The following is a 287207-nucleotide window of genomic DNA, read 5'->3' on the forward strand; positions in this document are numbered from 1 at the left end:
AAATGGCTAAAATTAAAAATAGTGACAACACCAAATGTTGGTGAGGGTGTGAAGAAATTGGATCACTCAGGTATTACTGGTTGGAATGTAAAATGTACAGCCACTCTGGAAAGCAGTTGAGCAGTTTCTTAAAAAATTAAACATGCAACTACCAGATGACCTAGTAATTACATTTATGGGCATTTATCCCAGAGAAATGAAAATTTATATTTACACAAATACTCAAACAAGAATGTTTATAGAAGCTTTATCTGCAACAACCAAAAAGTAGAAACAGTGTCTTTCAATGGGTAAACAAACTGGAACATCCATGCTATGGAATACTACTCAGCAATATAAAGGAATGAACTACTGATACACACAACCACCTGAATAAATCTCCAGGAAATAGGCTGAGTAGAAAAAAATAATTCCAAAAGGTTACATACTGTGTGATTTCATTTATATAACATCCTTGATATAACAAGTTATAGAAATGGAGAACAGATTAGTAGTTGCCAGGGGTTAAGAAGAGATGGAGGAAGGAGAGAAGTGGATGTGGCTTTTAAAGAGTGATATGAGGGATTCTGTGGTGATGGAAATGTTCTATATCTTGACTGTATCAATGTCAATATCCTAGCTGCAGTATATTACCATTGGGAGAAACCAGTTTAAAAAGTACACAAGAGGACTTCCCTGGTGGCGCAGTGGTTAAGAATCCACGTACCAATGCAGAGGACATGGGTTCGAGCTCTGGACTGGGAAGATCGCACATGCCGCGGAGCAACTAATCCTGTGCGCCACAACTACTGAGCCCGCATGCCACAGCCACTGAGTCTGCACGCCTAGAGCTGGTGCTCCACAGCAAGAGAAGCCACCGTAATGAGAAGCCTGTGCACTGCACAAAGAGTAGCCCACACTCGCCGCAACTAGAGAGAGCCCACACACAGCAACAAAGACCCAACACAGCCAAAAATATATTAATTAATTAATTAATTATTTAAAAGAGCTATGTGCAAACACATAGCTAAAATAAAAAAGTACACAAGATCTCCATGTATTCTTTTTCACAACTCTATGTGAATCTAGCTCCCTCAAAATAGAAACTATAATTTTTAAAAGAAAGATAATAAGGAAATATTATGAACAAGTTTATGATTATAAATTCTACAACTTAGGTGAAATGGCAAAATCTTTGCAAGACACCAACTACCAAAGAGTAATAAATAACCTGAAGAATTCTCTATCAATTAAAGAAATTGAATATGTTGCTTAAAACCCTTTTTTTTTCTTCTTTGAATTTTATTTTACTTATTTTTTTATACAGCTGGTTCTTATTAGTTACCTATTTTATGCATATTAGTGTATATATGTCAATCCCAATCTCCCACTTCATCCCATCACCACCACCCCCTCTTGCCGCTTTCCCCCCTTGGTGTCTATACATTTGTTCTCTACATCTGTGTCTATTTCTGCCTTGCAAACCAGTTCATCTGTACCATTTTTCTAGATTCCACATATATGCGTTAATATATGAATTTGTTTTTCTCTTTCTGATTTACTTCATCCTGTATGACAGTCTCCAGATCCATCCACGTCTCTACAAATGACCCAATTTTGTTCCTTTTTATGGCTGAGTAAAATTCCATTGTATATATGTACCACATCTTCTTTATCCATTTGCCTCTCGATGGGCATTTAGGTTGCTTCCATGAACTGGCTATTGTAAATAGTGCTGGAATGAACATTGGGGTGCATGTGTCTTTTTGAATTATGGTTTTCTCAGGGTATATGCCCCATAGGGGGATTTCTGGTTCATATGGTAGTTCTATTTTTAGTTTTTTAAGGAACCTCCATACTGTTCTCCATAGTGGCTGTATCAATTTGCATTCCCACCAACAGTGCAAGAGGGTTCCCTTTTCTTCACACGCTCTCCAGCATTTGTTGTTTGTACATTTTCTGATGATGATGATGCCCATTCTAACCGGTGTGAGGTGATACCTCATTCTAGTTTTGATTTGTATTTCTCTAATAATTAGGGATGTTGAGCAGATTTTCATGTGCCTCTTAGCCATCTGTATGTATTCTTTGGAGAAATGTCTATTTAGGTCTTCTGCCCATTTTTTGATTGGGTTGTTTGTTTTTTTAATATTGAGCTGCATAAGCAGTTTATATATTTAGGAGATTAATCTTTTGTCCATTGATTTGTTTGCAAATATTTTCTCCCATGCTGAGAGTTGTCTTTTCGTCTTGTTTATAGTTTCCTTCGTTGTGCAAAAGCTTTTAAGTTTCATTAGGTCCCATTTGTTTATTTTTGTTTTTATTTCCATTACTCTAGGAGGTGGATCAAAAAAGATCTTGCTGTGATTTATGTCAGAGTGTTCTTCCTATGTTTTCCTCTAAGAGTTTTATAGTGTCCGGTCTTACATTTAGGTCTTTGATCCATTTTGAGTTTATTTTTGTGTATGGTGTTAGAGAGTGTTCTAACTTCATTCTTTTACATGTAGCTGTCCAGTTTTCCCAGCACCACTTACTGAAGAGACTGTCTTTTCTCCATTGTATATCCTTGCCTCCTTTGTCATAGATTAGTTGACCATAGGTGTGTGGATTTATCTCTGGGCTTTCTATCCCATTCCATTGATCTGTATTTCTGTTTTTGTGCCAGTACCATATTGTCTTGATTACTGTAGCTTTGTAGTATAGTCTGAAGTCAGGGAGCCTGATTCCTCCAGCTCCGTTTTTTCCCTCAAGAGTGCTTTGGCTATTTGGGGTCTTTTGTGTCTCCATACAAATTTTAAGATATTTTGTCCTAGTTCTGTAAAAAAACGCCATTGATAATTTGATAGGGATTGCATTGAATCTGTAGATTGTTTTGGGTAGTATAGTCATTTTCACAATATTGAGTTTTCCAATCCAAAAACATGGTATATCTCTCGATCTGTTTGTGCAATCTTTGATTTCTCTCATCAGTGTCTTATCGTTTTCTGAGTACAGGTCTTTTACCTCCTTTGGTAGGTTTATTCCTAGGTATTTTATTCCTTTTTTGCAATGGTGAATGGGATTGTGTCCTTAATTTCTCTTTCTGTTCTTTCTTTGTTAGTGTACAGGAATGCAAGAAATTTCTGTGCATTAATTTTGTAACCTGCTACTTTACCAGATTCATTGATTAGCTGTAGTAGTTTTCTGGTGGCATCTTTAGGATTCTCTATGTATAGTATCATGTCATTGGCAAACAGTGAGAGTTTTACTTCTTCTTTTCCAATTTGGATTCCTTTTATTTCTTTTTCTTCTCTGATTGCCGTGGCTAGGACTTCCAAAACTATGTTGAATAATAGTGGCGAGAGTGGACATCCTTGTCTTGTTCCTGATCTTAGAGGAAATGCTTTCAGTTTTTCACCATTGAGAATGATGTTTGCTGTAGGTTTGTCATATATGGTCTTTATTATGTTGAGGTAGGTTCCCTCTATCCCCACGTCCTGGAGAGTTTTTATAATAAATGGGTATTGAATTTTGTCAAAAGCTTTTGCTGCATCTTTTTAGATGATCATATGGTTTTTATTCTTTAATTTGTTAATATGGTGTATCACATTGATTTATTTGCATATATTGAAGAATCCTTGCATGCCTGGGATAAATTGCCCTTGATCATGGTGTATGATGCTTTTAATGTGTTGTTGGATTCTGTCTGCTAGTATTTTGTTGAGGATTTTTGCATCTATATTCATCAGTGATATTGGTCTCTCGTTTTCTTTTTTTGTAGTATCTTTTTCAGGTTTTGGTATCAGAGTGATAGTAGCCTCATAGAATGAGTTTGGGAGTGTTCCTTCCTCTGCAATTTTTTGGAAGAGTTTGAGACGGATGGGTGTTAGCTCTTCTCTAATGTTTGATAGAATTCCCCTGTGATGCCATCTGGTCCTGGACTTTTGTTTGCTGGAAGATTTTTTTTTTAATATTTGAATTTTACTTTATTTACTTTTTATAGAGTAGGTTCTTATTAGTCATCAATTTTATACACATCAGTGTATACATGTCAATCCCAAGCGCCCAATTCATCACACCACCATTCCCCCCCCCATGGCTTTCCCCCCTTGGTGTCTATACGTTTGTTCTCTACATCTGTGTCTCAACTTCTGCCCTGCAAACCAGTTCATCTGTAACATTTTTCTAGGTTCCATACATGTGTTAATATACGATATTTGTTTTTCTGTTTCTGACTTATTTCACTCTGTATGACAGTCTCTAGATCCATCCACGTATCAACAAATGACCCAATTTCGTTCCTTTTTATGGCTAATATTCCATTGTATATATGTACCACATCTTCTTTATCCATTTTTCTGTCGATGGGCACTTAGGCTGCTTCCATGACCTCGCTATTGTAAATAGTGCTGCAATGAACATTGGGGTGCATGTGTCTTTTTGAATTATGGTTTTCTATGGGTATATGCCCCATAGGGGGATTTCTGGTTCATATGGTAGTTCTATTTTTAGTTTTTTAAGGAACCTCCATACTGTTCTCCATAGTGGCTGTATCAATTTGCATTCCCACCAACAGTGCAAGAGGGTTCCCTTTTCTTCACACGCTCTCCAGCATTTGTTGTTTGTACATTTTCTGATGATGATGATGCCCATTCTAACCGGTGTGAGGTGATACCTCATTGTAGCTTTGATTTGTATTTCTCTAATAATTAGGGATGTTGAGCAGCTTTGCATGTGCCTCTTAGGCATCTGTATGTCTCCTATGGAAAAATGTCTATTTAGGTCTTCTGCCCATTTTTGGATTGGGGTGTTTGTTTCTTTAATATTGAGCTGCATGAGCTGTTTATATATTTTGGAGATTAATCCTTTGCCCATTGATTCGTTTGCAAATACTTTTTCCCATGCTGAGAGTTGTCTTTTCATCTTGTTTATGGTTTCCTTTGCTGTGCAAAAGCTTTTAAGTTTCATTAGGTCCCATTTGTTTATTTTTGTTTTTATTTCCATTACTCTAGGAGGTGGATCAAAAAAGATCTTGCTGTGATTTATGTCAAAGAGTGTTCTTCCTATGTTTTCCTCTAAGAGTTTCATAGTGTCCAGTCTTATATTTAGGTCTTTGATCCATTTTGAGTTTATTTCTGTGTTTCGTGTTAGGGAGTGTTCTAATTTCATTCTTTTACATGTAGCTGTCCAGTTTTCCCAGCACCACTTATTGAAGAGACTGTCTCATCTCCATTGTATATCCTTGCCTCCTTTCTCATAGATTAGTTGACCATAGGTATGTGGGTTTATCTCTGGGCTTTCTGTCTTGTTCCATTGACCTATGTTTCTGTTTTTGTGGCAGTACCATATTGTCTTGATTACTGTAGTTTTGTAGTATAGTCTGAAGTCAGGGAGTGTGATTCCTCCAGCTCCGTTTTTTTCCCTCACGACTGCTTTGGCTATTCGGGGTCTTTTGTGTCTCCATACAAAGTTTAAGATTTTTTGTTCTAGTTCTGTAAAAAATGCCATTGGTAATTTGATAGGGATTGCATTGAATCTGTAGATTGCTTTGGGTAGTATAGTCATTTTCACAATATTAATTCTTCCAATCCAAGAACATGGTATATCTCTCCGTCTGTTGGTATCATCTTTAATTTCTTTCATCAGTGTCTTATAGTTTTCTGCATACAGGTCTTTAGTCTCCCTAGGCAGGTTTATTCCTAGGTATTTAGTGTATAGGAATGCAAGAGATTTCTGTGCATTAATTTTGTATCCCACTACTTTACCAAATTCATTCATTAGCTCTAGTAGTTTTCTGGTGGCATCTTTAGGATTCTCTATGTATAGTATCATGTCATTGGCAAACAGTGACAGTTTTACTTCTTCTTTTCCAAGTTGTATTCCTTTTATTTCTTTTTCTTCTCTGATTGCTGTGGCTAGGACTTCCAAAACTATGTTGAATAATAGTGGTGAGAGTGGACATCCTTGTCTTGTTCCTGATCTTAGAGGTAATGCTTTCAGTTTTTCACCATTGAGAATGATGTTTGCTGTGGGTTTGTCATATATGTCCTTTATTATGTTGAGGTAGCTTCCCTCTATGCCCACATTCTGGAGAGTTTTTATCATAAATTGGTCTTGAGTTCTGTCAAAAGCTTTTTCTGCATCTATTGAGATGATCATATGGTTTTTATCCTTCAATTTGTTAATATGGTGTATCACATTGATTGATTTGCGTATATTGAAGAATCCTTGCATCCCTGGGATAAATCCCACTTGATCGTGGTGTATGATCCTTTTAATGTGTTGTTGGATTCTGTCTGCTAGTATTTTGTTGAGGATTTTTGCATCTATATCCATCAGTGATATTGGTCTGTTGTTTTCTTTTTTTGTAGTATCTTTGTCAGGTTTTGGTATCACAGTGATAGTAGCCTCGTAGAATGAGTTTGGGAGTGTTCCTTCGTCTGCAATTTTTTGGAAGAGTTTGAGAAGGATGGGTGTTAGCTCTTCGCTAAATGTTTGATAGAATTCCCCTGTGAAGCCATCTGGTCCTGGACTTTTGTTTGCTGGGTGATTTTTAATCACAGTTTCCATTTCATTACATGTGATTGGTCTGTTCATATTTTCTATTTCTTCCTGGTTCAGTCTTGGAAGGGTATACCTTTCTAAGAATTTGTCCATTTCTTCCAGGTTGTCCATTTTATTGGCATAGAGTTGCTTGTAGTACTCTCTTAGGATGCTTTGTATTTCTGCAGTGTCTGTTGTAACTTCTCCTTTTTCATTTCTAATTTTTTTGATTTGAGTCCTCTCCCTCTTTTTCTTGATGCGTCTGGCTAAAGGTTTATCAATTTTGTTTATCTTCTCAAAGAACTAGCTTTTAGTAGTATTGATCTTTGTTATTGTTTTCTTTGTTTCTATTTCATTTATTTCTGCTCTGATCTTTATGATTTCTTTCCTTCTAGTAACTTTGGGTTTTGTTTGTTCTTCTGTAGTTCCTTTAGGTGTAAGGTTAAATTGTTCATTTGAGATTTTTCTTGTTTCTTGAGGTAGGATTGTATTGCTATAAACTTCCCTTTTAGAACTGCTTTTGCTGCCTCCCATAGGTTTTGGATCATCGTGTTTTCATTGTCATTTGTCTCTAGGTATTTTTTGATTTCCTGTTTGATTTCTTCAGTGATCTCTTGGTTATTTAGTAACGTATTGTTTAGCTTCCATGTTTTTGTGTTTTTTTGGGTTTTTTTCTTGTAATTGATTTCTAATCTCATAGTGTTGTGGTCAGAAAAGATGCTTGATATGATTTCAGTTTTCTTAAATTTACTGAGGCTTGATTTGTGACCCAACACTGGAGCCTACTCAGCTCTTTGGTGGAGCTAATGGTGGACTCCAGGAGGGCTCATGCCAAGGAGTACCTCCCAGAACTTCTGCTGCCAGTGTCCTTGTCCCCACAGTGAGCCACAGCTGCCCCCCACCTCTGCAGGAGACCCTCCAACACTAGCCAGTAGATCTGGTTCATTCTCCTATAGGGTCACTGCTCCTTCCCCCTGGGTCCTGATGCACACACTACTTTGTGTGTGCCCTCCAAGAGTGGAGTCTCTGTTTCCCGCAGTCCTGTCGAAGTCCTGCAGTCAAATCCTGCTAGCCTTCAAAGTCTGATTCTCTGGGAATTCCTCCTCCCATTGCCAGACCCCCAGGTTGGGAAGCCTGACGTGGGGCTCAGACCCTTCACTCCAGTGTGTGGAATCCTGTGGTATAATTTTTCTCCAGTTTGTAAGTCACCCACCCAGCAGTTATGGGATTTGATTTTATGGTGAATGCGCCCCTCCTACCATCTCATTGCAGCTTCTCCTTTGTCTTTGGGTGTGGGTATCTTTTTTGTTGAGTTCCAGTGCCTTAATGTTGATGATTGTTCAGCAGTTAGTTGTGATTCCAGTGCTCTTGCAAGAGGGAGGGAGCACACGTCCTTCTACTCCGCCATCTTGAACCAATCTCTAAAATCTTCTTAAAAGAGAACTCCAGATCCAGAAGGCTTGACTGATAAAGTCAATTAACCATTTTTTTTAAAGTACCAATTCTACACAAACACACAAAAAAGAGGAGGGGTTGTTTTTCAACTCATTCTAAACTGATATCATTACCCTGAGGCCAAAACCAGACAAGAAGACACTATAAGAAAAGAAGACTACAGACCAATATCTCTAATGAGCATAGATGCAAACATTCTATACAAAATTTTAGCAAATTGAATTCAACAATATATAAAAAAGATGATATATAATAAGTGAAATTTATCCCAGGAATGCAGGGCTCATTTAACATTCAAAAATCAATCAATGTATTTCAATATATTAATAAACTAAAAAACAAAAACCATATGACCATCTCAATTGATGCAGAGAAAGCATTTGATAAAATCAGATACTTATTCATGATATATAAACAAATTCTCCGCAAAGTTGGAATAGAAGAGAACTTTCTTAAGGTGTATTAGAGGACATCTACAAAACACACAGCAAACGTCATAGTTAATAGTAAAAATCCAGATGTTTTTCCCTTAAAATCAGGAACAAAACAATGATGTCTGCCCTCACCACTTCTATTCAACACTCTACTGGTGATTCTAGGCAGTGCAATCAGGCAAGAACAGTAAATAAAAGGCATGCAGGTTTAAAGAAAAAAGTAAAACTATTTTTATTCACAGAGGACATGACAACCTATATAGAAAAACAATGAATCTATTAAAAAAATACTACTAGAGCTAAAAAGTAAGTTTAACAAGTAGCAGAATACAAGATCAATAAATAAAAACTCAATTGTATTTCTATATACTAATAATGAAAAATTGAAATTAAACATTAAAATTTATTAAATACTGTCCCATTTAACTAGCATTAAAAATATAAATACTTAGGGATAACTCTGACCAAAAATGTTAAAGTCCTAAACACTGAAAACTATAAAACACTGGTGAGAGATATTAAAGATTGTCTAAATAAATGGAGATATATACCTTATTTATGGGACAAAAAACTCGTTATTATTAAGATGCCAATTCTCTCCAAACTGTCCTGTAGATTTAATGTAATCCAGAATCCTAGAGTACTTATTCTAGAAATTGACAAGCTGCTTCTAAAATTCATACCAAAATGCAAAGAACCTAGAATAGCCAAAACAACTTTGAAAAAGTAGAAGAAAATCAGAAGGTTAAGCCTACCTAAGTTCACGATTTAATATAAAGCTACAGTAATTCAAAAAATTTAAGTGTGCTATAATCATAGAGTTAGAAAAAAGATCGATGGGAAAAAAATAGAGTCTAGAAGTAGACTCACACACATAGAGACAATTGTTTTTTGAGAAGCTGTAAAGGCAGTTCAGTGGAGAAAGTAGTCTTTTCAATAAATAATCCTGGAAAAATTGGATATACATATTTTTTCAAATCAAAACGTATCATAGATCTAAACTTAAAGCCTCAAACTACGAAAGTTCTAGAAGAAAACATAGGAGAAAATCTTTGTAAGTCTAAATTAAGCAGAGAGTTCTTGGGTATAACACTGAAACCACAATACAGTAAATAAATAAATAAATAAGACTTCACCAAAATTATAAACTTCTGTTCTTCAAAAGAGGATGAAAGATAAGCTTCACAAACTAGAAGGAAATTACAACAAATTCAAAATTCAATAATAAAAAGCAACACACTGAAAATGGACAAAATGTTTGAGCATACATTACATCAAATGAAAAATAAGCATATGATAAGATTAACATTATCATTAGACATTAGGATAATGTGAAGTAAATCACAATGAGATACCACCACACATATCATTTAGAATGATTAAAATTAAAAAGACTGTTTATACCAAGTGTTGCAAGAATATGATTGAGGGACTTCCCTGGTGTCACAATGGTTAAGAATCAGCTTCCCAGGGACTTCCCTGGTGGCGCAGTGGTTAGCAATTCACCTGACAATGCAGGGGACACAGGTTCAATCCCTGGTCCGGGAAGATCCCACATGCCACGGAGCAACTAAGCCCGTGCACCACAACTACTGAGCCTGCACCCTAGAGCCCGCGAGCCACAACTACTGAAGCCTGCATGCCACAAGTACTGAAGCCCGCACACTCAGAACCCATGCTCCACAACAAGAGAAGCCACTGCAATGAGAAGCCACTGCAACGAGAAGCCCGCGCACCGCAAAGAAGAGTAGCCCCTGATAGCCACAACAAGAGAAAGCCCGCGCGCAGCAACGAAGACCCAACACAGCTAAACATTTTTTAATTAATTAATTAATTAATTAATTAAAAAAAGAATATGATTGAACTAGAATTCTCATAAGCTTATGGGAAGATAAAATAATGTAACCTGTTTGGGAGAACAGATGGCAGTTTCTTAAAATGTTATACATATGCCAAACATATGCTCCAGCCATTTCACTCCTGGTACTTACCCATGAGTAAAGAAAGTATATATCTATACACACAGTTATACACAAATGTTTTAGCAACTTTATTTGTATAGCCCCAAACTGGAAACAACCCAAATGTCCATCAGCAGAGGAGTGAATAAGTAAGTCATGGTATACCCATACAACAAAATCCTACTCAACTATAAAGAGAAATGAACTTTTGATACACACTACAACATGGATAAATCTCAAGAAAATCATGCTGAATGAAAGAAACCAGATTTTAAAATGTGTACATACTGAATTATCCCATGTATATAAAACTCTAGGAAATGCAAACAAATCTATAGTGGTAGAAAGTAGTGATTGCTTAGAGATGGCGGGAGTTGGGAATGAAGGACCACAGAAGGTCATTGAAGAAACGTTTGGGAGTGATGCATATGGTCCCTATCTTGGTAGTGGTGATGACTGCATAGTGTATACATATGTCAAAGTTTATCAAATTGTATACTTTAAATATATGTGGTTTATCGTACGTCAATTATAAATCAATAAAGCTATTAAAAAAGAAATGTTTGTATTACCCAATTCTGGCCAATGAAAATTAAAGAAAAAGTTGCTGAAAGCTTCTGAGAAAATTCTTTGATCTTAAAAGAGCCATAAGATCTTTCTCTTTCCCTCTCCACCTCCCCATCCCCACCTCAATGTCTCAATGTGAAAAAGAAAGTATGTTGTCCATGTTATAGCTGGAAGCCATATTTTGACCAAGAAGAAAGTCAGCATGAGGAAATTGCTAACACAGAGACAGAAAAGCGGAAACAAATGCCTCTGAGAGGAACAGAGCCAAAATCGTGATTGTGTTAAATCTGAAGTCCTCCTTATCTAAGGATTTTCAGCTACATGACCTAATAATATTCCATAGTAGGTAAACCATTTTTCATTAGGATTCTATACCTTGCAGTGAAAAACATCCTAAGACAAGCATATTCTTATTTGAGAACCATATTAACAATTTACAATATTTGACCAGATGGAATTCTATTCTTGGTATTTAATTAAATTACATATTTTTTAATAATCCTCAATCTATGTATATCTACTGTGTGTAAGGCTTATAGGTCCTACAATATAGGAGATATCAGATGTTTATACCCGCCCATCATATGTGTTTCCTCCTTTTGATAACAGCACTCTAATTTTCCCTTAGCAAACCACCTCTCTGGCACTCTTAGTTCAAGTCTTTCAGATAAGACAAATCCTCCTTGTCGCTAACAGTAGACATGTGATTCAAAAGGCATTGTGAGAGAGATGGGCAACTGAGCCCAAGTCCCCAAACATCCCCTCTCAACCCCCTTTCTCAACTACTTCTCCAAACAAGAAAAAAGTTGGAGCAGGTAAGTGGAAGCACCTGCATAGGGTCCTTGAGGTTGCAGGCTCCAGGGTCTCTGACAGGAAAGGCACTCTCTTTCTCCTGTTTTGAGCATGCATAAAGCAAAGTTCCCAGTTTCAGGGTTCCCAGTGAAAGACTGTACTGGGAAACCTATGAATCCCTTTAGGAAAGAGCTACATGTACTTGTTTATGTGTGTGTTTGTTTGCTTGCTTTTGCGAGGGTTGAATTAATCCAGCTGATGACAAATAACGTGGAGGAGACTTTCACCCATGAGATGAGTTGCTCCTAGCCCCTGAGGCTAGGAAAGAGTCCTGGCTTTTACCCAGGGAGATCTGGGAGAAGAGAGACTTACTTCCAAGCTTCAGCTAGATGTTGACAGATTGCCAGTTGGTCACCACCAGCCCACAAGAGTGGAATCTTTCCGCCTAGTAGATTTGCCACTGTACAAGAGACCCTAATCACTTGACCTGTAATTATAGGTTAGTGCATGCAGAGCCTGAGGTCTGAGCAGGAAATGGAAAATAAGATCTTGCCTTAGTAATACCAGCAAGCCAGAGAAGAAAAACCAAGATAACACTTCAAACAGGTGTTTCATTGAAATAGAACTGTTGGAAGAGTCAGATGAAAACTTTTTTAACTAATAAATTATTCAAGAAGGTATAATTGAAAGTTAAAAGATTAACAGTTAAATATATGATAGATGCCATAACGAGAGGGAAAAAATCATTTAAAAATATGTAATAACTGCATGTGTTTCTCATATTGTTCTGTTCTGGACTGAAGTAACTAAAGTGAAATAAGTGATGGAGATAACATTGATATGCTGGCTAACATATTTTCAAAATTAACACATTGCTGATGTTGCATGAAAGTCAGGAATTCCCAAACCTGAAAGCAGGAGGGAACAGCCGAGGAACTGCCTGTCTAGTCTTTGTCACTGTGTAAAAAGAGAATAAATTGTCTCCTGAGAATTCATAACCACTCACACTATATGTGGTGGGTGGTCAAGAACACTTGAGTAGGAAATTTAATTTAAAGTGTTACCAAGTTAATAATGCACCCAGAGTACAGGCAAAAAGAAACAAATATTCTTTGGAGTACTCAGCTTCAACTCAAGCTTCAAAGAATTTCTAAAAATAAAGCTTCAAGAAATACAATTTATTATTGAAAACTCAGTTGATGTATTTAACAGCATATGAGATGTAATTGAAGAGAGAATTTGTGAACTCAAAGAAAAATTTAAAGAAATTATCCAGAATTCAATCCGAAGAGATAAAGATATATTAAGAGCTATAGAAGTTAGAGTAATAAGATCTAACACATGCCTAATTAAAATTCCAGAAGAAGGGACTAGAGAAAATGGGGGAGAGACAATGTTGCAAAAAATAATGGACTCAGAATTTTCCAGAATTACTGAAAGATATTAAATCCTGAGGTCCAGGAAGCCCTATTTTAAAAACAAACAACAAAATCCAAGTGGGGCATATAAAAGTAAACCACACTGGGCTTCCCTGGTGGCGCAGTGGTTGAGAATCTGCCTGCCAATGCAGGGGACACGGGTTCGAGCCCTGGTCTGGGAAGATCCCACATGCCGCGGAGCAACTGGGCCCGTGAGCCACAACTACTGAGCCTGCGCGTCTGGAGCCTGTGCTCCGCAACAGGAGAGGCCACGATAGTGAGAGGCCTGCGCACCGCGATGAAGAGTGGCCCCCGCTTGCCCCAACTAGAGAAAGCCCTCGCACAGAAACGAAGACCCAACACAGCCAAAAATAAATAAATAATTTTAAAAAGTAGACCACATCTACATTCACCACAAGGACATTGGGAAAAAAAGAAAGAAAGAAATCAGAAAAGATCCAGGCTGACTTCTTAAAAAGCAACACTGAATATTAAAGACAGTGGAATAAAATCTTCAATGTGCAAAGAGAAAGTAACTCCTAATCTAAATTACATATTCAACCAAACAACATCTTAAGACACTGACAAAATACAGATACTTACAATGAAATGATACTAAAGGAAATTCTGAACTATAAGGTTTGCTACTTGAATATAGCCAGATGGCACAATGAGAAAAAGAGTGACTCGAATTGACAGTGGTACGTAGATATAATTGTACCTCTATTCCAGAGATTGAAGGGCTAGTGTTGCTATTTTATAAGGTGACATTTTAGCAGAGACTTGAAAGAAGTGAGGGAGTGAACCATGTGGATATTCCAAGGGTGTTCCAAGCATGGAAAACGGCACGTGCATAAGCTCCGGGGCAGTGGGTGAGTCTGCTTGAGGTGTAAAAGGAGCAGGAAGGCCACCTTTCCTGGAACAGCGAGAGTAACCAGCACAGTGGTAGGAGGTGAAGTAAGAGTCAGCAGACAGCCGAACTAGGAAGGGCCTTTTTTGATCACTGTAAGGACTTTGGTATTTGTGCTGAGTGACCAAAAAGACACTGGAAGATTTTCAACTGAGATGTGACTTCATCTAAGCAGGTAAATAAAATGCTTTAGAAATAATTTAGGTTCAAATCACCAAAAATTGTGCTTCCATGGACAAATGTAATCTGGTACTTAGGAGGCTTTCTGCTGATCCAGTTTGATCTAAGAATAGAATTTATTTATTTATTTATTTGTGAAATCTGAATAATTTATTTGATTCCTTCTCAAGACCCTGACAGCACCTGGGTCCTGGGTTCTGAGGGATCACAAAGGGGCCCTTGAAAAGGGCAGGAAAATGGCAAAGGCATGAAGAAGGCGTATTTCAACAACTTAAAAAATTTTTTTATAAGTTTGTTTTCTATGTCTGTGAGTCTTTCTGTTAGGATGAACATTTTTTAATTTTAATTTTAATTTTATTTATTTTTGGCTGTGTTGGGTCTTCGTTACTGTGCACAAGCTTTCTCTAGTTGCAGCGGGCGGGGGCTACTCTTCCTGGTGGTGTGCCAACTTCTCATTTTGGTGTCTTCATTGCAGTGTCTTCTCTTGTTGCCTAGCACCGGCTCTAGGCCCGTGGGCTTCAGTAGTTGCAGCACGTGGGCTCAGTAGTTGTGGCCCACAGGCTTAGCTGCTCTGCCGCATGTGGGATCTTCCCAGACCAGGGATCCAACCCGTGTCCCCTGCACTGGCAGGCATTTTCTTAACCACTGTACCACCAGGGAAGTCCGAACTTTAAACTTTTGCCAAACCTCCAGAACTTGATTCAAAAATATATCCTCTTTCCCAGGGACAGGAGTCATTTAAAGGCTACTCGGGTAATGATCGGTATGTAACCTAATTAAGAACACTAGAGAGTACCTCCAAACTGGAGGGCAATGTCTACAGAGCAGACTCCCACATCACCTTGAACATCGACGGCCCTGGCTTACTCAGGCCCGTCTTGTTGCCAGCCTTTGAAATCAGAGGCCTGTGACAGGAGGCAAGTAAAGAAGAGAAGGAAACACGCTGGCTGGTCCTGGCGCCGATTCTCCATTATCACCCTCACCTGGATGTAGCGCCTGGACTTAAGGCCGGCTTCTAACACTTCCAGGGGTAGATGTTCTGGGTACTCTCTCCCGTGGCTCTACTGACTCTCATTCTCTCTTTCTCGTCGAGACTGAAGGACAGACTCACAAAGTTCGTGGGCGGCCTTTAAATCAGGCCAAAAATTGTCCAGGTAATTCAGCTGGAAATACCTTGAAGGAAATCACAAACACTCCTGTTTCACTTCCATACTGCTGAGTTGCCTCTTCACCTTCTGTCACCATAACGATTGGCATCCCGTCCTGGCAGTGGTGACAGCACCACGCGGCTGCACTGTAGACGCTCCTGCTCTGCCACTTCTCCATGGACTCCCCGCTTTCCTGAGGGAGAGCGCAGGACCGCTGGAATTCGTTAGCGAAGAGAACGCAGTCATGACGCGCATCCTTCAGGAGATTTCGCAATTTGTTATACTGTCTTCCGGCCTCTTTGATGCTGCACAGCTTGACAAGCCGTTTGCATGAAAATAATTCCCTTCAATTCAGGAAACTCAAGGATCTCGAGGTAATCTTGAACGACTTTCCAATCCGGGATCATGTAATGAGTCACGTCGCGAGACAAGAGCCTCCCCTCGTCGGGGCGGACGGCGGGCTGCGGGCGGAGCGGGCCGCTGCAGGGCACGCGGGGCCGCAGGCAACGCTCCCGCACGGTCCGCAGCGTCCGGCCCTGGAAGGGTCTCAGGAGCAGCACCGTCTCCCGCTTCTGCAGCACGCTGGCGGCGCTCCCCGGGCAGAGCTCCGGGCCCGCGAGGCCGCCGGCAGCGGGCGGCCGGGAAGAGGCAGGCGGAGGCGAGGCCGAGGCTTCGGGCCCGCCCCCTCGGCCTGGTCTCCGCGGTGCTCGCGGCCGGCCGGCCCTCCTGGCTGCGGCCTGAGCGCTCCCGGCTCCGCCAAGAACAGAATTTGAAATGGAGTAAATAGCACCCATGTCCTGTTCGGTAGACTCTCTTCCCTGTTTACGACTTCCTTCTAACAGGCTTTTAAAAGGACCTGGATGGCTGAGTGTTTAAGGCCACACTCTGTGACAAGGAGAGCAACGTGTTCTCTGTAGCACTTGCATCCTATGAAGATGTTTCCAGGCATTATACCATGCTTAGGCCCTACAGCCTCTGTCCCTGTCAGCGTGGATTAGCTACGCAGTGAGCCTGCATGTACCACTAGAAATTGACCAGTTCAGTTCTTTTTAAATAGTGGTTATTTCGGATTTGCATTTTGTTCTGGATACTCTGTGTTTGCTCCTCCAGATCCACTCTCCATCCTGCTTTGTGCCTCTGGCTTCCAATGGGGTCCTCTTAATGGGAAACACTGGAGACGTGCATGATGGAGGGAGAGGTTCGGTAATGTATTCTATTGGCTCCCTTCTTGCCATGTGGTGACTTGTCCATGGCTCGTTTCTCTAGTGAAGTGCCCCGCTCTTTTCTAAAACTTCACCTATAGCTACAAGCTCTTCCTTGGTTCCAGGCACTGTTCTCCCTCCTTGCCCTTTCAGGCCTAGGAGTGGTAAAGGTTCCCTGTTCTTCTTATCTCTAGGGTGCTTTGCCATCCCTAATTGGTTTCCCTTAACTCTGCTCCCACCCCTGAAAATAATTCCTTCATCAAAGTCTTGTTAATGACCTGTTGATGGTGCCATCTGTTTTCTGTCCACACAGATTGCTCTACAGAGTAAGTTCAACTACTTATATTTGTCAACGTTGCTTTTCTTTTTATGTACTTTACTTTTTTATTTATTTTGAAATTTTCACATATTTGTTAATTTAAAATTAATCAAACACTGACTCAACAACCATTTACTCGTATCATACAATTCAATACAATAAGCTAAATCAATTGCAATGGCTCAGGAACTAGAGAAGCAAATAAGAGGAGGATCTTAGGCAAATTTGGGGTTCAGAAAAGACTCCACTGAGAAGGTGAGTAGGGCTTGGCGCCTCACAGTCTAGGGAAGCCCCTTTCTCCTCAAGAACTGTGGGTCTCACTGCGCTACAGCCTCAGGACCACCAGGGTTAGTTGCTCACACAGTCTCACTGCAAACTCTCTTCAGGGCTCCCCTACTTCAGCAGATCTAATGACATCTGCCTGCAGCCATGTGGGGTGTGGGCGCGTACACACGCACACTCAGAAAAGGTTATCTGTTAAAACTATGTAAGTGCTGTTAAAACAATTTCTTTACATGAAATGAGTGTAATTCTAAAGCATCCTGAATCTGAAGTTTTAAAAAATTGTTGAAACAGTGAAATCGTCAACAGAGAAGTAGCATTGTTTGAATTTGCAATTCAGTAAGTCCTGACACTTTTTTTTTTAGTCTTGCTGCCAATATGATGAATGGAGATCTATTATAATGGGTATTATTATGATGATGTCTTTCAGGTTTCTGTAAAAGCTTGTCAGGATATATGTATGCAAAGGCACATTTATCCAATTAAAGATATATATATATATCTTTATATATATAAAGACATATATATATATCAATATATAAGTATCAGACCATCACTTATGAATAGCTTTGACAGCCAGATATAGAACCTTTCAGAAGACAGAAACCCCCTCCATAAAAACAAGTAATTGGCAGCTGTCTCAAATCAACCAGTCTGATTTCACTCAAACCAATTTTGTTGGCTTCAAGTAGCCTGACCAATCATCCTGGTTAACTGGGGACTGAGGGTTTCCTGGACGAAGAGCTTTCTGTGCTAAAACCAAGACGGTACTGGGAAAACTGGGGTGAGTTGTTCCTCTAACTCCATGTCTCGTGCAGATCAGTAGAAGATATTTCTGTTGTGGCCTGAATTGTGTCCCCTGACCTGCCCCACACACAATTTATATGTTTAAGTCTTAACCTCCAGTTGCTCAGAATGTGACTGTGTTTGGAGATAGAGTCTTTCAAGAACTAAGTTAAAATGAGGTCGTTGGAGTGGACCCTGATCCAATATGACTGGTGTCCTTACAAAAAGGAGAGATTAGAACACAGACATTCTGAGGGACCCATGTGAAGATACAGGGAAAAGACAGTTATCTATAAAACAAGGAGGGAGGCCTCAGAAAGAACCAATGCAGCTGACACCTTATTCTTGGATTTGTAGCCTCCAAAATCATGAGAAAAATTCATTTCTATTGTTTAAGGAACCCAGCCTGTGGTATTTTTGGTATGGCAGCGCTAACAAAAAAAAATACATTCTCTAACAGTTATTTTTGATTGTGTGCATTTCAGCTGATGAGCCTAATCTCCTCTTTCTGCGAGCTTCTCTTTCTGCTTCCTCCTCACTGCTCACCCGGAAAGACCTGTCCCCTGCAATTCCTTCACCTAGACTGTGACCTCCACACATCCCACTAACCTTTTCTTCTGGCACCTTGCTCCTTCATGAATTGTCTTTCTTTTATTAACTCTATAACTCATTAAACTATTTCCCAACCCTTCCAAACTTCCTTTAACCCTGGAACTCCATAAATGTTAGATGAATGAAGAATGACACTAATTTCTCTCTCCTTCCTTCCTTCTTCTCACTCCAAACTCTTTTACATTTATTGCCTTCCTGTCTCCATTTCCCACTCACTTGTCAGCCCCTTGTCATGTGGTTCCTGGCTCCCATCATTATATTGAAACTGCTCGATGAAGTAACCAGAGCCACTGGTATCAGTGGCATTTTGAGAATTTATAGTAAAGTCCCCTTTTCTTCTGAACAGAGTGAGCAGGGTGAACAGAGTACAAAGTGGTTTCTTTCCTTAGCTGCACACCCATCCCCCAGAAGCCATGCTTGGGATTTCATAATTCCCCAACTCAACTGTTTCTTCTCATCCTGACCTTTTAGGAACTGTCTGCAGTATTTGACACTGTTGAGCACTCTCGGACCCTTGAAACTTTCTCTTCTCTGGTTTTCCAACGTTTCTTCCTACCTTCAATGGCACCTGAGCAGTCTTTAAGCATCTCTCTCTTTCTCTCCCCTGCCCTGCTACACACACACACACACACACACACACCAATTCCAGAAATAGTTACTCATCAAATTTCTGTTCTTGCTTCTCTTCTCTTCCAGCTCTTTGGTCACTAATGTTTTAGAAACACTCTCATGACAACCACCGCATCTTTGCAGTTACCTCTTGATTTAGATCACCAATCCTATGTCTCTCAGAGCATCAGGCTTGAATTTCCAGCTGAACATTAGTCACTTCCACGTGCTCTCCTTGAGCCTATCATGATTAACACGATGAAAACTGAATTCATCATATTTCCACAGATTCTTTCTCGGTTATGATGTTACCATTCTAAGTACGCAGACTAGAAAACTCAGAGCCCTCTCTCACTCTTCCTCTCTCTCGAACTGCATGTGTTATCGGTAAGCAGGTCCTATTGACCCTATCTTCTAAAATCTCTTACATCCTTCTCCTTTTCATTACATTCGATAAATAGTTTAGTGTAGTGATTAAGAGCATGGACAGCGGAGGCAAATCAACTGGGTTCAGATCCTGATTCCCCTGCTATTTACTAGTTATGAAACCTTAGGAAAATTATTTGACTTTTCATCTGTAAAAATGGGGATAATGACAACCTATTTTATATGATTGTCTGAGAGTTGAATAAGTTAATACATGTGTAACAGTTATTAATTTTGTGCTCACCCAACCTATTTCTTCTTCCTAAACACCCAGCAAAGCTGTATTTCCTGGGTCCCTTGCATCTGAGCAGGGCCTGGAATGTTGTGTCACTTTCAATCAAAGGGAGTTGAAGGAAGACGTACACCTCCTATGCTCTCTCCCTTCCTTTGCTGAGGCAACACTGGAAGCAACACATAATGATGGAGAAGTTATATTCTGGAGGGATTCTGAATGGCTGAGTTACTACCTGGAGGAGAGCTGCCCCTGTGTGCCACCACCCAGGAGCTTCTGCAGTGAATTCTGGGTGAGAGAGAAGTAAACTTTTAAACTTTTATTGTGTTGAATCACTGAGATTTAAGTTTTTAGAAGATAGCTGCTAGTCTTATTTATCCCAAACATCATGTAAATACACTGGAAACTGTGCCACAAATAATAAGTATTTGATAAATGACAGAGATGATTATTCTACTGCTACTATATTGAGTCCAAATCATCCTTCACTTAGATTATGAGAAGATAACATAAAATGTCAACTCTTTCTAGCCTGAGTAGTTCATTTATTTAAGGTACATTGTACCATAAAAGTTTTGTTTTGCCCAGTTATATTGTTGGTAAATTCCAAATGATTATTGTATAGAAGCAGCAAAAGACTATTACTTTGTGATTCCCGTAAAGAGGAAAACAGATACTCTATTCCTTTCTTTACTGCCTCAAAAAAAGGATAAATGATGCCAGGACTTCTACACCCTCACCTTCCACAAACTTTAACTTTCCTTCCACTACCTGCATCTTAGCCTCCTGAAAGCAGATGTCAAGTTGACTTGGGTCCAAATCCTGGCTCTCCCACACCTTCTTCTTCCTGAGTCTCTTTGTGTATGGGATATATTTTTATGGCCAGTTCTTTGGTGAAACAATGTGTATAACATTTTAAGTGAAAGAATAATCTTTTAAAACATTTCTTTATTATGTATTGAACATATTTTAAGTGCAGTGAATGTGCTTTAGAGAGGTGATATTAGACCAAAAAAAATGTTGACAAGTGGGTGTCTGGGAAAAAAATCTAATTTTTTTACGTTAATTATTACAACATACAATTCCACTTCCAAAGTCCTTTTGTTACAAACTGTGTTTTAAACCCAGACCTCATGTCTTTAAGTCTCACTTTCCCTCATTCGTTTTCTTTCTCCTGGTCAATTCACCATCATATCTTATCCACCATGCATGGCATCCACTAAGGGCCATCTTCATCAAGTTGTTCCTCTGAGAATCAGCAGTACTAATAATAATAACCGACATAAATATGAGTTTTCTGAGCATCTGGCAACTCGGTCAGTGCTTCACACACCTTATCTCATTTGACCCTTACAATACCACTATGAGGTGGGGCGTAATTATCATCCTATCTTACAGGTGAGAAAAAGGAGGCTTGAAACAATTATATCTAGGGTCACACAGCTACTCAGGGAAGAACAAGAGTGAATTATTTTCTGTAAAGGGCACAATCAGATACTGGCTTCAAATTTGAAGGTAGCACCTGATTCCATAGCTTGAGAGCTTAACCACCAGGCAATACTGCAAGCACCATTATATCTCTCCCTACCTATGCCTAAGTATTTGACTATACCTCCATGAAAGCATTTACTGTACTCTGCCTAGCACTATCATTACAAGCACTTCTTTGAGTTTTGCCAACTCTTTGACGGCAGTGATGGTAGTGCATAAATATCATTTGAACTGATAGAAAAGATGCTAGTATCTCTAAGACCAGTGACGTTCTTCTTTGAAATTTCTTGTCTCCATTGTCAACGGAATACAATTCTGGATTCTCTATACAGTCTTAAGAGGAAGATGATTTCTTTGCCCTCTCCTGTTGGTTTTACTCTTGGTGATATAATCCATTATACAAATCACTTTTGTCCTGGCTATTACATAAGAGGTCATTCTTCCCAGCTTTATCTTCTTTTTCTTTTGTACCCACTTTTATAGGCTAATGGAGTGCTTTTCCAATAAGACCTGCTAACTGTGCAAGCACAAGATAGAACATGACAAGTACTTTAATAGAGGTGTAATGCAATACTTCGCTATCAATAGGGAGAGATGCCACGAGGATGAGTGTCTGCCCCAGTGGTCAATAGTGTGAGCATTTATGTCACTTAAGCCTATGAGGAAATTAATTTCAAGTCCTTTTTCTTAGAATAACTATTGACATTTCCATAGGCCTTTTACATTCTTTATCTCCCCTTTGTCTCTAGAGCTTCGTGAGGTAGACTTGTCATAATGTAACATACATGTTATTATTGTATATATACATAATACAACACATATGTTGTTACATGTATATTATATAGCCATGTCTTAGTTTGTTAATTTGGGCTGCTATAACAAAATACCACAGACTGGGTGGCGGATAAACAACAGAAATTTATTTCTCACAGTTCTGGAGGCTGAAAGTCTGAGATCAGAGTGCCAGCATGGTCTGGTGAGGGCCCTCTTCCCAGCTGCAGACTTTTTGTTGTATCCTCACATGGCAGAAGGGAGGAGCTAGGTCTCTGGAGTCTCTTTTATAAAGACACTTATCCAAATTATGAGGGCTCTGCCCTCATGACCTATTCAGCTCCTAAAGGACCACCCTCGTAACACCATCACTTTGGGGATTAGGATTTAAAAATATGACTTTGAGGGGTATGCAAACATTCAGACCGTAGCAACACAACATATATAATGTAAAGCATTATATAAAGCTATTATACAGCTTATTATATAGTATACACTATAATGTTATGCTTATTGTATAGGTGACAAAACTGAAATTCATATAAACTTGGCAAAAGTTACACAGATAATTCAAGGCAAAGCCAGGACTCTAAGTCAAGTATGATTTCAAGTCTAGTGAAGTCTTTCCATTTCATCTTGGCTCCCAGAGCCAAGAGCTGTGACCTGGGTGTTTCTAAGCATGTTGAACTGAAGCAAGTTGTGCCCTTTACAGAAATACAGTTCACTCCTGTTCTATCCCCAAGATAGGCCTTAGAGTTTGTAAGGCTCAGATGTATAAGTCTGTATTTGTGAATACTCTTTACACACTATATAACGTCTCATTGTTGATGTATACACTATGTAGATCTCAACCTCGCAATTCTCTGGACGCCAACATTTCCAATACGCAGCTTTATGAGAAGAGAAATTCAGGTGATTTCAAAGATTTAGTGACACATACAACAACACAACTTGCCCTTTCCACAATCTTGATGACTGAAATTCCACAGGCATTTTTTCCGTTGTGTTCTGATAGTGGCAAATGCCCTCTGACACCTGAGGGTAGGTGAATTTGTAAGAAACATTCCTGAAAGCAGGTATGTATAGGGTGTAGAAGAAGTATTGGGAAACAAAGCGGGAGTACAGGAAGGATAACTGGTGAGCCAAAAAGAGTAGATGGAGGGCTTTTATAGTTTTGTCTACTGTAGTGCATTGAATTGTGTCCCCCAAAATGATATGTTCAAGTCCTTACCCCAGATACCTATGAACATGACCTTATTTGGAAATAGGTTCTTTACAGATGTAGTCAAGCTAAAATGAGATCATACTGGATTACGGTGGGCTCTAAATCCAAAGACTCCTGTCTTTAAAATGGAGAAAGGAGAGGGGGATTTGGATACAGAGACACAGAGGAGACACAGGAAGGAAGGCCATGTGAAGACACAGGCAGAAATTGGAGTGATGCAGCTAAAAACCAAAGGAACACCAAGGATTGCCAGGAGTCACCAGAAGCTAGGAAGAGGCAAGGAAGGAGTCTTCCCTAGAACCCTCAGAGGGAGCATGGCCCTGCCAACAACTTGATCTCTGACTTCTGGCCTCCAGAACTGTAAGAGAATAAATTCCGGTTGTTTTAAGCCACCCAGTTTGTGGTAATTTCTAGCAGCAGCCCTAGAAAACTAAAACACCTGCTTAATAGACCAACCCCTCCGCCCACCTCAATTTTAAGTTCAATGTACGGGATAAGTTTGAATTTGAAATTTAATCCTTTTAAGTAATTAACACTTTAATTTTTGTTCCCATAATATGTCACACTGACTCTTCTCTTCTAACAATACTGTCTATTGATTCTTTCAGCAATGGGCTACCACCCCATGCAGAATGAACTGTGTGAATATTCACACCTACCCCATAAGGAAAAAGAAAACTATTCCCCTAACACTTTGTTGTTTCATGACAGAGGCAGAAATCACTTTTTATAAACTATATATTAATCTACTAAAAACACAATATTGGCACAATTTCTAATAATGTCCCATAAATAATAACACAGGGTTTCTAAAAAGTCATTGTCTTTAGTCTTTGTAAATCCCCTGAATTCCAGCTGTTCAACCGGCCCCTGGGAGCTAAATGAAATGGCTTGAAGGAAGATTGTTCGTTGGTCCCAAGGTCACTGCAGAGATTCACCCCAGACCCAAACAAATGGATCTCGACTCCTCTGCTGAACACTCCACCAAGAAGATTCTTATAACCCGAGGAGGGAGGGGGCATGGCAAGGAGTGGGCACGAAGGGAATATTGCTATGGGCAGTCTAATGCCATAGCAACCCTGCCTGGTGAATCAGTGATTCCTGATGTTTTAAAGTTCAATTTACACAGTTATCACTGAATTCAGTAGTGAGATAATTAGCACTAAAATATCTATTTCAGCTCTGGTTTCTTGTTTGGGGAACTAATCTACCCTAAGGTATTCCCTGCCCCGCCTAGCACAGTGCCTGGCACGTAAAGAAGCTCAAATGCTAGTGAACGGTGATCACCGGGAGGCCCGTCTGCGGGTTCTAGCAGCGGTCTCTCCAGAAGAAAACAAATTCCCACCTGCCGGATCAGTGTTTCTTTATGAGCTGTGAACCAAAACCATTGCTACCAGCATCTCTCTAATTCCACCCACAGTAATTCTCATAAAGGCCTGACAATGCCCTGTAAATGAAAATTCTGAAGAACTGTCAAAACCAGGAGATTCGAGACCTCACCCCAAACCGGTAGACGTTCAGACTTCCCTGGACAGAAGTCAGTTATGCTATAGACATTCCAGTTTAATCTGTAAAGAGATCTGAGAGTAACTGAGAGCACTTAAATGGAATATACAGATGAAACTTATTTTTATACACAGCATGCCTGGCTCCATGCCGAGCCATCATCCCCTCTGGATGCCTGGGCCTGTCCTTCGGGGCTCTGGACTGGCTGACTCTCACAGCCGCACGGCCGACGCCTGCGCGCCGCCCGCTTCCCAGCAAGAGTCGGCCCCGCGGGCGCTTCCAGGGGGCGTCCCCGTCCGCCGCTGCCCTCGGGGCTCCCGGAGCGGCGGCGGGGGGACGCCGGCGTCCAGGGCGCCGAACGCGCGCCCCTCGCCTGCGCCCCGCAGCGGCTCCGAGGGGCGTGTGCGGAGCGGGCCGGCGAGGCCGGGCCGGGGGCGCAAGGCCCCCCCCCGCAGGAGTGCGGGCTTCCCCCACCCCCGGCGGCGACCCCACCTCCCGCCCCCGCTGCGTGTGCGCGTGTGTCCGTCTGTCTGTCTTCTCTCTCGACGTCAGTGGGAATTTCCAGCCAGGAAGTGAGAGAGTGAGCGAGAGAGAAAGAGAGAGAAGTGCACCAGCGAGCCGGGGCAGGAAGAGGAGGTTTCGCCACCGGAGCGGCCCGGCGACGCGCCGACAGCTTCCCCTGCCCTTCCCGTCGGTCGGGCCTCTCGCCGCTGCCCTCGGCCAGCGTCCCGCCGCCAGCCTCACTCGAGAGCCCGGGGCAGCCCAGGCCGGAGCCGCCGCGGCCGGGAAGGCGGCGACGCCGCGGTCCCGCAGCCGCGCGCCCGGCGTTCCCTCCGCCCGCGCTGCGGCCATGGCGCGGCGCTGACTGGCCCGGCGAGACCGCGCGCCCGCCCGGACCCGAGCCGACCCGCTCCGGCTCCGGCCGGCCGCCGCCTCTTCCTTCCCCGGACCCCAGGCCCGCGCCGCCCCGGAGCGGGAGCCACAGGCGCAGGGAGGCCGAGCGCGGACCCGCCAGCGGGGTAAGCCAGACTCGGGCAAGCGGGGGCCGCGCCGGCGACGTGCGGCCCGACTCCCGCCACCCACCCGCCCCGCACCCCGTCCGGCCCCGCTCGGACTTCCTCATTCCTGCGCTAACCGCTCGGCTAGACCGGAGGAGGAGGTTGACAGTAGTGGAGGGACGCATGGGCTCTGAGCGAGGGGGGAAAGGCACCTCCGCACTAAGCACGGGCCGGTCGGCCGGAGGGCCGCGGCTGCTCGCCCGGGCCGTTCTTTCTCCCCAGTCCCTCCGCCGGGCGGGAACGCGGAGCGGAGGGGAACTCGCGCAAACTTTTTTTAACCCCACCTCCCCTCCCCCTGCCGGGGGCTCGGGGCTTGAGGGCTGAGTGGCGCTTGGGCGCGGAGGAGTGAGGGGAAGGTGGTTGGTGCAGTGCAGAAGCAGATTTCACCTAAGGGCGTTCCACGAAATGAAAGCAGAAGTGCATGTCAGTCCTCTGGGCTGGGAAAGCCCTCCCCAGCTCCCCAAGATTGAACCGGACAGCCTTATTCCTGGTCTCCTACCTCCAAAAGAAGCCCCCCACTTCACACACACACACACACACCCCAACACACACACACACACACACACACACACACTCTCTCTCTCTCTCTCTCCAACCAACCAGGACAGGATATGCTCACCTACCATAGGACCTGTACCTTAGTTTTCAAAAGATAAGGAGGGCCTGGTACTGATCCTACAGGGCCGGGCATTTGAGAGCGAAATTACCCACTTAGAACACTTTTTAGACACCCTGATTATGTAAAACACTTGGACAACGGTACCATGTGTTGTGCATGACCTCTAAAACAAAAATGATGTAAACAAAGCTTATCGTGACATTTTAAAATAATAAATTTAAAAAATATCTGAGCTTCCATATACATTTTTGATAAAGTAGTCAAAATATCATCTTTTGCTTCTTCAGAACTTGTTGGTAGACGTGCTGTTCTGAGCAGAAAGATGACTGCAGTAGAAAGTGTATCTGGAAATGCAGGGTAGTTTAACCAATAGAGTAAATATTCAGATTATGCTCTTCTGGTGTGTAGGTTGAACAGGAATGACATTATCAGGAGTGGTATGTAAGAATCAATGGCTACATAAAATTTCTCATTAATTTACCGTAGTAAATTAGGAAATTTGTACGAAGATTGGTTGGTTGCTTGGCTTTGATTATCAAGATTTAAGAGGTTTTCATGGACTTTGCTAAGTAGGGTTTTTCAGCATTGCAGGTAACTAAATAACTATATTTAACTTAAAGATTTTGTTATAAAGCCCATAATCTGAGAAAATGACTGTGGTATTACTAAAACATTTAATGGCTGTGGCATAGAAATGTTCTTCTGCAGACTGGTGATCTTTGGTAAACACTAAAGCTTAGGATCAAGATGTTCAGTGCTTATTTTTCTAACAGAATGCCTCAATTGAATATTCCTGAGTAGTTTAAGTTGCATTCCTGTTGCTAAAACTTTAACTGGGAATTTGATTAAAATAAAGCCCTCAGCTGAAGCATGCTGTTTTCCTGATTTTAATATTGTGCTTTCTAGAGATGAATCCTTTTACTGTTTGATGCACTAAAGAAGTTATGTAAATAACTTAAAGCAGAGTATTTTTTTGAGCTTCTGAACTTGAGAAGACAGGAAATAAAAAGAGATTGATTTATCATGTAATTAAATTGCTAAAGTGAGAAGAACATATATGATAAATGGAAATATGAGATCTCCTGAACTTACTCATCCACATTGATACCTGCAACTCCTCAAAGTCCTCTGGAGCTTATTTAGATAAAATGTCTTCCTGGGCCACAGCCTACTGGACTGAAATACTGCTTGCCGTGAATAGAAAACCACTTCTAACCTTGTTTGAAAGACTTTTTAAAGAAAGTTCTATATAATCCAATTAGGGATTGGTGGTGATTTGAAAATCTGTTTGTTTTGAACTTTCAATTTTATCTTGTGTTCTGCAGTTGGCATTCACGTGGGCTGAATAAACGCCCGTTTTTCAAACCCCGTTAGTAAATACTGGAGTATAGGTACAAAAATAGTTGTTCCCCTTTGTAAGCACTCCTTTGATCTTTGCACTTCCTTCTTACTTCTACCTTTTAAACAAGATCATCTGTAATGACTGAGTTGCACTTGGTAAAAGCTCAATTAGTCTGAAATAGACAGAATTTTAGATTTAGTGATCACCGTCCTCACATTTCTCTTGTCATGTTCCTTGGAACAAATTGACTCTAGTTGAGAAACTAATATTTATGCAGGCTGTGTTTACCACTGCTTTCAGACTCCCAGATAACTGATGAAGTAAGTTACTACCTGGACTTTCAGGGATTGCTCACTGTGGTAGATGGAAGGTCTTTATAAGGAATTGGCAGCCACAGGAATCTTGGACTATCATTCAATCAGCAAGCCCTTATTTTTTACCTAATTTATGAGAGGTATTCCCCTGTTCAGAAGAGGTGAAAGTTCTGGCTTCTGGGGGAAGTGGTTACTTCATAACCTTCAATTAGTTTGAACTTGGGAGAAGTAAGAACAGTAGTTGACATTTTAAAACAATAAATTTAAAAAATGATATCTGAGTTTCTATATAGATTTTTGATAAAGTAGTCAAAATATCTTTTTCTTTTTCAGAACCTATTAGAAGTGCTGTTCTGAGCATAGAAATGACTGCAGCAGAAAATGTATCTGGAAATGCAGAGTAGTTTAAGCAATAAGAATAGATATTCAGGTTATGCTCTTCTAGTCTACAGATTGAACAGCAATCACATTAACAGGAGTGGATATATAAGAATCAATGGCTATGCAAAATTTCTCATTAATTTCCCTTACTTTTAGTAGGAAGGTTGTTTCATTTGGCTGATTGGTTTTCTGTTTATAATGTGAATCATACAAGGTGGCATGATTGTTTTATGTTTTAAGAAGAGAAGGAGGAGAAGGAACAGAATTTTTGTGCTGGGGGACACTTTTAAATGTGCTGCTCCTACATGTACATTTATGTCTGATCAGAGTTAATTGACAACTGCTTCTTGGTGACCAGCAAACCATACTGAAGCAATTGACCCTGCTTTCTGAGAATGACTTCTCATTTGCTCTCTTGTATCTCCCATAAATACTGAGTTCTCCTACAGTGTTCTTGGAGGTGAGCAGGTAAATCATCAGAAGCATACATACCCCTTTGAGTTGACCCTGTCACTGCTTAGGAGACTTAAGGGTTTTAAAGATGGAGGCATTCATTCATCTTCAGAGAGGAAAGTTGGGACTTGTGACATAGTTTAGCAAGTCAGTTTGGCTCCTTGAACATTTTTTTTTTTTAATCAAAAAAGATTAATATTTGCAACCAGATAATCTGGTAGAGTTAATAGTTAGGGTAATATTACCAAGACACTTATCTTTGCAATATTTCATTAATGAGTATCCAGCGCTTCACTGTTAGATGAAGAAAAGTAGCATTCTTTTCTCAATGATGACTTTGTTTCATACCTTTGGTCTCTGTTGTTTTAGAGAGGGTTCCTGGGTGCAAATTAATATGCTTTCATATTTTCAGGTGAGGCTGGTAGACCTACCCTTGAATATCAGCTAATAGTTTAGAAAATAAGTTGTGAAGTGAAATCTCATTGCTTCACTATAAAAATATTTAAACCCTAACAGTTTTACACAAAAGTGATATAAAGTGTGATTTGTTAAAGAGTATAGACTCTTCAAGAGTGTAGATCATGGATGAAAATATTTGTTAAATTTACAATATTAATCTTAAAAATATCATTGTATTTAAAAATTTTATCATCGTATTTTAAAATTTAAAAAGAAATCAATTCATTGTTATTCTTTTATATTTTTGCAGTAATAGATTTAATTATCAGTAGTACAAGTTTCATCTGCTTTAATTTGTTGCCTGTTTTTGAAATTAGAATAATGAAACGGGTGGCTTAATTCCCTATTACAAATTAGCTTATTACTGTTCATTTACATTTCACCATTAGGCCAAAAATCTTATAACCAGCTTTTATTCTGACCCATACTTTTGACAGATATTAATGAATTTAATCTATAGATGATTTCTTTAAGCTGTGAAAAAAATTCTGACTGATGGAGGCTGACTGATGCTGCAAGCACTGCTTTGTAATCCAAAGATTGTTAAAGCCTATCTAAATTAATCAATCAAAAAGTAAAAACAAAATATTTTACGACATCCGGAATAAAATACTTATGACCTATAAAAAACTGGGGGGAAAAGGTTATAGCTGGAAAACCTCAGGAACCAGCAGGCAGTCCACAAGGTTTACTATACTTTCCACTTTCATACTTTAATGATTTTGCAACACTATAAAACCTGGGGCCTCATCACAGGAGGGTTTTGTTCGTTATTTCTTACTTGTAGCATTTTTCAGAAAATTTTCCTTGGAACTCTGAATCTAACCATTTATTCTCTGTGGACACAATTTATGAAATGAAATATACCATCCACACTAGAAAAGGGTACAATGCCAACACTCCCAGGCCTGGTGTCATACCCTCAGGGAGGGTCAGAACCATTTTACTGAAAACTCCTAACTTCAGTCCACTCAGCTTTGGACTAAATTAATTCTGATTCTGACCCTGACCTCTCTTCAAATCACTTAACAAACACACATTCAAGTTTTAAAAATTAATTTAAAAAGTTGTTTACAAATACATATATGTATAATCATTTTTGTTGTTGCCAACAAACTGAGGAAGAAAATAAATGTTTACTTATATAACAGGTACATTGTAAAGCTGTCATTGTTGAAAAGTACCCTGAAAAGTGAATAGCAGCAGTGTTTGTTAGTTAGAATGATAAAATAATCCAAGTACTCTGCGTATAGCTTCCCTGTGAGAAGATTTGGAGAGAACGATAAATTTTGCTGTGTTCCATTACATAATCAGCTCCGTCTACAGCTTCTGGGCATAAACAAAAACACAGAGCTCTAATGTTGCCCCAGTCGTCACTGTGTGAGTCAAAAAATGTATGGACCATTCAAACATTTCATACTGGAAAATAAAGCTTTGGATTTTTCTTAGATTTAAGCCTTCTGATATATGAGGCTCACCAGCATTTGTACATGAGATTTTCTTTTTTTGCTAACTTGAACTAAAAAAATACAAAAGCTACATAAAGTTAAGCACACCTCTATAGAGAGAGCTTAATTAACATTAAATAACTTGATTGCTATAATGAATTTTGTTTGTCAAAATAGCAGTTATTTTACAAAATTATTTATCATTTTTATTATTCATTATTATTTATTGTGTGGTTTTACTAAATATATCACAGTATATTTCAGTGTCAGGGCATACGTATCCTTCATTTTTATCTCCAGAAATCAATTCTAATAATATTAAGCTTGAAAAAAGAAAAATTAAAAGTGATGACAAATTCCCTAATCAATCTACCTATTCATCGGTTCTGGGTTCAAGCCTACAAGTCATTTAAATAGTGAAAGTAAATTGCTTAATTGTCTTAGAAAATATGCCTTCCACGACAAGAATTTTAGGAATGGAGAGAATGACTTTTTTTTTTTTTAGTGTTTTAACATGAATCCCTGACTTATGTTTTATTGATGTTTGAAGAACTTCTTTATCTACCAGTTCTTAACTTAGGTATAGGTTTGTTTTCTAAGATATAACCATTTGTTGGTGTTTGATCATTAAGACTTGATTTATATATAAAGTGTATTTTTCTTTTAAATGGGGCCTAGGTGTGGTTGTGAGGTCAGAGGAAAAGAATCCCTAAAAATTTACAGCATCTACTATAATGCTCTCTGAATAATATAAGCACCTGTATGATTTATAAAGTTAAAGACAATGTGGAAGGATGGAAGGAGTATGAATTCCCTCTGTTCATATAGAGGACATTTAAAGTAGAAAGGAAGAAACATGAAGGTAAAAAATAAAAGTTAAATTTAATGTTGAAAACTTTGGCCAAAACAAAGGATAATGAAAGCATAGATAAAGTTTTAGGGGAGAGTCCTCTATAAAATCAGATCTTGAACTTTATTTTTGACTTAAATGTGGAAAAGAAAAATAATCTAGAAAGTGAATCCGAATTCCAGAGAAAAGGATAAATTCTGTATATCATGGATGAGAAGAGGAGGGTCATAATGAAAGGAGTGAGAGGTTGTCCTTGAATAGAACTGTTTTGTAGACATTTCACTGTGGCTTATCCTACTTTTGATTAATTGAAATCAATAGTCATTTCCCCCACATTCTTAAGTCAGTTGTGTTAAGCAGACCTCAATACACTTGGGAAATTATAAAATCAAAAGCATGGTATCTGATAACAGTTAAATGCACTTCCTTGCTCTCTTGCTATATCATAGCATTTATTGGATATAATGTCTTTATGGTTTCTCCATGTGTTTACCCAGTTTCCTGTTTTAGACATTTAACTAAATTTAACAAGCACACCTTGGAAGATTTTAATACTTCCTATTTTAAAACATTGCCTTATCAGTCATTTAGTTTGAAGTGCTTTTTTATGATGGACAGTGAGAGTATCCTGTTTCTCTTGAAAAGTCTAACATAATAGCCAAATAGGAATTAGTCCAAGTTAAAATAGATGGGTGACTGGGGAGGGGGGGGGGCAGTTTTGCTGTACGTACTAAATATGTGTTAAACTGAAGGAGTCCATTCATTCAAGGCAAGCCACAGAAAACAGTAATTTTATTGCTGAGGCGCTTAAGTATCATTACATGGATATCCCCGTCAGTATGCCAATATCAAATTTATCATCATTCCCACCCACCAAATTGCTCCTCCCAGCACATTTAGGGGATACAGTTGTTAGCCCACTGTGGTCCATTCAGTAGGTTTCCCATGCCAGAAATCTAGAAACCCATTCTTCATGCATACTCACTTATCTCCTCCAATCCATCACCAAATTCTATCAATTCAGCCTCCTCTCATCTCCAGAATTCATCCCTTCCTCATTGAATTTCTAGCTTTCATTTTTTTCATTCGCTCCTGATGCATAATCTCCTGCTTCTGTTCCATCCTTCATTCCAGCATAAAAGTCAGCTTTCTAAAGTGCAGATCTGATCATATCACGATCTTTATATTTCTGAAATGTCTCCATTGTCTTTGCAAGCTGATTCCTGCACACCTCACCTCCCACCCTTGCTCCTCACCCATCCCCTATTTCTCAAGTCATCCATATCAATTTTCAGTTCCTATCTGCCATATTTTCTCACTTTGAATGCCTCTGCATCTGCATTCCCTGTGTGAGGAGTGCGCTCTCCTTCCTAGCCGTTGTGCTGACTACTCAACCTTCAGGCATGGTGTGCACATCGCCATGTCTCTGTCCCTCCTCTACCCATTCTCCTGACCTCCCCATAAAGATTTATGTGCTCCCAGTTCATGGGCTCTTGACTTCTTATGCTTTCTAGACAGAAAATACCTTGAGGGAAGGGATTTTATCTTACTTTTTATCAGCACAGCACCCAGTAAGTTTGCCAAATGAATAAGTAAATAACTCGACAAAATATTGATAGACTGCTCTTGATTAAGTTGTGTGACTCTGGGCAAGTTAATTAACTTCTCTGGGTCTCATTTTCTCTCTTAAAAAAAAAAATGAGACAGACTAAATGAGCTTCTCCCTCTAAAATTATTTGTTTCTTTGACATAATAGTGTTATTTGGAAGACTTCAGATTGTCTTGCCATATTCAGATAGGTCAACTTAAGGAAAATTCGTGTAAGAAAGTACAAAGACAGTTCTTGATTATCAATATGATAATATGAGGAACTGTCCATTTTTGAATTATGAGTTATCATTTATATATCATTTATAGTCCCAGTCTAACTTCTTTCTGACATCCAGGTGTTTCTGGGGTTGCATGTTTTCATTATTAATTATTCTCTACTATGAACTCATGTTCATATCTCCAAAGCAATTTAAGGCACACATGATATAGAAATTGAATATAAAATTCAGTATTTTGATTGTAAATTGCTTCAAGGTCTCACTAATTATAACTATATTTGGAGGAAGAAGATAGGGAAGTGGTAGTGGTATGACCTGAATCCTCATCTGTCATAGCAAGAACACAATGTCTAAAATTGATCAATTAGGAAAAAAAGATATAAACATAGTATTTAGGGATATGAAAAGAACCCCCAGGAAAACCAAAAAGAGAAAGTTAAGAGTGTTAAAAAGTTGATCACTCGGAAAAGCAGGATTGGAGTTGGGAGGTGGTGTGGGGAAACTTTGCTCTTTATATAAGCTCTTCTACTTTTGCATAGTAGGATTTTTTTTTTGAACCGTTAATTTATTTGAATATATGTTGAGTCCTTCCTATGTGCCAGGTTCTAGGCACTGGGAATACAGTGCTGAACGAGACAGAAATCCAGAATTTCATGGAGCTTATTAGATCATTTAGTGTTTTCAGTTTAAAATTTTTTCTTTTTATATTAGCCTTTTTAAAATTGAAGAATCACATAACCAAAAAAGGACACAAATCGTTAAGATTACGGCTTTAATGAATTATCTCAAAGTGAACACACTTAACATTAAATAGTATGTAACCAGCACACCAAAAGCCCCCTTTCTGCCCCTTCTTAGTCAAGATTCCTACACTTCGGTCTCATTTAAAAGGTTTCACTAATGACTTTTGGATTACGTAAATGTTGATTCTGTGACTCATATTCGTCCGCATAACAATCAAGAGTTGACTGAATGAATTCATTACTTCAAGGTGCTAATAATGAGCTTTACACAAGTAGGAACTAACTCTCCTATTGTTAAAAGCCCTAAGGGCAGCTTATTTCAGATTTTCCTCACGGAACAAAATATGTAAGTGAAAATATTTTAAAAATCACATTTTTACATTAATTTGTCATTTATGAGTTTGAGTAGATATTTTGTTTATTGCCGAGCGGTTAAGATCAGTGACAAAGAGACATGGGAGAAAGAAGTATTCGCATCAGACCTTATCAGACATAGAAGAGAGGGTGGTTCACCTTTTTTCCTGCTCACTTTATTTTGGGTTGGCCAAAAGTTTCATTCGTTTTTTTCTGTAAGATGGCTCTAGTAGCACTTAGTTGTCTTTAGCTTCATTTGAAACAATTTTGTTAGATTGTATGTGACAGCTGTCATATCAGCGTGCATGTAAAAAAAGACATCAAAATTGGTGAATTTTTTTTTTATATAAATTTATTTATTTATTTTTGGCTGCATTGGGTCTTCGTTGCTGTGCGCGGTCTTCTCATTGTGGTGGCCTCCCTTGTTGTGGAGCACAGGCTCTAGAACACAGGCTCAGCAGTTGTGGCGCACAGGCTTAGTTGCTTCGTGGCATGTGGGACCTTCCTGGACCAGGGATCGAACCCGTGTCCCCTGCATTGGCAGGCGGATTCTTAACCACTGCGCCTCCAGGGAAGCCCAAAATTGGTGAATTTTTGTGTAGCCCTTTTAATATTGAAGATGGAAAGAAAAAAGGAACATTTTCGGCCTATTATGCTTTATTATTTCAAGAAAGGTAAAAAGGCAATTGAAACAAAAAAAGATTTGTGCAGTATATGGACAAGGTGCTGTGACTGATCGAACATGTCAAAAGTGGTTTGCGAAGTTTCGTGCTGGAGATTTCTTGCTGGACCATGCTCTGTGGTCGGGTAGACCAGTTGAAGTTGATAGCGATCAAATCAAGACATTAATTGAGAACAATCAACGTTATACCACGCGGAAGATAGCCGACACACTCACAATATCCAAATCAAGTGTTGAAAATCATTTGCACCAGCTTGGTTATGTTAATCGCTTTGATGTTTGGGTTCCACGTAAGTTAAGAGGAAAAAAACCTTCTTGACCATATTTCCGCATGCGATTCTCTTCTTAAATGTAATGAAAACGTTCCATTTTTAAAACAAATTGTGACGGGTGATGAAAAGTGGATACTGTACAACAATGTGGAACAGAAGAGATCGTGGGGCAAGTGAAATGAACCACCACCATCCACACCAAAGGCAGGTCTTCATCCAGAGAAGGTGATGTTGTGTATATGGTGGGATTGGAAGGGAGTCCTCTATTATGAGCTCCTTCTGGAAAACCAAACGATTAATTCCAACAAGTACTGCACCCAGTTAGACCAACTGAAAGCAGCACTTGACAAAAAGCATCTGGAATTAGTCAACAGAAAACACATAATCTTCCATCAGGATAACGCAAGACTGCATGTTTCTTTGATGACCAGGCAAAAACTGTTACAGCTTGGCTGGGAAGTTCTGATTCATCTGTCGTATTCACCAGACATTACACCTTCGGATTTCCATTTATTTCGGTCTTTACAAAATTCTCTTAATGGAAAAAATTTCAATTCCCTGGAAGACTGTAAAAGGCACTGGAACAGTTCTTTGCTCAAAAAGAGAAAAAGTTTTGGGAAGATGGAATTAAGAAGCTGCCTGAAAAATGGCAGAAGATAGTGGAACAAAAGGGTGAATACATTGTTCGGTAAAGTTCTTGGTGCAAATGAAAAATGTGTCTTTTGTTTTTACTTAAAAACCGAAGGCACTTTTTGGCCAACCCAATACATTGACATCTGCGTATATTGAAGGGTTTACCTATAGGCGTGGTCATTGTGAAAAGGCCTTCATATCTAGATTAAGGACTGAACGGTCCTCTGTATAAGGCCTAATTTTGATGCTTGCAGATTATTATTTATGTGTGTGTGTAATCGGAAGGTGGTTGTGATTCTTTCTTCAAGGAAACCATTTTCTCCCTCCAGGCCAGTTGTCACCACATACATAGAACCAAGTATTGCTGGTCCACATGATGAATCTTTTTCTCTTAAGACATAAAGGATATATTTTTATTGATATTGTAGAATTAGTAAAAATGAAAATCCATACTAAAGTCATCATATTCAAATTTAAGAGAATGTGATCAGTTTCTCTATGTTTGATCAAAAGAATATTAATCTCTTGGGAAATCCCTGGCTGTCCAGTAGTTAGGGCTCTGTGCTTCCATTGCAAGGGGCACGGGTTCGATCCCTGGTGGGGGAACTAAGATCCTGCGTGCCACGCAGCACGGCCAAAAAAAAAAAAAAAAAGGAATATTAATCTCTAATTCATAATCCACAAGGTCTCCTCCTCCTCAATCTGAAAATACAGATACTCCAAATTGGTCCTGAAGACAAAGGTCAGACATGAAATTAAAATTTGGTCATACTCTATTTTTTTATTATGACTTTATTGTTTTAGAGCAGTTTAAGGTTCACAGCAAAATTGAGGGGAAAGTACAGAGATTTACCGTATACTCCCTGCCCCACACATGCATAGTCTCCCCCGTTATCAGTGTTCCCCGACCACAACAGTGTGTTTGTTGCAGTGGATGAACCGACATTGACACATCATAATCACCCAAAATCCAGAGTTTACACTGCAGTTCATTCTTGGTGGTGTGCATTCTGTGGGTTTAGACAAATGTATAATTACATGTATCCATCGTTATGGTTATCATACAAGAGTATATTTAACTGCCCTAAAAAGCCTCTGTGCTGTGACTATTCATACATCCTCCCCCACCATCGTACTCTAGTTTTAGGGAGGAAGAAATCTGTAGAAGTAGAAATGTGGAAGCAAAAAGTTCAGAACAAGGTCCAGTAAGTCAAATCCCTTTTAAATGCCACCTTAGTGAAAGACCTCAAACTTTGAGTAGGTGTATTGAATTGGTTTTTATATGGAAATGGAAGGCAGCAATCTCCCACAAGTGACATCAGTTCTAACATGTAAGGGTTTAGCTAATTTACTATAAATCTTTAGAGAACTTCTCTAGCTATACAAATTTATATTCACCAGATATTATCCTACTATAGTGTAAACAAAAAGAAATGTTACTGGGCCTCCCTGGTGGCACAGTGGTTGAGAATCTGCCTGCTAATGCAAGGGACACGGGTTCGAGCCCTGGTCTGGGAAGATCCCACATGCCGCGGAGCAACTAGGCCTGTGAGCCACAACTACTGAGCCTGCGCGTCTGGAGCCTGTGCTCCGCAACAAGAGAGGCCACGATAGTGAGAGGCCCGTGCACCGCGATGAAGAGTGGCCCCCGCTTGCCGCAACTAGAGAAAGCCCTCTCACAGAAATGAAGACCCAACACAGCCAAAAATAAATAAAAATAAATTAATTAATTTTTAAAAAAAGCAAATAGATGGGGAAATATTAAAAAGAAAAAAAAGAAATGTTACTTAGAATGGAATCTGCCATTTGATGTACATGACAATTATAATATGATTAGAAAATGTCCAAAACATTTTTTGATCCTATAAATTTCCGTCATCTGTGATTAAGAAGACACCATAGGCAAAGATTTGTTTCTTATAGAAAGCATTAGAATGCATTCTAATCACTTCTCTTAAAAAATCCTTGTCCCCCATGGTTACAATGGACAAGATACAGCAAGAATTTAGATGCTTCTTTCATACAGGGTAATGAAGTTATATTTACTACGTTTATTGATTCTAAGAGGCACACACTCAGTTTAATACCTGACTTAATCATATATGTTTGAGGATTTTCTAGGTATCTTTCTAGTCTTGGTTTTTAATTTCATTGTGTTTGGATAATACATTTTATATGTTTTCACTTCTTTGAAATTTATTGAGACTTGTTTTGTGGTCCAACATATAGTCTATCTTGGTGAATGTTCCATGTGCATTTGAAAAGAATGAGTAGTCTGCAGTCATTGGTGGAATGTTCTGTATATGCACTTAGGTTAATTTGGTTGATGGTATTGTTCATAATTTTCTATGAAAATTACTGATGTTCTCTTGATTTGCTTTTATCAATTATGGAGAGAAGAGTTAAAAATCTTAACTATAATTGTGGATATTTCTACTTCCTTTAGTTCTGCCACTTTTTACTTCATGCATCTTGAAGCTCTGTTAATATGTACCTACACATTATGATCATTATTTCTCCATGATGATTTGACCCTTCATTCTTATGAAATGTTCCTCTTTGTCCCTGGTAATCGTTCTTCTCTTGAAGTCTACTGTATATGATATTTTAGTATAGCCTGCTTTCTTATATTTAGTATTTCCATGGTGTAACTGGTATAACTTTCCATCTTTATACTTTCAGACTATCTCAGTCTTTAATATTAAAGTGTAATTCTTATGAAAAGCATATACCTGAGTCTTGCTTTTGTGTCCAGTCTGACCATCTCTACTTTTTAATGGGTGACTTTAGTCTATTTAATGTAATTATTGATATGGTTGGGTTTAAGCCTACTATCTTGGTAATTGTTATCCATTTGTGCCCTCTGTTCTTTATTCATTTTTTCCTCCTTTCCTGCCATCTTTTGAATAAGCCAAGTTTACTTTTTAAGTTCCACTTTATGTCCTTCATCAGCTATTTTTTTAAGTGGTTGCTTTAGGGATTATAATATGCATCCTTGAGTCTACCATGAATTAATACCGTAACATGTCATATATAATGTAAGAATTTGATAGTGTTTTACTTCCATTTGTCCTCTTCCCTTCCTCTGTGTTGTTATTGTTATACAGTTTACTTCTGCATAGGTTATAAACCCCAAAATTTATTGTAATGTTTCTCTTGAATAACAAACAAGAAAAAAGTCTTATAGTTACCCACATATTCATCACCTCTGGTGTTTCTTATTCTTTCATGTAGGTCCAAGTTTCTATCTAGTACCATTTCCCTTCAGCATGGAGAACTTTCTTTAACATATCTTTTAGCAGACCTGCTGACTACACATTCTCTCAGCTCTTGTCTATTTGAAAAATGTCAGTTTCGCTTTTTATTTTTAAAGGATATTTTTGCTGAATATAGAATTGTTCACTGATTCGGTTTTTTCCTTTCAGCACTTTCATCATTGTTTCTGATGAGAAGTCAGCCATCATACTTGTCATTGTTTCCCCTTGTCCCTGGATGCTTTTAGGATTTTTTTTTTTCTTATCATTAGTTTTTCACAGTATGGCTGTAATATGACTAACTGTGGTTTTATTTGTGTTTATCCAACATGGGGTTCTTTGAGATTCTTGGGTCATTGGCTGATTTTTTTTTTTTTTAATCAAGTTTGGAAAATTCTCCACCATTATTTCTTCAAATATTTTTTCTCTCTTCTCTCTCTTTCTGGGATTCTAAATTATACATATGTCAGACCACTTCATGTTGTCTCATAAGTCACTGAAGGTGTCTTAATTTCTTTCTGCCTTTTTTCTCTGTGCTTCACTTGAATAGTTTTTATTGGCCATTATTCAAGTTTATTGATCCTTTCTTCTACATTGCTCAATATGTTAATAAGTACACCTAGTGAAATTTCATTTTAGTCTAGAATTTTCCATTGGTTATTTTTCTTTTTTAATAGTTTTCATTTCTCTGCTGAGATCTTCTATCTGTTTATCCATTATATCCATATTCCTTTTACATTCTTGAACATATTACTATTGGCAGTTTTAAAGGCATTGGCTGCTAATTTCATCATTTGTGTCATATTTTTTCTTTTGAGTCATATTTTCTTACTTCTTTGCATGTTTTGTCACTTTTTGTTGTACATTGTGAATACCCCATTGTAGAGAGTATGGACCTTTGTTTTCTGTTAAAGACTGTTGAGTTTTGTTGTAACGGGCAATAAATTTATTGGTGGATCACCTGGTTTTATTAAGAAGAGTTTAGAGTAGCCCTTATTCTAGGGTATATCCTTTACTCCCATTGCATGGTCTTCTGAGGTCACAACTGAATGTTAGGATTGTTAAGTGATGTCTCTTCACCCTAGATGATTAGAACTTCAGTGTCTCTCAGAAGTTCCAGGAACTTCTGGAATCTCAATTCAGCTTATCATTGTTCCCCCTTGTCCCTGGATTTGGATCCCCAGCAGCTATTTTCTAGCAGGCTTTGCAGAATCTTGTCCTGCACTAGCACAGTTTCATATTTGGCCAATGCCCAGAAGTGACCCCTATGGAGATTTACGAGCCTCTTTCTCTGTGTATCTCTCCTTTCTGATACTCTCCCCTGTGAGATTGCTGCTCTCTATTTGGGCTCTGCGCCCTTGTGTCATAGTTTGGAACGTGCCCTCAGTCAAAAAGTGAATTTGGAACACACCTCAAGTATTTCCATTCTCTTACGGTATACAGCTTTATACTGTCTCTTGTCCAGGGTCTTAAATTATTGCTTCAAGTGTTTTGTATAGCTTTACATTTGAGTATGGCAATGGGGCAAGTTCAATAATTGTTACTGTCATGACTGAAACCAAAAGTCCACATTTGGACAAATCTGGAATTGCACTGTTTCTTTCCATTAATGCAAAGGTAATTTTTTTAAAGTACTTATTTACTAATTTGGCGATTCAAAGAAGTAAAACTCTATTTTTAGGCATCTATATCCAGTTAAAAAGATGATAAATATATAAAGTTAAATAGCAGTAGAACAGTATGTTGTTGAGTGTGCAGTCATCAATACACAGAAGTATTATAACCCTTACGTGGACTATAAAGCTGTAGGTTACAGAGGAAATATAGGGTTTCTTGGCAAATGTTGGATTTCAGTAGAAGCTTGAGGACTGGGTAATATTTAAGTAGGAAAGATGGCATTTTAGGATGCAGGGCATACTGTGAACAAATATACAAGATGCAAATGAGCAAAGCGTTTTTGAATGATCAGTCTGCCTGTTGTAGAAGGTTTTGGTTAGGACGTAGTATTAGGACATAGTGGAAAGCCCTCAACCACTCAGCATATTATATGATAAGCATCACCTGTTAAGCATTAAGAGCCCATTAAGGTGATGCTTATAGTATAATATGGTGAATGGTTGAGGGCTTTCGACTTTGTCTTGTAAGTAATGTGGCAATAATGTGAAAGAGGCTTAAGGAAGAAGAAATACCACAGTAAAGGAGAACAGTATGGAGGCTATTATTGTTATTCAGAGGTAAGGCAATGAATGTTTAACTAGGGTGTAACAGTGAAAGGAAAGTGCAAAGGAGGGGAAGATACAAGAAATAATACAAAGAAAAAATCAGCAGAAATTGATTATTGACTGGATGGGTGTGAAATAAGCAGAGGGAAAAGGAGAAAAAGTTGACTGAATTTTTGGCTCTGAGTACATGAGAGAATGATATATTGGCAAAACCTGGAAAGTCGGAATGGGGCCCATTGCCATAGGAATGATGAATTTGGTGTTAGATAGTAGGGAGTTGAAAGGATTAAAAACATTATTGTTTTATAATGGTATCACTGCTTAAAGCTAGCAGCAATTTATTAATATTTATATTTTGATGGTTTTAACAGTACTAATTTTATTTCTGTTTATACCATGGTGGTTTTTGCCTCTTGTCCTTGTTTCTTTTGTTCAGTTGGAAACTGAATAGGCCAATAAAATAAAAATGAGTACAAAGGGTGTTCTAAATAGGACCCTAACAAAGAAAATGTAGTTTTTGAATCACCAGGATATCTAACCCATGCCCCACATACCTGCCATTTCCCATGATACTTACGGTGTTGCACTGTTTTTGCCTGTCTTCCTACTTACTAAACTGTTGCATTAATTAGCTTTTGCTACATAAAAAATCACCACAGAGCTAACTAAGAAACAAACATTTGTTATTTCTCCCAGTTCGGGAGGCTATCTAGGTCATCTGGTCTCACCTGGCTCTGGGGATCTCTGAAGTCTTTTGGCTGCTCAGCTGGTGCTGTGTGGTCCAGGGGACCCTCAGCTAGGACTTCCCCTCACTGCTCCATGTGGCCTCTCATCCTCCAGTGGGCTGGCCCAGGCTTATTCACATGGCAGCTGTGTTCCAAGAGAACAGAATGGTTGGTCATTGCAAGGCCTCTTGAAGCCTGCATTTAAAACTCACCCTTCTATCTCACTCTGTTGGTCAGAGTAAGTTACAGCCCTGCCGAGATTCAAGGGATGGAGAAATAGATTTTTCCTCTTGTCAGGTGGAGTTGCGAAGAATTTTTGGCCATTGCTTTCAGTCTACCACAACTGTTAGCTCTGTGAGTACAGGTAGTGCTTCACTCTTGTGTACTTTGGTATCTTTGGTAACTGACACATAGTAGTTACAATATTTTTTTAATGAATGACTAAGTTAATGAAAGCATTCAAGGACCATTTCAGTATACCTTAATTTTAAATATGTACTACGTACTTTTGTCATACCATTAGTGAGTGTGGTGTTTTCTATGGGCAGCTTTTAGAGAGAATCTCTTTATTCTCTTTCTGTCCTTTGAACTTGATCAATGGAGACATTTAAAACAAAACAAAACAAAAAGCAACTACCACTTGCATTGACGTTGTTTCGTATTTTTAACTTCACATTTGATTGTCTCAGGAAGAACTCCCTTAAGTTTTGTGTATTGTCACAGTGATGTTCTGCTTTTCAGGCTGTGCTATGGGTAGACTACCTCCCGCCTGAACGTTCAGGAGACCTAGAGCAAAGATGCTGTATTAAAATAAAGTTGTGGGTCCAGAAGGAAAATCACTTCTGCCCCTTAGACAAGTGATATTCGAATCGTAGTCGGTGGAGTCAGAGTAGCCAGCGTTACTCTGTCAACCTGAGCGAATGGCTTCTTCTCTCTAAGCCTCAGTGTTCTCAGGATTATTGTGAGAATTAACTGAAATATATGAAGCACTACCTCTAATTCTTACTCATGGGAGGTAGTCAGTAAAGTTTAGTTCTTTATCCAGGTGAACCAGCATACTATCATGACGCGATGGCATGCATCTAGGTTTCTCATCCTTGGCACTATTGACATTTGGGGTCGGATATTTCTTTATTGTGAGGGGCCATCCTGTGCGTTATAGGATGTTTAGCGGCATTTCTGATCTCTACACACTAGATGCCAGTAGGACCACCTGCCAGTTGTGACAGATGAAAATGTCTCCAGACATTGCCAAATGTCCCTGGAGGCAAAATGCAAACATTTTATTCAGCAGTGATAAGGATTAGGATAGGGAGGGAATGTGGCAGTGTATCAGTAAATGTGTAGGATGGGAAAGAAAGAAAAATACTTGATTCTTCTCAGAGTGCCTAAACTTTTACTGCCTATTATTCCCGTCATGTATTATAAACATAATGTTTACTGTGCTACCTAATAAAATGGCTAACATTTGCTATGTATCACTAACTGTGCTAGAAAGCTTTGCATGCCGTAATAGTTGAATGTTGTTAGATTGGTATTCCATTGTAAACAGGGACCTTATCTTATACCAGCTCCAAGCACAACGCATTTGTACTTACTAGGTAGCTATTCTACGTGTTAATTGGTCATATTGTACCCAACTCAAAAAATAGGGAGCTGAAAATGGATGGATGAGTGGAAAAACATAGAAAATGAGTTTATACAAATCTAAACATGGTAGGACACAAATATTCATTCTTTTTCAAAAACTTTAAAAAATCAGCTATTCTGAGAAAAGTAACTAAACTCACCATTAACTTTTCTTTCATCATCACTAAGTCAATATATCATCAGAAAGATGTAAATAAATAGCCACTTTAAAGTTAAATTTTTTTCTATTTATTACGAAGAGGATTCCAGTAGTGCTTAGAAGTTTTTGATTCATTCATACTTTGTTTTCTTCACTGTATATCATTAATCGTTAAAGATGTCAGAGTTAAACTTTAAATTCAGGACAGGGTTTGATTTTCTCTTTTTTTCTATTAAAAATATATTTCCAATTACATAATTAAGTTAGAAAATTAAAACATAGAAATTATAACTTAGGGAGTAAAAGTCCCCATGTTACTATATATGGATGTGAATTACTATTTTTAGCAGTTACATAACATATAACTGTATGAATGTAGCATAATTATAATTAAACAGTCTCCTATCAAAGGACTTTTAGACTCCAGTTTTTTGCTGCAGTGAATATTCTTGTACTTATTTTTTTGCACACTTGCTTATGTAATTCTTTAGTACAAATTCCTGGAAGTGGAATTGCAGAGTCAATAGACACTCTTTATTTGAATGTTTCATATTATATGTAGTACACATATAATGTTTCACATATGTAGTGCATAAACCTTACAGCATGTTTCCTCCAAAAAATTCCTCCGTGGAAAGAAACTCCAGTATATTCTTTCTCTTTATTAATTTATTATCCAACAGAGAGATGGTAAAAAGTCACTCTTTTTCTTGTAATTTCATCCAAGATGAGGTACTAAAATTAGACCTAAGTGATGTCTGTTGTGGCTGAAAATAAACTTGAAAATGGAGACACTTTATCTCTCTGATTCCCAGCTCTATCCTCTAGATGGCACCTAAAATTCTGTTTTTCAAACTGCAGATCATGACCCATTAGTGGCTCATGAAATCATTTTAATGGATTTTAATGGTGGTGGTTTTTTTTAATGAAATCTAATAGAATATATTTTCTTACAGTGGGCCCTGGTCAAAAAGTGTGAATATTTCTGATCCTAGAAAATTTCCCCAGTTACAAGGAGGGGAGTGCCACCAATTCTACCCTTAATCATCCAACCCTATGGCCTTGGTTTTGCTGCCCTCACTAAGAACTACTTATGCTGGCCTTTGATGTCAGTGGTGGAATTGTCACAGACGTGTGGAAAATAATCCATTAGGCGTTTCATGCAGACTCATTATATATTCAGAACTTAGCCAGTTACAACATTATGCCTTTCATGTGAGAAATAACAAACAATTCACTCAGGGAGATATCTTAGTTATTGCTAGCTAGCTGTATTTTCTGTTTCCCTTTCAATGGTGTGAAAATTTTTCTGGAAGCCTCACTGTTGGGGGAGAGAGATGCAGAGCTTAGGCTCATCTTCTCACCCGTAAACCCAGTGTCTCCCTTTCTGTTTCAAGGTCCTTCCTCAAAAGCACAGAACTGTGTGCAAAGGGAAAGTGAGGGGAAGGGCTGGGGGAGCAAGGGGGCAGTAGAGGCTTTCCCTGGTCTTTCCTAATCCTTCAGTTCCAAAGGCTTAGTTGGTATTTCAAAATTTTGAAATAAAACCTGCTCTTACAATTAATGCAAATATTACTGTGATTCATCCTTTCCAAGTAATTCTTGGTTTCGTTTGACGTTTTATTTTTAAATCATGAATTAACATTGACATCACTCTCAGCGTACTGTTACCTCAGCTCTTCACAGTGAACTCTCTGTCTTACAAAAGCTGTAGAAGTTCAGATTTTAACCGTCACCCAGTATCTCTTGGGCTGCTGTCAGGCTTTTAAAACTGTGATCTTTTGGTGCTCATTCGTGCATAAATCATGGGGAGGATATTGGAGGGAGGACTGTATTTAATTTGGTGTTTTGTCCTGTGCTTATGATTTAGAGATCTTCATTGAGATTCGCTGTACAGTGGTGATCATGATAATAACCCTGCATCAGTTCTAATAAAGTAGATTTAGTTGGGTCTTTAAAATTAGGGTCAGGGCCACCTTACATTAAATCAAAGGTCAGGAAACCATCCCCAGGTTTAAATATATACATAAAATCAGTGTAATAGAGGTTCTGAACAGGTTCTGTCAGTTTAACAAGTCAGCAGTCTCCCTTTGCCTTTAAAGACTGTGGGCTAAGATTGAGAGGATTCAAATGATCAACCCACATTAAAGGCAAAAAAAAAAAAAAATGGTCTTAATATTTTTCTTGGAAGCTTGGGCTTCTGTATTGTTCTAAGAATAAGAACTTTTCACATGGAATGTTGTAACTGGTGTTAACACTGTATTTCAGTGTAACACTATTTACTGGTATCCTTCATATAAGTGAAAATTATGCTAATGATTCTTTAATATGGATATATACTTAAGTCCGTATAAAAATCCAAGTTTACAAAAAGAGTTATGATTTAGGAGATTTTTTTCTTTGAATAAGTATTTATTAGCTAACATATTCCGAGCACAACAAAATTCTATTCCTTTCAAAGGTCCAGCCCCTATCAAGGTCTCTGATTTGCAGATGAGGAAACAGAGGCCACAGTGGGTTAGTTATATATCCAAAGTCACACGCCCAGCAGTGGAAGAACTCTTGAATTTCTAATGATTTAATTCTTCTTCACTAAAAGGTCTGTTTTCCTTTTATTTTTAGCTGTTTGTCTTAACTACAGCTGTTTGTAAATCTTCAATCAATAGTTTCTTGTCTTAGACGAATATTTTCTTGCAAATCTGCATGGTGTTCTTGTTCTGTAGAACTCAGAGCCGCTCTTTTCCCTTTTGTTGAAATTCAGCACTACTCTGCGTTCCACTAGGAACCCTCCGATGCTCTTTCCCTCCTCCCCAGTCACAGAGGGCACTAGCGGGAGAGGATTTCATTGGAAACTGGAATCCTCTTTGGAGGACTTTGGAATGTTAAATGATATATTCATTAGAGTGAGGGCTAAACTGTTTTAACAAAGAGACCCAACAATGCACCTGGTTAAAGAACACAGTCGTTGATTTCTTTCTCACATCACCATCCGTCTTAGCTGCCATTCATCATCATGTAAGTGCCAGGTCTTCTCCATGCCTAGGTTTTAATCCAGTGGGACAGAGAAGAAACAAAAACACGGAGGAAGGATGTCAAGGGCCTTAAGCCCAGACCTGGAAATGGCACACAATAAATAGTTCTGACATTCCACTGGCAAGCATTTCTTCAAATGACCATCCCTAACTCCACAAGAGTGTGGGTGGGGTATACTCTGGCTGAGTGTGTTTCCAGCTACAACTCTATTACTGTGGAAAAGGAGAGAACAGATTTTGGTGGGCAGCTAACACTTTGGGACAGGCCCAGTCTCAAGTGCCGTTGAATGCTTTATAGACTTCATGAGAAAAAAAGAAAGAGAGAAAAATTGGCTTCAGATCTTTCAGCTCTGTTTTTTTTCTTTATCTTCCAATTTTTCAGGCAATATGTCTAAACTTTGATCTAAGTAAATTTAACTAAAATTGTCCTATATATATTTAAAATAATGATAAGGATATTTCTTAAGTAAATCCAAAATGGTATGTGATTTTAGATACTATTTTTATCTGGTCATGTGTCTCTAAATTTTTGTCAAGGCCTCTGGGTAACAGAAGATTGCTAGGGCCTGTGATGTTTTAATATCTGGCTGGGGTTGAGTAAATCTGAGACTGTAGGCTTGATAGTAAGGGCTCTTACTTTTGTGCCGTTTGCTTGCATGTTTAATGTTACAGTGTTTCTGGACCACTCTGACAGAGGAAGTGGCCTGCAGCAGCGGAGTGCTCTAGGGGACAGAGCACGGCACACTGCAGCCGTCCTACCGTGTGCTATGCAAAGCACTGATCAGGCCCTCTCACAGCAAAATGACCCCCTCTGAGCTTCTCAACTCAAGTGGCATGTAGAAAGTGGGGAGATAGTTCTAGGACTATCACAGAATTCATGAAGGGTTGGAAAATAACCTACACAAAGAGCTAAGTGAATCTTTGAAGTCTCGATGGTGACAAAAAGAAATGGCCTCTAAGGAATCTAGTGGCATGATTTTTATACAGAGGATGAAGACTAGTTGTACCAAACTCCAGGACACTACTGTGAGGTTGACATGAGTGTTGTGGGTTATATGTAAGTGGTAATTCCTTGATTATGCAATATTTCTACTGTTAGATTTAGATTCCAAAGAGGAACTACACCATATCCTCCTCCTAAGGGCTTTAAAAAACGGTTACATTTGGTCTTACTGGAATAATACAGTTTACTCCTGCATAGCGGAATTTTTAAGGTTCCTTCCAGTTTTACAGTTCGGTTTTGTATTCTTTTGATGTACAGCTCCAGAATGGCAGAAGACGACCCATATTTGGGAGGGCATGAACAAGTAAGTATTTTAATAATCTCACTAATAATTTTTTGTAAATGTATTCGTATTTTAAAATATACAGAGGCAACAATAGTAACTATCAGGAAAACTCTAAAAGTGGTAAAAATTTCTTTTAAATTGTTTTTCCTGTCCCCCTATGTAAGGTCTGAGAGGACATGTCATGTAAAACGAGTAACTTAAACCCTGCTGTCACACATATTGTTGCGTAAAAGTTGTATATGCTTCAGGTCAAATGATAACTACTGTATTAGTTTCTTAGGGCTGCTGTAACAAATTACAACAAACTGGGTAGCTTAAAACAACAGAGATATGTTCTCTCTCAGTTCTGGAGCCTAGAAGTCCAAAATCAAGGTGATGACAGGGTTAGTTACTTCTGGAAGATCTGAAGGAGAACCTCTTCTGTGGTTCTCCCCTGGCTTCTGGTGGTTACTGGCAGTCCTTGGCATTCCTTGGCATTCCTTGGCTTATAGCTGCTTGGCTTGTAGCTGCGTCACTCCAGCATGTTGGCCTTCTTCCCTTTGTCTCCTCTGTGTTTCTGTATCCAAACCTCCTGTATTCTCTTGTAAAAGTACCAGGCATTGGATTGAGGGCCCATTCTTCAGTATGACCTCATCTTAACTTGATTACATCTGCAAAGACCCTATTTTTAAGTAAAGTCACATTCAGAGGTATTAGGAGTTAGGACTTGAACATATCATTTTGGGGGAGAAGACAAAGTATTTATTGAACACCCATCTAATAAGGCAGATTGGTGTAGTAAAAAGGACTTAGAATTCAAAGATCTTAACCAAGTGCTGGCTGCCCTTAAAACTTGAGGAATTACTTAGCATCCCCCTCCCCTCTTCACTCACAGGGATCTTTAAAAGACTTAATGGGCAATGAATGTGCTTTGGGAATATAAAACTGTTCATTATAATTATATTTGCAATTATAAAGGGATACCAGTGTCCTTTTTTTTTTCTCCTAACTTTGTACTTGAAAATTTTCAATTTCAAGCATATAGAAATAATGGCTAGTCCAACAAATCTTTGTTGGTTGTTAATATTTTGCCCTATACATATATATGTATATTTATATATAGAGAGAGAGAAATAGATTTATTTATATAATGTATATATATTTAATGAACCATTTGCAAGCAATTTTCAGACGCTAGGGTAATTAAATATTAAGGGTATTTAAAATACAGATATTTATTCATTCATGAGCTGTTTATTGAGGCATTACTATGTACCAGAACATTGGCTAAGGAGGGGTACAAAAATGTGACACATTTCAGGCAGCTGCCATTCTAATAGGAGGGACAGAGACATGAATAGTTTCCATGTGGTGATAAACGCTGTAGTAGTAGTCTGCACACTGTGGGACAGAAATGTTGAGGAGGGTCACTCCGTGCTGCCTGGGAAGAAGAGTAGGGTTATGCAGACTTTCCAAAAGAAGTCTATGTAAGCTGAGATTTGAAAGATGTAATTTGCTAGGTCAGACAAAGAGAGGGAACACTAGGTACCCGGACACCCTGGTCCACATTTTGTAATTATTTCACACTTAAACTTTAGCCGCCTAAAAAATGTATTTCCCAAATTTATGCATGCAAAGAATCAGAAACCAAAAGTGAAATATTGGTTTGGCCAAAAAGTTCGTTCGGGTTTTTCGTACCATCTTACGGAAAACCCAAACCAACCTTTTGGCCAACCCAATACTTTTAAAGGGATTTAGTATTACTTCCTTAAATAAAATAGACTTATATAGCATTCATTACTCTTGATAATGTTCTGATTGGTTTAGAAAGAAGGAGTATGCATTGCTTTTCACATTAAGATACTTCTTTTGTTTTTTATTGTACAAATGATGGTATAGGATAAACCTAAGAGCATTTTCTTTGATTACAGCATGAAAAACATTTGGCTACTCATATTATAAAAAACCTGTGTTTTACCTTTCGCTTTTAATATGCTATCTCTAACAATTAAAGGCAGACTCTAACCAGCATTAGGGTTGGTCAGCTTAGTTTTAAACCATGTTTTCCTGTCTATACGCAGGAAATCCTATCAGCAAGAGATAGTCCTTTATGCCACACAAGAGTAAAACCTGCTGAAAACATTCATTTCGAAAGCTTTTCTTATGTGGGCATTTTTGTGATCATCAGCAACAGAGGTTGGGCATGTTCTGATATTTCCATTTTTGAAGGGAGAGGTCCTTGAAGTTTATTTGTTTCCTTGTCTCAAGATTAATGGTATATATTTCCTGAAATGTGCATGTCCTCAGTGTTCTAATGTATTCTGGAATTTACTCCCCACCGCTGACCTAATGCACAGTGCAAGCTGCAGCTCACAACACAGCTTCCCTCTTCTTGTCTGAAGTGGGGCACGTGTCTCTCCTAAGATCAGAGTTTTGGCCCTCTAACCACTCGTTTTAGCCGCCTGCAGGACCATAGGAAAGATTTTTTTCTGCTAGGTCATCTTTTCTGCTCTGAGACTGATGAATTCTCTCTGTAAGGTGGGGCCCATTTTTATAATAACATGCTTTTTCATTCCTTTATTTCCTTTTTAGCAAATGGTGAATAGTGTAGATGAACTTCACTCTGAAGCATTGAAGTGGAGTACATTTATTGTTCCTCAATTGAAAATTTGCATACCTCACAACTGGATCTGAAGCCTTCTTTATTTAAACACTGCATTTCTTAGTCTTGATTTAACTAGGCATACAGATTCTTAGGTACCCAAGAATGTCCAATAATATGCTAGTAAAGAAAAGAAGTAAAATATTTGTGTTTTTTAAAAAAATGTCAGCTCCAGCATATTTACTAACTAGCGTATCATAAAAAAATGAAACATGTTTGGTTTCTGTGCTGTCCACAGACATTTCACAGATGACTTATTTAGGTTGAAATAAATACCAAACTCAGAAGTATGAATTTTAAATCCTGAGTGAACTAAGTGGGAAGAAAATGTTTCTCTTGGGATAAGTAATTATTAGTAACTTATTGTTAGATTATAATTCAATCAAAATATATTGTTTGCCCACTGTATTAGTTTTCTGGTGCTACTGTAACAAATTACCACAAGTTTAGTAGCTTAAAAAATACAAATTTATCCTCTTACAGTCTGGAGGTCAGAAGTCTATAATCAAGGTGTTGGTAGGGCTGCATTCCTTCCGAAAGCTTTCCTTACCTTTTTGAACTTCTAGAGGCTGTTTGCATTTCTTGGCTTGCTACCCCTTCCATCATTCCAGCTTCCTGCTTCCATTGTTGCGTCTCCTACAGTTCACTTTGATCTCCTGCATCCCTCCTATAGGGCCCACCTGGATAATTCAGGATAATCTCCCCATCTCTATATTCTTACCCTAATAACATGTGTGAAATCCCTTTTGCTATATGAGATAGCATTCACAGATTCTGGGGATTGGGATGTGGATGTCCGTGGAGGAGCCATTATTCAGCCTGCCACACCCCCTAAATTCCAGGTATTTTGTGTCATGCTAGGTAAATAAAGGTGGAAGAAAAAAGCGAGGGAGCTCAGTGCTCAGTTATTTGCTCTTTGGACTAGGTTGTATTTTCAGTTTTTCTGTAAGTTGTTCTAGGGCTGCTGCCTAATTCTTTCAGGCCTTGAAGTTGGATGGCTAGAGTAGAGGAGGAGTTTATTTACCATCATAAAAGAAATACAGATTTCTAGGATTATCTTCTCATGCTTATATTTCTAAGGGAGTATAAGCTTTAAATCATAAATTCAACAAATATTTATATATTTATATTCTGATAAATGTACACTGGGTCCTACAGATATACCAGTAAGCAAGCTACACCATGTCCTTACCTCTGTGGACTTTACAGCTGGGTCATTCTTCTGAAATCCCTTTGTCACATAGCCCCCTGTAAAGTTCCATACATATGAGAACTTAGCTAGGTCTCCTGAGTGTATTTTTTAAATTCTGATTTGAAGTGTTTTCAGGTTTTTGTTTTTGGCTTTAGTTTTTGTTCCTATAGTTAAGTTTTAGGTGTTTCAAGTTCAAATTTTTAATACAATGTTGGAAAAATAATGACTGAAATATTTAAATTTTCCTTTTTATAGATGTTTCATTTGGATCCTTTGAATCATACAATATTTAATCCAGAATTATTTCAACCAGAGATGCCATTGCCAACAGGTAAGAAAATTCCTCATCTCTGTTGCCCTGTCATTTTGCTTCGGTTTTTTTTAAATTCAAGATTTTCTGTACATTCTTTTAGAAAGTCAGTGAGGTACCTGGAAAGGAAATGGTGATTTATGTTTTAAAAACCTATCTTTTGGGACTTCCCTGGTGGCTCAGTGGTTAAGAATCTGCCTGCCAGTGCAGGGGACACGGGTTCGATCCCTGGTCCGGGAAGATCCCACATGCTGCGGAGCACCTAAGCCTGTGCCACGACTACTGAGCCTGTGTTCTGGAGCCCGTGAGCCACAACTACTGAGCCCGTGTGCCACAACTACTGAAGCCCACGTGCCTAGAGCCCGTGCTCCACAACAAGAGAAGTCACCAAAATGAGAAGCCCTTGCACCGCAACAAAGAGCAGCCCTCGCTTGCTGCAACTAGAGAAAGCCCGCGTGTAGCAACAAAGACCCGACGCAGCCAAAAATAAAAATAATATAAATAAAAAATAAATTTATTTAAAAAAAACCAATCTTTCAGTATACTTTTTTGGACTATGTTTGCACAAGCATGTTTGACTCCAGTTACCCATTGTATGACTGACAATTGTTGCTGATATCTGCTAGCACAGCTCAAAAGGAATTTCTTTACTCCATGTAGGATTTTTCCTTTCACCCAATCTTGTTATCTCTGATGTCTTTATAACTTCTGTTTCCTTTGTCCCGGGCACACATGAGGCAGTCTCAACTCCTCAGATCTATTCCAAAAACACTTTTTAGTACCTGTTGTGTGCCAGCCAGTATACCAGACACTGGGAACATAAATTGTACAAAAATCATAAAAGTCATCTCAGTAGAAAAATCACCTTTTTAAAAAGCTTTTTGCTTTATGTTCTGACCAGTTGGATAAACTCATGAGAATCATCCTTCCTCCTAACATGACTCTTAATTATCCCCATCAACAAATTGTTTAATCTCATATGGGCGATTAAAAAAAATCAACTTAGTCTCTGTTTTTATTTATTGATTTTTACGTAAGCTTGTTGTGATAGCTCTTTTTATGTGCTCCTCACGTCACCAGGGGACTCAACAGATGTTCACAAGCTATGTGAGTCAATTTTGGAAGTTGTATGTAACAGAGTTTTGTAATCACTGAAGTGGGCGTCAGCTATTCTGTTTACCATGGATTTGCTTGTCCTCAATGGGAGACTTTATCCAATTTGTATCATCGTCATTTAAAATTAGTGTTGTTACTCTGGCACTTTTCATTTTTTAGATCAGATGTTTTTCTGCATTTTTATATCTGTTATTTCTAGAAGTTCATGGGAAGGGAAAAAAATAAATCTGCTGTACCTTCACCTTCATTAGCTTCACTAAGTGTGCTGCTGAGCCCTTTCTCTCTTTACCCCACAAAACGTATTTTGTAGGCTACTGTACCTGAGATCTCCTCAAGTGCTGTCCAGTATAAGCTCTAGGTCAGCTTCCCATGAACAAGTAAATGTCTTGGTAGCTTCTGTGTTTCCTGTGAACTTCTTATTCTGAGGATCAAAGTCTTTTTCTTGGTACTGATACTTTATTGAAAACATGAAAGGTTCTGCCCTCAGGAAGCATATACATTTCCATTTAATTAATGCCTTGTAGATGCCAAACAATATCCTGATGCAAATGCTTTCTTAATGTTTTTATTTCATCAAGTTTATGGAGATAGAAATAAGATTATCAAAAGAACTATCTCAGTAAATATTCTGTAGTCAGAGCTTCATGTTGTAGGAATTATTTAGCCCATAACATTAGAAGAACTTTCATAATTATACCTCAAAATCATATTTTCCAGTTATTACCTGATCATTTTTATTGTCACATACTTTCCCTCTGCATTACAGTGGCATAGTTCAGTTTTTATAAACCAAGATGTATGGATGTTTTATTCACATTTTAAAGGGATAGAGAGGTAATATAAACCAGAATTAATTTGTAATATTCATGTAAACTGTTTTATCTTTTATATTTCTTGAAATCTAAAACCATTAGTAGTTTTGCTACTTGTTGAAAACTCTATGGGATATGGCATGACTGCTAGGTCTGTAACATTATGCTGTAGGATGTCAGTTCATGGCATAGAAATGCGGCCAAAGAAAATTGGCATTAAAACAAATATATGCATATCAAATCTAATTTTCTAGTTGATTTAATGTTTGAGTGTGTTCCCTGAAACAGAAAAAATGGCCCCATTTCACTAACAAAATTCCCAAACCTTAAAATTTCACATATTTAAAGGAAATTAAATCATACAGCAAAAATGATAGCAAAACTTAAAGTATTTTTAGAAGAGTTAATAAGAAGTGAGAGACTTGAAGTTTGATGTAAATGTGTTCCAGCTCCTCTATATTTTCCATGACATCCAAATGTTGCCTTCTTTTTTTTAACTGAAGTATTGTCGATTTACAGTGTTGTGTTAATTTCTGCTGTACAGCAAAGTGATTCAGTTACACATATGTATACATTTTTTTATATTCTTTTCCATTATGGTTTATCACAGGATATTGAATATAGTTCCCTGTGCTATACAGTAGGACCTTGCTGTCAAATGTTGCTTTCTTAAAGACTTCTCTTCTTCATAAGTTCATTTAGCTTTCTAGAGGGAATGTTAATGAATAGATTTATTATACTGTTGTACAGGCTTTATATTAGCAGTGTGAAAATATTTCCTTTTCTAATCAGTTTTATCTCCTTATCAGAAATGAAATTCTAGCCATTTTTTTGAATTTTAAAATTCTAACAGTTTCTTTTCTAAAAGTAGTTAAATACATCCAGGAATTAATTTCATACAGACAAGAGAAGATAATTTACCTTAATTATACTACATTGGTCAGTCCCTACCCTTTTTTCTTTTCTTGTGTATGTTTCAGTTCAGATTCAGTCATTTTTCAACTGACTTCCTTGTAAATTTCTTGAATAATAACAGGAAATAATTATACCTTAGTTTCCTACAGTTTTCTAGCCTTATCCTGACTGATCATAATACTGAAAAGGTAAAAATAAATCCTCTCTCAAGTTAAAGTTTATTTTTAATTTCAACCTAAAAGTTTAGCTTTCTTAATAAATATACTTATCTAAAATAAGTCTTGAACTTCTGGCCTAGGGACAGTGAAGGTTGAAATGGACACCAAAGCATTCTAGAATTTTTTTAGTACCATTTTAATTTACATTCAAACAGTGAGAAACACCATGAGCCTTTATGTATTGCAGAGCTACGGATTTTTATACTGTTGACATAAAAACCAGCTGGGAAGCTTAGGGACTTTTCTCATATTGAACAAATTTGTATTTATACCGTCAGAGGTTCTGATTTTCCTTTGAGTTTCCATAGTCAGGTATAGTCAGGCTATGGATTAAGCTTCTAGTATTCTTTGTTTTTATAACAATTAATTGGTATGCACCTATCTAAATTATTTTCAGAATTTTATAAAATGCTTGTTTTAGAACAGAGTTTATGTGAGAGCACAGTATTCAAAAGTTGTATACAAACATCAGAAGCTATGAGTTAATAAGAAGAATCTACCATGTCTGATAGACCAAATTAAATTTGGGAGGGAGGAGGAACAAGCTAGCCAGTTAAGGAATGAGGGCAGTACTTACGGATTCGAGTATTGGAAAGGAACCAAAAACTTAGTGTAAGGAAAAGCAGATAGCCTGAAATCATTATCTGTGTGTTTCACATGTAGGCACTAGCTCAGTCTCTTGTAATTTCACGTTAAGCACATTCTCTTTGAAGAATGGAAATCAGTGTCTAATGATATGACGGCAAAAGAAAATTTCATAGTGACCAGGAAGTGGTTGCTGCTTTTAATTGGTATTTGTGTCATTTAAAAAATGCTTTGTTAGTGGACATGATTGTGAAGGCTATTGACGCCTTAATCCTTGCCAGACATCATGCCTTTTGTTGGGTTGTACAATGCGCCATCACCATTCAACAAGACGTTTATATAGTGTGGTTCTCTCTAACGGTGTAAAACTGTTGTTAAAATAAGGATAAATTTAATATTCAAACAAGGAAGATATATTATATCCTTGTGGAATTTTAGCTAACACATTTATTTGAAGCCTATATTTAAAAACATAATTTCAGTTTTTTTACTTCTTTTGTATGTATATATTTTTCTTTTTACCAAATTTGAGAAGCCTCACAGTTTCTTTTGGTTTCTGTTTGTTGTTTTGTTTTTAGCAGATGGCCCATACCTTCAAATATTAGAGCAACCTAAACAGGTAAGAAGATGAAAGGGGTGGGACTTTCTCTTTAATTGTTAGATCCATAAGTCTAATATTAATATCTCAAGCACCAAATAAAATAATAAACGAATTTTACAAAGGAAGTACCTTATCTAGAAGATCAACAACCTGACAAATTATGTGACAACTTTATTCATCCACTTTACATTTCTCTTAGTCATTCTTCACACTGTCCTGAGCCTCAGTATGTAGTTCTATAAAACTTAATTAGAGATCCTTGATATCCCACGATCTCCACTAACTTTGCTTACCAGCCACTCCTAGGAGAGACATAGGTTATCTACACTCATTTTCATTTATAAGGGAATACACATGCATGCAGTTCACGTACGCTGAGTTACGTCCATCAACATGTCCCTGCACATGCAGTACTTCTTAGCCTTCCTCTTTCCTTCAGAGCTCCAGCCTTCTCTGTTCTGTCTTTGAAACGTGGAGCCTAAGATACTAAAGGTATCAGTAGGGTGTAGAGAAAGTATTAGACTGGACAGTTGAGTTCTCTTCTCTCTGGTGTTAGCTTTGGACTCAGTCTCTTTGGAGTCAGGAGAGGAGCATTTTATTTTATCAGGCTCTTCTTCTTACTACTAGATTCTATAGAGGATACCTGGGAATTGAAGTGGCCTCCTCACCATGCCCCCATGGGTAAATATTTATTAGAAATTGTATGGGACCAGTGCTATCAAAGAGGAGGGAAGAGACTCTCTAATATTTGCCTGTATGAGATTTCAGTCACTGAGGGATGGAAATAATGGTATAGTCTTCTGCGAAATGAGGACCAAGTCAGTAAATCTCCAAATGGATGTGCTTATTATCACATCTGTGTGAGACTGAGGATGAGTGTACGTGCTCTCTTGCAGTTATATCATCCAGTACCTTTCCTAAATGTTTTTAGTAGCTCAGGCAAGTAAGTGTAACACTTTTGCACTGTGTAACACTTAACAAATGCTAACTAGGTCAAGAACTTAAAGCATCTGTTGTGGTTACTCTAATCGTGGCCTTATATATGTATTTGGATTTTGGTCAAGATATAAAGGATGTAAATATCTTAACTATGACCGAATAGACTATCCTTAGGAGGTTGAACTTGGGTTAACATTTTTAGTGCAGGGACAGGAATGCCATGTGAGACTTGAGGCCGTTGTTTTAGTCGCTTGCAGGTGGCACACCCTGACCCCACAGGCTGCTGACATGACTTTGTTTTACCTCCATGTCCAATTCCATAGTGGTGAGTTCCCACAGGAGTCCACCGACTCTCTCAAAGACCCTCCCAGTGGAAGGTTATCCCTTAACATTCTAGGCAGTGGTCTGGCCTCCTGGAAAATTTTCTGAGTAGTCTATGAAACTGAGAAATCAACTAAACTTTATTTGCATACTAGGTAAAATGTTTTCCACATATCCATTTTCATAAGCATAGCACTACAATAAGAATTTTTAAATGCAGTTTCTTACTGTGGGTCCAGTAGTCATAAGGAAAAATTGATACTTATGATTTATTTGAAGGGTGGGTTACATAGGTCCAAAATTCAAAATTTAATTCGCTGTTTGTGGATGTGTAAAAGCTTATCTGAGTAAATCAGTGTGTTTGCTTACCAAACTGATAATATTGTGATGTCTGACTCCAGTGAAAGTAAGAAGATTGTATTTAAGTCAGACTTTCTGACCAGATGGTTATAGCCTTGCCTTTGAGGTTGATGACTCATTTTAAGCAAATGGAGTTACTGAGATGAATGGCTGTGGATTGGCAAACCTTTAATCTCAAAAATTTAGAATCTGAAATGCATCCAGACTGTGCATTTGAAGACATCCTAGCTTCCTTAAAAAAAAATCACAGTAATGAATTTCTATCCTCAGGTTAGAAATTCCTTTGCATGGAAGTTTAGATACTTTTATCCAACCATGAATAATGTCTATTGTTTTTTAAATGATAAGCAAGCTATTAAGACATGTCTTCTTACTCATATTCTATTTGAAACCACTCCCAGTAAGATATAAAAGTATATGTATAAGTACTTATTTTTCCAACTGTCCTGAAGGAATTTTGTGATTAAAGATAATGAATTAATTTATTAAGTTTTAAAAATAAAATCTAGAAAAATGTTCTTTTGTCTTTGGGGTCTCTGCCACAGTTTTCCCCAGCTCTGACAGAGATGAGTCACAGCACAGACTACTAATCTTTAGCGTATCCAGTTCTGTTGCATATTATTAAGTGCTAATTATCTAATATTATTTAAAAACTGAACTTGTATTTAAATTGATTACCCGTCAGGTAAATCCCTATTTTATGGCTAGCCAATTCTGGAGGCTGTTACGCACACTGTTGCTTTTTCATGCTTTTAGAAATTTCACTTAATTATTAAAAATAAGTCAACAGCCTTTGTCTATAAAAGGTATAGGTCTGAATTTGTAACTTTTTTTTTAGTTTGAATTTTGTGAGAAGCAAAACAGAGGATAATTGCCTCCAAATGACTATCCTCAAAAAGCTTCCCAGGTGTTTAGGTTTGGGATCTCCTGAGGAGCCATTTGCAAGAGTTGTTTTAGGTGCCACTTTGATGAGTTGATCATACACCCCAGACCCATGTGTGACTTGAAGCAGTTTCCCCGACTAAGGAATTTACTTCAGGCCTTATTCGTCCCATGAAATATGCTTTAGACTGATCCTCTTTGGAAATTAGAAAATTCTCACAATTTAGAAACAATTTCAGGTGCTTTCATTAGTTCAGGGTTCCTGGACCTCTCAGACTGCTTTTCAAGACCCTATGAGGCATAGTGAAATGCAGTGCAATCTAAGGAGGGCAGAAATTTTGCATTGGTCCGTGAGCTCAAAGCTGTCAAAACCTTCGTGTTCGCTGGGCTCCACTGTCCAGTGTGCAAGGGAGAAAGCCCTCACCGCCAAGTAGTGGGTGTTCAGAGCTCCCGATGCCTAGGGATCCAGTACTGTGTATATGAAGTCAGCCCCACAGTAACATAAATGAAAGGTGAGGATGTTCCTTAAAGTGTATTAACATATTCTTTTCACTAAAGGGTGAATTTGAAAACAGGAAAAACATCCGGTCAAGTGACTGTGTAATTATAAACTACTAACACTACCACAAATTGTTTGACATCATTATAAAGTTGAGTCTTTCAGGGAAAATGTTGAAAGCTCCCTTAATATGATGATGAGAGCCATTCTCATAAGTGCTCTTGTTTTATTCTTTGTGTACAAATATGCACAGTTATAATTGTTAGCTTTGTAAATCACAATATGTTAGAACTGGAATAGACCTTGAGTATGGTCTAGTCTAACCTTATTTGTATAGATAAAAAAACAGAGAACTTAGGTGTTTATCAGCCCACATAGTAAAGGCTTCTAGCTAATTCTTAATCGATTTACTATGCCTGTAAAATTCTTGAGTTAATATATAAAGGGACTGTCTAGTTTTGGATTTATTCAAGTCAGTTAACGTGTCCAGCTGGAGCTGATAATAGCGATAATCTTAAATCAAAACTCTTCTCTTCTGAGCTGTTGAGAGTTGCTGACCAGATGTGAGGTCTAGCGTAGGGTGTGTTCTACAACGCTGATGCGACATATTTAACAAGACATTTCTGTATGCCCTCCTGGACCAGCTGTCATCGGAGTCGATAAAGGAATTCCTTCAAGTAAGAGTCAGAGAAGCTTAACTTTGAGTCATATGGCCAGTTTCAGAGCTTGGCAGCCGCAATTCGAGATGAGGAAGCTCTGATGCGAACAAGCCGTAGCGCGTTGAGTCCAGGGCTTAAACTCTGCAGCAGGTCACCGTCCGCAGAGCACAGCAGGAGAGGCTCCGCAGGGCCAGGGGCCTGGCTTCTAAGCCGCAGCTCAGGGCACAAATACCAGTTCCCATCAGTGTTCCTAATGAGGTTATGGGAAAAGTGGTTCTCATCGACAGTCCTTCACAGTTTATGTTTTTCCTTTAATACACCAAGCATTTAAAATTTGTATCACTTTGTCCCTGTAATTTTTAGTAAGTATCTCTCAAACTTGTTCACCTTGTGTTTACCTTTGCAGAGAGGATTTCGTTTCCGTTATGTGTGTGAAGGCCCCTCCCATGGAGGACTCCCTGGTGCATCTAGTGAAAAGAACAAGAAGTCCTATCCTCAGGTCAAAGTAAGTTCATGGTATCTTTCCATGTGAATTCTGGAAGATTTGATGTCCTAGGAGCAAAAGAAAGGAACCCTTTAAATATAACTACCATTTGCCGGTGTGCCTAAGCTGAAGTGTTCACGTGATTATTATAATATTTAAATAGAAATGTGTCTCTTAGCAATAGAGGTGACAGATTTTAAAACTCTGTTAATATTTCCATTTAGTACAAATTGTCTCAACATTAACTAACAGAACTTTTATTATTTCTTGATAATCTTCAAGGGTTTTTTAGTTGTATACTTCCTAAAACTTTGATAAGTCTTTGAGAGAGTGCTTGATTTCAGCTCTTTGGAGTTCTAGTGAAAAACAAAACGCAGTTGAAAAACAAAACTGCAGCTCATGAATTCAGATCCAGACACTGTTACTAGCTGTGTGCCTTTGACTGGGTTATCCAACACTACTAAACCTCAGTACCTGAATGTGCAAAATGCAGACATGTTAATGGTCTCTACTTCATAAAGTCTCCTAGAGATTGAATGAGAAAATGTATGTAAGTGGTCCACAGAGAGCCTGGCAGTACCACAGGGCCTGAGCAACTGCGCGTCCGCATGTGGTGGTCCTTGGAATGTAGTACTTCATGACATGCTGTGGTGGGCTTGGCCGAGCCTTTTCTATACCTTCCGGTTCTTTTTTCTCTCTTTTTATTTCATTGGGAATATCTTCCGCTGAGGTAATTTGAGTTTTTTATTTTCATAATGTGATGTCTTGTTTCATAGACTGATTGCTAACAGTTTTGCAGATAAACCAGTCCATAATTGCAATTTCATAATTTATAAACATTTTCATTTGTTCAGTGACTCAAGGCTTTGGCAAAGGTTATCAACTCAGTTCCCACTAAGGTGTGAGTGCCCCTTAGGATATAACGTTCTTTTGGCCTCAGTCTTCTTATTGGTTTGTTGTTGTGAATAGGTGAAGGGCAACAAGACAGACCTCCAGTAAAATCGTGATGTCAAGGAAATTGGCCTTTGGTTTTCAGCCTTGCATTTTATTCCCTCCCTCTCCTCATATCCCACTGCTAGGTCCAGCCCTTTTCTATTTTCTTATCCCTGATCTAAAACAAAATCCTGTGATTCTTTACCTCTTGAGAATATTATGTAGTATTGGTCCTGCCAATTGTATTAGCATTTTAAGTCTCCTGTCGAGGTCTCCTGTGGAATGAAAGATGTTTTTCCTGTTCAGGGTCATTAGGCAGGGTAAATATGATGTGTTTAGCCACAGTCTTATGGTCTCAAGTCCTTTAGAATCTGAATGAGGAAAGAGGAGCAGCAATAAAACAAGGGAATTAGCATTTATTAAGCACCAAAGATTTGCGAAGTGCTTTACATACATTATCTCTTCTATCCTCAAAACAACCCTGGTAGGTAAAAAGTGTAAAACCTGTGAGGAAACTGCGGTTCTTAGAGAGGAGCCTTGCTGTCCTCAAAGGACCCGTGGCTCATTATCCTACAGCAGGCTCTTGCTCATTGAACGTGTGCATTTGGGGTGCTGGGAGCTGGGACCCAGGGGACAGGACACGGGAGGACAACGGAGAGATAAGGCGCAGAGAATTACAACTCTGGACAACATGGGAGAGGAGCTCAGGGGTAAAGGGTACTCAGATGTTAGGGAGTCAGATCCAGCACTTATCTTCTTAACACCTGTGTCTGTGTGTCCTATATATAAATATTGTTTGTGTCTATACGTGTGTACTTGTAATAAGGGTAATTGAAAGATACATGTTATCTGCATTGACACTGATTATAATTACTGAAGAATTAGCATTAAGAGAAAAACTGGGAGTTTTTTTCTAGACTGTCTCTGTACAAAAAAATATAAATGACAGTATTTTCAAGAACTGCTTACTCCTATTGCTCCAGTCTTTTGTGGCTAAGTGACAGTTCTTGATACTAAAAAATACATGGCATTAGCTTTGTTATAAATTTGTTACCTAATAAAAAAACTATATATCCATTTATGCTCAGTCTTCATACATCCTTCTCATGTAGTGGTTGCTGCCTCACATTTACAGAACAGTCTAGAAATAAAACAACCTAATGGACATTAGATGTTCTTCTCAAATCATAGTTTCTGTATCAAGGAGTTTAATACTTAGTGGGAAATCTAGATATATAAACAACTAATAATAAAGGAAGTCAGAATATACATGTGTAAGATTAGTTGTTATTGAACTTCAGCTACAGCTTCACTATTTCACCCAATTATATTTTTATTCACGAATTCAACATATATTTATTAAGCATTTAATCCAGTTGTAAGAAAATGAAGAATAGTTTAGAGAGTCTATTACAAACTGTCATTGTTCTCTTAGCCTGTCATCATTCACTCAGAGATTAAGTGACTCTGCTCTTTGTAATAGTTAAAGGAAGTAATTTTATTTATCTTTGAAGCTCTTAATCAGAGGGATGGGGAGGAGGGAAAGAGTCAATCATGAGGTATTTTTTCCAGAGCTCTTCCAGTATCACTTTTAATATATAGTCTTTTTCACAAAGGATAGTTGAGGGTGACCTTTTGGTTTACAAATGGATTTTTAAGTCTCTCTTGCCGGTGAAAAATCCTTGCACTACTGGGATAAACCCCACTTAATCATGGTGTATGATCCTTTTTATTTGTTGTTGGATTCTGTTCGCCAGTATTTTGCTGAGGAAGGAATTGCTCTCAGTGTGTATCTTTATCGGGAGGATCTTCACAGCTGTACATGTCTGTGGCAGTAGTTCAGTAAGCACCCGCTACTTGTGAGGCTGCAAGACAAGCGGTGGGACAGACACCACTGGCCAGGGATTTGGGTGAGAAAACTTCACGCTTTGGAGGGTTTTCCAGTTCATCGTAGGATATCTAGCAGCATCGCTAACTCACACCCACAGACGCAGTAACATTCTTACAGTCGTGACAACCAAAACGTGTCTCCAGACATTCCCATATGTCCTGGGGGAGGGGGGGGCAAAAGCACCCTGCTCCAGAACCACTGATCTAGGTGCAGTGTCTAATCAACCTTAACCTTTCTCCTTTGCGTACTTCTCTGCTATATAAAGCTGTAGTGCGTAGGTTATATAGAATTGCCTGAGTACATTATTTTGCAAACGTGTGTACTTTTCCTGATTATTAGATACTTATTTTCGAGTTGATGATCATGGCGACTCTATAACTTCTTATAGAATCTCTGAGTTATTGTACCTGGATATTAAGGAGAAAGATAGAAAAGAGAAGAAAAAAGATATCCTAAACATTCCATGTTCTATGATAACTGCATACCTAAAAGTTAACATAGGAGTTCTATTGGTTCTCCGTTATAAACTGTTACAGAAGAGAAAGTGAAAGTGGAGATGGATTCAGTCAAGGCTGTAAACCTGCACAGCCCCTGGGCATGAGCAACAGAGGCATCTGTGGAGTGGTCGTCGTGCCCCCTTGCAGTAGAGGGAAGTGTAACAGCCAGTGCCCCACGCCCTCGCCGAATGCCATCTCCACAGGAACTTCAGAGGGAGAGCATTTACATCTACTGGAAGGAAATGATATTTCTGAGATTTACGTATGCTCCCTATTTATTAAAGTACATTTGTTCAGGCTTAAGAGTAAAATGTTCCAGGCTCCGTCTTTTCCTCACCTGCAGCCTCTTACCCTCCTCTCCCTCCTCCGGCCTCACTCTTTCTCTTCTCATCATGCCTCTGGGAGGGCGCACCACGCCCCGGAGCGGCCCCTGGAAGGCTAGTGGTTCAGCATGCGCTCGGTCACACACAGGTAGCAGCAAAGTGTTGAGGGCCAGCCCCAGAGCTGTAGGGGCTGGCTGTGGTTTGGGGCCTGCAGACCTCTAGCTGGGCTTTATGGAGGTTGTAAACATGTAACCCTGCTTGGGTTTCTCTCTTGCTGATTGTCCAAATATGATACCTCAAGTTAAATCATTTTAAAACCAACTCTAAGGGCCTACCCCAGTTCTCCTTTTGCTACTGGAATTTTGTCCTATGCTTAATACGCTATTTCTGATAAACTGGATGTAGGCTAGGCTTAGACACACTCTTACAATATTGAGATTATTTCTAGAATTAGGACTATTGAACCATCTGGTGTTCTGCATGTTTCTTTCATGTCAAAGAATCCATTAGCTTTCACGGGTCTTGCCGTGGAAGTCTTCACATTCTTTTTCAAAAATTGTTTTAATTATAAAATATTTCATGTGTACGGGACATTTAAAAATTGATGTAAAGAACACCATATACCACCATCTGATTTGACAGGTACAGTCATCCCTCAGTATCCTGGGGGATTGTTTCTGGGATCCCCGCAGATAGCAAAATTCATGGATGCTCAAGTCCCTTGTATAAAATGGGGCAGTCTTTGCATATAACCTTTGCACAATCCTTCTGTATACTTTAAATCATCTCCAGATTACTTTTAACACCTAGTACAATGTAAATGCCATATAAATAGTTGCCGGTGCGCAGCAAATTTAAGTTTCACTTTTTGGAACTTTCTGGAATTAAAAAAATATATTTTCCTTCTGTGGTTGGTTGAATCACGGATGTGGAACCTGAGGATACAGAGGGCCAACTGTATCAGCATTTTACCATATTTGCTTCTGATCTCTTTCTAAAATAAAAGATACAACTAAAGCCCCACCCATTGTTCACTTTTTTCTTCTTCTTCATAGGTAAACCACTGCTCTGAATTTTCAATCTCTGATATATTTAATATTTTTACTATACAAGTATGATTCCATGAATACTGGCATTTTCAAGAAAATTAATTTTTACTGGTTTCAACTCAAATTTTCTATTATACATGATGGCTTTTTTTCAGGGCAAATAAGAGTTAAAATTGGGCTAAAACACTTGAAGATGAGTGTTCACTTTGATTCTATTGATTCCTCTTTATCATCTAGATACAATTTCTTCATTCCTAATGTGGAGTTTATTCTGACTCCTACAGGAAAAAATAATAATATTCAAAAATCTAGGGAAAGTAAACATGCAGCCTAACTCTTACATCTTGCCCTTTTTAAAGAAAAGCTTTCCTGTTGTTCAGCATTTAAGAATCTATTATACTGTCCTACAAAGTTTCCCTTGAAAGTTTCCTCAGTTCTAATTTCATCATGGATCTCCTAATGGGAGAGGCTGGCAGAAAAGCACAAGTACCTTCCTCGAGGCGAAGCTTGTCCCTGCCTGTTTTTGACTCAGTAAGGAGTGCCAGGGAAGGCTCATTTCCCTCTTTCCCGAAAGTTAATCATGAGATTTTTATATTAGTCAAACTACCTTCCTCTTCACAGAGGTGGAAAGGTGCCCAAGAGGAACAGCCCCATGCGGCTTCAGAAACCCTCACCGATTCTCTTCCAGAGCAGCCAGAAAGCACATATCCTCAGCTGCTGTGACATCCTCCCGCGTGGCCCGCTCCGTGCCAACCAGAAAGCTGTCAGTGACCTTGACTCTAAAATACAAATAGCTGACCAGTTGGTATTCTTATTTTCTCTTTAGTTATAAATACCAAATGCAATGGGCTACAACTTGAAACACAGCTGATGTAGTGTAACTATTTTTAATCAGATGTTTTCCGAAAGCTGATTCTCACATATGTTTTCTTTCCTTAGTGTTTTATATTGAACAGAAGGTATGTGTTGAAATGTTTGGGTCAAAAACAGCTTTTTTATTGGCCCTACCCCCCACAATTGGGTTGTTTTTTTTCTTTCTTAAGTCTGCACTCTTGGTGCCTCTCACTTAAAAATCCTAAATGTTAAGTTTCCGTCAAGGTCAAATAAAGACTGGCTGATCTGCTGTGGCATTTAGGGATATCACATGTCCTTGTGTAATCTCCCTTTCCTTTGCATGGACTTGTCTGGTTTGGGAGGTTTGCCATTTTAAGGATCTAGTTATAATACTAGTTTTGAATAATTTAATCTGACTCAATTACTAAAAACGGGGAAGAAGATCACCAATAATCAATTAGGCATGCACATGAAACCTACTTCACGGCATTTTTAAAAATTTTTATCAATACCCCTAAGCTGTTCACAATTTGCGTATGTTAAAAAGGGAAAATAACCACATCCCCTAAATCCAGAGCTCTGCGCTATATTGAAGAGAAGGGCTTTGTAACCTGGATCACTTTTACCGGTTTCAGAGGGATTTTGGACTTCTAAATTTATATGCAGAATTTTATGTGTATGTATATACATATTTCTGGGGGGATAAGTATAACTGTTTATCGGATTTTCAAAGGGAAGGACTCAAACATGGTTAAGAACCAGTGCTGCAGAGTACATGTCACTTTAGCTTTCTAACAGCAGCTGATTTTAAAAACTGCTAATAAAAAGCAGCTAATAAAAAAAGATATATAAAATGTCTTTAAAAAATTTTTTTATTTTTGTAATTTTTAATTTTATATTTCCATTTTTCCATTTTTTTAAAATCCATTTTCAGTGAGTTGAAATAATTAAGATTGCTCAACACAAGGCCCAGGAAAACCTCCCTTCACTTGGGTTGTAGGGTGGAAAGGTGGGGAGACTTAGTATCAACAGCCCAAAAAGGCAAATAGGCTTCACTGCATTTTCTTCCTTGCTCTTCCATAGGGATGCTGATTAAATATGAAGTTAACCATTAGTAGTTGAAGCCAAAAGAGAGAAAACGTATTTAACATATATTCATTGGGTACTATGTGTCAGGTCCTGCTCTCTTGGCAAGCAGACAAAACTCCTTTCCATGTGTAACCGCAATCTAGACTTCTAGGTATTTTTCTTTCACGTAGTTCAGAAGTTTTTCATTTGGCCCCTAGAACAAAATATTACCTTGTAGAATGTTTTTAAAAACGGCCCTCTAAATTTACTGTATGTATTCATAGTCTGCATTATGAACTAGAGAAAGCTACTCATTAGAGGAGACTTCTATCGTGGATCATAGCTGTGAAATGTAACCCTTAGAAATTATTAGGAGAACCATAGGCTTCTTGAATTTACAGATTGTCTGAACTTTAAGCTTCATTTTCGTTCATCCTGGCTTGGCGACCTTCCTCTGTTGGCTATTCCCATTTTTCTTCCGTCTGTTTTTCCGTAACTACATGATTGTTCCTGGGACTATTACTTAATCAGGGGCAAATCTCTGATGGCTTCTTCTAACCCCAGCGGTCTCAGTTTGAAGATTACATAGCCTCTCCTCATTCCATTGAGGAATTCGGGTCTCATAAAGTCACATACCGGTTATTCTTCTTGATAAGGTAAGAATATACAGGAGAACTGATTTCAGACGCATGCAGCAGCGAGCGGTAGCTGGAAGCAAGATCTTAGTTCCCGGACCGGAAGTCCTGACCACTAGACTGCAGGGGCCGGTGGCTAGGGCCTGGATCCCTACTTCTTGCCTGCCTTGTCAGGAAGGAATGCAGGCGAGGAGGCAGAAGGTAAAGAGAAAAGTAAAAAGTTTGTTGGGAAAACAAAGTACATGCAGAAAGACGCACGGGCGAACTCAGAGAGAGAGTCACGCCTTTGGGAAGTTTAAATTCTTTATAAAGGGGCAGTTTTCTGGGTCTTTGTCTTCCTTCTGGCCGATCATCTTGTTTTGTCCCCCCTGGCTAATTCGTCTCGGGACCCTCCCCTTAGGTGCCCACGCACCTCTCAGCCAAGATGGATGCCGACGTGAAGGCATCTGGGAGAAGCAAGAGTCACCACGGCCTGGAGTTGTCCCCTGACTTTTGACCCCCAAGGAGCCTTTTTTTTTTTTTAATTTTTACACTTTATTTATTTATTTATTTATTTTTGGCTGTGTTGGGTCTTCGTTTCTGTGCGAGGGCTTTCTCTAGTTGCGGCAAGCGGGGGCCACTCTTCATTGCGGTGCGCGGGCCTCTCACTGTCGCGGCCTCTCTTGTTGCGGAGCACAGGCTCCAGACGCGCAGGCTCAGCAGTTGTGGCTCACGGGCCCAGTTGCTCCGCGGCATGTGGGATCTTCCCAGACCAGGGCTCGAACCCGTGCCCCCTGCATTAGCAGGCAGACTCCCAACCACTGCGCCACCAGGGAAGCCCCCACAAGGAGCCTTTCTGCACATGTGTAGTGTCTCCCTTGCCCCAAGGAGGGGGGAAGCAGAGATCCCCTGATCCTTTACTCAAACAAGGTTTTGCCCCTCTCTGTTCCTGCCATGACTGTCGTCTTAAGGCGTCCACAGAAGACAAAGCCTGGCTATTTACCCCGTCTCTGTCATTGCTTCCATTTCGGAGAGCAAACAGGAGGCTGACTGTAAGTGCCTAACCTGGAGCCCACCTACCTCTTGTCTCAGGAAATGCAAACAGGAGGCTGGTTGTAAGTGTCTGGCCTGAAGCCCACTTTTTTCCTGCCGCAGTAGCACGGCCTCCAAAGGTGTAACACCTCCTCCACAGACAAGCTGTTTTTCCACTTGTCAGCAGATCTAGAGCCGAGGCTGTAAACTATCCTGCAGTCTCAATCTCCTCCCCCCACCCTCCAGGTGGATTCGAGACCAGAATCCTCTAGTCTCCATTCACCCCTCTGAACTGTCGTGAGGGTGGGCTGGGAGGTGCAAGCAGACTTCCCCAGACGATGCCTCTCGCCTTTAGGTCCCCATCCACCCGGCAGAACGGTTATAAGGACGGCTTGCTGTGCTTATGTATATCATCTCACTTAGTCATCGCAGCCCGCTGAAATAGGTTCTGTGGTCCTCATTTGATAAATGAGGAAACCGAAGTCCAGAGAAGTTAAGAAGCTTACCCCGGGTCTCGCAGTCTTTCAGGGACGGAGCCCAAGATTTCAGTTCAGGCAGTGTGATTTAAGAGTGCACACTCTTAACCACCATGGGATACTGTTAATTATTGTAACGTTAAGGGTCTGTCTCTACTTTGGGGGTTCTTTAAGTCGATGCTTCTCAACCACGGATGTGCATCAGAATCACCCAAGAATATTTTAACTGCAGAGGTGCCGGGGCCCACTCCACACATGCTAAATCACAGTGGGTCTTTTAGTATGATAATCCTTTGATAATTTCTTAAGGACTCATGTCATATAATGGCAAGATATAACAGGAGAATGAGTAGGTAAATCATGGTGTAACCATGGAATAGAATATTATGCTACTGTTTAATTATGAAGACTGTACAGCATGGAAAATGCTTATGACCAAATGTTAAGAAAAAAAGCAGGATTTCAGATTTAAAATATAATCACTGAGGTGATTTAACTCAGTGAATGAGTTAAAATCAAGCTTAGAGACGGAAGAATTACCAAATTTAAAAATAGATCTGAAGTAATTTCCTGGAATGTAGCACAGAGAGAAGGAAAACTTGAAAGAAAGGGTGAGATACAGGTTACAAGAGAAAGAGTAACAGGAGTCTATATTGAAGTCCTGGAAGGAGATAATAAAGCTACAGATTTCTGGTTCTACTCTTAGAGGTTCTAGTCTAGGGTGAGGTCCAGGTGGCTTGTGGACCACACTTTTAGATTTTAAAACATTGGCTCTGAAGGCAGTTAGTTCATGGCTGAAGTGATGTTGATGCCTAGCTTTGCCACTTACTGGTAGTGTTATTTAACTTGGCCAAGCCTCAGTTTCTTCATTTGTAAAGTTGAGATAAATAATACCTGCTTCATAGGATATAGGTATAAGTTGAGTTGTTCAGTGCATGGCACATAGTAAGCACTTAAAAATGGTAGTTGCTTCTATTTTTATATTCCAAAATACACTAATTTGAGTACTGAATGGCAGTTTTATTGATTGGTTTATGGAATCATGGAGCTACACAAAAGCTTCACCAGTCTAGTAATTTATTTTCGGCACAACTTCACTAGTTAGTACTGCTTCCACTCTATTTACACCATGTCCTTCCTCCTATCTGGGGTTATTAAGGTAGGAGATGGAAAACAGATGCCATGTCAAAAGCTTACTTTTAGATGTAACACTTGATTTCTTATGAAAAATCTTATAGGTAGCAAGAGGCCAGAAAGGAATCTATTAAATTCTTTTTAAACTCCTTAACTGTGTTCCCTTAGGCGTTATGCATATGATAATTTGCACAAGTATTGTATTACTTTCCTAGGGCTGCATAACAAATTACCACAAATTAGGTGGTTTAAAGCAACAGAAATTTATTCTCTCACAGTCCTAGAAGCTAAAAGTTCAAAATCAAGTTGTCAGCAGGGCCATGGTCCCTCTGAAGGCTCTAGGGAAGAATCCTTCCTTGCCTCTTTCTAGCTTCTGGCGGTTGCTGGCAGTCCTTGACATTCTTTGGCTTGTAGCTGTGTCACTCCAATTTCTGCCTCTGTCTTCCAAAGACTGTCTTCCCTCTGCCTTTCTATGTCTAAATCTCCCTTTCTCTTATAAAGACACCAGTCATTGGGTTTAGGGCCCATCATAATCCAGTCTGACTTCATCTTAATTAATTACATCTGCAAAGACCCCATTTCCAAATAAGACCACATTCTGAGGTTCTGGGTAGACATGAATTTTGGGGGGGCAGTATTCAACCCATTACAATTGTATTATGGTATTAAGCTTATAAATCAGTGGTTCTGAAAGTCTGTGATAATGACCATTTTAGCCCCATTATGCACTGGGAAAGATATTTACATGTATCCATGGTATCTCCTATATATCATTATTATAGACTTAGGGAATAGTAGAAAATCTTTCAGGTTGGAAAGTTTACCAGTATTTTGAATAATTTATTTCATAAAGTAATTCCTGTGACATTTCTCCATTGAGTAGATGGTGGGCCTTAAATACAGTAGTGTGCCACTGTAAATTGCACAATCTCGAGTAAAATCTAGCGTTTACTTTCAAGTGTGGTATTTTGCTCACTAAACCACAGCCCTATTTAACTTCTATAGAACAGATGTCTCCACTTTAGCAACTTAATGGGTTTACTCAGATCCTGCGAAGTCCCTTACATGAAGCAATTTATTGGTAGTAGATGTTCAGCACCTGGAATAATATGTAGTATTGGGTTGGCCAGAAAGTTCATGGTATAGTAGGTAACCAGTAATTGTTTGTACAGTGGTCAACGTGCAGGTGTTGCTAGAATTATCTTCCCCAAATGAGCACTAGTACTATCATGATGTAGCTAAAGAAGAGACAGATAACATGACATAATAATAATAGGCTATTATTGGAAACAGAGAGTCTTGAACAGGCCGTCACAGCTCCCCTCCACCTGCTGCTACGTCTCGTCCCTCCCATCTCACCAGCCTTCTTCTCCTTTTCCTCCCCTGCTCACCTGACTACTAATCAGGTGACCCAAGTCCTAGTCAATGAGTTGGGACACTATTACTTAGACCCTAGGTATGTCACCAAACTTTTCCAGGTTGAAATAGGCTTTTTCTGCCTCAGTTTCTCTATCTGTTGGAATCTTTCCATGTCAAGTGAGAGAAAAACCAACTAAAACTAAGCAAAAAATGGGAACTTATTTGATTAAAAAGCTGAAAAGTCCAAAGGAAAAGCTAGCTAGCTTCAAACTCCACTGGATTCAGAGCTGACACTCTCATTTGGCTTCTCTCTGCCTCTCAGCTCTGACTTCTCTTATGTAGGCTCCCGTCTTCAGCTCCGGAAGGTGGCCCCTGCAGCAGCCTCAGGCTCACTCTGTTAGGGCACCAAGTCCTGCAGCAGCAAGTCTGCTTTCCTGGAAGCTGAAACCGGTTAAAGGGGTCGCAGATTGAGGGTTCTGGGCCCTCAGTGGTCTGCGTTGTTTCACAGCCCATTCCTGGAGGTATAACACTGGGGACAGGGAATGGAAGACAGAGTGATAATCTTAACAGCCATTCCCAGGCTCCACTCCTGGAGCTGGTAGTGGGTTAGCTGCACCTCAAACATGTAGACCGAATGGGGGAGGTGGATCGCCAAGCGAAAAATATGAGTACTGGTAAAATTCAAAGAGGGAGCAAAAATAACAAATATCCGTTAATTTCTCCACCCATGAGCAAATAAGACTTCTCAACCCCCTTCATTACTGAAATTGTGTGATCTTGTGTGCTCCCTCGTTAGAGAATTAGTCTGTGTGCCATTCGCATTGTTTTATTTTTTAAGTAAGAACTAGTTTTTTATTTATTTAAAAGTGTGACAAAGAAATTCATAGAAATGGAAATAATACAAAGACATTGAAAAGTAAATTTCCCTTCTATCTAAGATCCCCCTCCTCCCCAGAGAGAAGCACTGTTACGAATGTGTATGTTTATGTGTATAAGCACATGTGTATCCAAACATATAAACTATAGAGCATAGTCATTTATATACACACACATATTCTGTTAATCTATGAAACACTCTGCCCCTTGCCTTTTTTGTTTGTTTTTTAATTAATTAATTTTTTTTTTTTTTTGGCTGTGCTGGGTCTTCGTTTCTGTGCGAGGGCTTTCTCTAGTTGCGGCAAGCGGGGGCCACTCTTCATCGCGGTGCGCGGGCCTCTCACTGTCGCGGCCTCTCTTGTGGAGCACAGGTTCCAGATGCGCAGGCTCAGTAGTTGTGGCTCACGGGCCTCGTTGCTCCGCGGCATGTGGGATCCTCCCAGACCAGGGCTCGAACCCATGTCCCCTGCATCAGCAGGCAGACTCTCAACCACTGCGCCACCAGGGAAGCCCTGCCCCTTGCCTTTTTCACTTAATGAACTTAATGAAGATTCCTCAGCAGCTTATAGACCTCTAGGGAAGTGATATAGCAAAATAATTAGTAGCAGACTCTAGAGCACATTACCCTGGGTTCAAATCCATCTCTGCTTCTTATTAGTTGTTTAACCTTGAACAAGTTGGTTAACCTCTCTGCGTCTGTAAAAGGAGAAGGAAAACAGTCCCCACCTCCCAGAGTTGTTGGGAAGATTCAAATGAGTTAGTATATGTCAAGGGCAGTGCCCAGCACGTGGTAAGTGCTCTGAGAATGTCAGCTTTGGGTATCTACCTTGTTCTTTGTAAGGCATTTCGTTAATCATATGCAGCTTCTCACTGCTGCTTTTGTACACATACCATCTTTCGTAGCCTCTGAATCCAACTACTTTCCTTTGTTTTGTCAAAGACAAGCTCAGAAAGCCTACCCTGATAATCCTACTTGATCCTTAATGACAAAATATATTTTGTCATTAAGTTGCCTTTTAATAGCCATGAAGTTTTTTTTCTATAAATGTTCTTTATGAATTGTGGGGATGTTTTATCCTGAATTTATTTTTAGCTCTTTGGAATGTCATTTCAGCTCCTTGTCACAGAATTTATTTCCTATGTAGTTTTCTGACGTATTTATCAGAGTAATAACTCCTTCAGAAAGTCTGCCCTCATCCTTAAACACTCACGCCATGGTGACCGCCTGCTTTCCTTTGCATCTGCGGACACAAAATGTCACCAGCCTCTTCAGTAAACAAAGGTTGTCGCCCTGCCATCAGCCCTCAGACACTGCAGCTTCCCCCAAGGGTGGCCCCCGAGGGCCATTCAGGATAGAGAAAAGCAGGATACCAGCCCTGCAAAGTTCAGATGCACATCTAGGCATGATTTCAATGGATCCAGTCTCTTGCATCTTCCCATACTTAGAAAAGCGCTCAAATCTCTGACTTGAGATGTCTGGGTGAGGTTCTGTTGTTGTTGTTGGTGGTGGTGGTGGCGGTGCTGGTTGTGGTGGTGCTCTGTTTATTTCATTGTTTAGTTTTTTTGTCTTTGTGATTATCAGCAATCTTTTGATATTCCCCAACATATTTCTATTTTTTCCTCTTTTATTCAACAAAAACTCCTAAATAGCCTGGCTCCTTCCTCCCTTACTTCTTCAGAACCTTTCCACAGCGCTCTGTGAGTGGCTGTCGCCGTGTCTGTAGTCCTCAGTAAGGTCCCTGAATAAAATGTTCCTCTCAGCAAAAAAAAAAAAAAAAAAGAAAGTCTGCCCTGATTTGCCCTCATTTCTCCAACCGACTAGGTTGACCTCTGAGTGTCCCTCCTTAATAGGCCCATGATATCTTTGCCTGCGTTTATTACTGTTCCTCATGTTATTTCAGTTACTTGCTTATGTGCCTGTCTCCCCACCTCTAGACTTTGTTTCTTGAGGACAGGCGCCATGTCTTACTCTTCATGATATTCTTCTGCTGGGAGATGTACAAAAAAGATTTGCTGAATTAAACTGAATTCTTTTTCATTCTTTGGGCACTTGATTGTTGCTCACCAGTTAGAAGCTTAACTAGAAATGGAAACTTAAATAGAACGTTAGCTTGTTTTGTTAAAAAGGGTTTAGTTAAAACTTGACCCAGAAGAGTTTCTCTTTCTCCATTTCCTCCCTCTTAGAGTTTTATGTAACATAGATATCCTGATGGCTCCAAATTCTTCTCTCTAGCCTAGACTTCTACTCTGAAATCTAGGCTCCATGCTTAGCCGCTTGATTGACGTCATTTGGTTGTCTGGTAGACTTAGCAAACTGAATTCCGAATCTTCCCTACCAATCTGCTCCTCCTAATATCTTCCCTTTCTCGGGAAATGGCAGCTTCATCCTTCCAGCTCAGGCCAGAAACCTTGGCGTTATCCTGAACGCCTCTCTTTCTCTCATACCCCACATCTAAACCATTGGGTCATCCTCTTGGCTGTGCCTTCAAAACTTATCCAGAATCTAGTCACTTGTCACCACTGCTGCCACCCTGGTACATGCCACCATCCTTAACATCTTTTTCCAGTGGTTTTAGCTTCCATGGATGATTCTGTCCTGAATCAATTATTATCAGTAGTTGATGATTATAAATTTGTGATTTTCTGTTTCTATTACTCCTTTTATTTTTGTTAGTTGAAATTCTCTGTTTAAAAAAAACACTCTCTGTTCTTTACATTCCTTTAAAAACTTTTTTAAATATCATTAGGAACTCATGGATTTTTTTGTTATTCAGTTTCTTATAAGCCATTTCTGTCATTATTTATTTTGATGCTAAAATTGTCCAAGTATTGGCCAGTGGGAGTCTTTCGTGCTAGCTCCTATGTCTTTTTGACATGTCCCCACTAGATTTTAAATACTTTCTTATTTCTGAAATAATATGATACTTAGGTTCACCCTATAGTTTCCCTACCCCAGTCCTGTAATCATCCATCTCTCCAAGAAGCCCTGGTTCCTTTTATTGGAGAAATTTCTTCTGGTCTCTTTCACTAGGCAGAGCTAGAAAATTGATTTTTTTTTTAAATCTTGAATTCATACTGATACCTTTAATTCCAGTCCAATGTCACAGGCTTCTTCCTTCCTTCCCTTGTTCCGTATTTGTATTGCCTTTCTCCGATAATGAAAACCCTAGTTGCCAATGATATCAGCATACTTACTCATTTTTCTCAGTCCTTTGCTACATACAGAATAGTTTCACTAATATCAATACTAGCTACGAACTTACTAAATATAGTTCCAAATTTCTTTGCAGTTCTTCTGACCTTCAGATATATTCAGTAGAGGGTATTCAGTCAGAGTAATGTGTTCAAAAATTCTTAGAATAAATTTTTTCCTTCCATTAGAAATATAGTCAAATTTTTTATGTGTATTCAGTTTCAGGGCTTTCCCATCCTTACTGATTTAATTTTATTTTTTGAATATCGATATTTATCAGTCTCATAATATTTCATTTATATGAGATTAACTAGGCCCTTTAGAAGTCGTTATAAAGTCAAGTTATTTTATTACTTTTAAAAATAATAACAGAAAAGGAATCAGTCAGAGCCTTGATTTCAGTTGTGTTCTGGATTGTTAGTTCAGAAACCTGAATCCATCTAAGGCTAGAACATTCCATTTGTAGATGTCAGAGTCTTCTTGGCCTTCCTCCTTTCCTCAACGTTTATGTAGCGCATGTCTATCTAGCGCACACCACACGCCAGGCACGGTTCTGAGCTCTGTGGTCACACGTGTGAATGTGATCATCTCTGCCCCCAGGGTTATATGGAACAGCCAGGAAACAGTGTATACAGGTACATACAGGATGATAATCTGGGTATTACCCAGGATTTCCTGGAGGAATGCCTCTTCAAAAGGTGCTCTGCAGTGTGTGTAGGACTGGGCGGGGGGCTGGGGGATACACCCTTACCCTGAGATCACCTCTTGGCTAGGTAGTCCCAGCGCCCTCTATTTTTGACAGAATGCTCATGGCATTTGAAAGGTGCATTTTCAAACCAGAGACTAGAGAGCTGGGTATCCATTTCAGGCACCTTAGTAAGAACAAATCACACCAAACATACCTCACTGTCTTCTTTGGCAGGGTTTCTAGGATTGTGGAATACTGAGATGTTGGAGATCTCTGGTTTTATACTTCAGGGGTTAACAGTATTTCTCATGCTGGTGATGTCAACCTGGAGGGATATTTCCCGCCCCAGGGATCTTTCCCCAACTACTTCAATATATTTTATCAGTGTCTTCAATGGAGGCTGTATCACATTTGCAATGACATAAAGTGATAGATAACAAATAATTTAAGTTCAAGTTAATTTTGAAAAGCTGGGGCAAAGGGCTAAATTCTTTTTTTAATGTAAAATTTGTTTATTACTTTTGGATTTTAAAATTCAGAAATAGACTTGAACAACCATATCTTCATCAGAACCAAGGGCTAAATTCTTAAGCGATGATATTTAAGAGAGTTGAATGCATCCAGAAAACAAAGTACAGGGTAGGAGGGATATGCATGCAAAGAGCTCTAGAAGTTTTAGTTAATAATGGACTCAACATGAGCCAACAATGTGATGTGACAACCAAACAAGTAATTCCACATTGGGCTCCCTTAATAGAAGTAGTATATAAGAGCAGACGGTGGTCTCACTCTCACACCAGGAAAACTGTGTACAGTGCTGGGCACCCTGTTTGTAGAGAAATAGAAACTTGAGTGTGTTCAAACCAGAATAGTGACAGAACTCGAACCTTCCTCAAAGGGTCATTGAGCATGAGAATATTTATAGCCTGGAGAATTTGGTTGTCTTCAAATATTTGGATGGCTGTCATAGGAAAGAAGGACGAGGTGTGTCCTGCCGTCAAAAGAAGATGAAATAAAAAGAACTGAGTGGAAGCCCCAGGAGGCAGAGGTTTCAGTTGTCACTGAGAGTCAGAGCTGCCTAAGGATGGAATGTATAGCCCCAGGATGAAGTTCATTGTCACTGGACTGGTTCAAAAAATAAACTGGAAGACTACAGGGCAGGGAAGCTAACTTGTGTTAAGATCCTTTGCGATAAGTAAATTCTTTTTTTTTTTTTTATGCCTTTAAAAAGATTTTTTACTTAGTAAGTTGTACCTTCATAATAAGGGAAAATCAAGATTTGGTTATAGGGCAGTTATAATTTTCTGGCAAAGCCCTAAAACTAATAGAAATTAATAGCTTGCAGAACATTTTATCCAAGCATCGAAGTGTATGATTTATTTCTAATACTTTATTTTAGTCTGTATAGGCTGCACAATATAAAGTTATCACATTGTAGGGTTTTTTGCAGGTTTAAAGTACTATTGTTTTTCCAGATTACTGGCTGATGTTATCCTAGACCATGTTAGAAATTTTGGTGTTTCTCCCTTCCTCCTTTTGCTTACATAATAGTATGTAGATGGTACAATATGTTGGTTAACCTCAGTCTGACACTTAGATCATGTTTTCTCTTTTGCCCTATCAGTGTCTGGGATGTAAATTAACCAGTAAAGTGGCAACAAGAAATCAGACAAAGAAAATTTCCCATTTCTACTCACTTGTAATTCTCCTAATTTTGTAGGGGTTTTCCACAGGAAATCACAGAAGAATAGTTGAAATGCTTTATCTTATGTACTTTCCTTCTGAGGAAAGGAACAGTTAATTGTCTTCTTCCCAGAGTGGTCCAAATTCTTGTATAGGCAGCTGTGTTTACTATAGGACAAATTAAATTCTATATTAAGTGATGTCTGTAAGTACTTTCAGTCATTAAAAGCCAAAGTATTTACTTACTTCTCTAACCAGTGGATTTCGGTGAAGGTGATAGGATGGGTTTTCTAAGCAAGAAAAATATATCATGAGGATGATTAGTATGCCTTTAAACAGAAAGAAATCAATGACATTTAATCCCAAGTAAATTTGAATATCACAGAGTCAGAAGATACTCTTAATTATCTCACATTAGGTTTTCATCAAACACAATGTGTTGAGAGACTTTAAAACTATTTTAAAAGAATGTTTAAAACTTATATTAATAATTTCTATTTTCAAAGAATAAATAAATCCAAAACCTAAAGTTTTTATTTTGCACATACTTCAGTCATACCTTACATGTGATCTAATCCTCCTAGTTACTTTTATGTAGTTTGTAAGGATTTTAAAAAAAAAGCTTTGTAGATTAAAAGTTTTCATTCTGTTTTTGGTTTGCTTGTATGTTTCTCTCCCACCCCCCTACTTGTATAATTGAAGCATTTTTGACATATCCCCAGAAAAGTTGGTTCTTTATTATCAGGATTTAACTTACCCAGGGCAGGACCCTTCTTGGATTTACTGAAAATAAACACTTTGGTTACTCAATTTCAGTTTGAATGAGAAAAGTTGAAATCTTTGCCTAACATAAAGGTTTTTCTTTGTCTCTAAATTTTGATTTTCCATGCTATCAGAAGCCCCATTGCAACAGGTAATTTGAGTGTTGATTGTATGTTTTCTCAGTTTGTAATTGTGTTAAATGTATTTAAAATGTTCACAATTTTAAAAATAAGTTTACTGTTAGGATCCTTCCAACTCAGAAATTCTGTGATTTTAAACTGTTTTTTTTTTTTAGTTTGAAAATGTGATCTTTGGGGTGTTGTCCTGTGTGTCATATATATATATATATATATATATATATATATATATATATATATATATACATATATACATATATATATATATATATATATATATATACACACACATACATATGACTAGGAATCATAGAATTTCAGAGCTGGAAGACATATAGTTGTTATCTAGTGATTCTACACATGAAGAATTCGGAAGCCCAAAGAGATTAGGGGCCTAACACAAGATCATAGCAGTAACTGGCAACTGGAACTCTGGCCGCTTACTGGAGCACTAAAAATCTGCTCTAAAAATTAACCCAAATTATCTGAAAATGTGCAGACTTCAGGAGAATGTTCCTCTACAAATTTAAGAATGTTGAGGCATTTATATTAAGCACCATTTATTTAAATCCTATAAACTGTGCTCTCGTCCCTGTTGTTTTCTCCAAACTTGGAATCACACTTGAAAATAAATTACAACTTGGGGTAGGTTAAAGTGTCTTGATTTCGCACTCCTGGGGTATTTTTCAGTAATTTAGAAGTGTGAACTGACTCTGTGAAGTTAGGCCTGTTTTCAGGCGGGACGTGCCCGCGCATCTCTGGGATGCTGGTGAGGAAAGCCCTCCTCGTGTAGCTGCCCCGGCAGAGTCTAGCTGGGATGATGAATGTGAGATCACCTCTCCGGATTACACGGGGCTTGCGGCCAAGGCAGCGCTTCTCGTCCTCCCAGTCTCACTTCTGTTTTATCTGGAACCAGCCCTTGATGAGTGTCTTCCGCCCATCCTGCCACCTTGGCCAAGCTCCAGCACCATGGGGAAATTGTATGTCAGGGTTAAATTCTCCCTGAGAATTGAATTTATAAAAATTAAAGATGTTTTAGCACCTCTACAGCCAGTCTGTCTGTAAATGGAAGTTATTTTCTCAGTGGAAAAGCCTAAGGGAGTACAAGTACTTCAAAAAATCCTCTTAGAAATAAAAATGGTGCCAGGGTTAGGTCTTCCTAAATGTGATTTCAAGCCAAGGAGTCAGTAGCATTTCACAAGTTAATTGGCTTCATGCACTCACCTTTTGCTAGGGCTTTTCAGAAACTTCTCAGGGTAATCCCTCATAGTTATAGTAGAGAGATGAACCACGTCACGTGACTATAACCCTTCAACAGATCTTAAGGCAAGATGGCCTGATGGGCCCTGCTGTCAGCATTCTTTCCTAACACTGCCTGGGAGCTGTTACCTACTTGGCTGCTCCCTGGAGCCAGTGATTTATTCAGTCATTAGTTCTTTGAACAGCTATTAATTAAATACTACTGGTTCCATCCTGGGGGTTGGGGAAATAGAAAGAATTAAATAATGCCTTCGTCCTCAAAGACCAGTCAGTTTAATAGAGGAACTAAGATACGTCCTTAAATATCTGAAATATGATAATATTGTTTGTTTTATTCACCACTGTAGAACCAGCACCTATAGCTGCCAGGTAGGAATTGCAGAATAAAGTAGTATTTTTCAAGTGAAAGAGTGAATGACCTAATGGCCCCAAGGTAAAAGATCCAGCTAGTTGGGGTGGGCAGAGAAGACTTCGAGGCAGAGATTGCATTTGGGGCTGGATCTTGAGGGAGAGGTAGCAATTTGAAAGCATGAATCTAACTAGAGAAAATAGCACAAGCAGAAAAGTCAGCAGCAAAGGCTCAAAAATAGAAATCTCTGAGGTTGGATGGGAAAAGTGAATAATTCTGCTGGAATGAAGAGTACATGAAAGAGAAAGGTGGGAATGAGGCTAGAGAGGTATGATAGGGCCAAATCGTGCAAGCCTCGGGAATTTAGACCACATTTTGTAGAAAGTGGATAGATTCTATAAGTTTTAATATAGGAATGATATGCTATAATGAGCATTGTGCTTTAGGAATATAAATCTGGTAGCCATCTGCTGAGGGATTAGAAGGGAAAAGCACAGGGACACCAAGTGGGAAGAATTGCAGTGATTCCTCATGAGTTAAACTCTGGTTCAGGCTGAGATAGATAAACTAGGGGAGTGAGAATAGAGGGAAGGGACAGGTGCCAGAGATTTTGGGGAGTGCCACCTGGCTGAATCAGTGAATTCAGCAATTGATTACTTGTAGAGGACGACAGAGGAATCCCAGATGATAGGAGAATTTTGGTGCAGTTGCTTAGAAGGTGGTGGTTTCACTTACTAGGAGGTGGAGTAGGTTTCAGAGGAAGGCCATTCATGGGCCTTCAGTCGTGGGCAAATTGAGTTATAAGTTATGGACAGGAAGTGCCCTGCAAGCAGCTGGAAGGGTTACAGATTCTTAAGAGGAAGGTAAGCACATGAGACTTAATTGAGGAGTCATCCTGCATGGACTAGATAATTAAATCCAGGAGACTACATAAAAGTGTCAAGAGAGTGATTACGGTAATGGTTAGAGATAGACCAAGGACTGATCTCCGGCAAGACTTCTTTTGAGGAGGAAGAGTGCTTTAGCAGAACTGTCTAATGAAGTGGGAGGGGACCATTTTGAGGAGGGAATGTAACACATCCTAGGCTACAGAGAGGTTAAGTGGGATGAAGAATAAGAAATGGCTGGTCAGTTTGGAAACATGGAGTAAATCATGACCTTGAAGCACGTATTTCTTTGGGACATAGAGGGATTAGTTAATTTGCAAAGGTACTACAGATTAAGTTGGGGTTTCAGCATTGGTGATTAGAGCTTTTCTTGCATACTTGATAAGGAAAAAAGAGAATGGCACTCAAGCAGGTATAAGTGCCTTTTAAGAATGTTTCTTACTGAATTATAGAGAAAATCAAATGAAAGAATGGTTCTGTATTTCTTACTGTAGTGCCTGGCTCATAGGTTTCAATACATGCTAACCTGTACCGTTGTTATCATCATTAATCAGAGAAGGAGTTGTTCCGAATAAGGGAGAAGAGTGTACGTGATTTGTGGATTAAGGGGAAGCGTCCTTTGCAGAGGGAGGGAGGAGAGTAATTTGAGGAGATCTGGAATAAGTCTGGCAGTAAGTGCAGAAACAGAGTGGTCGGACCTAGAAGAGGGAACAGACCTACATTTCTCTGAATTGGCAGCGGATATGTAAAGTAATGGGGGTGTTTTGAGCCTGGGTGACAGTAAGAAGAGAGGTTGAAGAGCCTGGCATGCAGTGCATTTTCACCTTCTCGTTACAGTCAGAGGAAATCTCAACTGCAGATATCTGCTTAAAACACGAAGAGACAAAACAGAATCACTGTCATCTGTTCTGCCCCTGCTATGAATCGAGCACTGTGTTAGACACTTTAAATTGCCTCCTTTAATCCTGGTGAAAATTCAGACATTATGTATTGGTATTCACATTTTACAGATGAGAAGACACGTCAGAAAGGCTGAGTAACTTGCCCAGGATGGCACAGCTAGTAATGGGAGGAGCCAGGATTCAGAGCCGGGTCCATCTGACTCCAGAGCCTGTGCTCTTTATTGAAAGGGAGCCCAGTAGTTTGAGATCTTGGAGGTTGTAGGCCTGCACTGCTTTATGGTAAGGTCCTGTGGAGTGGTTATTCCTGTCAGTCACCAGGGTGAATGTCAAAGAAGGGCCCTCTCATTTGGGGAGTACATGACTGTGAAACGGGGGTGAACCAGAAATGTGAATTCTGGATCCCTGAGGGCAGTAGTAAGGCAAGGAATAGAGAAAATGTTCTGAGTCAAGTCCCTAGCCTCTTCAGTGCAGCAGGAGAATGCCTTACGGGTAACAGCAGCTGGGGCGGGAAGGGGGAAGTTCAAGGGGGTGTCTTGGACTTTCGGGAGCGCTGTAACCTTGATTTTCCAACAAGATGATGATTCAAGAGTCACCTTCCCTTCACTTTCCCACAGCTGCCCGAGTTCCTGACCCTCAGCAGTTAGATTCCTCTAACCATACTGCAGGTCCAGACAGAGCCCACACCCAGATGCCCTTCAATCAACTTACGCTAATGTTCTGCTCTGGTGTAAATAATCACTTTCTAATTTAAATAGCCTGTTGAGAGGCTGCACTAGGATCTAGCCTTTTTTTTTTTTTAAAAGACAAAATAACAAAAGAAAGAATATAATTTCCTAATTTCCATCCCCTACCTAGCACAGCTCTTTATATTTTAATAAATCGCCTTCCATAGATAACATTTTAGTCATCTTATTTAATCATGCATTTGCTACAGGATTAATTATTGAATGCGCACAGTATAACAAACATTATTGCAGGCATTTGGGATATGACAGGGAAGAAACCATTGTCCCCACTCTTACAGAGCCTCTGTTCTAATGGGGAAGTTAGGCAATAATCAAAATAAGTAAGATATGTAGTATATTAAATGGTAACTAATGCAGGGAGAAAAATAAAGCAGGGGAAAGTAGCAAGGAATTCGGGGATGGGAGTGTTAAAAATTTAGATAGGCGGTAGGGAAACCCATGAAAGCTCCCCTGAGAAAACGGCATTTCTGCAGATCCTGAAGGGAGGTAAGAGAACATGCAGGCGTCCAGGGAAAGAGTGTTCTAGGCAGGAGCTCTCAGGTAGGAGCTGAGCTGGCAAGGAGGCTGATGTGGCTCCGGAAGGAGTAAGAAACAAGATCAAAGAGGAAGTGGGGTCAGAGGGCCCAGGGCCTGTGTGCTGTTGTAAAGACTTTGGCTTTTAAGATGGAAAGCCATTAGAGGTTCTGAGGGTTTTTTTAACTTCTTACCATGGAAAAATGTAATCATATATACCCAAAACACTACAATGAGTCCCCTTGATGAGTCATCCATCTTCAACAGCTTTCACTTTTGGAGGACTTTGATCAGAGGAGTGTCCACATTTGGCATGACCTGACTTGAACAGGATCGCCTAGGAGAACAGGCCATGGGGAAGTGGGGGAGGCATAGGAAACATAGGAGCAAAAACTCAGGAAACTAATCATGGCGGCTTGAAACCAGGGAGTAGCAGTAGAGACGATAAGAAGTGGTTAGTTTGGGGATATCTTTTAAAGGTCTGACTAAATACTATATATTTTATGCTTTATTCAAAAAAAAGAATTTGAGAATGCACGTAGTGCAGCAACGAGGGTAAGGAGATGTAGAAAAGAAATTCAGTAGAAAAGAATACTACTGTTTTAAGTTTTATTTTCTATTTAAGAATAAACCAGGTTTAGGGGCTTCCCTGGTGGCACAGTGGTTAAGAATCCACCTGCCAACGCAGGGGACACGGGTTCGAGCCCTGGTCCAGGAAGATCCCACATGCTGCAGAGCAACTAAGCCCGTGTGCCACAACTACTGAGCCCTCGTGCCACAACTGCTGAAGCCCGCGTGCCTAGAGCCCGTGCTCCGCAACAAGAGAAGCCACCGCAATAAAAAAGAGCCCGTGCACTGCAACGAAGAGTAGCCCCCACTCACCGCAACTAGAGAAAGCCTGCGCATAGCAACGAAGACCCAATGCAGCCAAAAATAAATAAATAAATTTATTTTTAAAAATAAATAAATTTATTTTAAAAAGTAAATAAATAAAAGAATAAACCAGGTTTATAAGCCAGGTTCCAAAAAAAACTGGCCTATAAATGAACATTTGCAACACAGTTCATCCATAAGTTACATATTATTTTGTAACCATGAACAGTTGGGCCATGCAAAGGGTAAACATTTATTTTTAATTTATTAATTAGATAATGACACCTATTGAGGTGCAAGTCCCCAGCAGTCCCCAGAGTTAGCAATAGTGTGTTACTTGATTTTCTGAAAGAAGTGTGATTTATAAGTGGCTATATTTGATGTAATGAAACTGAAAATTCAAATAAAACAAAAACTAGGGGTCAAAGTACGACAAAAAACACAAAACTCTCAAAGTGGAGTTTTACATAGATAGTGATTTTATTCCACTTCTCTACATAGTTGATGAAGCCCTCTTTGTCTGTTTTGTTGTGTTTAATGGCCCAGTTTGCCCTTCCAATCCCAGGCAAACATCTGAGCCATATGTGCTATTGGTCAAATAAGTAGGGCAATAAAAAAGACAAAAGAATGTGAATGAATCAACGCAAATCCAGGAGCATTACTGGAAAAACAACCATGTTGTCAACAGTGAGTGGGCCAGAGAGGATATTTTCATGTCATCCCATCTTATAAGAACACCACACCTACATTCAGAAGACTCAGGATGAATTCCAACATCCTCCGGATCTTGACTGTCTGATCTTGGGTTATGTCATTTGTTAATCTGTCTAAACTTCTGTTTTCTTATCTGCAAAATGGGGATGATAGTACCAAGTCTGTCTGCTTCACAGGGTCATTGGGAAATCCAGGAGGGAAACAGCCCCTTTTTATAAAAGAGAAGGAAAGAAACCGGTGCTTCCATAGTACATGCCGTGTGCCAGACACTGTGTGGTTCTCACAACAGCCCTCTGAGGTCCCATTATTGTCCCATTTTGTAGGTATAGAGCGTGCAGCTCAGAGAGGTTGTTTAACTTGTGTAAGCCCACAGAGCTGGAAGAAGAAAGAGCTGGGATTTGGTCCCAGATCGGATCAGCTTGAAATCTGCTGGCTTAAAAAGAAGGAACTAACTTTACCAAGCGTCTTCCTACCCTATGCCAGAAACTATTAGATATGGTTCTGTACTATCTTGTTTGATGAAGGTTATTCAGTACTTCCTGTGTACTCAACAAATCATAAAGAATAAAGAACACTAAAGTCTCTTTTGCATCACTGAGAGGAGGTATATTATGAAAATAGTGTTCTTTTCTTTCCTTCTCCTCCTCCTCTCCCTCCCCCACTTCCCTTGTCCTCCTCCTTCTCCTTTTTCTTCATTTTGTAATATGACTTGCACCGTAACAGAGGAGAATCAATGCACAGTTTAATAATGTCTGTGGCACGATTTTGTTTAGAAAGAAGCCTTACAAAGGGACAAGTGCACTTCTGCCATCTCACACCTCTCACTGAGACCTTCTTCCCCACAACACACACCAACAAAACCAAACAAACAGGTTTTTCAGGGATAACTGTCATGAACACTGTGCTAGGCAGAGGAGAGCCATAAAACACTGCGCACACTGGACATACACAGAAGAAAAAGTGGTTAAGCCAGGTGGTAGCCAGTGTAATGGAAAATGTGAACGGGCTTTGAAGTGGTTAGTGAACCACTAACGGTGGTCATTGGGAAATCCAGGAGGGAAACAGCCCCTTTTTATAAAAGAGAAGGTGGACAGACCCAAGTTCAAAGGGCTGCCCAATCACTCCAATTACAGGAATGATGGCAGTTTAATTCATCGTAATGTGCCTCAGTTCCCTTGGCTGTGGAATGGGGTGGCACTACTGACCCCGCAGGGCTGATGTGAAGATGGGCTGAGTTAACAAGTCCCCTTCCCTTCCATAAAAACAGAAAGTGAGGAAGTATAGGTAGATGTGCTCTGGGACTTTAACAAGCAAGAGAGGTAAGACAGTAACCCTTCAGTTGCCAGTTGGTTTTACCGTCTTCCTGTTGCAATAAACTCTGTATAATTTTCCTGCCCTCTTCCTATCACATTCCCCAAAAAAGGGACAGTGGTGGAGTTTTGTGGGCTAAAGTGGTGAAGGGAGTGTCATGGAAGATTCAGATTTAGGTTGTACCCTTGAAGAATGGATGGTTCTACACAGGGAAGAGAAGGAAGGGACACCCCCAGGTGGTAGGAACCACGGGAAGGAAACCCTGAGAGGTGGCAGTAAGTACGACTGAGGAGACGATGAGTCGGACTGTCACTGCAGAGCTTTCGTTTGTGCTGCTCTCCCTGCCAGCAATACTCTTCGCAACCCCTACCCACCCCCTTGTCCCTTGTTACATTCTTACTCTTCTTTGAGAGCTCAGCCCTCATTACTCCCTCAAGGAGCTTTCTCTGACTTCCTGACCAGGTCAAATCCCTGTTCTGTATGTCCTGTGTAAGTGCTTCATAGTTATGCACTTAGGTTTATTTGTTGATATTTTTGATTAGTATGGGTCCTACTCCTTCATTCCCATAAGAACAGGAGTTATGTCTGTTTTCTACTCAGCTGTGTATCCCTCCACTCCCTGACCTACTGCAGTGTTTGGGACATAGAAGGGGCTTAATAAGTACTCACTGAATAAATGGATACATTTTGGTTTGTCGGTGAGGTAATAGCCTGGATAAGAGAGAGGGTTTATATTTGAGATTGCTAATCCTGTTAGGTGCCCAGCACTTAACTCATTTAATCCTTAAAAACAATCCTGTGAAAGCAAATGTATTATTGCTTTCATTTTAAAGGTGGAGAAGCTGATGTCCAGTGATGTTAACCATCCTTCCCTGCTGGCCCAGCTATTAAGTGACAACAGAGGGATTTGAGCGCAGCAGCCTGGCGTCAGAGCTCTTGAATTTAACCACATCCCTCTGCTGCTTTAGCAGTAGAGGTCAAAGTTAGATACACAAGTGAAGTTAGGGTAGATTTCTGTTTGAAAAGTGTGGATTTTTCCCTCCTCCTCCTCTTCTTCAAGTATCATCATCATCACTTCATGAGGAAAAACTCAGCAGAAAAGAACTACTTCATGTGTCACGTCTCATATTCATGTTGACTCTACCTTCTGCCAAAGTGATAGGTCCAAATTAACTCAGCAAGTAAAGTGGACCTTTCAAAATCTGATTCTTAGAAAATTCTAGATTACTTCTCTTAATCACCTTTAAAGAACCAGTATGCACTTTTCCAGAGCATGGCAGAGTTAGTTGCTTTAAATAAAAGGAGGTGATTTGACTAAGTTTGGTATTATCTGAGATACTTGGTTTCTGTTTCTTACTCAAAAAGCAGATGTAGCCTGTGGTCATCAGTAGGTATTGAGTCATAAAGCTCCTGGAAGAAAGGCTTGAGTTCGTCAAGGAAGCCAAGGAATCCTGAGCACGTCCAAGAATGATAGCTGTTACTACAATAACATAATTATTACTAAAATAAATAAATAAATAAATAACAAAGCCCAGTAAAATATGTCACTCTAGAAAAAAGGCTTACCCTAGGAATAGAAGTGGCCTGAATTGGTCATTTATTCCAGCCACCTGCCTTTAAACGGGATTTATAAACATTCACCTCAGGGCAGTTGTATTATTTAAAGGTCTCTAGGTAGAGGAATGTATTACAGTAATAAGATAGTGGTTAACACTGTGTATTGCTGTTATTTACTGGGCAGTGGTCTTCAAGACTTCACATGCATTAATGTATTTACTCTTCATAACAAACCTGTGAGGTCCTGTTATTATCCCCATCTCACAGATGAGGAGCTGAACACTGCCCGAGGTCACAGAACTAGTAAATGGTGGAACTGTCTTCAAACCTAGCTAGTCTGTCTGTCAAGTACCTGCTGTTCCTGTGTCCCTTGGTAGCTTATGGTCACCTTTGTTTCCTTGGCTCTAAGTGATAGCTTAACTTGTATTTAAGCCATTAGTGTTTATTAAAAGCTTGCTATGCTCAGACTCTTTAAAAAATAACCCACCCTTTCTGGCAGATACAGTTGCTTTCTATAAACTTAATTTTCAAGGGAACCACTATGCAAAGAAGTAAAAGGGAGGCTGAATAAAAATAATCTGATTCTCCATAGAACAAATGAATTTCTGAGTCAGTTGCAAATAGCTCTCAGTCATTGGTGGCATTTTATGAAGTATTCCCTCCCCTAAGGTAGAATTCCACTGTCTTCATTAGCCATAGAGCCTGAAAATAGAAAATAGTATTTTTTTGTGTGTCCCCATGCCTCAGCTTTCTTCCTTCAGTCAGTATTTTGGAAAGTCCACAAAACCCAGGGGCCTCCCTGTCGTTGCCCTGTGGCCTATGTGAAAAACCAGATGATGCCATGCTGACTTGAACTCTTTCAAATGGATCAAACAGCACATTAGTCATTGGCACATTTCTCAGGCCCTTTTACCTCAGAGACTACCCAGTTCCTCATTCTTGCCACCCTTCGATCGTGAAGTAATAGCAAGAAAAAGATGTGAGTACTTTTTGAGGAGACCTCCCACCTCTTTCCTTCAGTGCCTGTGACTGATTCCTTCATAGTGGTAACGTTGAAGGGTCCAGATATCCAAAGGGATTGGGCTTTAATGGATGGATTCCTTCTGGTGTCCTGCTTAAGTGGAAAGCCTACCTGATTTCACCCAAGTGAAGCATTTCGTCATGCCTTACACTGTTGCATTCCTATGCTCAGTGCACTTAAAAGTGAAATTACATGGTCTATTTCATGCTCTCTCACTGTTTATTTACTGTTGAAGAAATCCCTGTGAAATATGTCATCATAACAAAGGCTGATTTCAGATGTTGACACCAAGACACAGAACTGACATCAGCAATCCAGGGAGTATGTAGGGACAACAGCCAACTTTGGAGCAAACCCAGAACTTTTCATTCCCTGTCCTACCCTGAAGGGCAAAGGCTTTCTACCTGTTATAAAAGGGAAAGCACTAAGTTCATGATTGGTTTTATGCCCAGGGGGCTTTTTAAGTGCTTAACCTGTTTAAGAAATTATTTATTTGTGCTCTGAGGTGGTCAGAACCTAATTTAATCCTAAGCATTCTTTGTGATTAGCTTGCTCTGCAAGGACTGGAGGACATTCCCGCAGGTGGCCCTGCTCCTTGGGAAGGGGTGTTAGCGGGCTGGGAAGCAAACTTTTGCAGCGGTTCTGAGCCTGGGTTCAGGCAGAGAGGCCCTAAGGTTTCCAGTGGAGCTACACTGTGGACAGAGGGAGTCTGTCCTTTGTTCAGGAGAGGAAACTTCTCTCCCCCAAAAGCCTCTGGGGCATAATCCCAGTTCTCATCAACTTCTCCTCAACTCTTGCGGTGGGAGATTGGATTGGGAAAAAAATCCATACCGAAAACATCCTAACAAAACCATGCCTCAATGGAATATAAATTCATTTGATGGTATTTATAGTAGAAGTAGATTGGTGGAAAGGAATTCTGTCTGTTTCCAAGCAATTTTACTGGCAAGCGTAGGTTCTTCCTCAAGTATATATCAGAAAGACATCCATCAAGGATCCATTGCTACGTGAGATTTCTATCTACTTTCTTTTTCTTCTGAGCTAAGGGTTGCTTGTGCAGATTAAAATATTTCTAACGATTGTATAGTTGGGAGGTCCTGGATTTAGGTCATATACTTCCTCAAAAAGAGACAATATGAGCTAAGGAGATAGCGTGACCAACTCTTCTCGTTGTTAGCCCTGAAAGTCCTGCATCCCAGGAAAACCTCTCATTCCCGGGCAAACGAGGATGGCCAGCCACCCTTTGAGGAGATACAGTGCATTTCCAACAGTTTGGCTGAATTTATCACAGGTTTCTGACTTATAATATTCAGGAAGTTTAAAAATAAGGCCGTTGGTCTTTTCTGTGAGTATGATTTTAGTGTTGGGACTTTCTCAAGGAAGGAATCTGTGGTCTCCTATAGAGGGCTGGAGAACCAACTAGAGGAGAAAGGGTGTCCACGCTCTCTTTACTTAAAATGTCATTATCTCCTTGCAGTTTTCTTTTTATTGCTCTTGTCATCATTTTAAAGGTATAACAATAAAAAATATATATTACTTTAAATGGAAAAATCTTATAAAACAAGAGCTAAACAGGTGTCAGATCTAAGGGTTTGCACTTAGGTAGTACACTGATTTGAATTAAAGAAACCGGTCACTGCAGGCCAAGTCCATGGGCTTGGGTGTCCATGGCCAACCTTCATAGCCGGGTCCCTGGGCAAGACTCTCTCTCCTGCCTAATCTCACGGCAGAGAGTTAGGACAGACACTTTCTGCTCACCTCTTTCCTTCTCTTGATTTCCATCAATCAGTCAACCCCAATACCCTTCTCACCGATCTTTTACCCACCTTTTATGACCAAAAGTGCAATGAAGGTGCAGCTGAAAATGTGTTCTTGGTTAGTAGGAAGGGGATACAGCATCCTCCAAGATGTGCTCTTCCTTCCAATTTTTTTTTTTTTTTTTTGGCCACGCTGTGCTGCATGTGGGATCTTAGCTCCCCAACCAGGGATCGAACCTCCACCCCCCTCAGTGGGAGTGCGGAGTCTTAACCACTGGACCACGAGGGAAGTCCCTCTTCCTTCCAATTTTAACAATACGTGCTGTATTTTAACTGGTCTGCTTCCTGCGGAATATCTTTCACGCCCAAAACAACCGCCATTAGCATTTTAATTTATTTCCATCTCATCATTTGTTCACCACATATTTTTCAAAACCGAGCTGTGGTCGTATATGTACAGATATGCTTAAATTTTATATCATACTTTTTATACTTAACTGGCTTGTCTTAAGCATTTTCCCATGTTGTAATGTAGTCAGAGGTGCTAACTTTGAAATGTGCTTCTTGTATAGATCTGCAACTATGTGGGACCTGCAAAGGTTATTGTTCAGTTGGTCACAAATGGAAAAAAACATCCACCTGCATGCGCACAGCCTGGTGGGAAAACACTGTGAGGACGGCATCTGCACTGTAACTGCTGGACCCAAGGACATGGTGGTCGGGTAAGTGAGGGTGTGTGATGTTGCGGAAGGGAGGTGCAGATCGAACAGGGCAGCCAGGGAGCAGGCCCTTTTTATTCAGGGTCTTTCCAAGACCCTCCGAGAGCCCCAGAAAATGAAGATTTGAGCTCTCGCTTGGACTCCGAGGACGCCGAAGAGTAAGGCGCCCACTTGTCTGGATTTCCCTGATACAACCCACTTTGTACCTGTGGTCCTGGCCTAATTATTTATAGCACCCTCTTCCACTCTCAAAAGTGGCCCAGTTTGGATGATAAATTATACAGTCACTTGACCTATGAGGCATTTGTGCCACTTTTAGCAATATTTTCCTTCTGGAAATAAGGATAAGGACAAATTAGAAGAAAACTGGCTATAGCAGAAATCAACACTTTATGGATGATTTCATACCTTTGGTGATTCCCTTAATGAACTATTGATTCTCGATTTACAGTGTGAACATGTTGAGCATGAAGTGGATAGGTAAATATTATTTCAGTTCTGTGCTGCTTAGAAAGTGTGCACAGAAATGATAAGACCGATAAGGGCTTAATTTCCAAAATATACAAACAGCTCATTCAACTCAACATCAAAATAACAAACAACCGGATTAAAAAATGGGCAGAGGACCTGATTAGACACTTCTCCAGAGAGGACTTGCAGGTGGCCAACAGGCATATGAAAAGATTCTTGATCTCGCTAATTATCAGGGAAATGCAAATCAAAACCACAATGAGGTACCACCTCACACCTCTCAGAATGGCTGTCATCAAAAAGAACACAAAGAACAAATGTTGGTGAGGATGTGGAGAAAAGGGAACTCTCAAACACTGTTTGTGGGGATGTAAATTGGTACAGCCACTGTGGAAAACAGTATGGAGGTTTCTCAAAAAACTAAAACTAGAACTACCATATGACCCAGCAATTCCAGTCTTGGGTATATATCCAAAAAAACCAAAACGCTAATTCAAAAAGATACATGCACTCCAGTGTTCATAGCAGCATTATTTATAATTGCCAAAATATGGAAGCAACCTAAGTGTCTGTCAACAGATGAATTGATAAAGAAGATGTGGTATATGTATATATATATGATGAAGATGTGTGTATATACATATACACAATAGAATACTACTCAGCCATAAAAAAGAATGAAATTTTGCAGCAACATGGATGGACCTGGAAGGTATTATGCTAAGTGAAGTAAGTCAGACAAAGACAAATACTGTATGGTATCACTCATGTATGGAATCTAAAAAATAAACTAGTAAGTATAACAAAAAGGAAACAGACTCACAGATATAGAGAACAAATGAGTGGGGAGAGAGGGAAGGGGGGAGGGGCAATATAGGAGTAGGGCATTAAGACGTACAAACTACTAGGTATAAAATAAGCTACAAGGATATATTGTACAGCATGCGGAATACAGCCAATATTTTATAATAACTAAAAATAGAGTATAACCTTTAAAAATTTTGAATCACTATATTGTACACCTGTAACATATAATATTGTACAGCAGCCGTACTTCAATTTTTTTTTAAAGTGTGCACAGCCAAGGATTACAAATTTGTTTAGGCATTCATTAGACTGGAAATGTAAATACAAAGAGACATATTCACTTAAGTGTTGGTCAGAGAGGTAAAACAAGCCATTTTTACTGAATGAAGTATTATAGAAATAAATTCAATTCAAAAGAAATTTTTAATTAAATTTGTCTAATTTTCAGGAATATCTTTCAGGGCTTCCTAATACTGGTTTATATAGTTTACGGTAAAATCCCAGTTAATCTAGACTGTTCACTCAAAAGAAAGGAATTGTTTAAATCAACTATAATTAAGCTGATGGTAACATTTCAGGCTTTGAATTCCGATCAGGTTTCAAGTTGGTTGTTATTGGGGAGGTTGAACTTTCACGTTCCTTGGTATTTCTTTGTTTGACTGTTAAAATTTTCAAGTGTGAAAAACCTAGAGAGCTTTCTTTTAAGTCACTAAAATCTGATTCTTTTGATGTCAGAGGAAAAAAAAAACCTCTAGATTGGAGGAAGAAGCCTAAATTGATTTGAAAAATTCAACTATGCTTTAAATGAACTTGTTTCAACATCCTCTTGAAAGGCTGACCTGTTTCCTCTTGTGTGTCACAGTTGGTTCATCGTTTGTTTTGGAATACCCTTACAGTTCCTGACTGACCTATGAGAGCTTTGAAATGCAGGGTAATTGTCAAAGAGTTTCGGCCTAATTGATCACTTAGTGTCTCTGCAGATTTACTCGAGTAGGCTACTGTCAGTACGAAGTGTATATTCTCTTTGGTCCTGTTTAATGTGTGTGATAATCATATCCTTCAGAGGAAATTATACATGAAGTTCCCTACTAACAATATTTGTTATTATAAACATTCCAGTATGTTATCTGTAATTTGGTGTTTCTGTGGTTTGCCTTAGTAGTCTTTGAGGATTTGGGGAGGAACTAATGGTTATTTAATTTGGGACCTACAGCAGGAGTAAAAGTAAATTCCCTGTCTCCAAGGAAAGTGAGGAAATCTGTTACTCTCTTTTAGTGCTGGCGTGAGGGGTTCGGTAGTTGGAAGAATTCATTCATTCAACAGTTTGAGCATCTAAACTTGTAAATGTGATCATCAAGACGTCTGGTCATAGCTCTGTGGGATTTTCTAATACTATGCAGTTTCACCAAGAAATGTAATGAAGAGGATGCCACCTAAGAGTTACAGTAGACTCAGTAGCCTCTCCCATTCAGAGTGCTCTATGAAACCTTGGCACTCCTTTTATAATTTGATTTTTAACTGAGAAACTTTTGCCTACAGTGTTTCCCAAAATGCAGTATTTCCTTCATGATTTCATTTGTCTCTCATTTATTTTTAAGTTTCTAATACCAGAACCTGTTGCATTTTAGTAGAAAGAGTCTCATGCTGGTGGTCTGGAAACCAGAATTCTATTTCCAGTTCTGTCACTCACAACAGTAGGACTGGGGGCAATTTGCATGACTTCTTGGGGACTTTAATTTCTTCCCTTATAAAATCTGAATGTTAGGCTACAGAATCGACCTCCAGGCCCTTTACATCCAAATCCTACACTGAACTAACATTAGCTAATATTATGAAATAACATGTGCCAACTTGCCTCATGTGTATTTACAGGATGTCAATGATTATTCTTATTTAGTTCTAACTTGTAGGTAAGAATAGCATATAGAGAAATTTAGGAAGATAGCCAGAGTTATTCCTTAGACTTGTCAATACTAGAAACAGAACCATGATAAGCAGTTTTCAATACAGTTTAGGTTAAGAGTATAGATTCATAATCAGGGCATCAATCCAACACATCAAAAAAGATATATGGAGGGACTTCCCTGGTGGTCCAGTGGTTAAGACGCTGCACTCCCAATGCAGGGGCCAAGCGTTCAATCCCTGGTTGGGGAACTAAGATGGTGCATGCTGGACTTGGCGTGGCCAAAAAAAAAAAAAAAGGTATATGGAAAATGACACTGAGAAGATAAATAACTTCTAAATTATCAAAACCAAAAGAATGACCTTTCTTTGGAGTGTTTCTCTTCACTTTACTCTCAGCATGAGTTCTCAGTAAAATTTAATTTCTATTTTCAAAGGTATTTTGTTATCTATATTAAACTATTCATGTTTTAGATAACTAAGTCATGATTGTAAGTTTGATTGGTTTAATTTGGGGGGGTTGTCCTTTTAGCTTCTTTTAGTTAGCTTTAGTTTTGACTTTTTATTTCCTACTCACTTATTTAGTTAGTCCTTAGTGCCTGTCCTCATAAAAATAATCTTTGTTTGGTGTTTTATTTTCTATCCTGAATATCAGCAGTTTGTTTCAACAGCATTTTAGTTCTCTGAAATTTGCATTCAATGGAAACTGTTACTTGACTTTGCTTTAAGCCACCTTCCTCACCAACAATCACCACACCCTCTGCTTGCTTCCTGGCAGCCCTGATTTAGAGAGATGTGAAGTTTTTCTTTTTTTTAAACTAATATTTCCAGCATATACCAATGGTAAGCACTCGAAGTAGATATATAAATATAAAAATGCAAAACAGAAACAAGTCTTCCCTCAATGAACTAATACAGACTATTAAACTGCTATTTTTGTAGATCCATAAACAGCTACTGGCAGTTTCATATGGTTCAACCTTAATGCCCAGAAAAGGAGCTGTTTGGAGAAAATGGACAAGGTCTGGACTGAGATTGGAAGTATCCAACTTCCAAACCTAGGGTGTGTATTGTGAGTCAAGGGCTGCTTTTAAATCTCAGGCCAGCCGTGAAGTCAATATTTGAGTCTGGAGAGGAAGAAAGGCCAGATGGAGGAGGCACTTCAGAATCCCAAGCCAAGGACCTGGGGATCTGAACCTAGCCAAGGGCAGAGGCAGTTCCCAGACGAGCATAATGATGGCAGCACCTGGCACGGTGTGTAGGGTTTCAAACCTGGCCGCTAATTAAAGTCACCTTTGGTCACTTTGTAAAAATACTGATGCCAGGCCCTACTTCCAGAGATTCTGATCTCATTGGCCTGTCTCGTCGTGCAGAGCAGTGGTTCACGAACTTGAGGGGCCATCAGAATCACCTGGAGGGCTTGTTGAAACGCGGGTGGCTGAGCGCCACCTGCAGAGTTTCTGATTCAGTAGGTCTGGGATAAGGCCCAAGAATTTGCATTTTAATAAATTCTTGGGTGATGCTGATGCTGCTGGTCTGGAGAGTGTACTTTGAAAACCACTGATGTGTAAGAATACGGCATTTAGAGTAAGAAACAGGACTGTAGTACCAGTCCCGCTACTAACCCATTATTAACTGTGATAACCTTTCTTTCTAAAAATTTTTGAAATTAATTTAAATACTGTAACATTCACCCTTTAAAGTACACAGTTCTATGAGTTTTGATAAATACTCATATAATCACCACAATTAAGGTGTAGAATAGTTTCATTCCCTCCCCCCACCCCCATCCTGAAAATCCCTGTGTGACCCTTTGGAGTCAGGTTCCCCCCCAACTCTAGGCCATGGCAACCTCTGATCTGTTCTACCCCCGTAGTTTTGCCTTTTCCAGAATGATATGCAAATGCAATCATACAATATGTAGCCTTTTTGGGTCTGGCTTGTTTCACTTAGCATAATGTATTTCAGATTCCTCCAGATTGCTGAGTCTGTCAGTAGTTTATTCCTTTTAGTTAATAAGTAGTGTTGCACTGTTGCATTGTGTTGATATATCACAGTTTATCCACCTGTTGAAGGACATTTGGTTTGTTTCCAGTTTTTCAGAACAAAGCCACCTTTTGTGTGAATATAAGTTTTCATTTTTCTTGGCTTGGGTAAATACTGAGGAGTGGAATTGTAGGGATGTGTGCTAAGAGTACGTTTATCTTGATAAGAAACTGCCAAATAGTTGGACTTCCCTGGTGGTCCAGTGGTTAAGACTCTGGGCTTGCACTGCAGGGGGCCACGGGTTCGATCCTTGGTCAGGGAAGTTCCACATGCTGCGTGTTGTGGCCAAAAAAAAAAAAAAGAGACTGCCAAGTTGTTTTCCAAAGTGGCTGCACCATTTTGCATTCTCATATGTTAACATTTATAATCCTTGTTTTTTTCTGTTTTTTATGCTAATAATGTCTGCTCTCATTTTTCTTTTGCATTTTATTATAGAAATTTCCAAACATATACAAAAGTAGAAAGAATAGCATAATGAGCCTTCCTTGTACCCGTCACCCACCTTCAACAATTAATTATTACGTGGCCAGTCTTGATTTAAATATACTTCTACCTAGGTAACTTTGTTATTGATATCTGATTTAGTTCCATTGTGGTAAGAGAATATTTGGTATCATTTGATTCCTTTTAAATGTATTGAGGCTTGTTTTATGGAGGGAATATGGTCTGTCTTGGTAAATGTTCCTGGTGCACTTAAAAAAGAATGTTTAGTCTGATCAGGTTGAACGCATGTTCTGTAAATGTCAGTTGGGTCAGGTTGTTTGTTCAAAGCTTTTGTCTCCTTACTAATTTTCTCTCTACTTGTTCTATTAATTATTGAGAGAAGAGTATTGAAATCTGACAATATTCGTAAATACATCTATTTCTCTTTTCAGTTCTGTAAGATTTTGCTTCTTGTATTGTGAAGCTCTTTTATTAGATGCATAAAAATTTAGGATTCTTGTGTCCTCTTAATTAATTGATCCCTTTATCATTATGAAATGACCTTCTTTTTTATTCCTGGTAATATTCTTTGCTCTGGAGTTTACCTTGACTGAAACTAATATAGTTACTTCAGCTTTCTTTTGAATAATGTTAGCTTGGAACATTTTTTTTCCCCATCCTCTTAGTTTTAACCTTTTTGTGTGTTTATATTCAAAGTAAATATGCACTGCATATAGTTGGGTCTTACTTTGTATTCCGTCTCACATACTCTGTCTTTTAGTGGGGTGTTTAGGTGATTTTTATTTAATATGATTACTGTTATGGCTGTGTTTAAATCTGCCATCTTGCTGTTTGTTTTCTGCTTGTCCTATCTATTCTTCGTTCCCCCTTTTCCTCTTTTTCTGCCTTCTTTTAGATTAATTGATTATTTGTTATTTCATTTATCTCCTTTTAGATTTATACCTCTTTGTATTTTTTAGCCATTATTTTAGGTTTATACTATACATCTTTAACTTGTCATAGTCTACCTTCAAGTAGCATTATACCTCTTTATGTATAGCATGTTAACAGTATATTTTCATTTCCCCTCTCTTGACCTTTATGCTTTTATGTCATATATTTTACATCTGCATATGTTGTAAATCCCACCATATATTGTTTTTTATTTTTGCTTTAAATCGTCAATTATCTTTTAAATAAGGGAGAAAAAGTATTTTATACTTAGCCATGTGTTGACTTCCTTTAATTTGTCTTAGACCACTGGTGTGCTGCTGATAAATTCTTTCAGTTGTTGTACATCTTAAAGTCTTTATTTTGTTTTTGTTTTTCAAAGATATTTTTGAGGAGTATAGAAATACAGGTTGAAAGGGTTTTTCTTTCATGTCCTTAAAATATGCTGCTTCACTGTCTTCTGGCTTGCCTTGTTTCCAAAAAGAAGTCTCCTGTCATTCTTATCTTTATTCCTCTGTACATAGTGTGTCAGTTTTTTTCTGTATCAGCTTTTCAGATTTTCTCTTCGTCACTAGTTTTCAGCAGTTTGATTATGATAAGCTTTAGTGTTGTATTCTTCATGTTTCTTGTGCTTTGTGGTTCATTGAGATTCTTGGATTCTGGGTTTATAGTTTTTATTAAATTTTAAAACTTTTCGGCCATTATTTTTTAAATATTTTTTCCATCCACTCCTCTCTTTTCTCTTCTGAAACATCAGCCTCATGTATATTTGGCCGTTTGTTCACTAATCTTTTTATCTGTACTGTCTAATATGTTCTTAATCCCATCTGGTGTGTTTTTCTTCCCAGACGTTGTAGTTTTCATCTCTATGGGTTTTTTGCGGGGGAGGGGGGTCTTTTTTATATCTTCCATGCCTCTCCTTCACATACTAATGCTTTCTTCTCGATCATATGGAGTATATCTCTCATAGCTTTTCCGTGTACTTAGCTACAAATTCTGTTTTCTGTCTCATTTCATTTCTGTATCTGTTTCTACTGAATGATTTTTATCCTCATTATGAGTTATATTTTCCTGTTTCTTTGTATGCCTGGTAATTTTTGATTGGATGGTAGACATTTTGAAGTTTGGATTATGGGTAGTTGGATTTTTTATTTTCTATGCTTCTAAATATTTTTGAGCATTGGGATGAAGTTAAATTTGGGAATAGCTTGATCCTTTCTAGACTTACTTTTTTTTTTTTTTAAACATCTTTATTGAAGTATAATTGCCTTACAATGGTGTGTTAGCTTCTACTTTATAACAAAGTGAATCAGTTATACATATACAATATGTTCCCATATCTCTTCCCTCTTGCATCTCCCTCCCTCCCACCCTCCCCATCCCACCCCTCTAGGTCGTCACAAAGCACCGAGCTGATCTCCCTGTGCTATGCGGCTGCTTCCCACTAGCTATCTATTTTACATTTGGTAGTGTATATATGTCCATGACACTCTCTCACCCTGTCACATCTCACCCCACCCCCTCCCCGTATCCTCGAGTCCATTCTCTAGTAGGTCTGTGTCTTTATTCCCGTCTTGCCACGAGGTTCTTCATGGCCTTTTTTTTTTTTTTTTTTCCCTTAGATTCCGTATATATGTGTTAGCATACTGTATTTGTTTTTCTCTTTCTGACTTACTTCACTCTGTATGACAGACTCTAACTCCATCCACCTCATTACAAATACCTCCATTTCATTTCTTTTTATGGCTGAGTAATATTCCATTGTTTATATGTGCCACATCTTTATCCATTCATCTGTCGATGGACATTTAGGTTGCTTCCATGTCCTGGCTATTGTAAATAGAGCTGCAGTGAACATTTTGGTACATGACTCTTTTTGAACTATGGTTTTCTCAGGGTATATGCCCAGTAGTGGGATTGCTGGGTCGTATGGTAGTTCTATTTGTAGTTTTTTAAGGAACCTCCATACTGTTCTCCATAGTGGCTGTATCAATTTACATTCCCACCAACAGTGCAAGAGTGTTCCCTTTCCTCCACACCCTCTCCAGCATTTATTGTTTCTAGATTTTTTGATGATGGCCATTCTGACTGGTGTGAGATGATATCTCATTGTAGTTTTGATTTGCATTTCTCTAATGATTAATGATGTTGAGCATTCTTTCATGTGTCTAGACTTACTTTTAAGCCTTTTTAGGGAGACCAGAGCAGCCTTTAGTCTAGGGTTAACTTGATGCCATTACAAAGGCAATACCTTTCTGACTGTACACCCTAATAGTTCGTGTATCACAAGATTTCTTGAACTATTCTAGCCGTGTGTGTGCTCCAGGGACTGTTTTGCCTGTGCTTCTGATTGTTCTTCTCCCAGCCTTGGGTCATTTCCTCACACACATGCTCTGAGTGTCTCTCGGTATGTGGTTCTTTCTTCTCTGGTATCGGCCTGTGAATTCTACCCTTGTTGACCTCCTTTGTCTCCTAAACTCAGGGAGATCAGCAGGCCCTGTTTGGGTTCCCCCTTCCTTACTGCAGCCTGGAAGCTCTCTCTAGATATTAAGGCAGCATAATTTTAGGATTCACCTTATTTGTTTTCCTTTCCTTAAGGCTCACTGTCCTATGCCACCTATTGTCCAGTGTCTGAAAACTATTTTTTCATATGTTTTTTGTTGTTTAAAATGCGAGGTTCAATCGGTCTGTGTTGCTCTATCATTACCTAAGGTGGAAGACTGACTTCTGTATTGTTTCATTTATTTCCAGAGTAAATCCATTATTCACATAATGAAAAATACAGATGATGACTTTTCACAGAGATTAAATTAGATAATATACATGAAAAGCACTTTCTAGGTGGTAAAGTGCTGCACACGTGTTTATCATTGCTGTTACCTAGAAGATCAGCCTCGTTTTCCTGTAGTTATGGGTGTCTGTATAGGAGTAAAGCCTAAAAGGCCAAAATATGGAGGTGTTGTTTCTGAAAATCCCCGTGTGCCTCCATGCATATCAATGTGTCATATTGCGTGTTTTTCTGTGCTGGATTAATTCATGCATTTATTTATCCAGTAGACATTTATTAAGCACCCAGGTCTCTAGTCACTGGATATCTCTGCTCTCAAGGGGCTTATATTCTGTATTTTCTTTTCGGTGTCTGTCTCAGCTGTCCTACTTTTTTTCATCACTGTCTGTACACCTGTATCATTTCATCTCTGGGCCCCTGTATGAGTGCTCATCTCATTCTGCCTTCACCTCCTATGTTTTCTTTCCCTAGTTTATCTAGTCTTCCAACATTATCTTATTCTTTATTTCATTTGATCCAGTTATAATATTTTTATCTTTCCTCTAATATTCCTGCTAATATTTTTTTTTCTTTCTGAGTAAAAGCCAGAGGAAAAGAAGAGTCCTTACAAAAGCTTACAAGGCTTTAAAAGAACTGTGCCCCACTTATCTCTTTGAACTCCTTACTCACTACTGACCCCTTGTTCATCTCACTCCAGCCACACTGGCCTGTTTGCCATTGTTGTCTTGTGGACACCAGGCATGATCCTACCTCAGGGTCTTTGTACTTGCTGTTCCTTCCACCTCAAATGTTCTTTTTCCATATATCCATGTCTCAACCCCTACTTCCTTCAAGTCTTTGTTCAGTTGACATCTTTTCAATGAGGCCCTGTCTGGCCTCTTCCTATTTTTAAGTGTCGTGCCTTCTACTACTGCCTTTCCTCTTCCCCATTCCTACTTTATTTTTCTTGGTAACACTTTTTACCTTTTAAATTATAAAATTTACTTGTTTGTTTCCTCTCTATTGTTGCACTAGCATATAAACTCCATGAATGTAGGGATTCCTTTACTGTTGACAGAAGCACCCAGGACACTGCCTGGTACTAAGGAGCAAAATAAATATTTGTTGAACGAATGAGTCTCCTTGGTAAAGTGCTTTTTTGTTTGTTTGTTGTATTACATTTATTGAATACACGTCTTTGTTTCATGTACTTGATTTTAAAAAATGAATGGCTGGAGCATTTTATATATTTAAAAATTGCTTTAATTAGCATATTAACATATTTTGTTTTATGGATATGTAGGCTTCACAATATAAAAGGTTCTCCATCCCTGATTGAAGGTATACCTCAAGACTGAGTACATGTAGAGTTGGACATTCTAGTGGTCATAAATAATTCCAACCTTAGAGATAGCCCAGGAGGAGATGGGATTCCTGGTAGACTTTAAATCCCATCTAGAAACCCAGGGATGAGCCAAAAGAAAAAAAATCTCCGAAATATAGTATCTTGCGTATTCTTTTTTTTTTTTTTTTTTTTTTTTTTTTAAACAGTGTCCCTGTTTTTTTTTTTTTTTAATTAATTTATTTATTTATTTTTATTTATTTATGGCTGTGTTGGGTCTTCGTTTCTGTGCCAGGGCTTTCTCCAGTTGCGGCAAGCGGGGGCCACTCCTCGTCGCGGTGCGCGGGCCTCTCACTATCGCGGCCTCTCTTGTTGCGGAGCACAGGCTCCAGACGCGCAGGCTCAGCAATTGCGGCTCACGGGCCCAGCCGCTCCGTGGCACATGGGACCCTCCCAGACCAGGGCTCGAACCCGTGTCCCCTGCATTGGCAGGCAGACTCTCAACCACTGCGCCACCAGGGAAGCCCCAATTTTGCGTATTCTTTTTTAAAAAGTTAGAAAAGTTAGTATATTTGGAATTAAAATTTCTTTTTATACAACTCTCCTAGAAAAATACTTTAAAATGAGTCTAGGTAAGACTTTCTTATTAAGATATGTATACCCCACTCCCTATTCATAATTTGCAAGTCTAATAAGCTTTGAAAACGAAAAGATTTTTCTAAGTTTACCACAGACTGATTTGGTGGCAAAACCCAGCCTGACATGATGTGCAGCTGGTTACGGTCTTTATTATTCCATTTGGTGAGTCTGCTTTGTATGTTTCACTGCAGAAATAGTCACGTGTTTGAGGGCCAGTGATTGAGGGCCTGTGCATTTTTTCTCAGTCCACTTAGCTAAGGTAAAACCGGACTCTCTGGTCACTGACTGCCTAATTCTGGTTGTTGCTGTTACTGTTTTTTCTCCAGCTTTGCAAACCTGGGTATACTTCATGTGACAAAGAAAAAAGTATTTGAAACACTGGAAGCACGAATGACAGATGCATGTATAAGGGGCTATAATCCCGGACTTCTGGTGCATCCTGATCTTGCCTATTTACAAGCAGAAGGGGGAGGAGACCGGCAGCTCACAGGTGAGTATCGCTCTCCCAGCCTTGCTCCTTTGAGAGCTCTGGCTCTCCTTGTCCTGTGTGTAGGCCATGCGCTCATCTTATGCCCCAGGTTTCTCCTTCTCCTGGTCTGTACCCCAAGCTGCTCTCACCCTTTCCCTGCTCAGAAACCTTTGATGGCATCCTGCTACTTCTAGAATAAAATCTGTACCTCAGTAGCCTGGCATACAAAGCCGGGCCTCAGCCCCCTTTCCAGCTTTATCTGAGGTCCCACCTGTACCCACCTCTCCCCATCACTGCCCCCTGAACACTGATGCATACTCATACCTTTCTATGTGTCTTCCTCTACCAAAAACACCCCACCCTTCCCTTCTCAACCTGTCAGAACTAATTGAGAATTCAAAACATGGTTCAAAGAACACCTGCTCTCTTATACCTCCCCCAGCTCACCTTATTATAAGGAATCTTTCTTTCTTTGGGCTCTTCAGGCACATTGTAAGCTATCCTCTTTATCATAAAAATGCTATGATTTTATGTTTTCCTGCCTTCACTTATATTTTTTTCTTTCAACCCTAATCCTTGTTCCACCACATATGCCATTTCTGCTTTTATGTGTTGTCCTTTCGTCTGGGCATCCTGTCACCAGCTCATCATACTCAGGCAGTCCAAAGACAATCATTTTCCCATTAGACGTGTTCTGTCTTCTGATATTCATCCTCAAAACCTTCACATCATCTTTGAGTCCTCCTTCTCACCTCTGCTGCATCTCCAGTTCGTGGTCCAGCGATTCTGTGCTCTCTGGGGTTCCCCTCCTCACTCCATTTTCTGATGCTCTGTCTCTGTCCCTCCCCACTTCTAATTTAGTTTACACCCTATGGCCAGATGGATCTTACTGAAGCCTACAGGTCACCACTACTCAGTGTCTCCCTGTTGCGTCCAGAATCCAAATTCCATACCCTGGCATTTTAGGCCTCCCAAGAGCTGGCCCCAATCTGCATTTCCAACTTTGTTTCCCACTACACCCCTTTTTGTTAAACCGAACTACACCATAGAAGCACCACAATTTCTCACTTTCTCTCTTTGGCACAGTCTTTCCATTCCTGCTCTTTCCTCTTCCTGGGATGCCTTTTTTCATTCTCCTCCTAAGTTCAAGTTCTGCCATCCTTTCGAGATTTAGAGCAATGCCTCTTCTGCTCCAAAGCCTCTGGATTCTCCCCTCCTTTGAAGTTTCATATCACTTCAACTGTAGCTCTTTTATAGTACTTATCACTTGAATTATCACCTCTTATGATATTATAAGTTACGTACGATTATGCCCATCAGCATGAAAGCTCCATCAGGAGGGAAGGAGCCAAGTGCAGTGGAGTCATTCGGCTCCTTCAAAGCACTTTTTGAGTTGTACTTGCGTAGTGCCAGGTGCTGTGCCGGGCACTGTGGGATGAATACAGTCCCTGCGCTCAGAGAGCTGTTGGAATACTTAATTTTCACATTCCTCCACACAGCTGAGGCATAGTCAGGCTACTGCATTGCATTCCATCACATCCTTTGTGTCTTGCGACAGGGCAGGGGAAGATAGGAGAGAGGCAGTTTGACACATGCAGGACAGTTTTTACTGTGATCCAGAGAAAATGCAGGCCTTTTTTTGATGCCTTTACATTTGGATGACATACATAGATAATTCTTAAAATTGTATTAGCAATATGAAGAATTTCAAAAGAAAAAAAATAGACTTTTATTTTAAGTTGATGTTCTTTATTTGGGCTTTATAAAAGCATCCTATCTAAAACGTTCACGCTTTACTCTTTCCCTGGGCATGAATACCCTATGTTGTCTGGTCCTAGATCGGGAAAAGGAGATCATCCGCCAGGCAGCTCTTCAGCAGACAAAGGAGATGGACCTCAGCGTGGTGCGGCTTATGTTTACAGCTTTCCTTCCAGACAGCACCGGCAGCTTCACGAGGCGCCTGGAACCCGTGGTATCGGACGCCATCTACGATAGCAGTGAGTACCTGACTTCTGACAGGAGGCAGCTTGCTGTAAAGTCAAGAACAGACTTCCAGCCTGGCCCCGGCAGTTACTGACTAGCTCTGATTCCTGGGGCAAGTAACTTAATCACTTGGAGCCTCACATTTATCATCTTACAAAATGAGGACACTGAAATTTAGCTTAAAATTTGATGTCGAGATTAAAAGTGAAATATTGTGAGGTGCTCAATAAATCTTCCTCAGATCATCGTTGTAGTCTTCTACGTGCAATGCCAAATCTCTTATTATTTATGAATTCCTTACTATGAGGATATATTGTTGGTGCTCTTAGATGAGAAAAGTATCTCAATTGGGGCTCTCAAGAGAAGTAAATAAAAGACAACTCTTATTCTTATCCATTTTCATTCTTGCATGTTATACCTTTATCAAGTTAGGAACTTCAGGTTAACTAAGTGAGCAGTACAGATGTTTCGTAGCTTCAAAATTCTATTTCAGTCTATAGTTCCTGGAGTTTTTGAAAGAGTTTTACAGTGGTCTTCAGCATTTACCATGCTAATTTCTTATTTGGTATGCATGGGATTTATTAAACAGATATTTCCAAAAAGTCTACAAGGGCAGTATTTAGGCTCCTTGAAAGGTTACAGAGTTTGGTCTAAGTAGAAAACGCCATGCCCCAAGTACAACAACTAACTGATTTCTCTAATTTAAACATGTTTGAAGGGAAGTGAAAGCTTTATAAACTGATGTAGACTCGTATACCAAAGATCACTTTAAAATGCAGCTGTTGGAGCCAAAAAAAAAAAAGGAAGCCTTATACTATTACCACACAAAACTTTTACCCCTTAACCACACAGAATTCTAATTTCGTTTGGGGAAAAGAAATATAACATCTTCATTTTTCTTTTCTGTAGAATAAAAATTAATAAATAGTTTTAGAAAACTCTGCTTTTCCTAAATTTCTAGGACTCTTGTAAATGGTATATCAGTATCATGGACATAAGTTCGGGGTTAAAGTCTTGACCTTATTGAAATTCCACACATCCATTAGCTTGGAACTTCCTGAAACATCAGAAAATTTCTTTCTCTTTGTCTATTAATCTCTCTTACTGTGTTAGTGGGAGAAACAAATACTGCTCCTTTGTGTCTCATCTATTTTGGTGATAATGAATGAGCCATGCCCAAGAAGTGCTCTGAGGGTTTCAGAAGGCAATTTTGTTTTATTTATATCCTTGTTAAAGCAGGATGAGTGAAAGCATCTATTTAAACTTTCTTTTGGTTAATGTATGCTTTGGTTAAGGTCCCTCATAGGAGGTTAGCCTGTGAAGCTGAGGATAAATCATGAAGTTTGTTGTTTTTCTCCTGTGGACAGAAGCCCCCAATGCCTCCAACTTGAAAATAGTAAGGATGGACAGGACAGCTGGATGCGTAACTGGAGGGGAAGAGATTTATCTTCTCTGTGACAAGGTTCAGAAAGGTAAATATATGCTCTGATCTCCAGATGTGAAGTATAATTCTGAGTGTGTTTGTAAGTCACTTTTTGTCAGTGGGCGCAGTAATATCCCTCCTTGCCATAGAACTCCTTTTAAAAATTTATACATTTCATCTCTTCCAAATTTAAGTTGTCCATGTTATTTTGTTAACCCAACTAATTCATTTTAAAATTTTCAACGGAAGTAAAGATAAATAAGAAAACAGTGATCATTGGAATCAGTGATGTTTCAGGGTTTTTATACTTTAAATTTTGGTATCTGAACTTTAAATAAATGAGTAATAGCCCATGCTTCACACACACACACACACACAGAATAAATGTTTTACATAGTGTAAAATTGTTTATTTTGTTTATCTTACCATGCTTCATTGCAACACTGAGAGAGCTTCTCTGGATGTCTTCACATGACACTATGATGTCATTTAAGAAAAAGAAAGAGAATAAGGACTATAGGGAAATTCTCAGAGCATATTTCTCTCATAATTTTCACTTTCAGAAAGGTTCTTGGCATTTAGCTCTCATTAAATATAGCGCAAGATTGATAAGACAGCAAAAGCTGAAAGAGATTGTGTTATTTTCTCAAGCTTCACTCATTTTTTAAATAAAATGATAGAAGGTATAGTATAATAAAGATACACTCACTTCCACGATGGCAGCAGCAGGGCTCGTGGCAAGAATCACGGCTTGCACGCGGCCCTGGGCAGTCTCGTCTTTCTGCAGCTTGTAGACCCTCAGGCGTAGGAGCTGTTTAAAGCACACAGCCTTGAGAGAGTAAGGTGTTCTTGAGACCACCTGTACCAGATCCGTGACTGAACCCAGCGAAGACCTCTATATAAACGTTCAAGATTCTGGCAGCGCATGGGAAGACCTACTCTTTCAGCCACGGGCTGCTGGAGATAGCCTCGTAGACAGAGTGCTCCCAAGTCAGCCTGTTCTAGCTGATCAGCTACTGTAGACCCTCGTAATCTGACTTCATAACGGAGACCGCCACATTCACTGCTGTGCGGCTGACAGGGTGTTGGTGCTCTGGCCGGGTGTCAGGCCTGAGCCTCTGAGGTGGGAGAGCTGAGTCCAGCACATTGGACCACCAGAGACCTCCCAGCCTCATGTAATATCAATCGGCGAGAGCTCTCCCAGAGACCTCTGTCTCACCCTAAGACACAGCTCCACTCAACGACCAGCAAGCTCCAGTGCTGGATGCCCAGTGCCAATCAACTAGCAAGAAAGGAACACAACACCACCCTTTAGCAGAGAGGCTGCCTGAAATCATACTAAGTTCACAGACACCCCAAAACACACCACTAGACGTGGTCCTGCCCACCAGAAAGACAAGATCGAGCCCCATCCACCAGAACACAGGCACCAGTCCCCTCCACCAGGAAGCCTACGCAAGCCACTGAACCAACCTCACCCACTGGGGGCAGACATCAAAAACTACGGGAACTACGAACCTGCAGCCTGCAAAAAAGGACACCCCAAACACAGTAAGTTAAACAAAATGAGAAGACAGAGAAATATGCAGCAGATCAAGGAGCAAGGTAAAAACCCACCAGACCAAACAAATGAAGAGGAAATAGGCAGTCTACCTGAAAAAGAATTCAGAGTAATGATAGTAAAAATGATCCAAAATCTTGGAAATAGAATAGAGAAAATAAAAGAAACGTTTAACAAGGACCTAGAAGAACTAAAGAGCAAACTAACAATGATGAACAACACAGTAAATGAAATTTAAAATTCGCTAGAAGGAATCAGTAACAGAATAACTGAGGCAGAAGAACAGATGAGTGACCTGGAAGATAAAATAGTGGAAATAACTACTGCAGAGCAGAATAAAGAAAAAAGAATGAAAAGAATTGAGGACAGCCTCAGAGACCTCTGGGACAACATTAAACGCACCAACATTCGAATTACAGGAGTTGCAGAAGAAGAAGAGAAAAAGAAAGGGACTGAGAAAATATTTGAAGAGATTATAGTTGAAAACTTCCCTAACATGGGAAAGAAAATAGCCACGCAAGTCCAGGAAGCAGAGAGTCCCATACAGGATAAATCCAAGGAGAAACATGCCAAGACACATATTAAACAAACTGTCAAAAATTAAATACAAAGAAAAAATATTAAAAGCAGCAAGGGAAAAGCAACAAATAACATACAAGGGAATCCCCATAAGGTTAACAGCTGATCTTCCAGCAGAAACTTTGCAAGCCAGAAGGGGTGGCAGGACATACTTAAAGTGATGAAAGGGAAAAACTTACAACCAAGATTACTCTACCCAGCAAGGATCTCATTCAGATTCAGTGGAGACATTAAAACCTTTACAGACAAGCAAAAGCTAAGAGAATTCAGCACCACCAAACCAGCTTTACAACAAATGCTAAAGGAACTTCTCTAGGCAGGAAACACAAGAAAAGGAAAAGAGCTACAAAAACAATTTAGAAAATGGTAATAGGAACATACATATTGATAATTACTTTAAATGTGAATGGATTAAATGCTCCAACCAAAAGACACAGGCTCGCTAAATGGATACAAAAACAAGACCCATATATATGCTGTCTACAAGAGACCCCCTTCAGACCTAGGGACACATACAGACTGAAAGTGAGGGGATGGAAAAAGATATGCAAATGGAAATCAAAACAAAGCTGGAGTAGCAGTTCTCATATCAGACAAAATAGACTTTAAAATAAAGACTATTACAAGAGACAAAGAAGGGAACTACATAATGATCAATCCAAAAAGAATATATAACAGTTGTAAATATTTATGCACCCAACATAGGAGCACCTCAATAACATAAGGCAAATGCTGACACCCATAAAAGGGGAAATCGGCAGTAACACAATAATGGTCAGGGACTTTAACACCCCACTTTCAGCAATGGACAGATCATCCAAAATGAAAATAAACAAACACAAGCTTTAAATGACACATTAAACAAGATGGACTTAATTGATATTTATAGGACATTCCATCCAAAAACAACAGAATACACTTTCTTCTCAAGTGCTCATGGAACAGTCTCCAGGATAGATCATATCTTGGGTCACAAATCAAGCCTTGGTAAATTTAAGAAATTTGAAATCGTATCAAGTATCTTTTCCAACCACAACGCTATGAGACTAGATATCAATTACAGGAAGAAAATCTCTAAAACACATGGAGGCTAAACAATACTAAATAACCAAGAGATTACTGAAGAAACCAAAGAGGAAATCAGAAAATACCTAGAAACAAATGACAATGAAAACACGACGACCCAAAACCTATGGGATGCAGCAAAAGCAGTTCTAAGAGGGAAGTTTATAGCAATACAATCCTACCTCAAGAAACAAGAAACATCTCAAATAAACAACCTAACCTGACACATAAAGCAATTAGAGAAAGAAGAACAGAAAAAACACAAAGTTAGCAGAGGGAAAGAAATCATAAAGATCAGATCAGAAATAAATGAAAAAGAAATGAAGGAAACAATAGCAAAGATCTATAAAACTAAAAGCTGGTTCTTTGGGACAATAAACAAAATTGATAAACCATTAGCCAGACTCATCAAGAAAAAAAGGGAGAAGACTCAAATCAATAAAATTAGAAATGAAAAAGGAGAAGTAACAACGGACACTGCAGAAATACAAACGATCATGAGAGATTACTACAAGCAACTATATGCCAATAAAATGGACAACCTGGAAGAAATGGACAAATTCTTAGAAAAGCACAACCTTCCGAGACTGAACCAGGAAGAAATAGAAAATATAAACAGACCAATCACAAGCACTGAAATTGAAACTGTGATTAAAAATCTTCCAACAAACAAAAGCCCAGGACCAGATGGCTTCACAGGCGAATTCTATCAAACATTTAGAGAAGAGCTAACACCTATCCTTCTCAAACTCTTCCAAAATATAGCAGAGGGAGGAATACTCCCCAACTCATTTTATGAGGCCACCATCACCCTGATACCAAAACCGGATAAAGATATCGCAATAAAAGAAAACTACAGGCCAATATCACTGATGAACATAGATGCAAAAATCCTCAACAAAATACTAGCAAACAGAATCCAACAGCACATTAAAAGGATCATACACCATGATCAAGGGGGGTTTATCCCAGGAATGCAAGGATTCTTCAGTATACACAAATCAATCAACGTGATACCCCATATTAACAAATTGAAGGATAAAAACTATATGATCATCTCAATAGATTCAGAAAAAGCTTTTGACAAAATTCAACACCTATTTATGATAAAAACTCTCCAGAAGTAGGCGTAGAGGGAAGCTACCTCAACATAATGAAGCCCGTATATGACAAATCCACAGCCAACATCATTCTCTATGGTAAAAAACTGAAACCATTTCCACTAAGATCAGGAACAAGGCAAGGTTGCCCACTCTCGCCTCTGTTATTCAACACAATTTTGGGAGTTTTAGCCACAGCAGTCAGAGAAGAAAAAGAAATGAATTCAAATTGGAAAAGAAGAAGTAAAACCGTCACTGTTTGCAGATGACATGATACTATACATAGAGAATCCTATAGATGCTACCAGAAAACTACTAGAGCTAATGAATGAATTTGGTAAAGTAGCAGGATACAAAATTAATGCACAGAAATCTCTTGCATTCCTATACACTAATGATGAAAAATCTGAAAGAGAAATCAAGGAAACACTCCCATTTACCACTGCAACAAGAAGAATAAAATACCTAGTAATAAACCTACCTAAGAAGACAAAAGACCTGTATGCAGAAAACTATAAGACACTGATGAAAGAAATTAAAGATGACAAACAGATGGAGAGATATACCATGTTCTTGGATTGGAAGAATCAACATTGTGAAAATGACTCTACTACCCAAAGCAATCTACAGATTCAATGCAATCCCTATCAAACTACCAATGGCATTTTTCACAGAACTGGAACAAAAAAAATCACAATTTGTATGGAAACACAGAAGACCCCAAATAGCTAAAGCAATCTTGAGGAAGAAAAATGGAGCTGGAGGAATCAGGCTCCCTGACTTCAGACTATACTACAAAGCTACAGTAATCAAGACAGTATGGTAGTGGCACAAAAATAGAAATATAGGTCAGTGGAACAGGATAGAAAGCCCAGAGATAAACCCACACACATATGGTCACCTTATCTTTGATAAAGGAGGCAAGAATATACAATGGAGAAAAGACAGCCTCTTCAAAAAGTGGTGCTGGGAAAACTGGACAGCTACATGTAAAAGAATGAAATTAGAACACTCCCTAACACCGTATACAACAACAAACTCAAAATGGATTAAAGACCTAAATGTAAAGCCAGACATTATAAAGAGGGAAACATAGGCTGAACACTCTTTGACATAAATCACAACAAGATCCTTTTTGACCCACCTCCTAGAGAAATGGAAATGAAAACAAAAATAAACAAATGGGACATAATGAAACTTGCAAGCTTTTTGCACAGCAAACGAAACCATAAACAAGACGAAAAGACAACCCTCAGAATGGGAGAAAATATTTGCAAACGGAGCAACTGGGAAAGGATTAATCTCCAAAATTTACAAGCAGCTCATGCAGCTCAATATCAAAAAAGTAAACAACCCAATCCAAAAATGGGCAGAAGACCTAAAAAGACATTTCTCCAAAGAAGATATACAGATTGCCAAGAAACACATGAAAGGATGCTCAACATCACTTATCATCAGAAAAATGCAAATAAAAACTACAATGAGGTATCACCTCACACCGGTCAGAATGGCCATCATCAAAAAATCTACAAACAATAAATGCTGGAGAGGGTGTGGAGAAAAGGGAACCCTCTTACACTGGTGGTGGGAATGTAAATTGATACAGCCAGTATGGAGAACAGTGTGGAACTTCCTTAAAAACTACAAATAGAACTACCATATGACCCAGAAATCCCACTACTGGGCATATACCCTGAGAAAACCATAATTCAAAAAGAGACATGTACCACAGTGTTCATTGTAGGACTATTTACAATAGGCAGGACATGGAAGCAACTTAAGTGTCCATCGACAGATGAATGGATAAAGGAGATGTGGCAGATACATACAATGCAATATTACTCAGCCATAAAAAGAAATGAAATTGAACTATTTGTAGTGAGGTGGTTGGACCTAGAGTCTGTCATGCAGAGTGAAGTAAGTCAGAAAGAGAAAAACAAATACCATATGGTAACACATATATATGGAATCTAAAAAAAAAAAAAAAAAAATGGTTCTCATGAACCTAGGGGCAGGACAGGAATAAAGACGCAGATGTAGACAATGGACTTGAGGCCACGGGGAGGGGGAAGGGTAAGCTGTGACAAAGTGAGAGAGTGGCATGGACACATATACACTACCAAATGTAAAACAGATAGCTAGTGAGAAGCAGCCGCATAGCACAGGGAGGTCACCTTGGTGCTTTGTGTCCACCTAGAGGGGTGCGTTAGGGAGGGTGGGAGGGATGTGAAAGAGGGAGGGGATATGGGGATATATGTATACGTATAGCTGATTCACTTTGTTATACAGCAGAAACTAACACACCATTGTAAAGCAATTATACTCCAATAAAGATGTTAAAAAATAATAATGCAAAAAATATAATATTTCACTTTCACATTTTTCAATAAAAATAATTGTAGTTTCTTCACTAAAAAGAAAAAAGAAAAGAAAGAAAGATATCCTCACTACAAGGATGAGCAGTTTCAAAGTAAGCAACTGCATAGCTGGAAATGTAGCCCCTATTAAAAAAACTATGGCTTAAAACAAAGAAAATTCTCCTTTGAGGCTAAATGCTCTGAGATAAAAAGTCAGAAAAAATGAGATCAGATTTTAAGGTAAAGGTATCAATATATATCTGTATCCCAAAAATGTTTACACTTTCTCTGCAGGTTTTGGTATCAGTATTCTTTCAACCCATTCTATCCAAGTAATATGCATTTCCAGATTTCTGGTTGTGCATACTATGAGTAAACACAATCTGAGTACCTTAATTTGTAAATGTGACTCTTAATCATTATCATTACATTGGAATGGCTTATTAAGAGAAGTCTTGAACCTAGCTTAAAGAATCTGAATAACTAGGTCCAGGGTAGTCCTACCTGAAGGCAGAGGTATTAACCAGGATATAATATGTCTTATCCAACCCTAGTATTCCTAAAATTCTATGTAAATAGAAATATAAATTTAGTTTTTGCAAGTCAATAGTGTACACCTTCCTATGAAATAGGAAGTGAAGCCAGGGAGATGCCAACTCTGAGTTATACTGTCATATTTCTGCAGGAGTAGAACCCATGACTGAAGTGTGAAATTTAGATGTTCTAATTTAACCCGAAGGGACTAGACCAACATGATATTTTTAGCAGTTTCTCAATATGGACTAATAAAATATTATAGGGAGGTAGCATAGTAGAATGTGTAAGAGCCTGCAATCTGAAACTTCACTGTGTTCAAATCCTGGCCTCTCCATTTACTAGCTGTTCAGCCTTAGATAAGTTACTTAACCTCTCTGACCTCCAGTTTCTCTTCTGCAGAACGAGGATATTAATAGTAGACCTGCATCACAAAGTTGTTGTGAGGATTAAATCAGTTAATATATACATATAAAATCATTCAGAACAGTGTCTGCCATATAGTAAACTTTATATTAGTTTAATATTATTATGTAAATCTGTATCAAGTGAACCACCTTTTGGGATTCTGATATTCCTCACTATCCTTCGTGTTTCTCAGGAGTGAATTGGTTTAGGGATGAAGAAGTGGGAAAGACTGATTAAGAGAAAACTCAGATTGAATAGGTAAATCTAGTATTCTGTCATTGTAAATGAATCTTGGGGCCCATTACTATGATAACTAATAGAAAATTTTCACTAAAAATTTTAAATAATTCAAAAGTATATATTAATTACTTTTGAAAAAGGTTAAGTACATAGTATTTATAGGTAGAATCTTGAACCAGCTTTATTTTTCATGTTTTTGAATATTATTATACTATGTGAAATTATACATCTGGACGTGACTGTTTGCAGATGACATCCAGATTCGATTTTATGAGGAGGAGGAAAATGGTGGAATCTGGGAAGGATTCGGAGATTTTTCCCCCACAGATGTTCATAGACAAGTAAGTGGATGATGATGACGGTGGTGATGAAGATGATTCTACATTTTCTGCCTTGTTGAAATTCACTAGTTTCCATGTATAAAACAAGGAAAAACCATAAATATTTATTTAACTTTCATAAAAGAGCACTGTTTCTTGCAGGTGTTCCAGAAAAGTTACCTACCATAGAATTATGGGCAAGGCTGTATTAGACCTTGCAAGGCATTTCATTTGGGTGTCTGATCACCTAGCCACAAGGCAGTGGCCCTTAGGTCCTTTAGTAGAAATGTTTTAAGTGTTGTATTCATCTGTTCAGGCTTCCATAACAAAATATCATAGACTGGGTGGATGAAACAAAAGAAATTTGTTGCTCATGGTTCTGGAGACTAGAAGTCCCAGATCAGGGTCTGACAGTGTCAGTTCCTTGTGAGGGCTCTCTTCCTGGCTTGCAGACAGGCACCTTCTTGTTGTGTCCTAACAGGGCAGAGAGAGAGTAAGCTCTCTGCTGTCTCTTATTTTAAAAACAGTAATCCTATCCAATCAGGGCTTTGCCCTTATGACCTCATTTAACCTTAATTCTTCCCGTAAAAGCTCTATCTCCAAATACAGCCACACTGTTAGGGCTTCAACATATGAATTTTGGGGGAACACAATTAGTCCATAACAATGTTCTACCAGTGTAATATGCGGAGACCTGTTAAAAGGGTATTCTAATGAAAAGTGTTGAAAGGAGGAGTCTTCTAGTTGAGGCTGATGTCACTATGACAAATCAAGATCTCCTGGTGACAACTGAGTATATGACCAAGAGATGAAAATGCTGAATCCTCATCTTAATGATTACACTGAGCGATTGAGGAATACGGTTTTCACAAAAAATTGGAAACAATCCAAAGGTCTATCAGTAAGTGGCCAGTTAAATAAATTATGGTGTATCTATGTGATGGAATATTGTGCAGTTATTAAAAAGAATGAGTACTCTATGGACTAATATGGAAAAGTCTCAAAGATACAACATTAAAATTTTTTAAAAGATAGATATAAAGCAAAGTGTATATAAAAAAGATTCTATGTTTATGTTTACATACGCATAAAGAAACTCTGGAAGAATACGACAGAAACTAATAGCTCCTCTGTGTTTACTTCTGGGGGTGGAGGGCAGGCACACAGTAGGAACTGTCTGGATGAGGGACAGGAATGGCAAGGAGAATTCTCAGTGTGCACCACTGTATACCTTTTTATATTTTACGAAGCTTGATCCATGGGAATATATTACATAGTCAAAAAATCCAGCTAAAACATCTTTGAGGTGGGGTGTTAAATGCTGACAGTGTGTGGCTGCTCAAAGCAGTGGGCCCCTCAGCACTGGTGATTCTGCCCCAAGCATAGTTTAATGAAAAAAATAAGTTTTGTTACAAATGCATCACAGCTGTAAGCTGAGATCACATTTTGATAGCATAATGCTTTTATTATTGTTTGGTTCTTATTTTATCATTTCTATCATGATTCTCATTTAAATTTTTTGTCTAGGAGTCCATTTTTAAGTTTCCAAACATTTAAAAGATGTTTTGTTGATCATTTCAACATTGTGGTCATAGAAGGTAGTCTTAGATATGAGTTCTTTGAAATTTTTTTGTCTTTCTCTGTGACTCTATGATCAGTTTTTTAAAAATGTTCCATGTGTACTTGAAAATAATTATATCCTTTTTTTTGTTTGTTTGGTGGAAGGTTCTGTATATAACTGTTAGCTTAAACTTACTAATTTTGTGGATCAAGTAAAAAAAAATCTAGCTAAAAAATGTGAAAATGCCTGACTCTTCTGGCACTGCCAGATATCAGTGAGGAGGCTGCCTTATGGGTGCTACAGAATGCCCTGTGTATGCCTAGAGCCTTGGCCATCCTCACCTCACAATACACTGGCCCTGTCATGATGTCTCTCTTACAGGGTTTAGTTTTTTGTCTTCATTGGCTGGCCGGCAGGCTGGTAGTAGTACCACCTTCCTCACTCTCTCCTTCCACGACTAGCCTTTCTGATATTGCTGTAAATAATCTTGGAGGCTTTTAAGGCTACTCTGGAAAAGGAGAAGATGTATGCAACGTATTTTATTCACGTGATTATTTATACAGAAAGACATTTGAAATTTTAGAAAAGTGAACTAATGAAGTTTTGCAATACATTGGCATAATCTTATACTTCATTTTCACATTGGCAATTTAATAAAAATGTATGGGTATAGAATTCTAAGGTTGTAAGTTTCTCTAAGGTGTTGTATATTTTTTAGTACCTTGTGTCTAAACATTGGGCATAAAGGATGTGTTTAATGAGTAGCGTTGCTGGAAAAGAAATGTAGTCCTACTCCAACATTTGGATCTTTGTATCCTGCAGTTTGCCATCGTCTTCAAAACTCCAAAGTATAAAGATATCAACATTACAAAACCAGCCTCTGTGTTCGTCCAGCTTCGGAGGAAATCTGATTTGGAAACCAGTGAACCAAAACCTTTTCTCTACTATCCTGAAATTAAAGGTAACTTGGTTGTTTAAAACACTTGTGCTTGTTCCAACAAGAGGATGGTCTGATTAGAAAAGATCAGGTAGTCTCCTCCTTTGAACAGCTTCCTAGTAACTGGTTTCTGGGTCCATGGTGCTTCTTTTTAGAGAAGAAAGAAGTAATATATGATTTTGGGGTCATAGAATTAAGTCTATAGCCTTTTAAAATAATGTTATTTCCATTGAGTTTTATATGAGATTTAGACATTTGAAAATTTCTCTTTGAATTTGAGAATCTGTCATTGATTGACTACCTCAGGGTGCAGGTAGTTGAGATGAAAAGATAAGGCTTGTTGTGTAGGAGAATCAGCCACTCTGTCCACGGGCCTCAGGCAGCTGAACGGAAGACTCAGCCACCATGCAGTGCAGAGCTGGCCTCAGGCAGCTGAACGGAAGACTCAGCCACCATGCAGTGCAGAGCTATAAAAATGAGTCAGGCAGCATTCCCTTCCTCACAAAGGACACACCGAGAAGGGGAGATCATAAGTCTCCTTCAATTGTTACAATGCGAATTATTACTTTGGTAAGTTCCAAAAGTGAGGCATCCACAAAAACGTAGAAGAATGCAAGGAGAACGAACCCTAGATTCTGAAGAAGCCACCAAGAAGAAGGCTTCTTCAAGGTCCTGAAAATTGGGGATGTATTTCAGTAGTTGAGTGTGCAACAGAGAAGGAAAGGGTTTCCTCGACTTAGGAAACGTGAGGAGCTAAGACAGTTAGCGTTTACTCAGAGAAAAGTGAGCATTATGGGCACTGAGGTGCACTCCCGAAGGCCACAGCAGGCGAGGAGGCCGGGGCCAGGCTCTGTGGTGCTGTGATTGGCACCTAGAGAATTTTGCATTGATTCTGGAAAGGGGAATGACCAGGCCAGTTTGGATTTGGAATGATGCCTCTGACCTCTCTCTGTAGACACTGAAGAGACTATCTGGGCAGCAGACAATGAGTCAGAAGAAGAATGCAAGAATCCAAGTGAGAAATGGTGAAGTTAGTGAGGGTCTTAGTGCAGTGGAGTGAAAGGAGAAGGTGGATTCAGGAGGCAGTGCAGGGGTGGTGTCAAGAGGACCCAGGTGCTGGTTGGCGTAGCGGGTGAAAAGAGAGAATCAGGAGGCCTAGACGGTTCTAGGAATCCCAGCCTGGGCAGGCTGTGATGTGGTTGAACTGATGAAGAGTCACGGGAGCAGAAGCAGATGTGGGTGGGCGAAGACAGGGTTCAGTTTAAAACATGCTGCATTTTAGGTTCCTCTGGCAGGTTCCTAACGGGCCATTCCAAAGGCAGGACTGGAACTCAAGGGAGGGGAAGTTCACACGGAGAATCCTCTCGGAATGAGGGTGACAGGCCTCAGAGGTTATTTGTTAACCTGGCGTCCACTCACCCCTGGGGCTCCATGGCTAGAAGCGTACTTTGAAACAATCAGGTTTTTCTGTAATCCTGTTTTGCATTTTACATACTAAAAACTGTGATTCTAAGAAGAGATCCATAGACTTCACTAGACTGCAAAAGAGGCCGTGGCACAAACATAATTAGAAACCCCTGGACTAGAGGGAAGTGAGACTGGGGAGGTACAGGGCACCCAGGTCCTGGCCGAGGCTGGAACCCACAAAGGTGCCGCAGCAACGGTCCACACGGCTGCTAATCCTGTGATAGCGACATGTGATGGGGGATCTTTGAGGAGGGCTTTCTTTTCCTAGAATTCACGTTGTGGCAGCAGCATTTAGAAAATGGTTCCGTGAGTTCTTGTTTCTTTTCTGAGCTTGTGGCCCCTCCACTGATGGGTCAGACGTACAGTGCTTTCCGTTACTGGTGGTTTGGAAACACCGTCAGCAGAGGAGGCTTTCTTTTCTCTCCACATGGCATTTCGTGCGAAATCCCAGTATATAAACCTGAGAGGCTCGACGTGGAGGTGGCGAGCCCCGCCCTCTTGGCTCCTCCAGGAAGGAGCCTCACCTCTCCTCACTTCCCTCCCTGCCCAGGAACTGCCTGAGGGCTTCCGAATGGGCCGTCGGCGTGAAGTTTGAAAATCACTGCTTTGGATTAAGCACCCTTCTTTAAAAGTAGACCCAGAAGAGAAAGACAGCAAAATTTTTTTGGACTTTCTGAGGGGGAAAAAAAAAAGATTTCTTCTCCTAAAATGTGTGTTCAAAACAATGTCAATTTTTCTAACACAGAGAATCAGATAAAAAAAGGAAACCCAGATTACCTACACATGTGTAAGCCTAGAAATCCTCAAAGCTGAGCTTGGTTTCTAGGCTGCCTGTGTCCCTTTCCCAGTGGTATCTGTGCCTGAAAAGAGTCAGATACAGCAGGGGCAAGTTCAGACTATTACTTTCATTGCTACCCTCTTATGGTAGGAGCTATCCGGGGCTGGAGTTAGAGAATGGGGTTTCCTGAAAGTTCAAAATCTCACCTTTATGTGTCAGGCACTTACCTTCCAGGTTATCATTGACTAAAAGCTCCATCTATAAGAACAATGTAGAAAACCATCTGGAAAAATAAGAGTTTGTAGTTGAGCTCCACAGAAAGAATGGCCAGCATGTATTGTGGTTGAGTTGTTGTGAGATTAGAACAATTTTATTGAAGACAACAAATCACCTTAGTCTAGAGAACCTTCTGGATTATAAAATCCCAAGTTGAAATAGTCACAAGGAAAAATGATCACACCAGGCATGTGTGAGTAGCCAGAAAAGTAGCAGGCCATTTAGCATCAGAGTAACTATGTGAAGATGGATCTAAACCATACAACCCAAGGAATCATTGTGCTCATTTCTCAGAAGTCATTGAATACACCTTCCACTGCCCCCAGCCCCTGCAGTCACTCCCAAACTCACTGCCTCATTTTATATTCTTCACTTATTTTTATCAATATGTAAAATTATCTTACCTATTAATTTATGTGTCTGTTGTCTTCTTCCTACCTGTGTTCTGTAGGTCACAGATTTGGTCTTTCATATTTATTGCTACATCTGGAACAATGTATGTCACCTAGTAGATGCTTGTTAAATATCTGAGAGCTAAGTTATTGTTTGACCGACCAAGTTGCCATCCTCACCCGAAAGACTAGTTACTTGTTGGGTGCCACCAATTAAGACATTAGACAAAGAAATACATCATATTCCTCTTGTTGTACAGAATCATGCAGCCCTGAACTCTGCATCCTTTATGGTCATTGATGTTGTGTCTCATGAAAACGTCATGGAGATGGTTGGGTCCAGGGAGACAATCAAAATAATCAGGAGAGGGATGGTTGGCAAGGGAAGAAGATAGTTGAGGAACTGTTATACAAAAGCAAAGAAAGACCATAATGACTTTTCAGTCTGAAAAGATGGAGATTAGGAAGAAACCGAATCATAATCTTTAAATTATGAAAGGTATGGTCAGGATAAATGCAGGCGTCTTTACTGGCAAACTACAACCCAGAAAGTGAGAATGAGGTACTTTTAAGGCACGTGCACAGCATAAGGTGGTAGAGGCTAAAAGCTTTATCAACATTTGTGAACTAAGCTGTTATCTTAAATCATCAGTTATTAAAGGAAGCAAAGATACGTTGGAGTGTTTCCCCCAAAATGGTGCCCTAATATAATGGAATGCTCGTTAGACCTTGTATCTGATCTTCACTCGGCCTTGACCTCGTACAAGTCCCTCAACATCCTAGCTTCGGTTTCCTCTTCTGTAAAAGGAGGACTTGTAGTGAGTGGCCACTTAGGTCCCTTTTAGAATAGGTTGATGTTTCATAGTACATCACATGGTCCACTGTCAAAAGCAGACCACAAGGGTAAGTAAACCCAGTGTGAGAATCCCCATGTTCAATTCCATGGAAATTCAGACTGCAGGTTCTTCTATTTAAAAAAAAAAAAAAGCTTGTCACATGGAATTTTCTATATCAGTTTCTTGTCATTAACATCTTAATGGCTGTAGGATAGTTAATATTTTTTAAATTGAGTCTTAAAAATTCCCATTTTACAATGAAATATAACCAGTGAATGTCCCTGTTTTATAAGTCAAAAGGACTACATAGCAAATACCAAATGATCTCTTTGCTAGAAAGCGTGTCAGTAGATAATATTTATTTCTGAAGATGAACATGTTGTCTGCCTTGCTCTTGTATTTCATATTTCTGATGAACTAATATCCCATGTGAGATGAACAGTTTATAGGATGAGTAATAATTGTGACTTAGTTATGATACAACTGATGGAGAAACTTTATAAACCTGTCCAAAACCTTTGATAAGGAAATTGCTCAAGTTTCTCCACTTCGAGGTCACCCCTTTCTGGTGGAAGCATGTTTTCTTCAGAGTTGACCCATGCTGGCTTTCTTCTTCCTAGCGAGTCTGGACAGGATCCGTTTTTAAAAGACTATTTTTTAAGGGTACTTTGCTACCCTACTTCAAACTGCACTTAGATGATCACGAGATAATCAGTACACAGCAGCATTCTTTCTAGCCCTGAGATGACTGAAACAACGACAGAATTAGAAATAAGTGAAGATCTTTCTGAACATAAACAGTGACCAGAACTGACGTGAAGAATCAGAAATAGGCCAGTTGTCAAGTATTGAGCTGCTGATTGGAAAAAAGAAACACCTTACTGACTGTTGACGTAATTTAAACAAAACCCAAAACTTCTTCAGCGCTTTATGTCAGAAGAGAGAAGGGAGAAAAAATACATAGGGTGGGAAAATCAGAGAAGGGAGAGAAAGGGAAACAGAAAGAAGAAACAAGAAAGGAACAATAGACCACAAAGTCACTGGCAGAACTCAGAGGGGCAGTGGGGCTGGTGAGAAGCAAAAGAAAAACAGAGCAACCACACGGGGAGTGAGGGGGGAAAGTCTAAATAGTATCTAGACTTGGCCAGTCGAAAATCTCAGAGGGCATCACTGTATTTTAGTCAAGTAGTGGTCTTAGACTTGTAGCCTCATATCTCATGAGTTACCAATGACTGCAGATCCATCTTTTATTGTCTTTCTGGGACGCACGCATTTTTATTATTGTGGTGACCACCAAGGAACAGCCTCCAACACCTTATGTCTGCACTGTCTCCGCCTCTCACTTTGACTCTTTATTTTATCCTGTGCACCAGTGACAGATGAATCTTTCTAAAATACCACCATGTACATGGCATTCCCCAGTTCAAAAACATTCCATGGCTCTCCTGCCTGTAAATTAAATCCCTTAGGTTCATAATCCAGGTGCTTGGCAGTGTGGTCCCAATCAGCCCCATTTCTCAAGAATTCCTCATACTAAACTTTCCCTTCAGCTAAGCTGACCCACTGCTGTTCTCATAAGCATGCTGTGCACATTGGTTCCTTTGTTACTTTCCCTCTACATCCCCTTCCCACAACGTCCTCCCTTTGTCCTCTCCTGATAACAGAGTTGATTCTGGGAAGCCTTTTCCTGAATTTTCCAGCCCACAGAGACTCCCTAGAAGTCCTTTCTTGAACTCCTGGAACCCTAGCTGGCACCATGAATTTAACATATATAGCATTATAGTTCTTTGTCTTTAAGTCTTTCCCCCAGAACCTTAAAATTATATTGGAGGGTTCTTGACAGCAAAGATATGATGTCATACTTCTCTTTATCCTCAGCACTTAGGTCGTTGTAGACGCATAATAAATGTTAGCTGATTAGTAACAGTTATTTTGTATGACCAAGTGAAAATGCTCAGTAATGTTGTTTTCATTCAGTATTTTCAGTCTCTTCATCTTTGATGGGCAGTCTAGTCTCTCACTAACTTGAATGACATGGGGGACTTAAGAAACAATTGCAGAGAGAATTTGGGTGTGTACTGTTCTGTGGTCCCTCTGAGGCTGGTTCTTGGTCTTTGTGCTCATTGGAATAAATATAATGCTTCTTGACATTTGGCATCTCTTCCTCCTTGGGTGCTTTCTATTTCCCTTTAAGATGTTTAAAAATACCATCAGAATCAGTATTCTTTCTGTGGCTAGTAGTGGAGCTGAATCAATCTTTTCTCCTCTGGTTTCTCTTCCTTTAAATACAGATAAAGAGGAAGTGCAGAGGAAACGGCAGAAGCTCATGCCCAATTTCTCGGATAGTTTCGGTGGCGGCAGTGGGGCGGGAGCTGGAGGTGGAGGCATGTTCGGCAGCAGCGGTGGAGGCGGCGGCGCTGGAAGTACCGGCCCAGGTACGAACCAAGCCTGTTCTTTCACATCTGAAAGGGCATATTTTCTTCTCCTAGATTTCCTTGTCTGTGGGTTGAGTGTTGTGACATTATTGAACATGATATATTACATTACTTAAAATTTCCCAGCAAACTTTTTTCCAAAGAAATGCATGTTCATCTTATAACATGTGGATAGATTAATACCAAAAACTGTAAGAAGGAAAAAAGTCACGAAGGCCAGTTACCCAAAGGATACCTCTTAACATTTTGGTATATTCCCCCCTCCTTTTTTTTTTTTTTTTTTTTGGTACAGTTGTCTTGGTATTCTTTGGAAACATTGGAAAGGTTTCATACTATATTTGCGCTATGTTGTAGATACATAAAATCCTGCCATCAAAGATTAGCTATTGTTTTTTGGCAGGTACATACATTATAATACATATTTATACATTTCTCCAAGCACAGCTGTGATCCTCATTTTGCATAGTGTTTTAATCCATTTACCCGTATGACCTATTTATTATCATGATTGTGTATAGAGTCATGTATGCTGCTTTTTCCTAATGGTTTAACATAAGCATTTCCCCATGGTAATAGAAATTTTACATAAGCATCATTTTTAAGCATCATTTTAATGACTTGTAGTAATTCATCAAGTGAACAAACCGTAGTATAACTTACTTGAAGATTGTTTCCTGTTTCTTATCTAAAATGTTGCAGTGAACTCCTCTATCCACATTGCTTTTCTTTTATTCCAGATAATTTTTGTAAATTAGATTCTTTGAAGTGAAATTACTGTGTCAGAGAGCATGACAACTAACACTCGCTGCTTCCCAGAGTTTTACCAGCTTGTGCTTCCAGCAGAAACGCATGAGAGTGACCGGTGGGGGCATGTTTCTCTTGAGGAGCCAGTATATGTTTCTGTATTTTGTTTGGTTCAGTTTTTCCCTCCAGGGGTCACTTTACTGTCTTCTGTGTCAGCAAGTCTGAGTCTGGGTGGCAGCCACTCACCGTTAGCCTCTCCCCTCCGTGCAGGAGTGGGAGACTTTCTCCAGCATGAGCTCCTCCGTGCTGCCCAGAGCCTGGGCTCTGCCTGGGTTGCCAAAAATGTAACCTTGCCAGAGTCGAATTCTGATCGTCCCAGGACCCCCAGTGATGTGCCTTGTTACTAAGTCTCAACAGAAAGACCGTATCGGGCACACCAAAGCCTGTTCTCACCAGAGGGAGAACACTAACGTTTGCTGAGTTTCTTTTTATTTAAAAAAGCATCAGGAGGTTTCATTTGTTTCGCTTGCCATTTCAGGGTATGGCTTCCCGCACTATGGATTTCCTACATATGGTGGAATTACCTTCCACCCTGGAACCGCTAAATCTAATGCTGGGATGAAGCATGGTAAGTAACACTTTTCTTTTTTTTTTTAGTACTGAGAAAAGAACAAAAAAAATGATTTAAAAATTAATTAAAGCCAAAAAGTTTTTTTTTTTAAATCATTACTCACCACAACATTATCTTGAAAAAAATTGATGAATGCCAATAAATTAAGAAGATACTTCTTTTCCAAAAAATTATTATTTCCTGTGGAGAGTATAGATTCTATTCCTGATACTATATTTAAATTTATACATTTACTTTGTACGTGGCATGAACAGAGAAAGAAAAGAACATTAAATAGGGATATAGAGAGACTTGACTATGCAAACTTAAAAAAGTCACCAAACTTAGCTGTTCTCTCTCTCTTTTTTCTCAAATACTACACTTTTGAAGACACTTAGAGTTTTATAGGGATGGTCTTTTCTCATCAAATGTATCTCCTGGGGGCTTCCCTGGTGGCGCAGTGGTTAAGAATCGCCTGCCAATGCAGGGGACACAGGTTCAAGCCCTGGCCTGGGAAGATCCCACAGGCCGCGGAGCAGCTAAGCCCGTGCGCCACAACTACTGAGCCTGCGCTCTAGAGCCCATGAGCCACAACTACTGAGCCCACATGCCACGACTACTGAAGCCCACGTGCCTAGAGCCCGTTCTCCGCAACAAGAGAAGCCACCACAATGAGAAGCCCACGCACCGCAATGAGTAGCCCCTGCTCGCCACAACTAGAGAAAGCCCGCGCACAGCAACAAAGACCCAACGTAGCCAAAAATAAATAAATAAAATAAATAAATTTACAAAAAAAAAATGTATCCCCTAATTAGCAGTTGTCACATCATGTGTTCATACTTCTATTACATGTCCATTTTAGTGTACTCGTTGAAGAAATAATACAACAAGGTCTTCTCACGTATTCAACAACTGTTTTACGTCAGGTGCTTTTACGTGTTTTAACTGTAATCTTTATGATTCCTCTGTAAGGAAAATATTAGTATCTTCATTTTACAGACAGAGCGCACCAAGGTTCAGAAATGATCATTCACTCACTGAAGGTACATATCTGTTAGTGGCAGAACCAGGATCTGAACCAGGTCTGCCTGTAAAATCTCGGTGTTCTCGTAGTAGCTGTCAGATAGCATAGCAGGACCTGAAAGAGTGTGATCGGAAACAGTGCACTGGATAGGTCCCACAGCAAAGAATGTGAATTGAGATCACATCTTCACAACCTGCTTGAGCATTAGGGAAAAAATTAGCTGCTCTGTTTTCAAGAACTTTAAAAATTCCACTTCCTCGCAATTCCTAGAAGAGCTTTATTTCATTTTTCTCCTTTACAGATAAACAGAATGAGGTGTACATTTTTAGAAATGTAAAAAAAAAAATTTTTTTTTAAGGTCTTAAATAAGTTCTCATCACAAGAAAAAAGAATTTGCAACTATATATGCTGATGGGTGTTAACCAGACTTATTGTGGTGATCATTTTGCAGTGTGGACAAGTTCTGAGTCATCATATGGTACACCTGAAATTATTACAATGTTATACCTCAATTTAAAAAACGTTTTTTGAAAGTGACTTTAAAATAGCTCCAAAACGTGTTACTTATGACCATTTTAAAAGGAATTTTAAATTGTTTTTCTTTTCCCTTTGCAGTAAACCTGCCTCCTACCTTTATCTGACGTTTGCTGAAACAGTGAATTATAACTTAATTAACAGATTTTACTGAGGGAAAAAAGCTGAATTTTTGCTTTTATCTTAGGAACCATAGACACCCCATCTAAAAATGACCCTGAAGGTTATGACAAGAGTGATGACGGAGAGGCCATAAATCTCTCTGGGCAGGCAGCAGAGAGCACCGAGCAAGATAAAGAGTCCTGCAAGCGGGGCGATGAGGCTGAGCCGGCGTACTCGGTAGGAGTGAAGGAGGAGAATCGCAGTTCCCAGGGTGAGTGAGCACGCGGGGGACTGCATTGTACTGCTTGGTGAGGGGGTGGGTCGGTTCTAGGTGGACAACCTATTTCCGGAAGACAGGCTTATTTTCTGTTGATCTAAAGACGGTACATCAACATCTGGTTCAGCGTGCTCTTCAGAGCCCTGTGTGCCTTTTGAAAAGCATGTGCCAGGTTATTTTATTCACACTGGGATTTCCATTTTCCCAGGGTTATCTTTGAATATAAAGTACAGAAATTTACGTATGCGTCTCCAGTCATCGTCATGCAGTTTTAGGGTATCACGAGAGATAATCTAAATCACTTCCACCACAGAGAAGAGAGAGCAGTTTGCATAACTTTGACAGTCTCCCTTCTCTTGACTGTCATACTGAAGTGGAATTTCACCTGAAAATAAGGACTTTTCCCTTTATCCTGATGCTTTCTTTGAAGAATTAGGATTAGGAGGGACAGTGCATATTTGGAACCAGAACCCATTAGAGTATGTGTCATGAGTCTAGGTCATCCTAGATTATGCCTGGAAGACTTTTTCTGTAAGAGAAAGATGGTAAATATGTAGAGTTGGGGGCTACATATGGTTTCTATTGCATATTCTTTTTTTAACACCCCTTCAAAAATGTACAAACCATGCTTAGCTAGGGGGCCGTATAAAAACAGGCCACACACAGGATTTGACCTGCAAGCCACAATTTTCCTCCCGTTGACCTTCAGGAAGCAAAGTTTACAAAAACACCAATGGCTCTTGGAGAGTCTGTATCTCTTTGGCAGAGACTGATTTTTGACACTTTTTGCCTAACAAGAGAGTCGTTCAAGACTCCCATGAAGGATTATTTCACCAAGAGATTATTTACAATTATGGCAAAACCCAGTTAACGTTATTTGGAGATTGATTGTTCCCCTTAAGATAACAGAAACTTCTGAATTTCTTTTCCCCGAACAAACTGTAGACAGATTTTTTGGAGATCAGCCTCTATATTTGTCAGTGAGCCAATGTCCAGCTGTGCTTTTTCTAGTGAACACAACCCAGAAGCACCGAAAGGAGCATTTTCCACTAGGTCGACGTGTCTCAGGGTATCAGAACACTGATGCCGAGGGTCTTGGCCTCAAGCATGGCATTCCTGCAGAGCAAGTATAGGAAACTCAACTGTGATTGGGATCCATTGCCTTGCAGATGACCTCTTTCTGGAGAAGGCTATGCAGCTTGCCAAGCAGCACGCCAATGCCCTGTTTGACTACGCGGTGACAGGAGACGTGAAGGTGCTGCTGGCTGCCCAGCGCCATCTCACTGCGGCGCAGGACGAGAGCGGGGACAGGTGAGTCAGGACTTCGGCAAACAAGGGTTGTTTTAAAGGGGCGAAGAGAGAAAAGTAGTGTATGCACGCTGGCTAGAAGTGAGAAGAGCTGATCAAAGTTACTGGGTCCTGCAACTGAAACACTCTCTCAAGGAAAATAATGTGTCAGTAAGGTTGAGTGGCACAATCTCCTTCTCCGGTCCTGTGGCTCTCACCTCCTGGGCTCTAAAATAGCCAGAATGCTCATCTAAGAGCACAGCACTCTGGGCAAGAAAACTAAGATGGGTGTGGGGAATGGTACTTTTTTTTTTTTTTTTTTTTAACATCTTTACTGGAGTATAACTGCTTTACAATGGTGTTAGTTTCTGCTTTATAAAAAATTGAATCAGCTGTACATATACATATACCCCCATATCCCCTCCCTCTTGAGCCTCCCTCCCGCCCTCCCTATCCCACTCCTGTAGGTGGTCACAAAGCACGGAGCTGATCTCCCTGTGCTATGCGGCTGCTTCCCACTAGCTATCTGTTTTACATTTGGTAGTGTGTATAGGGAATAGTACGTTTTGAAAAGCCCTGCTTTATTTGTTGGAATACGATTTAGAATCATACTTAATAAACACTTGTTTATTGGAATAGTAATATTTGCTTTATTTATTGGAATAATAGAATAAAATTTGGTCTTACCAAATCCCTAAAGCGCTTGTTATCCCCACTGCATATTTGTAATAATAATATTCTCAAGGAAAAGCCCAATAGAGACAGCACAACAGCAGCAACAAAATAATTAGGAGGCCGTTGTCATGCTCTCCCAGTTACTGGTTCCTCTTCTACTGCCTCTATTAACGGTCACCAGTCTGCGACTGAATCAGACTCTTGTGACTGTTCTAACCCACATTGTGTGGGAGTCTAACATTCCAAGCACCGTGCTTCCCATTCCTGCTGTTACTGAGCTTGTATTTGCAAAGACACCTGGCTTCTTTCTAAAAACGGTTCTCCTAGTCCTTTCATTGAGACTTCTAAAATGATCTCAAAAGCCTATAAAAATAACGAGTGACAGCAGCCCTCAAATCCAAGTCAGGTGCTTTATCTAAAACCTTCCCAAAATAGTGTCAGCAATGAGAAATCCTTCTCTGTGGAAGAGCTCTTGGGCACTGTGTTTTAAACCTCAGTTTAAACACTGAACCAAATGCTTTAGGAAAGTGCCAACCTCAGGGTTTCAGACAGAGACCTTTGTTCTCATTCCTTGCAGCTTAACCAAGGATGTGGTGTAACCACTGGCCTTGTTAATACAGTATGAGAGGAACCGGTACAGCCTTCTTTGTGTAATGTCATGAACAGCAGAATGTTTTTTACAGGGTTAAATAATCCATTTAGCATTCAATAGCATATAACCACAAGAGAAAGCAGTTAACCAAGACAGGACAGTAGCATTTCAGGTGACATTTTTAGGGGCCTGCTGATGAGCCTGAGAAAGACAAGCATAGGTAAGTTAGAAGGGGACCTGCTGGTGTTCGAAGGGAGGACTGTGGAAGGGGACACAGGCATGTGCATTCAGGTGAGGGCACTGAGGGGAAGGTATAGACGTGTGTAGGGACCTGCTGGTGTTCGAAGGGAGGACTGTGGAAGGGACACAGGCACGTGCATTCAGGTGAGGGCACTGAGGGGAAGGTATAGACGTGTGTAGGGACCTGCTGGTGTTCGAAGGGAGGACTGTGGAGGGGATACAGGCACGTGCATTCAGGTGAGGGCACTGAGGGGAAGGTATAGACGTGTGTAGGGACCTGCTGGTGTTCGAAGGGAGGACTGTGGAAGGGGACACAGGCACGTGCATTCAGGTGAGGGCACTGAGGGGAAGGTATAGACGTGTGTAGGGACTGCTGGTGTTCGAAGGGAGGACTGTGGAAGGGGACACAGGCACGTGCATTCAGGTGAGGGCACTGAGGGGAAGGTATAGACGTGTGTAGGGACTGCTGGTGTTCGAAGGGAGGACTGTGGAAGGGGACACAGGCACGTGCATTCAGGTGAGGGCACTGAGGGGAAGGTATAGACGTGTGTAGGGACTGCTGGTGTTCGAAGGGAGGACTGTGGAAGGGATACAGGCACGTGCGTTCAGGTGAGGGCACTGAGGGGAACGTATAGACGTGTGCAGGGACCTGGATGTATGTGGAGAGGCTGGGGAGGTGGCTTCCCTGCCCAAGCAGGAAATGAATCCTTAGAGTCCCCTCCCTGGACCCCAGACATCCTCACGCAAGCAGGCCCACAGGGCTTGTCGCAGCTGGAGACCAGAGGGGTGAGACTTGGGGAGACCAAAGAGGAGTCCTCATAAGAATATAGACAAGGGATAGCTTTCGGCCTTCACAGCTCAGTCCCTTGTTTTCACTGAGCTTATCATATTTGGCTAATAATCTGAATCCTGTGGCCGTTAGTCATCACAGAAAATACAATGAAGAAAAAAATAATAAAAGCTTCTGGTACTGGGGAAATTCCCATGAGGGTGTGAAAACTTATGGGGGAGGGGGAATGTACTTCTGCTACAAAATGCTGAGCTGCACATGGAAATTTTTAGGCAGTTTTTGAAGTACGACCTTTTTCTTGGTATATGTGCGTCACGTCCGCGTCAGACTTTGGGCCCTTTTCAGCAGACTTCTTCCAGCCCTACGGTTCACAAGACAGTACTGAGACCCTGAAGTCATTCATTTAAAAATAGCTCTCAAATAATGAAGTCACGGTTTAGTTTTTCAGGCTCTCCTGAGTCAGTGTTAATCCCAAGTAATATACACTTGCTATTTCCAAGAAGGTGGCCTGAATAAAATGACACCTAATATCTTTAGAGAAAATCCAGCCTGTGCCTCAAATCCCGTATGTACTGCCACCCTGGGATTCCTAGAGTGCTCTGCATCATAATCTGTCCATACTCTGGAGGATTCGTCCTCCTAGATGTTCATCTGCAACTCTACAGGGCGGCGCCCATGTGCCCCTGAAGCAGGAGAGCTTAAGGGATTAAGAGATGGCTTTGGGGCAAGACAGTCCTGGACTTAATATATGACCTGGATTGAGTGCTGTTATACCCGTAAGTCTCACTTTCATCACCTGAAAAATAAGGATAATATCACCTACCTCATAAGATTGTTGTTGTGATTTATCAGATAATGTATGTCAAGTGCTTGGTGTGGTCTGGTATTAGAAGCTCTAAACACATAGTAGCCACTTTTTATTGTTGAGTTGTTGCCAATTAAGTTTAATTATAAGTTTTTTTAACAATTAAAAAAATTTGTTCCTAGGAGTGATGATTGGCACCTGCCAATGTTTTCAGCCTCATTAGTGTTAGCCCTAAGTTTGTTCAGTCATCCTTATTTCAGTGCCTAAACTGTGTGCTAGGACTATAAGGCTGACCCAGAGGGAACCAGCCTCTGAGAGGGTCACAGGCCAGAGAGGGAGGGAGATGTATAGAAAACTGCAGTCGCTCAACCAAGCAGTAACCTTGAGGGGAGACAGCTTGGTCTGCCTAGGAAGTTGAGGAAGTCTTCTCCGAGGATGTAAGGTTTGCGCTGGCATGTGAAGGATAAACAGGTGCCGCTGAGGCAGAGAAGAGGAGCAGAACCATTCCAGGCAGAGGGACTAATTCGGTGGAGAAATACAGTTACATTGTTCCTTCAGAAGTCTGCGTCTAGAGTCTTCTCCCAATAGTTAAGAGCCCGACTCCATTCTCCCCTCTTGGGATCTAGGAAGATCTTAAAAAGCCACCACACTGTATTTGGGCGGAGGTGGCAGAGCTAGGTGAGATAACTACACTCTTCTGAACAGATCCTAGTGCAGGCATTTTACACACGTCACCTGTGTGTCGGGGTAAGTCAGGGAAAAGTTAGAGAAAGTGCATGGCACAGAGGCAGAGCTGGGATTTGAACATAGGTTTCTCTGTCTCGAAGCCCGGGTTCCTTTACACCTCAGGGGTCCAAACTGAATGCCCCCAGAGACCAGAGAGCAGGCAGGTACTGGAAATGAGTAGGCAATAAAGCATCCCCACCTTGGATACAAGATGTTTCATACATTCAAGACATTTGGGGGCCAAAGAAAACTAGGTATGAGAGCCAGATACAGTCTGCGAGTCTAATCCTACCTTGGGAATCTTTTTTTTTTTTTTTTTTCCATTAACAGTTTAGTTGATTATTGCCACTATATTTTTGTTCCAGTGTCTTACACTTAGCAATCATCCACCTTCATGCTCAGCTTGTGAGAGATCTGCTAGAAGTCACATCTGGCTTGATTTCTGATGAAATTGTCAACATGAGAAATGATCTCTACCAGGTAAGCAGAAATATCAAGGAGACAACTGAGTAAAAATCCATCGTTTGTATGTGCGTGCGTGCGTGCGTGCGTGCGTGTGTGTTTCTTAACAGCATATCACGTTAACAGGATAAATATGTCACATCTGTCAAGAAAAAAATGCAATTGGAAAAAAGTTAAGTTTGAAAAGCTAGTGATTTACAAGAATTTTGAAGTCTGCTGAACATGTTGACAGCATCTAGGTTACATGCATATCAAATGAAGGGCGCTGAATCAGAATACAGAAAGGTAAAAAGGTTGCTAGAGAAGGAAAAAAGTGTCTTTCAAAAACAGAAAGCTCAAGGTGAAGAAAACAGGGAACACCAAAGAGATTTGCCCAAATCAGGTTTACATAGAAATTAGGTGGGCTCAGAAACAGCTTGAGGACCTCTGTTACAGAGGTCTTCAGATATTTCAGGTCGGGGAGTTGACTGGAGACTCAGTGAGGCTGCCTGTTGGGCACATGCAGATTTCAGGTGAGGAAAGGAGATTCAAACTGTTGGACAGAACCAAAGCCTGGAGGCTGGGTGTAGGGAGCAGGCAGAGCCGGGCCAGCCTCTCTGGGTAAGCGACCGCACAAGCAGGAGGCGAGTCGGGTTCCGCTCTCCAGAGCTGCTCCCTCCTCCCTCCTCCCTCCCGGGGCTCTCTCTCTTCCTGCTGCCTTTCCCCGGCCCCATCACTCTTCTCTACAGCCTCCTGGTCTTGCCCCCTTCTCGGCTTTCCTGTTTTCTCCTTCCCTTCACACGAACCAGAGTGACTTCCCAGTCTTCCTTGGCCTCTGCGGTATGCTCGGATGCCTGATTCAAGCGTATCCCTTACTCTAAAAATACAGACAACCATCATGCACAATTATTTACACAGTAAAGGTGCCTGTTCCAGTTCTCAATTTTTAAAGCAGGTGATGTGAATCATTTTTATTTTCTCAAAGCAGAAGTCCTGAAATGTTTACGTGCATCTCTCAATAGATTTTTATCTGTGGATAGGTGTTTCCCAATAAGGGAAAGTAATGGATGTAAGGCATTAGGCTTCTTTGGCTGTCATGCTTAAGATCAAAGGAAAAATGGAGTTGGGGATTCTTCGCTGACTCATAAAATAACTAGGATGAGGTCTAATTTTAGATATATATTTAAAGGATAGCTTCTTCAAATTTTCATACCATTTTGGGTGTTGCTGGTATTTGGAAAGTCATTTGGCCCTTAGAGCTTGATTCTCGCAGGCTTTTGGACTGATTGTTCCTTTTCACCATCCCAAGTGTACAGATAAAACTAGAAATGGGATGTTGTCACTTCTCAGTCCTCCTTTCAAAGGCAGCTTAACTTCACTGCCTGGAGGTCAGACTGAAGGAATTGCTTGTTTTTCTGTTTATAAATAGGACCTGCAAAGGACACCACACAACAGGATATTAGTAGTTGTGATTTATTATGTGCCAAACTCCTTACTGTATCATTTGGGTACATATATTGAGACTCTCCAGTGTGCTGGAGACAAAACCTCTCAAACCACCACCTTTGACACTTGTGTGCCTTCTGACTTGGGGACTCTCAGGAGAATACAGGTCCGTTTTCCCCACCTTACCATTGTTCTCATTGATGGGCAAGGATTCGGGATCCCCCCTGGTTTGCCTTTTAGGTCTTAAACACACACCCAATGGCAACTTTTATTTGAGAACTAGAAACCCACTAAGATTTAGACTTTCATTTATCCGTTGTAAAGGTTTTCTCTTAGCTATTCTTGATGGGAAATTAGACAGTTCCCTAAGTAATTTGGATTATTTGGCAATTGTCTTAAACATTCTCCCAGAATACCTTTCACTAATCTTAGTACATTTCTGTGGCCATCTGTCACGATCAAATCTCTCTGCCACCCACCCTCTAGAGAAAGACACACTCAAAATAATCCAAGTGCATAGGGTTAAGATTTTTCTGAAAATATTTCTGAAACCTGTTCCCTTTAAACCCTCTTTTCCTCTCCCATTTCCCTCCCCACGACATAAACAACAACTCCAGTGTGTGTGATATCAACTGTTTCATTTGCATATGTTCCTGTAAAACATTAGTGGGGTTTTTATGCATGTATTGTTTAATGTTTCTAATTATTATAAATATAATATGTATTCATAGTTTTTAAAATAGTACGTAAGGAGATACATTAGAGAATCAAGGTTACCCTCCCTGGCAGCATACAAGTCTCCCAGCCCCACTCCCAAATATAACTATTGTGTTTGTAAGTATTTTCCCAGGTACTGGTTACATAAAAATATATACTTTAAATAGACATATTTTAGTATATTCTTACACACAGTCCACATATTATACATACTGCTCCTGATTTGCATAAACCTTTTTCTTAAATTTTAAATACAATTATAGATTCATAGGTGGTTACAAAAAAAAAAAAAGTGGACCAGGAGTCCCATGTACCCTTCACCCAGTTTCCCCAGTGGTAACTTCTTGCATAACTCTAGTCCAGTATCAAAGCCAGGAAATTGACATTGATACAATCCACAGATCCTATTTGGGTTTCATCAGTTTTACATGCACTCATTTGTGTGTGTCCATATAGTTCTTCATGCACGTATTTTTTAATTGCATAAGTGGCTTTGTGCTACATGTCACTATATTTCTGCCTTCACTGCTTATGGGATTTATCCACGCACCTGTGTGTACAGCTGGTTCCTTGTTTCTGCTCCTGAAGAGGATCCCATAGTTTACATCTTCCACCTGTTATGTACCTGTTCCCCAACAGTGGACACTGAACCAGCTTCTCTCTTCCTACCTCCACAGACAATACTTCAGTGAAGAGTCTCACCCACGTGCCCTTGTGGATTTGTGTCACTCAGATACACAGACAGGAGTGGGGTTGCTGGGGCATTTGTGTCCTTGGCTCTGCAGAATGTCTGCATAAGTCCATATGCCAGCAGGCATGGCATGAAAAGTTCCTGGATTCCTACACTGTGTAATTATTTAAGATATAATCCCAGGGTTTAAGATCTAAAGCCTAAAACGTCATAGAAAACCTTCATGGGATCATAGGAAAAAAAACTTTAAAAAAATTTTTTTTACTCATGGTAAGAGATTTTGTATGATATGAAACTTATATTGAAACTACAGATAATTTTAAATCTCTGGTATAATGTGAGTTCAGCTCTTTTTTCCAATATCATTCTCTTTCCTTTTCCCATCTCCCCAAATAACATATCTGATTAATAAACACAGCATTTATTTACTTATTTATTTTTTGAGAGGAAGGCTCTTGGCTATAATGTCTAAAGTTCTGAGGACATGATTCATTTCAAGCCAGGATATAGTTCTAAGGGATGAAAAAAATAAGGGTGAGAGTGGAAATTTAGGAACAAAATCTGTTTCTGTTATATTAAATAAATCACTGTAGCGGCTTCCCTGGTGGCGCAGTGGTTAAGAATCCACCTGCCAATGCAGGGGACACGGGTTCGAGCCCTGGTCTGGGAAGATCCGACATGCCGCGGAGCAACTAAGCCCGTGGGCCGCAACTACTGAGCCTGTGCACCTAGAGCCCGTGCTCCGCAACAAGAGAAGCCACTGCAATGAGAATCCTGCGCACCGCAACGAAGAGTAGACCCCACTCGCCGCAACTAGAGAAAGCCTGCACGCGGCAACAAAGCCCAACACAGCCAAAAATTAATTAATTAATTAAAAAAAATAATCACTGTAATGAGACTTAGTCAGCACAAGCATCTTTCATCCTGTTTACACGTGCTGTGCCCCGGCCAGGATGTTGTTGGCCCACCTGTTGTCACTGCTACAGCCACTAACTGCTTACTGAGAAGGAAAGTTGAGGCAGATTGTCACTAAACAGGCTGGATTTCACAGGCTTCTGTGAAATAGACTGATTTGTATAAAAATACATTGCTGTTCTGTGTCAGTGGCCTCAGTTCTTTGAAAGATACTTCCATGATTGTGTTTGTCTTACTGATTTTGAGAACACGCAGTTTTCAAAACATCTCATTTGCATTCACTGAGGTACTGCTTCGTGGGCAGGGTAATCCAATGGACTGTTTACACACCTATTAGGTGTCAGCAGCTCAGCTTGTTTGTCCCTCCGAGCCCTCTTGGTGAGAGGTAGTTCTTTGGTCCTAGTATGACTGAGAATCCTCTAAAGGGGGGGGGGCAGAGTTCTAGCGATTGGTCTCATGGAGCCAGTCCACGGAACAGTAGTTTTTAATTTAGCACATTTTTTTGTCCATGTCAGTATAGAATGACAGCACCTTTGTTAATTGGTTTCTATTGGGCAGTTTATTTAAACTTCTTCAGTAAAACCATAGCCTTGATTTGATTTGTTAACATATGATTTTTCAGCTGAAGGTAGACTCCTAGAAATTCAAGAAAACTAAATTTACTAATAGATGATGAGTTAACATATCAACAATCATTTGGCTGTAGTGAGAAACAAGAAAGCTATTAAGAATTGTAAATGTAAAAAATATTCTTGATAATTGAACGACTAAATGTTAGTCCAGTATACATATTGGATTGGCCAAAAGGTTTGTTCAGTTTTTTCCGTAAGATGGCTCTCGTAGCACTTGGTTGTCTTCAGCTTCATTTGAAACAATTTTGTTAGACTGTATGTGACAGCTGTCATGTCAGCATGCATTTAAAAAAAGACTTATCAAAATTGGTGATTTTTTTTGTGTAGCTGTTTTAATATTGAAGATGGAAAGAAAACATTTTCGGCCTGTTATGCTTTATTATTTCAAGAAAGGTAAAAACACAACTGAAACACAAGAAAAGATTTGTGCAGTGTATGGAGAAGGTGCTGTGACTGATTGAACATGTCAAAAGTGGTTTGCTAAGTTTCGTGCTGGAGATTTCTCGCTGGACAATGCTCTGTGGTCCGGTAGACCAGTTGAAGTTGATAGCAATCAAATCGAGACATTAATTGAGAACAGTCACCGTTATACCACTATGGAGATAGCCGACATACTCAGAATATCCAAATCAAGCTTTGAAAATCATGTGCACCAGCTAGGTTATGTTAATCACTTTGATGTTTCGGTTCCATGTAAGTTAAGCAGGGAAAAAACCTTCTTGACCATATTTCCGCATGCGATTCTCTACTTAAACGTAACAAAAACGTTCCATTTTTAAAACAAATTGTGACAGGTGATGAAAAGTGGATACTGTACAATAGTGTGGAACGGAAGAGATCGTGGGGCAAGCGAAAGGAACAACCACCAACCACACCAAAGGCTGGTCTTCATCCAGAGAAGGTGATGTTGTGTATATGGTGAAATTGGAAGGGAGTTCTCTGTTATGAGCTCCTTCTGGAAAACCAAACAAACAATTAATTCCAACAAGTACTACTTCCAATTAGACCAACTGAAAGCAGCACTTGATGAAAAGCATCCAGAATTAGTCAACAGAAAACACATAATCTTCCATCAGGATAACGCAAGACCGCAAGTTTCTCTGATGACCAGGCAAAAACTGTTACAGCTTGGCCGGGAAGTTCTGATTCATCCGCTGTATTCACCAGACATTGCGCCTTCAGATTTCATTTCGGTCTTTACAAAATTCTCTTAATGGAAAAAATTTCAGTTCCCTGGAAGACTGTAAAAGGCATCTGGAACAGTTCTTTGCTCAAAAAGATAAAGTTTTGGGAAGATGGAATTATGCAGTTGCCTGAAAAATGGCAGAAGGTGGTGGAACAAAAGGGTGAATACGTTGTTCAATAAAGTTCTTGGAGAAAATGAAAAATGTGTCTTTTATTTTTACTTTAAAAACCAAAGGCACTTTTTGGCCATCCCAATACTTCATTAGCATATGATGTGGAACAGAGAGTAACTCATTTGCAAAGGTGAGCAGTTAATCTGGGAATGAGAAATGGCCCCTCCGTATGACTCCACCTATTGCAGTCACAGCTGATGAGCCTGTGGGCTACAAGTATGCCGCTGACCAGTGTCATCTCCTGCCTGTTCTCCCCAGACACCCTTGCACTTGGCAGTGATCACCAAGCAGGAGGCTGTGGTGGAGGACTTGCTGAGGGCCGGGGCCGACCTGAGCCTTTTGGACCGCTTGGGTAACTCTGTTTTGCACCTAGCTGCCAAAGAAGGACACGATACAATTCTCAGTATTTTACTCAAGCACAAGAAGGCAGCACAACTTATCAACCACCCCAACGGGGAAGGTAAGAGACAGTCACACATCGTGGTATAACCCTCTCTGTCTGCTTTCTACACAAAAAGTAGCTCTCTGGTAAATGTGTGTTATTTGATTGGCACCCCAAAGTGCTTTCCTTAATCACTTGGAATTCATCGTCTCTTATGGAAATTTCCGTTGCTGGCTGTAGCTAATTCCTTTAAAGATGATTTGGAATAGTCAGTCAGTAGGAGGGAAAAGCAAAGGCCTGAGCAAACACCAGTCTTGGTATGTAGAAAGCATCCTTTATTCGGAGAATGTTCGTATGCTCTCAGTGTCTCCTGAGAACGTGAAAGGAGTCTGTGGGTTTCCATGCAGAACAACTGACTGACAGCACCTGTAAAGACTGTCTGGAGGAGAGATTCTGTCAGCGCTAGACGTGCTGACCCCCGACGGCCTTCCCTCCCCGTGACCATGCCTGTGCTTGGGCTGCAGGTCTGAACGCCATTCACGTGGCCATGGTGAGCAACAGCTTGCCGTGTCTGCTGCTGCTCATGGCCGCGGGGGCTGACGTCAACGCTCAGGAGCGGAAGTCGGGGCGCACGGCGCTGCACCTGGCCGTGGAGCACGACAACATCTCCTTGGCTGGCTGCCTGCTCCTGGAGGTGAAGGATGCGCTTACCTGCCCTTGCATTCAGTTCCCAAAGGGGATTTGGGGAAATCTTTTCGAAGAATGATGTCGCGAACAGGTTGTCTCCCTACATTCCGCTCCACCTTTGTAATACCTACTCAACGCTTCAGAATAGCAGCTCAGGCTTTCCCGGCATCCCTTGCCTGGTTATTTCTAACTGGGGATTTCTTCAATGGCAGAGCCGGCCCAAAATAGCAACAGGGCTGGTAATATGACCCGGGGAGCCATGCAGACAGGGGGGAGGCGGGGACAAAAGGGCGAGAGAACCTTGGACTAACCCTTTTCTGTGTGTGGGGATTTTAGGGTGATGCCCATGTAGACAGCACCACCTATGATGGAACTACACCCCTGCACATAGCGGCTGGGAGAGGGTCCACGAGGCTGGCAGCTCTTCTCAAGGCAGCAGGTAAGGCAGCCCGGCGGTCGGTGATGGAAAATGTCATCAGGAATGCAAACCCAGCCTCAATAGAGCAGCCGTGCCACCTTCTTAAGCCACAGGCCCGCTGCGGAAAGGCACAAGGAAATAAAAGTTGTCTGGCAAATCACATCCACCTGCCGTAAAGGCACTGTTTGGACTAGTAATCCTGGGCTTCGTGCTGACAGTCAGGTTAGTTTTTCCTCTCCAGGTCACCTGTTTGTTTTGGATGTGGGTTGTCTTCATTGACCCCCATGACAAGAGATCTTCATAACGTTGAATCGAATTCCTTGTAGAATTCGGAGCAATATCCACCTCAGGTCATGTCACAAGTCCTCAGAAGGAAAAGTTTATTGGTATAAGAAATGACTTAAAGACTTCCTTTTGCAAGAAAGGTCCCTGAGAAGCCAGAGTAATGGGAAAAAACAAATGGGCCGTGTGTTGAGTACTGTCATGTGCCAGGCACTAAAAATCGCTAGCTTCTGTTGGGCTAGGCACTTCGCATGCACTGTCTCATTTAGTCTTACTTAATCCACAATAACCCTTTGAGACAAATCCCATTATTAGTCCCATTTTATAGCCAAGGAAACAGACTAGAGAGATTTCTGCATCCCGGTCCCAGGGCCCCAGTAAGGGGCAGAGCTGTGAGTCACACCTTGTCACCCTGAACTTCCAGACTCTATTCTCTCTGCTGTGTTTCTGTCCCCTGTTTTGCTCAAGGATTTGAAGGTGTTATTCCAATTCAATCCTCTCATCCTGTGAAATATAGAAAAATTATTCCTGCTCATCCTTGAATCTCTACTGCCTTGTGTATTTAGAACCTCAAAAAATGTTTAATGGAATTGGTATTTCAAGCCTGTCCTGGCATATGTGATTTACTTCAGAAGTTATTAAAATTTTTTTAGAAAATAAATGCTTCACAAATTCAAGAAAAGAGTAGATTAAATACCTTCTAAAAAAACTGAGGCCAGGGGCTTCCCTGGTGGCACAGTGGTTGAGAGTCTGCCTGCTAATGCAGGGAACACGGGTTCGAGCCCTGGTCCGGGAAGATCCCACATGCCGCGGAGCAACTAGGCCCGTGAGCCACAACTACTGAGCCTGCGCGTCTGGAGCCTGTGCCCCGCAACAAGAGAGGCCACAATAGTGAGAGGCCCGCGCACCGTGATGAAGAGTGGCCCCCGCTTGCCACAACTACAGAAAGCCCTCGCACAGAAACGAAGACCCAACACAGCAATCAAAAAAAAAAACTGAGGCCAGAAAAATACAAGACCCTTTTCTTTGGCAGCACTACATTTTTCTGACATCACATCCCGAATAAGCAGCAGCCTTTTCTTTCCTCCTTTGTCAAGTTGACATTCCCGTGAACAAGAGACGATGATTGCAGTGTGTATGAATAGTGTGGGGAGTCACTGGTTATAATTAAGAAATGCCTTCAGACGAGAAGCTCTGACCCTTCCAAGAATGCTTTCTCTCTAATTCTCAGTATCCCATGAAAGGAGTAGCAAGTAGCAGTTTCTCCAGTATATAAATGAAGAAACTCGGAAGAAAAACCTAGTCCTGGGCTTCCCTGGTGGCACAGTGGTTGAGAACCCGCCTGCCAATGCAGGGGACACGGGTTCGAGCCCTGGTCCGGGAAGATCCCACATGCCGTGGAGCAACTAAGCCCGTGCGCCACAACTACTGAGCCTGCGCTCTAGAGCCCGTGAGCCACAACTACTGAAGCCTGTGCACCTAGAGCCCGTGCTCCGCAATAAGAGAAGCCACCACAATGAGAAGCCCCCGCACTGCAATGAAGAGTAGCCCCCACTCACCGCAACTAGAGAAAGCCCGCACGCAGCAACGAAGACCCAACGCAGCCAAAAATAAAATAAATAAAATTTAAAAACAAAAACAAAAAACCTAGTCCTGAGCTCAGAGTCATGAAGAAGATCACTTAAGGAACAGACCTAGTTCAGCTTCTCCATCTTTGGTCCTGCAGATTGTTCATCCTAGTTTCTCTACTGTTTCCGTGGTCAGGTGACACTTACTGCCCCCGAGATCAGGCGGCAGCTGGGAGAGCGGAGTGAGAAGTGGCACGCAGATCCTCTCGTTAGGCACTCCCTATCATTGAAGTTGTCAAAAGTCAAACGTCCTCGCAGCAAGACTAAAACAAGGTCCTCTTTCCAAAAGGAGAGCGTGCTAAACTTCCTACTGTTTCATCAGGCAGCAAGCTAAACACTCCCTGAATAAAAATAGCCTCTCTAAGCCTTTGAGAAGTTAACTCTAGCCTTAATTTTTGAGTTCCTTCAGGTGTTTCTTGCTGCTGGCTAAGGGACAGACTAGATTTTCCAAGATTGGCCCTAACTTTTTCAACGACTCCACATCCTACCAGAAGGTTTTCTTGGCATTTTGCGTTGAAGGATCAGTGCCGTACCCGGGAGTGAAACGGAACAGTTTGGCACTAGACAGTGAGCAGCTCTGCTCTTCTGAGCGGGCAGGCGACGAGGCTGAGAGACGTGTGGCGCTGGGCGCCAATTCGAACATTCGGACCGCGGTCCTGAGCGTGCGCCCTAGTCCCTGCAGACTGTCGCCGTCCGTCCTCGGGCTGAAGATGCGTCGTTCACCTGAAAGCTCCCCTATAGCGGTAAATGTGAGAGTCAGCGTGTTCCAGGCCTTTTGTGTTTGAAAGTGTCCTTGGCCGTACGGGGTATCTTCAGTCACCTTTACACTCAAGATGCATTAGAATTTATTTAAATTTAAATTTTTAAATTTAAAAGCAGGGTTCTGGATATTTCAGTAGAAATGTGTTTTATATGTTTATAAATAAACATGTTTTATCTATTTATAGACTCTGAGCCCTGCAGGCAGTTAGAAGTTGACAAGATGTGGGTTTACCTAACGCTGTGTGACTTGACTTCGCAGGAGCAGATCCCCTGGTGGAGAACTTTGAGCCTCTGTACGACCTGGATGACTCTTGGGACGAGGATGGGGAGGATGAAGGAGTCCCGCCAGGAACCACTCCTCTGGATATGGCCACCAGCTGGCAGGTGAGTGTGGCTCCGCCTGTGTGCTGGCTGCTCCCGGGGGAGCTCCAGGGCCGGGGACGTCAGAGCAGGTGGCCTTCCTCGGTCTTTACTCCCCAGAGCGCATGCCTGTTATTTTTTAAGAAAGTCTGCTTGTCAAGAGCTGTATGTATCTTGAAAAGCCTATCTGTGAAAGATCTAGGTCAGCAGAGTTCTGAGTGTAAAAGTATATGCCTAATCAGATCAGAGTTAGATGAGAGAAACACAAAACTCACGTTACAGGTTACCCACTCTGAACTTACACCGCAGTCGTTCCCATCTCAGTTTCTGAAGCCAGGATAAATGTTACGGTTAGCGTGAACTTCGGTAAGTGATTTCTGAACATAAAAAGAAATGGGGATTCTTCTGAGGGTCTGCACGAATACAAACAGAGCAAACAGCCTGAAGCTTCCTCGGGGCTCCGCTGACCTGCGATCCGAAGGCGAAAGCAGTCACTGGGTCTTTGGGGCCCAGGGGGGGGCGCCAGAGGGAGGAGGCGGGCAGCACACACACCCCCGGCCCAACCGAGTAACCCTCTCAGGGGCAGGTGCTGCGCCCAGTCCGGAAGCTGCCCGTCGGCCTCCTCGCGGGCCGTGTGGGTTGAGCTGAGTGACCCTGGCCGAGAGACCTCACGGCTCTCTTTACGTTGAACGCCTGGTTTTCCCAGAAGCCTCACCACAGAACACAAAGATAACCCACTTCAGTGACCCCGTGTGGTCCTCGCCCAGGTCAGCCAGCCACCGGGTGACTTGCAGAGAGCGCAGAAAAGCCCCCGTAGCTATGGAGTGTTGTGGGTTTTTTCCCTTTTAGCCTAAGAGTTTTCTGGCCCCTCAGTTAACATGCGGATGGCGCCAGGAGGCTGACCCCGAGCCCTGTGAGCATTTGTCCGCCTCACTTTGAGCAAGCTCGTAAAGCTCATCCTCGGAAGCCTTTTCACTGGGGGGAGCGGCGGCCACGCAGCCAGCTTCCCCGCCCGGCGGGAGCTCAGCCCCTCCCTTGCTCTCGGGAAGCATCGCGGCCGACGCGTGGCTGACTGGGCGGCCTGCTCCGCCTCTGCCCCTCCGAAGGGCCGTGGCCGTGGCCGTGGCGCTCTGTGGGGCCGGGTTGGGTCTTCCTCCCCGCCTCAGGCAGCTGCTGAGGAGCACAGCCTCCCGGGCCCAGAGCCCCGCAGAGGGCACGCGTATTCCCGGGCGACGGAACTGACTCCTCTTCCCGGCCCTCCATCTTCGGGGTCCTAGCCCCTCCTGAGGAGGACGTGCCGAGTTCTCTATTACAAAGAAGCAGATTTCCCTCATGGTCCCTGTAATGTGTAACATTTCCCCGTGTTTTTCTTCCCAACAGGTATTTGACATATTAAATGGGAAACCCTATGAGCCAGAGTTTACATCTGATGATTTACTGGCACAAGGTGAGCTGTGGGAGAAGCGGGTTCTTTGAGCCAGTGTCATCTCCACCCTGTCACTGAGAGGGGGGCTTCTTTCAGAATCAGGAGACCCTGGCGGGGCGCCGCGGAGAAGGTCCAGCTGTAAATTACAACAGCGTGGGCTGCTGCTGACTTTCAAGGGGAGGAGCGTGGTTGCTTCCACGGGGCGGGAGGGTGGGCTCTGGGGCAGCAGTCAGTCCCTCCGGAGTGCCTCGGGTCGGTTAGGACGGTCGTGGTTCTTCTTTATTTTCTTCAGGAGACATGAAGCAGCTGACTGAAGATGCAAAGTTGCAGCTCTACAAGTTGCTAGAGATTCCTGATCCAGACAAAAACTGGGCTACGCTGGCACAGAAATTAGGTTTGGGGATACTAAATAATGCCTTCCGGCTGAGTCCTGCTCCTTCCAAAACTCTCATGGACAACTATGAGGTAACACGTCATCTTACATCTTTGACTACGTTTATTTGACTTTGCTCTGTTGACATCATTGGCCGGAGCATAATCCCTTTCCTTCTCCCTTAACTCTGAGGAAGAAAATCAGTCATTACCCGTGTCCTGGGAGGGTTGACCCAGGACAGCAGGAAACCCACCTTGGCTGTTTTCAGACACCTTGAGACTTGCTGCAGAAATGCTACTTAGAGTGTCAGGATGGTCACAGAACTTTGAGCTCCCTGAACAAAGACGAAAGACTGTAATCAACCTTCATGCCTTGCCCTCCCCAAGAACATGCCTTGATCCCATGTCAGCACATGGAACCAGTGACGTGACTCCTTGCGGAGCCATTACCTGGTGATGCTTTCATTTCTAAAGCGAAAAGGTAGAAAAACATGGGGTGAAATCACTTTCTATGGCGAAGTTCATCAGCGGCTCGTTTCTCAGTTCTCAGAGCTTCAGGGATACGGGGCAGACTTCACTCGGGGTAGAGTTTTACTGCCTCAGCACTCTCTCTCTCTCTGCTTACTATAAAGTGCTTCTCCGTGATTTCCTGAGTGGTCTTTGAGCTGAAACAGGAAACCTGATTCAAAGACAGCGTATTTTTCAGTTGCTCTCTGCCCTGAGAGCAAGCTCCCAGGCCGCCGGCTGTCATCTCAGGGGAAGGGGTGTGCTGTCGCATCTACAGCCTGCCTGCTTGTCCCTGCACAGCTTTGAACACAGAAGCACCCTCTTTCTTCATTTCTGTCTCGCAGGTCTCTGGGGGGACCATAAAGGAGCTGGTGGAGGCCCTGAGGCAGATGGGCTATACCGAAGCCATTGAAGTGATCCAGGCGGCCTTCTGCACGTCGGGAAGCGCGGCCACCAGCCCGGGGGAGACCACCTCGCAGGCCCACTCGCTGCCCTTCTCGCCCGCCTCCACAGGGCAGCAAATAGGTAAAGAAAAAGGCCTGAAAAAGCGGTCGAGACATTTCCCTGCCCCGCCAGGCTGGTGCCTTCAGCCTCTGGGGCTGTGGCCGGTCCTCCCCACCACCATCTCCCGGACACGCTGTCCACTACATCCGTCTCCCTCGGGGACCATAGGTTGTACTGTCTTCCCCTTCGGACACTACCATTCAGGGGAGGGGCTGTCCCCACAACAGCCACCTGGACACACGGGTCGCTCAGGTTCACAGTAAATACCAGAACAGCAGGCTGCGGGTGGTGAAGGTCAGCATTACTTCTCTCGCTTCTTAAATTCACAAAAGAGAGAGAAATGTGCAAATCCGGGTCTGTGGAAGCAGGACTCGCGCCCCAGGCTGTGGACTGACGCCGCGACGTTCCCCACCGCTGCCCAGGCTCCCCCCTGCAGTGGTCCTGTCTCTCCTTCTCCCTTCAGCCTCCTCCCCGCGTTCACAGCGCTGACCCGTCACCCCACCTAAAACACGTGCCCTGATGGCCTCTCGGCACCACAGTCCTCTGTTTCCCTTCAAATGTGTCCTCCCGCTCTAACAACCCTTCTTTCATGCTCTCTCCTCCTAAACTGCCAGCACCCCTTCCCGCCCCTTACTCATCCCATGTCCTTGCCTCACTCCACCGCGAACATAGAAACAACTAGACTTCTCTCATCTTTGCACCCTCAAACCACCAGGCCACCTGGGCCCGCCTCTTGCCCGGCCAGGTCCTGCTCCTCTAACCCTCGCCTCTCTCTCATGCCTTAGCATTTTCTCCCTCCCGACTAGATCGCCTAGCGAGCGTGCTGTAGTTTCTCTCATCTTTTCAACATAAAACAAATAAACGGAAACCAACAAAGAAACATTCCCTTGATTCCCCCGTCCCCTTTAGCCGCAGCCCGATTTCTCTGTTCTCCTACCCAGCCACGCTTCCCGGAAGAATTTTGTAGAGTTATTCTTTCCACCTCTTCACCTCTCTCCTCGACCCCCTGCCCCTGTGGTCGGCCTCTACCCCACCCCTGCACCAGGCCTCCTCTCCTCACGAGGGCCAGCGTCTGCTCAGATCCGGTCACCATCCTTCTCAGCTCCTCTGCCTCTCCCGGCGCGTATCACAGGGGACCGCTCTTCAGACAGCCTGCCCTCTGGGCTCTTCCCTAGCACGCTCACCTCCACACTCACCTTTTAAAGTTGCAGCCTCCAGAGCCCCATCCTAGGCCCTCCTTACTTGTCCTCACCTGCCCAGGACTCTTGATACCCAAGAGCTCGGCGCCGGCCACGGCGGTCACAAGCGCTGCCATCCTCCAAGAGGTTACGACTGCGTGTGCACGCTCGCCGGTCCTGACCACCCCCATCCAGCCCACCTTCATCTCTTGCCTCGAGTCCTGCGGCAGCTCCTAGCCAGTCTCCCTGTTTCCAATCTATCCGCCCACCTTCAGTCCACTCTCTACACAACAGGCAGTGTGATTCTTTTTAGGAATGACGTTCCTCCCTCCCCTTCACTCAGCCATTCAACAGATCTCTACTGAGCGCATCCCGCGTGCCCACCCAGCAGTGTTGCAGGCGTTGAAGATGGGGCAGTGAGCGGCAAAGACCGTGTCCCTGCTTTATCTGCTCTCTCGTTCAAACATCGCTTTCACCTGCCCTTCCTCCTGGCCCCCTGCCCTGCCGCGTGTTCCTTCTGCCCCCCCCAGATCACTAGTCCGGTCCAGGCTCAGGGTCTTTGAGCTTTCTCGTCCCCTTCCCTGCAAAGGTCCTTACCTGGCGGGCTCCTTCTTGCCGTTCAGTTTCAGCACTGGTGTCACCTTGCTGGGGTGGGAGGGCCCTTCCTAGGGGAGTGAGGACAGGTGTTGTGCACGCTTTAGAAAGGAATAGCGTATCCACCAGAAAACAACCCACGTCTCCTGTCATATGACCTGACGCTCCGTCTACACAAAGAAGTAGGTAAATACTTATATTTTAAAAAGCCTTAAGCCCTCAATTTGTAGTTCTTTTTAAAATAACCTCACAGTTCCTAGCACATAACAGAAACCCATAAAGATTGATGGGTTGAATAAATCAATCAATAACAATTGCCATGCCACTGCCATTAACATTGGAATTTAACATACAAGAAGATAGATAGCTTTTTGATTCGTGTACGGTAGACTTCTGTTTCCTTGGTCACTCTCTCCCTATAGGAAATAATTCACATTGCTCAGATCCCTAAAGACACTTCTCAAAGGAGAATCTGACCTAATTGCCCAGTAGAGACTCATTTTCATCAAAATCATCTTACTTTTTTGGCTAACAGAATATTTTTGAGGCAGTGTATAGTGTCTAATAGCATACGAGGCCCAGAGAGAGATCTCATTTTTATTTCCTACTTCTGTCACCAATTTATTTTGCCTACGTTCAGCAATTTCCCCAGCTATAAAATAGGTGATACAGTGGGTGGGAAAATACATCTAATTTCTAAGGAAAAAAAAAAAGGTACACTTTGAGTCTAGAGAATTCAGAAAGGATTCTGATAAACATGAGGCTAGATTATAAGAAAGAGGGGTGAAAACACTTGGCTGACTTTGACGTTTTCACAGTTTTTATAAAGCCCAGTGTTTTCTGTCCCCACCCCCCCACACCGTGAACAGCAGCAACACCTGGGGCGGCGTAGGTGGGCCCGTGGTGACTGGTGGAGGGGAACAGGCAGAATTCTGCAGCCCACGAGCCTTCCAGATGCACGCGGGAGCCCAGTGGGGATGGCAGGTGCGCAGGAGCGAGGGCCGGGCCGTGTTCCCGGTGCACCCCCGTGAGTCCGTGCTTTCTCCCCCTAGACGAGTTCCGGGACGACAGCGTCTGTGACAGCGGCGTAGAGACATCCTTCCGCAAGCTCAGCTTCACAGAGTCTCTGACCAGCGGCAGCTCGTTGCTAACTATTAACAAAGTGCCCCACGACTACGGGCAGGAAGGACCTCTAGAAGGCAAAATTTAGACTGCCGGCTGCTTCCAACGCCGAAGTAAACCAAAGCTCTGAAATTCCATCGCATTGTCCAGAGGAAGGAAGTGCATCCGAAGGTGCTCCGAGGAATACCGGCCTGCTTGGATCGCTCTGGGGTGTAATTCAAGGCCTTTTAAACGTGGATTTCTTCTTTAGTTCTGAAATGAATTTTAGTTCAGCTGACTCACCGATAGTATCTATGGTCACAGCCCGCGGCTGGGCTGACGCCTCTTTGGGAGTGCGGTAGCTTGTGGAGCTTTACCAGCTGCTTTCTCTTATCATTGCTGCTGTCCCTCTGCTGCTTTCCCACTGTCATTAAAAGTTGTCACGGTCCCTACTGGGTGTTCCTTCTGGCCGTCCAAAGCACACTTGTGCATTCAGATTAAGGATTATGAAAAGGGATATTTTAAAGTGAGAGTTATTGGTGTGTGATTAAAAAAAAAAAAAAAAAAAAAAGGCTCATTAGGACTTCCCTGGCTGTCCTGTGGTTAGGACTCGGTGCTTCCACTGCAGGGGGCCCGGGTTCCATCCCCAGATCCCTGGGGAACTGAGATCCCGCAAGCCGAGTGGCTGAAAAAAAAGCTCACTGCTTTTCCTAATGTGGTTCTCTCTGTGATTTGAAAAAAGAATATGTACATGTCAATATTTAAACATGGTTACAATCAGTGCTGAAAATGGTATTTCCCCCCCTTTGCTGCATTTTGCTATTGTAAATATGTTTTTTTAGATCAAATACTTTAAAGGAAAAAATGTTGGATTTATAAATGCTATTTTTTATTTTACTTTTATAATAAAAGGAAAAGTAAATTGATGAGCTCATCTTGTTTGATCTCTACAAATATTTTTCTAAGATTATTCCTTATAATCACGGGATCATTCCATAGCCTGGTTCTCACATTCACAGTTCCCTCTAGAATCAATTTTTTGATCCAGAAATGAGCAAAAAAAAATTATTATCAAAAAAAAATATTTCAACCTGAGATGAAAGCGTTGGGTTTGTCAAATCCTTGCCAGGCTCATTTCATTTAGGCTGTGTCACTTCATCTTCCTCCTTCATCTCATGCAAAACTGTTTCCTCTTCAACCCTCAATGTGTTCCCAATGCCTCTGTGATGCATAAAGTATTGAAAAGCCTTCCAGCACGAAGCCCTGCTGAACTCTTCACTCAAGAGGTTGAAAATAAGGGAGAGGAGAAATGAAAAGTGTTTGAATGAGGTGCTGTGGTGGACACTGTGAGGTGCAACCCAGATCCTTCTTCCACAAAGGACTTGTCAGCCCGGCTGCTGGGGGCACACTAAACCAATCCTTCGTTGTCATTTCAACAGGCTTCACCAGGTATAGATGCCATCTCAAGAAACCCACTTTCTTGCCTCATCCATAAGAAGTAACTCTTCATCCCTTTAAGATTTATTATGCGATTGCAGCAATTCAGTCACATCTTCAGGCTCCACCTCTAATTCTACTTCTCTTATTATTTCCACCACATTTGCAGTTCCTTCCTCCACTGAAATCTTGGCCCCCTCAAAGTCATCCATGAGAGCTGGAATCAACTTCTTCCAAACTCCTGTAGGAATGTGGATATTTTGACCTCTTCCCATGAATCATGACTATTCTTCAAGGCATCTAGAATGGTGAATCCTTTCCAAAAGGTTTTCAATTGAATTTGCCCAGATCCAGCAAAGGAATTTCTACCTATAGCCTTACAAAGTGTATTTCTTAAACGATAAGACTTGAAAGTCGAAATTACTCCTTGATCCATGGCTGCAGAATGGGTGTTGTGTTAGGAGGCAAGAAAACGTCATTAATCTTGTTGTACATCTCCATCAGAGCTCTCGGGTAACCAGGTGCGTTGTCAATGAGCAGTCATATTTTGAAAGAAATCTCTTTTTCTGAGCAGTAGGTCTCAACAGTGGGCTTAAAATATTCAGCAAACCATGTTGTAAACAGATGTGCTGTCACCTAGGCTTTGTTGTGCCATTTGTAGAGCACAGGCAGAGTAGATTCAGCATAATTCTTAAGGGCTCTAGGGTTTTTAGAATCGTTAAGTGAGCACTGGTTTCAACTTAAAGCCACCAGGTACGTTAGCCCCTAACAACAGAATCAGCCTGTCCTTTGAAGCCAGGCATTGACTTCTGCTCTCTAGCTATGAAAGCCCTAGACGGCATCTTCTTCCAATAGAAGGCTGTTTCATCTACATTGAAAATTTGTTGTTTAGTGTAGCCACCTCGTTCAGTTATCTTAGATCTTCTGGATAACTTGCTGTGGCTTCTACATCAGCACTTGCTGTTTCGCCTTGCACTTTGATGTTACGGAGACGCCTTCCCTCCTTCAGCCTCTTGACCCAACCTCTGCCAGCTTCAAACGTTTCTGCAGCTTCCTCACCTTGCTCAATCTTTACAGAATTGAAAAGACTTCGGGCCTTGCTCTGGAATAGGCTTTGGCTTAAGGGAATGCTGTATCTGGTTTGATCTTCTATCAGCAGTAAGGCTCTTTTGCTTTCTTATCTTTGGTGTGTTCACTGGAGGAGCACTTTTCATTCCCTTCAAGAATGGAAGGGAATTGGCTTGGCTGACTGGTGGGAGAGGCCTAGTTTTCAGCCTTTCTTGGCTTTCGACGTACCTTCCTGAGTTTGATCATTTCTAGCTTTTGATTTAAAGGGAGAGATGCGCAACTTTTTCCTTTCACTTGAACACTTAGAGGACCTTGTAGGGTTATTAACTGGCCTGATTTCAACATTGTTGTGTCTCAGGGAATAGAGAGGCCCGAGGAGAAGGAGAGAGACGGGGAACGGCCGTTCGGTGGAGGGCTCAGAACGCACACATCATTTACCAGTTAGGTTCACCGTCTTGTACGGGCATGGTTTGTGACACCGCAGAACAATTGCAATAGTAACATCAAAGATCACAGATCACCATAACAAATACAGTAATAATGAAAAATTCAAAATATTTCAAGAATTACCAAATTGTGACACAGAGACACGAAGTGAGCAAATACTGTTGTAAAAATGGCACTGGTTAACACAGGGTTACGACAAACCTTCAATTGGTAAAAAAAACCAAAACCAACCAAAAAAACCCTGCAATATCTGCAAAGCACAATAAAGAAAGGCGCAATCAAATGAGGTATGCCTGTATTCCAGTTTTTGAAAGTTGTATTTTTAAAGTAAAAAACAGTAGCTCTGAGTCTCCATAATTCTCCAACAGCAAACCCGTGCCTCCGTTCCTCCCCCAGTTCATTCCTCTGTGAGAACCAGTTATTTTCCAGGCGGCCACGACCAGGCCTCCAGTCTTACGGTATCGTGCTGACACTCCTCCTCCTGAGGGGAGGGGCCTACGTTCCTTCCCTGTACGTCTAGCCGGGTGTGTGACAAGGGGAGAAGGGATGCTAAGGGATCTCCAAGGTTAGGTAAGAAAATGCAATACAACTTCAGTCCCCCTGGGCCGGGTCTCTCCCTCCTGGAACCCAGTCACCAGGCATGCTCTGAGGGAGCCAGTGGCCGCGTGGAGAAGCCACGTGTAGGTGTTCAACCAACAGCCTTCACCAAGGTCACAGCCAACGCCGGCGTCAACCGGCAGACGTGTGAGGGAGTGAAGCTTTGAGAGGATTCCAGCCAGGGTCACACCTGTCTAGCCTTCACGCTGCCTCAGCTGACACGCGGAGGCCTGCCCCAATGGCACATTCGGGAGTAAATGAAACAACGGCTGATGTTTTCAGCCTTAGGTGTGGGGTGGCTTGTTACCTTCTCCAGGTCTCTAGCCCAACAATTCCCACACCAGGAGGTCACTTTAAAGAGAAGCTGACGGCAGCAGGAACAATGAAGCAACTCATGCCCAGACTAAAAATAACATTCCCCTACTTTAATAAGAAGCCCTGCTTCTGTTCCAGAAACTTCCTCTCTCTCCTCCCAGGTCGCAGCGCTGGCCTGAGCCTCTGCATGGTGCTCAGACAAAAAGGCTACCAACGCTGTCTGTGCCTCTGAGGAAGGAGTGTTTTTCATTTTGGACCAGCAGATGGGGAAAAATACCAGAAGGAATGCAGGAGACAGGTGGAAAGCTACAATGGGCCTGAAATAAACCTTCCCAGAAAGCTGTCTCTCAGCAGGAGGCCATTTAAAAATAGCTTCCTGGACTTCCCAGGTGGTGCAGTGGTTAAGAATCCACCCGCCAATGCAGGGAACACGGGTTCGAGCCCTGGCCCGGGAAGATCCCACATGCTGCGGAGCAACTAAGCACGTGCGCCACAACTAGTGAGCCTGCGTTCTAGAGCCCGTGAGCCACAACTACTGAGCCCACGTGTCACAACTACTAAAGCCCGTGTGCCACAACTACTGAGCCCGCGTGCCACAACTACTGAAGCCTGCGCACCTAGAGCCCGTGCTCTGCAGCAAGAGGAGCCACCGCAATGAGAAGCCTGTGCACCGCAACGAAGAGTAGCCCCCGCTCGCCGCAACTAGAGAAAGCCCGCGTGCAGCAACGAAGACCCAACGCAGCCAAAAATGAAAATAAATAAATAAATAAAATAAAAATAGCTTCCTTAGAACCTTCGTCATCTTTTGCGCTTTCTATACCCTGCAAGCACAACCTAGACTTTCTCAGGATTGGCGGTCTTTCTTTTTTGGCTGTAGCAAGCCAGCCTGCTGCTCATTTACCCACCGGCGTCCCCTGCAGTAGTTGGATGTGGCGAGGAGATTCCTGGCACCGTCTCGGAGGGCAGCCCCACAAACCCACAAACCGGACCCTCTGCATCTTAGCAGGAGAAAAGAGGGGAAAGAGCCAGGCAGGTTTGAGCATCTGTTACTTGCCAGCCCCTTTGCTTTAATGAATTCTAGTGATGATTCTCATGACATCCCTATGGGGTACATATTTAACCCCAGTTTTACAATGAGGAAACAGATGATCTGAATATTAACTCACCCCACATTCAAATCCAGGTGTGTCTGATTCCACAGGTTATTCTTTAGCCATACCTGAAGTCCTGTATTGAAGAGAGAAAGAAAAAAATCCATACAAATCTGTATAAGGATGATGGAGTCATAATGTACCCCAGGCAAAATGCAAAGTGAACCCAGAGTATCACTAAAAAGATATGTGGCTTAAATGTTCACATGACTTGATTTTCCCTGGAATAACAGGCTAAGATGCTTAACTATGAATTATTCATAGACTGGAGGTCTCTAGTTGCATCTCTTTCTCCTCCTTATTTTGTGTTTTTGGGGGAATTTTCTTTCTGATTGTGCTTCCGCAGGTAATGGACTTGGGGAGGCACAGAAGTCAAGAGAAGATGAAACTAAAATTCTTTTATTTTCTTAAGGATCACAGAACTTAGGGCTAGACAATACCTTAAAGATCATCTAAACAAATCATCCAAATTGCCATCTTTTTCTAAACACCTACGACGTGAAAACATCTCCTCCCTATAATCCTCAGTATAGCTGCTGCTTTGTTTCACCACCAATCCCAGAGACCACAAGTTCCTGTCCATGGGTTTTCTAGGTTCATCGGTTGGGTTTGGGGTTGAGGGAGGTGCTGAGGAGGGGCGTGAAATTAAATGGATAGCATTCTCCGTTATTATAGATTCCACTGTGTCTACAATAGCCTGCTTCCATTACCCTGGACAAGGGACTAGGTCCACAAATTGTTAAAGTTTCTTAGAATAAGAGGGAGGAAGGGGCTGAGACAGCATTTTCTCACCTCCAACAGTTAGCTTTTCCATGTTGATATCTGTCTCCAAAATGATTATTTCATTAAGATATCACAACAACCCTCAAGGAACGAAGATATGTATTCAGTCTAGATTTCTTGAGCATCTGTCACCTGCCAGGCACTACAGTGAGTGGTCACTCACTATCCCATATTACTTGTTCAAAAACTCTGTGACGTAAGAACTCTGTTGCAATTTTACAGATGAGGAGACTGAGGCACACATAAAGCATTTAACCACAGGATCTCCTGACTCCACTAACGTGTTTTAATAAACCACACTTGCAGTAGGGGACAGGGGTGAGTAGGGCGTCTCTCTTCCACATAGTCATGAAGGGATCCAGGCTGACAGTGAGTCTCCCTCCAACCCTTGGCTCCTAAGGTCTTGCTGGGAGTAATGGTCCAGTCAGCTGGAAGGGAGAGCACGGAGAAGTACGTGTGGGAGTTTAGAATGGGCCCCTTCCTCCCTCACACTGCACGGGAAAAAAAACTTTAGTCCCATGGTCACACCAAGAGCTGGGAGGCGACCTACGTGGGGTGATCTACTTTTGTTCCCAATATTAGGAGGGGGGTTGCCTTTGGCGAACAGGTCCCAGTTTCTGGCACAAATCAAAATTCCTTACCTAAAGGCTGGAGATTGAACCTGAAGTTCCTTCGAGTTCCAATTTGTGTGCAAACATCCACTCACTCTGAGTCACCTGCAATCATGGTAAATGGCCATCACCAAGGGCAAAATCATTTCCCTGGATTAAGAAGGAAAGATGCATTGTAAGGACAATGTCACAGGTTCTCTTAAGGAAATCCTCAGAGATGACCAAGGGTATTAGATCAGGTAGGATGAGGGGAGTGACAGTTACCGCAGCAAAGTCTTGTTATCCCTGCTCTGACTCAGGAGGACTCCCGCTCTTCAGCCTCCATGGTCTGTAGGCCCTTAAATGCTGTGCAAGAGCCCTTGGGCATGTTGATGCCAAAGTTGAAGGTCTTCAAGTGGCCATGGTGCTTGGGATCCCACCCAAAGGAGAGGGACAAGCAAGTTCATCTTTCTTGCAGTCTGCAGAGAACTGGCAGAAGACTAGCAGATGAAACTGAATTCTAGCAATCCCATCTCCCAGGCTTCCTTCTTGGGACTCAGGAAGCAGAGCTGGTGCTGAAGATGGTGCGAGGAAACCTCGAATACGATGGCATCAGCTCAGGGAGGGTGACGAGTTGATGCCAGATACCAGATAACCGTGTTGCTAGGTCTATTCTCTGGCCAGAGAGAGATTTTTTCTTTCCAAACCTGTTTCACAGTTTTCCTTCCCTTTCCTAAGGCAAGAATGCACAACTGAAGTTATTTTTGCTTCAAAATTTTTAAATGAGAAACTTCATGCCATGAATTTTTTTCTTTTGCAGGACAATCAGTCTGTCACTTTGTTCAAATGTAAATGTTCTCTTTTGCTTTTGAAATAAACTTCCTTTCGTAATTTTGAAAAAAAATAAAAATAAAAACAAAACTTGTAAACGTGAATGCTGTCTTTTACAAGATATTTTCAAATATTCATTCTCATAACAATCTGAGAGGTAAAAAGCAGGCAGGGGGAGTAATTCCTGCCATTTTCCACAGAAAGAAAACGATGCTGATGTGCCTGGAGGTCCCCAGCCCAGTGTAGGGGGCTGGACTCAGCCATCAGTGCTCACGCTGTGCTCCACAGCCAATCACGGAGGGCACAGCTGCTCTGAAAGGGAAGGTGGCAGAGACGTGCCCAAGAGGGGGTAGGCGAAGCCGCCCAAGTGCTGGCACTGAAGGCTGGGAAACCAGCGGGAAACCGGCATCCCATCAACAAAGGACTCGGTAGCTTCAGTACGTGAGGCACTCACACTAGTCTCCGCAAGTGAACCCCAGAGGGGCCACAGGAGTCATGCTGGTTTTCTCTCCCTACCCATCCTCCTTCAGCCTCACTCTCCTTCTTTGGCTTTGGAGCCCTCAGAAGCTTCATCTCAACACCCTGCCTGGTTCTGCCCATTCCCTTGTGTCCCTTCCATCCCACCAAAATTCAAGCCAGGGCCTCCGAAATGCCCCCCAAGGGGCACCGTGTTAATGCAGAATCCTGTCTCATAGCTGAAGCACAGCCTGGCCCAGAGAGGCCGAAGGATCCGCAATCACATCCCCGTGAAGACCCGCCGCAGCTCCACAGGCAGGTACCGCCACCGGAGCAGCGCTGCCCCAAAGAAACGTTCCCGTCTCCTTCCTAAGTACCACCCCCCGCACCCCTTCCATCACTGCCTGGGCCCCAGCACCAGGGGTGACTTCACCGCTCCCACAGACGGGGACATACGTGCTCAGGAAGTATTTATGTGCTCATGGACGACCGGGCAAGTCAGCCTGGTGCCAAAGCAGCCCTTAGCCGGCTTCTCCTTCCCAGCGTTGATCTGGGAAGGTCAGAGTCACCATCTGGCCCTGACTGCTTTCCTAGCTCCCCAAAAGCACGTCTTGAATGATGATCAACATATGCACACAGCAAATGTGCCAGGGACCGTTCTAGTTCTGAAAGGCAAAGAGACTCCCGGTTTAAAGCTTCAAGAAAGAATGTGTGCCCAGCAAGTCACCCACATGCCCACGGGGCCACCCCCGTAGACAGAAGGGGCCACGCCGGAGCAGGAAAGACCCTCCATCGCTCCCTCCATCACCAGAAGTCTGGGCCTTTCTGCAAACCAGGCCGTAACTCACGGTTTCAGTCCTTCTCGCTCTCCGTTACCGTGACTTTTAAGAGATCATCTGACTTCTCCCCCATCAAGCAGCTATTCCGGAGGCTTTGTGCCAAGTTTGCATAGCTCCATAGCAGTTAAATTAGGATTAAAAATCATTCAGATGCCTTTTTGCCCAGGTAGCAACAATGAAGGGAAATGAAATAAACTGAAAGGCAGAGAGCAGAAAGTCTCTCTGCAGGTCTGACCCTTGAGATCAGCCCTCATGGGTGCCCTGCCTCTGAGCCCTGGAGCTTAAACAAAGCTGCTGCCTTCCTTCCTCCCTCTCTCCCTCCTCCCCGCTTTCTCCCTCTATCCATCCCTCTTTCTTTCTCTCCTTCTCTCTCCCCGTCTCTTTCTTTCAAGAAAGACTCCAGAATTCCAGGACACTGGCATCCAGCTCTCTGAAGCCTGGACAGGAGACAGGGGACGGGGGACAGGGGACGGGGTCAGGGTGGGAGGAGTCCCCACAAGCTCTTCCTTAGACTCCCCTCCCCGCTTTACTCTGGGGGAGCTTCTGGGAAACCAGTGCCCTGGCCCAGGGTCCCCTCCAGCCACCACCAGCCTCATTTCCTGTGCACAAGAGGCCTCTGCTGGAAGAAGCAGAACTTTGCACCATCACCGAACAGCTGGCATGCCTCTTGCTACTCAAATTTTTGCGTCAGTAAAATTGGAAGGAGGCTTACCAAAAGAAAGAAATTTAGAAGTTCTTCGGCTTACTGACTGAAAATTTCTCCTCCAACTCAGGTCACAGAAGCCTGACGATTATTTTCCCTTGGAAGAGAAAACTTAAATCATTCTGTTTCTTTTGGCAAGGAAAACGTAAGACCCCAAGGCCTGATCATCCCAGCCACAGCCAACTGTATTCTTTGAGGAATAATCATCATAAGCCAGCATTTACAACTCACTTACCCATCCTAGGCATTGCACATCCTTTATTTTATGTAATCCTCACAATTCTATGAGATGGTAATTCCTATTAACCTCATCTTAAAGATAAGGAAACTGAGGCTTAGAAGTTAAGTGATTTGTCCAAGTTCAGTACGTGTTAGAGCCAAACCTGCATACTGGAGGTTTAATATCAGAGCAAGAGCCCATACTGCCCTCTCCAAGGCCCAGCTATGTCTCACCTCCAAGCCCGGCCTTTATCCACAAGAATACTTTTGATTACAAAATCAGAACACCGGACTATGAGTGGATTAAACAAATAGAGGCTTTCTTTTTAAAATATCATTGCAAGAAGATCGGAGATAGATCTAGATTTTACATGGAATCTTGCCTTTTAAAAATGTTAATAAGTAATCCAACTTTTAAAAACACTGCTTGGGCCTACAAAATCATCTGCTGGCCAAATATGACTTGTGTAAGACCTGAACCACACTTTCTGCAATCGTACTTTCAAAATGACCAGGCAGGGGAATTCCCTGGTGGCGCAGTGGTTAAGAATCCGCCTGCCAATGCAGGGGACCCACGTTCAATCCCTGGTCCGCGAAGATCCCACATGCCGTGGAGCAACTAAGCCCGTGTGCCACAACTACTGAGCCTGCGCTCTACAGTCTGCAAGCCACAACTACTGAGCCCACGTGCCACAACTACTGAAGCCCACATGCCTAGAGCCCATGCTCCACAACAAGAGAAGCCACCACAACGAGAAGCACGTGCTCAGTATCGAAGAGTAGCCCCTGCTCGCCACAACTAGAGAAAGCCCGCATGCAGCAATGAAGACCCAATGCAGCCAAAAATAAAATAAATTAAATAAATTAAAAAAAAAATGACCAGGCAGAGTGATGAGCTGACAGCTCTGAGACGGAATCAAGGTCCTTACCTCTCCCCTTCCAGGTGCCACTGCTGCCCCCTCACTCCTATGGGCTCCCCTGGATAATGCTGTTTCCAACCCTCATCCAATGCCCTGAGCAAGTGCCAGTTCTGCCCACCTCCCTAGGCTTTCTTTGATGACTTAACACAGGTAATGATAATGATAATAACATTTATTGAATACGTATTGTATGCTATCGATATCTATGCATCAACCCATTTAGTCCTCACAGTTAACATATGAGGTATGATTATTATTATCCCACGTGTACAGAAAGACCCAGTAACTTATATGCAATGTCAAACAGCCTACTAATGGTAGATCTGGAACTCAAACATATGTATGTGTGATTTCAAAGCCCATACCTTTAACTGTTGTAGGATGCTTTTGGTTATAAACTCAGAATACCTGACTACAACTGGATTAAACAAATAGGCCTTATTTTTTATAAGACCAGAGTGAGATGATTACAAGGCTAGTTCAGTAGTTCAACATCTCTGACATCCCCCTATGTCAACAATGTTTCAAGGTCACAGAAAGGCTGCAGCAGCTCCAAGTATCAGGCCTCACACAACAGCCTCTTAACTTCGGCAACAGCATAGGGTTCCTCCTCAAGTCTCTCTCTTATCAGGCAGGAAAACCTTCCCTCAAAACCCCACATTAAGTATCACCTCATGTTTCATTTGCCAGAATTGAGTCACATGCCTAACCCTAGACCAATCACTGGCAAAGGAGAATAGGATTAGTATAACCAACTATGATTCAGTCCCTGGGGCTGGACGCATAGCCACTTCTATTAGCAGAGAACAGAAGGAAATAGCTGTAGGATGGCCTGCCAATAATCTCTGTTCCAACTACAGGGAACATGTGAATTGTCTCCCAGGATCCGGTAAATTTTACAAAAGCTGTGATAAGTAACATTACCGAATAAGAACAAAGGGTTGTTCCCACATACATTATGAGACAGGAATGAGTACCAGTTCTCAACCAGAAATTTCCATGGTCCCAACATCCCATTTCCCCAGATTTCCAGGCCATTTTGGTGTTGCTGTCATCCTTTGTACTCACTCACTGCATACATAGCACAACGTGGCACAAGCTGGTGCTCAATAAATCCCGTGCAAAGGCTGAGACCTGACCTAAGGAGTTCAGCTGCATCATTGTTGCATACTTTCTTTTCATGGCAGGATTCAGTAACCTCTGTCTAAAGAAAATGAGAGACAGTTATAAAACATGACACAGTGATGTGATGCCCTTATTTCTGCAAAGCCTGTTCACTGTTTGGCCCCTATTCGAGGGCAGGTTAGTCCCCTTCAGCTTATTGATCACAAGCTCAGAGCCCAGCCTAGCTGACCAGACAGTCTTGTGCTTTTCCTTCCTCGTGTATTAATTACAGCGACAGCCTTCTAAGACTCCTTTTCTCAACTGACATTTTTTTCATTTATTTTTTTTTTATCATAAACTTTCAAAAAAACTTTCCTAAAGTGTTGAACAAGATGGCCTTATCCTACGTTGCTCCCCCAGAGAATATTCTTGTCTCAAATCTGTGTCACTTTAGGAATGCTTGGGAAATATATCTATCTCTCCTGTACTCCAGTTCAGTTTCATTCCAATAGCGAACAAAATCTTCCTGTTTATTTTCCAAAGTCAAGTAAGAGGAAAAATGAGAAGAGTTTTAGTGAATGTGATTGAGAATATTACCATTTTTGCTGTTTTCTTGATTCTAAACTGGGAAGATGCAATCCTGTGAGCTGACCTCTTTCCATCTCACTCTCTGGAATGTGCTTTGCAGCCACAGAGCAGAAGGACCGGATCCTGGTCTTCCCATTCTATTAATGTTTGCATAACCACTAACAGAAAAGCCTTCTCAGAAATCCAAAGCCAAGAGTGAGTACATCCAATTCTATGCCAGCAAATGTGGCAAAATAAATCTACTAAAATGGCAGAAATTATTAACCTCGGTGCCACATACAAACTGTGAAAGAACGTTTTGGATCTAACTATTCTCTTACAGAAATAATGTATATACATAAAGCAGAAGCTAACACACCATTGTAAGGCAATTATACTTCAATAAAGATGTTTAAAAAAAAAAAAAAGAAATAATGTATATACAACATTATTTCTCTCCTTTTATAAATTGTTGTCAGCATATATTTATGTCCATTCATTAATTTATTCTTCCTTTATAAATTCATTAGTTTCTGACATCTCCCCCCACCACACACACTTTAAAAAAAGTTCTTAAAAGACATTTGCCTTGAGGAGGGGAATTAAGATGGTGGAGTAGGAGTACACAGAGCTTACCTCCCCCACCCCGCACAAACAGATCAAAAATACACCCACTTGTGGAACAATTCTCACAGAAAACTAACTGGGAACTGGCAGAAGAAATCCTATACGACCAAAGCTGCTAGAAAGATCTCCATGTAACTGGGTAGGGCGGGAAAAAAGCATCAGGCCGGGACCTGTGCTCCTGGGAGAGATCTGTAAGGAAAAAAGGTCCGCATGGGTGGACCCTCGCCCAGAGGAGTGAGCCGGTTGACTCGCAATCTGGGCGTCCCAGTCCTGGGGTCCTGCAAGGAGGAGACAAGACCCCTTGCCTATCAGGAAATCTGCTGGGACAGACAGGAGGGCTGGAGAAGCCTAGACTTGACTCGCAGGGAGTGTGCGCGCTTGCAGGCATGCTAACGGCCAGGGCAGAAAAGGCCTTGAGCTGGCAGCTGCCACCACTGCACACTTCCCAATACGAAGCGTCAACCAACCAGGTCCTGCCCACTCCTGCCCACTCGCACGCCTGCTGTGAGATCTGGGCGAAGATTCGGTCTAGCTGCACAGAGACAGACTGGGGCGCCTGGGGAGTGACCTAGGTAGAGCCACCGAGACCCCTGTCAGCACGTGCTCTGGGCCGGCGGCCCGGCCGTGACAGACATCGTCAGCACGCGCTCGGGGCAGCAGCGCAAGAGCGCGCAGCATCTAAGCTCTGAAGCTCGGGCCGACGGGCCCAGGAAGCGTGCAGGAGCAGGCGGCAGCTGTTTCCCAGAGAGAGCGCCCTGGCTCTTCACACCGCGGCTTGGCACCAGACCTGGGCACACAGATCCAGGGAGAAGTCTGCCCCAGAGGCAGCCCAGATCTCAGGCAGCCACACAACCACCTCAGTTCCTGCAGACACAACGCCCCGACCCCCAGTCCCAGCCCGCTCCACACCACAGCCTAGCACTAGATCTGGGACAAACACAACAGAGGAAGAGATGTGGCCCTGGGTTGCTTTTAAGCGGAACCGTGGATGCCTACACAGGTGGCACATACAGCACCTTTGGGGCAGGGCACACACCCAAGGGCAAGGGGACCTGACCAAACCCAACCCTCAGGGCTTCTACTCCAACAACGGGGCAGCAGACCCTGCCCCTGACAGGGCGGTGACAGCCACAGGGGAAGGAGGAAGCCCCAGCTCACATCCAGCACGGGCCCTAGACATTACAACACCAGCCACTCCCCCTTAGCCAAGGGACAAACAGCCAGCACACTCTTAGGAAAGGCGTGGCTGGCATCGCTACCAAAACCAGTCCTTGCACCAAAAGCATTGAACACACAGAACACACAGGACGCTCCCACATAAAAACACCCCTTTAGAGACTTCCTCTGGTGGCCCAGTGGTTAAGAATCCGCCTGCCAATGCAGGGGACACGGGTACGAGCCCTGGTCCGGGACGATTCCACATGCCGCGGAGCAACTAAGCCTGTGCGCCACAACTACTAAGCCTGCACTCTAGAGCCCGCAAGCCACAACTACTGAGCCTGCGCTCTAGAGCCCGTGAGCCACAACTACCGAGCCCGTGTGCCACAACTACAGAAGCCCGCGCACCTAGAGCCCGTGCTCCGCAACAAGAGAAGCCACTGCAATGAGAAGCCTGTGCACCGCAATGGAGAGTAGCCCCCCGCTCGCCGCAAGTAGAGAAACTTTTTCCAGAACTATGGCTTTAAGCACTTTTCGTATAAATGCATATTGTTGACTAAAGGTGACTAATCCTAACAATCTTTTATTCATTGAACTGGTGCTATGTTCCATCAAGAGCAATAAAGTTTTCCCCAAATGTCAAAAAAAAAATGTATTTGAATAAATTATGGCGGAAAACTTCCCAAACCTAAAGAAGGAAACAGATATCCAGGTACAGGAAGCACAGAGAGTCCCAAACAAGATGAACCCAAACAGACCACACCAAGACATACCATGATTCAAATGGCAAAAGTTAAAGGTGAAGAGAAGATTCTAAAGGCAGCAAGAGAAAAACAGTCAGTTACAAGGGAACCCCCATAAGGCTGTAGCCAATTTCCCTGCAGAAAATTTGCAGGCTAGAAGGGAGTGGCATGATATATTCAAAGTTCTGAAAGGGAAAACCCTGGAACCTAGGATACTCTACCCAGCAAGATTATCATTTACAATAAGGGAGAGAAAGAATTTCTCAGAAATGCAAAAACTAAAAGAACACAGCAATTTCCTCTTAGATTTCTTCAGTGATCTCTTGGTTATTTAGTAGCATATTGTTTAGCCTCCATGTGTTTATGTTTGTTACAGTTTTTTCCCCTGTAATTGATTTCTAATCTCATAGCATTGTGGTCGGAAAACATGCTTGATAAGACTTCAATTTTCTTAAATTTACTGAGGCTTGATCTGTGACCCAGGATGTGATCTATCCTGGAGAATGTTCCATGTGCACTCTAGAAGAAAGTGTATTCTGCTGCTTTTGGGTGGAATGTTCTATAAATATCAATTAAGTCTATCCAGTCTATTGTGTCATTTAAAGCTTGTGTTTCCTTATTTATTTTCTGTCTGGATGATCTGTCCATTGGTGTTAAGTGGGGTGTTAAAGTCCCCCACTATTATCGTGTTACTGTCAATTTCCCCCTTTATGGCTGTTAGCATTTGCCTTATATATTGAGGTGTTCCTATGTTGGGTGCATAAATATTTATAATTGTTATATCTTCTTCTTGGATTGATCCCTTGATCATTATGGAGTGTCCTTCTTTGCAGCTTATAACAGGCTTTATTTTAAAGTCTAGTTTATCTGATATGAGTATTGCTACTCCAGTTTTCTTTTGATTTCCATTTGCATGGAACATCTTTTTCCATGCCCTCACTCTCAGTCTGTATATGCCTCTTGGTCTGAAGTGGGTCTCTTGTAGACAGTATATATATGGGTCTTGTTTTTGTATCCATTCAGCCAGTCTATGTCTTTTGGTTGGAGCATTTAATCCATTTACACTTAAGGTAATTATCCATATGTATGTTCTTATTACCATTTTCTTTATTGTTTTGGGTTTGTTTTTGTAGGTCTTCTTCTTCTCTTGTGTTTCCCAACTAGAGAAGTTCCTTTAGCATTTGTTGTAGAGCTGGTTTGGTGGTGCTGAATTATCTTAGCTTTTGCTTGTCTATAAGGCTTTTGATTTCTCTGTCGAATCTGAATGAGATCCTTGCTGGGTAGAATAACCTTGGTTGTAGGTTTTTCCCTTTCATCACTTTAAATATGTCCTGCTAGTCCCTTCTGGCTTGCAGAGTGTCTGCTGAATAATCAGCTGATAACCTTATGGGGATTCCTTTGTATGTTATTTTTTGCTTTTCCCTTGTTGCTTTTAATATTTTTTCTTTCAATTTAATTTTTGTTACTTTGAATAATATGTGTCTTGGCATGTTTCTCCTTAGGTTTATCCTGTGTGGAACTCTCTGCGCTTCCTGGACTTGGGTGGCTATTTCCTTTCCCACGTTAGAGAAGTTTTCAACTATGATCTCTTCAAATATATTCTCAGACCCTTTCTCTTTCTCTTCTTCTTCTGGGACCCCTAAAATTTGAATGTTGGTGCATTTAATGTTGCCCCAAAGGTCTCTGAGACTGTCTTCATTTCTTTTCATTCTTTTTTCTTTATTCTGCTCCATGGCAGTTACTTCCACCACGCCATCTTCCAGCTCACTTATCCATTGTTCTGTCTCAGTTATTCTGTTATTGATTCCTTCTAGTGTATTTTTCATTTCAGTTATTGTGTTGTTCATCACTGTTTGTTTGTTCTTTAGTTATTCTAGGTCCTTGTTAAATATTTCTTGTATTTTCTCGATCCATGCCTCCATTCTATTTCCAATATTTTGGATCACCTTTATTATCATTATTCTGAATTCTTTTTCAGGTAGGTTGCCCATTTCCTCTTCATTTATTTGGTCTTACAGGTTGTAACCTTGCTCCTTCATCTGTAACATGCTTTTTTGTCATCTCATTTTTTTTGATGGGTGGGACTGTATTCCTGATTTGCTGGTTGTTTAGCATGAGGCGTCCAGCACTGGAGTTTGGAGGCAGCTGGGTGGAGCCAGGTCTTGGTGCCAAGATGAGGACCTCCAAGAGACCTCACACCGATTAATATTCCCTGGAACCTGAAGTTCTCTGTTAATCCAGCAGCTTGGACTCAGTGCTCCTACCACAGGAGCTCAGGCCTGATCCCTGGACTGGGAACCAAGGCCTGCAAGCCACGCAGTGCGACAAAACAAAAACAAAAACAAAAACAAAACACCATAAAAGCAACTAACAGAAAAGAGCATAACAATAACAAAGAATGAAAACTAAAATAAAATTAGAAAAATAAAAAATATATTAGAAAAAAACAATAAAAATGAAACAACAAAAACAGAACCATAACAGGCAAACAAAAATAAAAAATAAAGAAAATTAAAACATAAAATAAATAAAAAATTAAAAATTCCCTGGTGCCTCCTCTATCAGTGTCCTTGCCCCCATAGTGAGCTACAGCCTACCCCCGCCTCCCCAGTAGGCCTCCAAGACCTCTAGGTAGGTCTCTGGACCAGCTGCATCAGCCCCACCTCTGCATGTGTTCCTCTCACCAGCTGGCCCAAAACACACATGCCCGTGCAGGCCAGTTGGGGCGCAGGCCTCCACAGGCATAGCCGCAGGGGTCAGCATAGCCAGAGGAGGCCTTGGAGGAGGGTGGTGCTCAGCCAGAGGAGGCTTTTGCAGAGGTGGGGCTCAGGCCCAGGACCCATGTGGCCAGAATAGGTCGTGGGGTGGGGCTCAGGCCCAGGACCCCCACGGCCAGAAGAGTCCCTGGGGGATGGGGAGGACAAATGACAATGAAAACACGATGACCCAAAACATATGGGATGCAGCAAAAGCAGTCCTAAGAAGAAAGTTTACAGCAATTTAATCCTACTTCAAGAAACAAGAAAAATCTCAAATAAACAACCTACCCTAAAACCTAAAGCAACTAGAGAAAGAACAACAAACAAAACCCAAAATTAGTAGAAGGAAAGAAATCATAAAAATCAGAGCAGAAATAAATGAAATAGAAATGAAGAAAACAACAGTAAAAATCAATGAAACTAAAAGCTAGTTCTTTGAGAAGATAAACAAGACTCATCAAGAAAAAAACGGGAAAGGACTCAAATCAATAAAATTAGAAATGAACAAGGAGAAATTACAACTGACACTGCAGAAATACAAAGGATTATAAGAGACTACGACAAGCAACCATATGGCAATAAAATGGACAACCTGGAAGAAAGGCACAAATTCCTAGAAAGGTACAACCTTCCAAGACTGAACTGGGAAGAAACAGAAAATATAAACAGACCAATCACAAGTAATGAGGGCTTCCCTGGTGGTGCAGTGGTTGAGAATCTGCCTGCCAATGCAGGGGACATGGGTTCGAGCCCTGGTCTGGGAAGATCCCACATGCCACGGAGCAACTGGGCCCGTGAGCCACAACTACTGAGCCTGCGCGTCTGGAGCCCGTGCTCCACAACAAGAGAGGCCGCGATAGTGAGAGGCCCGCGCACCGCGATGAAGAGTGGCCCCCCGCTTGCCACAACTAGAGAAAGCCCTCACATAGAAACGAAGACCCAACACAGCCAAAAATTTAAAAAAATAAATATTTTTTTTTAAAAAAACAAAAAACTGTAAAGGCAATTATAACTACAATTAACGGTAAAAGTATAAGAATGAAGATGTAAATAGGACACCAAAATCACAAAATGTGAGGGAGGGGTGGATAAAAATATAGATCTTTTAGAATGCCTTTGAACTTGTATGACTATCATTTTAAAGTAAATAGATAGCGACTTCCCTGGTGGTCCAGTGGTAAAGAATCTACCTTACAATGCAGGGGATGCAGGTTTGATCCCTGGTCAGGGAACTGAGATCCCACATGTCATGGGGCAACTAATCCTGGGCACCACAACTACTGAGCTCACGCGCCTCAATGACAGAAGCTGCGTGCCACAAACTACAGAGCCCACGTGCTCTGGAACCCACACACAACTACAGAGCCCACATGCCCTGGAGCCTGTGCGCCACAACTAGAGAAGAGAAAACCCACACACCACAACCAGACAGAAGACCGTGCGCCGCAATGAAAGATCCCGCATGCCTCAATGAAGATCCTGTGTGCCACAACTAAGACCCAACACAGCCAAAAATAAAAATAAAATAAATTTAAAAAATAAATTAATTTAAAAAAATAAAGCAAATAGATATAGTTATGGGTCAACATACTTGAACTCCATGGTAACCACAAGTCAAAAACATACAATAGATTCACAAAAACCAGAAAGAAAGTCACTCAAGCATACTATGAAAGAAAATTGTCAAACTACAGAAGGAAAAACGAAAAAGAAGAAATAAACAAGGAAAAAAAAATGGTTCTGAAGAACATAGGGGCAGGACAGGAATAAAGACACAGACATAGAGAATGGACTTGAGAACATGGGGAGGGGGAAGGGTAAACTGGTACGAAGTGAGAGAGTGGCATGGACTTATATATACTACCCAATGTAAAATAGATAGCTAGTGGGAAGCAGCCGCATAGCACAAGGAGATCAGCTTGGTGCTTTGTGACCACCTAGAGGGGTGGGATAGGGAGGGGTGGGGGGTAGACGCAAGAGGGAGGGGATATGGGGATGTATTTATACATATAGCTGACTCACTTTGTTATAAAGCAGAAACTAACACACCATTGTAAAGCAATTATACTCCAATAAAGACGTTAAAAAAAAAAAAAGAACTACAAAAACAACTGGAAAACAGGATTAAAATGTCAATAAGCACATACTTATCAATAATTATTTCAAATGTCAATAGACTATATGCTCCAATCAACAGACACAGAGTGGCAGACTGGATATAAAAAACAAAAACCTACAATATACTGCCTACAAGAAACTCACTTCAGGGTAAAAGACACACATGGATTGAAAGTGAAGGGATGGAAAAAGATATTTCATGCAAATGGAAACAAGAAAGCAAGGTCGCAATAGACTTTAAAACAATGGCCATAGGGGCTTCCCTGGTGGCGCAGTGGTTGAGAATCTGCCTGCCAATGCAGGGGACACGGGTTCGAGCCCTGGTCTGGGAAGATCCCACATGCCGCGGAGCAACTGGGCCCGTGAGCCACAATTACTGAGCCTGCGCGTCTGGAGCCTGTGCTCCGCAACAAGAGAGGCCGCGATAGTGAGAGGCCCGCACACCGCGATGAAGAGTGGCCCCCACTTGCCACAACTAGAGAAAGCCCTCGCACAGAAACGAAGACCCAACACAGCCATAAAATAAAAAATAATAATGATTTAAAAAACAAACAAACAAACAAAAAACAATATCTTTAAAAAAAAAAAAATGGCCATAAAGAAAGACAAAGAAGGGCATTATATAATGATATAGGGATCAATACAAGAAGAGGATAGTACACTCATTAACATATATGCACCCAATATAGAAGCACCTAAATACAGAAAGCAAATACTAACAGACATAAAGGAAGAAACTGACAGTAATATAATAATACTAGAAGACTTTAACATCCCACTGACATCAATGGACAGATCATCCAGACGGAAAATCAATAAGGCAACAGAGGTCCTAAATGACACAACAGACCAATTGGGCTTAATTGATATCTACAGGATACTACATCCAAAAAAGAGAGAAAAAAACCCAGAACACATATTCTTTTCAAGCCCATATGGAACAGTCTCTAGGATAGACCACATACTAGGTCACAAAACAAGCCACAATAAGTTTAGAGGACAGAAATTTTTCAAGCATCTTTTCTGCCCACAAGAGTATGAAACTAGAAATCAACCACAGAAAGAAAAATGGGAAAAGAATGAACACACGAAAACTAAACAACATGCTACTAAAAACCAATGGGTCAATGATGAACTGAAAGAAGAAATCAGAAACACCTAAAGACAAATAAAAATGAAAACACAGGGCTTCCCTGGTGACACAGTGGTTAAGAATCTGCCTGCCAAGGCAGGGGACACGGGTTCGAGCCCTGGTCCAGGAAGATTCCACATGCCGCAGAGCAACTAAGCCTGTGCGCCACAACTACTGAGCCTGAGCTCTAGAGCCTGCAAGCCACAACTACTGAGCCCACACGCCACAACTACTGAAGCCCATGCACCTAGAGCCCGTGCTCCGCAACAAGAGAAGCCACTGCAATAAGTAACCTGCGCACCACAACGAAGAGTAGCCCCCACTCGCTGCAACTAGAGGAATCCTACATGCAGCAACGAAGACCCAACACAGCCAAAAATGAAAATAAATTAAAATAAATAAATTTATTAAAAAAATGAAAACACAACCATACAAAATCTATGAGATGCAGCAAAAGCAATGTTAAGAGGGAAGTTCATTGCAATATAGGCCTTCCTCAAGACACAAGAAAAATCTCAAATAAGCAGCCTAACCTACCAGCTAACAGAAATAGAAAAAGAACAAACAAAACCCAAAGTCAGCAGAAGGAAGAAAATAATAAAGATCAGAGAGGAAATAAAATAGAGATTAAAAGCAATAGGAAAGATCAATAAAACCAAGAGCTGGTTTTTTGAAAAGATAAACTAAATCAACAAACCTCTATCTAGGCTCACCAAGAAGAAAAGAGAGAGGACCCAAAATAAATAAGAAATGAAAGAGGAGAAATAACAACTGATATCACAGAAGTACAAAAAATCATAAGAGAATATTATGAACAGTTATATGCCAACAAATTGAACAACCTAGAAGAAATGGACAAGGTTCTAGATACATACAGCCTGCCAAAACTGAGTCAAAAAGAAACAGATAATTTGAACAGACTGATTACTAGAAGTGAAATAGAATCTGTAATTTAAAAAAACAAAAACAAACAAAAACCAAAAAACAAACAAACAAAAAAACTCCCTCCAAACAAAAGTCCAGGACCAGACAGCTTCACTGGGATATTCTACCAAACATACAAAGAAAAACTTATACCTATCCTGATCAAACTGTTCCAGAGATTTGAAGAGGAGGGAATACTCCCAAATTCATTCTATGAAGCTACCATGGCCATGATACCAAAACCAAAGGCATTACAAAAAAGAAAATTACAGCCAATATCTTTGATGAATATAGGTGCAAAAATCTTCCACAAAATATTAGGAAACTGAATCCAACAATATATAAAAAGGATCATAGACCACGATCAACTTGGATTCATTCCAGGGTCGCAAGGATGGTTCAACATATGCAAATCAATGTGATATGCCACATTAACAAAAGAAAAGACAAAAATCATATGATCATCTCAATAGACATAGAAAAAGCATTTGACAAAATTCAACATCCATTCATGATAAAAACTCTCATCAAAGTGGATATAGAGGGAACAAATCTCAACATAATAAAAGCCATTTACAATAACCCCAGAGCCAACATAATACTTTAACAGGGAAAAGCTGAAAGCCTTCCCACTAATTTCAGGAACAAGACAGGATGCCCACTCTCACCACTACTATTCAAAAAATATCGGAAGTCCTAGCCACAGCAAGCAGACAAGAAATAAAAGGCTTTCCAAATTGGAAGGGAAGAGGTAATAAAACTGTCACTATTTATAGATGACATGATTACTCTATATAGAGAACCTTAAAGTCTCCACACAAAAACTATTAGAACTAATAAATGAATTCATCAAGGTAGCAGGATACAGATTATATACAGAAATCTGTTGCATGTCTTTACACTAATAAAGTAATATTCGAAATAGAGAGTAAAAAGAAATCCCATTTAATATTGTGTCCAAAAAATGCCTAGGGGGCTTCCCTGGTGGCGCAGTGGTTGAGAATCTACCTGCCGATGCAGGGGACCACGGGTTCGAGCCCTGGTCTGGGAAGATCCCACATGCCGCGGAGCAACTAGGCCCGTTGAGCCACAACTACTGAGCCTGCGCATCTGGAGCTGTGCTCCGCAACAAGAGAGGCTGCGATAGTGAGAGGACCGCGCACGCGATGAAGAGTGGCCCCCGCTTGCCACAACTGGAGAATGCCCTCGCACAGCAGAAACGAAGACCCAACACACCCAAAAATAAAAAATTTAATTAATTAATTATTATTTTAAAAATACCTAGGAATAAACTTAATCAAGGAAGTGAAAGACCTATACACTGCAAACTATAAAACATTGATAAAGAAAACCGATGGTGATTCAAAGAAATGGAAAATATACCCATGCTCTTGGATTGGAAGAATGTAATACTGTTAAAATGGCATCATACCACCCAAAGCAATCTAAAATTTAATGCAATCACTATCAAAATACCCATGACATTTTTCACAGAACTAGAACAAATAATCCTAAAATTTATATGGAACCACAAGAGGCCCTGAATTGCCAAAGCAATCCTGAAGGAAAAAACAAAGCTGGAGGCATAACGCTTCCAGACTTCAGACTATACCACAAAGCTACAGAAATCACAGTAATCAAAGCAGCATGTATTTGGCACAAAAACAGACAAACAGCTCAATGGAACAGAATAGAGAGCCCAGAAATAAACCCACGCACCTATGGCAGCTAATCTACGTCCAAAGGGAGCAATAATAGTCAATGGAGAAAAGACAACCTCTTCAAAAAGCGGTATTGGAGAGCTGGACAGCTACATGTAAATCCATTAAACTAGAACACTCCCTCACACCATATACAAAAATAAACTCACAATTGTTTAAAGACCTAAATATAAGACAGGACACCATAAAACTCCTAGAAGAGAACATAGACAAAATATTCTCTGACATAAATCATAGTAATCTTTTCTTAGCTCATCTCCCAAGGCAAAGAAATAAAAGCAAAAATAAACAATTGAACCTAGGCAAACTTAAAAGCTCTTGCACAGTAGAAAGGAAACCATCAACAAAATGAAAAAACAACCCATGTACTGGAGAAAATATTTGCAAACAATATGACCAATAAGAAGTTTAATATACAAAATACCAAAAACAGTCATGCACCTTTAATATCAAAAAACAACAACTAATCAAAAAAACAGCAGGCCAGAGACCTAAACAGACATTTTTCCAAAAAAAAGACATACAGATGGCCAAAGTCACATGAAAAGATGTTCCACATCACTAACTATTAGAGAAATGCAAATCAAAACTACAGTGAGGTATCACCTCACACCAGTCAAAATGGCTATCACTAAAAAGTCTATAAATAACAAATGCTGGAGAGGGTGTGGAGAAAAGGGAACCCTCCTACACTGTTGGTGGAATGAAGTGGTGCAGCCACTATGGAGGTTCCTTAAAAAACTAAAAATAGAGTTACCATATGATCCAACAATTCCACTCCTGGGCATATGTCTGGAGAAAACTCTAATTCGAAAAGATACATTCACCCCAATGTTCACAGCAGCACTATTTACAATAGTCGAGACATGGAAGCAGCCTGAATGTTCACTGACAGATGAATGGATAAAGAAGATGTGGTATGTATATGTATATGTGTGTATGTGTATATGTGGAATATTACTCGACCATAAAAAATAATGAAATAATGCCATTTGCAGCAACATGGATGGGCCTAGAGATTATCATACTAAGTCAAGTAAGTCAGACAGAGAAAAACAAATGCCTTATGATATCACTTATATGTGGGACCCAAAATATGACACAAATGAACTTATTTACAAAACAGAAACAGACTCACAGATGTAGAAAACAAACTTATAGTTACCAAGGGAATAGAAGGTGGGAGACGGATAAATTAGGAGCTTGGGACTAGCAGATACAAACTACGATATATAAAATAGATAAACAACAAGGTCCTACTGTATACCAGCTGGTATACTGAATCACATTGCTGTATACCACACACTAACACAACATTAAAAATCAACTATAATTCAATTAAAATTTTTTTTAATTAATAAAATAAAAAGTAAAAAATATTGAAGTGGATCTCTTGTCTACAGTACTAAAAAAAAGATGTGTTATATACATATATACAATGGAATATTACTCAGCCTTAAAAAATGAAATATTGGGACTTCCCTGGTGGTCCAGTGGTTAAGAATCTGTCTTGCAATGCAGGGGATGCTGGTTCAATCCCTGGTCGGGAAACTAAGATCCCACACGCCGCAGGGCAACTAAACCCATGTACCGCAACTACAGAGCCCACATGCTCTGGAGCCCACGCACCACAACTAGAGAGCCCGCGTGCCACAACTACTGAGACCACTGAGCCCACGCACTCTGGAGTCCACACGCCACAACTAGAGAGAAGCCTGCCCACCGCAAAGAAGAGCCCGCGTGCCTCAACGAAGGATCCTGCATGCTGCAACTAAGACCCGATGCAGCCAAAAAATAAACAAATAAATAAATATTTTAAAAAATGAAATATTGCCATTTACAGCAACATGGATGAACCTAGAGAATATCACACTTAGTGAAGCAAGTCAGAGAAAGACAAATATTATACACTATTACTTACATGTGGAATCTAAAAAAATAATGCAAATGAATCTATATACAAAACAGGAGGGACTTCCCTGGTGGTCCAGTGGTTAAGACTTTGCCTTCCAATGCAGGGGGTGCGGGTTCGACCCTTGGTTGGGGAGCTAAGATCCCACATGCCTTGCGGCCAAAAAAACCAAAACATTAAAAAAACAGAAGTAATATTGTAACAAATTCAATAAAGACTTTAAAAATGGTCCACATCAAAAAATATTTAAAAAAAAAAAACCAAAAAACAGGACCAGGAACAGACTCACAGACAGAGAAAACAAACTTATGGTTACCAAAGGGGAGGAGAGCGGAGGGCAAAGCAGGAGTATAGGATTAACAGATACACACTACTATATGTAAAATAGATAAACAATAGGGATTTACTGTATAGCACAAGGAATTATATTCAATATACTGTAATAACCTATAGTGGTAAATAATCTGAAAATACATATATATAAGTGAATTACCTTGCGGTACACCTGAAACTAATGCAATATTGTATTAGCTATACTGTAATTTTAAAAAAAGAAAGAAAAAAGGCATCTGCCTTTATTTGCTTCATTTATACCCTTGCTTCATGTACTGAGTGATAATGATGTTAAAAAAGTATGACTAGCATTTATTTTGTTCCAGACCCTATTTGTTTACTTTTTACCACTACCTTTGAAGGTTAGAGATTACTATCTCCATTTTACAGATGAGAAAACTAAAATCTAGAAGATCAAGTGGTTGCCCAAGGTCACACAGCCAATAAGCCTCAGAACTTGGGTTCTGACTCAGGTCAGTGTGGCTGGAAGCCCTGCCCTCTCTAGACAAGAGGGTCACACCACAGAATGGTGCCTCCGTTTACAGAGCCTTCACTAAGTGTCAGTACTGGGCCGAGCCCATGAACCACATTTTTAATTTATTCTTCAAAGCACACTTACAGGGACTTCCCTGGTGGCGCAGTGGTTAAGAATCCGCCTGCCAGTGCAGGGGACATGGGTTCGATCCCTGGTTCGGGAAGATCCCACATGCCGCGGAGCAACAAAGCCTGTGCGCTACTGAGCCTGTGCTCTAGAGCTTGCGAACCGCAACTACTGAGCCCACGTGCCACAACTACTGAAGCCCATGTGCCTAGAGCCTGTGCTCCACAACAAGAGAAACCACCGCAATGAGAAGCTCGCGCACCACAACGAAGAGTAGTCCCCGCCCGCCGCAACTAGAGAAAAGCCCGTGTGCAGCAACGAAGAGCAAACGCAGCCAAAATAAATAAATTAATTATAAAAAAACCCCACACTTACAAGGTGAGTGTAATTATTCCCATTGTACTACAAGAAAACTGAACGTAGAAGTTAAATAACTTGATTAAGGTTACAGAGCTAGTAAGGGCAGAATTGCAATGTATTGGGTCGTTACAGAAAGATATTAGGGAAAAACCCAAACAAACTTTTTGGATTTGGCCAACCCAATAAATTCTGGCCCATCAACTTCAAAGCCCACCTCACAGGGTACCTAGCACAGAAAAATGCTCTAGTGAATGGAGAGGTGTGTCCTCCCTGCCCCCAGCAACAGTGACAAGAAAGCGATTTAATATTTATCAGGTAGGAATCTTCTGGGTTACATCCCTAAGTCACAGCCTTTCATAAGGCTGTTATATATATTTTGAAATAACACATAAAATGAGGGAACTCATAGATACTGAAGGAGAGGCCTGGGTTGGCTGCATTTATTTTCTTTTTAGTCTCTGAACCACGGCCAAAAGTTTCTCAGCTTTAAAACCAAAACTATTATCTATTTAGTCTTGATTCTAAAGCCAGATTCTCACTGCCAGTCCATTCTATAACCAATTACCTGATTCTTCTTAGAGAAGACCCCTCAAATATCCTGGATTAGATTCTTCAAACTCTTCAAGTTTATCAAATAGACTAAAAACTTGACCAGAGCTAAATGGAAATTAATGCCCAGCATGGTACTGGGCAAAACTGAGTGTTCGGGCTTCCCTGGTGGCGCAGTGGTTGAGAATCTGCCTGCCAATGCAGGGGACACGGGTTTGAGCCCTGGTCTGGGAAGATCCCACATGCCACGGAGCGACTAGGCCCGTGAGCCACAATTGCTGAGCCTGCGCGTCTGAAGCCTGTGCTCCGCAACAAGAGAGGCCGCGACAGTGAGAGGCCCGTGCACCGCGATGAAGAGTGGCCCCCACTTGCCGCAACTAGAGAAAGCCCTCGCACAGAAACGAAGACCCAACACAGCCATAAATAAATAAATAAATAAAATTTTTAAAAAACTGAGTGTTCATGGAATGAGGAAATAATCCACAAATGAAACACCAAGTTGTCAATGCAATTTATATAACTTTAAAATTTTAACATAATTTCAAACTTACAGAAAAGTCGCAAAAGCAGAACAAAAAATTCCTACACACCTTTACCCAAACTGGCTACTTATTAACATTTTGCCCCCTTTGCTTCATTACCAATGTAATTTTATAAACATGATAATGCAGAATAAAATGATTTCATAGCAATTATAATTAATCAATATTTTTTAAGATGGTTCAAACTCAAGTTAAAGGGAACACCGCTTTGCTGCCAGGATCACCAAGTACAAATTTAACCACAGCCTTGAATTGGAAAGCTCACTGGATTCAACCAAATCTGAAGCCCATACATAACAATGGGTGACCTATGTCAGGACACCCGAAAGTTTCCAAAGTGACCATGGTGATGTCCATTTCAATATGAGCTTTTTTTCCAAAGGAGAATCATTCTAATGGCCTTTGAAAAAGTAAACTATTATTGTTAAAACAATATTTTAAAAAAAACGTTGCAAATGAAAAAAGGACTCCTACCCAAAAAGTAACTGCATGACAACAATCAACCCCCCAAACTTTCCGGCAATAGCAACCAATATGGCTACCACCCAGAAATCTCTTTCTGTTGTGACATTTGAATCTCCATTTCCTCTGGAAATAACAACAAAGCAGTTTCATTCTGATTATTTGGTATTTCTCAAAGCTAACCACGAGAGCCTACATGACCTCACAACCTTCCACATTTGATTCCACAGATACCGCAATAATCACGTACCTGTGATTCCCTTAAAGGGCTGCATGTGGACAGACCTCCTTCTGGGGCTTGGAGAGGCAGTTGGGTTATAACTGGTTCATGTGGTGCAAAAGCTGTGGGGGAATGGGCTAAAACCACAGTCCTGGTGCAGACTGGACGGCACCTAGGCACAGCTTTGTTGGAGGAGGACATCACCTGAGTACACAGCCTTCCCTGGGAGAATGCACTGTACAAACTCTTCACCAAGTGGTTATGCAGGCACCTGACAGCAAGCAGACGCATTTCCTGGCTTCTTCAACTTGTTTCTGGTTGCCTCCAGCTCCTGCAAATACCACCTGGATTCCCTCAGTAAATATCGGCCAGTGAAGTCACATGAAAAGCTCGCTCCAATTCACTCTCGTTGGTGGGTTTCCAAGGGTAAAAGAATACAGTCCGTGTCTTCTCAGTCATGAGAAAACCATTGTCACTGAATCTCCCTGGGATGCTTCCTACATCCAACCAAACAAAGGGAGCAACAGCTGAGGTTTTCAGATGAAATACAAATGTGTCCCCTTGCTGAGAGATGGTGGCCTGAAAGAAAAAGATAAATGAAGTGAAGGAGGAGGGCAGAGCTCTCTATTCTATATACAGCGCCCATCAGAACATGGACGTGGCTAACAAGGAGTGCATTTCCTACAACTTTGGTTCTGCAACTGCTAAAGTCATACATTCCATGCACTGTGTCAGATGCTAAAAAATACGTGGAAATGTGTTGAAGGCTGTGGAAAATTACCAAATTGTAATCTCAAACCGGGGCGGGGGGATATGTAGTCTCCAATTATTAAGGAGAATATTTCACATGAATCTCAAAGCCTTGTAGCTTTTACAGCTTTATAGCTTTTTCTCAGGGTCTCATCAAGAGAGGCACATTTCTGCCCAGGGCTGGGTGGTTTAAATGACTTTCTCAGAATCTGTGTGGAGCTGGTTGCAGAGCACGGCCATGGTGCTCACCTGCTAGTCTTCCGAGGAGATCCTGCAATCTAGACAGCAGCCGGCCGGGCATCTCCAAAAGCTCTACCACTAGCGCTCTCTCTCTCTTATTGCATCGTCAGTAAAGTCACATTATTAGCACTTTTTTCTTATTCAGCTCAAATTAATTTGCTTTTCATATTACTCTTGACAGATTTACTAATGTTCATTCTCAGGTATCTATCACATTGTACTTATTTAGAATTTTTCAAGTATTCGTTTTATTTAATCTGAACCATCTAAATGAAATTATTTTCCTATTCATTTGGATATAAGTCCATCCAACTTTGAAATATTTGAAAAAATCTTCATAATGTGAATTCTCAGCTTTGTAATCTGACCCTTAACTTTCTTACTTTAATTTTTTTTCCTTCTTTTTTAAATTAATTTTTATTGGAGTGTAGTTGCTTTACGTTAGCACTTTTAACATGTGTGAATCCCACACGATATCAGCAAAGGAGAGCACAGTTTAAATCTTGTCACTCATTAGCCTCTTAGCACAGGCAGACAGTGAGGCAGAGCTGCTTCCTGGAGGCTGGGGGTTTGTGAGCCTCTCTTACTGTGAGTACACAGTTGAGTGTGACCTGGTATTCAAGCCGTGCATCTGTCATGAAACATGACTCTTCAACACGCATACATGCCACGCCATAGGTTTGACATTATAGGTTATGTGTGACATAAAGAATTTCCAAGGGCAATTTTTACTATATATAACTTAGCCTGAGACAACATGCAGGGTTCTGAGTTATTAACAAGAAACCCTACTTTGGTAGAAGCAAAAGAGAAACAAAATGTATTAGGTAGCTCTCAGAGGGTCAGAGATGCAGGCTTGAAGTTAGATGTCAAATTCCCAAATCATGCCACCCACCTATTCGGATGAAGACCCTAAAGCAGTTGCAGGCACACAGTTTACATGTGTAAACCACCACCAAGCCTGCAGGGAAGCCTCAGCTACTCTGTCCCAAGGCCAAGGCCAGAAGGGACACTGGCACCTGCTCACTCTTGTTGTTGCCTTATTCTGATTGGAAACCTCATCTCTACACATCTGACTGCAGAGCCCAGAGCTCAAGCTTGTACTCTGGCTTCAGGGACACAGGGAGGAAAACCCAGTCCCCAGCATTGCCCTGAGGATAGTACATCCAAGTGCCTGGCCTTAAGCCCACAATAACGTTAACTAGCGTTACTATTATGATTGTTATTGTTATTATATCCCTTTAGGATAGGCAAAGTCTCATTGAAATCCAACTGACGTAGGACAAAGGAAGAAGTCCTACCTCTCCCCCAGCCCGGTTATCTCAAAGTAATGGAGGCCCAGGTGAGGAAAGAAAGATTTTGAAATCCTGTCTAGAGACTGCAAATTTGTCTACTACATAGTTTTGTGCTTTTTTTCTGGAAAGAAGCTATGTAAATGTATGTCATTTCCTTCATATTTGCCCTATATCAGTTGTTACAGATAGATTTCATTATGGGAATATTTCATTATTAGTTGGGAAGGAAGCTATGCTTTCATTTCAAGGACTGAGTTTCGATATGATTTCCAAAGCAAACGTAAAAAATCCTCTCACTTAAGTCTTTTCAATGAAATCTAAAACAAACTTAAAATTGATTAAAATAGAGAATGAAAACATTTTTCTAGAAAGTTTCAATCACTACATGGAGAGGGGGAAAGGGAAGGAAAGGTTTTCAATCAACTAGACAGATTCCAAATTTTCTAGCTACACAATTTTTATAACAACACATCCTATCCCGATCATCCCTTTTTTTCCCTTGGCAGTGATAAAGAGATCTGGTGACTGAGCAACATGGAAGCAATAAATCAGAGAGCAGAGTGAAAATTTTTTAAATGAACAGACTCTCCTTAAAAATGCAAAATTAAGAGTGCTTCTACCGGGCTCCAATGTTTCCTGGCCACGGACTTTAAACACGTTACTCGGTCCCTCCAAACAGGTTTGCTCACTTGTATATGCAGATGATACTACTTCACGGTTGATGCAGGAAAGGCCCCAGGACAGACAGAGCCTGGAACCTAGAGGAGGAGCAGTCAGTGGTGATGACTCCTGCTGCCTCGCCCTCCACTGCACCAGCCTGACTACGGAGATGTGATGGGACAGCAGGGGTGGCAGGAACCTCAAGCTTTGACAAATGCTGAATTAGAAATAAAAAGTATTTGCTCTTTGCTTCCAGTGGGAAGGGGCCAATCTCCCCCGGGTCCCAGCTAAGCTCAGTACCAAGGAGAAATTTTGCAGAAAAGCAGGACAGCTCCACAAAGCCACGGTGACCCCACACCACTGGTGCTTACGGTGATATTTGCCTTGTGGAGCCCCTTGGCCTCCTTTGGTGAGGACAGGAAGTGATAGTTGGTTGGGCTCAAGGGCTCCCTGTCAGTTGACAGGTAAAAGGAAACCACACAGCTTTGTCGTGTACAATTTGTACATCCTCTTAATAACTCAGCTACTGGCTTATCATAGAGAAGAGCAGACTCCCCTGCTTTCATCACAAAAGGCTTCGTTGTCTCAGAGCACACGGGCTCCAGGGAACTCCATGTGTGGACTCTCACCTGGGGAGAAACAAGACAGAAAAAAACCAAACATTCTTAGTTACTATTTTTTTTTAGAGAATAATAGTAGTAATAATAGATGAAAGTCAGAAGAGCAGAACTGGTTAAGAGACTGTGAAACTTGGGTTTAACCTCAGCCCCACCAAGTACTTGTCATGTAACCAAGAAGTTAACTCCTCAAAGTATCCATTTCTTCAAACGTAACATGAGAATAATAACAGCACTAACTCCACAGGCTGTTGTGAGAATTAAGCAATTTATGGAAGGCACAGGACCTGGCGCATTATAGTTAATTCATAGACTTGACCTGTTCTCAATGTCCTCCTAACTGTAGCCACCCAAGACTTCTTTGAGTTTCTATCCTTTCTTTTACCTAAAATTGTTTTAAATACAAGTTCATTTTTCCACATACATATTCTGAATAATTTTACTGATTTCCACCTTAACATACTGTTTTAAAGGATTTCTTTTGGTAAAGTTTAGCCTATTTCCAGCTTCTCATGATTATAAATAACCTTAGATTTAACTGGCATTTTACAGTTTACAATGCACGGTCATCTAATGACTGTATTCAATATCCATAGAAATCCTTTAAGAAGGCAGGCTGGTGTCATTTTACAGACGAGGAAACTGAACCAAGACATTAAGGACATAGAATAAATGGCAGAATTTTCCCCTGAATATAGGTTTTCCAGTTCTAAGAACAGCTCATTTTCTGCTGCAAGCACTAGAGATATTTTGATACAAATTAATTTCTCTTTTCTTTTTTCCAAAAAAGAATAGAACCAGATAACTAAAGAAACCTAAAATTCGCCATCTACCACAGAGAGAAAAAAATCCAAGCAACTTACGGTAAGCATCATCTTGTGGTCTGAGTGAAGGTCTGACACACCGTAGATGAAAAACACACCTTCATTCTCAAAACCCACCGGCAACAGCGGAGCGAAGAAATGCCGAGCAAAATAATGAAGCATTTTCCACTTTCCTCCATACTCTAAAAGTGATCAGTTGGGTTAGGAAACAAGGGTCAAGCAGTCGGAGCCATCATCCACATGGCCCAGCTGTGTAACCTGTCATAATTCAGGGCACTGAGCATAGAAGGGAGAGCTGACAGTGGAGGGAACCCATGTTTGTTGAGGGCAAGTAGCATTTTTGGACATCACCTCATGTCAGCCTCAAATCTGAGTGAGGCAGGCATTAACATCGCACTTTTCAAATGAGGAAACGGAGCTCAAGCAGTTAAGTCAAACATGCCACTGGCAGTATTTTGAGCCCAGACCTGATTCCTAGCTAGCACTTTCTCATATGCAATTCTGCTTCCAGAAGCCCAATGTACCGATGTTCCTTTTCCCTACATACACATGAAAAAGGGAGTCAGTAGCATTGGCAGTGAACATCTGTTACAAATATTCATTTCGCTAGTATTACTTGGTGAAAATACTAGTATAGAGGCTGGCCAAGATGGTGGAGTAGCAAGACCCTGAGCTCACCTCCTCTCATGAGCACACCAAAATCACAACTATTTACAGAGCAACTATTTATGAGAAAGACCAAAATCTAGCAGAAAAGATCATCTACAACTAAAGATCTAAAGAAGGAACCACAACAAGATGGGTAGGAGAGGCAGAGCTGCACACAGTCGAGACCCACACCCCAGGAGTGGGTGACCCACACATGTAAGAATAATTACAACTGCAGAGGTACTCCTCAAGGAACGAGGGGTCTGAGCCCCATATTGGGCTCCCCAGCCCAGGGATCCTGCACCAGGAAGACAAGCCCCCAGCCCCCAGAATGTTTGGCTTTGAAGGCCTGCAGGGATTAACTTCAGGAGTCCCAGAGGGCTGGGGGAAATAGAGATTCCCCTCTTAAAGGGCGCACACAAAATCTCACACACTCCAGGAACCAGGGCAGAAGCAGTCATTTGAAAGGAGCCTAAGTCAGACTCATATGCTGATCTTGGAGAGTCTGCCAAAGAGGCAGCAAGCAACTGGAGCTCACCCTGGAGACACAGACACTGGCAAGCACCATTTTGGAATCCTCCCTCTAGCCGATTGGCACCAGGACCCAGCCTCATCCACCAGCCTGTTCACACCAGTACTGGAATGCCTCAGGCCAAGCAATTAGCTGGACAACCACCAGCAGACAGGCTGCCTTAAGACCTCCTGAGCCCAAGGCTCCTCAGGACATGGTCCTGTCCGCCAGAGGGCCCAGGACCCAGCACCATACAACAGTGTGCAAGCACTAGCCTCAGGACCCCCAGGGCCTGGCAGCCAGAAATCCTGGGACCCAGCTCCAGCCACCAGCCAGCCAGCACTAGCCCCAGAACATCCTGCGCCTTGGCTTCACCCACCAACAATTCAAAATCAGCTCTGGGACACTGGGCCCTGCAGCCAGTGACCCTAGGAGTCAGCTCTGCCCACCACTGGGCCAGCACTAGCCCCAGGACCCAGATTCACCTACTGGCTCCAGGATCCCCTGGATACCAACTCCACCCACCAATGGGCAGACACCAGCCCCAGGACCACTGCAGCCCTACAGCCTACCTTGTTGGACACAGCCAACACAGCAGATTGGCACCAGCCCCAGGACCCCTGGGCCTGGGCCCCACCCACCAGCAGACCAACACCAGCTCTGAGGAACCTTGGATGCCTCAGTCAGCTGCCCTGGGATCCAGCCCCACTCACCAATGGGCCAGCACCAGCTTTGGAATACCCCAGAACCTGCAGCCAGCCATATCAGGAACTGGCCCCAACCACCAGCAGGCCAACACTAGATCCAGGAACCCCAGCCCTGTAACCACCCACCCCAGAACCTGGCTCTGCCCACAAGTGAACCAGCAGTAGCCCTGGGACCCTCCAGGGTTCTGCAACCAGCAGCCTCATGACCCAGCCCCACCAACCAGTGGCTGGCAGGGTCCACACAAGGCAGGGCCTGGAAACCAATTGGGCCAAAGGCCAGCCATGCCTACCAGACCAACGACATCAGTAAGCCCGCCACACAGAAGGACCCATGCACCCCACATAGGGGGCACCCCTAGAGCATATAGCTCTGATGACCAGAGGGGAGTGAGCTGCTGGGACGCACAGTGTATCTCCTACAAAAGGCCACTTCTCCAAGATCAGGATACATTACCAACCTACCAGATACATAGAAATAAAAAAAGAGCAAGTTAGACAAAATGAGGCAACAGAGGAACATGTTCCAAAAAAAGGAAGAAGATAAAAAACCCCAGATGAAGAACTAAGTGAAGTGGAGATAGGCAATCTACCTAAGAAAGAGTTCAGGGTGATGATCATAAAGATGATCAAAGAATGCAGGAGAAGAATGGAGGAACACAGTGAGAAGTTTAACAAAGAGTTAGAAGATATAAAGAACTAAACAGAGAAGAAAACTACAACAATTGAAATGAAAAATACACTAAAAGAAATCAACAGTAGATGAAATGATACAGAGGAATGGATCAGGCAGATGGAAGACAGAGTAGTGGAAATCACTGAAGCTGAACAGAAAAAAGAATAAAAAGAAAAAAGAACAGTTTAAGAGACCTCTGATACAAAATCAAGTGCACTAATATTCACATTATAGGGTCTCAGAAGGAGAAGAGAGAGAGAAATGGGCAGAGAACATATTTGAGGACACAATAGGCTGAAAACTTCCCTAACCTGGGAAAAGAAACAGACATGCAGGTCCTAGAACACAAATAAGATCAACCCAAAGAGGTCCACACCAAGATACACTGAATTAAAATGGCAGAAGTTAAAGAAAGAATATTGAAAAGGGCAAAGCAACAAGTTACATACAAAGGAACTCTCATAACACCATCAGTGGACTTTTCAGCAGCTCTGCAGGCCAGATGGGAGTGGCACAATAAATTTAAAGTGATGAAGGGAAAATCTACAAACAAGAATACTCTACTCAGCAAGACTTTCATTCAGATTTGATGGAGAAATCAAAAGTTTTACAGACAAGCAAAATCTAAGAGTTGGGCACCACCAAACCAGCTTTACAAGAAATGGTAAAGGGATTTCTCTAAGTGAAAAAGAAAAAGCTACAAATAGAAACATGAAAATTATGAAAGGAAAAAACTCATTGGTAAAGGCAAATATTAGGTAGTAAATCAACCATGTACAAAGCTAGCAGGAAGGTTAAAAGACAAAAATCATCTATATCTACAATAATTAGTTAAGGGATACACAAAACAAAAAGATGTAAAATATATCAAAAACAATGATCAGGACTTCCCTGGTGGTCCAGTGGTTGGGACTTCACCTTCCAATGCGGGAGGTGTGGGTTTGATCCCTGGTCAGGGAGCTGAGATCCCACATGACTTGTAGCCAAAAAACCAAAACATAAAATAGAAGCAATATTGTGGCAAATTCAATAAAGAGTTTAAAAAAAAACCAATAATCATGGTGAGGGTGGGGGAGTAAAAATGCAGGGTTGTTAAAATGTGTTTGAAATTAAGAGATCAGTGACTTAAAATAATCATATATATTATATTATGTTACATTATATTATATATAGATTGCTATATATAAGCCTCATGGTAACCACAAACCAAAAACCTACAATAGATAAACACCAAAAAAGAGAAGGGAATCCAAACATAACTAAAGATAGTCATCAAATCAAAAGGGGAGAGAAGAAGAAGACAGGAACATCAAATCAAATCAAAAGGGGAAAGAAGACAGGAACAAAAAAAGAACTACAAAAAACAACCCCCAAACAATTAACAAAATGGGAGTATATACCTATCAATAATTAAATGTAAATAGACTAAATGCTCCAATAAAAAGGTATAGAGTGGCCGAATGGATATAAAAACAAGACCCATACATATGCTACCTATAAGAGACTCATTTTGGATCTAAAGATACACACAGACTGAAAGTGAGGGGATGAAAAAAGGTATTCCATGCAAATGGAAATCAAAAGAAGTTGGGATAGCACTATTTATATCAGACAAAATAGACTTTAAAACAAAGACTGTTACAAGAGACAAAGAAGGACATTACATAATGACCAAGGGATCAATCTTATATAACAATTGTAAATAGATATGCACTCAACATAGAAGTGCTATATACATAAAGCAAATATTAACAGGCCTTTAGTGACACATTAGACCAAACGGACTTAATAGATATTTAGAACATTCCATCCAAAGCAGCAGAATACACATTTGATTCAAGTGTAAATGGAACATTTTCTAGCACAGATCACACGATATGCCACAAAACAAGATTCAATAAACTTAAGAAAATTGAAATCATATCAAGCACCTTTTCCAACCACAACCCTATGAGACTAGAAATCAACCACAAGAAAAAAACTGCAAAAAACACAAAGATGTGGAGGCTAAATAATATGTTACTAAACAACCAATTAGTCACCAAAGACAAAGAAGAATCAAAAAATACTTGGAAACAAATGAAAACAAAAACACAATGATCCAAAAATCTATTGGATGCAGCAAAAGCAGTTCTAAGAGGGAAGATTACAGTGATACATGTTTACCTCAGAAAACAAGAAAAATTGCAAATAAACAACCTAACACTATGCCTAAAGGAACTTAGAAAAAGAACAGCAAACAAAACCCAAAGTTGGTAGAAGGAAAGAAATAATAAAGATCAGAGCAGAAATAAACAAAATAGAGACTTAGAAAAAATAGAAAAGATCACTGAAACCAAGAGCTGGTTCTTTGAAAAGATAAACAAAACTGATAAAACTTTAGCCAGACTTATCACAAAAGAAAGAGAGAGGGCTCAAATCAGTAAAATCAAAAATGAAACAAGAGACAATACAACTAATACCAAAGAAGTGCAAAGAATCATAAGAGACTACTATGAACAACTACACACCAACAAATTGGACAAGCTAGAAGAAATGATAAATTCCTAGAAACATATAACCTTCCAAGACTGAATCATGAAGAAATAAAAAATCGTAACAGACCAATTACTAGTAAAGAGACTGAATCAGTAATCAAAAACCTCCCAAAAGGGCTTCCCTGGTGGTGCAGTGGTTAAGAATCTGCCTGCCAATGCAGGGGACACAGGTTCGAGCCCTGGTCCAGGAAGATCCACATGCCGTGAAGCAACTAAGCCCATGAGCCACAACTACTGAGCCTGCGCTCTAGAGCTCGTGAGCCACAACTACTGAACCCGCGTGCCACAACTACTGAAGCCCGCGCACCTAGAGCCCGTGCTCCACAACAAGAGAATCCACTGCAATGAGAAGCCTGCACACCTCAACAAAAAGTAGCTCTTGCTCGCCGCAACTAGAGAAAGCCCGCGTGTAGCCAAAAATAAATAAATAAATAAATAAAATTTTTTTTTTAATTAAAAAAAAACCTCCCAAAAAACAAAAGTCCAGGACCAGATGGCTTCACTGATGAATTCTACCAAACATTCAAAGAAAAATTAATACCAATCCTTCTCAAACTCTTCTAGAAAATGGAAGAGGAAGGAAGCTTCTGAACTCATTCCATGTGGCCAGCATCAACCTGATTCCAAAACCAGGCAAAAACCATATGATCATCTCAATGAATGCAGAAATAGCTTTTTACAAAATTCAACATCCATTTATGGTAAAAACTCTCCATAAAGTGGGTATGGAGGGAACATACTTCAACATAATAAAGGCCATATACGATAAGCCCACAGCTCACATCGTACTCAACAGTGAAAAGCTGAAAGCACTTCCTCTCAGATCAGGAACAAGACAAAGATGTCCACTCTCCCAGTTTTATTCAACATAGTATTGGAAGTCGTAACCACAGCAATCAGACAAAGAAAAGAAATAAAAAGAATACAAATTGGAAAGGAAGAAGGAAAACTGTCACTGTTGGCAGATGACATGATACTAAGAAAATCCTCCTGCAGTATAAAAAAACAAACAAACAAACAAAAAAAACAACTAATACAAAACTTTCTTTGGGTTATTTGTGTGGAAATATGTTAATATAAATGTTTCAGACATTACTTGAAAAAAAAAAAAAAGGAAAATCCTAAAGACAGCACCAAAATCTACTAGAGTTCATCAATGAATTTGGTAAAGTCAAAGGGTACAAAATTAATATACAGAAATTTGTTGCATTTCTATACACTAACAACAAACTATAAGAGAGGAATTAAGTATACAATCCCATTTACCATCACATCAAAAAGAATAAAAATACCTAGGAATAAATCTAACTAAGGAGGGAAAATACCTGTACATGGAAAACTATAAGACACTGATGAAAGAAACTGGAGACAACACAAACAAGCAGAAAGAGATACTGTGTTCATAGATGGGACTAACATTGTTAGAATGACCATACTACTCAAGGCAATCTACAGATTCAGTGCAATCCATATCAAAATACTAATGGCATATTTCACAGACTAGAACAAATAATCCTAAAATTTGTATGGAAACACAAAAGACCCCAAATAGTGAAAACAATCTTGAGAAAGAAGAATAGTGCTCTAGGTGTCATGCTCCCAGACTTCAGACTATACTACAAAGCTAGTCATCAAAACAGTATGGTACTGGCACAAAAACAGACACATATATCAATAGAACAGAATAGTGAGCCCAGAAATAAGCCTACACACTTATGGTCAATTACTCTACGACAAAGGAGGCAAGAATATACAATGGAGAAAAGACACACTCTTCAATGAATGGTGCTGGGAAAACTGGATAGCTACATGTAAAAGAATGAAATTAGAACATTTTCTCACACCAGTTACAAAAATAAACTCAAACTGGATTAAGGACCTAAATGTAAGACCAGAAACCATAAAATCCCTAGAGGAAAACATAGGCAGAATACTCTGACATAAATTGTAGCAATATTTTTTTGGCTCTGTCTCCTAAGGCAAAAGAAACAAAAGCAAAAATAAACAAATGGATCTAATTAATCTTAAAAGCTTCTGCACAGCAAAAGAAACCACAAACACAATGAAAAGACAGCCTACTGATTGGGAGAAAATATTTGCAAATGATACGACCGACAAGGGGTTAATATACAAAAATATATAAACAGCTCATACAACTCAATATAGAAAAAACAAACAACCCAATCAAAAAATGGGGAGGAGAGCTGAATAGACATTTCTCGAAATAAGACATACAGATGGCCAACAGGCATATGAAAAGATGCTCAACATTGTTGATCATCAGGGATGCAAATCAAAACCACAATGAGGTATCACCTCACATCTGTCAGAATGACTATAATCAAAACGACCGCAAAGAATAAATGTTGGCAAGGATGTGGAGAAAAAGGGAACCCTCCTACAGTGTTGGTGGTAATGTAAATTGATGTGGCCACTATGGAAAACAGGATGGAGGTGCCTCAGAAAAAACTAAAATTAGAACTATAAGACCTGGCAATTCCACTCCTGGGTATATATCCAAAGAAAATAAAAACACTAATTCGAAAAGATACATGCACCCCAATGTTCACTGCAGCATTATTTACAAGAACAAAGATGTGGAAGCAACCTAAGTGTCCATCAACAGATGAATGGATAAAGAAGATGTGGTATATATATATATATATATATATATATATGCAATGGAATATTACTTGCCCATAAAAGTATGAAACTTTGCCATTTGCAACATATGGATGGACCTGGGGGGTATTATGCTTAGTGAAATAAGTCAGACAGAGAAAGACAAATACTCTATATGTTATCATTTATATGTGTAATAAAACAAATGGATGAATATAACAGAACAGAAACAGACTCACAGATACAGAGAACAAACTATTGGTTACTGGTGGGGAGAGGGAAGGAGCAAAGTGCAACATAGGGACAGCAGATTAAGAGGTACAAACGACTATGTATAAAATAAATAAGCTACAAGGCTTTACTGTAGAGCACAGGGAATATAGCCAATATTCTATAATAACTTTCAATGGAGTATAATCTATAAAATTTTGAATCACTATATTGTACGCCTGAAACTAATATTGTAGATCAACTATACCTCAATAAAAATAGATAAATAATAAATTAAATATTTTTTTAAAAAAATAAAGTTACTTAGAACTCAAAGTCTCCTTTTCCCATAGGCACAAAATCCTCTGAGTGAAACAAAGCAACCACAATCACAAATATGGCTGGTAAGTTCAGACTGGAGGGGAACATCCAAACGCATGACAATTAATGACAACTCCTCAAATACAATTAGAAGCTATCAAAAACCTGCAGAATCCTGTGCCCTGTTGGCATCTCTGGTATGCTAAACCCACAAACTAAAAAATATTTCAACATGCCTCTATTTCAGAAAGAAGATCCTTCTCCACAAAACACTGCATCACCAGATAGCTTCAGAGAGAGGTATACAGTGAGAGGGAGAGAGAGAGAGAAGGGGGTGAGAGAGTAAGATGAGGGAAAGTGGGTGGAAGAGAGGGGGGGAGAGAATGGGGGAGCACTTCCAGAATTCACCAGTGCAAGCTGTTGAGATGAAGGAACACGGTTTTGAGGTTAAGCTAGAACTGATTTCTTTAGGTTTTGCAAAAGTGCAACTCTCCAGCACTTCAATTCCAACTCTTAGTATTTCCCCTTAAAAATAACAATGAGAGGGGAAGGGCGGAGAGGCCTTTCCAATTAGATCTATGAAATGAACTAGAACCTATATTTGGAAAGTTTTCTGATAAATGGAAAATGGCTTGGACCTGAGATAACTTAAACACTCTCACATGTGACATCCATTACAGGAGAAAGACTTCAAATGTGTGGTTGCAGCAATCAAGGCCACAAACAAAAGACATTCAAGAGAACAGCAGTTGAAGCAAAAGGTCTCAGTGATACACACCTTAGTTACTGAACGGTGACACCCCCAGGAGATGGTGACCCTCTCCTCGAATGCATTGTCCTGCCAGAGTTTAGGAGGCAGACAAATTCTTACTCTGCCATCATACTCTTAAATCCTTTCTTAAGAACATAGGGTCATTTAAGGGAAGAGTTACAAAGTCTGGGCTCTCCCATTTCTTGAACCGAACTCAGTTTCAGAAGACCACCACCGCATCCGCAGATAGGAAGCAGGGCCAGGCTCCAAGTGTCTCTGAACAATATCTCTTTCTCCAGTTTAAGTGTCCCAGAAAGGCTATTCCCCTAGCATCTACCCCCTGATTCTCATTCAATACCCTTTTCTCTGGTTGGTGGAGATCAAGAGTTTGATCAGGGAAACCTGATCAAGACTGCAGTTCCCTGCAGGAGGTCATGAGCACCGATCAAAGCATGTGGGGAAGGAACTCTGTGATCTGCATTCTCAGCTTGTTTAAGAGCCTCACCCAGCAAGAGGGCCTTCTTACTTTATGGCCTTGCCTCATTTTTGACCCAAAACTTTTGTTTATATCATTAACTGAACTTGGCTTCAAATCACCTCTAGTGAAGGCCAACATTCATTATTACACCTTAATTTTTTTTAATGCACCAAAATAGATGAAATAATTCAAACTGCAAGTACAATGTCAGCCATCTCACCTGCTCCTCGTTGAACAGACAGGTTCACCTGATAACCCTTCTTACTTGGATTTCTCACTCAACTCCCTTTCCTCCAAGAGATCAACAGGGCAAAAGAAAGATGACCTGATGGACTTGAAGGGGAGTCAGCAAAGGGACATTTTAACACTTAGCTGGGCCAAACTTTCCTGTGGTTGAATTCTCCTAAACAGAAGAAGGGGTGCTTATGTAAATCTCCTTTTGCCCTGGAAAGTCCTCTTAAATAAATTCAAAATTCTAAGCAACAATTAGAAGACACACGGCTGAGATCTTCACGCATGAATCTTTCCCTTCCTTCGCCTGCTTTTGCGACTGCACAGCTCAGAACTCATTGTGCTCTAAGGCTCCTGGAAAGACTGTGAAGGTGGGAGAGGAGGCCACAGCTCCGAGACCAGCAGCCGGACGGCCTCCTGGCCCTGGAGTCCTGCTTGGGTTCATCTGACCCCTCCAGCTCTGTGCTCTCTCAGTGCCTCTCCCCACAGGTATGGCCTTCTCTCACTCACACAAAGAATGCTGAAACACTTACCTAGCGAAGACCAGGAAGGAGCCTCCCAGATGTCATTCAACTGCCAATAAAGTGCCCCCATGGTGTGCCCTTCTCCAAACGCTATCTCGCTGCGACTGCGGCGGTAGAATTCAGTTTCTGTTTTGACACACTGGGCCTGCATCACCTGATTCAGGGGAAAACATTAAAACACAGGTGTTTTTCAAATGAACTTACCTGCAAAACAGAAACAGACTCACAGATATAGAGAACAGGCTTGTGGTTGCCAAGGGGCAGGGGGAGGGTTGAACTGGGAGTTTGGGGCTAGCAGATGCAAACTACTATATATAGAATAAACAACAAGGTCCTACTGTATAGCACAGGGAACTATATTCTGTATCCTGTAATAAACCATAATGGAAAATATGAAAAAGTATATATATGTATAACTGAATCATGTTGCTGTACACCAGAAACTTACAACATTGTAAATCAACTACACTTCAATCTTAAAAAAAAGATTATTCAAAAAAAGAGCTTAGTCCATTGCAAGATTGAAAAAAAAACACAGGTGTTTTTGTTTGAGGTAGGCTGTCTAGATCTGAGAAAATTATAGGCTTGAATAAATTTGGGAATTTAATTACCATTATATATACCATCATTATACTAGATCTGGAACCAACCCCTTAGTATGAGAAGCTGTTGTCTATAACAGCTGGGTTTGGGGGGAAGCTTGGTATTGGGCTTAACAATGGGTAATCAGGTAATCGTGGAAATAGGATGGTGTAAAAGGTTCTTTGCTAACGATAGTGGAGGCAATGATGGAAAACAAAGACGATGATTCCAGAGCAAATGCTATATGTAGTCAAACACTAAGTTTTGGGCAGTGATGGGTTTTACTAACACATTCGTGGCTATTAAGAAAATAGTTTATTAGAAAAAAGTTCTATAGAAAAAGAACTATATTATGACTCTGATATTGTCAAATCCCTAACCCCTTTCTTCTAGTCAAGCACTTGTTTTTATATCATGCCTTTTGATAAGGTAAAACTTCTTATGAATGCAATTCCTTCGTTATATCAGAACAGATGGTAAACTGCAACAAAGAGACAAGTAAATTTAGTTCTTATTTAAGAGGCATGAAAAAACTTCATGCAAGACCCTTAATTACTGTCATCATCATTGAAAAACCAGTCTCCTTTATTGCTGCTGTTACTGACACTGTGGGTATCACATCTCTGAGCTTGGAGCTGTAGTTAGGAGAGGCTCATGAATAAGAGGTCACTGGGCTCATTAGGAGAGGTCACCGAGGAGAACCTGGAGAGACAGTCAGAGCTGCAAGGATTCCCCAGTCAGAGAAAAGGACGGCCTTAGAGTAGGGTCTGGATTTTCACAGAGGAGGAAAAAGAGGGATGCATAAATGGCCACTAGAAGACTAAGTTCAGATGCCTTCCTAAAAAGCTAGAAAAGCTCCAGTGAAGCCAGACCTTTAGATCGAGGAGAGCTGGCTAGTGAGGAAGTCACAGATGAAGTTACAACTTACATGAGGCAGAGCTGTAAAACTCCAGAAGGGTAAAGCGAGAAGAAATCATGGCCGTTCAATAAAAATTTAATAAATACCTACAGTGTGTGTTGCATGCTCGTAATGGTAAGCCCCTCTCCCAGCAAAAAAGAGACAGCCCACCCTTGTGGAGCGTATTGGCTTGTGTAGAAGACAGGCCTTAACCAAAGAATCACACAAATATGTGGAAACTTTAAACAGTAATGAGGGCTAAGAAAGAGAGGTGTGTGATGTTAGGAGCCTGGATAGTAGGGGAAATGGGTCTAGCTGAGGAGGGGGATTGGCCTCGAAGTACGGGAAAGAGAAAAAGAGAGAAGGCAGAACCCTGCAGCCAGAGGGGACACGTGTGGTGAGAGGAGAATGCACAGCAAAGAACTGAAAGAAGGCCAAGGCAGCCTGAACTCAGAAAGCCGGGAGCAAAGACAGCAAGACTGGTGAGATGCGGGGGCAGACCTGGGAGGGTTTGGGATGCATCCTGAAGGCAACTGGAAGTCACAGAAAGCTTTTAAGCTAAAGGGTGAGTGAGCAGACTTGCATTTGCAACAGGCGACTGACCACTGAAAGGAGTCAGGGGATTAGAGGGCGTCTGGGGAGACCATTTAGAAATCTATTATGATCTTCTGGGTAAGAGATGATGTTAGCTGTGAGCAGGTAAAGAAACGCCCTTTCCATTCAGGAACCAGACCACCGGGAGCACAGCAGTGACAACAGGCAAATAACACTCTAAAGAAAGTAAGAATCTCACGAACAGAGTGGCAAGGGTGCCAGCTCAAAATGACCACAGGATACTCTCTGAATATATTAGTCTAGCACTAAGTCAAGGAATGAAATACGAAAAATAGGCCTAAGAACTATGATCTATAACAGTCAAGTTAATCTGCAATTATGAGATAGGCTGGGACCTGGGACCCTTTACCAGAGTGCTTGCACCTGGACAAACGTCTCCGCAAGCAACAATGCAAAGAAACTAGACAGCACTAAAACGAACTGCAAACATGCACAGTGGGAGCAAATTATGAACAATAAGATACAAACAGGCCACAAACCAACTGCCATTTCTGAGGTGCCGGAAGCAAAAGCAGGGTACCGGGCGTGACCCCTGCACACAGCACCACCAGGGGGTGCGCAGACCACCTCAACTACGCCTCCCAGCCAACGCACCAACCCACCTCCAGCCTCACCCCTTTTAAGGAGCCAGGGAAGCAACGGCACCTGTTACTTGTTTTCGCTCCCTCATGCTGCAGCTCGAGTCCTGATAAAGCCTTGCCTGAAATTCTCCTCTGGCCTCTTATCAATTTCTATGGATTAAGAGTCCAAGGACCCGGGTGAGTAACAATTAGACTCAGGATCTCTAACCAAGTTCCTTCTAAAAATACCAATCTCGCCGGAACTAAAGAAGAAAGAGATTCATCTACTTCTAGGCCTGGATAGCTAGGCATAGAGAAATCAAGCCCCTTGATTAAACGTTCACATGTCTGTCGCGTTACTGTACAAAATCAGCGTTGTGGAGCGATTTCTAGAAAGTTCAGTGAAGGCAAAGCAGCCAAATGAAATCTTAGTGGAAACAGATCTGAGGGCAGCACCAATTATCAATGCATGCCCCCTAGAGATTTAACCTCACATCAGCATGGAAAGTAACCTTTGTATTTGTTTTTAAAATTTGATAATATCTGAACTTATTTAAATCACCTGAGCCCCCAAATGACGTCCCCACCAACCAAGCTAAAATTGGCCCATGGGCACAAAACCAAGCAAGCCACAGCCCCTGCCCTGCAGCGCACACACCCGAGGCACTGAACAACAAGAAGTCTCTGTTCTCGTCCTGAGATTCCTGAAAACTCGGCTAAGGCTTTATGGACTGTGTGTAAAGGGGTCGCAGGAGGAGAAGATGAGGAAGCCCTCCTCACACCAATAAGGAGCACACGGGGAGAGGTGTTCTGATCACCAGACACTCCAGAGGTGCTAGCCCAGCCCTGACAGGCCAAGCACGGGCATCAGATGGCGACCACCATGGACACTCCACTTTGGGTGCTGGCCAACAATTCTGGAACTTCCAGGATCTGAAGTATCTCCAAAGCCTGGGCCATTCCTGATACACCAAGGAAGCCAAAGGACCTGCAATATTCTGCTATGGGACTTGGTTCAGCATGGACTCACGAGTAGAATGGAGGGAGGGGCGTCACTCAAGAAGTTTGGGGGGCTTCCCTGGTGGCGCAGTGGTTGAGCATCTGCCTGCCAATGCAGGGGACACGGGTTCGAGCCCTGGTCTGGGAAGATCCCGCATGCCGCAGAGCAACTGGGCCCGTGAGCCACAACTACTGAGCCTGTGCGTCTGGAGCCTGTGCTCCACAACAAGAGAGGCCGCGATAGTGAGAGGCCCGCGCACCACGATGAAGAGTGGCCCCCGCTTGCCGCAACTAGAGAAAGCCCTAGCACAGAACCGAAGACCCAACACAGCCATAAATAAATAAATAAATAAAAATTTAAAAAATAAATAAATAAGTTTGGGACTGGAATCAGTTTCCTTGGATCCAGATTTATAAAACAGGGTGAATAGGAGAAAAGTAAAAATCAGAATTTTGAGGTGGGGAACAAAACATCAGTGTATACCAGGGTAGGAAATTAAGTCATCCCTTTCAGGCAAAAATAAAAACTTCTAGGACAAAGCCACATCTATTGAAACAGTCATGCTTGTGCTTAGTTGGATCTAATCCAAAGGACGATTAGATATTTTACTGAAGGGCTTGGTAGAGGTGACCTGCATTTTCTTCATGGTGAATTTAAGCTTCTTTTCAGGGGGAAAAAGTCTGATGAGTGGCAAATTTTTTACAACGCTCCAAACTCCTTCCTGATCTTTGTTAACATACACTTTAACTCATATACATTTATAATTTTGTATTCTACTCTCACTTAATTTTCACATGTGTACATTTCCATGTGATGCCCTGGCATTTTCTATATATCTCTGTGCTCTAAATGGTTATATAGTTATACCATAGTTTGATGAATCATTCTCCAGTAATTATTAGGCATTTGAATGGTTTGCAGATTTTTTCTTTAAATACAAGAGCTAAGAACATTTTATGTCCAAATTAATTTCTTTGCCTCTTGTGTTGTCTCTTTTGGTAATAATATATGACACAATTTAAAGTCCTTGTTGCATGTTGCTATATTATGTTCCAGTCAAGAGGCTGACATAAACTGCAAGCCTCCAGGCAGAACTCAGCCCCACGCAGGTTTTAACTGGCTCACAGAGCGGGTGCTTTTTGTTTCTTCTTGCTGTCGTTTAATGTCTTAAGTCAGGGCCTGTATGCTCCATTTTGCCACAATCCCCAATATTCAGACTCTCATCCATTTAAATTACCTGCCCGGCCCCTACAAACATTTGAGTTTTCAGTCCCTGAACTATTTCAATTCTCAGAACTACCTGCAAAATATATTTATTTCTGTATATCTATTCTAACAATTTCCTAGCTGTAATTTGCCTTTTCTGGTTTAATAGGTAAACATTAGCAATCCTTTTAAACTTAAAAAAATTTTTAAGGCAAGCAGGACTCCTAAGCCTTGCTAGGAATGAAAGGAAAAGAGCACTAAGCAAGCTCTAACTAGTGGCCTATCACACCTGAACTTAGTGTGAAAGTGATAACCAAGGCTCTTCGGTGCTCTGGGTTCTGGCATGTGCACCAGGCAGTACCCTCCACAGGCAGATGGTGCCACGCCTATAACATGGATCTGGGTTTATCCACACCAGTCGGTGCCAGTTAGGGCTAATGAATGACACCTTTGTTCATAAAAATGCAGAAGGCCATTGCCCACTATCCATCTTAAAGGGAAAATGTACAATCCTACTTCCCTGGGGAAAAAAAAAATCTCTGCAACTGCCTCTTTCCCTTTAAAAATTGTACCTGTATTTATATATTCATGCATCTTTTCCTAAAGAAAGCAATCTTTATATATGAGAAGGATAAATGCTTAGTCATTTCCTAGGTTACTCAGTCCCACTGTTAGCAGACAAATCTTATTTTAGTTTCAAAAATATGCCTATTTTCAGCAGCTTGCTTGATTACACTTATGAAATCAGTCTCCTTAGAGAAACATGGTATGGGAAAAAGAAATTGGACCAGGACACCAAGACCTAGGTTCCAATTCTAGCTCTGCCACTGTGATGAAGGTTGCTGCCTACAAAAACCCATTCTCCCCTTCCTCCAGAGTGACAGAGTTGTAGCTGGGCTACATGCTCAGAACCACACCCTCCACTCTTGGAACTAGGAGAAGCCATGTGATAAGTTCTCCTGATACGATGGTATTTATATACTTTATTTACTTAAAATTATCCTGGGGCTTCCCTGGTGGCGCAGTGGTTGAGAATCTGCCTGCCAGTGCAGGGGACACGGGTTCGAGCCCTGGTCTCGGAAGATCCCACATGCCGCGGAGCAACTGAGCCCGTGAGCCACAACTACTGAGCCTGCGCGTCTGGAGCCTGTGCTCCGCAACAAGAGAGGCCGCGACAGTGAGGGGCCCGCACACCGCGATGAAGAGTGGCCCCCGCTTGCCGCAACTACAGAAAGCCCTCGCACAGAAACGAAGACCCAACACAGCCAAAAATAAATAAATTAATTAATTAAAAAAATAATAATAAATAAAATAAAATTATCCTGACAATAAGAATCTTCCAATAAAGCCATTTTTTAACTGGAGATAATTCATATTATACAATTCACTCTTTTACAATTTATAATTCATTGGTTTTTAGTATAGTCACAGGTTGTGCAGCTCTCACCACTACCTCATTCCAGACTATTTTCATCATCACCCTCTAAAATCTGTACTGGTTAATCTGTCCCTCCTCATTCTCCTCTCTCCTCTGCTTCTGGAAACCACTCATCTACATTCTGTCTCTATGGATTTGCCTATTCTGGACATTTCACATAAGTGGAATAATACAGTATATAGCCTTTTGTGACTGGCTTCCTTCAGTTAGCCTAAAGTTTTCAAGGTTCACCCATGTTGTAGTATGTACCAGTATTTCAAACCTTTTTATTCTGCTGAATACTATTTCATTGTATGGATATGCCACATTTTGTTTATCCACTTATTGGCTGATAAACATCTGGATTGTTTTAACTTTTTGGCTATTATGAACATTTATACACAACTTTTTGTGTGAACATGTTTTCACTTTTCTTGGATATATACCTAAGAGTAGAATTTCTGTGTCCTATGGTAACTGTTTAACTTTTTAAGAAACTGACACACTTTTCCACAGTAGCTGTACCATTTTACATTCCCACCAGCAACATCTGAGGTTTCTAATTTCTCCACATCCTTACTGTGATGGTTAACTGTATGTGTGAACTTGACTGGGTTGAGGGATGCCTCCACAGCTGGTAAACACTATTTCTGGGTGTGTCTGTGAGGATGTTTCTGGTGAGTCAATAGACCGAGAAAAGAAGGTCCGTCCTCACCAGAGTGTGAGTATCATCCAGTTGGCTGATGGCCTGAATCAAACAAAAGGGTAGAGGAAGGGTGAATTCTCTCTCTTCTTGAGTTGGGACACAGCTTCTTTTACCCTCCAACACTGGAGCTCCTGGTTCTTGGGCCCTGGAACTCTGGGACTTACACCAATGGCCCTCAGTTCTCAGGCCTCAAGACTCAAACTGATTATACCACAGGCTTTCCTGGTTCCCCTTCTTGCAGATGGCAGATTGTAGGACTTCTCGGCCTCTGTAATCATTTGAGCCAATTCCTGTAACAATTTTCCTCTTTATATGTCTACATATATCATATTGGTTCTGCTTTCTCTGGAGAATCCTGACCAAATACACTTACCAATACTTGTTATTTTCTTTTTTTTTTTTTAATTCTAGATATCCTAGTGGACATGAGTGGTATCTCATGTGGTTTTGATTTGCATTTCCCTAGTGACTAATAATGTGCATCTTTTCATGTACCTATTGGTCATTTTCTTTGGAGAAATGTCTATTCAAACCTTTTGCCCATTTGTAAATTAGGTTGTCTTCATTATTGAGTTGTAAGAGTTCTTAATATATTCTGGACATTAGATCCTTATTAGACATATGACTTGCAAATATTTTCTCCCGTTCTGTGGATTATCTTTTCACTTTTGTGATAGTGTCCTTTGACACACAAAAGTTTTTAATTTTGATGAAGTCCAATTTATTTTTTTCTTCGGTTGCTTGTGCTTTGGTGTCCTATCTAAGAAACTGTTACCTAATCAAAATTCACAAAGATTCACACCTATGTTTTCTTCTAAGAGTTTCATACATTTGGATCTTTAATCCATTTTAATTTTTGTATACGGTGTGAGGTAGAGGTCCAAATTCATTCTCTGACATATGTATATTCAGTTATTCTAACACCATTTGTTCAAAACACTATTCTTTCTCCATTTTATTGTCTTGGCACCCTTGTAGAAAATCAATTGACCATAGATGTATGTGCTTATTTCTGGACTCTCAAGTCTGTCTTTATGCCAGTCTTTATGTCCTTATGCCAGTACCACACTGCCTTGATTACTTGCCTTGATTATAGCTTCGTAGTAAGTTTTAAAAGCAGGAAGTGTTTTAAACTTGTTCTTCTTTTTCAAGATTGTTTTGACTATTCTTAGTGCCTTGCATTTCTATATAAATTTTAGGATCACTTTGCCCATTTCTCCAAAGACAGTAGTAGGAATTTTTTTTTTTAATAATCTTTTAAAATTTGTTTGTTATTTTTGGCTGCGTTTGGTCTTCATTGCTGTGTGCAAGCGTTCTCTAGTTGCGGCGAGCAGGGGCTACTCTTCATTGTGGTGCGCGGGCACATCGCAGTGTCTTGTCTTGTTGCAGAGCACAGGCTCTAGGCATGCGGGCTTCAGTAGTTGTGGCACGAGGGCTCAGTAGTTGTGGCTCATGGGCTCTAAAGCGCAGGCTCAGTAGTTGTGGCGCACGGGCTTATTTGCTCCGCGGCATGAGGGATCTTCCCAGACCAGGGATCGAACCCGTGTCCCCTGCATTGGCAGGCGGATTCTTAACCACTGCGCCACCAGGGAAGTCCGGTAGTAGGAATTTTGATAGGAGTTGTGTTGAATCTGTAGATCAATTTGGGGAGTTCTGCCATCTTAACAATATTAAGTCTTCCAATCCATGAACACAGAATGTCTTTCCATTTCCTTAATTTCCATCAATAATGTTTTGTAGTTTTCAGTGTGCAAGTCTTATGTCTCTTTAGTTAAATATGTTCCAAAGTATTATATACTTTCTGATACTATTGTTTACTTAATTTCATTTTCAAACTTTTTATTGCTTAAAATACAACTGATATTTGTATATTGATCCTATATCAATAGGATTTTAGCAAAGTTGCTAAATTAATTTATTAGTTCTAATAGGTTTTTAGGTAGATTTTTTATGGTTTTCTATATATAAGATCATTCATCAGTAGATATAGTTTTACTTCTTTCTTTCCAATCTGGATGTCTTTTATTTCATTTTCTTGCCTAATTGTGCTGACTAGAATCTCCAGTACAATGTTGAATAGAAGTGACAAGAGCAGGCATCGTTGTCTTCTTCCTGATCTTAGGGGGAAAGCTCTCTTTCTTTCACTATTAAATATGATATTAGCTATGGGTTCTTCACAGATGCTCTCTTTCAGGTCAAGGAAGCTCCTTTCTATTCCTAGTATGTTGAATTTTTTTATCATGAAAGGGTGTTGGATTTTGGCTAGTGCTTTTTCTTCACCTATTGAGATTATCATGTAGTTGTTTTTCCTTTATTCTATTAATATGGTGTATTACATTGATTGACATTCATATGTTGAACCAGCCCTGCATTCCTGAGATAAATCCCACTTGACTGTGATATATAAACCTTTTTATATGCTGCTGGATTTGGATTATTATTTCTCTGAAGACTTTCTTCTGTCTATATTCGTAAGGGATATTGGTCTGTAGTGTACTTTTCTTGATATGTCTTTGTCCAGTTTTAGTATCAGGATAACAGTGCCTTCACAGAATGAGTTAGGAAGCGATTTTGCCTCTTCTATTTTTTTGAAGAGTTTGTGATGGATTGTGTTAATTCTTCCTTAAATGTTTTTTAGAATTCACTAGTGAAGCCATCTTTGAGAGAAGTTTTTGAATTACTAACTCAATCTTTTTAGTTGTTAAAGGTCTATTCATATTGTCTGTTTCTTCTTGAGTCAGGTTTCATAGTTTGTGTCTTTCTAGGAATTTGTCCATTTCATTTAGGATATATCACTTGTCACAGAATTGTTTATTGTTTACAGTATTCCCTTATCACCCTTTTTATTTCTGTAAGGTCAATAGTAATGTTCCCTCTTTCATTCCTGATTTAGTAAATTGAGTCTTCTCTCTTATTTTCTTGGCCAAGCTAGCTAAATGTTTTTCAATTTTGTTGATCTTTTCGAAGAATTAACTTTTGGCTTTGTTCATATTCTCTACTGTGCCAAATTTCTGAAGTCTGCTTTACTTAACTGCTGAAAATTGATGTTATAATTCAACCAACCACCTCAGTAGTTATAGAATTTCCCTTATCTCAATTGTGAAGAGATTTAATATTATAGTTTAAAAAGCAGAAACCTGCTCCATTCATTGCCCTGAGAACTTGGGAAAAATACTTAACCTTTCTGAGCCTCTGTTTCCTCATGTATAAAATGGAAATAGTAACAGAAATGTCTAGAGATGTTAGATTACATGAGAAGGTATACAAGGCACCTTCCTGCCCCAGGGCCAGGTGTTTGAGTAGACACGCAAAGAATGCTAATTGTCTGCCTGACTGTTAAATTACGTGATGCATGTAAATATAATACACTAGTGTATAATATACTATGTTACTAATCTTACCTTCATTCCCCTCCTTTACCCACCCTACCCCCAACTTAAAAGCTCAGCATGGCCTGGATCCCCATCACATCTCAGTGCTGCTTACCAAACAAGACACTGTTCCAGGGTAGCAGGTATCATCAACACCTGAGCCTACAGCATAGCCTGCTTTTTTTTCTTAGTTCTTATGATCAAGTAACTTGCAACATGGGTAGATAAAATGAATCCCGAAAGACTCTGAGTCTCTCAAGGACATCCCCAAACTTCTAGCCCTCATTACATGCTCAACAAATATGTGAAGAATAAATGAAAGCACTAGAGGGGGCTATAAGCTAAGGGGTTAGTAAAGACTGTCCATAGCCCAGCTTCCTCTCTAGGACGCTGGCAAGAGGCTATGGTGGCCGAGTAAGTCAACTAACGGATTTGTTAGTACAGACAGTCCTCAAACTAAGCAGCGAGGTCTTTGTGACACAGCTTAAGAGAGTGTGCCTAGGTATGTAGGTTATTTGGAATACAATACAACAGGTTAAAGTAGGAGAATGAAAGGTGGGGCAAGATTATTTTGGAATATTAGAAGAATTAAAGAGGTAATAGCCTAAGGGATACCTTTGTGGTTGTAAGATAAAGAGAAGCTAGGGAAGGATCTAAATGTAAAGAAACTTACTGCACAGCTTTCTCTGCCAAGATTTTTCTGAAAGTTGCACACAAAATAAATTGCTTAACAGAATGTCTTAAAAAGTGGCACACAGGCAAGTTCTTCAAAGCAGTATGACAGATTATGAGAACAAGATCGGGGGTGGGAGTGGGAACAGAGAAAATGGACCAAAGAAAGGTTTTACTTCTTATACACAGGTTAAAGATGATTGTTCTAATATCAAAGTAGTAAGGGGAAAAAAACTTGTTACCCTAACATTTCCTGTCTGTACTCAGTCAAGAAAGTCCAACACTGGAAACAAACAACAAAAAAAATCATAATTCTGATTTCTTTCATCTCAGATCCCATCTAGTATATCAAAAAGTCCCAAGGTAGAACCAACAAGGACAAGTCCAATCCCCAGCCAATGCCTGATAGGACGCTTGTGCTTAAAGGATCAGACAAAAGCCATCACCAACAAAAACCGCCAATAAATAATCCCACTTCTACACCAGCTCCTGACTGTGTACCTCTGATGCTCATGAGTTCAGAAAGAACAATTATTTCTGTTAGTTCTTTGAATGCGGTTTGGGGAAGTAGAATAAAGTAACAGTAATAAAACGAACAGCCGGGAGGAGGAAAGCCAGCATGAAAAACAACAGCTGAAAAGGTTCACACATGCACACGTGTGTGCAAATAAGGATCATCCTATTTCATATATCAAAACTGAGACACTTTTATAGAATATTGGCTACAAAAAACTAATAAGGATGAACTGCAACACTTTAAAAGGAACAGATATCAGCAGAATCCTTAAACTTGTATTCTATGAGGTAAGTTTATAAATTACATATTACATAGGAAAAACGTCCTGAATTGATAATATTACAGTTGAAAATTTAAAATTTTCTTCATCAGTTTATCACCTTCCAAAAAAAAGAGTCTTTTGGCTGACAGTTTTCTGTTTCAACTTCCATCCAGGGTTTTGTGTTTTCATACAGGAGAAAACTGATGAGAGTGAGCATGAGTTTGTATAAAAACTGGTACATTCTTAGATGCTAAGATGCAAAAATTAAAATGTGATGTTTAACACATTACTGCAGATATGATTGGGAATAGGCTTTTACCTTCTCTCACAGAACTTGAAACAAGTATAGCAAAAATATCAGACAAATAAGCAGTGGTTCTCAAATAGTCTTAACGTAGGTGTATTCACAGGTTCATGAAATATAATAAAAATATAAAAATAATTTTATTATTAATTTTATTTAACTTTAATGAATTTTCCCCAACTCTAATATTAAAAACATTAAAAGAACTTAAATTTTAATGGCAAAAGTTACCATTTTCCCTATCTATTAAAAATTTTTGTTTTATTTTTACATATCTAGCATTTACAACTAAAGTACATTTTTATAAGAACTGGCATCTTGATGTATATAGGTCTGAAATGATACTTCATCTTTGGTTTTTAATTTGAATTAATAAGACCATGATAGATTTCTTTTTTTTTTTAATTTTACTTTTAAACCATTTTAGTGTGCTATTATATCTGTTCTAGTACTCTGAGTCACTTTGGTTTTAAAAACTAGCTATTTATTTATGGTACCATGTCAAGAATTTCTTAATGTTAAAAAATACTGTATGTATGTGATGACATAACAAACCAGAACAGTTCCTAGATCGGGGAGGGTTCGGATTAGCGTTTACTAAGAGGGCAAGAAGAACTGAACTTTGTGCTTCAAAAGGAGATTTTGGTTTTATGAGGTGCTGGTCATATAAGTTGTTTGTTTTTATTTCATCAAAGCCTGGGAGGTGTTTGCATTCCAATTTATCTTACAGGGAAGCTTCTTTTCTAAAAATTAATTTTTAAAATGGGTAATGAATTAATTCCATAGGAAAATGACATTTATAAACATTAGTTTTCCTTTGAGATAAAATAATATAAGCCAAACTTTCCGAAGTTAAGGGTGATGCATAATATCACAACTTGTTGTATGTTGTGTTTGTAAAGGTTCCCTAAAGTATTAAAATTCAGGAATTTGTGTAAATTGCAAAAGCAGAACGTGTGATGTTTGATTAGTAGTATGTTGTGTTAGAATTGTTTTTTGAGGTGTATGTTATACACATAGAAAACTATTATTCAGACTTGCTCACCCTGTATTTTTGAAATAGGAGATACAGCATCCCAAGTCATTTTTAGTTCAGTTAGCCTACAAAGACTTCATCTCTCTCCCCAAATTCTCTCTTCTAAGCCTTCTTTGTCATCTATGTTCAGTTAAGGTGGAAATGTTTACAGACTTTAGTTTGTAAACTAAAAGTGAACTTAATTTCCATCGTGTCCTTACATCCACCATTGGCAGTAGCCAAAGCTAGCTTTATAGTCTAACAGGAGAGACCATGTTCTGCCATGATGAACCGTGGTGCTGCCAGTGGAGTTTTTTTTTCCCTTTTGATGGTTTTACTTAAGCTACTAAATGGATATACACAAGCAGTTGAGTTTACACTAAAACTATGAAATGGTATTTCCCATCTATGTCCCTGCCTCTTCAAACTTGGATGTGTGGGTTTTTTTAATCATTTTTCACTTCCTTGTCAATCTCTTATAGTGGGCTAATGATGAGAGGGATTCAAATAAAACTAAATACCTTTGAATATCCCTTCCCCTCTCACACACTGAAGGCTGTGGAGGAACCAGACCATTTCCTGTTGCCAAGACATGCTTAGACACCAGAGTTTTGTTTACTCGGCAGCATGTTATCCCCTGCCTCACCCACACCACCTAATTTAAGAGGGTCCCGACCTCAGCCTCTACTGAGAAGTAAAGGTAAACTCTCCTCCCTCCAGGTTTTTTGAGCAGTTTTTTGGCACTTCACCAGTAGCCCTCATTTTTACATGTGCTGTTGTAAACTTCTTAAGGACAGGGATGACGCCTCGGTGATTTTTGTGTCTCCACCTCAACCCTGGCAGCTAGCCCACTGTCTGGAACAAATTAGGTGTTTAATGTCTGTCAAACTAAATGGAATAAAGGGTTTCTACTAGCATCAGCATTTCTCATGCCTCAGTTGTGTAAGCTGGTTGTTTGTTTGGTTTCCTCTGCAAATATGTATGTTTATCACCCACCCAATAATTTAAATTATTTTTTAAAGTTTTGTTTTCTTTCCTTCAGATACTACCCCATGGCCAATTAGCTCTAGAAAATGTAGTTGCCGCCAATGAAATGATTATCCCAAACTCTGCCCCTGGTTATACTTCGCCAAACTGAAATTTGAATTTTCTCAATAAATTGGTCATGTCTGAAAAAAAATATAAATTGTAAACATTAAGATAAAAATATTACCCAAAATTCAGGTCAATATTTTCTTTAAAAGTTAAACATAAATTTATCATATAGCTCAGCAACTTCACTCATATATTTCTACTCAAGAGGAATGAAAATATAGGTACAAAGATGTGTATGCAAATATTCATAGCAGTGTTATTCATAATAGTCAAAAATTGGAAATAATCCAAATGTCCATCAACTGATGAATAGGTAAGTAAAACATGATATATCCATACAACAGAATATTACTTAGCAAGAAAGACAAATGAAGCACAGATATATGGCTATAACATGGAAGAACTTCAAAAACATTATGCTTGGTGAAAGAAGCCACATACCAAAGATCACATATTATATGATTCCAGTTGTATGAAATGTTGAGAAAAGTAAAATCTACAGAAACAGAAAGCAAATTAATGTTTGCCTGGGACTGAAAGTGAGAAAGGAGAGTGATTACAAATGGGCAAGAGGGGGGACTTCCCTGGTGGCACAGTGGTTAAGAATCCGCCTGCCAATACAGGGGACACAGGCTTGAGCCCTGGTCCGGGAAGATCCCACATGCCGCAGAGCAACTAAGCCTGTGCGCCACAACTACTGAGCCTGTGCACCACAACTACTGATCCTGTGCGCCACAACTAATGAAGCCCATGTGCCTAGAGCCCGTGCTCCGCAACAAAAGAAGCCACCGCAATGAGAAGCCTGTGCACTGCAATGAAGAGTAGCCCCCGCTCGCCGCAACTAGAGAAAGCCCATGTGCAGCCAAAATGCAGCCAAAAATTTAAACATAAATAAATAAATAAATAAATAAATAAATTTTTTTTAAATGGGCAAGAGGGATCTTTTTGGAGTGTCAGAAATGTTCTAAAGTTGTATTATGGTGATGGTTGCATGACTCAATAAATACACTAAAAATCACTTGATTGTACACTTAAAACAAGTGAATTTTATGGTATGTCAATTATATCTCAGTAGAGCTGTTTAAAAATAATCTAGTAAGGTACACAATATAATATGAACAGATCTTAAGTGTACAACTCAGTGAATTTTAACATATGTATACACCCACGTAACCAGTACCCAGATCAAGATACAAAACTTTTTTAGCAGGCCAGAGTTTCCTGTACCTTTTCCTAATCATACTGCACCATCTTCCTCCACAAGAGTGGTTACCATTAACTTGTTCTATATCATCTTGATTCATTTTGTCTATAGTGAAACTACAATGTTTCTTTTGCTCAACATAATGTCTATAGGATTCATCAAGGCTGAAGCTGATAGCAGTAGCTCATTCTTTTTTATTGTTGTGGAGTATTCCATTGTATAAATATTCCACAATTTGTTTGTAAATTCTTCTGTTAAAGAACATTTAGGTTGTTTCCAGTTTGGGTCTATTATGAGTAAAGCTGCAATGAACATTATTTTAGATGTCTGTTGGCAGATGTATGCACTCCTTTTTCTTGGGTACCTAGCTAAGAGTAGAAATGCTGATTCATGAAGAAAGCAAATGTTTAACTTGGGTAGAAACTGCCATAAGATTTTCCAAACTGTTTAAACAAATTTCCACTCCTACTAACAATGTCTAAAAGTCCCAGCTGTCCCACCTCCTCACCAACAGTTGGTATTGTCAGTCTTTCTAATTTTAGCCATTCTGCTAAAATTACATTGTGTACATAGTGTGTAGGAGTATCCTGGCATGGCTGTAATTTGCATTTCCTGGATTAAGAATGAAATTGAGCATATTTGCATATACTTCCTGACCATCTGGTTATCTTCTCTGATGAAGTGCCTGTTCAAGGTTTTTGTCCATTTTTTAACAGGTTATCTGTCTTTTTTCTTATTGCTTTACAGAAGTTCTTTATTCTAAATACAAATCTTTTGTCAGACATATGTACTACAAATATTGTTCCCCAGTCTGTGGCTTGCATTTTCTCTCTCTTAATGGTGCCTTTGATATACAAAAGTCCATAATTTTAATGAAGTCCAATTTATCATTATTTTCTTTCATAGTCTGTATTTTTTATGTTCTGTTTAAGAAATCGTTTGTGTATGCCAAGGTCATGAAGCTATTCTCCTATGTTTTCTCCTAGAAACTTTATCGTACTACCTTTCCCAATTGAGTGTTTGATCACTAATCAAATTAATTTTTGTATATGGAGTCACAGTTCATTTATTTCCCATAAAGATACCCACTTGATACAGTACTGTTTATTGATAAGACTATCTTTTCCCACAGGATTGCAGTGGCATTGTGACCATAAATCAGGTGACTATATCATACTTGAGTCTGTTTCTGGACTCTATTGTGTTCCATTGTCCCATTTTTTCCTTGGCAAATGCTACTGACTTAATTACTGAACCTTGATAGTAATCTTGAGCTAGGGAAGATTTTAATGCACAATTTGTTGTAGAACTTTGTGAGCTGTTCTTGTAAGAGAGACAAATGCCAAAAATTAACTATTTCAAGTCCTACATGTCATCAAATACCCATTTTGAAGCAGATAATTTTTTTTAATCAGCAAAATGAAAACCTGAATATTTTTCACCACAAAAGGCTTATAAAATAAATCTACAGGATCTCTTTATGTTAACTGCAGGTAGGTGTTGAAGCCCAGAATAAAAATGGCTTACCTGAGTAAGATAAATAGTGTCTTTGAACTTGCGTAATTGATCTGCACTTTGGGGGAGTTTGAAGTGAAGCTCAGCCTGGTGAAGCATTTTATAGTTACCATCTGTGAAATGTTGTCTATGATGTGCAAATTTGCTTTCGTAAGACCAGTCCTCTTTAGATGAAACCTTTCAAGTAAAGAATAAGAGGTTCAAATTGGGAAGTTAGGAGTGAAACTAATTTTCTCCATACTCCTGATAAACTTGAAAAGTACTACACACTGGAAAAGAGCTCGAGGTTTGTTGTGACTCTAATTTCACACATGTTTTTGCCATCATACTTGTTATTAGTGAAAGACTAGCCTTATTCAAACCTAGAAAGTTACATTTTGGTATTGCCATCAAAAGTCTTGTCTCATCAAAACATTTTTCTTGTTTTTTTAAATATTTGTTATGTGCATTTTAAAAGGTCATTTTATCGAAGTAAATAAACTGTCAAAACTGAATAGTGAACTGAAATCAACATTCTTTTAAAACTGTCAATTCTTTTTTTTTTTTTTTATAAATTTATTTATTTTATTTATTTATTTTTGGCTGCATTGGGTCTTTGTTGCTGCACGCGGGCTTTCTCTAGTTGCAGCGAGCAGGGGCTACTCTTTTTTTTTTTCTTTTTCTGAACGAACTTTTTTTTTTTTTTTTTTTTTAATTTATTTTTGGTTGTGTTGGGTCTTCGTTTCTGTACGAGGGCTTTCTCCAGTTGCGGCAAGTGGGGACCACTCTTCATCGCGGTGCGCGGGCCTCTCACAATTGCGGCCCCTCCCGTTGCGGAGCACAGGCTCCAGACGCACAGGCTCAGTAGTTTTGGCTCATGGGCTTAGTTGCTCCGCGGCATGTGGGATCTTCCCGGACCAGGGCTCGAACCCGTGTCCCCTGCATTGGCAGGTGGTTTCTTAACCACTGCGCCACCAGGGAAGCCCAAAACTGTCAATTCTTTAACAGTAATAAAATATCACTAGTAAAATGGTAAATGCTTAGCACTTGCTCATTTGCTTCTCAGTGATTACTAAATATATTTGATATATATTCATGTTTAATTTTGATATAGTTGAAGATGCAAACCAAACAATGATACTTCTTTCCCCTACTAATAAATCTTTTTTTTTTTTTTTAACTTACAGAATCTTTCTTTTCCTTTGAGAAGCTATCATCAGGTCAAGTAAAAAATAAAAACAGGGCTTCCCTGGTGGCGCAGTGGTTGAGAGTCTGCCTGCTAATGCAGGGGACACGGGTTCGGGCCCTGGTCTGGGAGGATCCCACGTGCCGCGGAGCGGCTGGGCCCGTGAGCCACAATTGCTGAGCCTGCGCGTCTGGAGCCCGTGCTCCGCAGCGAGGGAGGCCGCGGTGGTGAGAGGCCAGCGCGCCGTGATGAAGAGTGGCCCCCGCTCTCCGCAGCTGGGGAGGGCCCTCGCACGGAAACGAAGACCCAACACAGCCAAAATAAATAAATAAATAATAAATAAATAAATAAAAATTTTAAAAAATAAAAATAAAAAAATAAAAACAAAAAACAAAAATAAAAATAAATAAAAACAAATACCACACAGGTTAGTAGTGTACCTTCTACAGGAGAAAAAAAAAAAGCAATAATTCTGGCTTCTAGGCCCAATGATTTAATGAATGGTTAGCATTTGACAAAGATGTAAGACAATTGCTGGCTACATATGAAAATATCAGAGTTTTAAGCCAAGTTACACAGAGACTTTGAAAAAACATATTCCACTCCACCCTCAAAAAAACCTGAAAATTAGAAAGCTTAGTAATCCCTGTTCATAAAATATGACTTAGAATTCTCAGTAATCATGCAATGCACAGACCAATCACCTTAAAAGGAAAAAGTTATTCTTTAGGAATTGATTTATACCAAAATATAAGCAACATACCTTAGCCATATTTAATGTGGTGGTTTTTCCAAATTGTATTTACTTTTTGAAAATGTTACCACGAGGCAGTTTAGAGAACACCAATTACTTCTATTATTTATTTGAAACAGAGGTATAGTATTTACAGTCATCTTGTACACATTTGAGATGCGCAAACCTTTACCAATAGTCTTCCCTTCTTCTACGCTTCTTCCTTTTCAAAATCTGAAACACATCTCCTGGCCTCTCAGCCCTCTGGCTGCTAATAAATTGAATGTATCCCATAATCATAAACCTGATCTGTTATGTGGGAAGCTTTCTACCTTCTGATAGCTACGGTTTGAAATTCTTGTAAATTTCAGCTATAACAATGCTACCAGAAGGAATTAGAAAGTGTCAGATAAGGCTCTAATTGCTTTAAGAATATTAACTTCTTTAATCATCATAACAACCCCATGAGTGGGTACTATTATCACCCTATTTTACAGATGAGAAAACCAGGCACAGAAAGGCTAAGTAATTTGCCCAAGATCCAAAGCTAATTAGTGCAGTCTAGCTTCGTATAAACCATATGACTAGCATTGCCTATATTAATAGTAACAATAGCTTACATTTTATGGGCTCATCACTATGTGTCAAGAACTGTGCTAAGTGTTTCAACGTATTAATTAACTTAATGTCTACACACCATCACATGCACACATGCATACCTGCATGTGCACACACGTACACAAACACTCCTTGAAGTATCTACTACTATTAACCCCAATTTACAGATGAGAACACTGAAATTCAAAAAGAATGAATAATCTTTTCAAGGCAATATAGCTAGCGTGTGGAAGTTCTAGTGTTCAAATCCTGATCTGTTTATTCCAAAACCCAGTCTTTCTATTGCTGTATATTGATGATCACCTGTTGAAAATATGATTATTTTACGACGAAGTAATGTATCCCAACCAGAGAAAGACATTTTAATATATTTGTTGAATGCATGAAAAAAAAAGCTCTAAGTAATAGTGAAGATTTTACGTAAAGGTTTTCTTTTCCCAACACCTACTCAAATTCTCAACTAAGCAATGCAGTTCGAAAAGAGGCAACAATCAAATCAAGGGTTCATAATAAACAGGACTTATCTTTATCTTTCCCTATTTTAAAATATAGTGTTTAGTATCTTTGAATGTCATCAGGCATTTCACAAAAACATGGGAATTCCATTACTTTCGAGAGGTGAATAGAAATTTTTATAGATTTTTTTTAAAAGGTTTAGCAATTCCTAACACTCATCTTCCTGAAATGTAGTGAAAAGAAAATAGATCAATTCTGGAGTCAGACAATAAGCCTGAATACAGATATGCTACTTACAACCTGGGGACATTGACAGAACTCTCACTATACAGTGCCTTGATTTCCCTCTGGGCCTCAGGGCTGGATTATTGTTAAATGATGTACCTGGTACAGAATATCTGCTCAGTAAATATTTTTCTTCTTTCATTCCTTCTTTTCCATTCTCAGCACTTGTTCCTACCTGAGTCAGGATACTGAACTGCATCTTCTTTCACTTTGAAACAACAGTGTTCCCAAAAGATTGGGCCCACAATATGGGAGTAATAAAAAAACAAGGGGTAGAACTAAGGTTATGGCATTATTTATTAAAGTTAAAAATACAATATAACTTCAATGTAGAAGTATAGTTGTGTTCAGGTGGTGAGATTGAGGAAGACTTTTAAATTCTCTTAAAACTTTTTCTGTGGTTACTTCACACAAGTGATGCAGAAGGGGGAAAACTACATGATTATTTCAATAGATGAAGAAAAAGCATTTGACAAAATCCAACACCCTTTTATGATACAAGCAGGCAACAAACTAGGAATAAAAGGGCATCTATGAAAAACCTACAGTTAATATCATACTAAATGATAAAAAGGCTTTTTCCCTAAAAAAAGGAATCTCCCTAAGAAAAGGAGTGAGAAAAGGTTGTCTATTCTCACCACTTCTACACTGTACTGGAGGTTCTAACCAGGGCAATTAGGCAAGAAAAGTAACAAAAGGCATCTAGATTGGAAAGGAAAAAGTAAAGTTACCTCTATCTGCAGATGACATGCTCTTATACATAAAGAATTCACACACACATACCCCAAAAAACAAAAAACCATTAGAGCTAATAAATGAGTTCTACAAGGTTGCAGAATATAAGTTCAATGTACAAAAATCAATTGTATATTTAGACACTAGCAATAAACAATCTGAAAATAAAATTAAGAAAATAATTCCATTTACAATAGCACCAAAAAATACTAAGGAATAAATTTAACCAAAGAAGTACATAACTTATACACTGAAAACTACAAAATAGTACTGAAAGAAATTAAAGATGACATCACATGTTCATGAATCAGAAGACTTAATATTGTTAAGACGGCAACTCTTTGCAAACTGATCTACAGATTCAACACAATCCCCATCAAAATCCCAGCTGACTTTTTTACAGAAACTAGCAAGGTGATCCTAAAATTCATATGGAAATGCAAGGCACCCAAAACAGTCAAAACAATCTTGAAAAGAAGAACAAGGTTGGAGAACTGACACTTCCAGCTTTCAAAACTTACTACAACAGTATAATAATGATGACAGTGGATACTAGTATAAAATAGACATACACAATGGAACAGAATTGAGAATCCAGAAATAAACATTAACATTTATGGTCAACTGATTTTTGACAAAAGGGTCAAGAGAATTCAATTAGGGAAAGAATAATGTTTTCAAAAATGGTGTTGGGACAATTGGCTGTCCAAAATTGGACATCTACCTCACACCATACAAAATAATTAACTCAAAATAGACCATGTAAGAGCTAAAACTAAAAGACAGCACAGGAGTAAACTTTTGTGATCTTAAGTTAGGCAATGGCTTCTCAGATACAACACCAAAGCACAAGCAATAAAAGAGAAGATTGATAAGTAGGACTTCAAAATTTTAAATTTTGTGCTTTTGGGACTTCCCCGGTGGCACAGCGGTTAAGTCTCCATGCTCGCAATGCAGGGGGCCCAGGTTTGATCCTTGGTCAGGGAACTAGATCCCACATGCATGCCACAACTAAGACTTCGCATGCCACAACTAAGGAGCCCACGGGCCACACTAAGGAGTCCGCCTGCCGCAACTAAGGAGCCCACATGCCGCAACTAAGACCCGACACAACCAAATAAATAAATATTTTAAAATAAATAAATAAATAAAATTTTGTGCTGTAAATGACACTATCAAGTAAGTAAAAAGACAACCCACTAATAGGGAGAAAATGTTTGCAAATCATATAGCTATTTAAAAAAATACCATCTATATCATGTACATATAGATGGTATGTTTTTTGTAAGCTCTTACAATAAACTTTTACAACCTGATAATAAAAAGACCATCTAATTAAAAAGTAGGCAAAGGATTTTTGCCTACTTTTTATTTATCCAAGGAAGATATATAAAGAGCCAACAAGCACATAAAAAGATGTTCAACATGATTGGCCATCAAATAAATACAAATTTCCTGTAAATGTAAATTTCCAGGGAAATGTAAAAAAAAAACAAAAATGGGGAACAACAAGTGTTGACGAGGATGTGGAGAAACTGAAACCCTCGTACATTGCTGGTGGGAATGTAAAATGGTGCAGCCACTATGGAAAACAGTTTGGCAATTCCTTGGAATATTAAACATAGAGTTACCACATGACCCAGCAATTCCACTCCTAGGTATATACTTAATAGAATGGAAAACATATGTTCACACAAAAACATGTACACAAATGTTAATAGCAGCATTATTCATAATAGCCAAAAATGGGGAATAACACAAATGTATATCGACTGAAGAACGCATAAACAAAATGTGCTTTATCCATTCAATGGAATATTATTCAGCAATATAAAAGAAAGACATACTAATACATGATACAACAGGGATGACCTTTGAGACCTTTATGCTGGGTGAAAGAAGCCAGTCTCAAAAGATCACATATGTTATGATCCCAATTATAAGAAATGTACAGAACAGGCAAAAATACAGACACACAAAGCAGATTAGTGGTGCCTAGATCTGGGATGGGAGGGACAGAGAGAGCAGGGAGTGACTGCTAATACAGAGGGTACAGAGTTTCTCTGAGGTGACGTAAATATTCTAAAATTAGATCATGGTGATGGCTGCACAACTCTGGGAATATACTGAAAACCATTAACCTGTACACATTAAATGAGTACACTGTATGGCCAGTGAGTTATGTCTCCATAAAGCTGTTAAAAAAAAGAACACAAGTCTGAAACAGAATCCATCTACAAAACGTAATCTTTAGGAATAGAGAAAGTGAAGTGCCATACTGAAAATCAAATACACCAACATGAAGGAAAAGGAAGAGGAAGAGCAGAAGAAAATGGAAGAGGAGGAGGAAGAAGAGGGGAGAAAATAAAAGGAATGATGTGACATGATAACGTCAGACAAAGGTTTATTTATCACATTCATTTCTCTTATTGTAGCAAACTATCCAGTTCTGAATATGTGTGAGTAATAAAACAGTTGCAGGACACATAGAAAGTAGCAAGTGAGAGTAATTTTCACATGTGATAATAACTCAGGCTTCAGTAATCACTGGCTTCCATTTAATTTTTGAATACTCTTGAAGGAACATAATTAAAAGCAATATAGAAAAGTTATAATCCCCAAAATGATGACTACAAGAGTTTAGTACCCCAAAGGTTAAGGATAAAAAGTTCTTTTCTATTATCTTCTTCCTACACTTCCATTTAAATAAGAAGTAGATTTCATTTGACTTTCTGAACCACTGTTAAGGACGTGACATACACCCATGGCCTACCATTCTGAATCACTGGGAAATCAAAGATGGCTTACCTTTTCTAATGTACTGAAGGAAGGCCAGGACTGATATCCATATTCAGATACAAATCGAGCTTTGGGGAAAATTTTCCAATTCCAGCAATCACCAACATAGTCATAAAAATGTACGTCACCATAATTCGGGTCATATGGGTTTTCAGAGAGCCAGCCTTCTGCAGTGGATTTAGCCCCATTTGTAGGACTGGATGTGATAAAAGGACGAGTCTGGTCTCCCTGAGTTCAGAAATAAAATGGTTTAAAAGATAATAAAGTAAAGTACAGATCACTTACTTCTTTAAAAGTACTATCAAGTCCCAGAAATGCCAAGTAGCTGATAGAAAAATAATAGAGCCACTTACCTTCTTCTGCATTTGACAACCACCAGCACCTTTCTGCTCTTTGCCAATCCTTCATATCCTTTCATAATGAACTGTAGCTTATTCCTCACAGCAACTGTTCCTAATTTTTTCAATCATGTCTTACCTATACTTGACCTTCTACCATCATGGGTAGTATACAGTCTGGTGCTGAATTTCTCAACCTTGGCACTAGTGACATTTGGGGCCTGATAACTTTTGGTTTTGTGTGTGTATGCTGGGAGTGGGGGAGGTCCTATACATTCTAAGATAGTGAGCAGCATACCTAGCTTCTACCTACTAGATGCCAGTAATACCTACCCACCTCCCACACCACCCCACAAAAAAAAAAGTCTACAGACATTGCCAAACGTCCCCTTGTACCTTGGGAACAAAATCACTTCCACTTGAGAAACAAAGGTCTAATGGTTTAGAATGGGCTATTGAGTCAGAGGGACATGAGTTTGAATCTCAGATTAGAACCTTATTGTTTTGGGGACAGGTCTAAGCCTCAGTAGTCTTATCTGTAAAATGGAGATAATAATGGTACCTCCTTCATTGGGCTATTGTAAATGGTAAAAAAAAAAAAAAAAAAAATGTGTGGAAGAGATGGCTAAGCGTCCATCAAAATTCATGTTCCCATTTCTGTCCCCAGAAAGTGGCTTGCTAACTATTTGCATCTCTGTGCGGCCACATTCTCATCCTCTTCCCCAGTTTGCAGGCAAAGGCCTAAGAGACGGTGGAGCTGGAAGATGGAAGGAGCCTGGGTCTCTAAAAGGAGGAGAGCTGCCTGCCCATCAGGAGCAGCCATTGTGCAGTGTTACTGAGTAAGAAAGAAACTTTTATTACGTAAACCACTGAAACTCTGTGGTTTCTTTGTTACTTAATCTAGTGTCTAGCACACAGGGAGAACTCAAAATGTTTTAATTATTATTATCTCAATTAATGAACGTACTTCCTATTTCAGTGAGAAGAATCATTCATTTAGCAAGTATCTGTCAAGTGTTTATTGTGTGTCAGGCGTTTTTCAGCACTGCTGAGAGAGAGAGAGAGAGACAGAGACAGAATCTATGGCATCATCCAGTATTAACGCATCAAATCTCTTTTGAGCATTTACTATGCACCAGGCATACAGTTTTTTCTATACACTGGAGGTTCAGCAGGGAACAAGACAGACATGCCGACTGACATCTTAAAAGAGTAGACTGAAATCTAGTGGTGGAACCAGATGCTGAGCAAGTAATTGTAAGTGTGATGAATGTTTTAAAGGATAAGTACAGGGCTCTTTGGAAATACAAAACATATCGTAGAAGGCCAATAAGGCCTCTCTGAGAAACAGATTTTCAGAAAATAATTTCCTCAGCTTTTCTCCATTAGGTCTCACTTTTTCTTGGTATAACCACCCATTTTTTTCTCTTCTCATTCCTTTTCTGTCATAGGGGGGGAAAAGCCTTATTCTTTTCCTTTGCCAGAGTCTCTGTCTGTCCTCTGGTCATCTTTTGATTTCATTTTGGAACTAAAGTCAATAAGTTATCCTCCACTCTTTTAGAAATCTCTCCACTGTCCTTTTCCCTTAGCTTAAGGACTCCCCGCATCCTAATTTTAAAACAGTCCCTCGATCCCTTGTAGCCCATCAGATTTCCCTACTACCCACTCCTTCCTCAGCCCCTGACACTCAATTCCTGATCATTCCACTAAAATTGTTTTTGGTTTTGGTTTTTCATAAACTACCCATGGACTTCTACTTCCCAAATAAAGCAAGAATCCCCACACTCTTCCCTCTCTGGTGAGCAATAAATGACCTGCTTACCACCCACGATTTCTGAAGTTCCCCCCACCCCTGACTGCTTGTTCACTACTCTTTCACATTCCGGTTTCTCCAAACCTTTCTGATAATTCCTTCTCCAGCTCCCCTCTCCATTCTTAGATGGACGTGACTCTCTTCAGCCTCTCCTGTTCTATACCTTCTCCCAAGGCTGTCGCTCTCACCAATGTTCTGATTACTCCCAGACTGCTTCACCTTCACGTTTCTATTTCCAATAACCAGCTCCACATTTCTACCTGGCTTGTCCTGCCCACATCTCAAATCCAATCTTTCAAAGCAGAATTCCTTATTTACTTACCCCAAACTTATTTGACTATGCTTCGTACCTTCATTAAAGGTACCCAAGTAGGAATCATCTTCAATTTCTCCCTCTGTCTCTCTCACCTCCCACACTCAGTTGCTCTGAATCAAATTTTTTTCCATCACCTCATTTCAAGCCCCACTACCTATGACCTACATGACCTTGAGCAATAAATCTTTCTAACCCTCCCATGTCTTCATCTCTAAAATAAAGATTATATTTCTCACATGCCAGGGTGCTTGTAAAAATTAAGTAAATCCTACAAAGCACCTATATCATTAATATGTTAGTATATTATAATAATCATATTAGTTAATACAATAATTAGTCTATCAATGCCTGGCATATAATATTCCCAATAACTTGGAATTTTTGGTTATTATATCTGGTTTCCTTGCCTAGAATCTCTCATCTCCCTAATTCTTTGCAGGTAATAATACCAGCAAGAACATGGGTCAGATAAAATTCCTCCCCTCCCCCAAAATGTTCACTAGCTTCCCACTGTCTACTGAATGAAACCCAACTCCATAACATGATTCAAAGTCCTTTTAAGATTTGTTTCCAAACCGCCTTTTCTGTCTTTGACTCTCCACACCAATCCACGAGTCCCTTGCTTCAGGCACTGGGAACTGCTTGCTGCTTCCTATATATATACTTGCTTTCACCTCTTTTCACCTTTACTGACATGGTTTTCATGGCCTAAAATACCTACAGAACAATCCTTTGCCTCAAATTCTATTCCGCCTTTAAGGCTTGGTTTGAATGTCACCTTTTTTTTTTTTTTTTTTTTTTTTATTTATTTATGGCTGTGTTGGGTCTTCGTTTCTGTGCGAGGGCTTTCTCTAGTTGTGGCAAGCGGGGGCCACTCTTCATCGCGGTGCGCGGGCCTCTCACTATCGTGGCCTCTCTTGTTGCAGAGCACAGGCTCCAGACGCGCAGGCTCAGTAATTGTGGCTCACGGGCCCAGCTGTTCTGCGGCATGTGGGATCTTCCCAGACCAGGGCTCGAACCCGCGTCCCCTGAATTGGCAGGCAGATTCTCAACCACTGCGCCACCAGGGAAGCCCCTGAATGTCACCTTTTAATTAAAGGCCTTCCCAGATCCTTCCAGTTAAAATGAATGGCTCTTCCAGATAGTTGCCAACACTTTGGAACTACATTTTTCATAGCCCTTCTTTCACTCTGCCCTGTAGAGCTGGTATTTCTTTCCACGTTACCTCCTGAGAGCAGACTATAAGCTCCGTGAGGATAACAGTTTCCCCATAGCATCGGGAATGAGGCTTTGCTCCTAGTAATACTCAACAAATTTTGGTTGAATTTTAAAATATTGAAAAGCATGGTAAGATTGTGGGTAATCAAATTTTAAACAATATTCTATTATAATGGCTTTGAAGTAGAATTGGAGAAGGCTGATCAACTTAATCAATCAAGCTTGATTGGTTTCCCTCCATTATTCCAGATTCTTGAATAATTTGGTAAGTTGAGCCAGTCAGTAAAATTACTAATGAGTCTCTGCCTAAAATTGTCCACCCATGATGATGCACTATGATTCCTTTCCATTTTTGTATCATTTCCACTTGAGGCTTGATTTTTAGTCTCAAATCTCACAGATGATTTCTTTCTAGATCATGACCTTAAATGCTTCTTTGGACCAAGAGATACGTAGATAAACCAAGAGACTGACTATTTTTAAAAAGCATGAAGTGCAAAAGAAAACTGATCATTTCATTTAGTGTGTGGATAGATCAATTTATGGTCCTTTTCCTTAAATGCCTTATGCTTTGGTATAAATAACAACAGTAATGATTATATAGCACTTAATCCTGTCCATCTTGAAAAAAATTGGCGAACATCAATTACTGCTCACAAAATCATTTTAAAAAACATAGATTCCCTTGGGAAATTCCCTGGCAGTCCAGTGGTTAAGACCCGGTGCTTTCACTGCTGTGGGCCCCGGTTCGATCTCTCGTTGGGGAACTAAGATCCCGCAAGCTGCGTAGTGCAGCAAAATAAATAAATAAAGCAGTTGTCCTTGTTCAAGATGGCAACATAATTATCTTCAAAAAAAAAAAGATAGTTTGTAAATAAATTAATTAATTAAAATTTTAAAAAATAGAAAACATAGATCCCTTATAAGAAAGGCATCACATTTCCATTTCAAAGATGGATAAGAAGTGATATACAGAAACTAGTTTTTTATAAGTTCAAAAATATAGTGTTAAAATTAGAGATTAAAGTTTGAAAGTATCTGAAGACCTATCTTGTTGAGTGAAACCAACAAGGATGATAATGATGATTAGCATTAAGTAAAAGTCTACTATGTGCCAGAGTCTGTGTAATGCACCTTCCATCCTTTATCTCACTTAATCCAAATAACATCTCTTAAGCATTGTTAACCCTTGGCAAAATGGAGGTTAAGTAATTTGCCCAAGATTATATAGAGAGTAAGTGGCCCAGCCAGGATTTGGAGTCATGAGCTCTTAACCACTAAGCTATGAAACAAAAATCCTCAGATATTAAAATCCAATTCCTAAATCCATCAGATATGAAAAACATAATACCAATACGGTCAGTAACCAGATTATAAGTGTTCTGTAAATATTAATTAAAGCTTATACCATCACATTTTGTGAATAGAAAAATTCTTCATGACACATGACTTAGCATAACAGATAAGCAAAAAATTTGAAACTATGTTTTTCATAAATTCTCACTGAACTTTCCTCACATAAATGGAATAATGCCATCATCTGGGCACATTTGAGTGCCAAAATCACATACCATTCTTTTTAAAATATCTCTCTTCAAATTGCTTCAAGGATATACTTCAAATATTTAAAACATCTAATTACAGATACAAAATTGTAAAGATAATTAGATTATTAAATCACACGTTAAACATTAAAGTTTTTAAAAAGTCAGATCTTTTGAAGCCATCACCACAAAAACAAACATGATGCTTCCTCTTCCTGCAAAAGAAATCCAGTTTATATTTAAATAAATATGTATTCATGTAGTAAATACAAGTATAATATGCCTATTAAACAAATAGTGGTGGAAAGAGAACCACCATAAAGGAAGGGCTCTAAGGTGAAGTTGGCAACAAGCTCTTTCCTATCCCTTTGCCTCTGTATCACATGCCAAGATATTCATATATGATATATATCAAATTTTACTTTAGCATGTACAATTATAGAATTTTAGAAGTAGTATGTCACTCAGACTAAAATTGAAGGAATGGAAAAGGATATTCCATGCAACTGGAACCCCAAAGAAAGCTGGTGTAGCTATACTTATATCAGACAAATAGACTTTAAAATGAAGACTGTAATAAGAGATTTAAAAAAAGGAGTCTCTAACAATAAAGGGGTCAATTCAACAAGAGGATACAACATTTGTAAATATTGATGCACCCAACATAAGAACACCTAAATACATAAAGCAAATATTAACAGACCTAAAGGGAGAAATAGACAGCGATACAATAATAGTAGGGGATTTTAATACCTCACTTACATCAGTGGATAGATCATCCAGACAGAAAATCAATAAGGAAACACTGGCCTTAAATAACACATTACATCAAATAGACTTAACAGATATATATGGAACATTCCATACAAAACAACAGAATACACATTCTTCTCAAGTGCACATGGAACATTCTCGAGGCTAGAGCATATGATAGGCCACAAAACAAGATTCAGTAAATTTAAGAAAACTGAAATCATATCAAGCATCTTTTCCAACCACAGTGGCATGAAACTAAAAATTACAGAAATAAAGTGAAAAATTCACAAATTTTGTGGATTATTAAACAATCTGATACTAAACAACAAATGGGTCAATGAAGAAAGCAAAAAGATAAATCAAAAAATACCTTGAGACAAATGAAAATGGAAACACAGCATACTAAAACTTGTGGGATGCAGGATAAGCAGTTCTAAGAGGGAAGTGCATAGCAATAGATGCCTACATCAAGAAACAAAAAAAAATCTCAAATAAATAACCTAAGTATACACCTCAAAGAACTAGAAAAAGAAGAACAAATGAGGTCCAAAGTTAGTAGAAGGAAAGAAATAACAGATCAGAGTACAAATAAATGAAATAGCGTAAAAAGACAATAGAAAATATCAATGAAATTAAGAGCTGGTTCTTTGAAAAGATAAACAAGGACTTCCCTGGTGGCACAGCAGTTAAGAATCCGCCTGCCAATGCAGGGGACATGGGTTCGATCCCTGGTCTGGGAGGATCCCACATGCCACAGACGAACTGGGCCCATGAGCCACAACTACTGAGCCTGAGCACTAGAGCCCACAAGTCACAACTACTGAGCCCGCATGCCACAACTACTGAAGCCACACACCCTAGAGCCTGTGTGCCACAACTACTGAGCCAGTGTGCTGCAACTGCTGAGCCCGTGGGCCTGAAGCCCATGCTCCGCAACAAGAGAAGCCACAGCAGTGAGAAGCCTGCGCACTGCGACGAGAAGTGGTCCCCGCTTGCCGCAACTGGAGAGGGCCTGCACGCAGCAACGAAGACCCAACACAGCCAAAAATAAATAAAATTTTTTTAAAAAGATAAACAAAATTGACCAACTTTTAGCTAGACTCACCACGAAAAAGAGAGAGGACTCAAGTAAATAAAATCAGAAATGAAAGAGATGTTACAACTGATACCAAAGAAATACAAAGATCATAAGAGACTACTATGTACAACTATACACCAACAAATTGGACAAACCAGAAGAAATGGATAAATTCCTGGAAACATACAACCTTCCCAGACTCAATCATGGAGGAATAGAAAATCTAAACAGACCAATTACTACTAAGGAGATTGAATCAGTAATCAAAAACCTCCCAACAAAAAAAAAGTCCAGGACCAGCCAGCTTCACTGGTGAATTCTACCAAACATTCAAAGAAAAATTAATACCAATCTTTCTCAAACTCTTCCAGAAAATAGAAGAGGAGGGAGCACTTCCAAACTAATTATATGAGGCCAACTTTACCCTGATACCAAAACCAGACAAAGATACCACAAGAGAAGAAAATTACAGGCCAATATCCCTGATGAACATAGATGCAAAAATCCTCCATAAAATATCTCCAAACCAAATTCAACAATACTTTAAAAGTATCATACACCATGATCAAGTGGGTTTTATTCCAGGGATGCAAGAATGGTTCAATATCCACAAATCAATCAACATGATACACCACATTACAAAAATGAAGAATAAAAGTTATATGGTCATTTCAATAGATGCAGAAAATGCACATGACAAAATGCAACATCCATTTACAATAACAACTCTCAACAGTGTGGGTACAGAGAGAACATACCTCAACATAATAAAGGCCATATATGACAAGCCATAGCCAACATCATACTCAAAAGCTCAAAGCTTTTCCTCTAAGATCAGGAACAAGACAATGTTGCCACTTTTATTCAACAAATATTGGAAGTCCTAGCTAGGACAATTAAGCAAGAAAAAGAAATGAAAGAAATCCAAATGGGAAACGAAGAAGTAAAACTGTTGCTATTTGCAGATGACACAATATACAGAGATAATCCTAAAGATTCCACCAAAAAACTGTTGGAAATAATACACGAATTCAGTAAAGGTGTGGCATACAAAACCAATATACAAAAATCTGTTGTTTCCATACACTAACAATGAACCAGCAAAAAAAGAAATTAAACAATCCCATTTTCAATCATATAAAAAAGAATAAAACATTTAGGAATAAATTTAACGATGAGGTGAAAGACCTATACACTGAAAACTATAAGACACTAATGAAAGACATTCAAGAACACACAAATAAATTGAAAGATATTCCATGATCATGAATTGAAAAAATAATAATATTGTTAAAGTGTCCATACTACTAAAAGCAATCTAACAAGATTCAATGAAATCCAGTTCAAAATTCCAATGGCATTTTTCACAGAAGTAGAAAAATCAATCCAAAAATTTGTATGGAGATTGGTTCAAGATGGCAGAGTAGAAGGAAGTGTGCTCACTCCCTCTTGAGAAAGCAACAGAATCACAACTAACTGCTGAACAATCATCGACAGGAAGACACTGGAACTCACCAAAAAAGATACCCCACATGCAAAGACAAAGGAGAAGCTGCAATGAGATGGTAGGAGAGGTGCTATCAGAATAAAATCAAATCCTATAACCGCTGGGTGGGTGACTCACAAACTGGAGAATAATTATACCACAGAAGTCCACCCACTGGATTGAAGGTTCTGAGCCACACATCAGGCTTCCCAACCTGGGGGCCTGAAAACGGGAGGAGGAATTCCCAGAGAATCAGACTTTGAAGGCTAGCAGGATTTGATTGCAGGACTTCAACAGGACTGGGGGAAACAGAGACTCCACTCTTGGAGGGCACACACAAAGTAGTGTGTGCATCGGGACCCAGGGGGAAGGAGGACTGACCCCATAGGAGACTGAACCAGACCTACCTGCTAGTGTTGGAGGGTCACCTACAGAGGCAGTGGGTGGCTGTGGCTCACCACGGGGACAAGGACACTGGCAGTAGAAGTTCTAGGAAGTACTCCTTGGCGTGAGCCCTCCCGGAGTCCACCATTAGCCCCACTAAGGAGCCTGTAGGCTCCAGTGCTGGGTCGCCTCAGGCCAACCAACCAACAGGGAGGGAACCAGCCCCACCCATCAGCAGACAAGCAGATTAAAGCTTTACTGAGCTCTGCCCACCAGGGCAACACCCAGCTCTATCCACCAATAGTCCCCCCCATCAGGAAGTTTCCACAAGCCTCTTAGATAGCCTCATCCACCAGAGGGCAGACAGCAGAAACAAGAAGAACTACAGTCCTGCAGCCTGTGGAACATAAACCACATTCACAGAAAGAAAGACAAAATGAAAAGGCAGAGGACTATGTACCAGATGACAGAACAAGATAAAACCCCAGAAAAACAACTAAATGAAGTGGAGATAGGCAACCTTCCAGAAAAAGAATTCAGAATAATGATAGTGAAGATGATCCAGGACCTCGGAATAAGAATGGAGGCAAAGATTGAGAAGATGCAAGAAATGTTTAACAAAGATCTAGAAGAATTAAAGAACAAACACCTAGAAGAATTAAAGGACAAACAAACAGAGATGAACAATACAATAACTGAAATGAAAAATATACTAGAAGGAATCAATAGCAGAATAACTGAGGCAGAAGAACGGATAAGTGACCTGGAAGACAGAACAGTGGAATTCACTGCTGTGGAAAAGAATAAAGACAAAAGAATGAAAAGAAATGAAGACAGCCTAAGAGACCTCTGGGACAACATTTAACGCACCAACATTCGCATTATAGGTGTCCCAGAAAGAGAAGAGAGAGAGAAAGGACCCAAGAAAATATTTGAAAAGATAATAGTTGAAAACTTCCCTAACGTGGGAAAGGAAATAGCCACCCAAGTCCAGGAAGCACAGAGAGTCCCAGCAGGATAAACCCAAGGAGAAACACGCTGAGACACATAGTAATCAAACTGACAAAAAGTAAAGACAAAGAAAAATTATTAAAAGCAACAAGGGGAAAATGACAAATAACATACAAGGGAACTCCCATAAGGTTAACAACTGATTTCTCAGCAGAAACTCTACAAGCCAGAAGGGAGTGGCACCATATATTTACAGTGATGAAAGGGAAGAACCTACAACCAAGATTACTCTACTCAGCAAGGATCTCATTCAGATTTGACAGAGAAATCAAAACCTTTACAGACAAGCAAAAGCTGAGATAATTCAGCACCACCAAACCAGCTCAAAAACAAATGCTAAAGGAACTTCTCTAAGTGGGAAACACAAGAGAAGAAAAGGACCTACAAAAACAAACCCAAAACAATTAAGAAAATGGTAATAGGAACATACATATCGATAATTACCTTATTTAAATGTGAATGGATTAAATGCTCCAACCAAAAGACACAGGCTTGCTGAATGGATACAAAAACAAGACCTATATATATGCTATCTACAAGAGACCCACTTCAGACCCAGGGACACATACAGACTGAAAGTGGGGGAACGGAAAAAGATATTCCATGCAAATGGAAATCAAAAGAAAGCTAGAGTAGCAATACTCATATCAGATGAAATAGACTTTAAAATAAAGACTGTAACAAGAGACAAGGAAGGACACTACATATTGATCAAGGGATCAATCCAAGAAGAAGATACAACAATTATAAATATCTATGCACCCAACATAGGAGCACCTCAATACATAAGGCAAATGCTAACAGTTATAAAAGAGGAAATCAACAGTAACACAATAATAGTGGGGGTCTTTAACACCCCATTTACACCAATGGACAGATCATCAAGACAGAAAATTAATAAGGAAACACAAACTTTAAATGACACAAGAGACCTAATAGATTTAATTGATATTTATAGGACATTCCATCCAAAAACAGCAGATTACACTTTCTTCTCAAATGCACACGGAACATTCTCCAGGATAGATCACATCTTGGGTCACAAATCAAGCCTTGGTAAATTTAAGAAAATTGAAATCATATACAGCATCTTTTCTGACAACAATGCTATGAGATTACAAATAAATTACAGGGAAAAAAACATAAAGCACACAAACACATGGAGGCTAAACAATACGTTACTAAATAATCAAGAGGTCACTGAAGAAATCAAAGAGGAAATTTAAAAAATACCTAGAGACAAATGACGACAAAATCACGACGATCCAAAAGCTATGGGATGCAACAAAAGCAGTTCTAAGAGGGAAGTTTATAGCAGTACAATCCTACCTCAAGAAATAAGAAAAATCTCAAATAAACAATCTAAACTTATATCTAAAGGAACTAGAGAAAAAAGAATAAACAAAACCCAAAGTTAGTAGAAGGAAAGAAATCATTAAGATCAGAGCAGAAATAAATGAAATAGAAAAAAAGAAAACAATAGTAAAGATCAATAAAACTAAAAGCTGGTTCTTTGAGAAGATAAACAAAATTGATAAACCTTTAGCCAGACTCATCAAGAAAAAGAGGGAGAAGACTCACATCAATAAAATTAGAAATGAAAAAGGAGAATTTACAATGGACACCGCAGAAATACAAAGCATCATAAAAGAATAGTACAAGCAACTCTATGCCAATAAAATGGACAACCTCGAAGAAATGGACAAATTCTTAGAAGGATATAACCTTCCAAGACTGAACCAGGAAGAAACAGAAAATATGGAAAGACCAATCACAAGTAATGAAATTGAAACTGTGATTAAAAATCTTCCAACAAACAAAGGTCCAGGACCAGATGGCTTCACAGGTGAATTCTATCAAACATCTAGAGAAGAGCTAACACCCACCTTTCTCAAACTCTTCCAAAAAATTGCAGAGGAAGGAACACTCCCAAACTCATTCTATGAGGCCACCATCACCCTGATACCAAAACCAGACAAAGATACTACAAAAAAAGAAAATTACAGACCAATATCACTGATGAATATAGATGCAAAAATCCTCAACAAAATACTAGCAAACAGAATCCAACAACACATTAAAAGGATTACACACCATGATCAAGTGGGATTTATCCCAGGGATGCAAGGATCCTTCAACATACGCAAATCAATCAGTGTGATACACCATATTAACAAATTGAAGAATAAAAACCATATGATCATCTCAATAGATGCAGAAAAAGCTTTTGACAAAATTCAACACCCATTTATGATAAAAACTCTCCAGAAAGTGGGCATAGAGGGAACATACCTCAACATAATAAAGGCCATATATGACAAACCCACAGCAAACATCATTCTCAGTTGTGAAAAGCTGAAAGCATTTCCTCTAAGATCAGGAACAAGACAAGGATGTCTACTCTCACCACTATTATTCAACAACGTTTTGGGAGTCCTAGCCATGGCAATCAGAGAAGAAAAAGAAATAAAAGGAATACAAATTGGAAAAGAAGAAGTAAAACTGTCACTGTTTGCAGATGACATGATACTATACATAGAGAATCCTAAAGATGCCACCAGAAAACTACTAGAGTTAATGAATTTGGTAAAGTTGCAGGATACAAAATTAATGCACAGAAATCTCCTGCATTCCTATACACTAACAACAAAAGATCAGAAAGGGAAATCAAGGAAACAATCCCATTCACCACTGCAACAAAAAGAATAAAGTACCTAGGAATAAACCTATGTAAGGAGGTAAAGACCTGTACTCAGAAAACTATAAGACACTGATGAAAGAAATCAAAGATGGCACAAACAGATGGAGAGATATACCATGTTCTTGGATTGGAAGAATCAATATTGTGAAAATGATTATACTACCCAAAGCAATCTACAGATTCAATGCAATCCTTATCAAATTACCAATGGCATTTTTCACAGAACTAGAACAAAAAGTTTTACAATTTGTATGGAGACACAAAAGACCCTGAATAGCCAAAGCAATCTTGAGAAAGAAAAATGGAGCTGGAGGAATCAGACTCCCTGACTTCAGACTATACTACAAAGCTACAGTAATCACGACAATATGGTACTGGCACACAAACAGAAATATAGATCAATGGAAATGGATAGAAAGCCCAGAGATAAACCCATGCACCTATGGTCAACTCATCTATGACAAAGGAGGCAAGGATATGTAACAGAGAAAAGACAGTCTCTTCAATAAGTGGTGCTGGGAACACTGGACAGCTATATGTAAAAGAATGAAATTAGAACACTCCCTAACACCATACACAAAAATAAACTCAAAATAGATTAAAGAACTAAATGTAAGACCGGACACTATAAAACTCTTAGAGGAAAACATAGGAAGAACACTCTATGACATAAATCACAGCAAGATCTTTTTTGACCCACCTCCTAGAGTAATGGAAATAAAAACAGAAATAAACAAATGGGACCTAGTGCAGCTTAAAAGCTTTTGCACAGTAAAGGAAACTATAAACAAGATGAAAAGACAACCCTCAGAATGGGAGAAAATAATTGCAAACGAATGAACAGACAAGGGATTAATCTCCAAAATATACAAATAGCTCATGCAGCTCAATATCAGAAAAACAAACAACTCAATCCAAAAATGGGTGGAAGACCTAAATAGACATTTTTGCAAAGAAGACATACAGATGGCCAAGAGGCAAATGAAAAGCTGCTCATCATCACTGATCATTAGAGAAATGCAAATCAAAACTACAATGAGGTATCACCTCACACCAGTTAGAGTGGATGTCATCAGAAAATCTACAAACAACAAATGCTGGAGAGGGTGTGGAGAAAAGGGAACCCTCCTGCACTGTTGGTGGGAATGTAAATTGATACAGCCACTATGGAGAACAGTATGGAGGTTCCTTAAAAAACTAAAAATAGAATTACCATTTGATCCAGAAATCCTGGGCACATATCCAGACACAGCTATAATTCAAAAAGATACATGCAACCCTATAGCCAAGACATGGAAACAACCTAAACGTCCATCAACAGATGAATGTATAAAGAAGATGTGGTATATATATATACACAATGGAATACTACTCAGCCATAAAAAAGAATGAAATAATGCCATTTGCAGCAACATGGACACAACCAGAGATTATCATACTAAGTGAAGTAAGTCAGAAAGAGAAAGACAAATACCATTACGTTATCACTGAAATGTGGTATCTAACACAAATGAACCTATCTACGAAACAGAAACAGAATCAAGGACGTAGAGAACAGACTTGTGGTTGCCAAGGGGAAGGGGGGGTGAGGGAGGGGTGGACTGGGAGTTTGGGGTTAGCAGATGCAAACTATTATATATAGGATGGATAAACAACAATGTCCTACTGTATAGCACAGGGAACTATATTAAATATTCTGTGATAAACTATAATGGAAAAGAATATTAAAAAAGAATGTATACATATGTATAACTGAATCACTTTGCTGTACAGCAGAAATTAACACAATATTGTAAATCAGCTATACTTCAATAAAAAAATAAATTAAAATAAAATCTATGCCCCCCAAAGGCACTAGGCCCAGACTGTTACATGGGTGAATTTGTCTCAATAAAACCAATAATCTCTATTTTATTTATATTGTTCCTAGATATTAAAAAGGAAAAGGCCCCTAACTCATTCTGCGAGGTGAGCACAAACACATACACACCAAATGCTACAAGCTGGGTTCTATGGGCCAAATCTTTCTTGCCAACTATGTTTAGATAGCATTTTTAATGCTGAATATAAATGTTATGAGACCCAACATCCATTCTCCTATTACCACAGTCCCCTCTTCTCTCTTTGTGAACCTCATCTACTCCACTTGACTCAACTTTTTAAAACAAATTTAGCTCCTCTAGGCATTTGAGTTTACAGTTCTTACCACACACCAATTTCACTTGTGAATATGAAATTTTAAATTCTACCAAAATCTTAGCAAATCAAATCTAGCAGAGCAAAAGAACAAGGCATTATAACTAAATAGAGCTTAGATTATAACTAGGTTATCATTAGAAAATTAATTCACAGTAGTCAGTATATTAATATATTAAAGAACCAAAAAACGGGGGAAAAAAGAAGTGGTATATCAATGAATCATTTAATATAGAGATTCTCAGCCTTTGGGGATCCATGGATGGGCTCCAAAGAGTCCATGACAACTTGCAATTCTAAGCGCAATATTGGTGTATGCGTGGTAAGTTTCACAGACACATTAATTCTCAAAGAAGTCCACAATTCATGAATCCTTTCATATGTTGCAGCATTATAATAGACTACTCTGCATTAAAATGATATTGCTGAAGCCCACGCTAAAAAAAGGACAGAAGAATATACAATATCAATATTCATACTGATCCATTTTTAAGACAGATTCTTAAATCGACTTCATTAAAAAGCATGACAGGCATACAATTGTTACTACAAATTGAAGGTTTCTGGTAACCCTGCATCAAGCAAGTCTATCAGTGCCATTTCCAACAGCATTTGCTCATTCTGTGTCTGTGTCACATTTTGGTAATTTATGCAATAATTCAAATTTTTAACTATTATACTTGTCATGGTGATCTGTAATCAGTGATCTTTGATATTATTATTGTAATTGTTTTGTGGCGCCACAAACCCATCCATATAAGATGGCAAACTTAATCCATACGTGTTGTGGTGTTCTGACTGCTCCACTAACCAAGCATTCCCCCATCTCCCTCCCTCCAGGCCTCCCCGTTCCCTGAGACACACAGTATTGAAAGTAGGCCAATTTCGTGTTCAAGTGAAAGGAAGAGTACGCGTCTCTCATTTAAATCAAAAGCTAGAAATGATTAAGCTTAGCGAGGAAGGCATGTCAAAACCCAAGATGGGCCAAAAGCGAGGCCTCTTTCACCAGGCAGTTGGCCAAGTTGTGAATGCAAAGGAAAAATTCTTGAAGAAAATAGAAAGTGCTACTCCAGTGAACACATGAATGGTAAGAAAGCAAAACAGCCTTATTGCTGATATGGAGAAGTTCTGGATAGAAGGTCAAAACAGCCACAGACTCTCTTAAGCCAAAGCCTATTCCAGAGCAGGGCCCTAACTCTCTTCAATTCTAGGAAGGCTGAGAGAGGTGAGGAAGCTGCAGAAGAAATGTCTGAAGCTAGCAGAGCTTGGTTCATGAGATTTAAGGAAAGAAGCCACCTCCATAACATCAAAGAGCAAAGTGAAGCAGCAAGTGCTGATGTATAATAGAAGCTGCAGCAAGTTATCTAGAAGGTCTAGCTAAGATAATTTAAAAAGGTGGCTACACTAAACAACAGACTTTCAATGTATGAAACAGCCTTCTGTTGGAAGAAGACACCATCTAGGGCTTTCACAGCTAAGGAGAAATGAATGCCTGGCTTCAAAGCTTCCCAGGACAAGCTGACTCTCTTGTTAAGGGCTGTTGTACTTGGCTTTAAGTTGCTCATTTACCAGTATGCTGATTTACCATTCTGAAAATCTGAGGACCCTGAAGGGGTCAATCTACTCTGCCTATCTCTATCAGTGGCACAACAAAGCCTAGGTGACAGCACATCTGTTTACAACATGGTTTGCTGAATATTTTAAAACCACTGTTGAGACCTATTGCTCAGAAAAAAAAGATTTCTTTCAAAATATGACTGCTCATTGACAACGCACCTGGTCAACCCAAGAGCTCTGATGGAGATGTACAACAAGATTAATGACGTTTTCATGCCTCCTAACACAACATCCATTCTGAAGCCGTGGATCAAGGAGTAATTTTTACTTTCAAGTGTTCTTATTTAAGAAATACACTTTGTAAGGCTATTGCTAGAAATTCCTCTACTGGATCTGGGCAAATTCAACTGAAAACCTTTTGGAAAGGATTCACCATTCTAGATGCCATGAAGAACATTCATGATTCATGGGAAGAGGTCAAAATATCAACATTCACGGGAGTTTGGAAGTTGATTCCAGCCCTCATGGATGACTTGAGGGGTTCAAGACTCCAGTGGAGGAAGAAATAGCAGGTGTGGTGGAAATAGCAAGAGAACCAGAATTAGAAGTGGAGCCTGAAGATGTGACAGAATTGCTTCAATCTCATGATAAAACCTGAACAGATAAGGAGTTGCTTCCTACGGATGAGCAAACAAAGGGGTTTCTTGAGATGGAACCTACTCCTGGTGAAGATGCCGTAGAGACTGCTGAAATGGTAACAAAGAATTTAGGACATCACATAAATTTAGTTGATGAAGCAATGGCAGAGTTTCAGAGAACGGACTCCAGTTTTGAAAGAAGTTTTACTGTGGGTAAAATGCTATCAAACAGCCTTGCATGCTACAGGAAAACAGCTCCTAAAAGGAAGAGTCGATCGATGTGGCAAACTTGGCTGCTGTCTCATTTTGAGAAATTCCCACGGCCACCCCAACCCTCAGTGGTCGCCACCCTGATCAGTCGGCAGCATCAACGTCGAGGCACAGCCCTCCAGCAGCAAAGAAATCAGGACTTGCTGAAGGCTCAGATAATGATTAGCAATTTTTACCAATGAAGTATTTTTTAAATTAAGGTACGTACGTTGTTTTTTAAGACATAATGCTATTGTACACTTAATAGACTACAGTATAGTGTAAACATAACTTTTCTATGCACTGGGAAACCAAAAATTCACGTGACTAGCTTTATCGCAATATTCTCTCTATTGTGGTATCTGGAACCGAACCTGCAACATCTCCGAGGTATGTCTGAACTTACTTCGAAGACGATCCTTCGGATGTTTTTCACATACAGTGTCACGTAATCATCAATGTAGGTAGACAGGTGGCTGGACTGTATATCATACCAATTCAACACCAGCGCTGCTTCATTTTCATTATTTCCACTCCATGTGATGATGGAGGGATGAGATTTCAGTCTCCTGACCTAAAATTGAAGAAAACATAAAATAATTTTCAAATGCTCAACATAAGAAAGCTCAGAGCTGTAATTACTCATAAAATTATAGCCATTGTCTTTCTACACATGTATTTTTACGTGCCAGAAACTCATCAGAAAATGAGCAGTAATGTTACATGTGGGAAGACATTTTAAGAAATCGCTGAGATTCTTTTTATCTAGATTTTATAAACATTGAGAAAATAGGGCTCCTCTTCTCGCCATGTAACTAAAGAAAATACAATCCCTTTCATTAAAAGAGAAAAATCAACCTCATCATTATCTGACTTGCCACAAAAAGGTTCTAAGAAATACAAAAGGCAGGAGACGTTACATTACAGGGGTTAGCTTCTCAAGAGCAAGTTGGAGTTTTCTGTGAAGAAACAAATGAGGCAGAACAAACACTACTGCTGAGAGAGGGACTGAAGTTCCCACATAGTTTCCACCAAGATCAGAAAACCACGAGGACAGTTAGAGAGGGTTTTACAAAGCAAGTGAGTACCAGAGACACTCTGAAAGTTAAAGACAAATATATGGAATATTCTAAAGGAGAAAAGATTAGGACATCAAGAGGCTGTCCCCTGAAATAACTATCAATGTCCTGTCTTAAGAAATCAACTGGACTTCCCTGGTGGCGCAGTGGTTAAGAATCTGCCTGCCAATGCAGGGGACACGGGTTCAAGCCCTGGTCCGGGAAGATCCCACATGCCGTGGAGCAACTAGGCCCGTGAGCCACAACTACTGAGCCTGTGCTCTAGAGCCCGCGAGCCACAACTACAAGTAGTAAGTCACTGAATATATCTAAACATAGAAGAAAAAATTAGGGAATCTGAAAATCCTGCCTGTCTTAAGAGTTGAGGTCTGTGTGAACCGGGCTCACTGCCAGCCCTACATAAAGGTGAAAGGATCCAGTTCTTCCGACACACTGGAAGATGTAGCCCAGCAGAAGAAGGCAATTAAACCTCTTTGCCAACAACAGAGTGAGTCAATGGTCAAGAGAAATTCTTTTCCAACATGTTTTAGCAATATAACCTCATTGGTATTTATAGCTTCTCTTGCACTGTAATGGATGATTACGTGATGGATCCCAGCTGATGTTCTCTCTGCGGTCTCCATTCAATATGCTAAGTAACCCATACATGAAATAGAGATGCAGTAAGGATATCTTAAAGAGATATATCTCATTTAAAAAATTAAAGTCTTGTGTTTTTTTCTTAACCAGTCTTATAAACAGTATTTCCTTATTTGCCTCTGTATATGCCCACATAAGTGAGGGCTGTGACCAACTGTGACAGGCATGTTTATGGTACTGATGAAAACACAGAAGAGACAAAAAGCTTCAGTGACTGTGTGCTACACACACCCTTCAAACTGACCTAGAATTTTCTGGTGAGCTTTACTTTAAAATTTTAATAAACTCTGCATTTAAAAGTTCTCCTCTTTATATAAAAGAGTTGAAAACACACAGATATCATATTTTACTTGTGTGAAAGAAAATTAAAAATAAAACTGAAATGTTTACAACCTACATAACTATAATTAACATTTTAAAAGTTATTCATTCGTCCATCCATCTATACATCTGATGAATAATACAGCCAGATCACGGGGATATACAGGGAGGAACATGCCCTAGGCCTCAGGGATATTATAATTTTGATGCAGTGACAAAACATTGAACAAGTAATTTCAAGTGTAATGTATGTCACAAAGGGAAAATGACCTAATCTAGACTTGCAGACATAGAAAGCTTTTTCCCAGAGAGTCATGCCCAAGGTAAGACGGGCCAGAAAAAAATGAGCGAGGTGGTCCACAGGACAGGGTAATAGAGAAGGCGTTCCAGGGCAGAGAGTGTACGGGGAAAATGGTGCTTGATGAGGCTGGAGAGGCAGGCTGAGACAGGATAGTGCATGGTGAGGATCTTTAATTTTATCTGGAGGGCTCTGAGCAAGGGATGATTCAATGTTCACTTTCCAAACTTACGAAAACTACAGAAAACAAATTATGACATGTTGAATTATTATAAGGCAATCACAGTTATAACACAATCCAGACTAAGAAAGAAAACTTTACCAACCACCCCAGAAGCCCTCATGTACCCCTTCCTAATCATAGCCCCTCCTTCCTTCCAAAAGTAACCACTATCTTGAATGTTATAATAATCTTTTTTTTCATTTCCTTTGGGTTTTCACACAAAAATACATTCACAGACACTCTAATGACAAACTCGTGGATTTTAACATACTTGATGGATTTCGATCCACTGACATTCTTATCCTTATTGAATTTCAAGTTGTCCCACTTTTGGTTGGTCAGAGTCTCATCAAAGTTCTTTTAACATATCTTTGATAGCTTCCTTGTTATTGGTATGCCAAAATATTTCAGGATCATCTAGTATATTTCCTGTCCCAGACTTGGTATCACCCATTTTTCTCTAAGAACCCTTCTCTTAGTGGGAAAGATTATTTCAATATAAGAATGCTCAGTATGACTAGGTTGTTGACTGTTTCTAGGTCTTTCCAGCGGACAGAGCTAGGATATAATCACTTCTTCGCATTCATAGATCTATAAATATAAAAGTGTTTATATGTGGAATGTAAAAGAAATCAAGGAGTAAAGAATCACTTAAAATCTTTGACCTGAGAAATTCAAAGACTGGCATCGCCATTTATTGAGGTGGGGAAAACTGCAAGAAAAGCAAGTCTGGGGAAGGTAATATAAGTTTGGTTTGGACATGTTACATTTGAGATTCCTATTAGACCTCCAAGTAGAGGCACCAAGTAGGCAGCCGGATAATAAGAACCAGGAGTTCAGCAGGTAAGTCAGGGCCAGGAATAAATCTGACAGTCATCAGCCAATAGGTAGAATTAAAGTCATGAGACTGGGTGGAATCGCCTAGGTAGTCAATTACCTGACTGATTTTTTTCATGGGATTTAGTAAAGAGAACAACAAAAAGAAATAAGGAGAAGAAATTAAACACAACACTGTAAATCAACTATATTTCAATAAAATTTTTTAAAAAAAGAAGAGACAAGGAGAGGTTTAACAAAAGGCAGAACTAAAACTTAAGCCTTTACTTCTACTTGAAATGGTAATAACATACCTGGTAAGCAACTTCTGCTCTCACTGAATCCATGAAATCCTGATCAGTTGGGTAAAGCGCACAGGCAAACATAAAATCCTGCCATACCTATCAAATCAAATAAAAGGCAATATAGCACTTCCACGGATTTTACTGCACAGAAAGAAATTCTTCATTCTCAACTTTGGGCATTATCTTTCATGCAAATGAAAAATCAACTTAGCCCGATGAGTGTGATCATTTGAGCATCACAAAGCATGAGGCACTGGGAAAGGCACTCACAGACTCTCTGGAACTGTAGGGAAACCTGAGAAGAGAAAATGTTAGGTAGGCAGAAAAGAAAAAGAAGAAAGGGGAATTCAAATAATGAAACAGTGCTTGTGCTGAGGGGAATATGAAATTCAGTAAGAAGCTTTCTCCCAACCCCTCCTCACTCCTGATTCACTCTGATTTTCACCAGGAATTTGGTACTGAGTGATGGCCCAGACTGTTAAGAAACATATTTTGTTTATAAAGGAATTAACTTCATGGTCAAAAGGATTACTACATGCACAGTTTAGCAATGAAACCACTTAAGTGCATTGCAAGGGAGGCCATTATGATGCAGTAGTTTAGAGCACAGAGCCTAAATCTGTTGGCCTGACTCAGAACTTCAGTTCCACCATATACCCACTGTGTGAGTTTGGGCTAGTTAACCTCTCCACATGTCAGTTTCCCTACCTGTAAAATGGGGATAGAGAACAACAGTAACTATCTCATAGAGTGGGCATGAAGCTAAAATAAAATAATAGCTGCAGAGCACTGAGGACAATGCCTGGAATATTACAGAACATTGTCACATCATCATGACCATCAGCACTGTCAATATTATTAAAATTACTACTCTGCTATGAAGTGCTTTATATTTTAGAACTGTAATACTAGAACTAAAAGACTATATTTCCTTTGCTTAACCCTCACCAATGCAAATTATGTTCAGAGTACTTAATGACCATATTAAGCACAGCCTTTAAAATTTAATTTTATCATTTTTCTTCTCTCTAGGTCTTGTTAGATCTCCTTAAAGTTAAAACTTTTTAACATTTTATTTTCTTTTTTATGCTTACCCTCCTATCACAAAGATAATTACAAAGAAAATATAGATATATGCTTAGATATAACCAATATGCAGAATGTCTATCATTTAAAATAATTATGATATCACTATCAACTATGGCTCAGGGTTTGCAAGATGCCATTTATTCCTTTGCAGAAAAGTGGAACATCATTCCTGGCTCTGAGAAAAGAAGGAATGGGCTATGATATCACTTATATGTGGAATCTAAAATATGACACAAATGCACTTATTTATGAGACAGAAACACAGACATAGAAAACAAACTTATGATTATCAAAGGGGAAGGAGCTGGGGAAGGATAAATTAGGAGTTTGGGATTAGCAGATACAAACTACTATATGTAAAATAGATAAACAACAAGGTCCTACTGTATAGCACAGGGAACTATATTCAATATCCTGTAATAAACCATAATGGAAAAGAATATGCATATATAGGTATAACTGAATCACTTCGCTGTACATCTGAAACTAGCATAACACTGTAAATCAACTTCAACGAAACACTTCAACAAAAAAAAAAGACAAAGGAATAGGCAATATCATCCACTCAGAACACTGGAGGTCAACAGTAACAGATCAACAAAGAAAATGATGAGAGCTGTCAACTACTCACCATTATTCCTAGTTCATCACAGAGTTCATAGAATGCATCCTGCTCATAAATTCCTCCTCCCCAGACCCGGAGAACATTCATGTTAGCGTCCACAACAGACTGCAAAAGGAGGCGTAATCTACAGAAGAAGTTTTAAAAACAAATGCCAATTTGAAACCTTGGGGATGTTTAAAAAAAAAAAAAGATAAAAAAAACACATTGTGGTTGATAAACACATTTCAAATAGCTGTTAGAAGGACACATTTTAAAATTATGATGGTTTGGATACAATGCTAAGTGAAGAAAGTGAGACAAAATTCTATATACACATTAACTGTAACCACATTAAATAAACAAACCTATAGAAAAATCACGGGTGAAATCTTTTCTCTGCCTTCTAAATTTCAGTCATGTTATTACACTATTTTTAAAACTAACTTTTTGTTTTCTTTTTGTTTTTTGCATATTTTTAAAAATATCTTTACTGGAATATAATTGCTTCACAATGTTGTGTTAGTTTCTGTTGTACAACAAAGTGAACCAGCTATAAGTATACATATATCCCCATATCCCCTCCCTCTTAAGCCTCCCTCCCATCCTCCCTATCCCACCCCTCTAGGTCATCACAAAGCACTGAGCTGATTTCCCGGTGCTATGCAGCTGCTTCCCACTAGCTATTTTACATTTGGTAGTGTATATATGTCAATGCTACTCTCCCACTTCGTCCCAGCTTCCCCTTCGCCCCCTGTGTCCTCAAGTCAGTTCTCTACGTCTGCGTCTTTATTCCTGCCCTGCCACTAGGTTCATCAGTACCGTTTCTTTAGATTCCATATATGTGCATTAGCATACAGTATTTGTTTTTCTCTTTCTGACTTACTTCACTGTATGACAGACTCTAGGTCCATCCACCTCGTTACAAATAAATTTCGTTCCATTTTATGGCTGAGTAATATTCCATTGTATATATGTGCCACATCTTCTTTATCCATTCATCTGTCGATGGACACTTAGGTTGCTTCCATGTCCTGGCTATTGTAAATAGAGCTGCAATGAATATTGTGGTACATGACTCTTTTTGAATTATGGTTTTCTCAGGGTATGTGCTCAGTAGTGGGATTGCTGGGTCATATGGTAGTTCTATTTTTAGTTTTTTAAGGAACCTCCATACTGTTTTCCATAGTGGCTGTAACAATTTACATTCCCACCAACAATGCAAGAGGGTTCCCTTTTCTCCACACCATCTCCAGCATTTATTGTTTGTAGATTTTTTGATGATGGCCATTCTGACTGGTGTGAGGTGATACCTCATTGTAGTTTTGATTTGCATTTCTCTAATGATCAGTGATGTTGAGCATCCTTCCATGTGTTTGTTGGCAATCTGTATGTCTTCTTTGGAGAAATGTCTATTTAGGTCTTCTACCCATTTTTGGATTGGATTGTTTGCTGTTTTGATGTTGAGCTGCTTGTAAATTTTGGAGATTAATCTTTGTCAGTTGCTTCATTTGCAAATATTTTCTCCCATTCTGAGGGTTGTCTTTTCGTGTTGTTTATGGTTTCCTTCGTTGTGCAAAAGCTTTTAAGTTTCATTAGGTCCCATTTGTTTATTTTTGTTTTTATTTCCATTTCTCTAGGAGGTGGGTCAAAAAGGATCTTGCTGTGGTTTATGTCATAGAGTGTTCTGCCTATGTTTTCCTCTAAGGGTTTTACAGTGTTTGACCTTACGTTTAGGTCTTTAATCCATTTTCAGTTTATTTTTGTGTATGGTGTTAGGGAGTGTTCTAATTTCATTTTTTACATGTCCAGTTTTCCCAGCACCACTTATTGAAGAGACTGTCTTTTCTCCATTGTATATTCTTGCCTCCTTTGTCAAAGATAAGGTGACCATATGTGCGTGGGTTTATCTCTGGGCTTTCTATCCATTTCCATTGATCTATATTTCTGTTTTTGTGCCAGTACCATACTGTCTTGATTACTGTAGCTTTGTAGTATAGTCTGAAGTCAGGGAGCCTGATTCCTCCAGCTCCGTTTTTCTTTCTCAAGATTGCTTTGGCTATTTGGGGTCTTTTGCGTTTCCATACAAATTGTAAAATTTTTTGTCCTAGTTCTGTGAAAAATACCATTGGTAATTTGATAGGGATTGCACTGAATATAACTACCATATGACCCAGCAATCCCACTACTGGGCATATATCCTGAGAAAACCATAATTCAAAAAGATACATGTACCACAATGTTCATTGCAGCACTATTTACAATTGCCAGGACATGGAAGCAACCTAAATGCCCATCAACAGATGAATGGATAAAGAAGATGTGGCACATATGTACAATGGAATGTTATTTTCTGCACCTATTGAGATGATCATATGGTTTTTATCCTTCAGTTTGTTAATATGGTGTATCACACTGACTGATTTGCGTATGTCGAAGAATCCTTGCATTCCTGGGATAAACCCCACTTGATCATGGTGTATGATCCTTTTAATGTGTTGTTGGATTCTGTTTGCTAGTATTTTGTTGAGGATTTTTGCATCTATGTTCATCAGTGATATTGGCCTGTAGTTTTCTTTCATTGTGACATCTTTCTCTGGTTTTGGTATCAGGGGGATGGTGGCCTCATAGAATGAGTTTGGGAGTGTTCTTCCCTCTGCTATATTTTGGAAGAGTTTGAGGATAGGTGTTAGCTCTTCTCTAAATGTTTGACAGAATTTGCCTGTGAAGCCATCTAGCCCTGGGCTTTTGTTTGTTGGAAGATTGTTAATCACAGTTTCAATTTCATTACTTGTGATTGGTCTGTTCATGTTTTCTATTTCTTCCTGTTTCAGTCTTGGAAGGTTGTCCTTTTCTAAGAATTTGTCCATTTAATCCAGGTTGTCCATTTTATTGGCATAGAGTTGCTTGTAGTAGTCTTTTATGACACTTTGTATTTCTGCAGTGTCAGTTGTTACTTCTCCTTTTTCATTTCTAAGTCTGTTGATTTGAGCCCTCTCCCTTTTTTTCCTGATGAGTCTGGCTAATGGTTTATCAATTTTGTTTATCTTCTCAAAGAACCCGCTTTTAGTTTTACTGATCTTTGCTATTGTTTCCTTCATTTCTTTTTCCTTTATTTCTGATCTGATCTTTATGATTTCTTTCCTTCTGCTAACTTTGGGGTTTTTTTGTTCTTCTCTAATTGCTTTAGGTGTAAGGTTAGGTTGCTTATTTGAGATTTTTCTTATTTCTTGAGGTAGGATTGTATTGCTATAAACTTCCTTCTTAGAACTGCTTTTGCTGCATCCCATAGGTTTTGGGTCATCGTGTTTTCATTATCATTTGTTTCTAGGTACTTTTGATTTCCTCTGATTTCTTTAGTGATCTCTTAGTTATTTAGTAGCATATTGTTTAGCCTCCATGCGTTTGTATATTTTATAGTTCTTCTCCTGTCGTTGATATCTAGTCTCATAATGTTGTGGTCAGAAAAGATGCTTGATATGATTTCAATTTTCTTAAATTTACCGAGGCTTGATTTGTGACCCAAAATGTGATCTATCCTGCAGAATGTTCCATGTGCACTTGAGAAGAAAGTGTATTCTGTTGTTTTTGGATGGAATGTCCTATAAATAGCAATTAAGTCCATCTGGTCTAATGTCTTATTTAAAGCTTGTGTTTCCTTGTTTATTTTCATTTTGGATGATCTGTCCATTGGTGTAAGTGGGGTGTTAAAGTCACCCTACTATTACTGTGTTATTGTTGATTTCCCCTTTTATGGCTGTTAGCATTTGCCTTATGTATTGAGGTGCTCCTATGTTGTATGCATAGATATTTACAAGTGTTATATCTTCTTCTTGGATTGATCCCTTGATCATATAGTGTCCTTCCTTGTCTCTTATAATAGTCTTTATTTTAAAGTCTATTTTGTCTGGTATGAGTATTGCTACTCCAGCTTTCTTTTAATTTCCATTTGCATGTAATGTCTTTTTCCATCCCCTCACTTTCAGTCTGTATGTGTCCCTAGGCCTGAAGTGGGTCCCTAGTAGACAGCATATATACGGATCTTGTTTTCGTATCCATTCAGTCAGTCTGTGTCTTTTCGTTGGGGCATTTAATCCATTTACATTTAAGGTAATTATTGATATGTATATTCCTATTACCATTTTCTTAATTGTTTGGGGTTTGTTTTTGTAGGTCTTTTCCTTCTTTTGTGTTTCCTGCCTAGAGAAGTTCCTTTAGCATTTGTTGTAAAGCTGGATGGTGGTGCTGAATTCTCTTCACTTTTGCTTGTCTGTAAAGCTTTTGATTTCTCCATCGAATCTGAATGAGATCCTTGCTGGGTACAGTAATCTTGGTTGTAGGTTTTTCCCTTTCATCACTTTAAATATATCTTGCCACTCCCTTCTGGCCTGTAGAGTTTCTGCTGAAAGATCAGCTGTTAACCTTATGGGGATTCCCTTGTATATTATTTGTTGCTTTCCCCTTGCTGATTTTAGTATTTTTTCTTTGTGTTTAATTGTTGTTAGTTTGATTCATATGTGTCTCAGCGTGTTTCTCCTTGGGTTTATCCTGTATGGGACTCTCTGCATTTCCTGGACTTGACTATTTCCTTTCCCATGTTGGGGAAGTTTTTAACTATAATTTCTTCAAATATTTTCTCGGACCCTTTCTTTTTCCTTCTTCCTGGACCCCTATAATGCGAATGTTGGTGCGTTTAATGTTGTCCCAGAGGTCTCTGAGACTGTCCTCCATTCTTTTCATTCTTTTTTCTTTATTCTGCTCTGTGGCAGTTATTTCCACCATTCTATCTTCCAGCTCACTTATCCGTTCTTTTGCCTCAGTTATTCTGCTATTGATTCCTTCTAGAGTATTTTTAATATCAGTTATTGTGTTGTTCACTACTGTTTGTTTGCTCTTTAGATCTTCTAGGTCCTTGTTAAATGTTTCTTGTATTTTGTCTATTATATTTCCAAGATTTTGAATCATCTTTACTATCATTACTCTGAATTCTTTTTCAGGTAGTTTGCCTATTTCCTCTTCATTTATTTGGTCTTGTGGGTTTTTATCTTGCTCCTTTGCCTGTAAGATATTTCTCTGTCTTCTCATTTTGTCTAATTTACAGTATTTGAGGTCTCCTTTCCCTAGGCTGCAGGGTCGTAGTTCCTCTTGCTTCTGTTCTCTGCCCCCAGTGGTGGGGTTGGTCCAATGTCTTGTGTAGGCTTCCTGATGGGAGGGACTGGTGCCTGCGTTCTGGTGGGTGGAGCTGAGTCTTTTCCCTCTGATGAGCAGGGCTGTGTCAGGTGGTAGGTTTTGGGGTGTCTGTGAGCTTAGTATGACTTTAGGTAGTCTGTGTGCTGATGGGTGGGTTTGTGTTCCTGTCTTGTTTGTTGTTTGGTGTGAGATGTCCAGCACTGGGACCTGCTGGCAGTTGGGTGAAGCCGGGTCTTGGATTCAGATAGAGGCCTCTGTGAGAGCTCTCGAAGATTAATCTTCCCTGGGGCTGGGAATTCTCTACTGGTCCAGCATCCTGGACTCAGTGCTCCCACTCCAGAGCCTCAGGCCCGACTTCTGGTCGAGGGACCAACATCCCACAAGTTGCTTGTCTCGGCAATAAAGGGGTTTTAAAAAAAAGAAAAAAATGTCTAACAAAACCCCCAGACAAATGGTAAAAATAAAATCAAACAAACAGAAACAAGGAAACATGCACACACACAAAAGAAACAAAAACAGAACCAAGTAAAGCAAATAGCAAGAGAACAACCAGACAAACAAAAGAACCCAAGAACAAAATCAAGCAGTTAAGAAGAAAGCCGACAAAAACCCAAAACCAAAAAACAAAACCAAAGCAGAGTGCCAACCGAAGAATGAAGCAAGGAAACAAAACAAACTCAAAAAAATGATATTTTAAAAAAGAAAAAAAAGAGAAAGAGAAAGGGGAAAGAAGACAGAACAGAAAAGCAACGTAGAAACAGAAATCTAAAAAAGTAATAATAAAATAGAAAATATATTAAAGAAAAAAAAAAAGACAAACAAAACCCCAGAGAAATGTTTAAAACAAAACCAAACAAACAAAAACAGAAACAAGGAAATATACACACACATAAAAGAAACAAAAACAGAGACAAATAAAACAAAAAGCAAGAGAACAACCAGACAAACAGAACTCAAAAATGAAATCAAACAATTAGGATTAATACTAACAAAAACACATAACCTAAAAACAAAACCAAAGCAGTGTGCCCACTGAAGAATAAAGCAAGGAAACAGAAGAAACTGATAAAAATTATTTTAAAAATAATAATAATAAAATAAAAAGGGAAAAAACACAGAACAGAAAAGCAAAATAGAAATGGAAATATAAAAAAAAAATAAAGAAAAAGAGGAAGAAAAAAATAAGGGAAAAGAACACAGAACAACAGAAAAGCAAAGTAAAAATGGAAATATATAAAAATATAAATATATATTATAAAACACAGAGATCCCAAAAGACTAAATAAAAAAAAAAAACTAAAACAAGAACAAACACAAAAAGAAAGAAAAAGAAACCAAAGGAAAATAAAAGAAGCCAGAACCAACAACAGAATGAATCAAAACATAATAAAATTAATAGTAATAATTATGTTTCCCTGGGGTCTCCGCTGTGAGGGTCCTTGCACACGCCGTGAGCCACAGCCCTCCTCCGCCTCCCCAGGAGCCCCTCCTCTGCCTCTGGGATGGTCTCTGGACCTGCTGTGGGCCCTGTGGGGACCCCTCCGACTCTGATGTGGCCCAGTTCCTGCGTGTGCTGCCCCCAAAGTCCACAGCGGCCAGAGCTGGACCGTTTTCATTTGTGGGAACACTCATTGTCTACTCAGATGTTCCATAGACGCAGGGTCTTCCTAGCTGATCGTGGGGATTTAATCTGCAGCTTGTGCTGCCAGTGGAAAGATTTTCCATCCTCTTCCTTAGTCACCCCGTCCCTGGGGTACAGCTTTGGTTTTATCACCACCTCTGCGTGTGGTCTGCCCGCAGGAGTCTGGTCCTGAGGCTGCCTTGGAGCTCTTGGGTCTGGCCCTGTGAGGACCGGGTGCAGAGGTGGTATGACTGCTTGGATCACGGGAGCCCCAGTGGCACCAAATGCACAGGGAGGCCGGGGGCCATGGGTGCAAGAGATATGGCCCTAGTGAGGGCCTTTTCCAGCGCCCAGCGTAAGGCACATGAGGGCCAGCCCTGGCTGGGGTTTTTCTGGCACCCGGCAGCAGGCATGTTAGGGCCAGCCCTGAGAGGGTGGTGGTGGTTTTTTTTAATTGCCCTGCAGCCGGCATGTGAGGGCCAGCTCTGAGGGAGCTTTTTTATATCTCAGCAGCCAGCGCACAAGACCCAGCCCTGAGCAGGCTTCTTTTATTGTCGTTGGCAGGCGGCAACATGTGGGGAGAGAGAAGTTACAATAGTGGCTCTCCCCCCAGCGTGGGACTCAGCAGTAGCGCCCTGCTTCCAAGGCAGTCCAGACTCCCTCCACAGGCATTCCCTGCTGCGGATTTCTTCCCTCCCATCCCCTCAGTCCATCTCCCCACAACCAACAGCAGTTCTCACTCTGGGCCTCTTTTCCAATCCCCACACACCAGCTCCCAGCCCCCTTGCACACCTGTGAACACACATCCCAGTCTCGGGCACATAGGGCAGAGGTACGGACCGTCTGTGTAGTTCTCACTCTGTTCCGTCTGCCACAGATCAGCAGCTTCAAGCTCTTCCAACAGCCTCAAATGCTTCCATTCTGTCCCAGTGGATTTTCCCATCGGAGAGGAGGTATCCCCGTTAGAGAGGGGGTTTCCCCGCATTTGGGAATCTCTCCTCTGCTTCAGCTCCCCTCTCCCCAGGGTGCAGGTCCCATCCCGCTTCCTCTCCTCCTCCTTCTCTCTTCCTTTTTTCCGTCCTACCCAGTTATGCAGGGATCTTTATAGTCCTTTCCATTGTCCAAGGTCTTCTGCTAGTTTTCAACTGGTGTTCAGTGAGAATTGTTGCATCTATAGATGTATTCTTAATGCATCCGTGGAGAGAGATGAACTCCACGCCTACCTAATCCTCCGCCATCTTGAATCCTCCTACATTTTTGTCTTAAAGTTACTCCTGTAGAAAAATACTGTAAACCTTGGAAAGTATGTGCTTATTTTATATAACCATTTCAAACTATAAGATAAAAATCAAATTTTACATATTAGTATCTAGCTCTCTCTCATCCCTTTTTACAATTCCTCCAGTCCAGTACTCCTTTATCTAGTAAACTTCCTTTCTGCTTTTCCAATTTCTATTCACATAACCCTCAGGTAAGTATAGAAATTTGCAGCCACCTTGAGAGCAGGTACCCTCCATTTCCAGAACAGCATTCAGAAAGGAAGGAAAAAGGCCAATAACAGGATGACCACACACCCAGAGCACTGTGCTCCCAGCAAAGGCACCTACGGGCAGGTTTACTAATCGACCCAACTGTGCTGTACAGCCACTGCCAACCTGCCAGGAGTGGAAAGGAGCATTTGAAAAGGAAAAGAGTCAGCAAATTATCTGTGTTGTGTCTGGAGAATGATTTCATTTTCATATGAAATTTAAAACATTATACACATTTTGAAGTAAAAGGATATTACTACAACTTTTGGCAAAATTAGAGTTTACTTAACAACTACATCTACATTCTAAACATAATACACGTCAATGCATGTTTGTACATTTAAATAAGGTAAATGCGTTTATTTTCACTTCACAAAGCTTATTTTCACTATTACAAAGATAGTAGTTTATAAACCTAGTCAGGAAATACTTTCTTGTTAAGTTCTATTCTCAAAGCTTCAGAAAAACACTTTGAATTTTAAAATTTCTTTAGTTCTCTTTATTAAGGTAAAATTGAAAGAATGTGCAAATACCTTAGCATGAAAAGGTAAATATGGGTTCCCATTTTTTTTAAGTGTGCAAAAAAAAAAAAAGGTATTCTTCAAAAAAAAAAGAAAAGAAAAAAATCCAAATTTAATCATATTTTTCCCCCAAAGGGGCTAACTATCCAAAATGTGCATAAGTCATTATCTTGTTCCTCTAGAAACAATTTATAAAAGTTGGATGATTTCAGCAGTCTCAAATAGTTTAGCTGTAAGACTACCTATAGCTCATGAGAATTAAATAAATGATTTTAAAATCCTTTCCAAAGTTTCCATCATCCTAGAATTATATATTACCTCTTGGTTCCTTCCACTGGAACTAAAAAAAGTTAAAATGAGTAGCTCTTAAGCTCTGTGGGACTGATAATATGAAGAGGAACAAGAAATAAAAGATGATAACTCACAAGGCAGAGGTTACTCGATCCTGGAATGAATCTGCGGGGATCCAATTCGAGCCTTTCAGAAATATGGGAAGTCCATTAATTTTGAAGTAGAAGCTCAGACCATGAGACCCTTTTATCGGCTCTTCTATAAGTTCCACTGTCCTAAAGTAAACCTATTATTAACAGAATTAAATAATGAATATGAAATTTAAAACATAAGCATACGACAAAACCAAACTGTATTGTTTACTATAGCCTGAAAAAAATAAACAAGAGATTTTTTTTAAAGTAAACTTCTGAGCAGTTTACATGAACATAAATTAGTGTTAACTTTCTATCTGCTATGAAGCACTTAATGTGGAAGTGCACATTTTAGAAAAAATATATGTAAATAAATTATTGCCAGGTCCTGTTATTTCTCTTCGAAAAGGAAAACACAGAAACCATTAAAGAGTGAAATATACTGTAGTCTTCCCCATGACGTAGGCATTTGCAATTATGTCAAAAGAAATATATTTGAGATAACACTTCAAAATTAAAACAAAAACTGATACTATTTCACAAAAGTGGGGAAAATATGTCACCAGTTAAACTGATGCATCTTTGAATCATTTCAGTGTTATTAAAATGTGCCAAAACGTGCATCTTAGAATCAAAGAAATACAGTACAAGGTATTTCATAATCTAACAACTTTCCAATTTTAATAGCACATTATTATAAAGTCATTTTGTTTAATGGGCAATTTAATCCTAACTAATTATCACACCAAACTCAATGTCTGAGACAGTGCTGGTATGGAGACTGGAGATGTAAGTGGTGCTCCAACTGGAAGAAAAGATGGAAGCACACAGTCCAGTATTATCATTGCTACGTGAGAAGAAGCTGAGACCTTTGTCCCTGTGACAGTCCAGCCAGGTTTCCCTACAGTTAAGAAGTGAGCAGCAAGACCCTAGATAGAAAAGATTGACATTCTATCCAAATCTTCATTCTTTCCAGCCATAAACTGGATCAAATACTGAGGGACACAGTTCTATACCAACAAAGCCCTGTCTTGAAACCAAGATTATGCATTTCTTCTCTAGTTAAAAATAATTAATAAATCAACTTATTTCATGTAATAAAAGTGCCCACCATTCTTCCACTTTCTGACCCTTGCCCTAATTAATATGATATGACAAAAGATATCAGAGTTAACTTTATGAGAAGACAGGGAACAAGGCCTGGATGAGGAGGATCTTGACATGGAATTACCACACCTGCTTTAGGATGCAAAAATGTAAAAAAATAATGGTTACTTTGAGAGGTAACTTTTAAAACATCTTGATGGTAGATTCAAACATCTAGAACAGCAGTTCTTTAAGTGTGGCCAGGGGACCATATGAGATCCCTGGGAACCTTTCAAGGGGGTTCCTGAGTTCAAAACTATTTTTCACAGTAAAGCTAAAACAACATTTGCCTTTTTCAATCTTACTCTCTTTTGAGTGTACAGTGGAATTTTCCAGAAGCTACGTGATGTGTAATGACATGGTCATTCTGACAGCTAATGGAATGTGTGCTTGTGTATTCTGGTGTGTTCTACTTCTCTAGCAGAGGATGAGGGTATGAAGAGGTACATTTCCAGAGATTAACTCAATTTGTTCTCAGTACTACTGTGCTCTTACTAGCTGCTGCTGGTTATTCCTGCTATAATCTCTGTAGCCTCATCACTGTTCGATAAATTCTTATTTTGAATCTCAAAGTTTTCCTTGCAACTTACACAGAAACACAAAAGGACTAGGTACATTTTGTTAACTTGTTTCATGTAATATTCTTAAGTTTTCAAATAAAAACAAATTTTAATTTTAATTGAGACTCATTTAAACAATATTTTATCTCATTCTAAAAGAAAACTTTCTTATAATATACTTTTTCCTAATTTTTGTCTTAAATTGTTGTCTTAAAATGGGATTAGAAGACTAACATTCTCACCTACAACCACACTGTCTACATTTAAAAGTGCTGAAAAAAATGAAACTGACATATCAGAGAGTCTTCTGACTCAAGGAAGGGAGGAATCCACTCCAAAGAAACTGGGTGAAATGATAAATAAGAAATGAGATTGTGATGAAAGCCATATTGCCCTCCACTTTGTAGATGTTAATAATTTATCTTATTGTATCTTATGCAATGGAACATTTTAAAAATACTATTTATGGTGCCAGTTACATTGTAGTATCATTTTGAGACCAATCATTCTAAGTATAAAGAAAAAGGAACTGAATATTTTAAACTTAGATGGATAAACTCTTCAAAAGGCTAACATTCTTTATTACGTTGTAATACGTTGTTTTACATCCTATTATAATGTTTTTCAAACTAGAAATGACAAAGCACTAGAGTATCTCACAGGGCTGGTTTTCACACTGCATTTGTTGGAGAAGCACACATATTAGCTGAGTTTTACAGTGGGTAACACTGCTGGTGCCTTGGCAAAAATCAAGGCAGTGCCTCCGAAGTGTGCTAGTAGTCATTGTATCCTTCACTTTCATGCATTACTTGGGGGGGGCGGGGGGCAGTTTCACTTCAGGATGTCCTTGATAAAGCAATAAAAATTATTAATTCTATTAAACACCAACCTTGAGTACACATCATTGTACTAGACTGTGTGATGAAATAGGAACTATGAATAAAGCATCACGCACGATGGATGTCTTAAGGAAAAGTATCTAGGCCACAGTTTGAGTTGTAAGCTGAAGTAGACATCTGGTTCATAAAACCTGGTTCTTTTAACTTGAAAGAACTGCCAGACAAACTATGGTTATTCAGACTTGGTGACTTGGTAGACATTTTCTTGAAAATGACTGAAGTGAGTCTTGTCAGTTCAAGGCAAGTAACAGTTAAAAATTAGGATTTAGGAAAACTTGTACGCACAACCATGAGCTTGAGAGCTTCCCAAAAGTCATCAGTGGTGATGTTAACAAATTTGAATGTGATTTATATACCAAAATGGTTTAACATTTGAAAACATTTAAAAATCTCCAGATGCCAACATTTTTCAAATAACCAATGCATTATATTACAATAACATATATGGATAAAAAATCTATTATGGGAAGCAAGAAGAACTACAATCCTGCAGCCTGTGGAACAAAAACGACATTCACAGAAAGACAGACAAGATGAAAAGGCAGAGGACTATGTACCAGATGACAGAACAAGATAAAACCCCAGAAAAACAACTAAATGAAGTGGAGATAGGCAACCTTCCAGAAAAAAAATTCAGAATAATGATAGTGAAGATGATCCAGGACCTCAGAAAATGAATGGAGGCAAAGATTCTATTTTTCATATGAACCTTGTAGTAATATTTGAGTTGTAAAGTTATATATATCTATTAGTTTGATATAAAGGACAATTTAAAACACAGTGGGAGAATATTTATAAATAAAATAATGTGCAAAGTCTGGTCCATTAAAAAATATAAATATACACATACCAGAAGCTTTTGAATGCATATAACTATTACTACTAATTATCTCTGAGTGGTGGGGTTGCAGAAGTTTTGTTGGTTTCTTCTTTTCCTACAAAGATCTGTATTGCTATTTTAACAAGAAATATACTTTTTTTCAGAAAATATCTTAAAGTATTTGCTTACCTTAGCTGATTTTTCAAAACTTAAGCCTCCATCCAGCTTAAAAAGAACTGTCATGTTGTACCCAGTCTGGTTTCCATGTCCATGAGGCCACCAAGTTTCTATAGTAACACTCTTTTAAAAAATAATATGTCAGTCTAAGTAATCTGTAGCATATTTTCAGCAAAATAATATAGTAATTCAGAGCATCACATCAGTTTCTCATAGATAAGCACAGAGCAATATAAATCTCCCTCCTTGTATTATGCCAAATTATACCAATCCATAGATAATATTTAAAAATCAACATGCTAGGAGTTTAGCATGGATTAACATACCAGAAGGGAAAGCAAAGAACAGAATAACGTGGGCATTCAGAAAAACAGCTCTTCCCATTGCAACACTCAGCTAACATTTATTCTACATTCTTAACATTTAGAATTGGACTTTGAGGTTAACTCTTCTTTCAAGCCCAGAACTAGAAAAGTGTTTTGAGCTCTTACTTTATCTGAACAGTTACTGAATGCTGATTTGCTCTATCCTTTTCAGCTCACAATTGTCAATTAGAGGAATAAGAAAAGGAAAAAGAAAAGGTAAAATCCAGTCCACTTCTACTTACGAAAGATCATAAGTTTAGAATTAGAATTCTGTATGTAGAATAAGTACCAATATTCAAAATAGTTTACAAATACCAAAAATAATCACAGCATTTAAGTATGATGTTTAGAATGTATTTTGGATTTAGGATACTCCAAATACTGCAGAAAAATTAAAATATAACACACCTGACTTTTTGAGAGGAGAGGATGCCAAATTAATCACATAACCTCCGTTTTCTTAATCTTAAAATTTGGGAAAATCATTCCTTAGCTTGCACACACACAAAATATATAACAGATTAAAAGTAAAGAAAAAAATGGAAAAAGTACACTTTTCTTTAATACTCAGGTCCTTCTTTCTAAGCATTTCTTTTGAACAACACTGTTTTTCATCTTAGTGCTTCTCGGGAAGTACCATCATTCACCTTGTCAATTTTCACAAAGAGTTTAACAATCCTTTCCCCATGATGAAGTTCAACGCTGTTTGTCTGTTGTATTTTTAATTCAGGGATGGCTATAATCGCTTGACCCAAAACTGGCTTTGAACTAATAACATCAAAAGAAGACTCTATTTCAAGATTCCACTCCTGGATATTGTTATCTAAGGTATAAAGAGAAAAAGAAAAAATACATATATATTATGTAGGATTCACTGAAAAAAAGACCAAAGCAGCTTCTAAACTGTAAGTGCTCCACAAATGCAATCCTGATCAAAAGTTCAGTGAAAATTCTCTTTTAATGTTTAGAGTTTAATCCTTAATTCTAGAGAAGAATAACCAAAATTATATTTTTATATATACTTCTACTCTAAAAATGTTACAATCATAAGTCACAAAAACTTTATAATTATGGCACAAATAGAAAATTACAAATGAAAAGATAACATAAATCTTCCAAGATTTATCAATCTTGATTTATCAAACATACTTGCTTGTTCCTTTTTATAAATTAAAATACTGAGGGTTTTTAAGCCATATAATATGTTATAAACTTAGATGTATTAGAATTAATCAGATGTGGAAAAATAAAGATGCATTTTAAATGTAATTATTTATTCAAGAAATGTGTACTGAGAACCATCTAAGTGCCATGTTCTTTGCTAAGTGATGGGAGGTAAATAAACATGGCCCCTGCCCTCATGAGCTAAGGGTCTAATGGGATGTGGACAAGTACAAACGTGTAATAATACTAGGATAGGAGAATTAAAGGTTGTTTAGAAAAATATTCATATTCCCTTTACCGCATTTTTATTGTTCTTAAACAGAAGCACACACTCCAATGTGATCCAAAGCTGTTTATTTTCTAAAACATCCCTAAATCTTTGACAGCTACTTCACCTTTAACTCGAAATCATATTCCCTCTGGTTTCCCTTACTATCTCTTATTTCAAGAAATAATAATAGATAACATTTACCAAGAACTTACTATGAGCTAGGCATTGTTTTATGCTCTCAACATGTATTAACTTATTTAAGCATCACACCATTGCTATAAGGTAAATTCCACTACTATCATCATTTTATAAATGAGAAAACTGAGACAGAGGAATTAAGTAACTCGCCCAAGATCACATAACTAGTAAGTGGCAGATGTGAACCAAGACAGTCTAAAACTAGAGACTGTACATTTAACCTCTAAATTCTGCCAACTCAATCCAAATAATTTCCCCCAAACCACATCTTAGTAGTGCTCAGGATTTTTACAGTGGGGAGAGGATCTTATTATATAGGAGAACATTTAATGATGTCAAGCTATGATAGACATCAAATATGTCCTTTGGCTGAGTCTTTGACCAAAACAGCACAGATTCACAAAACTGGTGAACTAGAAGTGTGCTGACAGATCACTTAGTCTACTTTCTGATGTGTTTGATTTCCTCTAGACCACAGGTTAGCAAACTATGGTCCTTGGGCCAAACCTGGACCACCTCCTATTTTTATAAATAAAATTTTATTGGAACACAGCTGCTATGGACTGAATTGTATCATTCCCCCCAAAATTCATACGTTGAAGCCCTAACCCCTAATGTGATTCTATCTGGAGATCGGGTTTTTTAGGAGGTAATTAGGTTAAATGAGTTCATAAGGGTGGGGTCCTATTCTGATAGGTCAGTAGCCTTATAAGAAGAGGAAGAGATCAATTTCTTTCTTTCTCTCTCTCTCTCCCCGCACACCCCCCCCCAGCCCCCAACCATGTGAGAACACAACTAGAAAGCTGGCCATCTACAAGCCAGGAAGCAGGCCCTCAACACAAACCAAATCAGCCAGCACCTTGATCTTGGACTTCCCAGCTTCCAGAACTGTGAGAAGTCAATTTCTGTGGTTGAAGCCGACCAGTCTTTGGTATTTTGTCATGACAGCCCAGCAGGCCAGACAGCAGCCATGCTCACATTTTACATATTGTCTTCGGTTGCCTTCATGCTACAAAGGCAGAGTTGAGTAACTGCAACAAAGGCCATATGGCCCAAAAAGCTAAAATATTCACTACCTGACCCTTTACAGAAAAAGTTTGCTGATCTCTACCCTAACATATTTCCTCCGAAAGGCCATTCTAACCTGTCTTTAATATCTTTAATATAATGACAAAAAACCTCTGCCTCCCTTTCTGCTAGCCTTGACTATTGGAAAGTCGTTCCCTACACTGACTTGAAATCCACTTTTCTTTCATTTCCACCTAGAGGTTTTAGTTCTGCCCTCTAGGCCTCTCCTACCAACCGATAACCACCAAGTTCAAGCAGGCTCCCTGGGACTTCCTTGGCGGTCCAGTGGTTAAGATTCCGCCTTCCAATGCAGGTGGCACGGGTTTGATCCCTGGTCAGGGAACTAAGATCCCACATGCCGCGCGGTGTAGCCAAAAATTTTTTTAAAAAGGCAGGCTCCTCGGCCGTTTCCTATCACTTTTTCAGCAGAGAATCAGCTGCTTGTAAGGGCCTCCAGCAGGAAGACAAACAGAGTAATTCCCAAAGGTTACCGGCAAAATTGTCCAGTTTCTATTGCTTCTAACATGGAAAGTTCTAAAGTAAATCAGCACTCCTCTGGAGCTCATCCTGTTAACTCCCTCGGGTGCCACTAAATGAAAAAACTAAAGCTGAGGAATTAAAAACCCAACATGAAGATTTACAAGCCTATCGTGTCATTACCAAATACCCTACACCAACATATTTTGCCCTCTTTTCTCCTTCCAAACAAAGTACAACCCTTCCTTCCAGAAACCATGGAGAATTTCAGTAGTTTAGGTTCACAAAGCATACTGAGAGTCTTAAATAATAATTTTCCTGGTATTACCTGGTCACTTCTTTTCACTGGTTAATTTTAAAATGTATAATCTTATTTCTAGTTAAGGAGAGCTCCCTCTTATAAATCAAGACCCATTTCTAGAATGCAGCTTCCCAGCATATCTCTTCCAGCACTAACAAGTTATCCTTTCCTAAAGAATACCTATCACCCCCAGCTCTCCTGAAGTGGAATGCAAGATCATTTCAAAAATGGACAAAGTACCAGGGATGGGATAAGAAAGAAGAAAGTTTACTAAATGACTTAAAATCCCCTCCCTGCCAGGTCTCCCTCTCAATGACACCAAGTTTTGCATCCTTCCTCACCCTGACTAATCAACCCTGGGCCCAAACAGGATAGGAACTCATTATCAAAACAGGGTGGAGAGCAAGCTGATGAGCTCTCTCTACAACTTGAGGCCTTCCCTGGCCTGGAGCCTCAGCGATGTCCTAGCTGATGCCCTAGCTGATGCCCTGCTCCCTGCAGAAGACACTACAGTCTATAGTTTGTTCCATTTAACCTCAACCAGGTGGGCAACCCAGGGCAGGGCAGAGAATGTGGTTCTGGCCATTGATTCATTTTCAGATTCTTCCAAAGCTGATTCAGTGAGGTTTCTTCAAAAACAAACAAACAAATCACCATGAGTCTGACTCGGATGGGAATTTGTAGAAAGGGTAACCAGCTGCACAGCCCAGATGAACGTGTCCTGCTTCTTCATGCAAACAATCTTCAGGACAACTTCAATTTGTGTAGATGTGGCCAATACATTAACCTTTTTTTTTTTTTTTTTAATTTATTTGGCTGTGTCAGGTCTTTGTTGCGGTACACGGGATCTTCGTCGCAGTGTGCAGGATCTTTCGTTGCGGCGTGCGGGGTTCTCTCTAGTTGTGGCATGAGGACTCTACAGCACGCAGGCTCGGTAGTTGCAGCACGGGGGCTTAGCTGCCCCGTGGCATGTGGGATCCCTACCAGGGATCAAACCCGCGCCCCCTGCATTGGAAGGTGGATTCTTAACCACTGGACCACCAGGGAAGTCCCAGTACATTAACTTTTAAAACCCTCTAAAATGTACCAGCTCCTTTTATAGTCCCATGTAGTCCACTTCTTTGTCAAGATGTGGTCAGGATAAAAATTAAAAAAAAACAGCTTTATTCAGTTGTCTAAGAGGAAAAAAAAAAACGTATAGGAAGACATGGAAGTAGAAAAATAAGACGGCTGAGTTACATTAATTCAAGTGTGTCCATAACTACAGAAAGACTTACTCTCAAACTACACCTTAAGCCTTGCTTTAACTGATTGTAATTAAGCCTCAAATATCAGTACCTTCATTTAATCATACATCTAGCTTCAAAAAAAACTGATTCTTCCACACTTACACCCTCACTAGGCTGTAATGAGTGCTGTAATTTACAAACACAGGGAAAGAACTGAGGAATGTTAGAGGCAAAAGAAACTTGGCCATCTCCTAGTTACTTTGCAGTTGTGGTATTTGAGGCCTTGACTGCAGAACTAGCTCAAAGCTCCCGAGCCAGTGGACAGGACAAGGGCCCAGGTTTCCTAACTCCAGTGCTCTCTACCTTCCACGCATCTCTCACAGAGGCGCCTATCAAAAGGAAAGACACTAGTAGGCACGCACAGATTGAAATTTGCATATGAATAATGAGGAAGACCAAAAGCAAAGGTGCTTTTTGTCCTTCAGAATCCTAAGTCCTAACAGCAAATACATATAACGTGAAACAAAGCATTTGAAGCCACTGTAACCATAAAATATTAGCCTCTTAATATGAGCGTCCTTATAAAAAAGAAAAAACACTGAAATCTACAAATATAAAGAATGTGTCTGGGGCTTCCCTGGTGGCGCAGTGGTTGAGAATCTGCCTGCCAATGCAGGGGACACGGGTTCGAGCCCTGGTTTGGGAAGATCCCACATGCCGCGGAGCAACTAGGCCCGTGAGCCACAACTACTGAGCCTGCACATCTGGAGCCTGTGTCCCGCAACAAGAGAGGCCGCGATAGTGAGAGGCCCGCGCACCGCGATGAAGAGCAGCCCCCGCTCGCCGCAACTAGAGGAAGCCCTCGCACAGAAACGAAGACCCAACACAGCCATAAATAAATAAGTAAATAATAAAGAATGAGGATTAAAAACAAAAAGAATGTGTCTGACCTTCCACTAAATGCATAATTACATGGTTGCACAGTTCCTCCATTTGTCAAAATACTATCTTTGTAACCTAAACTACCTGACAAAGGCATGACAACAGTTATGTGAGCATTTCTGCCAAACAGCGGAAATACATTTCTTGAATAATTACTGTCTGTGAAACTTGACGGGCACTATGAATTACACCCCAATCACAAAGAGCAAAGATGTTGAATCTACTTAAAGAAACAAAATATACCCGAAGGTCACAGTTAAGAATACAGGATGGCATTTGGAAGGGCTAAGAACCAGCAGGGACATGGAAGAACACTCAGGTCAGCATGGGATGGATCTGCAAACGTACGTTGGTGGACTGCTTATGTAAGATGAAAAAGATGCTTCATCCCACTGGGGGGCAAGCTATTCAAAGATGGCTGCCTTGATCAGCCCTGCTGAGCTCCTCCCAGCTCCCCCTTCTGCCTGCTCGCTTCATCTTGCATCTTTCATAGGTGATGCAAAGCTGCAATGAAGAGACAGTCTTGTGCATGTGAAGGAACAGCAATGACAACAAGCCACAGAATGTTGAAATTCAAACAGAGGATATATCCCCATGCTCCTGCCAGAATTAGAGGACAGACTACAGTAGCTGCTTTTCAAAGAGGTAACAGCTTGCATTAGCCAGAAAAGCAGGCTTACAGTTAGTTACAACAGCTGTTTTCCCCTTCTTTCCCAAGCAGCAAGATCTCCTTGCCTATTCAGCAGGACAAAATCCTCAAAGATGAAATCAAAACAAAACAGACACAAAGCAAAATCTCCCCACCCCCCCCTCACCAAACAACATAAATTGGTAAGTTCTAGAGGAAAAAAAAAATCGACTTACACAACAAGGCAGCTAGTCAGAGATTATTCAAGCAACCTACCTACCCATAAATATATTTTCGAGGGTGAATACCTTCATTTTATGGGTAATGAAAAAGAGATTCAAAATGAATGTAAGAAAAAAATGAATGCATGCTTGCATTCAAAAAGGAATGCATTAAACAAGGCACTAAGCAAGATTGACAAATCTTTGCTATGTTGTAATATTATATTCTCTATATTAAGCTGTAAGCAAAGGGCAGCAATGACCTTCAATAAAGGCCACTGTTGGGCAGGCTAGGGTCGAGCTAGGAGCTAGGCCCACTCTTCCAACTCAAAGGCTATGTCTTCAAGAATGAAGAGACGGGGTGCTTTAGGCTAAGGCAGCAAGTAAATGTGGATACGGTCGGGAAGGCAGCATCTGTGAGGAATGGAATTGCCCAAGCACAGGTCAAAGGTCCACAGCTCACCTCAGCTCAACAGGAAGATTTACATGTTGAAAAACATCTCTATTTTATTTCTTTCTAACTGCAGTAACAGAAGATTAAACAATGCAGTGTTTCATCAGAACATACATATTATATATTTGGACTTAATATGTCTATGTAACCTTATGAAAAGTTCATAAAACTAGACAACCATCCCTCCCTAATAAATTTTAGGGCCTAATATGAACAATTTACATCAGATTACAAATACGAAAGACTTAGCATGGAGATGATCAATAAATGAATATACGTATCTCTCTCACACACACACATACACACCATTCAAATAAATATTTTCTAATGATGTTTTAGAGAGTCTCATCAATAAATTGGTATCTCTCAAAACCCAGATAAATGGCAAGAGCCTAAGAGATAATGAGAGTAACTCGTTTCCCTTTGACCTCACTATTTTTTCCAAATATAAATTTGCTTTTATTACCTTAAATATTAAGAATGTGTGAAAATCATTTAGGAAGCTGAGGTTAGGGCAAAATTAAACAAATGACCAAAGGATATTCAAAAGTACAAAAGTTTAGAAACCACTATGCTAAGGATTAAGAATGCAGAAAAGAAAAAAAAATATATATATATATACATAAAGAAAATTTTCAAGTTAGTTTTTAGAAGTCTAACAGCCTTTTTTCTGTCATATTTTATACAATTAAATTGGGGAACTATGGTTGGTCATTTGATCTTTAGGGTTAAACTCACTAATTTTAAATTAAGAAATAAATTAAACATTTGGAAAAACAAAAAGGTTATTTTCTTCTAGCCTCAATAGGCAGAAAGCAGAAAGTGCCACAAAGTCAAAGTAGTTTAGCCTTTCATAATAAGCTGGCTGAAATTACTAGATACTAGATTAGTTTAACTGCTTTCTTCCCTTATTATAAAGACAATATAGGCTCAATGTAAAAATTTAGAAGAATAAAATACAAACTATCTGTAGTACTATTATACAGAGATTAGCCACTGCTTGCATTAGTTTTGACTAACCTCATTTTACACTTAAATTTTTAAAATGAATACAGTATTTGATTTTAAATAAAAATTATATGTATCTACTTTTGATTATGAACTAATCCTTTTAAAAAATGTTTAGTAACTCTCAATGCCTGCCTCAAACTGTGTACCAAATAAATGCAAAAGAATACATTAGTTTATTCTCTATTATTTTCAACTTCTAAGTTTCTATTGATTTCAGTAATGATTGCTATCTTCCAAATACAAACTGAAAAAAAAAATTCTGAAAAAATCCTAAAGGAAGTTCCTCTCCTAATGCTTTCATAAGTTTATGCTTCAATTTTCTCTATTACATCAAGTAACCAAATTGAAATCTATAAAATTAATCAAAAATATAAGAATTACTGCTTGATATGCACAGGACATATCTTCTGAACAGGAAACATATTTTTCCCTATGTTAAGTACAAAATATATTGTAGTCATAAAACATCAAAAATGTAGTTGATATGGATAATTGATTACAGAGTCTAAATTAAATTTTAAGCATCACTTAAATTGATTAAATTGATTTAATTCAAATAAAATTTGCCCAGTCACTAATGGTGAATAAACTGAACCCTAATGACTCATATTCAGGAAGAAATGTTTAGCTTCATATTCAAAACTTTAAATTAAACTAGAGCAGTGTTATTCAAATTTTTTCAGATATCAGGATACCTGGAACTCATAGCACTTTTTGCTAACCACCAAAAACACTGATTAAACTTCAAAACTAATAAATAAATAACTTTTGGCAAAATCAGACCCCTTCTTACAGTAGGTTTATTATATACACCTGAGAAAAATTACGGGTGGGGATGGGGGGCAGTGAACCATTATGTATTTGATTTCATAGCAAGGCTCAATTCGGGTTGAGCCTCTGAAGAATAGTTTGAGAAACACTAAACTAGAAAGCTCTAAACAGCCACATTTATATGTGCAATTTACATTAGATCTTCCAATGCCTTTTTTTTTTTTTTTAATTTATTTTTGGCTGTGTTGGGTCTTCGTTTCTGCGTGAGGGCTTTCTCTAGTTGCAGCAAGCGGGGGCCACTCTTCATCGCGGTGCGCGGGCCTCTCACTATCGCGGCCTCTCTTGTTGTGGAGCACAGGCTCCAGACGTGCAGGCTCAGTAGTTGTGGCTCACGGGCCTAGTTGCTCCGCGGCATGTGGGATCTTCCCAGACTAGGGCTCGAACCCGTGTCCCCTGCATTGGCAGGCAGATTCTCAACCACTGCGCCACCAGGGAAGCCCTCCAATGCCTTTTAAACATTTAAAAATGCCAGCAGCACCTAATAACTTCCTCAATTGTCAACCATCTCTGATATGCTTTTGTCTTCTGCCTTTAGAAAACACAGATTTGGCTCCATTGAAGAGAAATCTAGGGTCACCAGGGCCCTAAAGACAACAGAACTCTCGTATGGACACACCACATACTTGCTTACAGACTTCATCTAGTTAGGCCTGCACGGACCTGGACTGAGCATCGTGAGTTATCATTTAAAATCCCATTTGCCTCCACCTTCACCCTGATTTCCCTAACTTCTCAAATCCTTTGATCTCTGGTTTTCTGAACTACTGGGGCTGCCATCCCGAAGACTATGACACAATCTAGTTTGGCTTGATAATTGTTTATATCTCCCCTCCCCACCTCAACCAACTTGCAGGGATGAGTGGACACATTATACTTCTTTTCTATGCCAAATACACACAGTGCTGGGCAAAGAACTCAACAAATATTTGACCAGTTTTTAACCAATTCATTGACATCTGTGAGATTTCTGAGGGTTTTCTTCAATGCTCCTTTCAACTGAAAAAGTAGTATTCTTTACCTTATGAGAGTTTCTTTAATGCCTTGTCTGTCTTCCAGTTTATTTTCAACTCTTAACAAGGCTGGTATGTCATGGCCTTCAGAGGAGAAAATGTGCAGTGACAGAAAGTCAGCCCAATGATTTAAGCAAACCAAGAACTCAGCACCATGGAGTTCTGAAAGTGACTACAGGGGCAGCAAAAAGGAGTGCAAGCCAGCAGCCCAAATTCTTTTAAGAAACAGCTTGGGAGAACAGAGCTTCCTTCCCTCCCTCCCTCCCTCTTTCCTTTCTTTTCTTTCTTTCTTTCTTCCTCTCATTTTCTATTTTTCAGAATATGTTAAAAGGTAGGTACCCACCTACTTAACTGCTTTATACAGTAAATTTTCATGACAGGGACTTCCTTGGTGGCGCAGTGGTTAAGAATCCGCCTTCCAATGCAGGGGACACAGGTTCATGCCCTGCTCCAGGGAGATCCCACATGCCGCGGAGCAACTAAGCCCACGCGCCACAACTACTGAGCCTGCGCTCTAGAGCCCGTGCTGCACAACAAGAGAAGCCATGGCAATGAGAAGCCTGCGCACCACAACATAGAGCAGCCCCCGCTCACCACAACTAGAGAAAGCCGGCGTGCAGCAACGAAGACCCAACACAGCCAAAAATAAATAAATTAATTAATTTTTTTTAAATTTTCATGACAAATCAGTTTGTACATATTTTTCACTTTTCTAAATTTAATGTGTCATAAATTTTTTTTTAAATAAGTCTCTGAAAAGTGCAGTTGTCCCTCGGTATCCACAGCAGATTGGTTCCAGGACCTGCTGGAGATACCAAAATCCACTGATGCTCAAAGTCAGCCCTCCACATCCACAGTTCTGAATCGATGGATTCAACAGACCTCGGATCATGTAGTACTGTAGTATTTGTTGAAAAAAATCCACACATAAGTGGACCCGCACAGTTCAAACCCATGTTGTTCAAGGGCCAACTATATATATATTCAAATTATAAACCCAATTTTTATAACATAGAGGAGGCTCAAAGAAGAAAAACAAGAAATCACAGCTCTTAGCTTACCATATACGGGGGTAAATGTGAAGTAGTTCAGATGACAAATATTATAGGCTTCAATTCTAACATCTTTCCAGATGCCCTGGGTAGGAAAGGAAGGCCCCCAGTCCCAACTAAAGGAACACTGTGCCTGTAATTTTAAGGGAAAAAAAGAAGATCGATTCTAATTACCATGAAACTTAAACATTATGAAAACCTTTTTCTTTTAAAATATTATTTACATGTGTACTAGTTTGCTAGGGCTGCCGTAACAAAATACCACAAACTGGGTGACTTAAACAATAGAAATTAACTTTCGCATAGCTCTGGAAGCTGGGAAGTCCAAGATCAAGGTGTTGGCAGGTTTGGTTTCCTGGGCTTACAGATGGCCACCTTCTCCCCGTGCCCTCACATAGCCTTTTCTATACACACACACACACACACACACACACACGCCCCTAGTGTCTCCCTCTGTTGTCCAAATTTCCTCTTCTTATAAGGACATCAACCATACTGGATCAGGACTAATCCTAATGGTCTCATTTAACTGAATCACCTCTTTAAAGACCTCATCTCCAAATAGAGTGACATTTTCACCTTACTGAAGGTTAGGACTTTAATATACAAATTTGGGGGGCACAGAATTAAGTCCATAATAGTGTGTGTGTGTCCCATATACAGCATCTAAAATGACCCAAAATGATCCTCTCCTGGTATTCACGTCCTTGTGTAATCCCCTCCCCTTGAGTACGGATTAGACCTAATGAATCACTTCTAACCAACAGAATACAACAGCAGTGAGAGCACGTCCAAAATTAGGTTATAAAAGAGTGCACCTTCTGTTTTGGGTGCTCTCTCAGCTCTCTCTTGGCCAAGGGGGAAGTCAGCTGCCATGCCGTAAGGCAGCTCTATAGACAGGCCCACATGAGTGAGCCTGGAAGCCCATCTGAGGTCTGCCAATAACCACATGGGTGAGCTTAGGTAGGCCTCATCCAGGCTTAAGGTGACTGCAGCCCTGGTCCACAGCTTGCCAGTAACCTCATGAGTGACCTTGAGCCAGAGGTACCCAGCTAAGCCACACCTGCATTCCTGACTGACAGAAACTGTGATAATAAATGTTGTTTTAAGCTGATAAGTTTTGGTATAATTGTTACACAGCAATAGATAACTAAAACAATAACTAATCTATCAACCTAGGCAACATAGTTAAATTTGGCAGAAATGTTCTAAGACCATAAAATCTAATTATGTACATTTATTCTTCAAAAGCATATTACACTGAAGCAACACAATAGTTACTCTTTAAATTTCTCCCAAATATCTCTGCACCCACTATAATATTTAAATGTAATAACTATAAAGAATGAAGAAACAGATTGAAAGATAAAGATACAACAGTTTAAGAAACTCTAACTAGAGTTTCTTGCCAACCCCTATTTCCTCCAGTATGAATTCAGAAATCCTGGTTTCTGAACTTACAGCCCAAAAACAATCAGTTCAGCATTTAGACACTGACACAGGTGATCAGAGCAGAATTTTTCTAATTCCCTCTTCTTAAAAGAAAAAAAATATTTGTAAAACACAGTCAATTAAATTTTGTGAGGCTGTGAGTTAAGCTTTTAAAAAAGAACAAGCACCAGAAGAAGTACTGAGATCTTCCTAAATGGAACACTTGTAGGATAGAGCCTGAGGATTTGCCCAAACTGTTCTCATTTAAGTATTATTTCCTAAGCCCTGTATTTATCTAAAACAGAGATAATTTAGTTTCTATTACAGAGAAAAAGAAAGAATAAAAACCACTTCACACCATCGACAGATGAATGGATAAAGAAGATGTGGCACATATATACAATGGAATATTACTCAGCCATAAAAAGAAACGAAATTGAGTTATTTGTAGTGAGGTGGACGGACCTAGAGACTGTCATACAGAGTGAAGTAAGTCAGAAAGAGAAAAACAAACACCATATGCTAACACTTATATATGGAATCTAAAAAAAACAAAACAAAAATGGTTCTGAAGAACCTAGGGGCAGGACAGGAATAAAGACGCAGAGGTAGAGAATGGAATTGAGGACACGGGGAGGGGGAAGGGTAAGCTGGGACGAAGTGAGAGTGGCATGGACATATATACACTACCAAATGTAAAATAGATAGCTAGTGGGAAGCAGCCGCATAGCACAGGGAGATCAGCTCAGTGCTTTGTGACCACCTAGAGGGGTGGGATAGGGAGGGTGGGAGGGAGGGAGACGCAAGAGGGAGGGGATATGGGGACATATGTATATGTATAGCTGATTCACTTTGTTATAAATTAGAAACTAACACAGCATTGTAAAGCAATTATACTCCAATAAAGATGTTTAAAAAAATAATAAATTAATTAATTAATAAATAAATAAATAAAACCACTTCACAGCATCCACATCATATAAAATCACCACTTAAATATCAAATTCTCATGCTCAGAATGAAAACCATCTTGGGGATGTTTATTGGAGAGCTTTGAAGCTCAGATATATAATTCTTTTATTAGGGATAGAGAGAAGGAGGAGGGCAAAAATATTCAACATCTTATAAGGCAGATTATTTTCCCCAGCAAGGGCTACAAATCACTCTTATTCATACAATCTCTCCAAATAAAAGTTTTCACTTATTCAAAAATATTTGTGAAGTGCTTTCTATGTTTCAGGCTGGAAGTATATCAAGATACAAAACAGAAACAGTCCTTCTGCTTACAGCACTCACAGTATAGCAAGAAATTGAGGCATTGAACAAATAGTCACAAATCCAAAGGCAATAGACAGGGAACATATGATGGGGGGAGAACGGGTGTCAAGACAAGTTTCCCTGAATAACAGTGACTTTTATATGGAGACGTGAAAGGTGAGTACCACTTCTCCAGTATGTCTAGGGGAGAGGGAAGTGAATGCATCCCTTTCAGAAGGAACAGCATATGCAAAGCCCTCAAGATGCAAGAGAATATGATGCATTCCAGGAAATTAAGAGAAAACAATGGGAAGAGATGGGCAGAAGACTGGAGCAGTGGGCATGGGGCAGCCTGAGCTAAGAACTTTGGACTTTCGCCTAAAAGCAACAAGAAACTGTTGAAGAGTTTTACAAAGGGGGGTGCTATGATTTTTATCTGAAAGGAACATTCTGGCTGCTCCTTGGCAAATTAATTGCAGGAAGGCAAACGAGGTCATAGGGTACCAGTTAGGCAACCAGGGCAATATTTGATGCAAGATATGGTAATATATTGAACCCAAGCACGGGAGTAGAAATGGAGCAAGAGCAGATTCAAGAACTACTGAAAAGGTAGCATCGACATCAGCAAAAGGACTTCCCGATCTCTTTTAAAAAAGAGACAGGGGGCTTCCCTGGTGGCGCAGTGGTTAAGAATCCGCCTGCCAATGCAGAGGACACGGGTGCGAGCCCTGGTCCAGGAAGATCCCACATGCCTGGAAGCAACTAAGCCCGTGCACCATACCCGCTCGCCGCAACTAGAGAAAGCCCACACGCAGCCAAAAATAAATAAAATAAATAAATTAAAAAAAAAAAAGAGACAGGGAGGTATCAAAAATAACTCTGAGGCTTCTGGCTTGAATGACTGCTTTGAATGGTATTCCATTCAGGGAGACAGGGAGCCCTGGGAGCAGGGTTTAGATCCCAAGTGCAGTGTTGGACACACTGAGCTTTAGGCACCTGTGGTATGGGTTGGCCAAAAAGGTCGTTCGGGTTTTCCCATAAGATGCTATCGAAAAGCCCGAACGAACTTTTTGGCCAACCCAGTATACAACGGAATTTAGCTGGTCTTAAAAAGGAAGGAAATTCTGACACGTGCTAAACACAGATGAACCTTGAGGACATTATACTAAGTGAACTAAGCCAGTCACAAAAAGACAAGTACTCTATGATTCTACTTATATGAGGTATCTAGAGGAGTCAAACTCCTAGAAACAGAAAGATGGTGGTTGCCAGGGGCTGAGAGTTGGGGAAAGCGGGGAGTTGTTTTTTAATGGGTATAGAGTTTCAGTTTTGCAAGACGAAAACGTTCCGGAGATAGGTTTCACAACAATGTGAATATATTTAATCCTACTGAACTGTACACTTAAAATAGTTAAGATGGTAAGTTCTGTGTTATGTGTATTTTACCACAATTAAAAAAATTTTAAGTAAAAATAAAACTAAAAACTAAGTGTCACACAATATACTAATTCATCCATGTATTAGGATAAATCCAAGTCATCTATACCGAGATCATACACAAAGAATATTTATCACCTGTGGGTTTTGTTAGATTTTTATGAGAACCTAGCAGTAAAAAGTCGCATATCAGCAAATATATCGACAGTTGCAGAAGGCCAGTAATAAGAATCACTCATAAATATGAACCTTACGGTCTGGTGAAAAGTCTGATAAACCCAGGTGTTTTTTTTAAAAAATTGTAAAGGGGGAATTCCCTGGCGGTCCATTGGTTAGGACTCTGCGTTTCCACTGCAGGGGGCATGGGTTCAATCCCTGGTCGGGGAATTAAGATCCCTGCAAGCCTCGCGGCACAGTCAAAAAAAAAAAAAATTGTAAAGGTACATTATCAGTCACCTATTTTTCTTCTTTTTCCAATGTTATCTAAGTTCTGAAGCACTCCTCAAGAAGAAAACCTAGAAAGACAAGCTCTCTACAAAAATTCTTGTAACTTTTGGTTCTTATTTCTAATTTTTAAATCCCACTAAGGGGGCAGGAAAGAGATGCCCAACTTCTGAAATACAACTGGAGTCTTCAAACAAGCATTTCATACGCCCTCATCCCATCCTCAAGGCTAAAGCCCCTCCATTGCGAGACTGTTACCTTGCGAATAAAGTTGACATGGCATTCGCCATCCTGCACACGCGGAGGGCAGTTGGGGGGCACGCTGTAGTGAGTGTGAACTTTACTCCTCTGGTCCGCATATATCACTGGTGACTGGAAATGCACCTCAATGATGTTTACTGCTTGGACCACATGTGTAATATCAAAGCTCTAAATTAAAGGGAAAGAACAAATGTGAGAGTACCCTCCTGTGTAAAATTTTAGATATAGGCAGAATGTATGAAAGATGCATAAAATAATTGAAATCTTTAGGTTCAGCCTTTTTGCAGGAGAAAGCACTTCTCCAAAATAGTATAACTTAGTTGCCTACTTTTAGTTATAACTGATCACATTCTCCATTCTCCTACCCAAACGTAGATTTCTAGGTTTTCTCCTGCTATTTTTACTGACAGATGATGGTTCTAGGCAAACAGAGCAAGCAGAGACTATCTTTAGCCCTGGAATGTCTGCTCTGGCTATTTACACATGGCTTTGAATTGCCAAGGATTTCCTAGACACTTCATGATAACCTGACCCTCTGCTATCCATAGCATGTATTTGTAAGTCATAAGTTATTTTTGTTTTGAAAAGTCTACCCTTGAAAGGGAAGGGAGATCAGGATACAATCTCTTAAGGTAACTGTTCCAGGAAGGAAGGAACATTTTGTTTTAAAATGGTTTGTCAACCGTCATTTCCCATGAAACTCTGGATTACCAAATAACAGAGAAGGGAACAGCATTTGTCAAACATTGCCTATGTGCCAAAAACTGATACTGATCACTTTATATAATTAGCTCATTACATCCTCACAATAATTCCACAGGGTTTGAGTGTCTTCATCATTCTACAAATATGGCAACTGAGAGATAAAGTAACTTACCCAGTGCATCAAAGGACTTGTACTTGCCACTCAGGATAACAATGAACGCAAATACATACAAGTGGTTCTTTTTAACCTGATGTCATTATGTACTTACATAGCTTCTGAACGTGTTGTCTGTTTCGCCAACAGGAACATTATTGAGCAGGACTACTGTAACCGTATCGACGCCTTCAAAAACCAAATTTACTTTACGCCGTTTGCTAAAAAAAGATTTTTAAAACAAGATGTATAGAACATCAACTTAGATAATTAGCCTTTTTTTATTAGTTAAGAACGAAAGGAATAAGTATTTCACAGAAAATATACATTCTTAGAAGGGAGTTTGCAATGAAATTTTCAGAAATATTGCTTTAATACATTTTTATGTTGAGTGATTCAGTTTAACTTTCTTCACAATATTTCAATCACCATAAAATCATGAGCATGACTTCTGATTTCCATGCATTGACTTGTTTCCTAGAACTTCACAAATTCTTATAAGAACCAAGTTAAATAATAGACATAAAACATTTTCACAAACTATTATATTTACTAACACTAAGAGAACACATTAACCAACAAACAAGTATCTATGAGTAAACATTATGTGCCCAGCACTCTGCTAAGCCTTACAGGGAACTAAAACAGTCTCTGAATTTAAGGAATCTGCAATCTGGTTAGCACTGAAGCCTAAAACACAGGAAACAAAGAGAAAGCTTTCAATCTTTTCTACTTTGTGGTACAGTCTTGTTGGATAGACTACAAGTGCTATCAGAGTTTATGTCATAAGGAAAGACTTCAAGAAGGAGACAAGAGTTTAAAGAAGAACAAAATAAATAAAATGTATACCCATACAATAAAATAGCACTCAGCAATAAAAAGAAATGAAGTACTGGTGAATATGACAACATGGATGAACTTGAAAACATTATTATGCTAAGTGAAAGAAGCCAGTCACAAAGGACCACATATTGTATAATTCCATTTCTTTGAGATTTCCACAAGAAACAAATCCATGGAAATAAAAAATAAATTAGTGGTTGCCTAGGGCTGAGAGAGGGATGGGGGGGATGGAGGTGCAGGAAGTGGTGCACGATTGGCAACAGTAAGCAGCATTTTCACAGACAAGCAGAGGAAATTAAACTTGATCTGCCAATCGAAAAGGAAGACACCGTCATTCTTAAGCAAGAATGTCATGGTAAATTCAAAATTTGGGAAAGATGAATCTAATGTTTCTGCATACGAAAGACTGGAGAATAAAAAAACAAAGTAAGAAATCTAATTAGGCAGCATAGACCTAATTCCAGGTACTCTCTAATAAAGGCCTAGGCAAAGGCGGAAACTTGGAAATAAGGAGGCAGGGGCTGAATCAAGAGAAATGATAGGCAAAAATTAACAGGACTCAGAAACAGACTGAATACAGGGAGATGAAGAAAAGATACGACGAGCCAAAAACTCTTTGGGCACGGAAGATTGGGAAGATGGCATTACAGTAAGAGAAATAATGAGGTTGTTAGAATATAAAGCAAGCTTTCAGTGGGAAAGTCAATTGGTTAAATTTCGGATATGTTGAGTTCAACGTGAAAAAGGACCCCCTATTAGAGATATTTTAAGTATTATCTGGAAATAAGAGCCTGGAACACAGTAACTCCATGATATTGAGCACTATTTTCTGGCTTTATTTCTTTTTTAAGAAGCTAGTAAATAATTACCCCAAAAAAGATCCTATTAAAGGGACAAAAGGGTTTTTTTTTTTAATTTAGCAATAATGGTAGTAGATACAATTGGGTTACATTCTGCTACATAGAACATTACTGAAAACTATACCATGGTTTTCCTCATGGCCTCATGACATAATCTGAGGCCAATGCCTTAGTTTCAGTGGCTGGTTAACACTACACCAAACAAAGGATGTATCTCTGATCCTACTTGACAATATTGTAAATATACACACTCTATGGATTACTGGGAGGGCAGGGAAAAGGAAAGGCAGATAAGAGAATTGACTAGGTCTAGGCGACTCCATTATAACCACTGGAAAAATGACTGAATAAGACATAATTTTGTGACTAATGATCAGTGCCACCACCCTCATACACAAATCAAAACATAAATCATATATATTCACTTTTATAGTACAGGCTTTAGTCTGACAATGTTCTGATATGCAACCTAAACAAACAAAAGATTATTGCAGACAGAAAAAGAACAAAAGTTCAAATAATAATAATAAATGAATATATAGATATAGATATAAATATAGATATACACACAGAAGTACCTCACGTCAAAAGGGATTTTAAATTTCTTGATATAGGTCCAGTTATCCAAGGCGATCCATCTGTAGTTAAGGTTATTAAATCTGTAGTAAGGATCCTGTTGATAAAAATTATGGTAGGTGATTAAACATGCAAAAAAAATTAATTAAATAAACATGAAATAAACTATCAATGATAGCTATTTATTACCTAAAAATTAATGAACTCTTGGCCTAGGAGTGCAAGCATTTCATATGCCGGCACATCCCATCCTCAAGGCTAAAGCTCCATCTGTTTAAGAGACCATTACCTTTCAAACAAAGTTGCCATGGCATGAGCATAGTAAAAATACTAAAAATATTTTTAACTGGAAAAAAAAAGCCCAACACAATCAAAATACCTGAAATGAAAGAGCTCTGAGATACAACTATTACATAGTTTCATTATGAAAGAACATGTGTGGAGATGAAGATTGGCTTCCCCTGTTAAAACCAAGCACAGAACCTGCAAGGCATCAGCAGAGAATGAACGGCAGCCCTTCTTATGGTGCACAGCCATCAGACGCTCACCGCCCTCTGGTTCTCACTTCGCGTTTTGCTGCCACTATCCCAGCTGGCCTCAAGAGGAACACTTCTTCTCCTCTACTGCCCAAAGATCAGCAAAACTCCCACTCCTTGGATTTACTCAGCATTTACAAAGTTATTTTTCACTCAGCTTTACTAAGTGAACACAAAAAGGATCTCTGCAGGGAATATACAGGCAGCATAGATACCGTCAAACTTACAGACTTCAGGTTTCCTATATTAGCCTAGACCAGGTCAGCAAACTACAACCCATAGGCCTAATGCAGCTCACTGCCTGTTTCTGTATGGCCAGTGAGCTAAGAATGGACACGTGTCGATAAATAAAGTTTTACTGGAGCACAGCCAGGCCCATTCCTTTATAAATTATATACGGCAGCTTTCATGCTACAATAGCAGAGTTGAGTAGACATGACGGAGACCAAGTGACCCATGCAGCCTAAAATAGTATCTGGCCCTCTGCCCTAGACAACTGGCCTGCTGGGTGTTCACAGATGCTCTCCCATCTCAGTGTCCAGCCCCAAGTCCTCCCTGCCATAATCCTTACATCTTTCTTCTCCTACTCATTTTCTACCCTTTACCTCTCAGATGAGGGCTCCCAGGCAGGAGGTGGAACAGAAAATGGTAAGAGAAGCTTCTCAGTTCTTACGTCTGTGAACGACACCACGGCTACATAAAGGGACACAGCACAGGCTCAGAGGGCTTCTCCCTTCCAACTGGGACAGGTCCAAGGGTGATCGCCTCAGGAACTGCAGCTCCAAGTTGAGAGGGAAAAGCCAACTTTGTCTCAGTTCCACAGAGGTAAGAGCTGGCCACTGGCAACAGCCAGCTGGGCACTTGCCCAGAGAACAAATCCGCAAGAGGCACTATAACATCGCTGGGTGTGTACCAAAATGGAGAGAAAGGTATCAGCCAGAAACTGCTCCTGACTGGAAGAAATAATTTGGATAAGATACAAAGGGGGTGGGGGGACTTCCCTGGTGGTCCAGTGGTTGAGAATCCATCCGCCAATGCAGGGGACACGGGTTCGAGCCCTGGTCTGGGAGGATCCCACACGCCACGGAGCCACTAGGCCCGTGAGCCACAACTACTGAGCCTGCGCGTCTGGAGCCTGTGCTCCGCAACGGGAGAGGCCGTGACAGTGAGAGGCCTGCGCACCGCGATGAAGAGTGGCCCCCGCTTGCTGCAACTAGAGAAAGCCCTCGCACAGAAACGAAGACCCAACACAGTCAAAAATAAATAAATAAATAACCCATGAACTTTAAAAAAAAAAAAAAAAGTTGCAGAGACTCAGATTACATTTATAATAACTACTGCAAATGCTAAGCAACCAATTTAATTTGGTTCCAGAGTGGTCTGATCCCCTTTGCTCATATTAAAATTCTGAGTCCTATTTAAAGCAAATAGGACATCGTTCAGCATTACGCCTGATGACTAAGGACCCATGTAAGTGACTGAGTTCATAAGCAAACCCATGAACCCTAAAGACAGTAACAGTATCACTTGTTGACCATTTACTTTATATCAACCTCCAAGATAGGCACTCATTCACTCTTATCTTCATAACAAAGATGTGCTGTAAATACCATTCTATAGAGGAAGAAACTAATGCTCCAAAAGGTGAAGTGTCTTTCCTGAGGTCCCATGATGAAGCAGAAGTACATCCAGGCATGAAACAAACTCAGTCCAACACCAAGGTCTACATTTTTTCAACTGTGCTTCAATGCCTCACGCCATATTTACCTACACTCTTATACCAGATGATCATTGCATCTTGTACCTACCACTTTTAGTAGTGTATGTGTATATTTACAATATATATTTTCTTCTATTTTTAAGTGTATATTTTGAGTAAGAAAAACTTTATAATGGAGTCTATGCAGTTATTAAAAATTTTTCTAGATCTATATTTATAGACATTTATAGATACAGAGAGATGTTCTATAGATACAGAGAGATGTTCATCATATATTTTAAATGAAGAAGTAGCTTACAAAACCATCTCAGGGACTGACTTCATCTTTATATTATTATATTTGTTTGTATATACTTAGAAAAGTCTGGAAAGATATACATGAAAATTTTTACCTCTGCTTAATAGTATGCTTTTTATTAGCTTTTTCCTTCTTCTTTATATTTTATATTTCTCTGCATCAATATTTGTACAGTAAGTATTAAACATTTATTATTCTTTTTAAAAGAATTTTAAAAGAGAATAAGAAAATTCAGTATATAAGAATTTTGTGCATGATAAAAATAATGTTTTGTATCAGTGGACAACAGAGAAATTGTTCAAATCATGTGATATAAAAAACTGCTTAACCATTTGAAAAAACTCAAATGGAGCAATATTTTAAATACAAAAGAGGAATTATAAAAATACTAAAAGGGGGAAATACAGGTAAATATTTATTTAATTGGGAGAGAGGAAATTACTTCCAAAGCATAATACCAAAGACAGAAACAATCATAAAAGAAAAAAAGCTTATAAGATTTCAACATATAAAACTTTAAAACATGTATGTGACAAAATATATCATTAATAAATGGGAAATTTTTGAAAATATATAACAACAGGTCTAACAAATCTATATTTTAAAAGATGAATAGTCAATAGAAAAATAGATAAAAAACAGGAATAAGTAAGCCCAAATCACCAATAAGCATGAAATAAACCTATAAAAGGCGTTTAACCTCACTAGAAAGTAAATTGTTTCTATTTTTGTTTTTTAAAATAATATCCAATCTAGCACTTAAAACAAGTACTCCAATAAAGTCATGATGGGAGTGTAAAACTGGTACAATTTTTATGGAGAACAACTTAGAAGTACATAGCAAAAGACTAAAAAAATGCATACTCTTTTGAATCAACAATTCCACTTTAAAAAATTTGTCTAAGAAAATAAGGATGTACACTAACTACAATGTAGCTAAAAATATCTTCCCATCGTTGCAGAATAAAATCCAAAAGTTATTCCCAATGGCCTACAAGCCCTGCATGATCTGCCCTAGATGGCTACTTTGAAATCATCCACCTGTCCCCCAGGTCACAGGGCTACAGCCACCTGGCCTGCTTACTATTCCCAGAACTCATCAAGCTTGTTCCTGCCTCAAGGGCTCTCCCCTCCCCACTGCCATCTTTTCTTCCTTTTTGCTGGGAATTCATTTCCACTTAAAACTGAACTCATCAAAAGATCTTTATCAAAATGGCTATCTTTAACCACCTTTTCTAAAATAGAATCTTTCCCAACAAGCCTTCACTCTCTCAACGTGCTTTATTTTTCTTCAGTGTACCCGCTGTCACTGTATTATCTATTAATCTGTTTATTGTCTATCTCCTCCACTAGAATGTCTATTGGGACAAAGACTTTGTTTTCTTCACCACTTGATTCCAAGCACCTAGAATAATGCCTGCCACATTGGAGGTACTGAATAAATATTTATGAGATAATGAGGTGAATGACTTCAGCAAGATATGTTTCAAGTTCTCATGTAAATCCCGTATTTGGACCAGTGTCTGCTCTAAACTATAGAATATTTCCTAGGTCAACACCAAAAAGGGATGTTATAATAAAGCAGGTAGAATAACAACATCTTATTACTCAATAATGATACTCGATATTGATGATTATTGTCAACAGGCCTGGAGTTCCCCAGTCCCCAAAAGCTCCCCATCTCTCATCCCACTACCATTTAAGACCTACATCTACCTTTACTGAAACTTAAAGTTTTCCTAAGAATTTAGTAACAGATTTAACAGACATTGTAAATTGTTCCCATGAGGAAAAGTCAGTTATTTCATTCTGTGAGCACATCATTCACATTAACGAGCAACCAAACATTGTTTCTTGATATGTAGCCCTGTAACATGAAACAGTAATCTGATTTACTACAGCCACTAATGATTTCCCATTGCCTTAATTTAATCAGGAAAATGAGGCAAGGAGAAACCCTGCAAAAGAAACACAGGCATTTTCAAAGCATGGGTAAGTGAAGCCTTGGGGTACCAAGGTCACCTGTGGTCCATGTCATAAGTAGTTTGTTAACTAAAAATAGTTCAAATACTTAAAGTCTGAGAATTCTTTACTTAAAAAATAAACAGGACCATGGTCAGTGTCATTTACATTTGCTTCCTTTCTGATACACATTCTTGAAAAAAAGCTAATGGTACCAGATCAGAAATTTTGCATAACCCTAAGTTGACTGTCCTGTCATTTAAGTAAGTTTTGAATTATATTCCTGACAGTCAACTCCAGCGCTTTAAAAACACATTATTTATCAATGTGTCACACAGGGTAAGTGTCACACAGTACAGAAGGCTATGAAGTCAGGCCAGGCTGGGTTATAACTCCATTTCTGCCACTCTTGGTTGCTGTGTGATCTTGGGAAAAATTCTCTAACTTCTCTGGGCTCCATAATTCATATCATCCATAAAACGAAGATAAGAAGACTTACTCTTTAGAGTTGTTATGCAGATTGGGACAATGCATGCAAACCACGTATCAAGTACATCTTGTCCCAAGCAAAGCCATTAAAGATGTGCAGCAGATGGAACGAAAAAACAGTGGGAGGTGGCAGTCTGTTTGCAAACCTCTAACCACAGGCAGCCAAACAGGAAAACGTCCTCCACCAGAAGTCTAGAAATTGAAGCATCTATTGGGACACACACATCACATCACATCACACGCCCTGAGAGGAAACAGCATCTTTCTTCATATCCCAATCAGCCTTAAAAATTATTTAGCCTTTACACTAGCACTGACAATCCTAACCTTACACTTGCAGGTCTCATTCTCCTCAGCTTATGTGCTGCTGCATCAATTCCAAATCTGACTCCCTGGTGCCTAAAAGCGAAAATGAAAAACTGAGGCATTAATGAATACAGTTAACCCTTACTTGGCGAAAGACTATTGCCCTCTGCAGTGTTCGGGTAGTTGAAACAATAATCCCCCGCTTTAGGCTTTGTCAGTGACAACACGTCCTTTCTAATCTACGCTTCACTGGAGAACTATGGCAATAACACCCCCAGTAGAACTGTCTGGACCTCCGCTTTCCTGAGTTGCTGCTGTCCCAGCGTGGGCGTGGGTCAGCCTCCATCTAGCCCGGACCCCAGCGGTGATCTTCGCCAAGAGTAGATACATTGCCTCGGCGTCCCCATCCCCACCCCCTCACCCCCCCAGACCACAAGACGCAAAGGGGAAGTTAGTGCCAAACCGAGGAGAACAGCCTCGGGCTCGGGGACTGCCAGGCCGTTCCTGGGCCCCTCTCACCACGAGGGGGACGCGGGCGCAGGCTCCCGGCGGGGAGGCCGCACGCAGTACCTGGATGAGCCTCTGGTGGAACAAGGCGCTGTGCACGCAACCGGGAACCTCCGCGGGCAACTCCAGCGAGCCGTTCCCGCTGCGGATCCTCCAGCTTCCCCGCAAGCTGACGCTGACCACCATGGCAGCGGAGCCCGCACCGCACAACGCAAGCAGCAGGAGCGGGCGGAGGAGCATGCCGGTGGCCGGTACCTCACCCGCCCACGGGGCAAAAAGCCCCGCGCGTCGGTGGGCCGCGGAAGTTACCCTCTGTTCGGGAGGAGCCCGGGCTCTAGCTCTCCCCGCCCCGGGGCCCGCCCCCAGCTCCAGGCCACGCCCCCGGCTCTCGGCCACGCCCCCAGGTCAGCTGAGCTGAAAGGACCTCAGCTGCTCCCCAGGCTCCGCAGGCTAGCTGGGAGCGCGGATATCGTGCCGACTGGGCGAAGCCCGGCGTCGCGAGTGCCGGAGCCGCCACCTCGTGCATGGCTCCGGGCTCGGACCGCTGCGGTCTGGGTCCTCCTCGGCTCTTATTCCAGCTGCTCCGGCGTCTGAACGGGAGGCGAGAACCATGCACGCTAATTGGGACACACCAATCTCTGGACGCAAAGTAGCGCACAGCCTCGGGGAGCTCAGGGACAGACAGTAGTGTGCGGAGACTACAGCAAGAGAGGCTCCTCACTGCTTCGGAGAACCGAAAACCAAGATACCCCATCACTTCAGTTCCCCCCAGTTTCCCCAGACTCTCAGCGCTGCAGGTGTCTGCCCGGCGCGGGTAACGCCCACCTCCTGCAGCGCTGCAGGTTTGTCTCAGAATAGTCTGCCCTTCGAACAATAAATAAGTACTAAAGTACCTAATTCGTACGGTTGTTTTGAGAGCTGAGAAAATCCGTGTACAGCGTGCAACATAAGGCCCGGCCCAGAGAAATCACAGCACGCTGGCCTGATGTTAGTGGACTACAACATTCTGTTTTATAAAGCTCTACAGAGGCGGTTCCTGAGGTTCCGGAAGCCTGCATTAATGCACAGGCAAATTTAAAATCCTCTGCCGCTCACTAGCTGTGGGACTTGGGCAAGCCACAAACTCTCTAATGCCCCCGTTCCCAGAACTCAAAAATGGAGACAGTACTCCTTTTTTGGGTTGTGATAAGCATAAAATGGGTTAACATACTTGGCTGTTCCTAACAATGCCTAGGTACCCAAGAAATACCACAGGTTTATTTCAAGTCTCATAGTGGCGCAGTCTACTTGAGTCCCATTTTTGCAATAGGATGTAACTGCGATCTAGGAAGTTAAGAGGGAATTTCGCATTGCATAAAATAGACTAACGTATGACTGTGTTGACGTCATCTGCCTTATTTCTGTATTTAAGCAGAAGTCTTTGAAGAGAAGTTCTCCCCTCATTAAATCCGAGCTTTGTTTTGCCTTATAATGGCCCTGGAATTGCCTGAATCTGTAGACACTGGACAATATTTTATTTTTTCAGAGTCAGCATTTTTCACAAGCCTAGCATCTTGGCTTTAGGGACATTTGGATTATTCAGCCCAAGCCTCTGGCTTTAAAGCTGAGGGAACAGGGTCCAAAGAAGTCAGGTGACTTGCCTGTCAGACAGTGGCAGACAGGACCCAAACTCTCCTTTCCTGGCCCATAGACTCCTTGCAGTAGAGCCCATTGACATTAAGTGGGAAAGGCTCTGGCTGGTTCAAAGGTTTCCTCACTCCAGGAGCATTTTACTTTTGATAGGAACGGAACTCTCAATTCAAATTATATTCCCTGATTCATGGCATTAAACTAGTCTGTTCAAAACTGATAACAAGACTTACAGCAGCAAGAGTGGCAAAGAGTTTTTGTTTGTTTGTTTGTTTGTTTTTTCATAAATCCCAGAGATCCCATTAAGCCAAGTCAAAGGAAAATTCATCCCTGTGAATATGTTTGGATATACTCTGTTGTTCTATTAAGAAATACTTTAGGGAATCTATTTTTTTTAAAAAACAGGAATAGAGACTTATCATTCCTCCTTTCATTCCAAGACACAAGTATGACCTCATTTGGATTACTTCACTTTGAAAACATACATTGGTCCAAACCCATAGAATGTACAACACCATGAGTGAACTGTAATGTAAGCTACAGACTTTGGGTGATAATGATGGTAGGTTCATCGATGATAACAAATGTACCATTCTAGTGGGGGGATGTTGATAACGGGTGAGTCTGTGCATGTGTTGGGGCAGGGAGTGTATGGGACGTCTGTATTTTCTATTCAGTTTTGCTGTTAATCTAAAGTTGCTCCAAAAAATAAAAATAAAGTATATATATATATATATATATATATATATATATATATATATATATATATATATATATATATATGTGTGTGTGTGTGTGTGTGTGTGTGTGTGTGTGTGTGTGTGTGTATTCATGGGTCAAAGAAATAAAAGACTTCCAGTTACTGTTTTGTCATGTCAGGAGCTTGGAAGTCATCACTCCATCCTAAAAACAAGTAAAAAGCTGAACAAACTGAAAATCAACAGCTTTTGTTAGATCTGTCAGAGAATTCAGGTGAAAGGGCAAACTGCTGCCCCCAAAATTGGAGAAAAAGACAGGTGGATACAGAGAATCACAACTTAACCAAAGCAGAAACCCATGAGTAGAAAGCTCTGCAAAAACCAGTACTAGGGAAGGAAAATCTAAACTCTAATTTCTAGGACTTCCCTGGCGGCCCAGTGGTTAAGACTCTGCACTTCCACTGCAAGAGGCACGGGTTTGATCCCTGGTGGGGGACCGCATGCTGCAAGGCCAAAAAAAAAACCACACAAAACAAAAACAAACAAACAAAAAAACCCTTTAATTGTTGAGTGGCTGGAGGCTCAGTGTGGACAAATTTGAGAGTTTAAAAACTCCACAGGGGACTTCCCTGGTGGTCCAGTGGTAAAGAATCCGCCTTGCAATGCAGAGGACTCGGGTTCCAACCCTGGTCAGGGAACTAAGATCCCACATGCCACGGAGCAACTACTGAGCTCGTGCACCTCAACTAGAGAGAAGCCGGGGCGCCGCAATGAAAAAGAACCCACATGCCTCAACGAAGATGCCACGTGTCGCAACTAAGACCCGACGCAGCCAAAAATAAAAATAAATAAGTAATAAATAAATCTTAAAACAAACAAACAAACAAAAACTCCACGGGAATTCAGTCTTAGTGGGTCTCCCACAGTTTTGTGTTTTGTTTCCAGAAGATCTACCAGCTCTCACGTTGAAGATTTGCGAGCAATTCCCTCATGCTTCCAGCAGAGGGACGGGGTTAAGGAACCATTTTGAAATACATGATAGCATCCTCAAGGACTACCCTCAAGAGAAACGATTTTATCAGAGCCTAACCTGGGAGAAGGGAAATTCCCCCTAGCCTTCTTGCCTTACCTAAGGGGCTGAAAAAAACGAGAAGCACTTATTAAATTCACAGCCCAGGACACAAGTTCACTAAAAGACTAAGGCCCAATCATAGGACTATAGAAAGCTTCCCTCTCCTCATACCTTCCCACTATATCACTAAAGGCCTCTTTGCCACTGTTCATTTCACTGCACACATCACGTATGGCTTTCAACAAAAAATTACAAGGCAAAAAGAGACAGAGCAAGCCCTAGAACCAGACTCAGATATAGCAGGGATGCTGGATTACCAGGACAAGAATTTAAAATATTAGGCCAGCATTGGTCTAATACCAACACCAGACAAAGACATTACAGTAAAAGAGAACTATAGACCAATATCTCTCATGAACATAAATGGAAAACTCCCTAACAAAACAGTAGCAAATTGAATCCAAAAATATATACTAAAAAAAAAAAAAAAAAAAAAAAAAAAAAAAAATATATATATATATATATATATATGAATCATGACCAAGTGGGATTTATTCTGGGTATGCAAGGCTGGTTCAACATTTAATCAATTAATGTAATTCATCACAACAATAGGTTAAAAAATAAAAATCACATTATCATATCAATAGATACAGAAAAAACACTTGACAAAATCCAATACCCATTCATGATAAAAACTCCACACACTAGGAATAGAGGGGAACTTCCTCACCTTAGTAAAGAACACTCACAAAGAACTACACCTAACATTACACTAAATGGTGAGAAACTAGAAGTTTTTCTGCTAAGATCAGGAATAAGGCAAGGATGTCTCCTCTTGTCACTCCTTTTCAACATCGTATTGGAAGCCCTAACTAATGTAGTAAGACAAGAAAAGGAAATAGATAGTATACAGTTTAGGAAGACATAAAACTATCTTTGTTTGCAGATGACATGATTGCCTATGTAGAAAATCAACAACAACAACAACAACAAAACACTGGAAATAATAAGCAATTTATAGCAAGGTTACAGGATACAAGGTTAGTATACAAAAGTCTATCATTTTCCTATATACCAGCAATGAACAATTAGAATTTGAAATTAAAAACATAATGCTATTTACATTAGCACCCCCCAAAATAAAATACTTAAGTATAAATATAACAAAAAATGTTTAAAATCTACATGAGGAAAACTACAATACTCTGATGAAAGTAATCAAAGAAGAACTAAATAAATGGAGAGATGCTCCATGTTCATGGATAGAAAGACTCAGTATTGTCAAGATGTCAGTTCTTCCCAACTTGATCTATAGAGTCAATGCAATCCCAATCAAAATCCCAGCCAGTTATTTTGTGGATTTTGACAAACTGATTCTAAAGTTTATATGAGAGGCAAAAGATCCAGAATAACCAACACAATATTGAAGAAGAACAAAGTTGGAGGATTAATGCTACCCTATCAGGAACTAAGCTGAGCTGGAAGAGAGATCTGAGCTGTCAGGAGTCAGAGCAGCCAATTAAAGCAACAAGGAGCCAAACTGAATGTAACAGTGAAGCCTTCAACCACTTACAGTGATAGTATACACAAGAGGCTAAAACTGGAGAAGATGCCAACTCTCCCGTTTCATTGCCCAATAAAATGACACACCAGTCACGGGTCAGGTGGATCAGCACAGATGTGTGTGTCATCTCACGTTGAGGGAGTCCTGAACAAAAGGTTCTGGCTGTTTTATGGGCCCTGGGGTAGGGGAGGAGAATGAGGAGGAAGGACTAGGAGTGGAAGATTGCTGGGTACTGAGTTTGAGTAGGAATAAATGTATTCAGGGTTTCCCACTTCTCCTCTCCAATAAGGAGATCTCAGCGCAGTTACCTGAAGAAGACCTCTGCCCAAGGTCTCAGATAAAGAGAACAAGGAATGAAGTCACTGAAACTAGGAATGTAAATATGTGAAGAGCATGAACAGTCAGAGGGGCAATAATAGGTCCTTCACTGCAACTCCCTTTAGAGATTATAATACTTAGACTGTATACCAAGTCTGATTGGGGAGGACAGCTTTCCCTCATGAAGCCTTTCAGGTAAAGTCTTTGTAATTGCCTATGGTCAGGCCTGAAAAACCACACTTATATCATATGACCCAACAGATCTAATAGTGCTGGAGATATCCATGGAGGGTATATGGAGCTTTGGGCAAGCTCTAATAGAAGACTCACAGTGTAGACCCTTATATTCTGGAGCAAGGCTATGTGCTTCACCATAGAGAACTGCTCTGTTGGAAAAATAGTTCCTACTATACTACTACTGGGTCTTAGCAGAGACCAAACCTCTGACCATGGTACACCAAGTGACTATGCAGCCTGAACTGAGGATCTGCAAATCAACCAAGCCATAAAGCTGGGCAGGGGCTGCAATGTTCCACAGTGTATAGAAAGTGATACATCCAGACTCAAACGGAAGTCCAAGAAAATTACATGAATTGGTAGTCTAGCCTTCCACGTCACTATCTCTTCTACACTGATGACCTCAAGGGGCGTTCCTCATGCCTGATTGACAGAGGCCTGATTCATACCTGGGCTGGTGCAATATGTATTGAAACTGGCCATAAAAGGACTGCTGCCACATTACAGCCCCACTTAGGAGTGGCCCTGAATGACATTAGTGAAGGGAAATGTTCCCAGTGCACAGACCTGTGAGATATATGTTTGTTTTTCACTTCATGTGAAAGGAGAGGTGGCTTGAGGCACAGTTATATATTGACACCTGGGAAGAGCCAAAAGTCTTATTTGGTTGATCAGGGCCTTAAAAGAAATAAAACTAGAAGATAGGTGACGTGGAGGTCTGGGTAGATAATATGCGGACGGACTGTAGGAGTGGGCACAACACATGCTGTTTCTTTGTAACTCACATTAACGTTCACAAGAGAACATGTACAGAGGAAGCTCTTGACAGCCAAGTACACAGAAAGACAGTCCTATGAATTTTAGCTAGCCTCTCTATGCACCATTCCAGTACTTGACATTGGGCACATGAAGAAAGTGGCCATGGTAGCAGGGATGAAGGCTATGCATGGACCCAACATGGGCTTTCTCTCACCAAGTATATCTTCCTACCTCTGCTGATTGCCCAACCACCCAGCAGCAGAGACTGATGCTGAGCCCTAGATAAAGGTACCATTCCTTAGGAGGACCAGACAGCCACCTGTTGGCACATTGATTACATTGGACACCTTCCTCCTTGACTGGGGCATCAAATTGATATACTGAAATTAATAGATTCTGAATATGTTCTGCCTTGCCGGACTGCAGTGTCTTCACTAGCACCATCTGAGAGTTAATAGAATTCTTTATCTCTTAAAATGGTATCCCTACCACAGTGCCTTAGAAAACAGACCCACTTGATGTAAAAGGAGATGTGAAGATGGGCAGGTGGGCTCATGACCTTGAGAATCACTTATTTTACCAAGTACCCTATCACATGAGCAGCCAACCTCCTCTCAAAAACAACAACAACAGAAAACAACAAAAAACAACACAACAAAAAAACCCAAACCAGTGGAATGGCCTGTGGAAAACTCAGCTTAAGGACAGCACCTTGCAGGGTTGGAGCACTTTCCCACGGGATGTCGTATATGCACTGAACTATGGTCAACATGTGGTGCTATATCTCCCCAAATTAGAATCCACAGGTATAAAAACCAGGATGTAAAAGCAGGAGTAGCCTCCCTCATCATCAGTCTCAGTGACTCACTAATGGAATTTGTTTCCTGTTCCTGAAACTGTTGATGCTGTTAGGTCAGAGGTCTTGGATCCAGAGTTGGGGAAGGTACAGGGTTCCACCCATTTGGAAGTTGTGACTAATACTGTGGAGTCACTCTGGGTTTCTTATTCTACTGGACAAGCAGGTAAAGAATGAGCTAATGTACTGACTGGGGTAATGAACTGATTACCAGATGAAGCTAGAGTTGCTACAACTCAGTGAAAAGCAGGGAGGATTATGTTTGGAACCTAGGAGAGGCATTGGAACATCTCTTACTACTTCCATGCCCAGTGTTAACTATCAATGGGAAATTACAGTAACCATAACCCAACAGAGACAAGACAAGCCACCATAGCAAGATCCTCAGTAGCCCCAGCACCCAGGCTTAAACCAATCACTCCCTTGGTGATTCTGGCTTCTATTATCACTTCTAATCTCAGATGAAGCATCATGCTGCAGAACATGGGATCAGGCTCCCCCAGCAACTGCCCAAAGGTGTTTTCCCCACTTCCTCTGTCTTAATTCCTTTTTCCTACACTCTCACTATTCTGGGACTGTACCTCACAAAAATAAATAAATTAATTAATTAATTAAATAAAAATTAGCAATTAAGCTTTGCCTCAGTCACTGTTTGCTAGGGGACTCAGGCAAAGACAACACTTCCTCTCAATTTATATTCATTAGGCTACTCAATCATTCTAGGGCTGTCCAATAAAAATTAGACATCCAGAGCAGTTTGATAGAATTATGTAATACTCATACGTAATTCAAAAATATCTAGTAGTCACATTTTAAAAAGTAAAAAGAAACAGGTGAAATTAATTTTAATAATATATTTTATTTAAACCAATATATTCAAAATATTATTTTAACATGTATTCAATATAATTATTGAGATATTTTACACTCTTTTTTCATACTAAGACTTCAAAATCTATTGTAAATTTTATACTTACAGCACATCTCACTTTTGATCTGTATTCAATTTCATAAATTTTGCAGTGAAAAAAATTCACATACCCAATTTGTTCTGAAATATAGGGAGATAATTCTCTGATATTTCTGAACATCTTGTGAGCAGAGGCACTGGGTTCTTCTGTTCCAGATGATCTTTTAATAAAGGATGTTTGTATATCCATCAGCTTTGGAAGAACACCCATGTTCTAACCTGTGTAGTTAGGCAGAGAGAAAATTATTTCTTCTTCTGCCTTTTTGTTCTACTTAGGCCCTCAGTGGATTGGATGATGCCGATTCACAGCAGGGAGGACGATCTGATTTACTTAGTCTACAGATTCAAATGCTGATCGCTTTTGAAAAGACCCTCACCAAATCACCCAGAAATAATGTTTAACCAGTTCTCTGGGCATCCTGTGACCCAGTCAAGTTGACACATAAAATTAACCATCACAGTGCACAGTTCAGTGAGTTTTGGCAAACATATATACTTGTGTAATCACACACCCATTAAGATACAGAACATTTCATCCTAGAAAGTTCTCTTGTGCTTCTCTCCAAATTCCTCCCATTCCAAGTAATCACTGTTCTGCTTTCTAGCACCATGGTTTAATTTTGTCTCTCGGATGTCATGCAAATAGAATCATACACTATGGTTTTTTTTTTTTACTTCTTTTGTTCAACACAGCGTTTTTCAAATTTATCCATGTCATTCATCCTTATTCTTGAAAGATATTTTCCTTGGTATAGAATTCTAGGGTGATAGCTATTTCTTCTCAGTGTATTGAAGTTAATATTCCACTGTCCTCTGTTTCCGTTGCTGTTGAGAAATCTTTCATTTTTGCTCTTCCATCAATCTACCTATTGACTTTTTTTTTTTCTTTTCTTTTTGCAGGTAATCTACTTTATTTGCAGAGGAAATAACAGCTCTGTACGGACCCCTGGACTACAGGTGGACTGCACACATGCTGTTCAGGTGTGTAACCCTCCAGGCCACAAGAAGTTGTGTGCAAGCCATGCAGGAACTTTGGTTTCCATGTCAAGGGGGCTGCAAAAAGATTATCACCTGGCCAAGGCTGCAAGGTCACAGATGGATTGTGTTCCGGGCCTGTGGAAATTTACTAAATGTCTTCAAACCTACCCCAGCCAACCCCCAGCCCATACCAGGAACAGCTGGAGAGCCTCTTTTTTCCTGCAATATCCCTCCAGTGCCTTCTACTGAGAAAGCTTATTATTGTGTTCATTTTAAAGGGAAATCTTAAAGGAATTCAGTTGTTTATCACAGAGGATATATTTATTGAAATGTACATTTAGGGCCTAGAGGCAATAAATTGAACTCAAGCTCCAATTAGACATATGTTAGACTGATTCACATCTCACTCCATGTTTCTTAGACTCTCTACATCTCTTTGTGCTACATTCAGAATTTCTTCATAACTTCCACTGCTCTAATTCTTTATTCATCTATGTCTGTTGGGCTATTAAACCTGTCTTCTGAGTTTAAATTTCAGTTATTCTATTTTTTTTTAATTTCTGGAAGTACTGCTTTTGGTTAATTTTCAAATCTGTCATTTTTTATAGTCTCTTGCTCTTTATTCATATTTGAAACTTTTATTTCTGGCATAATGGTTAAGAGGTAAGACTCTGGAATTTCATTACCTGGATTTATATCCCAACCTCTGCCATTAACTGAGTAACCTTGGGTAAGTCGTTTATCGTCTTTGTTCCTCAGTTTCCTCATCGGTAAAGCAGAAATAGTCATGTAAGTATATAAGTTTGTTAATTAAGTATATGTTTGTTGATAATAATGTAAGTGTAAGTAATAAGTATATGTTTGTTATGAGAATTAAGAGTTAAGAATTAAGAATTCAGAACAGTTCTTGGCACCTAAAAATTATTACATAAGTGTCAGCTACTGCCTTTTGTGGCTGATTTTTTGGATAGGAAATTCATATAACATGAAATTAACCATTTAAAAATGTACCATTTACTGACATTCAGTGTGTTCACAATGTTGTGCAACCATCACCTCTATCTACTCCCAAGGTATTTTTATCACTCACAAGGGAGACCTCATACCCACTAAGCAGTCACTACTCATTCTTTTCTCCCCCCACCCAGTCCCTGGCACACATCCATCTGCCTTTTGTCTCTATAGATTTAACTATTCTGGATATTCATACCAATGGAAGCATACAATATTTTTCCTTTTACGTCTGGCTTCTTTCATTTAATATAACGTTTTCAAGATTCATCTACATTGTAGCATGTATCAGTACTACATTCCTTTTTATGGCTGAATAATATGCCATTGTATGGATCACATTTTGTTTATTCATTCATCCATTGTTTCCATCTTTGACTATTGTTGAGTAATGCTATGGACATTCATGTACAAATACGTGTTTGGACATGTTAATTCTTTTGTGTATATATCTAGGAATGGAATTGCTGGGTCATATGGTAATTCTGTGTTTAATTTTTTGAGGAGTTACCAAACTGCTTTCCATAGAAGCTGGATCTTCTTACATTCCTACCAGCAATGTACAATGGCTCCAGATTCTCCAAATCCTCACAAACACTTATTTTCCATTTTTAAAAATTATAGCTATCCTAGCGAGTGTGAAGTGGTATCTATTTTGATTTGCATAGTAATGATGTTGAGCCTCTTTTTCACGTTTGCTGGCCACTTGTATATCTTTGTTTTGTTTTTGTTTTTTTTGAGAAACATCTATTCAAATCTTTTGCCCATTTTTAAATTGGGTTTCTTTTTTTGTTGTTGAGTTTTAAGGATTCTTTATATATTCTGGATATTAGACCCTTACCAGATATGTGATTTGCAAATACTTTCTGCTATCTTTAAGGTTGTCTTTTCACTTTGATAGTG

General features: G+C 40.1%; 2 protein-coding genes and 1 long non-coding RNA gene across 5 annotated transcripts; 1 reads left to right on the top strand and 2 right to left on the bottom strand.

Moving 5' to 3' along the window:
* The first annotated feature begins 25717 nt into the window (after nucleotides 1–25717).
* Nucleotides 25718–149711, top strand: NFKB1 (nuclear factor kappa B subunit 1). Its single transcript, XM_036852524.1, is given in 25 exon segments — nucleotides 25718–25846; nucleotides 48545–48590; nucleotides 52661–52736; nucleotides 56940–56980; nucleotides 61029–61127; nucleotides 92118–92171; nucleotides 92173–92267; nucleotides 103939–104102; nucleotides 105920–106078; nucleotides 107432–107536; nucleotides 115581–115672; nucleotides 118035–118173; nucleotides 124190–124333; nucleotides 125616–125705; nucleotides 127433–127618; nucleotides 128794–128935; nucleotides 133105–133219; nucleotides 139198–139399; nucleotides 139846–140015; nucleotides 140345–140447; nucleotides 143358–143482; nucleotides 144839–144905; nucleotides 145177–145349; nucleotides 146108–146288; nucleotides 149092–149711. Coding segments are annotated over 24 exon segments (2919 nt in total). The 5' UTR covers nucleotides 25718–25846; nucleotides 48545–48551; the 3' UTR covers nucleotides 149250–149711.
* Nucleotides 140454–156353, bottom strand: LOC118895447. Of its 2 annotated transcripts, none has more exons than XR_005019950.1 (5): nucleotides 155814–156353; nucleotides 155580–155699; nucleotides 154171–154231; nucleotides 148043–148110; nucleotides 140454–140855 (listed from the first exon to the last, which is right to left on the bottom strand). It is a non-coding gene; the product is annotated as an uncharacterized LOC118895447 (long non-coding RNA). The 2 variants fall into 2 exon arrangements; XR_005019951.1 differs by lacking the exon at nucleotides 140454–140855 and adding an exon at nucleotides 143500–143587.
* A 20737-nt stretch (nucleotides 156354–177090) lies between these two features.
* On the bottom strand, nucleotides 177091–276542 carry MANBA (mannosidase beta). 2 transcript variants are annotated; one of them, XM_036853756.1, is made up of 17 exons: nucleotides 276273–276542; nucleotides 270394–270488; nucleotides 268228–268333; nucleotides 267251–267421; nucleotides 262433–262556; nucleotides 252214–252389; nucleotides 251214–251324; nucleotides 247600–247751; nucleotides 238344–238461; nucleotides 236633–236719; nucleotides 233349–233516; nucleotides 215667–215885; nucleotides 208879–209043; nucleotides 191937–192081; nucleotides 181754–181896; nucleotides 180645–180902; nucleotides 177091–177907 (listed from the first exon to the last, which is right to left on the bottom strand). In XM_036853756.1, exons 1-17 carry the CDS (start codon nucleotides 276447–276449, stop codon nucleotides 177683–177685), a joined length of 2640 nt encoding a protein of 879 aa, XP_036709651.1. In that variant the 5' UTR covers nucleotides 276450–276542; the 3' UTR covers nucleotides 177091–177682. The 2 variants fall into 2 exon arrangements, with proteins under 2 accessions (XP_036709651.1, XP_036709652.1); XM_036853757.1 differs by lacking the exon at nucleotides 208879–209043 and having other exon boundaries at nucleotides 276273–276536.
* Between the last annotated feature and the right edge of the window lie 10665 nt (nucleotides 276543–287207).

This window comes from Balaenoptera musculus, chromosome 5 (genome assembly GCF_009873245.2).
Source record: "Balaenoptera musculus isolate JJ_BM4_2016_0621 chromosome 5, mBalMus1.pri.v3, whole genome shotgun sequence".
In the NCBI taxonomy this organism is placed as follows: Eukaryota; Metazoa; Chordata; class Mammalia; order Artiodactyla; family Balaenopteridae; genus Balaenoptera; species Balaenoptera musculus.

Bases quoted from the DNA above. Each gene is read 5' to 3' on its own strand.
- MANBA (XM_036853756.1), bottom strand. From the start codon at position 276,449: ATGCTCCTCCGCCCGCTCCTGCTGCTTGCGTTGTGCGGTGCGGGCTCC. The intron at 209,044-215,666 runs GTAAGCCATCTT...TTTACTTGAAAG, and splicing joins CCTTCAGTACATTAGAAAAG to GTTTCATCTAAAGAGGACTG. The intron at 177,908-180,644 runs GTAAGCACCAGT...TTTTTCTTTCAG, and splicing joins TCCACAAGGCAAATATCACC to GCCACCATCTCTCAGCAAGG.